At 43.8% G+C, this 273200-nt stretch overlaps 10 protein-coding genes, 1 long non-coding RNA gene, 1 other non-coding gene and 1 pseudogene across 44 annotated transcripts in view; 5 read left to right on the top strand and 8 right to left on the bottom strand.

The window, feature by feature from the left end:
- Window positions 1-6004, top strand: part of CALCOCO1 (calcium binding and coiled-coil domain 1) — a 14278-nt gene extending 8274 nt beyond the window's left edge. The window contains exons 8-17 of one of the 3 annotated variants that reach the window (XM_069584262.1): window positions 708-863; window positions 1066-1320; window positions 1775-1900; window positions 2383-2478; window positions 2824-2935; window positions 3161-3363; window positions 3910-4016; window positions 4269-4340; window positions 4446-4499; window positions 4984-6004. In XM_069584262.1, the coding sequence (XP_069440363.1) occupies window positions 708-863; window positions 1066-1320; window positions 1775-1900; window positions 2383-2478; window positions 2824-2935; window positions 3161-3363; window positions 3910-4016; window positions 4269-4340; window positions 4446-4499; window positions 4984-5161 (1359 nt within the window). In that variant the 3' untranslated portion in view covers window positions 5162-6004. The remainder of the gene's footprint in view (window positions 1-707; window positions 864-1065; window positions 1321-1774; window positions 1901-2382; window positions 2479-2823; window positions 2936-3160; window positions 3364-3909; window positions 4017-4268; window positions 4341-4445; window positions 4500-4983) is intronic. The other 2 variants (XM_069584263.1, XM_069584264.1) reach the window with 2 other exon arrangements.
- An 11620-nt stretch (window positions 6005-17624) lies between these two features.
- Window positions 17625-35024, bottom strand: LOC138437282 (uncharacterized). Its single transcript, XR_011255851.1, has 2 exons — window positions 34875-35024; window positions 17625-18480 (listed from the first exon to the last, which is right to left on the bottom strand). It is a non-coding gene; the product is annotated as an uncharacterized lncRNA (long non-coding RNA).
- On the top strand, window positions 33721-42718 carry ATP5MC2 (ATP synthase membrane subunit c locus 2). The gene is made up of 5 exons (XM_069584265.1): window positions 33721-34790; window positions 39100-39169; window positions 40245-40322; window positions 40836-41035; window positions 42457-42718. Exons 1-5 carry the CDS (start codon window positions 34399-34401, stop codon window positions 42569-42571), a joined length of 855 nt encoding a protein of 284 aa, XP_069440366.1. The 5' UTR covers window positions 33721-34398; the 3' UTR covers window positions 42572-42718.
- Window positions 42719-47551: 4833 nt separating this feature from the next.
- On the bottom strand, window positions 47552-48135 carry LOC138437281 (large ribosomal subunit protein eL19-like; annotated as a pseudogene).
- A 33781-nt stretch (window positions 48136-81916) lies between these two features.
- LOC138437283 (cyclic AMP-dependent transcription factor ATF-7) lies at window positions 81917-179450 on the top strand. Of its 5 annotated transcripts, XM_069584268.1 has the most exons (13): window positions 81917-82554; window positions 82755-83042; window positions 98678-98746; window positions 147174-147270; window positions 151843-151961; window positions 156151-156288; window positions 160716-160873; window positions 161920-162019; window positions 162541-162654; window positions 163233-163385; window positions 166395-166592; window positions 167848-167956; window positions 173949-179450. In XM_069584268.1, exons 3-13 carry the CDS (start codon window positions 98699-98701, stop codon window positions 174164-174166), a joined length of 1452 nt encoding a protein of 483 aa, XP_069440369.1. In that variant the 5' UTR covers window positions 81917-82554; window positions 82755-83042; window positions 98678-98698; the 3' UTR covers window positions 174167-179450. The 5 variants fall into 5 exon arrangements, with proteins under 5 accessions (XP_069440369.1, XP_069440371.1, XP_069440372.1 ...); XM_069584270.1 differs by lacking the exon at window positions 98678-98746 and having other exon boundaries at window positions 82476-82554; XM_069584267.1 differs by lacking the exon at window positions 81917-82554 and having other exon boundaries at window positions 82939-83375.
- Window positions 179451-179564: 114 nt separating this feature from the next.
- Window positions 179565-183330, top strand: NPFF (neuropeptide FF-amide peptide precursor). Of its 2 annotated transcripts, XM_069584273.1 has the most exons (4): window positions 180593-181207; window positions 182343-182538; window positions 182897-183018; window positions 183131-183330. In XM_069584273.1, the coding sequence occupies exons 2-4, from the start codon at window positions 182431-182433 to the stop codon at window positions 183246-183248; spliced, it is 348 nt and encodes a 115-aa protein (XP_069440374.1). In that variant the 5' UTR covers window positions 180593-181207; window positions 182343-182430; the 3' UTR covers window positions 183249-183330. The 2 variants fall into 2 exon arrangements, with proteins under 2 accessions (XP_069440373.1, XP_069440374.1); XM_069584272.1 differs by having other exon boundaries at window positions 179565-182538.
- Window positions 183331-183580: 250 nt separating this feature from the next.
- TARBP2 (TARBP2 subunit of RISC loading complex) lies at window positions 183581-189653 on the bottom strand. 6 transcript variants are annotated; one of them, XM_069584279.1, is made up of 10 exons: window positions 188713-189382; window positions 187996-188165; window positions 187099-187201; window positions 186729-186758; window positions 186411-186506; window positions 185770-185842; window positions 185431-185548; window positions 185008-185135; window positions 184161-184362; window positions 183581-184006 (listed from the first exon to the last, which is right to left on the bottom strand). In XM_069584279.1, exons 1-10 carry the CDS (start codon window positions 188763-188765, stop codon window positions 183849-183851), a joined length of 1131 nt encoding a protein of 376 aa, XP_069440380.1. In that variant the 5' UTR covers window positions 188766-189382; the 3' UTR covers window positions 183581-183848. The 6 variants fall into 6 exon arrangements, with proteins under 6 accessions (XP_069440380.1, XP_069440382.1, XP_069440381.1 ...); XM_069584281.1 differs by lacking the exon at window positions 188713-189382 and adding an exon at window positions 188466-188600; XM_069584280.1 differs by lacking the exon at window positions 186729-186758 and having other exon boundaries at window positions 188713-189653.
- An 838-nt stretch (window positions 189654-190491) lies between these two features.
- On the top strand, window positions 190492-204983 carry MAP3K12 (mitogen-activated protein kinase kinase kinase 12). 4 transcript variants are annotated; one of them, XM_069584276.1, is made up of 15 exons: window positions 190718-190763; window positions 191218-191279; window positions 198658-199139; window positions 199475-199658; window positions 199849-200040; window positions 200315-200473; window positions 200628-200786; window positions 201481-201589; window positions 201841-201950; window positions 202078-202194; window positions 202313-202450; window positions 202626-203250; window positions 203416-203486; window positions 203575-203848; window positions 204246-204983. In XM_069584276.1, the coding sequence occupies exons 2-15, from the start codon at window positions 191272-191274 to the stop codon at window positions 204339-204341; spliced, it is 2724 nt and encodes a 907-aa protein (XP_069440377.1). In that variant the 5' UTR covers window positions 190718-190763; window positions 191218-191271; the 3' UTR covers window positions 204342-204983. The 4 variants fall into 4 exon arrangements, with proteins under 4 accessions (XP_069440378.1, XP_069440377.1, XP_069440379.1 ...); XM_069584277.1 differs by lacking the exon at window positions 191218-191279 and having other exon boundaries at window positions 190492-190763; XM_069584278.1 differs by lacking the exons at window positions 190718-190763; window positions 191218-191279 and adding an exon at window positions 196816-196862.
- Window positions 204984-205583: 600 nt separating this feature from the next.
- On the bottom strand, window positions 205584-227360 carry PCBP2 (poly(rC) binding protein 2). 16 transcript variants are annotated; one of them, XM_069584289.1, is made up of 15 exons: window positions 226897-227350; window positions 224445-224587; window positions 223866-223889; window positions 223745-223777; window positions 223079-223195; window positions 220995-221126; window positions 219917-220045; window positions 218800-218874; window positions 216898-216990; window positions 215749-215790; window positions 214454-214526; window positions 213929-213967; window positions 212940-212992; window positions 212027-212196; window positions 205584-206013 (listed from the first exon to the last, which is right to left on the bottom strand). In XM_069584289.1, exons 2-15 carry the CDS (start codon window positions 224511-224513, stop codon window positions 205977-205979), a joined length of 1086 nt encoding a protein of 361 aa, XP_069440390.1. In that variant the 5' UTR covers window positions 224514-224587; window positions 226897-227350; the 3' UTR covers window positions 205584-205976. The 16 variants fall into 16 exon arrangements, with proteins under 16 accessions (XP_069440390.1, XP_069440389.1, XP_069440388.1 ...); XM_069584288.1 differs by having other exon boundaries at window positions 212940-212995; window positions 226897-227301; XM_069584287.1 differs by having other exon boundaries at window positions 218800-218886; window positions 226897-227215.
- Window positions 222565-222671, bottom strand: LOC138438419 (U6 spliceosomal RNA). Its single transcript, XR_011256355.1, has one exon. It is a non-coding gene; the product is annotated as a U6 spliceosomal RNA (small nuclear RNA).
- Window positions 227361-232776: 5416 nt separating the features above from the next.
- Window positions 232777-236253, bottom strand: PRR13 (proline rich 13). Its single transcript, XM_069584303.1, has 4 exons — window positions 236131-236253; window positions 235490-235528; window positions 234729-235093; window positions 232777-233450 (listed from the first exon to the last, which is right to left on the bottom strand). Exons 2-4 carry the CDS (start codon window positions 235506-235508, stop codon window positions 233409-233411), a joined length of 426 nt encoding a protein of 141 aa, XP_069440404.1. The 5' UTR covers window positions 235509-235528; window positions 236131-236253; the 3' UTR covers window positions 232777-233408.
- Window positions 236254-252130: 15877 nt separating this feature from the next.
- On the bottom strand, window positions 252131-261602 carry AMHR2 (anti-Mullerian hormone receptor type 2). The gene is made up of 10 exons (XM_069580716.1): window positions 260215-261602; window positions 259820-260011; window positions 259481-259555; window positions 259219-259337; window positions 258873-259103; window positions 257498-257612; window positions 257182-257354; window positions 256883-257030; window positions 256570-256706; window positions 252131-255139 (listed from the first exon to the last, which is right to left on the bottom strand). The coding sequence occupies exons 1-10, from the start codon at window positions 260219-260221 to the stop codon at window positions 254930-254932; spliced, it is 1407 nt and encodes a 468-aa protein (XP_069436817.1). The 5' UTR covers window positions 260222-261602; the 3' UTR covers window positions 252131-254929.
- A 10179-nt stretch (window positions 261603-271781) lies between these two features.
- Window positions 271782-273200, bottom strand: part of SP1 (Sp1 transcription factor) — a 33929-nt gene continuing 32510 nt past the window's right edge. For all 3 annotated transcript variants that reach the window (XM_069580713.1, XM_069580715.1, XM_069580714.1), the window contains exons 5-6: window positions 272888-273087; window positions 271782-272490 (exon numbers count right to left, since the gene is read on the bottom strand). In XM_069580713.1, coding sequence (XP_069436814.1) covers window positions 272177-272490; window positions 272888-273087 — 514 coding nt within the window. In that variant the 3' untranslated portion in view covers window positions 271782-272176. The remainder of the gene's footprint in view (window positions 272491-272887; window positions 273088-273200) is intronic.

The raw sequence follows: 273200 nt of genomic DNA on the forward strand, positions 1-273200 counted from the left end.
GTACAAATGATCATTTTTAAGCGTCTACCTTGCAATCTCAGTTCACTCTTCACGTCAATAGAAAATACAGTTGAAACTTTATTCTGAGGTTTTCGCAAAAATGAATGAACCTGGAAGCACATGTCAGTGCTTGGGGATCTCCAGTGTGCTAACATGTGAGTCTATGCACTGTTTTCCAACATGATTTTTCATAATTTGGAAGAAACTGAAATCAAATATTTAAGCTTCCAAATGGCTTCATCAGAACCCAAGGATGGAGAAGCATCCATCCTGTGGGCCGCTAGGGAGAGAACAGAACCACACATGGCACCAAGGTGTCCAGCCTGAATGACTTGGGAAGTAGTTAGTACCATGGACAGAAACAAGAGTGGCAAGGACAGGGTGGAGTGGGAGGTAGAATATGGCGAGTGTGAGAGCCCACAGGACATCCAAGTTGAGTTTTGGTCTAAAAGGAAGTGTAGGGGAGCAGACATGAGGCATGGGACAGCTAGATTCACATAAGACCCCAGGCTGTGCCACTGGAGATGGGACGTTCAGGATTGAGTTGCTTTGTGCTGAGAACCCAGGAAGGGCTGGCCAGGGCTGACGGCTTGAGTTTGTGCTAAATCTGAAGAGTGGAACTTTGGCTTTTCTCATCACAGAGGTCCATCTGCCCGGTCACCCCAAATATGTATTCCCTTTCCTTACCTCCTCTCCGCCTTCACCAGGCTGAGCTCCAGATGGCACAGCAGGAGAACCGCCGCTTGAATTTGGAGCTGCAGGAGGCCAAGGACCGGGAGGAGGAGCAGAGTGCTCAGGCCCAGCGACTGAAGGACAAGGTGGCCCAGATGAAGGACACCCTCGGCCAGGCCCAGCAGCGGGTGGTGAGTGAAACCCCTGGGCAGCAGGAAGTAGAGAATGTTCTAGGGCTGGTTGTAAACAAATAGGAGGAAAGGCATGGCTCAAGACTAAAGAACCCAGTCCTGAGGTCCTGATGCAATGGGGGACAGGAAGAAACCTAGTTGTCTTCCTGGCTCAACAGATGACTCCTGGGAGCCCTGATTCCATCTCCTCCTTTCTCCCAAGGCTGAACTGGAGCCCCTGAAAGAGCAGCTTCGAGGGGCCCAGGAGCTTGCAGCCTCAAGCCAGCAGAAAGCTGCCCTTCTTGGGGAGGAGTTGGCCAGTGCAGCAGGAGCCCGGGACCGCACTATAGCTGAGCTGCACCGTAGCCGTCTGGAGGTGGCTGGAGTCAACGGCAGGCTGGCCGAGCTCAGTCTGCACTTGAAGGAGGAAAAAAGCCAGTGGAGCAAGGAGCGGGCAGGGCTGCTGCAGAGTGTGGAGGTAGTGGGATGGGGGATCTGCAGGTTCCTGGTCACTACTGCCCCCACCTCAGTGTGGTCAGATCTCCTGGGGGGAGAGAAACAAGGGTGAGAACCTTCATGGACTTAGGGGTGAGGAGGGCCTATGAGGGAGGTATATTCACTGTCCCGATGCAGCCCCTCCCTGCACGGAGTGTCTAGTTCCTGATCTTCATAGCAACTGCCTTTGTTAACATCTTGATTCAGATACATGTTCCAGCCTACACCCCAACCCTGCACGATACCCATTCCTACTCAGCAAGGCGCCTTGCTGTCAGAGCCCTTCTTTCAGGGAATGAGGAAGGCAAGAAGGGAAGATGTCTCTAAATGGCTCCAAAACATTCAGTCCAATAAAGAAGAGACACAGTAAGGAATGGCGCTGTTACCAGTGGCATCCCCTACCCTTAACGTCCTGTTTGCCTCTTCGGCATCTCCAGGCAGAGAAGGACAAGATCCTGAAGCTGAGTGCAGAGATACTTCGACTGGAAAAGGCAGTGCAGGAGGAGAAGACTCAGAGCCAAGTTTTCAAGACTGAACTGGCCCGGGAAAAGGACTCTAGCCTGGTGAGGCACCCAGCCTCCCAAGAGCCCCAGGCAGGGGCTTCCCGAGACATCAGTGCCCCTTCCCTCTGCCTTGGCTGTGGGCTCAGAAGGGCTGAGCACTCACTTCCCTGGTGGGCGGCATTCCGCTTGCAGGCCTCCCAGCCCTCATTGGTCGGAAGCCTGCCGTGTGCCTTTCTGCTCTCGGCACACATTCTGGGCCCAGTGGGGATGACTCAGGAGAATTCTAGGGTGGCCCTTCTCTGACCAAGGCCTCTTCACCCCAGTCCAGAGGCAGTCCTCCCAGTCCCCACTTGGGAGGTGGAGGCAAGGACTCAGGTGAGTCTCTTGCGGTTGAGACAGGGCTCTTGGAGGAGGAGAGTCAGGCCTCCCGTGTGTCGGGGCAAGCGAGGAGAGAAGGCATGAAGAGTCGTTCCACGTTGTGGCATCCAGGTTCTAGGAGGCACGTTCTAGGCTCCAGATTCTATCTGGCCCTTTCCCCCCAGGTGCAGCTGTCAGAGAGCAAGCGGGAGCTGACAGAGCTGCGCTCAGCGCTGCGTGTGCTCCAGAAGGAAAAGGAGCAACTACAGGAGGAGAAGCAGGTGAGAGCCCAGAACCGCCCCTGGATGCCTGAGTGGAGGACCCAAGGAATGGGAGCTCGGTGTCTTCTTGTCATCTCGACTTAGAGACGGGCATCAGTAAGAAGGGCCCAGAGGCTAAAAATGGGGCCATGGCTCCTCTTAGAAGCCCACCTGGCAGGACAGGGGAGGGTTGCTGGAGGAAGCAGGGTGGGCATGGCAGGGTGGAAGTCTGCCTTAAGCCCTCCCACCCTTTGATGAAGGCATCAAATTCTGAAGAGCTCAGAGATCACCCTGGACGAGGGGAAGGCTTTGTGGGGCTGCCTGGTTCATACCTTCTGAGCCTCTCATACTTCTCCCCACTTCCAGGAACTGCTGGAGTACATGAGAAAGCTGGAGGCCCGCCTGGAGAAGGTGGCCGATGAGAAGTGGAGTGAGGACCCTGCCACAGAGGACGAGGAGGCCGCTGCCATGGGGCTGAGTCTGTACACCCACAGTCTTGTGACCACCCCCACCCCGGCCACCTAGCTCTCCCTCCCCGTGTTGGGAAAACTCCACATGACCCCCGGGGAGCAGCCTCTGCCCTCCGTGTTTTGCCTTCTTCCTTCCCGAACCCTGGTCCCTGATTTGTTAACTCTATTTCTCCTCCAGAGAAGCCAGAGCTGATCCAACCCTCTTTCTTCTCTGCCTGCTCCCTCGCCTGCAGGCTGCCCAGCAGCTCTGACAGACTCGGAGGATGAGTCTCCAGAAGACATGAGGCTCCCACCCTACAGCCTGTGTGAGAGTGGAGACCCGGGCTCCTCCCCTGCCACAGGGCCGCGAGAGGCTTCTCCCCTCGTGGTTATCAGCCAGCCAGCCCCCATCGCTCCCCAACTCTCAGGGCCAGCTGAGGACAGTAGCTCAGACTCGGTGAGCAGAGAGGAAAGACTGAACAGGGACAGGGACAAGGGGTAGACCCAATCCCAAGTGGCCCAGCCTGCAGAGCAGGGAGCTTTAGCTATACAGGGCTTTCTTGCTCTTGGAGGAGAGCAGGCAGGCCCAGGCTGTCTTTAAGGCCACCCAGTAGACACCACCCCAAAACCCAGTATGACCCAATAGCTCACTGCTGCCACCCCCTCTTCCCATACCTGTTTTCTCTTCCTGTGCACCAGCCCCCATCCAAATGCTTCTCCTGGGACTTCCCTGGCAGTCCAGTGGCTAAGACTGCTCGCTCCAGGTTCCATCTCTGGTCGGGGAACTACATCCCACATACCATGATTAAGACCCAGTACAGCCAAATAAATATTTAAAAAAAAAAACAAAAAACAAAAAACATCCTTCTCATGCCCCACTCTTACTGCAGCCCTCTGTTAACAACCTGGGCCTAGTCTGTTCGTCCCTTACCTGCCCCAGCACTCTGCTCCCCCCGTCTTGGGACACTACCCCAAGACTCAGCCCTATCCCTTTGGTGTCCAGGAGGCTGAAGATGAGAAGTCGGTCCTGATGGCAGCTGTGCAGAGTGGGGGTGAGGAGGCCAACCTACTACTTCCGGAACTGGGTAGTGCCTTCTACGACATGGCCAGGTGAGTGCTCAAGGGGGCAGACAGCAGGGAGGATGCCCGCCGTGGAAAGGGCACCCAGATGAACAGTCCTCATGCGCTTCCACCGCCTCCTCCTTCTTGGCCCCAGCTAAGAAAGGGAGATGTAGCTGTGTTGACACAGAGAATGACCCACCACCCCAGATCACTGGTGCCTTCAGGCAGCCCTCCCCCATCCTATCACTGCACATGCGCACTCAGGGGCCCTGCCTTTAACTGGCTTCTGTGTTGTTCTAGCACCGTCCTCCGCGGAGCCCAAATTGCCCTGCGTCCCCCCTCTCCTGCCCTTACCCCTCCCCCAACCACCAGGTAAGTGCCTAGGCTCTGCCAGGGGTTGAAGGGAGGTGACCAAGGCCCTCAGGGACAGGAACAGAGAGAAGACTGGGGTCCAGCATCCATCTGATCACCCCTCAGATGCTGTCGCTGCTCTCTGACTCCCCTGGGCAATCCTTTGGGTGGCGGATTCAGGTATCAGATTGTGCCCCCTCCCCCGCCTTCCCTTTCCCCCACCTCAGATCAAGAGGGGAAGGCAGGGAGGCAAGAGAGGTTTTATCGTCCAGCCCCCAGCTTCGCCTGGATATGAGATGGGCTCAGGGCAAGGAGGAGGTGATGCTGTCATCCTTCCAGGCTGGAGCAGGAAGATGAAGGACGATGTCAGACTCATTTTCAGCCTCATTAGGCAGCAGACGGAGATGGAGGGAGGAGAACAGGGGGTTGGGGGAAGGGCCGTGTACTAGAGCAACCAGCAGGGACTAAAGAAAAGAGGGCACGGGGAGCCGGGAAGCTAAGGCTTCCAGTGCTGTGGGGAGAGGGGACTGTGAGAGGCTTGGAGAGGACGTTAGGAACAGGGTCATCTGGGAGCCCACGTGTGTGGGTCCCTCTCCCTGAGGTCCGAAAGCCGAGAAGGCAGCAGAGCATGCTGACCCTCTCTTTCCCCTCTGTCTTTCTCTAGTGGCTTTGCTGTGGGTCCCTTGACAGAGACCAGCACTGGGGGCCCTGCCACCCCTCCGTGGAAGGAATGTCCCATTTGTAAGGAGCGCTTCCCAGCCGAGAGTGACAAGGATGCCATGGAGGACCACATGGATGGACACTTCTTTTTCAGCACCCAGGACCCTTTCACCTTTGAGTGACCCCATCCCCCACCCCCAGTCCACACACAGACACACACTTATGCACACGCACACACTCATCCATAGACATACACTTAGGTTTCATGCCTCTTTTCCAACACCCTCGGCTCCATGATATTCTGTTGCCTGAAAACATCCCAGGCTCCCCAACATCATCCTCTCCCAGCTGGCTCTTCTGTCCAGGCAGGGGTTCCTTCTTAGAAGCAGTGGCTGAATTTACTCCCTGAAAGCGGTTTTGGAGGAACCCAGATGGAGGAGGCCTTCTCTAGGGGGAATGGAATCACCCCCTCCTGGCTCCAGTTGCTTCTGTTAGTCACACCAACCACTGCACCACCACCACACACACACACTCTCTGATGCCCCAAAGCCAATTCCTGGGGCACGCCCCCCCTTTTGTTCGGGGTCTGTGTTTGTTTACTGAGTTTTCTCTGGGGCCTGCTTTGATATCATGACCTTTTTAGGTCTCTTCTGGTTCTGAGCTGCTCTGGTTCCTCCTCTTCCCCTGCTGCCTTCCATACCCCAGCCCAGCCTTTTCCATACCATTAGATATCAAGTTTGGAGGTTTCTTTTGTATTTTTGAGGTTTTCTGTACTTTATCTCCTGTCCCTCTCCACCACCATCCCCCAGGGTCCTCACATGGAAAGAAATAATGTACTTGTGCCTTCTCTGAGGGATGGGGGAACAAATGGTCCCAGGTGTCCCCACTTGCCAGCCCTCCCTCGCTCACCACGTCCCCCCTCAGCAATAAGAGCTCCCCCCCATTGCCCTCCCCCTGCCAGTAGTTGAACAAATATATTTATATGATATGTATAACTATTCTAATAAAATGTGTTCTTATCATGAGGTGTGACTAGAGCAAAGATGCTCAAGACCTCTGGCTCTTAGACCTTGGTGGAGGGAAGAGGAAGGGAGGAAGGGCCCTCCCCAGCCCCGTGCCTTAGGGAGGAGGCTGGCAGTATTTTTCCATGATGCCTCCTGATACGCTGGCCGCTGGTGGGAAGTGAGGAGAGGGGAACCTTTGTCTCAGATGGGGGTCTGGTTGGGGAACACTGCAGTGCAGGAGGGGGCAAACTGAGGGGGAGGGGAGGGCTGTTCGGAGGTGGAGCAATGTGGGACCTGGGATATGGGCCGAGGTGTGTGTCTTGAAAGTAGGGTGAAGTTTCCACTGCTGAGACCTTTACTCTCCAAAGCAGCCTTCACTGTACCTGAGCCAAAGGACAGACATCACTCCCATTAAGAGTACACCCCTTTGAGTATCAGCTTGGTAAAAACTGTCCTAAACCTCCTATCTCTAGAATTATTTGAATTTCTCCCAACCCTGCCTCCCTCTCTGCCTCTTATTGCAACCCTCAGATACCAGTATGCACAGATAGACTCTACAAACACAAAAACACATTCATCCACCCTAACCAGCTTCACAGGCTAGACAGACACACACGCAGCATCATAAAGCATGGATTAAGGACCCACGTGCTCACCAAGGCTCTCGGCAGTACCCGGCATTAGCCGCGTCTACAGCCCACTGTTCTCCACTCCGGTTGCTCCCTTATCAGCCACCCTCCATTCCCTTCAGGGCCCATGGATGGGCCACCCCCACCATTCCCTCTCTGCATCCACCTGAAACGTTCCTTGCCCACCCCCTTCCAGCCCCACCTGGGTGACATCTTACATCCTTCCTTCTCTCACGTTGCTGTCTCCTAGCAACCCCATCTCGTTCCCTGAATCCCTTCCAAGGAAATTAGAGATAATGGATCTCTCCTCTCTCCATCTCTACTCCTCTTTATTGATCCTCCTTTAATGAAAGTTAATTATAACAATGATTTAATTAATAGAATCCCTCTCTTCCTTTATTGCTTCCCGTATTAAGACTATTAATAAATACGAGCTGGGCTGACAGAGGCATCCATCACCTGCCTGGGATTCCCCCAACCCTCCTTTTTCCCTCCCTCTTATCCCCTCCCTCTCTTGGCCTATAAACTTGCCGGGGTAGTGGGGGTTAATCAGAGAGGAATTATGAGCCAACATCCCCAGCAGGAGGTGCATTTAATGAAATCACTTGTAATTTATGTCTGGGGAAGGTTGGGGAAGGAAGAATCTGGAACCCAGACATCCTGCTTCTAGAAAGGTACCTCCCCAGCCAGTGCAAAAGAGAAGGAAGGGAAGCAGAAAGAGGGACCCAGGGCCTTTCCTGCCACCCCACAGCCCCTGCAAAGCCACACACACCCTGGCAGGAGCCACAAGGGTAGCTGCACAAGGCCATTGACACAGAGGCTGCCAGACTTAAAAGTGCTTCTGAGGAGTATAGTGTAAGTTTCACTCTTTCCCACCTCCACAGCTACACAGGTCATTTTCACCGCTTTCCCTTCTCCCCAGCCCAGTTCTGGTTCACCTTCCCAATCTACTCTGCACTCTCCTCCTTCATGAGGCCCCCCAGTCCCTCATCAGACCCCTCAACCTGGGTATCTAGAATTTCCAGCCCCTCCTTTCTCTGCCCTTAGTATGTCTTCTGGTGTGCAGTCTGCACCTTCAGACTAGGAGTTGCCTGGAAATGTAGAATGATTTCTCTTCCTCACTTATGATTTGCCTACCCCAGGTGCCAGTGCCTGACACAGGGCGCTCAGGGGAGAGTAATTGACTGCACAGGCACGGAAGAAAGACAGCTGGGTTCCCATCAGAGTTTTCTCCTGCTCGCGGTGTGGTATTTGGCAACTCAGCCTTCCTACTCTTCCCCTCCTGTAGTGGATCGTCTGTCTTCCTCTGCTTCCCAGTACTCTTGCAGAAAGTGATTGACCTGAATGGGCTCAGAGCAAGCAGCAGCAAATAGGAACTCAGGTGTCAGTATTTGGTGAGGGATGAATGAGTCCAAACATCACTCCCCGCTTACAGAAGCTCAGTGGCTGCCTGTTACCTACAGGAATGCAATGTGTGCCAGTCGGGGCACTTCACCAACTCGCCTTTCCATTTCCCATCCTACCCTAGGGAACCCTGGACTCCAGTTTTACAGAACCATGCCACAGAAATAGGCACTGCTTTTGTATGCCTCTGAGCACATGCTTTTGCCTCAAAAGACACCTCCTTATGAAGCCTTTCTTCATCCCCTTCATTATCCTCTGAGGTACCACATGCTAGCACTTTGTCAAAACTCACTATACGTGTTTGCAAGTTTTTCTCCTCTCTCGATGATATGCAGCTTGAGAGAAGGGGTACTTAATTAATCAAGACTCGGGGAGACAAAGCTTCCTGTGGATAATGACATGCGGGCTGAGTGTGTGCAGGCAGACAGGACAAAATGGTGAAGACCGAACTCACTAAGAAATCCCAACCTTCAACGCTAAGAAATCTTGATCCTCACTCAACTCTGAATGAGGATTGGATGTGACATGGGAAGTGAAGCTGGACAGGTGGATCATAGACATCTACTCATACATTTCCTCAACAAATTCTCACTGAATGCCTACCATGTGCTGGGTGCTGTTCTAAGTACTAGGAAGCTGCATGAACAATAGGAATGTGTACTCTCAAAGAGCTTACACCCTATTGCAAGATCATGAAAGTCCAAAGAAACCAATTAGGAACCCACTGTAATAACCCAGGCCAGAACAGTGAGCCGCGAACTAGGGAGTTTCCTGGTGGTCCAATGGTTAGAACTTGGCACTTTCACTGCAGTGGCCCATGTTCAATCCCTGCTTGGGAAACTAAGATCCCAAAAGCTGATCACTGAGGCCAAGAAACAGTGAGCACTGAACTTAAGTGGTGTCAAGAGGCAAAGAGACAGAATTCTTTAGAATGCAGAATTAGTGGGACTTGTTAATAATGAGATATGGGAATTGAACAGAAGGAGTCCTGTTGATCCCAGGTTTCTGCTTTCAGTGACCAGATAACCAGTGATGCCATTCACCAAATTAATAATACAAATGGAGAAATAATACATTGAGGGAAAAGGTTATCAGTGCAATTTTGCCTTGTTGAATTCCCAATGTCTTCAAGATCTTTCAAAGGAGACAGGACTCCATTAGACAATTGGATAGATACTTAAGTCCAGAGCTCAGGATGGGTTTAGAGCAGAAGAGAGAAACTTAAGATCCTTGTAAGTAAAGATGATACAAGTGAAGGAAGATTACCCAGGCCTCCCTGTGTGTAGAGTGAGAGGTCAGAGGACCAAGGGCAGCACTCAGGAGACCATCAATACGGAAGAGAAGGATGGGGAGTGCTGAGCCATGGAGAAGATAGAAGAATCAGAGAGGCAGGAAGCAACTCAGGGGAGGTAAGTCAAGGAAAAAGGCCACAGCAGCAGGGAAGCCAGGGAAAGTTTCCCTGGAAATAGCTGGTTTGACAGCCAGGAGGTCTCTGGCAACTCAGCAAGAGCCACTTAAGGAGAGTGTTGCAGGTAGAAGTAATTGTACAGCTGGACTTCACAGAGCCTGAAACAGATACCCTGCAATAGATATGCAGGTCTTCTGACCCATGGAAACTGGGGACATGTCTCTAGTCTCACAGAATAACAAGGACTCCTAAGTCAAGGTGTAAGAAAAATCAAGGGTGGGAACCAAGATGTCTGGATCCCACATCAAAGATCCTGCTGCCTGTGACCCATCAGGTTTAGGCACTCTCTAAGCCTGCAGTGCCCACATGATGGCCACCAACCACATGTCACTACTGAACACTTGATTTTTTTAAATTTCTTTTGCTTTTTGGCCTTGCAGCATGAGGGATCTTATTTCCCCAACAGGGGATAGAACCTGTGCCCCGTGCAACAGAGGCTTGAGTCCTAACCACTGGACCACCAGTGAATTCTCCATGAAAACACACTTGAAATGTGACTAGTGTCGACAGATTTGTCAACTGCAAATCGCATAACAAATTTCATATTTAACACCAAAACTAAAACAAATTTAAAATAACGTTATATTGACTGCATGTTGAAGGGATATAATATTTTGAATAGATTGGGTTAAATAAAATACATTATTAAAGTTAGTTTCACCTAGTTCTTTTTCAAGTGTGGCTATTAGAAGATTTTGGGCTTCCCAAGTGGCACTAGTGGTCAAGAACCCGCTATCCAATGCAAGAAATGTAAAAGATGCCAGTAAAAGATGGGTCCAGAAGATCCCCTGGAGGAGGGCACAGCAACCCACTCCAGTATTCTTGCCTGGAGAATCCCAGAGACAGAGGAGCCTGGCGGGCTATGGTCCATAGCGTCACAAAGAATCAGACACAACTGAAAGCAGGCAGGCACTAGATTTTAAATTATCTATGTGACTCATATTAAACTTCTACTGCACAGCATTAGTCTAAGCTCTGCCACTAAATAGGACCCCTATAATGGGGACATCCCTAAATTCACCCAGCCTCCCAACATCCCTCCTGGCAGAAAGAGAAATGCCTGGAATCCCAAGACTTCATTCTGTAGGTACCTGTGTGTCTCATGCTCCCAATGCCAGAACCCATGACAAGAGATTCCAGTGTTCAGTACCCCACCTCCCAGTTTCTCTGTGCCTGTCCCTTCTTCTCCAGGTACCTGTTGATAATCAGATAAGAGCAGAAATGTCCTATTGTAACTCTCAGAAAAGTAGATTCCCCCATCCCCACCTAAGAGTTTCAAATCTCTCTCCCATCCCTAAATTTAAAAGCCATGTCTTCTCCCTGTTTCCTCCATTTCTCAACTCCTTTGCCTTTCTGAAACCTTGGAAATCTCTCAAACCAGTAGAAACACACAGCATGGAAGCAATCACAAGAATTTAGAGATTTCTAGTACTCTTGCCTGGAAAATCCCATGGGCAGAGGAGCCTGGTAGGCTACAGTCCATGGGGTCGCTAAGGGTTGGACATGACTGAGTGACTTCACTTTCACTTTTCACTTTCATACATTGGAGAAGGAAATGGCAACCCACTCCAGTGTTCTTGCCTGGAGAATCCCAGGGACGGGGGAGCCTGGTGGCTGCCGTCTATGGGGTTGCACAGAGTCGGACACTCCTGAAGTGACTTAGCAGCAGCAGCAGCAGCAGCAGACTTAGTTTGCCATATTTCCTAATCATGTGACCTGGAATGAACCACCTCATCTCTCTGAACCCTCATCAGCAAAATGGATCTGTGATGATTATATGAGATCAGCTGTGTCAAACACCTTGTGCAGAGCCCTACCCACAATAGTTACTTTGTAACTTGGGGTTTTTCACTTTGCATCTTACCCCTGAATATCTGGAGAACTAGGAAAAGAAACAGCAAACTTAGTTTCATGTATATGGACTAATAGAATCTTGAAACCAAAAAGGGGCTTAGAGATATATTTCCAGCTCTCCATTCAGTGCAGAAATTGCCTGGACTCCATCCCTCATTGGTAGTCATCCAACCTCTGCTTAAACATCTCCAGGGGCCATTCACTGGTTCACTCAATAAACAAGAACAAGGCACTGTGGGAGCCACAAAGAAGGGCAGACACAGCTCTCACTGTTAAACAGCCTACTTATATAATAGCAAAAAGGACAGAGAAGTTACTATCACATAAGATAAACATTGGTATGTGCCAGTCAAGGTGCATACAGAGCCAACCACCTTACAGGTTAATAATATATGTGCAACAAAGTGTAGCTCTAATGTTGAAATCCCTCCTAAATCCCAGACCTCAGTGTTCCCATTCATTTCATGGAAAATGCAGCAAGATCCTTCCACATTAGATCTTGGGTCATTCTCTTTTTTTACTATTTTGTTTTTGGCTGTGCTGGGCCTTCATTGCTACATGCGGGCTTTCTCTAGATGCAGCAAACTGGGGCTGATCTCTAGCTGCGCTGTGTGAGCTTCTCATTGCAGGGGCTTCTCTTGCTGTGGAGATCGGGCTCTGGGCATGCAGGCTCAATAGTTGAGGCTTGGTTGCTCTGCTGCATGTGGGATCGTCCCCAATCAGGGATCCAAACCATGTCCCCTGCATTGGCAGGTGGATTCTTAACCACGGGACCACTAGGGAAGTCCCATGGATCATTCTTAAGGAGGACACCTTTTGTAAAAACCTTTAAAATTCCAGGAGGGTGTGAACATGGAAAAGGCTAGAACAGATAACTGGTAGCACAGGTGTAGGGAGAACTGCAAGATCCTCCGGCCTCTTCTGTCTCAGAATTTCTAGGAATCCCTAGATGTCTACCCTAGATATACAGTCCCTTACTACGAGTAATTCCTGTCGCCTTGGGAAGCCACTCTCGGGACTCATCCAAATGCCTTCCTCTTCTTTTCTTTTTCATCCCACCCCTCTTACATTTTTTCACCTTTTATCAGCATCTCTATGATTTTCTTTGCGTCCATCTCTGCTTCAGCCTGTCCCTCTCATTATTTTGATTTGGCGTATCTGATATTCTCAAGGTCTTTCTGTCTCTCCGTCTCCCTCTCTTTACTCTTTCATCATTCTCGATTTCTTGGTTGGTTTCCATTCTCTGTCTCTGGCCTCGCTTTCTCCCCAGCTGCCGCAAAGCCATAAACCCAGCCGGCCCTGCAGCAGGCAGCCGCCAATCACTGGGCTCCAGGAGTTGCGGGGAGGGGGCTGCAGAGAGAAGGGGGCTTGGAAAAGCTGGGGCGTTGTTGCTACAGCATGGGAGGGGAGAGGCAGAAAAGAGCAGAGAGATGCCACTCCCAGAAGGCGACCACAGCTTTCCTGCAGGGAGCAGACACCTGACCCCTCTTTCTGTTGGGAATCAGGGTACCTGGGTCCTTCCCCTGTACTCCCCAAATTGTGATTTCTCGTCTAAAACCACAGGTCACAGATCACTCACTCCTCCAGAGATTTGCCTCCTTCATTTTCAGGCTGTCCCAAGATGAAGGAGCTAAGGGACCCTGGGAGTCTCGGGATGTTCGGGACATACGTTACAGGAACATTCCCTGGGTTGGGAAGATTCCCTGGAGAAGGAAATGGCAACCCACTCCAGTACCCTTGCCTTGAAAATCCCATGGACAGGGGAGCTTGGTGCAGGCTACTATGCATGGGGTTGCAAAGAGTCGTGCACGACTGAGCAACTTCACTTTCACTTTTCCTTTCACAGGAACATTGGGACAATAAATGGATGACCAGGACTTGGTGCTGGGAAGACACTGAGAAGAGGCAGACTCTTAATCGGTCAAGGGCGAACCAGAAGGGTGGGCAATCCAGGCTCCTTACCTGCTACCTCTATCCCCAAAGCAGGATGGAGAGCCTGAAACCCTGGTCCCTAGTCTAGGCTGGGATTGGGCAGTTTAGGTGCTATGTAAGGAGCAACTGTCCAGCTCATCGACAGGTAGCTACAGGGCCTGGGGAAGAGAAAGGGTGCTAGAAGGGGAAAGCAGGAAAGGGGAGGGATTAGCGAGAGATTTTAGGAGAAGACAGGAGGAACTTGCCGTTCTGTTCGGGCCCAGCGAGTGGTAATTCCTGGTGTGCCGGCGACCCCTGCTGGCTGCGCACGTCACTGCCCGGGAGAAGGGAAAGAACAGCCGGCCTGTGTGGGTCCCAGCGTGGGTCGAATATGACACTGCGTTTTGTGAGTGTGTCACCGTACAGCGGTCACGGCGCCTGTGTCACCACCTGCGATTATATGTGGGCACCCCTGGGTGATGGCAGTAATGTGATCGAGCACAAAAGTCACAAAGTTCAGGCTCTGAACTTCTGGCTGCCCCTCAGGGAGTCCAGACTGGGAAGGGGGAGGTCTCCTAGCCCAACAGACGCCTCACTAACGTCATGTATGAACCCACTCGTTGAGGCTCTGCGGGCATCAAAGTAAAATTTACCTGTCCGAGTTTAGGGGGATAAGTGTGGGCTTTGGAAACAGACTTACCTAGGTTAAAATCCTGATTCCCTGTACTAGCCATCTGACCTCAGGCAAGTTACTTAACTTCCCTGAGTCCAATTTCCTCACCCAAAAGGCATGTTAATACCCATCTCACAGGGTTATTGTGAGTGTAGCCCAGTGCCTGGCAATGGAAAGCGTTTAATAGATGCTAATTTTCTGCCTCCCTTTTCCTTTACCTCCCACCCCCAAGATGCAGCAGGGATTTCAAAAGGCAAATGAACAGAGGATATTGTTGACACTGGTGATGGTGGTGGTTTATATTTACATCACTCACGAAAATCGTTTAAACATATTTTTAATACGTGGCTTTTTCCCTTTTTATTAGCCAAGCACATCATGATCATGTTTTATTGGGATAGAAATATCCTGATGTTATGGCAGGTATGTAGAAGGACAGCCTTATGAAGTGATAACAAGGCATGACAAATCTTTCTTTATTGTGATACATTTTCATTACTCAGGTTAATCAGGAATTACCCATTAGAACAAGGGCTTAAGATAAGTACATGACAGTCATCTGTGCAGATCAGAATCTCCTGATTTTCCAATGGGTATCTAATTGTTATTGCTGTTGTGGGGGGATGATTAATGCTTTGATTGAACTGGTCTTAAAACATTAGAATAACTCGAGATACGACAGGCAGTTAGAAACAGTATATTCTGAAATTTAAAAGAGGACAGATTTCAGTTCTACCAAAAAATGTCTAATCATTACAGCTGCCTAGTGACAGAGGGCAAACTGCTCATGAAGTAAAGAGCTCCTTTTGGGGAGAAGTACTGAAGCAGAAGCTGGCCGATGCCCTGGCAGGCTAACTGTGAAAGAAATCTGGGCTGCAGAGGAGACTGGATAAGAGGCCCTTTGAGGTGCCTCCACAAATACACTGCTGTGAATAATGAATACTTAGCTCTGTAGAAGTGTTGTCCCAAATGACATTACTGCCATACCCAAGGCCATTGTTTGTCACCATGGGGTGGGATGGGGGGATAGTAACAATGACAACTATATGCTTTTCCCATTCAAGACTGTTTTTCCCAAGGAAAGTCAAGATTCTGGGATCGTTACCTCTTTAACCATCCCCACATTCCTCTAGTTCTTTTTTCTTTCTATCTTCAAATATCTTAAAGAAAATTTTGCTTTTTTTTTTTTAATGAAAGACTTTTTTCATCTTTTAGTTTTCTGCCTCCAAGAGGTGGGCAAGCAATAGGTGGGGGCAGAGGAGGAAACAAACATTTATTGTGTTCCTATTTAGTGTAGCTGCTGTCATTTTTGCATTTAAGAAAAGTGTGTATCTGCTCTCATGCAGGTTAAACGTTTGTATGTGTGTGTTAGTCGCTCAGTCGTGTCCAACTCTTTGTAACCCCATGGACTGTAGTTCGCCAGGCTCCTCTGTCCATGGAATTCTCCAGGCAAGAATATTGGAATGGGTTGCCATTCTCTTCTCCAGGGGTTCTTCCCAACCCAGGAATCGAACCCAGGTCTCCTGCATTGCAGGTGCATTTCTTTACTATCTAAGCCACCTATAACCTTTTGTAAATGTGATGGGGCCACACATTTTTCTTTTTCACTCTTCAGGCTTCTCTGTGGGATTTTCGTTATCTAGCTGCCTGTGGGGGTATCTGCATGCAACTTCTCCAAGGATTTCAATTCCTCCTCTGGGTACACAGGAGCTATTCTTCTGGGTTCAGGATCTTTGTGCAGGACACCAGCTTTGTCCCTATCCTGGGCACAAGGGGGTTACCATATCAGGACTCCCGCCTCCTTGCATTCCCTGTGCATGATTTCCTTTTCCATCCTTGTCACAGTGCACGCAGATCCCTGTGCCCAAGCTCCGCCACATGAAACCATGTGTGTCCCTCAACCCCTCCTTCCACCTCTGTGAAGAGTCCTTGGCACCCTCCCCTCCTGGCCACCCCCACTCCCCAGTTTCCATGCCAGGAGAGATCTAATTACACAGAAATTAGTACAGAGAAGGATCGTTTGCTTTTATGGCATCAGCGCCAGGGCAGTTGTAAATCTGGGGCTGCTGCTGCAACCGCCTCTGGGCACTGTGCAGCTGTAGGGGGGCTCTCACCTCTGTAACCTGCTTTGCTCCATCTCTGCCCATGCCCAGCTGCCCGGGGCTCTAACTCTGCCCAGGACCCCAGAGCCCTATGATATACCCCTCTCAAAAGGAGGAGGAGGCCTGTGAAAGGGGAGGGGTCCGTCAGAAGATGACACATACTAGCTGCTCAATAAATGTTCCCTGAATGAGAGAAGGGTTAATTCTAGCAATGCTAACCACCAGTAGGTCCCCAGCTCTGGTGGCCAAGGGATGACTATTCCTACTAAGATTTCTCCCAAAATATTTAACACTCACTAGAGAGTCTTCCCCACCTTCTTATAAACTCAGATAAAGTTTATGGGTCATCTTGACTTCCACTTTAGAGCTCTTGAACTCCTTCTCAGGCAGTATTGGATAATGAAAACAGCCCAGTTTACTAGCTAAGTGATCTTAAGTTACACACACACACACACACACACACACACACACACACACACACTCACCTGAGACTTGGTTTCCTCATCTGTGAAATGGCAGTCATAAACCTACCTTTCAGGTTATTGTGAGACATCCAAGAGAAAGCACTGAACCAACAGGAAAGTGGTCCACTAATTGTTATTATCACCATTGATTTCTTGTGAGCTTACACTTCCATTTTCTCACCACCCTTAAACTAGCCTTTATCCCAACCAATGCTCACACAAGTGCCACCACACAATTTGGCTTAATAGGGTATGCAGGCAAGGTTGTGTCCAACCTAGAATGAATGTTTCTTTGTGTTATGAGTCTTGCCCGGAGCCAGGGGTGAGGACAGGTGACTCCCACAGTCCTTGGGTACCTGTAGACACTGTTTCACCTGTAACCAACTTTCTCCAAGCTCTTATCTTGACAATGATTATTTTGAGCTCCATTATTCTCATGGAGGTTATGAATTTCTTCCTAGGAGTACCTGTGAGTACTGGGTAGAAAGAATCAAGGACTTAAGGAATTAGGAGAGAGCAGGAGCAGGGGAATTAGGGTAGCGACAGAAGAGTTTAACCCTAAAGAGGGAGTAGCAAAGACAGAAGCCAAAGGTCCAGGCTTCCAACTTCCTCCCAACACAGTCTCCAAACCTAGGGACTTGGGGCCTCCTCCCTCTGTCCTCTCCTACTCTGATGTCTCTAGCTCAGGGCACTTAGCCAGGAATTTCTGACTTTCTCTCTATATGGATAACCCTGGAAAGCTCTAAATGGTGTGTATAGGCCAGGAAGTGAAGAGCCAAAGGAAGGAAGGGGTATTCCGCCTTTCTCAACCCAGGTCTGTGCAGATCTCCAAGCACCATTTGGACAAGACCCCCAGCTTCCATCAGTCAGGGGCAGGGAGAGCAGGCTGGAGAAAGCTGAGGCACATCAATGTCTGCGTTCAGCCCCTCACCCCATGATCTGCGTCCCAGGGAGGGTGAGGATTTGGCGTGAAGGGCAGAGTGGGGGGGGATCTCTGGCCCCTGCCTCCCCCCACCCCCAACCCAACTCAGGCTGCAGTCTCTCCTCGTTGTAGCAGAGCGAGAGCAAAGGGACGGGCAGTAAAGATGAGTGATGGCGCGGAGACAAGCAGAAATACACCATCATGAAAATGCTAATGACTCCTTGCTCTCTTTCTTTATGGTTGGAGTAATACAGACTTCAATCATAAAAACAATCTCCCAACATTTTAATGGGCTCCATCATGCCCGCACTTGTCGGTATATTTGAAGAATAAATCACCCTCCCCTCTCGGAATGAATTCGCTGTCAAACTCAGCTCCCTCGGAGAAAATGGATGGGGAGCGAGGGTGGAGGTTTTTTGGGGGGGAGGTGGGGGAGTCCTCTCCCCCTGTAACTCCCTTCTAAACTGGGCTTTAGATCGTTGTGCGAGGCGCCTGGATCCTGAGAGGGAGGAAGGGGGCAATTGGGAATTTGGTGGAGCTGAGCCCAAAGGGAGGGTTTGAGGCAACAGGGGGTAGGGCCCAAGGGACTCCACACGGAGAGAAGCCGCTCCTTGGATGGACAAGGAAGAGAGAAAGGATGAAGAACTGTCCTAGCATTGGACGGAAGGGGCAAAATCTTGATACGAAACCGAGAGAAGGCAAAGAAAATGCAAAAAAAGCATACTAATTCGCCTTATTTTTTGCGAATTTCTTTTCGACTGGGCCTCAGACAGAGGCGCTGAGGGAAAAGTTTGAGATATCTCTTTGGGGAAGAACAGGGAGAGAAGGCAGAAAAAAAGCCCAGGAGTTCTGGCTCTGAGCTTGCAGGTTTCAGTGCAGTAAGCCACAGGTCCACGTCGCAGAGTCCCGTGTCATTCTTATTTCCATACAGGTGGCCGTCAGCCAATGAAAACTTAGGATGCGCTCACTGCCAGCAGCCAATCCCAGTGAAGGATGAGCCGAACTGCCAGGCCTAATTGCATCTTGATTGGTTGTGATGTTGCTAGGCAGAAATGAGGTCCCGGAGATCGCTGCGGGCAAGACCGGAGAGACAGGTGGATATGAAAATATCTGGAAGCCTAGACTCTTGGATTGTCATTTTTCTTCCTGAGTTCCTTCATTCTTAAAGGATTAATGGGGTCAGGGGAATCACCCTTCCTTTTCTCCTCCACAGTGGGACAGAGCCAAATAGTTACCGTTTCCCCAAAACGCCTTCAGAGAAATCTGGCTGCTTCTAAAGTCTTCTAATCCAAAAAAATCCCCAGGAGGTATTCCAGCCTCATACTCAGTCTTCCCATTTAGGAAGTCCTTTCTGAGGCCTACCTTCAAGCCTCCTGGCTGTAGTTTATGAACCATTTTCTCTAACATGCTCAGGAAACGAGAAATCCTGTCCCACGTTCTTCTTTCACACCGCAAGACTCAAAGAGCTAGAGATTTCCCTACAGAATGGCCCCTCCACCACGACCCAAGGATGCCCTGCAGACTGCGTCAAGGTCGAGGCGGCCATATAGTGGCTATATAGTGGCGTTCTCAAACCCGTGGTTTCTGCATCTTCATTTGCATCTCATTTGCCTCAATGCCATTCTCCCGCTACCCCCAAACTCACCCGCCTCTGCCCGGCCTCGGCCCCCTCCCCTCCACCCTACATCTGCAGTTCCCTCTCCGTGTGCCTGACTCGACCCCCCGCCTCCTCACTCTACACCCTCTCACCAGCCCGCTCGCCCCCACTCCGGTGTACCCCCGCCTGCAGCCTCCGCTGCTGGAGACCCGGCTCCGGAGCCTCCCGCGGCTCCTGAGTCACAGCATCCCGGGAGCCAGGAGGTGGCAGTGAGGGGGAGCGGCGGGGGCCGCCGCCGGGAACTGAGAACCCGCTGGTCTGAACTAGACCGTCCGCGAACAATATGCCACCATTTAAATCTGAACGCGCGCCAGCCGCCGATTGTGATGTTAATTCGGGGATGATTTAGGGGGGCGGGAAGGAGTTGGGGCTGGCCGCCTCTCTGTCAAAGTGCTGTCCGGGGGCTTAATATTTGTAATTGAAGCTGATGAGGACTCTGTCTCTGTTTCCACTGATAAAAAAAAAAAAAAGCAGGGAGGGAAAAAGAGCAACTAAATTATGGGGCCGGGAGAAAAACATGATTAATCAAAGGTTTGAACTGTCGTCGTGTTCGAGGCCCAGTAAATCTCGCCCGGCCAGGGCCTACGGAGGCCAGAGGATAAATCTGAGCCGACCGGTGTTTGCCGCCCCTTTCTGTTTGCCTCTCGGTTAGCACGTCAATTAATTCGATAATTGGATTTGAAGAGATATCAGGAGATTATTGAGGGGGAGCTAAGAGGAGTGGATGTGGAGGAAGGCGCCCGGGGATGGCATGGAGGAGGCGAGAGAGCTGGAGAGATCGGTGATGGAGGGACGCAGAGAGCGGGCCTGCCCAGAGAGCACCTCACCCAGCTCGCCACCAGGAGACCCCGGGAAAGGCAGCCCGGGTGTGCGTTCCCTCAGCCACGGTTCCCAGCCCCCCTTGCCGTGCACTGCTCCCTCCAAGAAACTTTCCCAAATTTTCTCAGTACTGCCCTTGTGCCAGCACTCTTTCCCAGTTCTGTCCTCCATTTGAAGCTGTGGGTGCCCTTGCGTGAACTCGTTTGTCATTGTATGTTATGCTGGTTTGTAAACAAAGTTCAAGTGTTCCCTCCTCTGGTTCATCCCATCTGACCCAGAGATCTGCCTCCCAGAAGGCGGGTACCAGGGCTTCCCTTTGAATCCATTTTAAATGATAAAACAGGATTTTTGTCCTCGCCAAAATTACTCTCCCACACTCACAGAATTATAACCTACAACCAAAGTTAACTTCTGCTTAAGGAAGACATCTTTACAAACCCATAACACACAGGAATACATGCAAAACTGTCAGAAGCAGATTCTTCAGAAATTAAGCCCTTCAATAACCTCAGGTGGATCCCCAAAAGGGGTGCATTCATCTCCTAGAAGAAAAGTGATTCTCTCTTTCTCTGTGTTGCTTTTTAGGCTTGGGTTTGGGTTTGGGGAGTGATCTTGATTTGATATTCGGGAGCATGATAAGGTCAGAAGAGAACTGAAGTCTGCCATCCATTCTGTGTGTTTGTGTGTGTAAGAGAGATAGAGAGAGAAAGGGAGAGAAGGGGTGGGGTGGCCGGGGGAGAGATTGATTTCTCTTTAGTAGATATTTATCCCTGTTCTCTGTAGAATTGTACGCAGGGATGGGGAAGGTTGGGAAAAATACATACAGGAGAACTATGCAAATGATTCTGGAAAACAACAAGATGAAATTGGAGGCAGGGAAGGAAGTGAGGGCAGGGACATAAAAACCATCCTGCCAGGTTGCCTGGTATTAAAGAAGCTCTAGGAAAGGACACTAGTAGGCACCCCAGCCAGAGGCTGCCCTGGTGAGAACAGAACACACAGCTACTCCTGATGCACAGACAAGAGAGACTAAGCAGAGAGAGCTAAGTCAAATAACAACATGAGGGGTACAGCAAGCCAATTTTTATTTAATCATACCAATTTAAAACACTGATGCCAGCTAACCAAGCACACTTGTTCAGATAATTATTATCCTTTGTCTGCATACAAGGAAGGAAAAATTCCAGATATGAAGGGACAAAATGGAGGATTTGAGCAGCTTCAGTTTCTATGTGGAGGCTCCTCAGAGAAATCGACCTTTCAAATCCACTCATGCCTACTCTTTCACGTTACCTGGTCTCAGTCTCTTGCCTGTGTTGATCAATCTCCACACACAGAAATGAATCAGACCCACCACCTTCCTTTTGATTAGTGCCTGGTTTTGGCTGTGTCCTCTGAATGGATTCATGATAACAAGCATCCTGAATACTGGGAAATATTTTTACTCAACTAGGAGTTGAGGGGTGGAGAAGGCAATGGCACCCCACTCCAGTTCTCTTGCCTGGAAAATCCCATGGACGGAGGTAGGCTGCAGTCCATGGGGTCGCTAAGAGTCGGGCACGACTGAGCGACTTCACTTTCGCTTTTCACTTTCATGCACTGGAGAAGGAAATGGCAACCCACTCCAGTGTTCTTGCCTGGAGAATCCCAGAGAGAGAGGAGCCTAGTGGGCTGCCGTCTGTGGGGTCGCACAGAGTCGGACACAACTGAAGCGACTTAGCAGCAGCAGCAGCAGCAGGAGTTGAGGGATGGAATCACAGGAACAAATTGGGTTCAGGGGTCCATCTGCAGCTCTATCAGCTGCAGCCATGAACCAAGACATTCAAGAAGTCATCAAGGTCTTCATATATAATGTCTTAGAAAAGGATGCTCCAGTTATGAATAACACAATATCACAAGCTGCCTCGTACACTACAAGGAGATTAAAGATGAGATTTAGGGGATCACAACCAGATTTAGGCAATTGATACTGGTGGAGAAGCAGAGGACTTGAATTCAAAAGAATAGGCTTTAAGATTGGTGATCAGAAGGAGCCGAAGACCAGAGAGCTGAGATGATTTTTGCAGAACACACAGCAAGCATACAGCAGGGTGGACTGAAGAACTCAGCTCTCCACTCTCCCAATTCATTGCCCTGACAGCACAGACTTCCTGGATTCAAGTTCTGTCTTTTCTTGCTTCCTAGCTGTGCCTGAGTTTCCTCTTCTGTAAAGTGAGATAATAATCATATCTACTTCATAGGGTTGTTGTTAGGATTTAAATAATTCATGTAAAGAAATCAGCAAAATATCTGGCACATAATCAATATTCAATAATACCTGTTTTTTTATTATGAAAAAAATGGACACAGTTTCACATAGTTTACAACCTGAATGACACAAATTGGCAAAAGGTATTCACCAATGCCTGTAAAATGCTTTGTGGTTTAATTACTAGGCCTTAAGGAAAGGAGTGAACACTGCCTTGAAAAGACAGTAGGCTCTCTGTTTTGATGCCTCTAGAGAGCACTTCCGGAAAAGGCAATGGCACCCCACTCCAGTACTCTTGCCTGGAAAATCCCATGGATGGAGGAGCCTGGTGGGCTGCAGTCCATGAGGTCGCTAGGAGTTGGACATGACTGAGCGACTTCACTTTCACTTTTCACTTTCATGCATTGGAGAAGGAAATGGCAACCCACTCCAGTGTTCTTGCCTGGAGAATCCCAGGGACAGGGGAGCCTGGTGGGCTGCCATCTATGGGGTTGCACAGAGTCGGACACGACTGAAGCAACTTAGCAGCAGCAGCAGCAGCAGCAGAGAACACTTCTCCCCTCAAACTAGTCTTACACCTTTAAGTCTGTGAGAACTAGTTTCATATAGGAGGGATACACCTGGAACAGCTTGCAGGGTTGTTATCCAGTAATTTCATTCATTCATTCATTCATTCATTGAATGCCTAGTCAAAAAGCAGCATGGTTCATCAATCCATCAAACCTCTATTGAGGAACCATTATGTGTTCAACACTTTTATAGGCAGTTATTAAACCATGAGTCCATTACTAGCTCCACTACTGAAGAGGAAATATATATATATATATATTTCATTTTTGTATCCCCAGCACCTAAACCCCAGTTTAGGCACATGGTAATGCCATAAATGTATATTAAGTGAATATATAGACACTATGGGAAATGAAAGAGAAATAGAAATATAGTTCCTTCCCTTAATAAGCTTAAACTCTTGTTGGAGAGACCAGACTTACACACATAAAAGGATAAATGAACAGGACTTCCCTGGCAATCCAGTGGTTAAGGCCCGAGCTCCCACTTGAGGGTGCACGGGTTTGATCCTTGGTTGGGGAACTAAGATCCCACATACCACTCTGTCAAATAAATAAATTTTTAAAAATTAAAATAATTTTTAAAGGATATGAGAACAAGACTAAACATATTAAGACCATGAATAAATTCTAAGGGATATAGACTAGGGGCTTCCAGGTGGCACTAGTGGTAAAGAATTCGCCTGCCAATACAGGAGATGCAAGAGATGCTGGTTTGATCCCTGGGGTCAGGTAGATCCCCTGGAAGAGAGTATGGCAACCCATTCCAGTATTCTTGCCTGGAAAATTCCCATGGACAGAGAAGCCTGGTGGGCTATGGTCCATAGAGTCCAAAGAGTCGGACACAACTGGAGCGACTTAGCACAGCACAGATACAGACTAGGAAGAGCTCAGAGGAAGTGGGGAGGGTCATACTTACCATGGAAGGAGTGAGCCTGAAATTGGGTAGAATTTGGAACAGCTGAGGAGAGAAAGGGCATTCTAGCTGCAGGAGTAGAGACAGTGACAGCATGTGGTAAGAATCTATACATGTCACACAACAATGCAAGATCAACTTAGAGAGGACCAGTCCATGTCTGAAAGATGGAAACCGTCTGTGTTTTCAACCATGTTTCTGACCAGTTTCCTGGTCTCCAAGAAATTACGTTTGGATTTTCTATTCTTTTTTCTTTTTCTATTCACACCTTCTTCCCCTGTCTTAACATGAAAACCAAGAATCGAAACAGTAACCAGCTGCTACTGTCAGCAAAACAAACAGATTGTAAAAGCAATTACGCTATTACCATTTCTCATCCATCTACACACAAGACAACTGACTCCCCCTTTCCCACCTGGCCCTAGCCTGAGCTGGGATTACTGCTGCCTAGATTGTTACTGTTTCCTTTATAAACTCGTTTTTCCTGGACCCACTCCTCCCAGAAAAAAAAAAATTTACCTAGGACAAACTTCATGTTTTCTCCAGCCTCCATGATTAGTCTGAGGGAAGGCGGTGATGAATGGGAAGAAAACAATGTAAACTGGGGAGAGGGGAGGGGAATATTAAATACCAGGTGCTCTGCATATATTCAGTTCAGTTCAGCTCAGTCGCTCAGTTGTGTCAGACTCTTTGTGACCCCATGAATCGAAGCACGCCAGGCCTCCCTGTCCATCACCAACTCCTGGAGTTCACTCAAACTCATGTCCATCGAGTCAGTGATGCCATCCAGCCATCTCATCCTCTGTCGTCCCCTTCTCCTCCTGCCCCCAATCCCTCCCAGTATCAGGGTCTTTCCAATGAGTCAACTTTTCACATGAGGTGGCCAAAGTATTGGAGTTTCAGCCTTAGCATCAGTCCTTCCAATGAACACACAGGAATGATACCCTTATTTAATTCTCACAATAACCCTATGAGGTAGATGTTACTATTGCCATTTTACAACAAAGGAAACAGGCTCAGAGAGTCTGCCCAGGTTCAAAGAAGAGTAAATAAACATGAGGATAGGGGTTTGAACCCAGTCTGTATGATTTCAGAGTCTATGCCCTTAGACCAGGCAAGAGGGACCTCTACCCTGGGCGACGGTTTCAGGTCTCTTCCTCCTGCAGGGGGCGAATAACTTTAGGCCAAGGGGGTGTGCCTACCCAGAGCTCACATCTGCCCACTCCTAGACCATGCTCCAGTGGCCAGACTATTCTGCCAATTTGCCCCAAGCTGACTTCCAGGACCTCTTGCTGGGGGTTGATTTCCTGAGAACACAGAAGGAGCTGCTGCGGAGGCAGCACCAGCCTTGTTGGTGTGGAATTTAGAGGTGAGGCTGCCCCCAGCACGCACTTTGGTGTGAGGCCCCTCAGGTAGAGGGATGGAGTAAGAAACGGAGAGAGAACCCAAGGGTCAGACTGGGGCTGGAAGAGTCCCAGGATTCTAAATATAAATCTTCCAGCTGATATTGATATATTTGTCAAGATAAGAGGGTAGAACATGTTTTATTTAACAGTTTGTTAGCTTTGATTTATAACTTGTACATATTTAGACATTTGGTATGTAGGCTATATTTTTTACCTTGCCCTGGGCCTCACAAGTATCAAGGGTTGGCCCGCTCATCTCACTCTAACCCTCTGACTCTTTTCTAATCAGAGAATGGCACCACTCAGTGACCCAGGCCAGAGAACTGGGCACTGTCTTCACCTCTCTCACTTCCTTCATCCCCCATAGCAATCAATCACTGAGGCCCACTGGCTCTTCTTCCTAAACCTCTTGAGCTCTGCCTACTTTTCTCCATCCCAGCTATCACCCCCGAGCTCAGGCCACCACCATCTCCCACCTGGACTCTGACGACAGTCCCCGACAGCACTCCCTGTCCCCAGTCCTGCCCCTCTCATCCACTCTGCACACTAGACCTACAGTGATTTTCCTAAAATGCAAGTCTGAGCTCATTCTCTGGTTTAAATGGCTTCTGGCTGCTTTCTGGATAAAATCCAAATGGCTTGAGTTTGATGCTCAAGATCCTTCAGGATCTAGCCACTAATAACCAGTCTCTGCGCTCTGTTGCACTCACAACTATTCATTCTGACCACACTGAATTACTTGCCTTTGTGGAAGAGACCACTTATCCCTCTCTTCAAGCTTTGTCCTTACTGCTCCTTCTCTGTGGAACATCCTTCTACTCCCTATCTTTCCAGGTCCTTTGAGTTTCTTGTAAATGTCACCTCATCTTGGAAGCCTCCCTTGACTACTAGTTCTCAGGACCGAAATATATGTCCTCCCCATGCATTCCCACAGCATCCAGTGCTTATCCATCTTAGAACACTGTCAAATTGTGTTGAAATTATCTGCCTTTTGTTTTCCTGTATTCCCTGATAGACTAAAGCTTTTTAAGGGCAAGGACTCTATCTGATTCACCATTCAATCATTCACAAAATTTCTACTGAGAGCCTATTAAGTGCCAGGTACTTTTCTAAATGCCGAGGATACAGTGGTAACAAGGTCTCTCAACTAGTGGAGCTTATATTCTAGTGAAGAAAAAAGCAATAAAAATAAAACTATGATAAGTGCTAAAAAGAAAAATGAAGGAGGATATGAGATAAAGAAGGGAAGGTGGAGGAGTTTCCTGGTGGTCCAGTGGTTAAGAGTCTGTGCTTTCAATGAGCAGGCAGCTGGGTCCTGGAATCTCTGGGCCCCTGGACCCCTCCGGGACCCATCTCTGGTCCTGGAATTCAGATCTCACAAGCAGCGTGGCCAGAAAGTTAAAAGGGGCCGGGGAGTGGCGGCTATTTAGATTGGGTGGTCAGAAAAGCCCTCTCTAAGGAGGTGATATTTGAAATGAGACTTAGATGAAATAAGAGCATAACCTAGGAGAATGATCCAGGCGGAGGAAACAGCAAAGGTTCTGAGGAGAAACAAGTAAGTGTGGTGTGACTGAGGCTCAATAGGAGCCTAGTGTAGCTGAACTATGAATTTTTTTTCTATGAGAACTGGAAAATCATTGGGAAGTTTTAAGTTGCATGATCTGATCTACATTTCAATAGATCACTTTAGCTGCTTATTGGGTAGTGAGTAGACTGAGGCAAGACCAGACTGGAAAAGGTAGAATAGCTAGGAGGCCATAGTAGTGGTCCTCCAGGAGATGTCACTGGCTTGAACCCAGACAGATCTTGGAAGTGGTAACTGGTGAGCAAGTGTGGAATATATTCGTATTCTCAGAGTCTAGCATGACGTCTGGCTAGACATTCAATAAATATTTGATGAATGAATTAAGAATTAATTAATCCAACTAAATGAGGACTCTGAGCTGGAACTGAAATCATCCATCCTTTAAGCCTCTACTAAAATCCCAACCCTGCTAAAAACTGGAAGGAGATAACTGATACTAACAAAGAATCAGGACTAGGCTACCTATATTTGTTAATTCCTAAAAATCCACAGGGAGCTGACAAATAACCCAATAGGAAATGGGCAGAAGACATACATGAATAGGCATTTCACATAAGGAGAAGCATGAGTGGCCAATAAATACATGAAAAGATGCTCAACTTCACTAATAATAAGGCAAATATAATTAAGTATAAATTCAAGTCACCATTTTATATCCAACAGATTGACTAAATACCAAAATTGGTAAAGACAGGGTAGCAATCAAAACTCTTAAATACTTTACATAAGTCGCTCAGTCATGTCTGACTCTCTGCGACCCCATGGACTGCAGCCTGCCAAGCTCCTCTGTCCATGGGATTTTCCAGGCAAGAACTGGAGTGGGCTGCTATTTCCTTCTCCAGAGGATCTTCCCAACCCAGGGATCGAACCTGGGTCTCCCGCGTTGTAGGCAGAGGCTTTTACCGTCTGAGCCACCAGGGAAGTCTTAAATACTTTAGTAGGCATAAATATTGGTAAACAATTCAACATTATCCAGAGAGGTTGAAAAATGCATATGCTTCAACCCAGCAATTCATACATATGTACCCTGAAGAAACTCTTATCCATGTATACTAGGATAAATGCTCTGAGCAGCATTGTTTGTAGTGGCAAACAACTGAAAACAATCCTAAATACTCTTCAACAGGGAAATTAATTGACAAATTGGTGGGCTATGATACAGCTGCTGCTGCTGCTGCTACTGCTAAGTCGCTTCAGTCATATCCGACTCTGTGAGACCCTATAGATGGCAGCCCACCAGGCTCCCCCATCCCTGGGATTCTCCAGGCAAGAACACTGGAGTGGGTTGCCATTTCCTTCTCCAATGCATGAAAGTGAAAAGTGAAAGTGAAGTCACTCAGTCATGTCCAACTCTTCGAAACCCCATGGACTGCAGCCCGCCAGGCTCCTCCATCCATGGGATTTTCCAGGCAAGAGTACTGGAGTGGTGTGTCATTGCCTTCTCCGATGATACAGCAGTGAATATAAATTATAGCTACCTACATCAGCTTCAATGAATCTTAGAAACATAATGTTGAATGAAAAGAGCAAGTAAAGAAGGATACAAATAATATTATATCACTTTTAGAACAGGAGGGGAAAAAGACAAGCAATACGGTAAAAATCTGAGGAAAAATCTTGAAATGATAAACATAAAATTCAAGGATTACTTTACTATAGGAGCAATGCATGGGGGAGGGGGGCTCAGTGGTATTAGTAGGTTATTTGTTTCTTTTCCTAAACTGGGGGTCATTTAATGGATGTCTATTTTATTATTATGCTTCATAATTTATATTAAAGTCACCTCTGAGGAGGCAAGGATTTTTGTCTTTTATTCATATCTGAGTTTCCAGCACCTGGAACAGCACCTGGCACATAGTAGGATCTCCAAAAATATCTGCTGCATAAATTATATTCATTAATGGCATTCCCTTATGTAATTCAAACACTTTATTTTTTTTTTAAAGAAGAAAAAAAACCTACTTTTTAATCATAGTGCCCCCTTGATCATTCTAAATGGAAATCATACTGCTTCTTCAACTCCTATAACCCATGCTGCTGTTAAGTCGCTTCAGTCGTGTCCAACTCTGTGAGACCCTATAGACGGCAGCCCACCAGGCTCCCCCGTCCCTGGGATTCTCCAGGCAAGAACACTGGAGTGGGTTGCCATTTCCTTCTCCAATGCATGAAAGTGAAACGCGAAAGTGAAGTCGCTCAGTCATGTCCAACTCTTCATAACCCATTAAATTTTGCTGCAAGTTATAGTTATATACGTACATGTTTTTCCTACTGATCATAAACTTATGAAGACAAGGGACTGTGCTTTCTCCTTTTTTATTCCTAATCACAATGTATGGTACAGCACCTCACATACTGTAGATGCTCAGTTAATACTGGTTGAATACTTAAAGTCACAGGAGACGAGGGCAAAACAGGAAGAATAGATCTATGCTGCTTATATTTAAAGCCGAAAAAGAATTCAATAATCAGCAAGTGTTTCCCTACAATGTGCACTTAAGAAAACTGAAGTCCAGAGAGGTGAATTGATTTTTTTCAAAGTCACATAATTAAGAACAGTCCCAAATTTAGGGTTTGCCTGGTGGCTCAGTGGTGAAGAGGCCACCTGCCAATGCAGGAGACATGGGGGCAATCTCTGATCCGGGAAGATCCCACATGCCTTGGAGCAACTAAACCCATGGGCCACAATTATTGAGCCTGTGCTCTAGATCCGGGGAAGCGCAACCACTGAGCCCATGTTTACTATAGCCTGTGTTCTGCAATAAGAGAAGGCACTGTGACTAGAGAGTAGCCCCTGCTCTCTGCAGCGAGAGAAAACTGCACAGCAATGAAGACTCAGCACAGCCAAAAATAAATTAAGTAAATTATTTTTTTAAAGATATTGCCACATCTACATTCAGATCTCTAACTTTCAGTCTTAAGCTCTTTACAATGTATCACAATGACCTTTTTTTTTTTTTCAATTGGAGTGTAATTGCTTTACAATATGTTAGTTTGTGCGTTCAAGGCAGTGAATCAGCTATCAGTTCAGTTCAGTCGCTCAGTCGTCTCTGACTTTTTGTGACCCCATGAATCGCACAGCACACCAGGCCTCCCTGTCCATCACCAACTCCTGGAGTTCACTCAAACTCATGTCCATCGAGTCGATGATGCCATCCAGCCATCTCATCCTCTGTCGTCCCCTTCTCCTCCTGCCCTCAATCCCTCCCAGCATCAGAGATATGTACATATAAATCCCCTCTCTCTTGGACCTCCCTCCCACCTTGCCCCTTTCCACCCCTATAGGTCATCACAGAGCACTAAGCTGAGCTCCCTGCGCTATACAGCGGCTCCCACTAGCTATCTGCTTTACACAGGGTGGTATACGTCTGTCAATTATCACAATGACTTTCACTTTCTGTTTTGTCTCTGTGTGTGCTTTGGCTTGGGAGACAATAAATGGCAGGGACCAAATTTGTTCACATATATACTTAATCATTGTTTCTAGATAAATATGTAGGGCATGTATAAGTTCATCTTACAAATTCAAAACAACTTAGGTTCTTCCCACAAAAACTTCTCTGGCCTTCTCTCACCAACCCTTCCACTGATCCCTGTCCTGGAATCCTGGATACCCATGACACTTTTTCTTCTTCCATCTACTGTTTTTTTCCTCCAAGAGTAGGGAGGTTTACTGATGGCTTACAATCCTGTTGTTCTGGGGAACTGACTTAGCAAGAGAAAACAGAAAAATCCATCAGTCAGTGCCTACCAGTCCCCAAAGCCTGAAATTAATAAACTCAAATAAATAGAGGAACACAGCACCCAAGAACAGTCCTTATTGGCAGTGTAAAGTTACCACTTCAGCTTTAGAAAACAGACTGCTTGTCAGAATGAGGAGAGCTAATATTGGATGGAACCTTACAGATCACCTACTTCTCCCCCTGATTTTTCCAAACGGAGACACTAAAACTTTGAGAGATGAAGTAACTTGCATAGCTACTCAGCTAGTTAGTAGCAGGGCTGGGACCAGATTCCTAGTCTCCTGCCTCCAAGACAGCTGTTCTTCCCATGCCACGTGCTGGCAACACATGCACCTAAAAAAATGCATCATAAAGTAGCCTCCTCTTAAACCACCAGAAATGAAAACCAAATTATTCAAATCCATCCTCTTTGGCTACTTTTTTCTTTAATTTCTCTGTGTCTTAGTCTCTCTCTTTACCGCTCTTCTCTTTCCCTCTGTGAATCCCTCTCTCTGTTTGGGTTTCAAATTGAACTGTAGCATGCCTGCATGACTCTTGATTTTTCTTCTCTAAGCTATTATTTCCAGTCCAAAGGCAAATATGCATAAGCTAGTCAAGACTCTTTCTTGGTGACCTTTGTGGAAAAAGAACTCTCTATATGAAAGGTGCTGGACCTTCCTCCTGGCCTCTCCAGTCAATTAAAATGAGTCTCTGGCCCCGCTGAGGGCTGTTAACCAATCCTACGAAAGAAAAGATCAATCTCATTTCACCGTCACCACTGTGCAGGGAGGTGGCTAACCAGTCAGAATCTGCCACTAACAGTCCTTAGAAAAACTGGCCAATCAGGCCAACCTTGTTACATGGTCTGGTAGGAAAAGAAAAGGATTGATTGGAAAGGATAGTTCTGGCTCCACACCCTTTCCTTTCTGGACCCTAGTTTTCCCTCAGTGAAGTGAAGGAAGAACCCTCTCTCAAGCCCTTGGTTAAGAAAATCCCTAGACTCTTAGCTAAAGTTCTCTTGGATCATATTTTGCTGTCTTCAAATTCACCCCTCTGCACATACCTCCAACCACTTTTTGTAGTCTCATGCCTCCGGATTCAATGCCTGGTTGCAAACCTGGAAGCAACAGCCCTGGGAATTCTCAGCCCTCCCCACAGACCCCGACTCACTAGCCTGTCAAGTAACTCCTTTGTGTGATTTATGTAGGTAAATAAGTTCAGTAAGCCATGATTTAGTTTCTTTCAGGAGCTATCATTGCAAGAAGCTTGCAATAAAGTCTCTAGGAAGCAGAGCAGAATTGAGCTGCCATGCTCCTAACTATAACACTACTGCTGCTGCTGCTGCTAAGTCACTTCAGTCGTGTCTGACTCTGTGTGACCCCAGAGACGGCAGCCCACCAGGCTCCCCCGTCCCTGGGATTCTCCAGGCAAGAACACTGAAGTGGGTTGCCATTTCCTTCTCCAATGTATGAAAGTGAAAAGTGAAAGTGAAGTCGCTCAGTCGTGTCGGACTCTTAGCAACCCCATGGACTGCAGCCTACCAGGCTCCTCCATCCATGGGATTTTCCAGGCAAGAGTACTGGAGTGGGTTGCCATTGCCTTCTCCAGATAACCTACTACTAACACCAAAAAAAAAAAAATTATTATATTACTAGCATTTATTGAACTAAGTTCCAAGCTCCTTGCTAAAAGTTTCAGGTATCTCTGCACAGTCACATCCAACTCTTTGCAACCCCATGGGCTGTAGCCCTCCAGGTTGCTCTGTCCCTGGGATTTTCCCAGCAAGAATACTGGAGGGGGTTACCATTTCCTCCTCCAGGAGATCATCCTGACCCAGGCATGGAAACTCCGTCTCCTGCATTGGCAGGTAGATTCTTTGCCACTGCACCACCTGAGAAGCCCAAAAGCTTCATGTATATTACCCCAATATTTGCTGCTGAGCAAGCATTATTATCAGGCTTCTCAGGTGGCTCAGTGATAAAGAATCCTCCTACCAAGCAGGAGACTTGGGTTAGATTCCTGGGTCGGGAAGATCCCCTGGAGAAGGAAAAGCCAACCCACTCCAGTATTCTTGCCTGGAGATATCCCACAGAGTAGCCTGGCCGTCTACAGTCCATGGGGTCCCAAAAGGGTCAGATGAGACTTAATGACTAAACGACAATGAAGAATTATTATCATTCCCAAATTACATAAAAGAAGATCGATATAGAGAGGTTAAACAGCTTGCCCAAGGTCACACAGCAATTTGGGAAGCCAGGTGTATGAATCCAGAGACTACCACTGAATGGAGGTAAGGGAGAAATAAACATATCAGACACGGGCTCCTCCAATTCTCCTTTGGATTGTTAGAGATATCTGAGAGGGGACTAAATTGTCGCAACAAACAGCTGCAACAACTGGCTAGTGGCGGCGGCTCCTACGAGCTGTGGAAGTTTTGCCCTGAGGATGTGCAGCCGCGGGCTAAAAGGAATTCATTGTGGGCCGGCTTGGGGTGTCTGGGGACCTCAGGAGATTTATTTCTCTGCCAACTGCTTCTAGGCATGAGGTATCTTAGCTCTCAGACCAAGGATTGAACCCCCACCTCCTGCACTGGGAGCTTGGAGTCCTTACCGCTAGACCGCCAGGAAAGTCCCCCAGGAGATATTCTTGTAGCCTATTTTCCCTTTCTCCTCTGAGCATCTCACCCTGTGCCTTGGTACCTGGTAAATACCTGTTGAGTGATTCCCAAGGATACCAGTTCCATTTCTCACCTACCCACAAACTCACCCCGAGTCAACAACTGGAACTGGAGAGATCTGGGCATTTCAGGGGAACCAGCGAGAATCCTCATTCTCGAGCTGGAATCTTAGATTTAGGAAAGGCGGGAAGTCTCCCACCCTTCTCCTCCTCGCCCGCTTCTCCGATTTCTCCCTACTCCTTCCCCTCCCTTTCAGAAGCTCAGGGCCATAAAAATGCAGATGGAGGATCGGTGTGAAATAACGGGCCCATATAAATCCCTCTGCCGCCCGCCTGCAAGATGGATTGGCCGCATTGAAATTCCTCCGCGAGGATAATTAAACTCGGGGCCTCATCCGGGCAAAATTACATTCCTGTAATGGCGTCGCTCGGGGTCCCGGGAAATTGCTCCGTGGGCTTTCAGCGGCGGTTTTTATCGCCGGCCGGGGTGTGCCTGGCTGCGGCTCGCCTCTCCTCCGGGACCGTAAAGCTGCTGCCGTGATTTATCCTCCCCTTCTCCCAAATCCGATTAAATGGAGGAGCTCGGGGCCGGGGCGCCGCGGGGCCCGGGAGCCGGGAGGGGGCGGCGGGAAGGACGGGGCCAAGGAGGGGAGGACAAACGGCCCCTCAGAGGGTGGCGGATTTGGCTTTATTTACAGCCGCGGCCTTCTTTTTATTTTTTTATTTTTTATGGGGGTTTGGTGAGCTTTCCCCGTCTTTCTTGTGCTGCGTTTAAGACGATGCCTGGACGGCCGAGGTTTGGACGTGAGGGGAAGTGGGTAGGCCTTGTGGACCTTCCTCGAGAGGAACAGGTCAGACCTATCTGGGACATAAAGCAGCCTAGAAGAAGAGGTGAGGGCCAGGAGGGAAAAGGACATCGGGGAAAGGACAAGCAAAAGGGCAAGGGGAAGAAGCGGAGGGGCCTCCATAAGAGCACCGCCTGGGGGTGGGGGACTGCTTATCTCAACTCGTGTAGATGAAGCCTGAGCAGAGGCCCTGGCATGCCCGGGGTGACCTCCCAACCTCACTGCTGGTCACTGATGCTCTCTATTCCTCGACTGTCTCAGGCCTCAGGAAAGAATGCTTAGGGTCAGGGCTCTCGAGCCCTAATCATCTTTAGCCCCTATCTTCTGGTTCCCTGATGCTGATTTTCTCATAGTTGATCACTGGAATAAGAAGGAGAGGGAAATAAAGGTGAAGCCACTAGAGGCTGCCGGGGCTTTTTCCTGACTATCCGCTCATTGAATGAGTTTTCCCATCCTTATAGCCTGGGTCGGTGGCAACAGGCGTCGGGAATCCTGTGACCTCATCTTCCTCCTGCTAGATTTTGGACATTGAACCCCATCTCGATTGTATGCCATTTAACACTGAAATCCTGGACAGTTGTTCTTCCCACCCCCCCGAGTGTGACCGCGCATGCCTGGAAAAGAGACGCGAATCCAAGATTCCAGCCTCTGTGCAGAGCAAACCGCAGGCCACGTTACGGATCGGCTTAAACTGCGGAGTGCCCTCATTTCTCAGGCTCTGGCTGCAGTTTCTCTTCTCAAACGCCAGGTGGAGTCACTGGCCGGCTACCGCCACAGAGCTGGCAGGCGGCGCTGTGGTGCCTGGGCCGACCCTCAAGTTTGCAATCTCTCTAGCCTTGGCGGAGCAACTCTTTGGTCCGGGCCGCGCCTGCGCTGAGCCTTCCTTTTCCTATTCCCGCCCCCTCCCCGCCCCTCTCTGTCTTCTCTGCACTGGGAGCAGGTAAGGCCTTGGGCCCTCGCGCCCGGGTTGCGCCGCGCACGCGCGCCGGGCGCCCACCTCGCGTGGATGGTCTGAGGCTCTTACCTCGCGTGCTCCCATCTGGGTCCTCACGCCCACCCTTGTCCCCGTATCCCCGCGCGTTCGGGCTGCCCCTTCCGCGTGCCGGTGACCTCCAGCCGCGCGGGCCTGGCGCCATCTTTGATGTCTCGTGGGTGGGGGGAGGGCGCCTTGGAGCTGTCGAAAGTCAAATCCCAGAGTGCTCATTTCACCTGTCGCTTGCAAACGCTCTTTTCTCACCCTTTTGCCCTTTCAGACCTGTCCCAACCCCCAGACTCTCCCATCCTATCTCTACTTTCTCTTCTCATCCTGAGTCGTGCCGTCCTTATCCTGAAACCTCCAGACTTTTGGCCCCAGGATCTCAAGTGTCAGCAGTGGAGATTGGTGTGTCGTCTAAAGCCACCAGTCCCTCTAGGCAGCCCCCCTCGATTTAAAAAGTAAACCATGAAAGTGGTAGAAATGAACAGCACAGCCAAAGCACCCCCTACCCTCAGGCTGTGGACTGGGAGAGAGCCGTAGCAGAAAAGAGGCAGGTTTCTTTGGTACCGCGGATTGTCTCCCAGTGGCGTTCTCTGCCTTCCACTGCGGTGAAGCGGGAAAAACACAAGTCGTGGGCTGTGTGAGGTTTTCCTTTAGAGGCAACAGGGCTAAAAAGCGGAGGGGCCAGCATGGGGTGCTACCCACCTGCCAGCTTTCCTGTCAAGGGGTTTACTGAGAGTCCCCAGACTCTGCCCTCAAGAGGAAAAGAAGGTTAAGAAAGGGAACGATTAAGTAGCAGCCCTGTAACTCCCTGGCTGACCTCCACTGAGGAAGAAACCCATGAACCTGGGTAGTGCTGTTCCCCAAGGTGATATTGGTGAACAAGTGCAGACTTGGACAAGATTAGTTGGCCAGCAGAGGGATCACCGCTTCCTGCAGGCTTCCTTCAGTTCTGCATCAGGCTCTTTCCATATGTTATTTTCATTTAATTCCTCTAAGAACTATATTTTTTAAATGATGATATTGAGGTTTTGTTGCCTTGGGGGAAAACCAGTCTCTCTGTTTTTTTAAAGCTTAAAAGAAATTTTGGATTTTTGACCTAAGAAAACCTGAATAGCCTGGCAGCAAAATTGGGTTAGAGTTACATATGGGCAGAAATCAGAGTTCCGGAAAGGACAAGAGTTGAAGACATCCATTAATGTAAAAGTAACATTCTGGAATCGGAAGTTAATCTGGGAAAGTATTAGTCCAGCTCATTCGAGAAAGTGTCATTTAACAGGCCTAAGTAATCACCGAGTATTTCAACCTGTAGCATATTAGAAAGCATTAAGAATGAGAAGAGTTCAAATTCTGATCCTACCACTGCCACAGTTTTAAAACTGTTATTTTAAGACCACGCTCTCCCAAGTACCTAAGAATCATCTGGGAAGCTTCATTGAAATACAGAACGTTATTGTTTAGTTGCTAAGTCGTGTCCCACTCTTTTGTGACCCTGTGGATTGTAGCCTGCCAGGCTCCTCTGTCCATGAGATTTCCCAGGCAAGAATACTGGAGTGGGTTGCCATTTCCTTCTCCAGGACTCAGACCCAAGTGTCCTGCACTGCCAGGTGGATTCTTTACTGCTGAGCCACCAGCTGCTGCTAAGTCACTTCAGTTGTGTCTGACTCTGTGTGAGCCACCAGAGAACCCCGAAATAGAGTACTTGGGCCTTATTCCCAGAGATCTTGACCCAGAAAGTCTTAAGGTGAGACCCAAGAATATGCATTTTTTGTTTTTTGTTTTTCTTTTTTGGCCACAGCTCATGGTCAAGGGATCTTTGTTCTCTAACCAGGGATCCCTGCAGTAGAAGTGCAGATTCTTAACCACTGGACTGTGAGAGAAGTCCCACATTTTTAATACATACTCAGCCCCTACCCTCCTGTAACTAGTTCAGGTGGGCCACCAACTGTACTTGGAAAAACCCTGCCTGTAGGTCTTTAACTCACCCACTCTTCTCTCAGTTCTACCAACTTAGGTACCTCCAGGGTGTTAGCATTGTTTAAGGTCTTTTTTTAAAGTCTTTATTGAATTTGTTACAACATTGCTTCTGTTTTATCTTTTGCGTTTGGGTTTTTTTTGCCCTGAGCATGAGGGATCTTAGCTCCCCCACCAGGGATTGAACCCGAACCCCCTGCACAGAAGGCTAAGTCTTAACCACCAGGGAAGTCCCTGTTTAAGGTCTTGATACAAAATTGAATACCTCTTAGAATAATGATGGAAATGAATGCTTTAACAGTCCTTGCTAATTAGAGTAATGACAGAGTTTCTCCTTGATCTGCCTTATCTGGTTAATTAACATAGGAGATAAATGTTTTGACAAATGCTTCCTCAGTCTGTCAGTTTAGTCACTTAGTCCTATCTCTGCAACCCCATGGATTGCAGCACGCCAGGCTTCCCTGTCCATCAACAACTCCCGGAGCTTGTAGAAACTCATGTTCATCGAGTCAATGATGCCATCCAGCCATCTAATCCTCGGTCGTCCCTTTCTCCTTCTGCCTTCAATCTTTCCCAGCGTCAGGGTCTTTTTAAAGGAGTCAGCTCTTCACATCAGGTGGCCAAAGTATTGGAGTTTTAGCTTCAGCATCAGTCCATCCAATGAATATTCAGGACTGATTTCCTTTAGGATGGACTGGTTGGATCTCCTTGCAGTCCAAGGGACTCTCAAGAGTCTTCTCCAGCACCACAGTTCAAAAGCCATCCATTTTTCAGTGCTCAGCTTTCTTTATAGTCCAACTCTCACGTCCATACATGACTACTGGAAAAACCAAAGCTTTGACTAGATGGACCTTTGTGGGCAAAGTAATGTCTCTGCTTTTTAATACACTGTCTAGGTTGGTCATAACTTTTCTTCCAAGGAGCAAGCATCTTTTAATTTCATGGCTGCAGTCACCATCTGCAGTGATTTTGGAGCCCCCCCCCCAAAATAAAGTCTGTCACTGTTTCCATTGTTTCCCCATCTATTTGCCAGGAAGTGATGGGACCAGATGGCATGAGCTTCATTTTCTGAATGTTGAGCTTTAAGCCAACTTTTTCACTCTCCTCTTTCACTTTCATCAAGAGGGTCTTTAGTTCTTCGCTTTATGCCATAAGGGTGGTGTCATCTGCATATCTGAGGTTATTGATATTTCTCCCCACAGTCTTGATTCCAGCTTGTGCTTCATCCAGCCCAGCATTTCTCATGATGTACTCTGCATATAAGTTAAATAAGTAGGGTGACAGTATACAGCCTTGATGTACTCCTTTCCCGATTTGGAACCAGTTTGTCGTTCCATGTCCAGTTCTAACTGTTGCTTGACCTGCATACAAATTTTTCACAAGGAAGGTCAGGTGGTCTGGTATTCCCATCTCTTTAAGAATTTTCCATAATTTGTTGTGATCCACATGGTCAAAGGCTTTGGCGTAGTCAGTAAAGCAGCAGTAGATGTTTTTCTGGAACTGTCTTGCTTTTTCGATGATCCAGGGGATGTTGGCAATTTGATCTCTGGCTCCTCTGCCTTTTCTAAATCCAGCTTGAACATCTTTAACAAATCTTTTGACATGTTTTGACAAATGCTTCCTGGTAATTCAATAAGAGGATTGTTAGAGACCCTTTCAGAGCCTTCGCCTTCCTCAGTATCTTCCAAGAGTCTTTTTTATTTTTTTTTGACTTGTGGAAAATCCCAGGGACAGAGGAGCCTGGTGGGCTGCCGTCTATGGGGTCGCACAAAGTCGGACACGACTGAAGTGACTTAGCAGCAGCAGCAGCATACAACTTATGAGATCTTAGTTCCCTAATCAGGGATGGAACCCATGCCCCCTACAGTGAAAGCTCAGAGTCCTAACTACTGGACTGCCAGGGAATTACCCTGAGGGTCTTAAAGGGCAACATTTTTAGATCCAGGAAATGAAGGCTTGAGAAGAGTTCCTTTTCAGTAAGAGACTGGGGGGAAACTTGGGCAAAAGATGCTGGGAAAATTCATCTACGACCCCAACTCATGAGGCTATGGAAAGAGATAACATGTCTTAAAGCTGGGACCAAGTGGCTTCTTGTTCAAACCAAGAGAAGTCACTTAATTATAAGGAAATCTTGGAAGCTGTGTGGAGGAAATTCTGACTTCAGGGTTCTCGTTCCATCTCTAAGACTTGAGGTCAGTCACTGCTTTCTGAGCCATTTAAGTTTTCCAGAGTACCTACTAATACAGCTGTCTTTTGATGAGCAAGAAAAACATTTACACTGCTGCTTCTGTAATTGCAGCTCTCCTGCCGCAGCCCTTCATCCCCTGAAAATGTACACTTGCGCCAAGTTCGTCTCCACCCCCTCCTTGGTGAGTACCCACCTTTCCCAAGAAAGTTTTTAAGGAGAGGCGTTATGTCTTTTCCTTCTCAGACCTTATGCTTCACAGTTGGGCCCTTTGCTTTGCTAGCCTGATGAGAGATTGAATGCTTCCTAGGCGTTCCTTGCCTTGTGTCCCATGAAGGCCAGTTGATTTTTCTCATGCAGTCATAACAGAAGAGCATAAATGAGCATCTAGGCTAAGATCAGGTTATTCCTATCCAGAAACACTGTGTTGTTGTAAACTGGAGCCCCACCAGAAATGGTAAACATGGAATAAATTGCCTAAGTCAGATTGAGTGTGCACTGTGTACAGGATCTTGTCCTGAGTGTCAGAGAGCTATAGCTAGGAGTTCCTCTGGAAGCTTAAATTTGGGTGGGAAGCTGAAATACACATAGGAAAAATATTTGATTCAAAAGCAACAAGATGGAAGAAATGGAAGAGCATTACATAATGGAGGCAATCGGTTCATTCACTTATAAGTGAAAAGGAGTGATGCTGTTAGTTGGTATTATTTATTGAGCACTTGCTATGCCTGGCATTGAGTCTACCGGTTTATGTACATAATCTTTACTCCTCTGAGTAATTACAACCCTGAGATATGTTATTCCCATTTGATAGATGAGAAAGCAGGCTTAAAAAGATGTACATGATTTGTCCTAAGATCACACAACTCAGATAGACCTAGGATTTGAATCTAGTTATATATGACTAAAACCCTGGCTGTTAACCACCGTGTTGTCTATTTTGGAGACACTGGCTTGGAGTTAGAAAAGGCTTCCAGGAGTGGGTACGTTTTCAGCATTTGGTGTTCATGCCTATTTTCCAGAACAGTGTGTTCAGGGAAGGATGTTCCAGTCATTCACTTCATTCTAATGAGCTGGCCATTACCAGTATATGTGTAGATTTCTTATTGAGTGAAGTAAATGCTTTAAATGAATGATTCCAGATTCTTTTTTGAGGTTCCAATTTAAGTTCTAGTGAATAAATGGGGTATCTCAGTAATAAATTGCAGTAGTTCTAAAACTCTCTACAGCCTTTCTTGACCTTGTATTATTCCGGCTAGATCAGGAGAACCTCTACACTATTGAGCCGATCACTGTCTGCAGTGGTGGTAAGACGACCCGAGACACTGACAGATGAGGTACCTGATGAGTGGAACTGGACCTGTGGGGAGGGGTGAGGGTGGGGATGGGGAGGGGAAGGGAGGGTTACCTGATGAACCAGTAGGGGGAGTGCTGAGGACTCATGATACCATATACGATGTGATATATTCCCTATGTTCCAGCTCTTGCCACTGGCAGCACATGCCCCTGTGTGCTGCTTCTAACTCCCATTTTACTTGATCTAGTGCACTGACTTGAGTTGGGAGCATGTAGCCCAGGAAGTTGATCTCCTCAAGGCATCAGGAACAGGCTAGGGCTGTAGTCTTCCATTTCTAGACTGTACCCTGAGTCCTGAAGATATTTGACATCCACCTCTTTCATTTAAGCATTCTGCTTGGAAGTAGAGTTTTCTGGGGGAGTTAAAAGATTTTCTGTTTGGAGGAGAAACGATGGGATTTGATAGCATAAAGGGATTAAATGGTACAGAAGTTTTCCAAAGCAAAAAAAAAAAGGGGTTTCCTAAAAACTTTCTATCTGCTGCTTATTCACAGAGCCACAGCAGCTTGGCAGTAGTCCCCCGTCCCCTGACCACCTCACTGACTCCTAGCCGCAGTTTCCAAACCAGTGCCATTTCAAGGGACATTGACACAGCAGCCAAGTTCATTGGAGCTGGGGCTGCCACAGTAGGGGTGGCTGGCTCTGGAGCTGGAATTGGGACCGTGTTTGGGAGTCTCATCATTGGTTATGCCAGGTAAGATGGGCCCTCCACTGGCTCTCTGATGTGCTTCCACAGGTCTGGGCAGAAATATTTGGGGTTCTGGAGCTGCAGTATCCTATACAGTAGCCACTAACCACGTAGTGCTATTCAAATGTGAGTTTTAACTAAAAGTACACTGACTTAAGTTCTGTGTACTTTCATTGTAGTTCATTAGCCACATGTGACTCGTAGCTACCATTTTGCAAAGTTCTATTGGACAGCTTTGGTATAGAGTAGGAGTCAGCAAACTAAGGCAGGAGGTTTGTATTGGGCCAGCCTGGTTTTGTATAGCTGAACTAAGAAGGGTTTTATGTTTTTAAAGGGTCATGAAAGTAAAAAAGGTAACAGGTTGTATGTGACCCACAGAGCCTAAAATATTTGCTGTCTAGCCCTTTACAGAAAAAGTTTGCCATGTCCACTCCCCAGTCTAAAGCCTCAGTCAGCGTAGCAGCTTCGCTGCTGTTTTTCCCCATCCCCGGGAATTCCCTCATCACTCCTGGGAAAACTGCTTCTACATCCAGCCCCAGTGCTCCCTGACACTTGAGACTATTTGGTCCCCAACAACTCTGGGCAACTCAGTGTTAGAACTAAATTAATCCTTAGGAGACCTACAAGTTGTCTCAATGTCTTTGGGGAAATAAGTTTATTTCTTAGGATTTGTGTGAAATAAGAAACTTCTATGTCCACAATTCTGTTAAAAGCTAGTGTTGCTTTACCTTATCCATCAAGTCTTCCGGAGGCGACAGGAAGGGAAATAGAAATTATATATTGATTTTCAGAATTAGGAGTCCTTTATCCCATTTTGACTCATATTGTCTAAATGCACCCCCCGCAAGGTGGTTTGTAGCCCAAAATCTTTTGACTATTTTGAAATGAGAGAAGTTATTTGTCCCCCTGATGTCCTTGTCCACTAGAATAGTGTTTTTCTAATTATGTTACGTAAAGCCCTAGGGTTCTGAGGGTACACCCCAGAGACTCTTAGAGAATGAAGAGGAGACCAGTCAAACAAGACTTCCAACTCTGCTGCTCCATTACACTTTAACTGTTTTGTATTATGGGGTTCTACTGCTTAAAGTTTGGAAACGCTGCTCTGATAGACCCTGCCACCCAGAGGCGTCTTCATCCTGGTTGAGCCCTGGATAGTTAAGTGTCCAGCCCCAGGGAAGATGTGATACAGTAGAGGAGGTAATGTTTGTACCTGGGCTGTGTTGCAGAATTTTGGATTGTCCCCTCCCCCTTTCATCTCTGTAGAGACCTTTCTGTGTCAGAGCAAGAAATGCAGCATGATGGTGTCACCCAGAGAGACTCGTGACCTGAAATGTTAGCTTGAGATGGATTCTCCCTGAGCCCTCCTTTAATGTTTGTCTTTTTCTTTATATGGACTAGAAATTCAGTCTTTTCTCTTCCCCTCCCAGGAACCCTTCTCTGAAGCAGCAGCTCTTCTCCTACGCCATTCTGGGCTTTGCCCTCTCGGAGGCCATGGGGCTCTTTTGCCTGATGGTGGCCTTTCTCATCCTCTTCGCCATGTGAAGGAGCCGTTTCCACCTCCCATAGTTCTTCTCCCGTGTCTCGTCTGCCCTGTATGTTTCTTTTTCTGTACCTCCCCAGGCAACCTGGGGAAGGTGGTTGGCTCAGGGCCTGACAGAAGGAAGACAAATAAATACTGTATTAATAAGATGTTTCTTGAGTCTCCTGTGTATATTTCTTTTCCACAATTGGCTGTATGCCTTGGTGAAAGTATAAGGCCAGAGGTTAGTGATGGTTTTAAACTCAACATGGATCTGGGCTCACTTATTTTTCATTCTCTGTGTTGGAAAAGCTTTATTCAAATTAGTGCTCCTTTTTAATAATTTTCACTTGGGATGGCCTGTTACCATGGAGAATTGGGACAGACGCAACATAGAGTGCTGGTTTAAAATTTTGACTAAAGTGGCTGGCTGTTTCCACTGCCGCTGCCCTGGCTGATGCCCTTATTGCCACCCACTGGTCTATTGCAGTAACCTCTTAATTGGCCTTCTGCCTGCCATCTCTACCCTCTGGCATTTACTTCTGCCCACCACTGCCAGGTTAATCCGTAAATGCAGGACTGGTTCTGCCACTGACCAATTCAAAAATAGTCTGATTGAACTTTCTCAGCTTTATGTCTTGTTCCCATTACACTCTACCCAAAGTGGACTGTTTGTCATTTTTCAAACACTTTGCTGCTTTCTTGTCCTTACATATCTGCAGGCCTTGCACTTTGTCCATCTGTTTTCTTTGCCTGAATCTTTAGTCACTTTCCTCTTTTTTTCAAACTCTGCTTATTATCCTGAAAGATTTACTTTAAATGCTACCTCTTCTTCCATGAAGCTTTCATCTGGTTTCCCTCTGCTTTCAGTCAAACAAGCATTAGTCCATATAAAGGACTATAAAGCACACTGCGTCCTTTGTAATGCTGTGTATGATAAATGTGGGCTTGTGTACATGTTTGCGCAAATGTCTGCCTTACCTTCTAAGTTAGATTGTTAGTTTCTTGAGGCAGGGACTCTGTCAGACTCGTATCCTTAGAAGTATCTTAGCATGACACATCTCAGCAGTATCTTAGTCAAATTTTCTATTTAATTGTCTAAACCAGCCACCTCACTTCACAAGTGAGGGAACAGACTTTGAGATATCAAGGGATTCTCCCAGGAACATTTATTAGCAGAGCTTGAGTGGGAGCAAGGCTCATGTGTTGTAGTCCAGGGTTAATACTATTGCACTGTTGGTCTAGTTCTCTTCCAGTGTTGCTGGTGACTGCTGTTTTCTCAAGCAAGCCAAAAGGCAGAATAAGCAATGATAAACCTTTTTCTTTACAAATGCCTCAAGAGGGACTTTTGGACAGGGGTTAGTATAAAGGTAAAGGACTTATTATTTTCTAATGGCTGAATTTTAGGGTCTTTCCTGGTGGTCCAGTTGTTAAGAATCCACCTACCAGTGCAGGGCACTCGGGTTCCATCCCTGGTCCAGGAATCTGACATGCCTTGGAGCAACTAAGCCTGTGTGCCACAACCCCCGAGCCCACAGGCTGCGACTGCTGAAGCCCATGCTCTGCAACAAGAGAAGCCACTGCAATCAGAAGCCCCCGCTCACCACACTAGAGAAAGCCCATGGGCAGCAATGAAGACCCAGTGTAACCAAAAATAAATTTAAAAGTTTTTTTTAAGGGCTAAACTTTAGAACTGCCCTAATGGCGCAATGGCTAAAAATTTGTCTGCTACCGCAGGGGACATGGGTTCCATCCCTGGTCTGAGGAAGATTCCACAGGTTGCAGCGCAACGGAGCCCACAAATAGTGAGCCCATGTGCCTAGAGCCTGTGCTCCTCAACAAAAAGCGATTGCCATGAGAAGCCTGAGCACCGCAGCTAGAGAAAGCCCAAGCAGAGCAACGAAGATCCAGCACAGCTAAAGCTGAATTTTTTTAAATCTTTTTTTGAAGAAAACTAAACTTTTTTGAAGTTTGATTAAACTTCAAGTAAGACTTATCTTACATATGCTTGAAATTGAGTATAAAAATCCTTTCATGATAATGTCGATGATCATTACAGTTTTTCTTTTGGTTCAATCAGTAATTAAAGCCTAGAGCAGATGCTTGACCCCACAGTAAACTGATGCTTAGGAAGCAGGTCACCTCAAATTATTCACCCTGTCCTTTTGCTATTGTCATCAAGGATTGAATGGGATCGCATCCTCAATTTGCTTCTAGGTTGCCATACTATTCCAAAAAACTATACCCTACTGCACTTTGGGGCTTTAGGCGGACCTCACAAGAATAGCTCCTCCAGCCGTAAGTAGGTAAGGGTATGTACATATTTGGGGATGATGCATAGTGCTCTCTTTGTTTTGTTCACTTAAGTTTGAACCTCTGGTAAGGGCTTCTCTTGCCAGTTCTGTTACCAAATCATCAGATCAGAATCATCTGTTTTATTTTTCCCCTTGGCCCTTTCTTTGGGATTGAAACTGACTCAACACCTCAGGTGGTTGGAGAGAGCACATCTGGTGGCCCACGTGTTCTTGTTCTCTCTGAGGTGAATGATGAGATGGTGCTGCAAGACGCTTGGAAGCAAATTTCTTCAGAAGGAGTCGAGGCAACCAGGATCCTCTTAGTTTCAGGTCCCAAGAGGTATCTATTGGCAACCCAAGTTGCCAACAATTTGGGGTGGAGGAGTGCTTTGTTTTAGTAGAGACAGGGTCCAAGAGCAACTTTTCTGAAGATCTTTCCAGTTTTGATAACATGCAATGAAAGCTTTCTGTTTGTCTTTGTAATTTCAAAAAGATTGCATGATTTGAAATTAGATGTTATTGTAATCTTTCTTCCACCCTGGGCCACTGTGATGGTAGGTCAGATCACAATAAATAACTCTAGGACCTCAGTTTCTCCCCATCTATTAAATCTGGATAATAATTCTCATCCAAAGAATTAAGTGCATGTACACAAAGGTGACCTTGGGTATTTGGAAAGGATGGTGACTTGAAAGATCAATGTATATTGATTATAATTTTCTCATTCTCCATGAAACTCAGAGCCTGTTACAGGTATTTTATACAGTTTCTCCCCCTCGTGGTTGGCAAGTCTGGCCATAAAACATCTGGAGGAAAAAAACCCCAGAGATGCTGAAGGCAGCAAGTCTTGGTTTCCCTCTTTTTCTTAAATTTTTATTGGAGTCTAGTTGATTCATGTTATGTTAGTTTCAGGTGTACAGTAAAGTGAATCAGTTATACACATACATATATCCACCTTTTTATATTCTTTTCCCATATAGTTGGTCCCCTCTTCTTACATTTCAGTTTCCCCAATCATCAGTTGTGTTTCTTCAGTACTAGGCAAAAGTGTCATCCTAATTAGAAAATGATGTTCTTTGAAAACCATCTGCATGCTAAATATTAATAATGAGAAACCCTGTTCCAGCTTGCCTTCCAGGATGGATTTATTAGTTTGAGATCTTCTTAGGTCACCAGGATGAAAAAGGAGCTCAGAAACAACCCTGGTGTTTAGCCGAAGTTGGTACACAGGAACATAGAGGCTGCTCTGTGTCTTAACCTTCACTGAAGAGAAATGAGGTGAAGGGATGAATATCCACCTTGAATCCTGAAGTAGAATATGTAAGAGGAGCACTGGGGTATTATCCCAGTCCTCCGAGTTTTGAGCAATGAAATTCTCTCTTAGTTGAGCCATATCTAAAAAGATGCACTTTCCAACATGTATTCTTAGGACAAGTTCTTGGAGGGCTCGGAGTTGACACCATTTGATAAGGAAAAACTAAAGCATGGCAAGAGTTTTTTAGTGCACAAGCATTCCTTAAAATGTCTATTATTGACCATTTACCTCAAGACACTGTGACCAAAGTAGCCACTCTAGAGGTGGCAGAAGATATAACAGGTAGGACACCATGGATGAGGTCAGGACTCTCTTTGCAAATGCTTGGCTTCTCCTATTAGTATGTTACTCAGAGAGAGTTTATTCCCACTTCCTTCTCCCCCGCATCCCCAAAGAATTTCCTTTCATCTTTTGAATAAGTGCTGTGGCAGGCAGAATTTCTTAAATGACCTCCTAAGAATACTCTAATCCCCAGAACCTGTGAATTGGATTAGCTATTGCACCTGTGGTAGTGTTTGTTGTTTTTTTTTAACTTGGCTTGTAGAGCAGATACTTTATTGAAAAATTTATTGGTTATTACTATCAGATAAGAGGCAAGATAAAACCTACTTCTCATTTGCAAAAAGAGTATAAAGTCAACTTAAAATGGCTGTGACAAGTGTGTATGTTATGTGCCTTATTCCAACTCTTGCCATGAAAGATTTTTTTCTTTGGACCATTTTTTATGGTTATAAACTGAAAAACAAAACAGGAAACAGTACTGATAAGGACAGGAGAGAAAAATAGGTTTAGAAATAAAAATAGGGGTACTCCAAATAATGGCTTCAGTTCTGTCTCAATAAGGCTGTTTAAAGACAGCTCTAGCAGCAGTCAGCAGTTCAGGTCAATCGTACCTTCTGGAGTGGTGGTGGTTCAGTCCCCACTGTCCTGGAGTTCTAAGGCAGCAGACTGCAACCTTGAACCTCAGTGCAGTTGAAGAGTGCAAGCATACTATATTCTGTTGTTTTAAAATAATGTGACAACTCCCAACTGAATAACAACCAACATCTGAGAGCGTGTCTGAGATGCCACTCATACTCTGTTGTAAAGGGCAGTTTGGAAGCACAGTATCTGAAAGTTGGATAGAAGTCATTCCTCTCCTCACTTCACAGTAGGCCCCACACTCCATGGATGGAGGGGGCATGAGCCTGACCAGAGGCTAAGAGTCAAGGAAGCAACAAAGCAGGAACCCAGAGAAGGGCCTGTATCCCAGTCCTCAGTTCCAGTCCAGTGCACAGTGACAACCCACCAGGCAGCCAGAGACTCTGGAAGCAGAGAGGTAGGCTTGTTTTTTATTGAATGAGTGATCTATGCAGTTGCCAAAGCCACTGTGTACAGAGAAGAGGCGGGGAACTTTATTTCTTGGTCTCTTCCTTCTTGGACAGAGTCTTAATGATTTCCTCCTTGGCCTGAAGCCGCTCTTCACCACGCTTGCGGGTTTCCTTGGTCTTAGACGTGCAGGCTTCAGCCTGTTCCGCCAAAGGCTTCTTGCAAGTCTTGTCTGCCTTCAGCTTGTGGGTATGTTCCATGAGAATCTGCTTGTTTTTGAACACGTTACCCTTCACCTTCAGGTACAGGCTGTGATACATGTGGCAGTCAATCTTCTTAGATTCACGGTATTGTCTGAGCAGTCAGCGCAGAATTCTTATCCTCTTCATCCAGGTTACCTTCTTGGGCATTCAAGCATTGGCAGTACCCTTTCGCTTACCTATGCCCATATGCCTGCCTTTCCAGCAAGCCAAAGTGTTTTTCTGGCATCAAGCCCATGAATGGACAGTCATAGGCTTCGAGATGATCAGCCCGTCTTTGATCAGCTTCTGGATCTGCTGAGTTGGCGGGAGTCGGCATTGGCAATTTTGTTATCCTCACTGGGGTCCAACCCCTTCTTTTTGCCACAGCAGAGGACACTGGAGGCAAGCCTCTTCTGAAGCCTGAGCATACTCAGGAGGCTGCGGCCACAGAGGGGAAAGGAAAGCTATGGCAATGTTATATATGAAACAGCTGACTCAGATAGGGAGATTACCTGCATGGGCCTGAACTAATCAGTGGCCCTTAAAAACGAAGAGCTTTCTCAGACTAGTGGCAGAAAGAGAAATCAGATTTGAAGAAAGGATTTGATACACTGTTATTGGCTTTGAAGTTGGAGGGGACCATACGCAAGTGGCTTCTTACATCTGAAATTGACCCCTTAACCAACAGCCAGCAAGGAAATGGGACCTCAGTCCAACAACTGCAAGGAACTGAATTCTGCCAACAGCCTGAATAAGCCTGGGAAGTGGATTCTTCCTTACAACCTCTAGATAAGAGCCCAACGCAGTCAACACCTTCCTCGACTTGACTTGGGATTTGTGAGACACTAAACAGGAAACGTGTGCTTCCCAGGTGGCGCAGTGATAAAGAACCCGCCTGCCAATGCAGGAGACACAGGAGACGCAGATTCGATCCCTGCGTTGGGAAGATCCCCTGGAGGAGGAAAAGGCAACTTGCTCCAGTGTTGTTGCTTGGAAAATTCCATGGACAGAGGAGCCTGGTGGACTACAGTCTGTGAGGTTGCAAAGAGTCGGACACGACTGAGCACACACAAACAGGAAATGTAATCAAACCTGCCTGGATTTTATGATCTACAGAAAGTAAGATAATAAATGGAATTTGTTTTAAACCACTGAGTTTATATAGTTTGTCATGTAGCAATAGAAAGGGAACACGAGTGCAATTTTCCAGTCTGCAAAAGGAGTGAAGTTTCATCTGAATCTTGTGATGAAAGGAATTCTTAGGCTGACTTATCTGACTCTCTGCCTCCTAATTTCATTGACTTTAACCTAGCTCAAGAAGGCAAAACAAGGAAAACATCTTTTAATTTTATTTACTTACTTATTTGCCTATTTATTTATTTTTTGGCAAGACCACATGGCATGCAGGATCTTAGTTCCCTGACCAGGGACCAAATCTGTGCCCCCTTCAGTGGAAGCATGAAGTCTAATCACTGGACCACCAAGGAACTCCAGGAAAGACATATAAGCAAAAATTGTATGCCTATGGCTATTTTTACTATAGCTATTTCATTTGTGTGAGGTAGGTATTTTTTTTCTGGTTTTAACAAGTGAGAAAACTAAGACTCAGATTCAAGAATCATGCCTTTGTTCTAGAGGTCACCTGGGTGGAAACTGATAGAACAGAAACCCATGACCAGAGCTCCTTGCATTATGCCACACCACAAGGTGTGGGGGCCAGGATATCATTGAAGGAGAGGGGAAAACGAATCTGGACAGTTGTTTAGATTTCTCAGTGAAGGAGATTGATCTGTTTTTCTTCTAATTATCATCTCTGTAGTTACCTTGCAGATAGTTAGCATTTGCTTACCCTTGTGTTCATTTTATCCACTGCTGGTAATTTCCTGGCCTTCTGAGTAGGCTCAGTTTAGCTGGTTGGCTCAGCTCTTGCCCCAAGATACATATTTTTTTAACTATTGTGGATTAGAACCTTCCAGGAACTGCGTTGCTGCTTTTAGAGAAACCAACTCTGTAGATCTTGCTGGGGAGGGTAGTTGAGGGGGTGGTGTTTATATGTATGTTGTGGGATGATATCTATGCCTAACAGATTTCCATGCCCATTGCACCCCTAAGGCTTTTCGATCCACTTCTTCCAATATGTAGAGCAAGGACTTTTAAGTTTCCAAAACATAGCTGCAAAGGGTAACAAACACCTAGCCCATAACTCCCTTAACAACAGGAGGATAGTCAGTGGGGATTTAGCTCAGGTAAAATCTGTACAATGCAAAAACTCATAAAATTTTCAAAAACAGTTTAGCCTATAGAGTTGACCAGATTGAAAGTCTCACAATTCTGGGTTCAAGTCACTTTTGGTTAATTCTTCTCGTGCTTCAATTCCTTCCCTTTTGTGAAATGAGAGGCACATTTTCTTGAGATGTGCCTCCTAGAGATGACATAGAAATAAATGAAATTAGATTTTAAAATTCTTGCTGGAGGAAATTTCCCTGGTGGTCCAGTGGGTACAACTCTGCATCCCCAATGCAGGGGACCTGGGTTTCCCTGATGAGAGAACTAGATCTCACTTGCCAAGACTAGGAGTTTACATTGCTGTAACTAAAGATTGAAGATCCTTCGTACCACACCTAAGACCCAGGACAGCCAAATTAAAAAAAAAAAAATTCTTGCTGGAGACCTAGATCTTGTAAATTGTCTTTATCTCTTCTGTTTCTTAGTTACCAATTTACCAGGAGTAATTTAACACTAGGACTCTCTGCCAGGGCTAAAATTAGACTCCACCACTCAGGCTTCCTTTTCTCCTTCTTGCTTTTGTTTTGGGAGCTGGAGGGAAGCATATGTGCTGCTGGAGTTAGTAAACTAAAGACCACAGAAAACTTTTCCTGCTAAAAAACACTGTTTTCATCCTACCCACCTTAATATCCTTTTAAAGAAAGAACCCAAGTCTACCCTGGATTTTGTCTATTTGATTCACTCCTAGATATGGACCTGGGAAAGCCTAGGAATCCCTGGGGACTGAGAGAGAGAAGATAAACAGAATTGGAATGGAGACAAGTTAGGCTCTTGATTGCTCCAGCCAGCCTCCCTTTCCCAGCCAGACAGGCTTTCTGCCGCCAAAACCGTAAGGTTCTCTGTCATGTCACAAAAGGGTCTGGAGTTACTCCTGTGGGCTGACATCTTTTCTGAGGGTGGAAGGCTTCAGATATCGGACACCTTTCTTGTCCAGGGGTCTAGGGAAAAGGATCAGGCAAGGAGGGAGTCAACCTTTTCCAACTGTAACCTAGAGAGAAACGGAACAAATTCTTCACCAGGGAAGACTGTGTAAACAGTGCCTTTGGCTGGAGCCATAGAGTTGGGGAAGCAAAGAAAGGGATCTTTGTTCTCCCCTACCCCAGCCAGAGCACAATCGTAGAGCTGGGATTGTTTGCTTTGGCAAGAGACTCCCTGCTTGAAAGGACTAGGCATTCCAGAGACTGGTGAGGCCTCTGTTAGGTTTCCCTTATGGAGCCGAGAAGAGGACAACCCCCAGCCTAAATCTTTTGCCTAAGGAAGTAAGCTGGGAAACCTGGAGGCTTAAGGCATCTGGCCCATTCTTCTCCAGCTTTGTTCACTTCTTTCCTTCCCAACGTTACACAGCATAGGATGTTAGATAACCTCAACCTTCCTGCCTTTGAGGGTGCTTTTGGTTTTTGTACTAGTGTTCTGTTCCCAAAGAAGCTACATTTTCACAGAATGCAAGACAATCCCAGGGCTCCTGTCTAAGGAGTCCAACAGGAAATAGGGATTCTAAGATCATTTTCTCCAACCTGTTCCTTTTAGGTTGTATTGCACATGACCCTTATAGTTGTAGTCAGTCTTTCCCAAAATGTCCAGAAATGTCCCATTTTCCTTGGATAGCGTTGTTGTTGTTCAGTCACTCAGTCATGTCCAACTCTGCAACCCCAAGAACTGTAGCCCACCAGACTTCTCTGTCCATGGGTTTTCCCAGGTGACGATACTGGAGTGGGTTGCCATTTCTTTCTCCAGGGGATCTTCCCCTGCTGCTGCTGCTGCTGCTGCTAAGTTGCTTCAGTCGTGTCCAACTCTGTGCAGCCCCATAGACGGCAGCCCACCAGGCTCCCCCATCCCTGGGATTCTCCAGGCAAGAACACTGGAGTGGGTTGCCATTTCCTTCTCCAATGCATGAAAGTGAAAAGTCAAAGTGAAGTCGCTTAGTCGTGTCCGACTCTTCACGACCCCATGGACTGCAGCCCACCAGGCTCTTCCATCCATGGGATTTTCCAGGCAAGAGTACTGGAGTGGGGTGCCATTGCCTTCTCCAGGGGATCTTCCCCATCCAGGGATAAAACTTGTGTCTCTGTATCTCCTGCACTGCAGGTGGACTCTTTACCACTGAGCCACCAGGGATGCCCGATGGGTAGCATTGAAAGAAAGCTTAGCTACTCGATCATGTCCAACTCTTTGTGACCCTGTGGACTGTAGCCTGCCAGACACCTCAGTCCATGGGGATTCTCTAGGCAAGAGTACTAGAATGGGTTTTTATGCCCTTCTCCAGGGGATCTTTCCAGCCCAGTGATTGAACCCAGGTCTTCTGCACTGCAGGCAGATTCTTTACCATCTGAGCCACCAGGGAAGCCCAAGAATACTAGAGTGGGTAGCCTATTCCTTCTCCAGGGGATCTTCCCAGGAATCAAACCAAGGTCTCCTGCATTGCCGGCGGATAGCATTAGTGTCTCACAGATGTAAAATAGTATTTATGCAGTGCCAGGTGTTCTACAAACCCCATATCATTTAATCTCTGTGACCATTTTATCAGGTAGATACAGTTGCCCCCATTTTACAGATTAGGATACTGGGGATTAGCAAAATAAAATAATTTGCCTAAGTCACACAGATGGTGTATTAGTTTACTAGGGCTGCCATAACAAAGTACCACAAACTGAGTGGCTTGACAGAAATATATTCTCTCACAGGTCTGAAGGCTAAAAGTGTAAAATTGGGGTGTTGGCAGAGTTGGTTCCTTCCGAGGACTATGAGGCAGAGTCTGTTCCATGCCTCTCCCCCATCTTCTAGTGGTTTGCTGGTAATTTTTGGCATTCCTTGACCTGTAGATCTATGCTTCCATATTTAGATGGCATGTCTGTGACCAAATTTCCCCTTTTTTTCAAGGATACCAGTCGTATTGAATTAGGAGCCTGCGTTACTCCAGTATGAACTTATCTTAACTAATTACATCTACAATGACTTTATTGACCAAAAAGGTCACCTCTGAGGTACTGGGGATTAAGACTTTGACATATGAATTTGGAGGGGGACACAGTTCAAGCTGTAGCAGATGGTAACTTGCTATGCCAAGATTTGAACTTGGGTCCCTCTGATTCCAAAGTCATTTGTGTTCTTTCTGCTGTACTCTGCTGCCTCCTAAAAATCAGAAAGTTACTCATAATGTCCTCGGCTTTTCATTATCTCTCATCTTCAATCCAAACTCTATATGGCTGCTGCTGGTAATCTCTCTAACGTGTAGATTTGATCAATCATTCTCTTACTTAAAAATCTTTTAGTGACTCCCAGTGACTAACTGGATAAAGACCAGACATTTTATGGTGATAAAGAGGGCCTTTTTTTCATGCCTGTCTTTTCAGCCTACTTTCTCATCACTCTCTCTTCCTATCCAATCACCATAAACTCCAACCATACTGACCTCTTTGCAGTTTCTCAAATACGTTATGCGTATATACTCCTTTAGTTCTTGATTTCATTCATCACCTCTCCCAATATATCCCTTTTTGCAGTTATCATCATTTCGACTATTCAGACAAAAAAAAAAAAACAACAACTGTAGGCTCATTTTATTTTTAAAACTTTTTTGGCTGCACTGCACTGCATGTGGGATTTTAGTTCCCCATCCAGGCATCAAATCCGTGCCCCCTGCACTGAGAGTGTGAAGTCTTAACCACTGGACTGCCAGGGAGGTTAGCGTCATCTTTGATTCCTCTGCTTCCTTCGCTCTATACACCCATCTCTGCTGTCACCACCCTAGGCTCAGCCACCATCATCTCTTTCCTGTGCTACCAAAATGACCTCCTAACAGTCTCCCTGCCTTCATTCTTGACCACTTCATAATGAAATGATTACTGAAAGTGAAATTGGTATTGGTATTGGTATTGTGATTTGTATTCTTTGTGATTTGTAATCACAGTCCTGAAATTGTGATTCATAGTCTTCTGAATAAAAACACCAGTGGCTTACCATTAGACTTAGAATCAAATCTGAAGTTGTCACAATGCCTGTTATGTTTTTACAAGATCTTGTCTCTATCTACCTCTCCAACTTTACCTCAGATTACTCCTCTCATCTCAATAATCTATTTACAATTGTGTAACAAATTACCCCAGATTTACTGGCTTAAAACAACAAATATTTATTATCTCAGTTTCTGTGGATCAGGAATTCAGAACTGGCTTAGCCAGTTGCTTTTGGCTCAGGATTTCTCATGAGGTTGCAGACAAGAAATTGGCCAGGGCTGCAGCCCCTTTTGACTCAAGGATTGGGGTTTAAGCATCTGACTCCAAGATGTCTCACCTAAATGGTTGTTGGCAAAAGAAGTCACACACTGTCACTCTGCCATCATTTGTTTCTTAGCAGTGTGTCATTAAGTCAGTGCAGACTATACTAAAGGAAAGTAGAATTAGGCTCTACCTTTTGAAATGAGGCATGTCAAAGAATTTGTAGATAATCAATTCTCAGCCTTCTGACTAAGATCAGGTGTAGAGTTTGTGGACACATTTTAAAACTGCACTTATTCTTGCTGCTGCTACTGCTGCTGCTAAGTCACTTCAGTCGTGTCCGACTCTGTGTGAGCCCATAGACGGCAGCCCACCAGGCTCCCCCGTCCCTGGGATTCTCCAGGCAAGAACACTGGAGTGGGTTGTCATTTCCTTCTCCAATGCACGAAAGTGAAAAGTGAAAGGGAAGTCGCTCAGTCGTGTCCAACTCTTCGTGACCCCATGGACTGCAGCCCACCAGGCTCCTCCATCCATGGGATTTTCCAGGCAAGAGTACTGGAGTGGGGTGCCATCACCTTCTCCAGCACTTATTCCTATAGGTGATTATTTTTTAATTCAGACCTAGTAAGGAATTTACATACAACAAAGTTCACCATTTTTAAATGTGCTGAGTTTTGGTGATGTGTATAGCAATAGAATTATTGCAGTTGAGATATGTGCAGTTCTATGACCTCAGCATCTTCTTTTATGCCCCTCTCTAGTCATCCCCCTCTATCACCACCACCACAGCCTCAAGCAACCACCGAGTTGATTCTTGTCCCTATGGTTTTGTCTTTTCCAGAATGCCACTAAATGATATTATGCAGTATGTAGGGTTTTGTGTCTGTCTGCTTTCCCTTCACGAAATGCTTTTGAGATTCATCCATGTTGTTGCATGTATTATTCCTTTTTGTTGCTGAGTAGTATTTCATTATAGAGATGTACTATAATTTATATATATATTCACCAGTTGATAGCCATTTAGGTAATTTCCAGTTTTGAGCTATTGTAATAAAGCTGCCACAGGCATTCATGTATAAGTCTTATGTAGGCATATATATTTATTCTTCTTGGGTAAATAACCAGAAGTGGGATTTCTGGGTTATATGGTAAGTGTATGTGGAACATAAGAAACTGTCAAACTATTTTTCAATGGGAGTATGTCGTTTTACACTCCTGTCAGCAGTGTATGAGAGTTCCAGAGGCTCCTCACCCTCCCCGGCATTTTGTATTATCTGTTTTTAATTTTAGCCATTCTAATGGGTATATGGTAATATGACACAGTGGTTTAAGTTGCATTTCCATAAAGTCTAATGATGTTCAGCATCTTTTTATATATTTGTTGGGTGAAATGCCTATTCAAACCTTTTGCCCATTTAAAAAATTAGATTGTTTTCTTCTGAGTTGTGAGAGTTCTTTTTGTATTCTGGATAGCAGTCTCTATCAGGTATATGTTTTTCATATATTTTCTCCCCATCCATGGCTGTGCTTTTCATATTTTAAACAGCATCGTTTGGAAGACAGAAGTTTATAATTTTGATGAAGTCCAAATTTATCAACTTTTTAATGTTTTATGGTATTTGTGCCCTAGATAAGAAATCTCTGCTTAACCCAAAATTACAAAGACTTTCAGTTATATTCTCTCATAGAAGTTTTATAGTTTTGGGTTTCATAACTGGGTCCATCATCCATTTCAAGCTGACTTATTTATGTGGTGCAAGGCATAAGTTGTAAATCCTGCATCATGTGGGGTCTTTCGCTGTGGCTCACGGACTCTCTGGTTGTGTTGCCCAGGCTTCTCTAGCTGTGGTGCACAGTCTTAGTTACTCCACAGTATGTGGGATCTTAGTTCCCAAACCAAGGCTTGAACCTGAGTACCCTGCATTGCAAGGTGGATTCTTAACCCCTGGACCACCAGGAAGTCCCTATAGTAAATCTCTATATCAGGTTGTGTGAGTCCTCTAACTTTGTTTTCTTTTTCAAAAGTGTTTTGGCTATTCCAGGTCTTGCTACCAGCAACTCTTGCATTTGAGTGCCCCTCGCTCCCCCCATCTTTTCATGTCTGACTCCTTCTTGTCATTCAGTCCTCACCTTAAATGTTTTCTCCTTGGAAAGACCTTCTCTTACCATTTTCAGTTTAGAATGGACACACACTCATACACCGAGTAACACTCTGTCATTACCCTACTTGGTGCCCCCACCACTTGAGTGTAAGCTTCACGAAAGCCTAGCTCTTCCTCTACTCGTTTATCACTGTATCTTTGGAATTTAGAACAGTACCTGCCATAATACAGATCCTTGATAAATATTTATTCAGTGAAGGAATTAAGTCCTTTGACTATCTAATCCTCCACCCTTAAATCTCGTATTTATCCACTAAAATATCTCAGTCAAAAGCCCAAGTTTGTGAACTCACTCTAGAGTTTGTTGTCCCTCTTTGTGTCTGTATATACATTTATTTGGTACTTACTATTCATACTATCATTATATATGTACTTGTCAGTCTTGGCCACAAGACTGTGAGCACCTATGATATAGTAGCCACTCAATAAATATTTTTTTAATGGATGAATGAATGAAAGAAATATCCTACATTATGGGTTATCTTACAGTTTATCTTTCTACAAAGTGCATGCTAAATCTCTTGGGGCAACTTAAAAACTAAAAAATACACATACACAAAATTGAAAATAAAAATACCATAAAGGACCGCTCTTAATATTAGATGTAAGTAATAAAAACTAACATTTACCAAGTACTTACTATGTGCCAAACAGAAGCAGACCCAGTTGAGTAGGGCCTGAAGTTTATACAATTTGGGGATTCTCTTTAAGAAAAAGAAATATAAAATTAATTGCAGGGCCATGGAGGTAGCCTGTGCAAGTGAGATTCCCTGAAACTTAAATGTCTTTAGTTTTCAAGGCAAATCTACCTCTAGTGCCAGACATTGTTTTAAGGGCATTGCTTAATCTGCTTAAACAACCCTATGATACAGAATTTCCATTTTAGAAATGAAGATGTTGAGACCTAAAGAGGCTGAGCAGTTTTTGCAAGCTCCCACTACTGGTAAATATGAGAAGGCAGATTGGAACCCAGTGTGGGTTCAGAGCCCATGCTCTTTGGCACTGCTGCCTTCCTGAATCAGTGTGAAATATTTATCATCCATTATTGGTCCAGATCTGACATCTCCCATCTAAGATAATTCTCACATCTTACAACTGACTCAGTGTAACAAAAGCTGCAGAGCATGGCTTATCCATAAGTGTCTGAGGCATATTCTTCAGCTAGAATAGAAGTCTGTACTTCGGAGCTTAGTCAAATATGAAAGAGTACTACTGAGTGGTAGCTCTCTTGGATCCAATTATTCTATTTTTTTGTCTCCTAAATTTGCATATCTGGTTATCTGAAACATAGTTCTTTAGGCTACCGCTGCTGCTGCTAAGTTGCTTCAGTCGTGTCTGACTCTGTGCAACCCCATAGACGGCAGCCCATCAGGCTCCCCTGTCCCTGGGATTCTCCAAGCAAGAACACTGGAGTGGGTTGCCATTTCCTTCTCCAATGTATAAAAGTGAAAAGTGAAAGTGAAGTCGCTCAGTCTTGTCCGACTCTTAGCAACCCCATGGACTGCAGCCTACCAGGCTCCTCCATCCATGGGATTTTCCAGACAAGAGTACTGGAGTGGGTTGCCATTGCCTTCTCCAAGTTCTTTAGGCTATAACTGTGTAAATCATTAAAAATATCATGGACACAGATTAACCATACCCAGTTTAATAAAACCTCATTTTCTTTTGGCTGCAAGTAAAAGAGCATCCATCAATATTCCTGTGAATGACAATCAGCAATCCAAATGATTGGAGGCTTTTTTCCCCTTAGTTGAAAAATAATTATGAGCCTGCCTATCTTACTTTCCTTCCTTTCTTCTTCCTTCCCTCCTGAATAATTCAGCCTAAAAGCCATTAGGTGGGGAATGTAGGACTCCAGCTAGAATGAGTAGCAGCAGTGGCTCATTGCAATATGTTAGAGCCTGAAGAGGGTAAAGAGGGTTCTGATTCCATGTTTGGAAACCATGGTGGGAGCCTGGCATGGAGCATTGGAGCTTAAGCAGGCATCTGTGGTCAAGGAGAGGGAGAGGCAGCAACAGCAACAGAAAATTGGTTATATATAAGTGGGATTGGTCAAATAAATATGTTGAGGACAAAGGGAGCCAGGTTTCTTCTGCCAGATAAAAGTCTCAACTGTGGAAAAAAAGAAAATCAGAATGAACCCTGTAACATTAGGTTTGAATTAGAGGTATCTGGGTAAAATATATACACAAAAAATATATACACAAAAAAATATGGCTCTAGTGGTAAAGAACCCTCCTGCCAATGCAGGAGACATGAGACACCAGTTAGATCCCTGGGTCAGGAAGATCCCCTGGAGGTGAGGCAAGACAACCCACTCCAGTATTCTTGCCTGGAGAATCCCATGGACAGAGGAGCCTAGCGGGCTGCAGTCCATCGGGTTGCAAGAGTCAGACACAACTGAAGCAATTTAGCACGTACATACATACACACATTTTCCCCCAACTCAGTTCACTGAGAGGACCTGGGAATAGTGATACCCCAAAGCACTGATCTATGGCTTCTAAATACTAATTCTCCACTGAAAAGAACCATTGCTCCATGGGAAAATGGTTGTTTCAGGGTCTGGGGAGGGAACTACAAGATGAACCTGAAATATATGGTTGTGCCAAGACAAAGTATGGAATGCTCAAATAATGATGGGGACATGTCACTTATAAAATCAGTCACAGATGTGATGAACAGCATAGGGAGTAGTCAATAATACTGTAATAACTTTGTATGGTAACAGATGGCAACTAGCCTTATCATGGTGATCATTTTGCAATGTACAAAAATATAAGATCACTATGCTGCACACCTCTAATATAATATTGTGAGTCAATTATATTTCCAAAAAATGATGGGGACATCATTTCAAAAGGACATAAAAGAGAGCTTTAAAGCAACTATTCCAAATTTTAAAAAGTTTAAAAAAAAGAGCTTGAAGGGGCTCCCACTGGCTGAATCTGTGATAATTTGAACATCAAACTAAATAATAACAGTAAAAGATTATAATCCACTGAATAAAACAGGAATCTGTGAGTCATTCTGATAGTAATAATTAATAAATAGAAGGGAAGAAGAAAAAGCTTTTCTCAGTAAAATGACAACTAATTAATGCAGAAGCAACGATGGACTTACAAAACGCTATTTAGAAGCCATCAGTAATAATTAAGCCACAAAACACGGATGAATACTAAAACAAATGAAAATTTGATGAGGGGTAGGATATTTCCATACTCTCAAAGTACTTTCCCACACAATACTCATTAATTACAAAAGGGAAAAGAATAATTTTACAGTGGAGAAATCTGGAAGACCTCACCAAAAAGGATGAAAGTTACTAACATTACCATTAATGGGACAAATCAAAATAATACACAGGCTCGAGAATGCAGTTAGAACATCACTTCTGTTGTAATTCCTGACAACAATGCATAATCTGAATAGAATCATGAGGAACTATCAGACATACTCGATTGAAGAACATTCTACAAAAAACTATCCTATAATCTTCCAAAGTGTCAAGATCATGAAAATCAAGAAAAGACCAAGACAAATTCCATATTGAAAGAGAATAAATGCCACACATGACCCTTTTGCACTGTGCTACCTCAGTAGCACAAAAAAAAAGGAATCCTTTTGCACTGAGGAATATTTTTTGGACAACTGGCAAAACTTGAGCAGGATCTGAGGGTTATATGGTAGTAGTATATCAAATATCAATTTCCAGATTCTGATGGCTCTATTGTGGTTGTGTAGGAGAATTCCCTACTTGATAGGAATCAGACACTAAAGTATTCAGAGCTGATGAGACATCACGTCTCAAAAGGAGAGAAAAGTTATTTGTACTATTCTTGTGTTTTTCCTTTAATTTTGACATTTAATTTAGAACATCACTTTTGAAGATTATAGTGTAGTTTTTTGTAGAATGTTCCACAATCACATATGTCTGATATTTCCTCATGGTTCTATTCAGATTATGCATTTTTGTCAGGAATTAGAATGTAAGTGATGTTCTAAATGTCCTTTGAATTTGACATTTAATTTCAAATGTGAATCATTTGAAACATATAGAAATGTACCAAGAATTATAGAAATGTCTGCTCTCACCAGGCTTCCCTGGTGGCCTAGCTGGTAAAAGAATCCACCTGCAATGTGGGAGACCTGGGTTTGATCCCTGGGTTGGGAAGATCCCCTGGAGAAGGGAAAGGCTACCCACTCCAATATTCTGGCCTGGAGAATCCCATGGACTGTATAGTCCTTGGGGTTGCAAAGAGTCAGACATGGCTGAGCGACTTTCACTTTTCACTGTTCTCACCACTTGTATTCAGTATCATATTCAAGATTCTAGTCGGTGCATAAAGAAAAATAAATAACAACCATACATTTTAGAAAAAAAGTAAAACTGTCATTTTGCATAGGTAACATGATTACTTTTCCAGAAAATTCTATGGACTCTACTAAAAAACCACTAGACTTAAGAATTTAGTGAGGTTCACAGGATACAAGATCAACATGCAAAAAATCAACTATTCTTACATTGGATTGGCCAAAAGTTCACTCGTTTTTTTCCATAAGACCTTTTCAGCCAACCAATACATTAGCAAAAATAATCAGATGTTGCCACCCAGCACTATAACTGAGTCTCACTGTTCTATCAAACCAACTGCTTTTAGATGGTAGAGAACATGGTAAGACCAGTGAATTCCATGAGCATGGACCCACTGCTGGACTTAATCTGCTGTGAAATGAGTTCCTTGATCAGAAGCAATACTATATGGAATCCCACAACAGTGGATTAAACATTCTGTAAATCCATGGATGGTCATTTGGGCAGAAGCATTGTATGCAAGGAAGAAAAAATTCATATCCAAGGTATCTATTCCAGTAAAAACAAAATGCTGCGCCTTCCATTGTCCAGTGTATTCAACCTGCCACCAAGAATCTGGCTGATCACCCTGAGGTATGGTGCCATAAGGGTGCTCAGCAATGGCCGTAGTCAGGCTGGCTTTGGTGAATGGAAGTCCATGTTGTTGAACCCGTGCATAACCTCCATCCCTGCCGCCATGGCCACTCTGTTCAGGAACCCATTGAGTAATTACTGGAGCACCCTGGGAAGGAAGCTGACCGATAGCCACAGAATTATTAAAATCCTTCTCTGCTGAGGTCATCCTTTGGTGACCTTTCACAAGGTACACAGCTTTCCAACTTTTTTCTCCCTATTCAAAGAAGTCTGAATACATAACTGTGTTTTTCTTTCTTTTTTTTTTGGGGGGGGGTTAATTTTTTGATTGGGCCACATGGCTTGTAGGATCTTTAGTTCCCTGACCAGAGATTGAATCCAGGTCCACGGCAGTGAAAGCACTGAGTCCTAACCACTGGACTTCCAGGGATTTCCCTGTGTATATACTTCTTCCCTAAATTTCCTTGTCCCCAATTTTCCACTCATGTTCTTTCCAAGTCCCTGACCTCCTGACCAAACTATTAACTACAGCCCATAAATCGGTATATAATCACATGCCTGGCCATTTCTTCTTTCAAGCATAGTGAGCAACCAGGTGTACTGCTTTGAGTTCTGCCCACTGGGAGGATTTCCCTTCTCCAATGTCCTTCAAAAATATTCCTGAAAGGGGCTGTAATACTGCAGCTGTCTACTGCAGCCTAATGCCTGAATATCACATAGAACTATCTGTAAACCAGGCCTGCATCTCTTCCCTTGTCAAGTCATCACAGGGTACTCTGGATGAGGCCATAGTTTCAGGCTGGGAGAAAGATGACAGTGCAGCAGGAGTGGGGATCATGGGCATTTGGGCCACTTCATATAACTTACTGTGCCCTCAAGGCCTGGTCAAGCCCAATCTCATATTTGCTACTTCCATCTGACAATAGAGTACTGCTGTGCACACACAACTTTCTTACTTAGTGGGCCAGATAACACCCAGTTCATGATGCTGGGCAGCTGAGGTTACATGTAACTTGGTTGCTCAGTGATAAGGATTCAGTCTCTGGAAAGGTCCAATAGCAGACCAAAAACTTTCTCAAAAGGAGAGGATTTATCGGCAGAGATGGCAGGGCTTTGCTCCAAAATTCTAAGGTGCTATGATGCAATTCACCAAGAGGAGCCTGCCAAAAACCCCAAAGAGCATATACACAACTGACACCAAGCACTGTTGGGTCTGCTAGATCATGTGGCCAAGTGCGAGAGCAGCTTGCCCGAGACCTGTTGCAGAGCCTTCTTGTGTTCTGGGCCCCTCCCTCCAAACTAGCAGCTTTTGAGTCACTTTGGAACACATCCAAAGGAGAAATATGTTGCCTCCAAAATTCAAAGAGGCCCACACTAAGCATCGTTCCTCTTTATTGGTTGCAGGAGGGGCCAGATGCAACAACTTACCCTTCATCTTGGAAGGGATATCTTCATATGTGCCACACCACTGGATCCCTAGAAATTTCACTGAGACTCCCGAATTGTCAGATTTATTTCCCACCCTCTGCCATGCACATGTCTCACCAATAAATCTAGAATAGTTGCTACCTCTTGCTCACTACATCTGTAAACATTCTGTCAATGATGAGATGAACCAGTGTGATATCTTGTGGAAACAAATGACCTTCAAGATCCCCATGAACTAAATTAAGATATAGGACTGGAGAGTTAATATACCCCTGAGGGAGCACAGTGAAAGTGTATCACTGGCCTTGTGAACTTAAAGCAAACAGCTTCTGGGAGGCTTTGTTGATAGAGAAAAAGATATTTCCCAGATTAAGAGTTGTGTGTTAATTTGCTAAGGCAATGAATCTACACCTCCTGCAGTTACAATTGGAGTGATCACTGGGTTAAGCCTATCCATTGTCATTTTCCAAGATCTGTCTGTCTTCTGCACAGAACAAATAGGCAAGTTTTATGGGATTATGCATTCTGGAACTGGGTAAATAAGCACTGGCTGCGTTTGGGGAAACACTGGGCCTACTGTGAGAAGGACCTGAGCTAAATCTCCATTGATCACCTAACTTCCTACTCTGACTGGTTGGCCACAATGATGTTTGCGTTTGATTTGAGTTTCTTGAAATTAATGTCAATTCAGAGTCAAGGCACAGTAGTCCCTGAAAGGTCTGATTATTTTCTTTTCCCCAGTGCCGTCATCCTGGTAAAAGGCTTTAGGTCTCTTTGGGGAAGGATGAAAGAAAGATTAACAGTATGAAATTTTTGGTAGTGTACCAGGGTGCTTCCTCAAGGGAAGGAACCCAGCCTCCCCTTCATTCAAGTGGTCCCAAGTCTGTAAAGTAGCTCAAGTGTGGGAATTGATTGAAGGGCAATGACTCTCTGTTTTCAGGACCCAGGTTATGTCTTTGTTTTCCTTACCTAGAAATTTTCTCCTTGTACAGCTCAAGGAGGAAACTTGGTAGGCTTCTTATCTGTTTCACTTCTAGGAATGTCATGGTCAACTAGCCAGCGCCGTAGGTCTGGGAGAGTCAGACTATTCAGACTGCTGCTTTGACTCTGCTATTCACTACGGTAGCTATGCCTACCTTGCCTTTGGTGTTGAGTGCTGCCACTTGGCCCCTGCCACCCCAAGATCCAATTACTCCCACCATATTTAGGTTTCCCAGTTCAGTGACTGTAATGCCCACTGTAAGGTCTGGCCTACAGAGAAGAGTGATCACAGATTCCAAGGATTCTGGGGCTCCCTTTACAAATTTCTCACAGTAGTGTTGAAAGATCTGTCTTCTGGGGACTACCCTGGTGGTCCAGTGGTTGAGAATCTGCCTTGCAATGCAAGAGACACAGGTTTGATCCCTGGTTGAGGAACTAAGATCCACATGCCACAGAGCAACTAAGCCCACACTCCACAACTCCCAAGCCTGTGGGCTGCAACTGGAGATTTCAAGGGCCACAATGGAGGGTTTTAATATTTTTAAAAATGTATGTCTTCTGGATCCTCCCACTATGGATAAGTCTTAAATGACAAATTCAGTCTACTATTCCAGTTTCCTTAAGCCTTTGAATCCCTTTTTCTACATTAAACTAAGGCATAACTGGTTACTCTAATTTGCTCACTGTGGGCCATCTTTTGGTCCATATTTTAGACAACCCACCAAAGAATTTGTTACAATTCTTTCTAGTTCCCATTGCTGCAATAATAAATGCAGACTCTCTGCTTAGTGTGGCCCTGTCAATGAATTTGGCCTGATCCAACTTTAGATTCCTTCCACCATTATCCCACACCATTGGTATATGTAGCTCCTAGCTTTCTGTCTGCCTAAACCAAAAAATGCAAGTAGTTCTTCTGGAGTATAACACAGTTCCTCATGAGTCCACTTGTTATCTCATCTTCAGGGGTCTGCTGGGACTTGAGTTTAGTTACAGGTCCAGAAGTAAAGAGAGTGACAGTGAGTCTTGAGGAGAATCAACCTTGTCTTACATGGCGAATGCCTCAGGAGCAATCATTACAGTTTCCTCAGGCAATGTAGGATTAGCCCCCTCAGATGAGTGTAAGAAGACCCAATACCACTGTGTGCGGGAAGCCACTTCTGCTGGGGGTGGGGAGGTCTCTTCACTGGCAAAGAAGACTCATCAGAGTAAGGGCTCAACATCCTTACCATCATCAGGTTTTCCCACCTATCCCCATCCCATCTTAAAGGACCCCATTCTCTCCCAATCAATGCCCCACTTTAACAACAATACTCTGCAAAGCTGGGAATTCAACTTGAGTTGTAATTCAGCTAGTCACGGAATGAAATTCTGGATTTGATTTTCAGCAGTCTCAACCCAGCTTCTCTGAGACGTAAGGGTCTTCTTTAGGGTACACATAGAAGCCTTCAGTCTTATATGTGGTGACTGAACTGAAAACTTTAATCTCTGAGCTCATCCTTTACTTTCCACGCTGTCCAGTAGCAGAAGCAATCAGGCATTTTCATTATATTTGTTAGTTTTCTTGAAATGTTTGCCATGTGTAAAATAGACAACTAGTGGGGAAACTGCTGTGTAGTATAGGGAACTCAGGTTGGTGCTCTGTGGTGCATCCCGTCCTCTTAAGGTGGGATGGGGAGGTGGGAAGGAGGTTCAGGAGGGAAGGGATATATGTATACAGATGGTTAATTTACTTTGTTGTACAGCAGAAACTAATAAAACATTGTAAAGCAATTACACTGCAGTAATAAAAAATTTTAACTAATAAAAAATGTTCGAGGTATCACATACACAGTCAACCAGCTTCTTCTTTCTCTTTTTTTTCAGTCAGGCTGTGCATATGGGATCTTATTGTTGTGTGTGTGCTCAGTCATGTCTGACTCTTTGGGACCCCATGGACTGTAGTCTGTCTGACTCTTCTGCCCATGGGATTCTCCAGGCAAGAATACTGGAGTGAGTTGCCATTTTCTCCTCCAGGGGATCTTCCCAGTCCAGGGATCCCATCCATGTTTCCTGTATCTCCTGCATTGGCAGGTGGGTTTTTACCACTGTACCACCTGGGAAGTCCTATGGCATACAGGATCCAAGTTCCCCAATCAGGGATCCAACCTGTACCCCATGGAGTGGAAGTGCAGTCTTAGCCACTGGACCACCAGGGAGGTCCCACTCCTTGGTTCTTGAAAGTAGTTGATTAGGAGTATCTAATGTAGATATTTTGCATATGTCTATTGACAGCTGACATCACAAATTGTCAGTGCTCACTTTCCTATTAGTAATAGAGTCATTCTGCTAAGTCACTTCAGTCATGTCCGATTCTGTGTGACCCCATAGACGGCAACCCACCAGGCTCCCCTGTCCCTGGGATTCTCCAGGCAAGAACAGTGGAGTGAGTTGCCATTTCCTTCTCCAAAGTATGAAAGTGAAAAGTGAAAGTGAAGTCGCTCAGTCATGTCCGACTCTTGGTGACCCCATGAACTGCAGCCTACCAGGCTCCTCTGCCCATGGGATTTTCCAGACAAGAGTATTGGAGTGGGGTGCCATCGCCTTCTCCAATAGAGTAATTAGCATCTATCAATCTAATCAGATTAAGGAGTCAGTTTCAGAAACCCCAGAACCAATTCAGAACTCATCCTTAACTTTCTTTTTTTTTTTTTTTGCTATGCTGTACAGCTTGCAGGATCTCAGTTCCCCAATCAGGGACTGAATTAGGGCCATGGCAGTGATCACCTGAAGTCCTAACCATTAGGCCACAGGATAACTCCTTCATCCTTAGGTATGAGATTTATTATAAGATGTATTAAAATAATTCAGTACCAGTAATTTGATTATTTGTTGATTTATTATAAATAAATAAATAATTGGCTCATGCAATTGTAGGGGTTATCCCACAATCTGCTTTCTGCAAACTGGAGACCCAGTCCAATGGTGTAGTTTGTTTCCAAATTCAAAGTCCTGAGAACCAGGAGAACAAATGGTATAAGATCCAGTCCAAGTCTGAAGGCCTGGGAACCAAGAGCGCCACTGGTGTGAGTTCTAGTCCATGTGCAGGGGAAGGCTGATATCCCATCCAGAAAACAGAGCAAATTCTACCTTACCCAGTGTGTGTGTGTGTGTGTGTGTGAGAGAGAGAGAGAAAGAGCTCAGTTGTGTCCAACTCTTTGCAACCCCAAGGACTGTAAGCTGCCAGGCTCCTATGCCCATTGGATTTCTAGGCAAGAATACTGGAGTGCCATTTCCTTTTCTAGGGCATCTTTTGACCCAGGGATCAAACGCAGGTATCTTCTTTGCCATCTGAGCCACCGGAGAAGCCCCTATCTTACCCTACCTTTGTTTTACTCAGGCCTCTAGTGGATTGGATGAGGCCTGCTCACACTGAGGAAGGCAATCTCCTTTACTCATTCTACTGATACAAATATTAATCTCATCCAGAAACACCTCACAGATACACCCAGAATAATGCTTAATCAAATATCTGGATACCGTATGTCCCAGTCAAACTGACACATAAACTTAACCAGACACAAATCAACAAATTGGATTTCATCAAAATTAAAATCTTTTGTTCTTCAAAAGACACTGTAGGGCCTCCATGGTGACCCAGTGGTTGAGAATCCATCTGCCAAAGGAAGGAACCTGGGCTCAATCCCTGATCCGGGAAGATTCCACATGCCATGGGGCAACTAAGCCTGCAGACCTCAACTACTGAGCCTGTGCTCTGGAGCCCATGAACCTCGACTGTTGAGCCCGTGTGCCACAACTACTGAAGCCCACGTGTTCTAGAGCGCCTGCCCCACAAGAGAAGCCCCCACAATGAGAAGCCTGAGCACCGCAACTAGAGGGTAACCCTCACTTCCCACAACTAGAGAAAGCCCTGTGCAGCAACAAAGACCCAGCACAGCCCCCAAAATAATTTATTAAAATTTTAAGAAGACACTATAAATTAAAAAGGAAGGCAAGCCACAGACTGGGGAGAAGTATTTGCCAAACACATAGCTGAAGAAAGATTTGTATGTAAAGTATTGTAAATAATCCTCATAACTCAAGAAGACAAACAACCTAATATTTTTAATTGGCAAAAATTATGAACAGATAATTCACCAAGAAGGCATGTAAATAACAAATGAACTCTTGAAACGATGATGAACATCACTAGTCACTAAGGAAATCCAAATTAAAACCACAGTGAGCTGCCACCACACACCTCTTAGAGCCAATGGAACTCTTAAACACTCTTGGTGGGAATGAAAAATGATATATTCAATTTGGAAAACAATTTGGAAATTTCAAAAAATAAATCACATTTAGCATATGATTCGGAGAAGGCAATGGCACCCCACTCCAGTACTTTTGCCTGGAAAATCGCATGGACGGAGGAGCCTGGTAGGCTGCAGTCCATGGGGTCACTAAGAGTCAGGCACGACTGAGCGACTTCACCTTCACTTTTCACTTTCATGCATTGGAGAAGAACTGGCAACCCACTCCAGTATTCTTGCCTGGAGAATCACAGGGACAGAGGAGCCTAGTGGGCTGCCGTCTATGGGGTCACAGAGAGTCGGACACGACTGAAGCGACTTAGCAGCAGCAGCAGCAACATATGATTCAGAAACTCCACTCCTAGGTATTTCCCAAAGAAAATGAAAGTATATGTTCACAGAAAGATTTGTACACAGACTGCAGTGTATCTAAATAATGGAATGCCGCTTAGCAATAAAAAAGAATGAACTGCTGGTACATGCACCAGTATGGATGAATCACAAAACAATTATGCTGAGTGAAAGAGTCTGGATTTCTTAAAAGAGTGTATACTGTATGATTTTGTTGTATAGAATTCTAGAGAGTAAAGGCTCATCTATGGTAATAGAAAGCTGGCCAGAGGATGAGTGGGAGTGGAACTTTTGGGGGTGATCTTTTTCTTGTTTGCTTTTTAAATTTTTTTATTGCACTCCATGTCTTGTGCAATCTTAGTTCCTCGATCAGGGATGGAACCCAGTTCCAAGCAGTGGTCTTATCCCCTGGACTGCCAAGGGATTCCCTGGGGGTGAACTTCATGTTTATTATCTTGTTTGTGGTGGTGGTTTCATGGGTGTATACACCTGTAAAATTTTATCAAATTGTATCATTTAAATATGTATAGTTTATTTTATGTCAATTATACTTCAATAGGGCTATTTAAAATACAAATAAGAATATAAACTGATATAAAGTAAACATATTAATAAATCACAAAATATTCCAGATACAGACACAACTCTGCCTATCAGTTCTTCCCCCCTCCTTCTTACATACACATTATAGAAGTTACTGTGTATCAATCATGTGCATTTTTATACTTTTATAACAAATGTAAATATCCAAAAACCATATATAAATTGTACATGATATCATTTAGCACATTTAAATTTTATGATTATAAACAGCATTTTTTTATGCAGTATTTTTTTTCAACTTGCTTTTTTCACTCAACAAAAACATGTTTTTGAGACTTGTCCATCTTTGTAAGTGAAAGTGTTAGTCCCTTAGTCATGTCCGGCTCTTTGTGATCCCATGGATAGTAGCCCAACAGGCTCCTCTGTCCATGGGATTCTCCAGGCAAGAATACTGGATTGGATTGCCATTCCCTTCTCCAGGGGATCTTCCTGACCCAGGGAATGATCATGGGTCTCCCGCATAGCGGGCAGTACTTTACCATCTGAGCCACCTGGGAAGCACCCCCATCTTTGTCAATGTAAATGTTATTCATTCATTTTAACTGCCCTATGGTAGTCCATTTTCCCCTTGAGAGAGAGTTTCCAGCAGTGTAGCCATGAACATAGAATACATGCCTCCTTGTGCACAAGAGTAAATATTTCTCTAGGGAAGATTCCTCCAACTGAAAATACTAGGTAATGGACTATATGTATCTTCAGTTTTATGAAATATTGTCAAATTGTTCTCCAAAGTAGTTATTCTTAACATTCCCACCAACTATATTCTTACCAACACTTACTGCACTTCTCCAAGTTTTCATCTGGCAAATGGTATGAGATGGAATCTCATTATTTTAATTTTCACTTCCCTGATATTAGAGAGATTGAACATCTTTTTAAATGTTTAGCATCCATTTGGGTTTCCTCCTCTGTTTTCCCCTTCTTATCCTTTGCCCAGTCTATTTTTGTACTGTGGTGTCTATGCTTTTTAAAAAAACTAATCTCCATGGACTTCCTTCGTGACACAGTGGATAAGAATCTGCCTGCCAACGCAGGGGACATGGGTCCGAACCCTGGTGTGGGGTGATTCCACATGCTGCAGAGAAATTAAGCCTGAGCACCGCAACTTCTGAGTCAACGCCAGAGCCCACAGGTCTAATTACTGAAGCCCACACGCCCTAGAGCCTGTGTTCTGCAACAGGAGAAGCCACCACAGTAAGAAGATGCTCACCACAACTAGAGAAAGCCTGTATTCAGCAACAAAGAGCCAGTGCACTCAAAACTAAAATTTAAAAATTTAATTTCTAGCAGTTCTTTATAACTTCTCTATGCTAATCCTTTATGTGGAGTGCAAATATCTTCTAGTTTGTGATTTATCTCTTTACTTTGTTTATGTTATCTTTTTATATAGAGAGTTTAAGTTTTTTTAGTCTTTTACTTTATGGGTATGCTTCTTAGTTTTCTTCAGGATTCATTCCCTGGGGTTTCCCCAGTGGCTCAGGAGTAAAGAATCCTCCTGCAATGCAGGAGACTCAGGTTCGATCCCTGGGTTGGGAAGATCCCCTGGAGGAGCGCATGGCAACCCACTCCAGTATTCTTGCCTGGAGAATTCCATGGACTGAGGAGCCTGGCAGGCTATAGCCCATAGGGTTGCAAAGAGTCATAAATGACTAAAGCAACTGAGCACATACACAGGATTCTGTCACTATCACGTTGTCATAAAAATATTCTCCCATATTTTTTTCTGAAGTAAATCCCAGCTCTGTTACTTCAGTTCAGTTCAGTTGCTCAGTTGTGTCTGATTCTTTGCAACCCCATGGACTGCAGCACGCCAGGCTTCCCTGTCCATCACCAACTCCCAGAGCTTGCTCAAACTCATGTCCTTTGACTCAGTGATGCCATCCAACCACCTCATCGTCTATTGTCCCCTTCTCCTCCTGCCTTCAATCTTTCCCAGCATCAGGGTCTTTTCCAATGAGTACACACACAGGATTCATTCGCTATTGTGTTGTCATAAAAATATTCTCCTGTATTTTTTTCTAAGGTAAATTCTAGCTCTGTTACTTACTAGCTATGTAATCTTGGGCAAGTTTCTTAATCTTTGTGAAACTCAGAGTTCTCATCTTTAAAATGAGGATGGTAATAATGTCTACTTCGTAGGGTTGTTCTTAGAATTATTCATCTGTATGGGGCAGGGACACAAAGAAACAGAAGTTACTTTTAAATTAGGATGATACAAGATGGGTTTATTTACAGAGATATGGATAGGTAAAGGGGAACCATAAGAGGTAGTACAATATCCTGAGCGTAGTAATAGCAGTTACAACACTGAGGCCCAAAGGGAGGAATAGCGTAGGTGGTGGTTATTGGAAAGATAGTGATCTCAGATCTAGGCATAGGGTAAATCTGAAGCAATTTGGCAGAGAAGAGCCTGTTTGAAATTGATACTCTGATTTTGCTGTCCTTCCATCCTTCAAATGTCCCTCCTCCTTCTGCACAGGCTGAATCCAGAGGGCAAAGGAGTCCACTGATGTCCATACTAGACACTGAGAAAAAGGTACAGAGTGGATCTGGAGAAGCAAATGAAAGATAATGACATACTGTCAACCAGAATTTATTGATTGCCAACATGAGCCAACTGTTCTAGGCACTAAAGATAGAAAAATAAACTCCATAACAAAGTCCCTAACTTTATGAGCTTACATCCTAATGGGAGCAGAAAAACAATAAATATGAGTAAATATAGTGTCAGGTAAGTGCTAGGAAAATATAAACCAAGATGAGGAGGATAGAGTGATGGGATATGAGGTGTAGAGTTGTCAGAGGAGCATCTCTAAGGAGATGTCATTTGAGTCATGATTTGAAAGAAGTAAGGGAATGTGCGTACCTGGTAGAAAAATGCAGGATCATGCTTGGCAGTCTTCGGAAACATGAAGAGGTGGTGTTGTTGGAAAATAATGAGTGATTAGAAAGGAGAAGGTGGTGATGATTGGTGGCACCCTGGATATATTTTGAAAGCAGAAAATTTTTTGCCTCTATAGGATTTGTAAAGATTTAGGATGTTGAGAAAGACAGACATCAAGGATGACTCTAAAGAATTTGACTTTAAAATAATTGGAAGGAGTGACATCAGCAAAAATGGTGGAATAAGAATCTCCAAAAATCTACTCTTCCATAAAAGCAATGAGAACACTGGCATAATTGTCAGGATCAACTTTTCTTAAAACTTTGGAAATTAACCAAAAGTTTCCAACAATAAAGGGAGAGTTTATGCAAAAAGAAAAAGACTGAATCTCAGTAAGAACAGTGAATTATGTGGCATTTTAATTTGTCCTATTCCCACCTTCACCTTCTCCAAGCTCCATGATAACCTTGAAAACCAAAATCCTGCAACCGTGGTAAAAACCAGCAGCCTCATAGCCTCGTGGAGGGGGCAGAATGGCGCTGGAGAGCCTTCAAAGCCTCATCCTCAGAGAACTGTCATTATTCGAACTGCTTGGTGGTTCTCTGGAAGATCCACTCAAAACTATCTTTATTTGATCTGACTCAGAGCTTTCCTCATGCAAACAGCCTATTTCCTGGAGGCATTTGTTTAAAATAATAAGAGGCAATTTTTCAACATTACAGCTGCCTGTAGTGGTGGACAGCAGTTGAGGTAAAAAATAAATAAATAAATAATAAGCTACCAAAAAATTTAAAAGGAAAATCTGAGGATTATAATATCTGCTAGGGCTTGGAATGTTCTAACATGTTCCTAGGAGTCTAGGAGGCCATGCACATTCATAAATTTGGGTGCATGGTCAGGAAAGACTAAACTTAAGGCTCTGTACAAGCAGGAAGTGAAGCTTAAGGTAAGAGTTGTGAACTGCCTGGCTGAATGTTGAAGACAAACCCCAATATGAATTCAGAGTCCCTTGGCAAAGACATGTTGGTTCCAGGCATTTAAGAAAATCTCTGTCAATTAGTTACTTGACTGCTAGGCTAACTCTGCAGAGGCTTCAGAGGATACACATGACAAAGAATACAGAATTTACAGAATTATTTCGGAAAATCCTCTAAAATAAACAACTATCAACACCAAGCAGCGTCAAAACAGGCCTTGGGGAAGGGGAAGAATCTGATTTTTATTGTTGCCACATTATATTAAATGTCCAGTTTTCAACATAAGATTATGAGATATTCAAAGAAACAAGAAAATACAGATTATACAAATTTTAAAAATGGAGCCAATACAAACTGTCTCTGAGAAAGATCAGATAATGAACTTATGAGACAAAGACTTTCAAGCAACCATTTTAAATATATTCAAAAAACAGATAAAGAACATGTGATACACACATACACACACACAATGGAATACTATCCAGCTTTTAAAAAGATGAAATCTGCCAAACGCAACAATATGAATGAAACTTGGAACAACAGACCGGTTCCAAATAGGAAAAGGAGTACGTCAAGGCTGTATATTGTCACCCTGCTTATTTAACTTATATGCAGAGTACATTATGAGAAATGCTGGGCTGGAAGAAGCAAAAGCTGGAATCAAGATTGCTGGGAGAAATATCAATAACTTCAGATATGCAGATGACACCACCCTTATGGCAGAAAGTGAAGAGGAACTAAAAAGCCTCTTGATGAAAGTGAAAGAGGAGAGTGAAAAAGTTGGTTTAAAGCTCAACATTCAGAAAACGAAGATCATGGCATCTGGTCCCATCACTTCATGGGAAATAGATTGGGAAACAGTGGAAACAGTGTCAGACTTTATTTTGGGGGGCTCCAAAATCACTGCAGATGGTGACTGCAGCCATGAAATTTAAAGACGCTTACTCCTTGGAAGAAAAGTTATGACAAACCTAGATTGCATGTTGAAAAGCAGACACATTACTTTGCCAACAAAGGTCTGTCTAGTCAAGGCTATGGTTTTTTCAGTGGTCATGTATGGATATGAGAGTTGAACTGTGAAGAAAGCTGAGCGCCGAAGAATTGATGCTTTTGAACTGTGATGTTGGAGAAGACTCTTGAGAGTCCCTTGGACTACAAGGAGATCCAACCAGTCCATTCTGAAGGAGATCTTTGGAAGGAATGATGCTAAAGCTGAAACTCCAATACTTTGGCCACTTCATGTGAAGAGCTGACTCATTGGAAAAGACTCTGATGCTGGGAGGGATTGGGGGCAGGAGGAGAAGGGGACGACCGAGGATGAGATGGCTGGATGGCATCACTGACTCAATGGATGTGAGTCTGGGTGAACTCGGGGAGTTGGTAATGGACAGGGAGCTGCGATCATGCTGCGATTCATGGGGTCGCAAAGAATCAGACACAACTGAGCGACTGAACTGAACTGAACTGTGGGTATTATGCTAAGTAAAATAAGACAGATGGAGAAAGACAAATACCATATGATTTCACTCATATGTGGAATATTATACATATATATATGAATAAACCAAACGAAAACAAACACATTGATGTAGAAAGAACAGAGATGGGGGTGCTAGGGGACAGAGAGCAAAATGGGTAAAGGGGGTCAACTCTATGGCGACAGTTGGAAACTATACTTTTGGTGTGAGCACACTCTCATGTGCAAGGAAGTCAAAATATAATGTTGTACACATGAAACTTATATAAAGTTGTAAACCAATGTTACCTCAATTAAAAATAAATAAAATACTTTCAAAGAGCTCAAATAAACCATGTCTACAGAAATAAATGAAAGAGAATATCTAACCAAATAGAGAATATCAGTAAAACCATAGAAATAATTTTTTTAAGAAGCAAATAGAAATTCTGGTGTTTAAAAATGCAATAACAAAAATAAAAACATTCACGAGAAGGACTCAACAGCAGATTTGAGCAAACAGAAGAGAGAGCAGTGCATTTGAAGGCAGGTCAATTGAAATGATCCAGTCTGAGGAACAAGCAAAAACAATGAAGAGAAATGACCTGTGATATGCCATCAATTCTACTGCAGGATGAGAGAAGAAAAAAATTACAGGAAAAATATTTGAAGAAATAATCATCAAAAATTTCTCATATTTGATGATAAAACTTAATGTACATATCCAAGAAATTCCACAGATTCCAAGTAGGAAAAATTCAAACAGATCCTTACTTACACACATCATTACCACACTATCAAAAAGCAAAGATTGAATCTTGAAAGCAGCAAGAGAAGAGTGACTCACCACATATGTGGAATTCTCAATACAATTTCTCATCAGAAACCTTGGAGGCTAGAGGTAGTAGGGTGACATACTCAAAGTACTGGAAGAAAAAACTGTCAAACAAAAATCTTATATTCAGCAAAGCTTTCCTTCAAAAATGAATAAGAAATTAAGACATATCCAAATAAACAAAAATGAGACTAATTCATCACTAGCAAGCTTGTCCTATAAGAAATACTAAAGGGAATTCTTTAGGCTGAAGTGAAATGTCACTAGACAGTAACTCTAAGTCACGTGAAAAAATTAAAAGTAGCAATAAAGGTAACTATTGCCACTTTTACTATTTACCTAAAGGTGCACCCCACTCCAGTACTCTTGCCTGGAAAATCCCATGGACAGAGGAGCCTGGTAGGCTGCAGTCCATGGAGTCACTAAGAGTTGGACACGACTGAGCGACTTCACTTTCACTTTTCATTTTCATGCATTGGAGAAGGAAATGGCAACCCACTCCAGTGTTCTTGCCTGGAGAATCCCAGGGATGGAGGAGTCTGATGGTCTGCTGTCTATGGGGTCGCACAGAGTCGGACACGACTGAAGTGACTTAGCAGCAGCAGGTAAATGTAAAAGATGGTATAAACATAATTTTAATTTGTAACACTGTCTCTCCTATAGTATGTAAAAGATAATTAAATGAAACAATAATCATGACTCTATATTAATAATCATACTGATGCTGGCAGTGAAAAGCTAGAAGGACCTCAGTTCTCATCTTCTTTGAAGAAAGAATTCAGCAAAGAGACCAAGATTGTGAAAAAGATAAAAGCGTTTATTAAAAGCATAGTGTGTGTGGAAGAACACATGGGTAGACTTGGAGTCAGTTATCCACCATAAGGGCAGCTTAGATTGCTTATAGGGGGCAGTTTTCCAGGTTGTTTCCAGCCAATCATTTCCATATTTGGTCCTGGTGTGCATGCTAATCTCTCAGCTAAGATGGATTCCAGTAGCATCTTCTCCCTCCTTTAGTCCTTCCCCTAGACTGAGGGCCTTCTCTGAGCATGTGTTGGGCTGGAAAATCCACAAGAATGCACCCAATCAGGACCCAATGCTCCCACTGTTACACTATCTTGAAGCATCAGCAGGAGACCAGCTATAGCGGTTCAGCCTGGGGAAACTAGTTGCCCTGTTTGGCCTATCTATCCCCTACCTCAGTACAATGTGGAGAGATGTAATTTGTATGACAACAACAGCACAAATAGAGAATATCAATGAAAATGTATATGATTACAACAACAAAAGGAGAAAGGAAATTAGAGCAAAGCTATATAAGAGCAAAGATTTTGTTTGCTATTGAAATTAGGTTGGTATCCATCCAAACTTGATAGTTAAAAACAAATAACCCAATTAAAAAATGGGTAAAGGACTTGAATAAACATTTCTTTCAAGAAGATGTATAAATGGCTAATAAGCACATGAAGCAATGTTTAGCATTATTAGCCATTAGGGAAATGTAAATCAAAATTACAATAAAGTACCATTTCACATCCACTAGGACTGGAAAAGGTCAGTTTTCATTCCAATTCCAAAGAAAGGCAATGCAAAAGAATGCTCAAACTACCGCACAATTGCACTCATCTCACATGCTAGTAAAGTGACGCTCAAAATTCTCCAAGCCAGGCTTCAGCAATACGTGAACCGTGAACTCCCTGATGTTCAAGCTGGTTTTAGAAAAGGCAGAGGAACCAGAGATCAAATTGCCAACATCTGCTGGATCATGGAAAAAGCAAGAGAGTTCCAGGAAAACATCTATTTCTGCTTTATTGACTGCCAAAGCCTTTGACTGCGTGGATCACAATAAACTGTGGAAAATTCTGAAAGAGATGGGAATCCCAGACCACCTATCCTGCCTCTTGAGAAATCTGTATGCAGGTCAGGAAGCGACAGTTAGAACTGGACATGGAAGAACAGACTGGTTTCAAATAGGAAAAGGAGTACATCAAGGCTGTATATTGTTACCCTGCTTATTTAACTTCTATGCAGAGTACATCATGAGAAACGCTGGACTGGAAGAAACACAAGCTGGAATCAAGATTGCCAGGAGAAACATCAATAACCTCAGATATGCAGATGACACCACCCTTATGGCAGAAAGTGAAGAGGAACTAAAAAGCCTCTTGATGAAAGTGAAAGAGGAGAGTGAAAAAGTTGGTTTAAAGCTCAACATTCAGAAAACGAAGATCATGGCCTCTGGTCCCATCACTTCATGGGAAATAGATGGGGAAACAATGGAAACAGTGACAGACTTTATTTTTGGGGGCTCCAAAATCACTGCAGATGGTGACTGCAGCCATGAAATTTAAAGACGCTTACTCCTTGGAAGAAAAGTTATGACCAACCTAGACAGCATATTCAAAAGCAGAGACATTACTTTGCCGACTAAGGTCCGTCTAGTCAAGGCTCTGGTTTTTCCTGTGGTCATGTATGGATGTGAGAGTTGGACTGTGAAGAAGGCTGAGCGCCGAAGAATTGATGCTTTTGAACTGTGGTGTTGGAGAAGACTCTTGAGAGTCCCTTGAACTGCAAGGAGATCCAACCAGCCCATTCTGAAGGAGATCAGCCCTGGGATTTCTTTGGAAGGAATGATGCTAAAGCTGAAGCTCCAGTACTTTGGCCACCTCATGCAAAGAGTTGACTCATTGGAAAAGACTTTGATGCTGGGAGGGATTGGGGGCAGGAGGAGAAGGGGACGACAGAGCATGAGATGGCTGGATGGCATCACTGACTCGATGGACGTGAGTCTGAGTGAACTCCGGGAGATGGTGATGGACAGGGAGGCCTGGCGTGCTGCGATTCATGGGGTCGCAAAGAGTCGGACACGACTGAGCGACTCAACTGAACTGAACTGAGGATGACTAGAATCAGAAAGATGAATAAAAATGTGTTGGTGTTAGGATGTGGAGAAATTGGCATCTTCATATAGTGCTGCTAAAAGTAAAATGTTGCAATTGGTATAGCAGTTTCTCAAAAAGTTAAACATAGATATAGATATGACCCAGTAAGTCCATTCTTTGGTATATATCAAGAAAATTGAAAACAATGTCCCTGTAAAAACTTGTAAATGAAAAAAAAAAACTTGTAAATGGATGTTCAAAGTCATATTATCATAATAGCCCCAAAGTGGGAGCAAACCAAACATCCATCAGCTGATAAATAGATAAACAAAAATTGGTATATTGAGGACTTTGCTGGTGGTCCAGCAGTTGAGACTTTGCCTTCCAATGTGGGGGGTGTGGGTTAGACCTCTGGTCAGGAAGCTAAGATCCCACATGTTTCTCATCCCAAAAAACAAAACATGAAACAGAGACAATATTGTAACAAATTCAATAAAGGGTTTTTTTTAATGGTCCAAGTGAAAAAAAAATCTAAAAATATTGGTATATTCATTCAATAGAATATTACTCAGCCACGAAAGATATAAAGTACTGGTTGATACACATTACAACAAGAATGAACCTTGAAAACATTATGGTAAGTGAAAGAAGTCACAAAAGGCCACACATTATATTATTCCATTTATATAAAATGTCTGTAATAGGCAGATCCACAAAGACAGAAAGTAGGTAGTGGACTTGTGGTTGCCAGGGTCTGATGGAGGTGATGGGGAGTGACTGCTAGTGAGAATAGGGTTTCTCTGGGGAGTGATCAAAATGGTCAAGAATTAGATATTGGTGATAGCTACATAATTTTGTGAATATACTAAAAATTACTGAATTGTACACTTTATTTTTGAAATATAGTTGATTTATATGTACACTTTAAAAAGATGAATTTGGGGAGTTCCCCGGTGGTCTAGTGATTAGGACTCAGTGCTTTCACTGCCATGGCCTGAGTTCAATCCCTGTTGAGGGAATTGAGATCCCACAAGTTGCACGGTACAGCTGAAAAAAAGAGATGAATTTTATGGTATATGAATTTTATCAAATAAAAGAATACAACTGGAATGGTAACTTTTACTAAGACAGTGAAGATTAGGGAAGAGGCCCATGTGGGAGAGAAAGGAAGACTTTGTTTGGCACATGATAAGTTTGAAATACCAAACTTAGACATCCAAGTCAATCTGTTAAGTGCTGCTGCTGCTAAGTCGCTTCAGTCGTGTCCGACTCTGTGCAACCCCGTAGACGGCAGCCCAGTAGGCTCCCCCGTTCCTGGGATTCTCCAGGCAAGAACACTGGAGTGGGTTGCCATTTCCTTCTCCAATGCATGAAAGTGAAAAATGAAAGTGAAGTCGCTCAGTCATGTCTGACTCTTAGCGACCCCATGAACTGCAGCCCACCAGGCTCCTCTGTCCATAGCATTTTCCAGGCAAGAGTACTGGAGTGGGGTGCCATTGCCTTCTCCGAATCTGTTAAGTAGGCAGTTGGAAATATTAGTCTGCAATTCAGGGGAGATGTATGGATTGGAGATATACATTTGGAGGAAAATGAATACATGTAATACATATAGAATGGTGCCTGGAACATAGTAAGATCTATAAACATTAGCTAATATATTATTTTGTATGTGTAGAGTAGTAATCAGTTGGCCTAGCATAACTTGTGGAATACCTTCTCTGATTGGTAATGCCACCTCTGTTATACACAAATCTTCCATATACATTGAGGGTCTGTTTCTATCACTGCATTCCTTTAAGCAGGAATTGTTTTAGGATAGAGTAGATTGAAAGCCAGAGCTTCCCTGGTGGCTCAGTAGTAAAGAATCCACCTGTCAATGAAGGAGATGCAGATTCAATCCCTAGGTCAGGAAGATCCCCTGGAGAAGGAAATGGCAATCTACTCCAGTATTCTTGCCTAGGAAATCCCATCGACAGAGAAGACTGGTGGACTATACAGTCCATGGGAGTTGCAAAAGATTTGGACATAACTTACTGTCTAAACAACAACAGATTGGAGCCAAGACTACTCTCAACTTTTCTCACTTCACACGAACACAAGTGACTGTACGTTTGTTTCACCTTTGTTCAGTTGCTAAGTCATGTCTGACTCTGCGATCCCATGGACTGCAGCACACCAGGCTTCCCTGCCTTTCATTATTTACTAGAGTTTGCCCAAATTCATGTCCACTGAGTTGGTGAAGTCCCCCAACCATCTCATCCTCTGTTACCCCCTTCTCCTCCTGCCTTCAATCTTTCCCAGTGTCAAGGTCTTTTCCAATGAGTCAGCTCTTCACATCAGGTGGCCACAATATTGGAGCTTCTGCATCAGTCCTTCCAATGAATATTCAGGGTTTATTTCCTTTAGGATTAACTGGTTTGATCTCTTTGCAGTCTAAGGGACTCTCAAGAGTCTTCCCTAGCAGCACAATTAGAAAGCATCAAATTTTCAGCCTTCTTTATGGTTCAACTCTCACATCCATACATGACTGCTGGAAAAACCATAGCTTTGACTATACGGACCTTTGTCAACAAGGTGATGTCTCTGCTTTTTAATATGCTATCTAGTTTTGTCATAACTTTTCTTTCAAGGAGCAAGCATTTTTTAATTTCATGACTGTAGTCACCATCCACAGTGATTTCAGAGCCTAAGAAAATAAAATCTGCCGCTGTTCCCATTTTTCCCCATCTATTTGCCATGAAGTGATGGGACTGGATGCCATGATCTTAGTTTTCTGAATGTTCAGTTTTAAGCCAGCTTTTTCACTTTCCTCTTTCACCTTCATCAAGAGGCTCTTTAGTTCCTCTTCGCTTTCTGCCATTAGAATGGTATCATCTGCATATCTGAGGTTACTGATATTTCTCCTGGCAATCTTGATTCCAACTTGTGATTCATTCAACCTGGCATTTCAGCATGATGTACACCACATAGATGTTAAATAAGCCAGGTGATAATATACAGCCTTGATGTACTTCTGTCCCAATTTTGAACCAATCCATTGTTCCATGTCCAGTTCTAACTATTGCTTCCTGACCTGCCTACAGGTTTCTCAGGAGGAAGATCAGTTGGTCTGGTATTCCCATCTCTTTAAGAATTTTCCACAGTTTGTTGTGATCCACATAGTTAAAGGCTTTAGCATAGTCAATGAAGCAGAAATAGATGTTTTTCTGGAATTCCCGTGCTTTTTCTACGATCCAGTGGTTGTTGATCTCTGGTTCCTCTGCCTTTTCTAAATCTAGCTTGTACATCTGGAAGTTCTCGGTTCACTTACTGTTGAAGTCTAGCTTGAAGGATTTTGAGCATTACGTTGCTAGCATGTAAAATGAGCACAATTGTACAATAGGGAGAAATCACCTGGATTCTGTCTACGTTTCAGAGGCTAGGAAGATAAATGAGATCCTAGGCATGAAGTTCAGAAATTTGTGTAATATAAAGCCGCAAAAGGAAGTTTGAGAGAAAACAGATTCCATAGGTAATATTTTTTGAGTTAACTCTCTTTATAATTACATAACATTTTAAAAGTTTTTTTTTTTTTTAGTTGTGGTTAAAAAAAACCAACACAAAAAAACTGCACAATATAAAATTTACCACCTTGGTAACAACATGAGAAAATTTTAAATATAGCCTTTACATTTGATGCCACAGCTGTCTCTTCATAGTTCAACTCAGTACAAAGGTTACTTCTTCAGTGAGGTCTCTCAATACAGAAGTAAAGTTGCTTTCCTACTCTTGGTCACTTTCTGTCTCATTACCTTAAAGCATTCTTCACTAACTGAAATATTTATGTTTATTAACTGTCTCCCCCTCCCCAGGGAAGGGCTTCCCAGGTGGCTCATGGTAAAGATTTCGTGGGTTCTAACCCTGGGTGGGGAAGATGCCCTGGAGAAGGAAATGGCAATCCACTCCAGTATTCTTGCCTGGGAAATTCCATGGACATAAGAGCCTGGAGGGCTACAGTCCATGTGGTCTCAAAGAGTCAGATGTGACTTAGTGACTAAACAACCTCCTCCCCGCTAAAACTGTAAATTCTACCGGAGTAGGGAACTGGTATGTCTACTCTTCTTCCATGCCTAGTTCTTTGCACACAGTATGTTCTAAGTATTTGTTTATTCTGAGTAATAAGTATAGTGCCTTTTAATACCAAACAAGTTTCATATAGCTTATCTCATTTGATTATTACAACTCTGAGTAAAATCGGATTGTTGGCCCCACTATAAAGATACTCAAAAGAAAATGATAGAACTCTCCACCTCCATATACAGCAACACACAGAACAGAGACTATGGCTACGGTGATGCTATTCTAAGTGCCAAGAAGAAAATACAACTACTCGACTCCTTGGAACACTGAATCACCTTGTGTAGCTGTCTCGGGTTTTCCCCCAGTTTAAAAACGATTAAAAAAAATTTTTTTTTTATTTTTTGGCCGTCCCGCAGGGCTTGCAGGATCTTTGTTCCATTCCCAAGGGTTGGAACCCGTGGCCCCTGCAGTGGAAGCGCGGAGTCCTCATCACTGGTAGGCCAGGGAATTCCCTTCCCCTGTTCTTTAAAAAAAAAACCAACCAGCTTTATTGAGGTATATAACCTTGTCTTGTTTTTAAAGTGCGCTCTTTTGTAATAATCTAATTCTCTAGTATGATAATACTTTGGATCTCCATTACTACAGGCACCTGTAAGCATTCCTTCTTTTTCTTTTTTTCCCCTTACACTATGCAGTCGAACACGTGTGACCAGCGCCTCGGGAACTCGCTCTGCCTCCCACCCTAGCCCTGCCCACCGAAAGTCCCGCCCCTTCTTTTTCCGGAGCCCGGCCCCTCGGCTTCTTTCCGACCTGGCTCGGCGGATCTCGCCCTTCCTCCAACCCCTCTCTACATCTCGCGAGAAGTGAGAGCGCCTGGCCGGACGAGAGAAAAGTATCTGCTCCGCTGAGGGGGGAAAGAAGGAGCTGGAGATAGATTGTGGGACCGATCGCGGGCGGGCGGGAGGCGACGGAGCTACCAGAGGGTGAGTCCTGTTAACATTAACTAGTCCATGACCTGACGGGCGTCTCCCCGTCAACTCTGGTCAATCCCAGCGTCCCAGACCGGGGTCTCCCCTCCCAGTATGTGTTGGACGGGGGCGCTGAGGCGGTGGCCGGGCCCTGTCTGAGGAAGAGGGTGGGGCATGGGCTAAGGCCGACCAATAAGAGAGAAGGAAGCTACGATTGGCGGCGACGAGCACTAATGGGAGGTCATCTTTACCTTGCGGAGTGACGCCCCTCTTCTCTCCCTCCTCCCGCCTCCTTCCTTTGGGGGGGGAAGGCGGGGCCAGAGGCCTGAAGTGTGGGGAGAACTTGGGGTAAGTAGCCCCGGGGGGCACAGGGCGTGGCAAGGAGAGGGGAGTTGAATCCTGAGGGAATGGAAGTCTAGTGGAGCCTGGAATGGGGTGGAATGGGAGAAAGGGGAAGGGTACTAAACTGGTTGAAGACGCTGGACTTCTCCAAAGAGTGGGGTTAGAGGCTTGGCATTGGAAGAGTTAGTGGTAATAGGCAGGAGGTAGGGTTGAGTAGGTGAAAACATAGCATTTGGTTTTGCTGGGAAGATAGGGAGGAATAAGTGTAAGTGAGAGCGTGGCATTTCGATTGAATTATAAGAAAAACTATCAGGGACAAGATATCAGAGGAAAAGTATGGGCATGAAGAAAATTAAGTGAATGAGTTTAGGAAGATTTAATAGGGGTGGGTGTAGTGGCCAAAAGGCATCACTTTGGGTAGGGTATGGGGGAATCCAGAGGGGTAGGAGAGGTATTTGGTTGGGAGACGGCTGATAATGGACAGGTGTTTAGCTTAGGTATCAGAAGAAGTCTGAGAAGTGATTTTAGAGCTTTTGGTGAATATGGCATCCAGTCTGGTAACCAGCCTGCAAGAAAGCTAGGATAGTGGTAAAGAGAAAAACAGAACACTTTCATCACTTCTACTCTGATTTCCTTTCTCCGTCTCTTCCTCTTCCCGACTTCATCTGTTCCTCAGCTCAGGGATGGGGGCTTGGGACTTCAGTGGCCAAGTCAAAGCCCCATCGGGAGTTATATGTTGCTCTGAATTGCTTGTTATGTTCTCTGACTGGGGTGTTTACTGCCCAGGGCACCTCCTACCCAGATTCCCGCGTTGCTACTTTCCTGACTGTAAAGTTTGTTTTCTACTTACCAGAGGGTGTTTTAGTACCTCTGAGGGTTGTGTCATAGTAAGTGTAGTTTTGTGGGGGTACGCAGAGTTTTCTCCACAATCTCACTTGATTCCTATGTTTAAAAACTTTGCAGTAGTGTAATCAATTCTTGCAGAGACATCGGTTTTTTAGGTATTCTAAGCACAGAAAAATGTACTATACTGGTTTGTTTTGTTAATTGTTTCTTTCCCACTTGAGTTGCTAAATGGATGGTTGCAGTTAGTTTTAGCTAGCTTATGTGTGGTTTTTTTTTTAAGTGGTGTAAATAAAATGGACACGTATTTCAGGAAAGTGAAAAATTTTCAGTTTTTTCTTTTGTGTCCAGATCAGAAAGCTAAAGATATGTCATAATATCTTGGGGGCAAGGGTTGGGGAAATCAAACACAATTTGTGCTTAAACATGGAGGATATAAGGTAAGTGGAGACTATTGCGAAATGTAACATGTCAGTAATAAAAGAAGCTAAAGAAAAGTCTGGCAGCTATACTAAGTAGTCTTACCAGTTCTTAATTCTGTACAAAAAAGGGACAAGTCTTTGCCCTTTGTTTGATATTTGTTTATTATTTAATAATGAGCTAGTATAGTCCATTAATAACTTCTTTGCTGTTGCATAAATTTGTCTTTTACATTCCTTTTCTTCTTTTACTTTTGGAAGCAAAATGACATCTGAAATACTAGCAACGGTGTTGTATGAAGAGAAACCAGAGTGTGTTGCTTCGTATTAACTTTTGGTTTTCAGCAACCATTTATCCTCCTGGCCAGGAACTTACCCCTACAGCACATTGAGACTAATTAATTACTGTCCTTATAGCATTAATTACTTAATTGGGTTCCAGTATTTCACATTCAGAGCATTGCTATTGGATATTCAGACATTTTCACAGTTTGCCTGGCAGTAGCACAAAGAAATATCCAATGAGAGGGCAAAGTTCCTTGTTTTATTCTTCCATTCTAGAATTTGTGATGGCTTTGACTTGAGCACTGTCTCGTTAGTGTTACCACCTAGCAGAAGGCTAGAGAATAATAAACACTGCTCATCTTTAAACTTGTGGATCAAAGGGTACAACCTGTGATAGTTTCAGGGTTGTAACTTTTAAGCATTTTTGCTTACCATGGCTTTAAAATGTTGATAGATACCGTTGTATATCTCCGTTCTCTTCCCCGTCCCTTTCCTCTCCCTCTTTCTTCGCCTTTCCTTTCTTACTTTCAGTTCAAAATTAAATTTGTTTTTTCAACCAACTCTCAAACTGCTGCTTTAAGTCCCTGGCTCTGCCTGAACACAGCTGCTCTGAAATTCTCACAAGTTATTGTTTTGTACACGTCAAGAATGAGTTTTTCCTAGGCTGCAGTTGAAGGGAGTCAGTGATACAGCAGCCTCCTATCCATGTCTGAGAGGAGGAACCTTTTTGAAAGGAAGTTTTAGGTGGAGCAAATAGTATTGCCATATAAATGTCTAATAAAAACAGCTCTCTTTTTGAAACTAGTTGGCAGGCTGGCATACAGTTGTCCCTTATCCCATGATAAAGGTACATAAGTTAAGGTGCATGTGTTGTTTCTTTGAGAAAAACAAATGCAGCGTTCATTTAAAAAGAAAAACATTATTTCTTTTGTTGTTGGTTTCTCTGATTGTGGTACTGTGATTTTAGAGTTCATGGGAGAAAGTCTTCCATTTCCAGAAACATGACAAAATGATTTTTAATATTCTCATTTTTGAATGTTGCCTTCCCCTAGCAGGCCTATTTTTAGGATCAAGTATATTCTTGAAATGTGGAAATACATCATTTTTGAATGTTTGGTGGATGATCTTTTAACTTCTGAATGCTGTAAGGAAGCGATCTCTACTTCATAGATACCCTGTTCCATTATTGGAGCTCTACTTTTAGAACATTCTTTACATTGTGGTGCTCTGTACTCCTGCCATTATGTCCTGTTAAAACTTCTCTCTTGCTGGGGTAAATATCGCATATTCTTTCAACCATTCCTTAAGTTACATTTAATAAAGTTCAGCCTCCTTGTCAACCTGCTTGAGTTTTTAGAATTTCTTATTTAGATCTGAATATAACATTTGATATAATCTGATCAATACAAAGTACAGGGGCAAGTAGGGCTTCTTTTTTCACTGCACTCAATAGTTCCTTTTTAAAAAAAAACACACAACATTGATTTTATTTATTAATTTGGCTGTGTAGGGCCTTAGTTGTGTGAGCTCTTAGTTGCATCAGGTGGGATCTAGTTCCCTGACCAGGGATCACACCCAGGCCCCCTGCTTTGGGAGTGAGGAGTCTTAGCCACTGGACCACAAGGGAAGTCCCAATACCTCTGTTCTTAAAGCCTAAGATCCCATTAATTTATATAAGTAATTTTTAAATTTCAGTTGAGGAATTTGCATTTATCCCTATCTACGTTTTATGTTTGAAATAAACTATAGCACTTGTGAAGAAAAAATGTACACATACATACACATATATATGTATATTGTTGTTTAGTTACTAAGTCGTGTCCAACTCTTTTGCGACCCGCATGGACTGTAGCCCACCAGGCTTCTCTATCCATGGGATTTCCCAGGCAAGAATACTGGAGTGGGTTGTCATTTCCTTCTCCAGAGAATCTTCTGACCTAGGAATCGAACCTGTTGTTTCTTACATTGCAGGTGGGTTCTTTACCACCGAGGAAGCCCATATATGTAAATACATATTTAAATTACAGTCTATTAGTATGGTGGTTTAAATTTGTCTTGCTATGTTCTGTAGGTAAAATGGTGCTTATAAATGAGATAAAACATCAGAAGACATCTCTAGGGACTAAAGACTTTATGTTGGCAGCCAACAACTTTCTTGTGTGTTAATTTTAGCCTGATAGTTGAATTTATGTTTGAGCAATTTTAGCTGATAAATGCAATTTTAAAGCATCTTCCTCTTTTGGGGTTTTAATTTTTACTTTCATTTTTAGCAAATTGCAAATTCTGTATGGAAATGTTTGTGTGGAATAAAGTAGCATGCTGTTAGGGACAGAATACATTTTCTTCTGAATACATTCTCATCCATCTAAGACTGTAATTATGAATTCTCCTAGAAAGCAGAAATATGGACTTGATGACCCCTCAAAGTCCTTTCCAGCCCCAAAATTGATAAGTGGAGGCTCAGATCAAGGAACTTAGTATTGAAGAATCAAGAAGAAAAATAGAATGTAAAGAAAATGAAATTGAAATGGTTCTACTGACCCAGTAGGAATGGATAAACAAAAAGCAAGGAACATAAATGACAAGAAATAATGATTCCTTTGAGCTGAAAGCAAAACAAAAGTCATCAACAACAAATATTTTGCATTGGGGTCATTTTATGTCTTAAAATATTTTATCATGACATTTTCTCTTCAGAATTTCCCTGGTGGACACTGTGTTGAAAGAATGTGGTTGGTTTTGTGTTTTTTTTTCTTCCGTTAAATCATAGTATTTTGTTTCCTTTGGTTCTCTTGTTTGTCCTTTTGTTGAGAAACTTAAGGGAAAAAAAATCTGAATAATATATTCACTGCCTGTATACAGTGAAGCAAATTTCAGTTCAGTTTTGAAAGTAAACGTAAACTCCATGGCTTCCTTGGAGAGGAAGGATGAATGTTAAAATACAGGAGAGGTTTTATGAAAAGACAAATTTACTATTTAGTTTTTAAAACTTTTTAAGCAGACATCTAGGAAAGATTCCCAACGAAACCAAAGGTGAGCTACTACAGTAGTGTCATGATGGAAAACAAAACTCAGTACAAACTCACAACTTTGTTAGCTTCTTCTCATCTTTTGGTGAATTTAATCCTAAATGTTTTCATGTATTTGAAACTTGACTGTGCAAAAAGTTTCTCTAATTCAGTACTGCATTTATCCTTAATAAATATCAATTTGTGAAAGTCTAACAAGAGCCAAGATTTAGCTTGAGAAGTTACTTTGTGAGTTTATGTCTTGGGCTTCCCTGGCAATAGTTTTGTTCTGCCATAGTCTCACCTCCTCACAAAACCCAACTTGTTTTCTTTGAGTGAAGTTATTTACTAATATCTTCTTATCTGGTATAGTGCTTCTTTCTGACCTAGCAGACAGAGATTTATGTTCTAAATTGGCTAGTTTTATTTGGGGCTTAAAATTTACCATGCAGGAGAAATATTACTTTTTTTCAGATTAAAAAATAGAGTATAACCATTCTTTTTGAAATAGGAATATGCCTGCCTTTATTATAAAAACAGGATGATTTACTGAATATAACACGATTGCTATAAATGATTTGTGTTGTCACCAAGTTTCTTGCCAGTAATTTTTATTTAAGCTTTATCAAACTTAAATAAAACTAGGATTTAACATGATTTTTCTGGTGTTTCTGGTACTAATATGTCTTTCATAGCACCATTTAAGTTTTGGTCAAGCAGTAGTTTGCTAATATTTTACATATCTATGTTAGGGACTTTTGAAAGTCATTGAACATTGCAGTACCCTAGATAGGTAACTGTGTTGCCGGTATGTGGACAGTATTAGAAAATAGATTTTTTTCTTGAGAACTTTAGAGCGTCTCCATGATTATCATTGTGGGATATTATAGCTATTTCCTGTCTGGGACCAAACTCATACTCAGGTTTAATATTAAAGTCTGTCAGGTTTGTTGTTGTTTGCAGCCTATTTAAGTCCATGAAGATTTAAAATTTATCCTTAAAGATCAGTGTTGGCCCTTTGATTGCTATTGCTTTGTTGATTCAGGGAACACACTTTATCTGAAAATGAGTAGGAAAAATCCAAAACACAACACCAGATTTTTGACAGTCTACCAGTTTCCAGGAATTTTTTTACTTCTAAAATCTTATTGAGGCCAAGCATAGATAGGTATAATGTTCTCTAGTTGTTACTACGGAGAAGGCAATGACACCCCACTCCAGTACTCTTGCCTGGAAAATCCCATGGACAGAGGGCCTGGTGGGCTGCAGTCCATGGGGTCGCTAAGAGCCGGACACAACTGAACGACTTCACTTTCACTTTTCACTTTCATGCATTGGAGAAGGAAATGGCAGACCACTCCAGTACTCTTGCCTGGAGAATCCCAGGGACGGGGGAGCCTGGTGGGCTGCCGTCTCTGGGGTCGCAGAGTCAGACGTGACTGAAGCGACTTAGCAGCAGCAGCAGCAGTTGTTACTAACTCCGCTTCCTGCTATCACTTTAGCAAGTTACTTCTTCTTTGTTTTTGCTTTATTAACCTTCCTGAGAATAGCTCAGAATAGTTCCTTGAATCCTCCAAAAGCCTGGAGAGGCTTTTAAAAGGTTCTAGTCTAGTTAATTGCCTGTATGAAGCTGCTTCCATATAGCTTCTAAGCTTTGACCATGTGTTGCCTAACTTATGATTCAGCCTAATTCTCATTCCCATCTGTTTTCAGTCATTTGCTACAAAACTATTTGGTCTATTTAAACTGGCTCCTTTCTTTGAAACCTGTCGCTGCATGTCTGAGCCTGAAATCCAGAAATTAATTTTAACCTTCTCTTTGATCAATTCAGGGCACTCTACTGTTTATTTCTCAAATTGTGGGTCTCAAACTGCTTTTTTTCTTAGTACCCACTCCTCTATACTCTTAAAAATTATTGAGGACTCCAGAGAGTTTTTGCTTATCGTAATTGTATCTACTTGTATTTACCATATTAGAAGCTAAAATGGAGAAAAATTTAAAATCCTTTATGTACTTATTTTAAAATAACAGTATAAATGTATCTATAGTTTTAAAAAGTTGGGGAGAAGAACATTAAATGTCTGGCTGATAGAAAACATCTGTATTCTCGTATCTGCTTCTGCATTCAATCTGTTAACAATATGTTGTTTGGTTGAAGTATCTGAAGAAAACCTGTGCTTACACAGATATGTAATAGGAAAAGAAAAGATTCTTTTCAGATAACTGTTGATAATCTTTCTTCTTTGATACTACATCAAAATCTGAAAAGTGATAGCTTCTTAAGAGTAGGCTGTTGTATAGAATCTGATACCACATCTGTGAACTTTTAACACCCAGTCTTATGTTGCGCCTTAAACAGGTCTTTTGCCCATGTATGTTCTGAATACCCATGAACCCTCTGAAAGGGTCTCAAGGACCTGTAAGGATCCCTCGAGCCCTCTTTGAGAACCACACTTGAAAAATACAGCTGTTTATCATGTAGGAGGAATATCCATCCATCTTAATGCTTCTCAAAGGGTGGGTTACTGACCACGTGCATCCAAATTATGCAGGGTGTTTTTTAAAGTGTCAATTTTTGGACAGCAAAGCCAAGAGAATCCAGGAGGCCTGGGGATCTGTATTTTTACAGTGTCTGCATGAATATGCTAAAGATTGAGAACTGTGGAGATAGCTTAATCATATTTTAAGAAAATCTATTTTCTAAATTTTAAGAAGCCAAAAAAATTGGTACTTGAATAGTCCTAATATAAGTCCTTATTATCAAGCAGTCTGACATTTGTCATATTTGGGATATCTTAACCTTGTATTTTAATTAATAATAGTTATCATAATACCAGAAGCTTGCAAACTAAGGCCTCTTGGTAAATACGTTAGGCTTTGAAGTCATGAGGTCTCTGTTATAACTACAGCTCTGCCACTGCAGCACAAAAGTAGCTAGCCAGAGACAACATGCAGAGAATAAGCATGGCTGTGTTCTCATAAAACTGTTTATGGACACTAAAATTTGAATTTCATAAAATTTTCATGTCACAAAATTTTCTTCCTTTGTTTTTTTCCAGCACTTTGTTTTTTAAAAGCACTCATAGCTGTGGACCAGAAGAGACCGAGTGGCAGGCTGGGTTTGGCCTATGGGCTGGAGTTTGCCAGTCCTTGATGCATACTGTGGCTGGTTTATGAGTTTAAAAGTTACTATGATAAAACATACTTATTGTTAAAGCCATAAGCATTATTTAATTTTCCTAGACAAAAATAATGCTCCAAGAAACTGTAGTCCCTCACAGTCGTGTTTCTGGACATTCATTTATATAAGAAACACTTGTGTGTAAACTTGGAAATGTGCTATTCAGTTGAAAGTAGTCATACAATATGCAAGTTACCATACAACTTTCAGGTATTACAGAAAGATACAGTGTCCATTTTTATATCTTCTTTGGGATGTGTGAGAACAGGTTACTAGGATTTCGTCCAACTTCAACTACTTGACTCATCTTTTGCCAGTTTTTTTTTTAATTCTCTACCTCAGTTTTCCAATTTGTTAGTTAGCGAAGTGCCTTATAAAAGGCTAATTAAGTTTATAGAAGTATACATGCTTTTTATGTAATCCTTTTGGGCCATTTGGTTTACCTGCTAATGAAATAATGTGTTAAACTGTTGTTATGCTAAATAATACAGTGGAAAATGAACCCAGATTTTATGAACAGAAATTTCCCTTCCTAAATAATCTACTGTCTAGTTAAACTTGTCTTCTGTGGTGTCTGGGGTTAACATACCTTCACTATAGTCTCATATGTTTATCGGAATCTTTTCCTTAAGTCAGTGTTCTAGGTGTAATTCGAGTCACAGCAACACAGTATCCTACTGTGTGGAGAATAAAATGTTGAGACTGCTGTGGTGGACCCCTTCAGTGTTTGTGCTCTTTGCCTAGCAGCGGCTAAATTATCTTAGAATCTGAAACTTAGTAACCAGAGTTATGTTCTTAGAAGAGAACTGTGTATAATTTTTTTCTTTTCAGTATCATAGGGGCACAGAGCCTGTAGAGCTCTGTTTGGGTGTCTAAATGTTTTCGCTTGTTTGTAGCTGACTGAAAGACATTCGGTACCTAGATTTCAGCTCTGTTCCCTTTGTGATTAATGGTTGGGCAATTTCTAGGTGTTTTAATATAAGTACTACTTTTTATTGTTAGGCAGCATTCGTGGGTTTCTGAAAATGGATCCTTGAGGGTAACAAAGAAGGAATTATCTTGAAATGCTTGATTTACCCTGTGTATCAATCTGAGTTTCTACCACATCTATTTCTCTTGATATATGATGCTGTTAGTTTGTATTTTTAGAAAGCTTTTTTGGTAGTCCATTTTGAACTTATCAGTTGATTCTGTGGTTCTGTTGCTTTGTAGTGTAGAGTGAACAACTTTGTATGATTTTTAAATACTATACTGTTAGTGATTTAGAATAGTCTAGCAGATACAAGCCTTTTTTAAAACAAACTCAGATACTTTTTAGTTGTGCGAATCAGTATTTTTATTATTAAATTATATTATTATTTGATTAATAGAAGCAATCTATGATCATTGTAGAGACTTTGGGAAACACTGCAGGTAGAAAGAAGAAAATACAATCATCTAGACTACTACTGTCCAGAGATAACCATTGTTAACATTTGATGTTATTTCCCTCATCTTGTTCTGTGCTTATTGTTTTGTTTGCTCTTTTATAGATTTGGAATTATGGTGCATGTGCAAGTTTGTATCCTACTTAATGTATAGCACTTAATGTATAGCATTTTCTCATGTTGTTAAATAGCTTTGAGAAATGTTATTATTAACAACTTATATATATTGTAAGACAGTGTTTCAATTTATATTTTTCCATCCTTTGTAAATATTTTATTTAATTCCTTTTCCTTTTTTTTGTTATAAATATGACTGTGGTGAACATTTTCATATATAGATTATCCATGTTTCTGGCTTTAGCCTCAGAATAAAGTCCCAAAAGAAGAATTATTTGTTCAAAGGATATAAAACATTTTAAGACACTTAATATAAACATTGCCAGATTGCTTTCCAGAAAGACTGTCCAAATAATGTACTCCCCAAAGTCTCATGTTAAGGTTCCCTCTCTGCTGCATCCTTGATTAGCAAGCATTCTTTTATACTTGAAAATGTATCTTAAAATATGTGGTCTAGGTTTTGTTTTCAAGGGTCAATTAACTTGATGAATACCTCTCTTCTCCCCATTTTTAACACTCTAACCAAAAACTGTAGAACTTCTTCTATGTTATTTGTATGATAAGAACATAGAATTGATTGGGTGTAGTCACATAAAGTTCCTTAGGCACATGGTAATTGTAAATATGTATTTAAGATAATGTCTCAAATATATATTGCTTTAACTACATAAATAATCTACATCGCAGTTGTCTTATGAACCCAGCAGCTTTCTGCAAAACTTGGAAAGATAAGTGTAAAATTTCAGCAAAGTATACTTGAATATTGACTTCAGATTAAATTAATAAACATTTATTGAACATCAACTGTGTTAAGAAAGGAAAGGCTTCCAGAAGTTTTAAGCTGGATTCTATATTCTACCCCATTTTCCTTAGGTCACAGATAACACAGCCATTTCGTTTTTATTCATGAAACTAAGTAGTCCACTCCTTGTTACTAACACATTACCATTGCATTTCTTTTATAGCAATTATCTGCTATTAATGTAAAATTATTTTTGTGGTTGTTTCATCTTTGTAGACTCTTAAGTAAGCACTATGAGGGCAAGTATTTTGTCTGACTCATTGTTGAGTTTTGGAGCCTAGAGTGTGTGTTAGGCACTGAATAAAGGTGTTCAGTGAATTAATGAATTTTTTAATTTTAAAAGTAAATTTAATGTATAAATTTACTTTTTGATCCCAAAGATGAATCTTAGTTACTAGTTTCATACATCTCATTGTCAGATACTTTACCAAGACCTAACCATCTCTTTTGTGCTCATGTATACTCTGGAATTGCTAGCAAAATAATTTGATAAATGATCTTAAGGAATAGAAGAAATAAGAGATCTAATATGTACACTGATCAACCTATGACTAATTGAACTTGTAAATTAAGCCATCATTCTTATCTTAACTTGGCATGTTTCATGCTAGATAATAGGATTCTTTGCCTGGCCAAACTTTAGTCAGGCTCCTGAACCTTCTTTTAGGCCCATCTCCCTTGTAAAATTGAATTTTAGCAAGAACCTTGCTAAGTCAGTTTACCAAAAACCCCTTCCCCCTCAAAATCTGTTCACCCTCACATCTGATTAGGTTCTTCATCCTCTACCATCCCTCAGGTGATGTCTGATCACCTTGGCCTGTCTTCAGGAAGAATCTTGTTAGGTTAGTTTAACCAAACTCTTCCTTATCCCTTGTGTTTCCTCTTGGTAATTTTCTAGTCACTGACCCCCACCCTATACTTGGCTATAAATTCCCACTCACTGATGATATATTCAAAACTGAGCCCAGTTATGTACTGAAGTCTCTTAGCTTCTGTTGCAATGCTCCTAAATAAAATCTGTTTTTTACTGCTCTAACTACTGTCTGGTGGTATAGTTACTAAGTCGTGTCTGACTCTTGCGACCCCATGGACTGTAACCTGCCAGGCTCTTCTGGGATATTCCAGGCAAGAATACTGGAGCAGGTTGTCATTTCCTCCTCCAGAGGATCTTCCCGACCCAGGGATTGAACCCGGATCTCCTGCATTGCAAGCAGAATCTTACCTACTGTGCTACGAGGGAAGCCCTAACTACTGTCTGGTTCTGGATTTTTTTCACACAGAGGAAAGATTCTTTTTTTGCAAAGGACTATTGTCTTTATTTTTATGTCTACTTTGCCTGGCACTTAGTAGTTTCTTAGTAATGTTTTTGAATGAATACATGATAGTCTGAACTCCTTCTAGATTTTCATGAATCTTTGATGTTTATGGTGTATATGCCCTTCTCATTTTTTTGTACTTAGCAATATCTGCTTTTTGTTATTAGGAACTTAAAACAGGCCCTTGGGTGTGTTTGTATGTGGCTTTTATTCCTTACCATGGCTTGTATTACTTACCTAAAGTTGGGGCATCTTATTAACATCTGTTGGTTACTAAAGAAGTGATCATATTACCACCAGTTCCAGAGAACTGACTTTGTAGACTTCAGTGACAAACTCCATCCTCATTCTATTTAAAAAAAAGAATAGAAAGATATACATATGTATACTTATGTATATACATTTTAGGGTATATTTCTGGCTCTGACAAAGTTATGTAAGAAAGATTCTATTAAATGACCCCAGTCATTAAAAATCATTCTCTAAACCTAGGATTTTCTTCACTTTTTTCTCTGTCAGCATTCAAATAACTTTCTCTCTTTTAAGTGAATACCAGTTTTTATCATTCGTGCAGTGTGGTGAATCTGAGTGTGTGAGCCTTTTTCTTGGCCCCTAGGACAGCCCTTTTTTGCATCTTTGTTTTCCTGTTTGAGATCTCCATTGAGAGCGTTTCACTTTTCCTTGGAAATGTTTCTAAATATGTGTATCCTCTGTCTATTATTTATTGCTTAGTTCTGTAAAATGCTTGAGTTTCATCCTGAAGAATAGATTGAGAAACAGACCACAGACTTGAGTGCCATGCCTGGACACGTGATCTACTTGTCAAGCAGTACAGTTACAGATGGGCTGTGAGTTAAATTCTAGTGAATGACAGCATCATCATTCAAGAGTTCACCTTTTGTCTCAGTCTTTGTACTACAGAAATGTGTTGCTATTTGTTTTTTGAGAGGGCATCAGTTTGACCTTTCATAATTAGAGATTTAAGTATCAAAGAGGAATAAGCAGTGGCATTCTTTATGTGCAACAGTTGATACAGCAGATTGGGAATGAAAGATAAATTTTTTAAAGGATGCTAACTGGAAATTCTTTTTTAAGTGGGGAGACAGATAATTATTGTAGTTAAATATTCCTGAGAGATATCACTTTAAAGCTAAAAGCAGGAATGATGGAAATGAAAGAAGGCAAGAGACTGAGGGAATGAATTGTAGGGGGATTTCCCTGGCAATCCAGTGGTTAGACTCCATGCTTCCAATGCAGGCGGCGTTGGTTCGATCCTTGGTCAGGAAACTAAGATCCCACATGCGTTGTGTCGCAGCCCAAAAAGAAGAAGGAGAATTGTAGGTATTTAAGAGAGAGGGCCTTCTTCCTCCCATTGTGGTCTCCCTTTGGTGAAAATGGCAAAACAAAAGCCAGCAACATGGGAAGGAAGCAGGAAATCCTAGTTAGTGACTGTCAAATTTGAGTATTTAAGAGGCATGAGAATTCTTGCTTCTGTTACCTTTTAATGCTTTTCCCCGAAACTTATTTTGCCCTTTTCCCCACTTTTAGAAAATCATAGTTTTTCATCTCTATTTTTTAGTAAGGGTACAATGAAATAAAACTTGAAAACCATATATTGTGATGTGACTGTGCAAAATCAAAAATTTTGAATTCTGTGGTTTGAGGAAAACCATTCCAGTACTGTCCCATTCCTCAGCCAAGACCCTTTTTTCCCTCTAAATCGGTAGAAAACTGAGAAAACTTAGCCTCTGAAAACAACCAAGGTAAAAAATTAGGAATCCTGCCTGGTTCTTTATGTTATATCTATTCTAGACCTTGTAGTTTGCTTCCTAGTTAAAAATATGTTAGAGGATCTTGTTGGAATAAAATTCTCCTTTAGTGATTATATTAAGAAAGCAGGTTCTGGGACTAAGAAGTAGAATTATCTCTAGCATAGCAGGTGTTAGGGATTTTTCCGGAGATCAATTGCTTTCCAGAAATGTTCTGAGTTTTCAGCCATAGTGGCATTGGTCTTTACATTTATTTACGGATATATATTGATATCTGTATTTATTTTTTGCACTATGATGTAGTTGTAGAAAGTGCTAAAAAATCATCATGTATTTAAAATAAACAAATCAGAAAACCCTCTTGTCCTGGGGCTATGTGAAGAATAAAGCTCTCATTTTCCCAGTACCCAGTCATCAGCTTGAACTGGCCTCTCCCAGGAACAGAATTTATTGAAGCAATTTATCCTGGCTAAATGTGATATAAATCTGTGTACACCTGTGTACATGCAGGCTCTTTTCCATTACAGCAGTGCTGCAGCATCAGTTTCCTTCATGCTTAGACCCTGTTCCTATCATACTGAAGGATTACTAAGAAGCCCTTTCTATTTTATAGGGCACCCCACAATTTTAAACACCGATTTGTTGTGGAGTTACTGATCAGACTACCAGAAATACGGGCTTCCAACCCCAGAGTGAGTCTTAACAGAGTAGGAGAGATGGTTCCACTCCCATCTGAGTTTTAAGCGTGTTTTTAAGTTTCTGATTGTCAGATTCCATCTAGCACTTTAATGTTTTATTTTGATGTAGACCTGACTCAGGTTAACCTGACATTTTGGTTTATCTTCAAGATAAAAATTCAGAGTTTGGCTATAGTTCTGAAATTTCTGAAATCGTTTCTAGGCATATTCAGATTGTAGTTCTTCTCTTTCGTCTTCCCTTGTTCTTGTTCTTTCATACAGCTTTCTCTCTCGTAGAAGGATGTTTGAAAATGTCCTTTAGGGGTTTTATTTTAAAAGACTATTTTTGTGACCCTCCCTTTTTTCTCTTTTACTCCTTCAAAATACGGTATATCTTTTAGGAATATTTTTACCGTGATTTACGTTTCTAATCTATCCATCTCCACCTCTCTTTTTATTCCTAGTTAGGATGTGAGAAATTTCCCCCAACCCATTCATTTGGAATTATTATTATTTGACAAAGAATTTTGATCAACATTTCAAGAATTTAGCTCCAATAATTAAAAAGCAGCAACAGTATAAACCCTGTTAATTCTTCAGAGAAACAGAGAGGATAGATGGTGATGCCTTTTAGTGCCATTTCTTTTATCCCCTGCAGCAGCTCACATCTGTTGGCTGCAACGGAGCAGCCCAAGAACTCTGGCCGAGAGCAGCACAAACAGCCGGAACATATTCACCCAGTAAACCCCCAAAGAGTCGACATTTGTTTTATTGCTGCTTTTAAAAACCTAGCCATAAATAGAATCGGGGGGAAGGGCACCGATATTTCTCCATTTGCCACAGATGATTGGTGGGGGGAGAAGGAGGCTCCCCGTAGGGAGAGAGAGGTTTTATTTTTATTTTTTTATTAATGAAAATCATTTCCCATGTAGCCCAATAGGATGGGTGCTTTGTTTTCTTTGGCAATAATCTGGGATAAACGGCCCTTGCCAACAGTCTCATAGTTTATACACTAGGGAGCCAGATTATGGCCCTGTAAAATGGAGCACCCCTCCTATAATCCCTTAATTAATTAAATGACAAATTTTGGTCTTCTCTAGTTCAGAAATATGGCTTCCGCATCAAGCGTTCAGTGGATTTATTGACGTAGGGAACTACACTGGTTGTAATTCAGCAGACTGGAGAAGTGTGTTATATACTGTAGCAGAAAGAGGGAAAATCTAGCAAAAGGTTTGAAATTCCTTGACTCTTCAGGTCTACATTTTTCTAATTAAAAGTTTCAATTGAGGCACAGTAGATCATATGCCACCTGTCTAATGGGTCTCCCCAAAGTAGCCTGTGTTTACAGCATTGATAGACAGCATTCTTGGAACACCTGTTTCTGAGCTTGATATTTTTGAAGCACTTTTTTTTTAAACTCCAGCGTATTTAACATAACTTTTCCCCCTACCTCCCCCTCCTCAGCTCCGCTCTGCTCTATGAAATATGGGAGACGACAGACCGTTTGTGTGCAATGCCCCGGGCTGTGGACAGGTACGTTTACAATATACTTTATTGTGAATGTCTCGTTGTGAATCAAAGTGGCTGTTTTATCACTAAGGCAAAGAGTTTAAAGCCGGTGTTTTACGTGATCACTGGAGGTAATCAGATCAGAGGATTTGCAGTGTGTAAATCCAAGTTATGAGGAAGTGTAGGCACTCTACTGTAATGAAATCTGCCGTGCTCTCTTCCATATTGTTATTCTGCTGGTGATTGTTTCCCAGTACACTGTGTTTAGGAATACATGTTGCTCTTGCACCCTTTCTAAAGCTGTTTTTATAAATACAAAGCAAGTTTAGAAATATCTTCTCTTCAGCCTTCATGAATATAAAAGTCTGTTCAACATATTTGGATAAGTAGCTGAAAATGCACCCATTCATTGTGAACCTCTATTTGGCAGAGCCTATTTTGGATTTTGTAAATAAGGAAAAAATAGTTTCTTTTGATTGTTGGCCCAAAAAATCATTGTTAGCAGCTAAGGCAAATACCTGTCCAGGAAAGACAAATCCAACATAGAACCCAAGCTCTCACAGCAATATATAAACACAAGGTTTCTCAGCCATTTTCCCTGTCTGATGTTGTTAGATGCTTCCTATGTGTTAGCTGCCATGCCATGGTTTGTATGAATATCATTATGTATCAAATAGTTTTTCATCATGTACTTTTTAAATAATTTTGTTGAAACTGCCTTTTTTTTTTTTTCATTTTTTTATTCAATACCTTCTTAACTCTTATTCCTAGACCCTCCCCTTCTGCCATGTTCCATAAAGGATGAAGAAAGGAATACAAAGAAAGTCTTATCAAGAGAGTTTTATTTCCCTCATGAGTTGATTTTCTGGAGCCTGAAGGGTTGAATTTCTGTTCAGTTAGGAATATGTCCAGAGTTTCCCTGGTAACTAGATTGTAAATAATCTGCCTGCAGTGCAGGAGACCCAGGTTCAATTCCTAGGTCGGGAAGATCCCCTGGAGAAGGAAATGGCGACCCATTCCAGTATTCTTGCCCAGAGAATTCCACAGACAGAGGAGCCTGGTGGGCTACAGTTCATGGGGTCGCAGAGTCAGACACGACTGAGCGACTAACACACACACACAGGAATATGTCATGCGACTGTCCAGTGACACTTACACGTAGTATGTGAGATTGCAGACTAGTTCTTGTAAACATTGTAAATACTTAGAGAAGTATAAAAAGAAAAGAGTTAAGTTCCAGAGGTTCCTAAGAATTAGAATTTGAGAGGGGGATGGGGTGGGTTGATAACAAGAAATAGTCAGAAGGGCAATTCCAGATTCCAATAAATGCTAAAAACTTCATACAAGACTAAGAAAAACCAATATATTCTGAGTATTTATCATTGTAAGGTTTATATAGATATATATAATATATATATAAATATATAATTTTTTTTCAATAGAAGCCACTTGGAAAATTAGAGTAAATTTGTTTCACTTTTCAGATGGCCTTATTGAAGTACACACCTAAATCTGATTTATCCAAATTTTTGTGTGTGAATTTGTTAATTGATACCTGGTACCTTTTTTTTACAGTACTTCTTTCACTTACTTTAAAAGTCTGCACTTTTGATGAAAAGATTATTTTTCTTCACTGACTGTTTAAGCTGCTCAGTGCCCACTTAGATGTTGTATGCTTAGACTACCCAGACAAGGACTTTAATAAATAAAAATGGAAGATAAAAATAAAGGAATACATAGGAAGAGCATCTCTTAAACTCTCTAAGAAAGAAAATATAGCAATAGGGTTTCTTCTGGCTGTATCATCAGAAAAAAGTAGTTTGCACTGAGATTTGTGAGATCCCAGAATGGTTTTTTTTTGTTTTTGTTTTGTATTATTTTTGAACTAGGGGTAGGAAAACAGAGACTCTTTACTTTAGTTCTTTCTTGTGTTGGGTTCTGTTTACTGTAAGCCTTTTCCTTCTCTTACTCCTCCTTCCATTTCTGAATTGTTTGTTGGTATTTGGGTTATTAGGATTCCTGTAACCTCTGGCATAGATTCTGAAGGCTTTTTTCCCCCCCCCTCAGTGCATGTCGAACTGAGGGAGATTGCTACCTTCTTTTGGGTTCAAGTTACTTGTTTCATAGAAACAAAGGATAGAAAGCTGTAACTTAAGGCTTTGGGGTAGCGTGATTCATCCTTTACCTCCTTTGCATGTCAAAACTGTGTAGTCATGTGAGACTGCAGTTCCGTAGTTATGTTTCGTCTCCTTTCAAGTTTCCCCCAATATGTAGTAATAACTCTAGAGAGGTCTCTGTAAGATTTACTGTGATTGCTTTATGTTCTATAAAATAGTGAAAATCTGGCAGAGAAGATAAATTTGGTAAAGTGAACTACCCTTGGCTCATTGTTCCAGCTTCCTTGTATACCTTGAAAATGGTTTCATTCTGGAGCCACCTTGAGGCCTTCAAGCCTATTTATAATCGATCGTCATTGATTCAAAGTTGTTACTCCAGAAATGGAAGAATAATAAAAACGTTATATAAGTCCCAGGAGAGGTAGTAAGGACCATGGTAATTTTCACAAGGCATGTTTAGAACTCAGCAACCATAGAAACCTCAAAAATCAGTGGCTTCTACCAGTTAGAGGAAGCAGGAATGAAAGCAAATTATAATTCAAGAGAACTGTGCATAAAACAAAACCTGTAGGAATCTTGTAATTATTTAAATATCTGCTCTCTGCCCAGGTTTTACCCTGTATACCCCTAAACTCAGAAATCGTCTTGCACTTTAATATTAAGGGGAGGCGAAAGGAAAATTCACCTAAAATAGACTAGCGGATTATGCTGTCCACCATATAATCAAAACCACCGGGCCTTCAGTGGATACGTAAACATGTTTTGGTTGCTAGGTCTTTAATGGCTGTTATTTTTGGATTCTGTTCATGACCCACTTCCCAACAGTAAGTCTGATGTGGCACAGCTGAGTTCTAAATGCGCTACACGTGCTTTTTAAAGAAAGATGGTTGCTGAAGGTTGTGTTCTTTGCATTCTTATCTGAAAGGACAGGTGATAGGGTTTTCTGAGCTCTCTCATTCCTCTTCTCCTAGAGAGTCTCTGTTTCCCCTGAGCCCTCATCACCCTCATGAAGAGGAACTTGGGAAAGTAATATCCCTGCTAATATCTCTCTCTGGAATGTGGTAACAGTAATAGTAGAACTGCCTTTAGAGAATGGGTTAGTGTTGTTAAGGCAACAGAGCCCCAGATACTACTCTGTGGTAAACGGCTGGTTGAATTTGAGGTGTATGGGTCTTGGACATGTTTATAAGATAGCATCCTTTTTAAAATTCTGTAACTGTAAATAGCTTTGCCTCTGTGTTATTAAAATAATAGGAATACAGTTTGATGCTGAATCTAGGAAGTCTTATAAGTTTTGAAAGCTTTGAGGGGCACTTTTACTTGAAAGTGGATTATAAAATTGTTCTTATTGCATGTGGAAGCAGGAAAAATTACTACTGTGTCAGTAATCTTGAATTTGAGGTGTTACTTCACGTGGATACGGTTAGATAACCTAACCTTTTGGATACTTTCTGTCCACATTTTTTTTTTCCCCATGTATGTGGGATTTTAGCTCCCCAACCAGAGATTGAACTTGGGCTCTTGGCACTGAAAGCATGGGGTCCTAACCACTGGATGCCAGGGAGTTCCTAGTCCAATTTTTTTTTACCAAATGTCAACAATTTCTGTATTCCTATACCTCCCTCTCAGGCACATGACGCTGGTTTGCAGTACAAATTATGCAGATTTAAGTAGCCTTTCCCGTCACCATAATCAAGTCTTTTGAGCAGAAGCTGGGAATGTCTGTTTCCTTCAGAACAGGAACACAGTTCCTCTGAGAAGATATATTAGTGGATAATTAGTATCATCCCATTATTAGCCATTGAGAAAGGTTTCTATCATAACCACTCAGTATCAACTTTGTCCTTTTAAGGAAAAATCCTTTGATTGTTTCTCTGTCCATTGTGACCCTGAGGAGCTGTATTTCCCGCCCCCACCCCCCTTGAGGATATCTACTACCAGATCTTTTCTTCTCCCAGAGAACATTTAAGTACAGGTTGAGATTCTGTTCATATCTTTCTGAGACATGAAATGTATAACTAGTTCATAGACCTCCAGGGCTTGCTTTCTCTTTCTGAGGCCAAGGGTAGCAGTAGAGCCCTAGTTGTGGTGGGATGGAGGGCTGCTTCTTTACCTCCTTATCTTGTCATATAATAGGAATAATGTTTATGGTGCTGTAGTCCTGGCTTCACTTGGCATTTAACCAACCTCCAGTGCTGTTTATTGCTTTGTATCCTCTGCCTCCATGAACATTATCCCTTAAATCTCTATTGCTTTGTAATATATGAGGCAACAAATAGCTTCTATGATTGGTTAAATGCTGGCATGCTACAAAGGTGTGTATTTTATTGCCTATATAACCCACATCTATAGAGATTGTTCCTGTTATCCCAGCCCTCCCATTAAGTGGGCCCTACTGGTACTATGGGACTCTGGATTTTTAATTCTGTCCCTTTGGCAAGTTTTCCTATTAACTGGCATTGGCACAAAAGAAAAGCAGGGAAGAATGACTGGTGCTGTTTACTAATTCTTTATGTTAGAGGAGCATCTTGAATTAGAGAATAATATAGGAAAAAATGGCTCTGGTACATAAATACCATTTGTGGTGATACGTGCTATCTTTACATGCTTCGACAGGTGAGGACAGTTTCAGGCAAACAAATAAGCCTTTTTTTCTCACCCCCTGCCAAGAGTTTAAAAAAATTCAAATTTTTATTTAATAATTCATATTTCATTCAATAATTCATCCAGTTCCCATCTGGTAAGAGTGCCTGCATGCTGTCAGGCTGCTGAAAACACACTGCATTATACACAATTAGACCAAATGCTAACCTTGTTTTTTGTAATAATATGTTGATTTTGCAGTAACTTTCAGTCCACTCTGAGAATGCTGCAGTTTTATGTAATCTTGTAATAGAAGTAGACCACTGTTATACATAGTAAAGAAGAAAACTGGGACTGGGATGAAAAAAATGTAGACATGTGAGGAGCAAGAAATTAAACCCTAGATTTTTCATGTCAGATCTGGCACTCTTGACACTTGCCCTTAGAAACAAGTGGTTGGTTATTTTCGTTTTTTGTGTTGTATTTGTTATTATGTTACTAAGAGCATAGTGGGTTAAAAGCATCCCCGTTCCAGTGTGCCAAAAAGAGAGAATGTGGTATGAATCTAATTGGAGCTATATTCAAGAATTAAGGTGAAAATTTTCAGTTACTCACTCTTTTTTTCCCTTGGATATGACTTAATATTTGGAATGGGAGCCCAGAAACTGCTCTCTGAATATTCCTGGTGGAAAAAAAATCCTGTCTTTGCGTCTCAGTTCATCCTTCGTCAGGAGAAGGGGCTCTTTCCTAGTCCCTTCTTTTACAAACTGCTGAGTTTAAATACTGCCTTCTAGATCTGAGAGCCTGTCTTTCATTCATCCCTCGTTTGCCACCCTGCAAAACCGCATACATATTGCTAGGTTGTTAACTTAAAAGATATTGTCAGCATTGTATAGAATTCTTCATTCTTTTATCAAATACTCTTCCAGCTAATGAGGCAGATTGAAGAACAGTCAGTGTGCTCCCTCTGGTTAGCATGTTTCTTTAATGCAGATTGACTTGCTCAGCAGTTGCATTTTGTCTGAAACCCTTGTTAAGGCCTACCCTGTATGTGGATTCATAACACATCTGTGTGTACATCCACAGTGCTGTATAAATAATAATAAGTAATCACCAGATGGCCTATAACTGCTCCTCTGGACCCGCTGGGTCTCTTGAAGCTGTTAGGAGAGTCTTCTGGCGTTTTGCTGGAGAAAACTTGTCATAGATTTATTTCTAAAAAAATTCAAACTCACAACTGGGTGTTTAGGACTAGCTATTGCTGTCTGTGTTGTAAATATTTAACAGGCTTTGTACAATGACAAGTAAAAGCGCCATTACTAACCACGCACAGTGGCTGTGGAGCTCTTCTTCCCTCCCAGCCATTTAGAAAGGAAACGAAATGCTGATAAATTGTGCGTTATGAACAAGGTACAGGAGATGTTCTTTGAATGCTTTTTTGTAGAAGATCTGCTCAAAGGGTGTAACTGGGCAAACTTAATTTACGTCACCAGCATAAACGAAACAAAATGCCCCTTTTAAATTGGACTTTATATACAAGCAAAGCCCCTTCAGCTGAAGTTCAGTCATGGCCAGGTTTCAGTCTTAATTATCTTTATAACTAAATGATAAATCCCTTTGAAAGAGTTATAGTTGCAAATGTTAGTAAATGCTTAGCATTTAGCTAAAATTTTAGACTTTGGGTTATGTCTAAAATTTAAGGCATATGTTGTTTGTCCATATTATTTATAGAGCAAAACATTTTAATTTTTGTCCTCTTCATTTTTCTAAAAAGGGTTATGTATTTTGTTGGGGGGAACATATTATTCTGGTTTAGCCTGCTTATAATTTTCTATTCTATATCTTGTTATTACTAGTCCCCTTCCTCCAGTATCTGTTCTAGGGTACTTGCTCAGTACAATAATGCATGTTATTGAAAACCAAAATAAAACTGATTACCTCTAAACATTAATGTTCTTAATCTTGTCTTACCATAAGGTAACATAAAAAAAGGTTTTTTAAAAATTGGGTATCTTTTAACTCTTCAGCTTAATTTTTTTTGGTCTGTTTAACCACAGAGGGAATTCCTATGAATTAGCACACATGGCTGTTACATTCCAGTTAGTATGTATAGAAAGCTTTTCTCTTTTAAAAATCTCATCTCGAAGAAGTAACATACAAATTGTAAGTGAGAAATGCTGCTATCAATAGTTTATTGTAGATAGATTTTGCTTTTTAAGTCTTCACATAAAATTATCAGGTTAAGGAAAGGATTTCAAGAAGGAAAGCATCATGGAGAAAAGATGGAAGTTTGGGGATTTATCTCTTTGTGTTTTTACTTTCAAGTTTGTGCAGTGAAACATGCTACCTAAGATTGTGCTTTGGTAAGAATCTGGACTATTTGCAATTGTCATGTGAAAGTACAGAGGGAATGAGAATGAATTTTGTGAAATTAGCCCATTCCCAGTCTGGCACACCGTGTGCCCTATGTGGCTGCCGATTCTGCTGGCAGATTGAAGAGCTGAACCAACTTCTGCTCTAAAGACTAAAATTGCCAGCCATCATTCCAGCTTTTAAATCTTGTTGTTCCCATCGATGATGTCAGAATTGGAACACTCATGGTTCTGTCTTTAGATCCCAGGTGAAATTTGCAATTCCTTGGATTGGAAGGAGAGAGTTCTTCCTTTTTTGCCTTTGAAAAACTTAAGGAGCTTTGCAAGGAAAGTCAGCAGAATAAATCTGCAGCTTTGCCGTGTCCTTTGAGTCATTGTAGAAAGCTGAGTACTCTGTGCGGCATTCAGCAGATTGGCTGTCAGTGTTGCAGCTCTGCTTATCAAATACATAATCTCTCTGAGAGCCATTTATGTTATTCCGGAGAGAATCATCCAGTGGCAAAAGGAACGCCTCTTTTCTCCTCCCAAGGGTCAGATCCTCTTTCTATACTGGTCAATTACCCCTTGATTTTTCCTGAAAAACACCTCAAGCTACTGTAAAGATTGGCACTAGCACAGGCCACAGACTCGGTTACAATGATAAGCTCTGATTTCTTAGCCACAGGGAGAGGCCTGAGGGTGACACTCGTAAGTATGCCAGAGGCTTAATGGTGGTGGATTTTCTGCTGAGTATCTCAGTCCCTTGTATAAGCTTGGCTTCTCTTCGCTCCCTCTGAGGGAGATAACATTTGCTTTAGTGTTTTGCACACCAGTCGCTATAAAAGTGCTGCTGAGAGTTGTCTTTCTCAAGTCTCTTTCCTTGTCTTTAGTTATCGTCCTTTCCAGTTTGAAATCAAGCACTATAGTCTTAATTTTTTTACATTTTTGCCTTCTTCTTTTACTGCGTATCTTAGCTCTTATTAGCCATTGTACCTGACGGGGATTATTAACCAATGTTTCCTCTAATTAAGAAAGATAAATAGGCTTTATTTTTTTAGAGCAGTTTTATATTTACAGAAAAATTGAGAAGAGAGTAAGGAGAATTCGCGTATACCCCCACCTTGTTCCACCCCCAACTTTCCACATCTTGTATTAGTGGGGTAGATTTGTTACAACTAATGAGCCAGTATTGATACATTCTTATTTAACCAAAGTTCAAAGTTTACATTAAGGTTCACTCTTTGTGTTGTACTTTCTATAGGTTTTGACAAATATATAATAACATTTACCATGTCAGATAGAATAGTTTCACTGCCCTAAAAATCCCCAGTTATTCCACCTATTGATCCACTACCCCATCCCAGACTCTGCTAATTACTGATTGTTTTACTGTCTTCATGTGAAAGTGAAAATGTAAAAGTGTTAGTCACTCAGCCCTGTCCAACTCTTTCGAACCCGATGGGCTGTAGCCCACCAAGCTCCTCTGTCCGTGGAGGTCTCCAGCAGGAATATTAAAGGGGTAGCCTTTCCCTTCTCCAGGTTATCTTCCCAGCCCAGGGATCAAACCCAGGTCGTCTGCATTGCAGGCAGACTCTTTACCGTCTAAGCCCAGAATGTCATATAGAATCACGCCTTCCTCTGATTTTTTTTTTAAGTCGTGAGCAGATAACCATATAATTTGGAATAGCTGGGAAACGAAGGAGAGAAAATTAAGCCATGTGAAGTCATAGCTTTGAGGTCTTTCTCAAGGTACAAGAATCAAATCTAGGGAGCTTTACATGGCCAGCTGTACTGAGAGTCTCTCTGATGTTCAAGACTTGGCTTGCCTGGTGACATATTTGGACTGTTTGGGGGGTCAAAGTATTAGGGTTGGGCAAGGTAACAGGAAGTAAAACCTTTCCGTTTGTTGAAGCGGAGAACAATAAAATCTCTCCTCTCCCATTGGCAGCCTTATTTGGGATTGGAAAAAATCAGTGTAAATAAACTCCTGTACTTTTAAATTAATTAAAGATTCATGTAAGTAAATATTAAAAAATATGGGAGCTGTCAATCACAGTTTAACAAACACAGTTGTAATATTGGCTACATAAAGTAATAAAGTGAAAGTCACTAAGTCTTGTCTGACTCTTTGTGACCCCATAGACTATACAGTCCATGGAATTCTCCAGACCAGAATATTGGAGTGGGTAGCCTTTCCCTTCTCCAGGGGATCTCCCCAACCCAGGGATCAAACCCAGGTCTCCCACACTGCAGGTGGATTCTTTTACCAGCTGAGCCAGAAGGGAAACCCACATAAGGTAATAGATGTTTTTATTTGGGTTAAGGGTTAGTAGATGAGAATTGGCTTTCCTGATGGTGCTACTGGTAAAGAATTCGCCTGCCAGTGCAGGAAATGTAAGAGATGTGGGTTCAATCCCTGAGTCAGGGAGATCCCCTGGATTAGAAAATGGCAACCCACTCCAGTATTCTTGCCTGGAAAATCCCATGGACAGAGGAGCCCAGCCAGCTATAGTGCATGGGGCGACAAAGAGTCACAAAGACACGACTGAGCAGATGAGAACTGGCTTAGGAGGAATGGCCCCTGAGCAAAGGAGACCTGGCAACTTATGAGGATGTCAAAAATAAATAGATTTACTTGTTAGCTTTGTTTGGGCTATCTCGACTTCCTTCTGCTAGATACTAGTTGAGAAGTAAAAATTGTGTGTGGAGGGGTGTTGGGGGGATCATGATGCATGGCTTGCAGAGTCTTAGTTCCCCGACCAGGGATTGAACCCTGGCCCCAGCAATGATAGCACCAAGTCCTAGCCACTGGACTGCAGGGAATTCCCAAGAAGTATAAATCTTAAGGCTTCCCTGGTGGCCTTAGTTGGTAAAGAATCTGCCTACAATGCTGGAGATCTGGGTTTGTTCCTTGGGCTGGGAAGATCCGTTGGAGAAGAAAATGGCAACCCACTCCAGTATTCTTGCCTGAAAAATCCCATGGACAAAGGAGCCTGGCAGGCTACAGTCCATGGAGTTGCAAGGAGTTGGACACGACTTAGCAACTAAACCACCACCACCGTAAATCTTAGGAGCACCAATAAACATTAGAAACAACTTAATTCTTTTTTGATAGAGACATTTCCTGCTTGTCCTGGTTTGGAAATTTTATTTATTACTATTATTTATTTATTTTGGCTGTGCCTCTAGGTTTGCAGGATGTTAATTCCCTGACCAGGGATTGAACCTGTGTCCTTGGCAGTGAAAGCATGGAATCCTAACCACTGGACCACTAGGGAATTCCCATGGACATTTTAGATTGATAAAATATGGGAGAAATGGAGTGACCTGATTTCTTTAGTTCTGGGATTCAAGTTTCCTGTCACTTAGAATGTTAACTCCATAGTATTAGGTAAGATCTCTTTTCATAGAGATACTAACTCTTTACCTTTTAGATTTGGCTATATATGAGATTCATTCGTGGCCTCTGCTGATGCTGCTAAGTCGCTTCAGTCGTGTCCGACTCTGTGCGACCCCATAGACAGCAGTCCACCAGGCTCCCCCGTCCCTGGGATCCTCCAGGCAAGAACACTGGAGTGGGTTGCCATTTTCTTCTCCAATGCATGAAAGTGAAAAGTGAAAGTGAAGTCGCTCAGTCATGTCCGACTCCTAGCGACCCCATGGACTGCAGCCTTCCAGGCTCCTCCGTCCATGGGACTTGCCAGGCAAGAGTGCTGGAGTGGGTTGCCATTGCCCTCTCCGATTCTTGGCCTCAGTACTTATTTAATTTCCTTACTTGTTGAACAGAGATGACTTAATGGTAAAAATGAACACTAACCTAGGGTAGGCTCTATAGAATAATGTTCAGAGTTAACATCAGTTAGTGCAGGGCAACATCGTATGTATGCATACATACATCTACAACTTAGAGGAAATATTGTGTTTGTATAATGTACAGGAATTATGTGGAGATCATATGGGGGGAATGGGAGAGAACAAAAGCAAAGAAAATGGTTTAACTTTATCCATGTCTAATGACAGCAGAATAATAACTAAAGCTAACTGAGCTCTTACATACTGTGCAAAAGTAGTTCATAGATATTATTTAGCCTAGAAATCCCCTGAGGGACAGTATAATATTATCTTCATTTTACAATACAGAGGAGAAAATTAAGGCTCAGAGGAGTTAAATAACTTGTACAAGGTCATATAGTAATTTGTGATGGAGCTATAAGGCCAGACACACTTCAGACCACTTTTACTAGGATAAATTGCTTCCTTATTCTTTCCCATAAACATGTAAATATGCACACCAAGCACAGAAGAAGAAAAGAAGTGGTGGGGGTTTTTTTGCACTGGTCCAAATGCAATCTCTTAAGTTTAAGTCCTAGCTGTAGTTAGATAGACATCTGGCTGCCATACCAGAGAGAGCTGGATCAACAGCTGAGCTCTGCCTGTATGAAGAGATAAGAGTTCTTACTAAAATGAAGACCAATCTCTGCAACTGCCTCAGCCTTGTTAATCTGCGTTTTTTATCTGCCAGGGAATGCTGCTGAGATGTATCTAACTCTCTGTGAGGCAAACAACCACTGTTTAGTAGCAGGGCCATGATTTTAGGATGGGAAAGAAAACCAATTCTTGACTAACCAGAAATGTAGATAGAACTAGAAAACTGTGACCTAAAAACCATAGCTTCAGCCTTCTCCACTAATAGGCCCAAAGATACACTGTGGTGTCATCTTTGTGACTTGTAGACTTAGTCACTTCCTGTTTTATATTCCCTTCTTTCCCTTCTTAGTTTTATGGCTATAAGATGCAGAGGATGGTATCTGGGTGTCTTGCTTTATGTAGTGCCATGGAGCAGTGGGGCTTTAGTTATTGTGGCTGTAGTACTAATTGGTAACAAGAGGAAACATGACTAAGGTAGAATTAGGGTATGATTTGGAGTGTATTACCAGTGTAGGATCAGTCAGTAAAGAATCTGCCTGTGGTACAGGAGACCCAGGTTCGGAAGATCCCCTGCAGAAGGAAATGGCAACCCACTCCAGTATCCTTGCCTGGAAAATCTCATGGACAGTGGAGCCTGGTGGGCTGCAGTCCCTGGGGTCTCAAAGAGTCAGGCATGACTGAGCGACTAATACTTACTTACTTACCAGTGTAGTGAGATATGTGATCTGCCTAGTGGTTGATAATGCGTTTATTTTCTCACTTTCTGGAGGTAGGATTGCATGGAAGGTCTTAACTTGTTGACTAATAGAATTCGTCTCCACCCAGATCTTACATTCTTTCCTACTTTGACTTCAGAACACTTCCATGTATCTACTTTTTCCTTTTCTCTTATGAACTGTGGTGTGTTGATGCAGTGGACATTTTATCATTGGAAGTGGAATTACATAACCCAAGTAGATACATGGAATATTTATGTGAAATAATTTGTGATTTAAAAATATGTACATGAACACATAAAGGATCAAAAGAGATCAGAGTCTTATAGTTGATATTTTTAGCAAAGGTATTCATTGTATGTTTTGTCTGAATGTCTTTATCCTTTACTGGAAAGTTGCTTAAAATGTACATTTCCTTCTTGATTCTGATAGTGATTCATTATATAACTGTGGACTATGTGAAACTAACTCTACATTCAGCTACAGGATATATCTGATTGGAGTCTTTTCTTTTCTACCTCTGACAGTGAAGTCAAATTCTTGGCTTCAGAGCTGCGAATGCCTTCCTTAATGGGCAAGGTCACGAACTATCAAAATGATAACTCTGGATGTCCAAAGATCTCATTTGTTTATTTTGTTGGATACCTCTGACAAGTCAGTTAGTTGTGTGTGTGGATGTATGTGTGTGTTTGTCTGTCTGTCTCCTGCCAGGAGTTTCTGTAAAATTGTAAATAAAGGGAGAGGTGATTCAGAGCAACAACCTATCAAACAGAAACTGCAAGCTTGGCTCCTAAGAGGTTATCAGGTAGACAGTGACAGCTTAGCAGGATAGATGATTATTTTTTTTAAAAGAAAAAGGCCCTACATTTTAATGCTAGCCTTAGTTACCTCCTTTTTGTATCTCTGTTCTCAAGCTTACTGATGAAAACAACAACAGCAACAAAAATCTTTCACTGCCATAAGTTATTTGACTCAAGTGAAGAGAGTTGTTGAGATAGTTTTAAAGATCTGTTGTGGTGTGTAGGTGGAGATAACTGTATAATATTAGAGTGGGCAAATAATATTACAGACATTTGTCACTTAAGTGAGCATCATTTTTTTTTTTAACATGGTGGCAATCTGTGTGCATTAATTTTTTTCACTGTGTTACGTTTATTCAGTTTCAGGTATTTCTTGGGATTAAGGAAGAGACTGCAGTCCACTTAAACTGTGTTGAAAGGGAACAGTAAAAGTAGTTACTCTAAAATTTTCTGGGGTCTAGATGTCTACATATGTTCTGTAGGGCATAATGTTAGATTCAGTAATTTACCTATTCCCTCTTCAGTCTTTCTTTTTCCTCCCTTTTAATTTTTACCTAGATAATTGCAAAAGTGAAAAGGGGAGACCATTTCATCATTCTTTTAATTTTACTTTATATGCATTTAAAGCTACAGCCAGACAGGGCTTCTTGGAGGCTTGTACTTTCGGTTATGCATGTGACTGCTCAGAGGAGAGAGTTGTGTGCGCGCATATAGCAGCTCATGGCAGAGCAGTGGTTAAAGGTTTGAACATATTGTACCTTGCAGTCCTCAGGGAGGCATTTTGCTCCTCCATAGACAATAATCGGCTTGTCAGAGTCGAATGGCTTTTTGTTTTTTCTTTATCTAGTAAAATGCAGTGGGCTAAGCCTTTCTGGGAAGCAATTTCTTCCTCCACCACATGGACAGAAGGTCGTGGATGCTGTCTCTGAAACAAAGGGGAAGTGGTGATAGAAAAATCAGTGGCTAGGGCATAATTAGATTGGAGCTCTGTCACAGAGACAACAGTTCTTGTTTGAAAGCTGGACTTTTCTGCTATGCCATGCTTTTCTGTCTTCACATTAGAAATATAAGCAATGAGTATTCATTCTACTTCAGGCTTAATTTTTCAGGCTCTTTTCTAAGCACTCTGAGAATAAACTTAGAACAATTTACTTTTCTTAGTGGTTTCCAAAAATATTTAAGATTGCTTTCCAGCAAAATTGAGAGGACGGTACAGCGATTCCCCGTATACTCCTTGCTTCCCTACAAACGTAGCCTTTCCTGTTGTCAGCATACCCCACCAGAGTGGCGTATTTGTTTCAGCTAATGAACCTACACTGACACACCATAATCACCCAAAGTCCACAGCTCACCCAAGAGTTCACTCTTGTTGGTGTACATTGGATGGGTTTGGAAAACATATAATGACATATAGTCATCATTATATTATACAGAATAGTTTCACTGCCATAAAAATCCCCTGTGCTCCACCTATTCATTTTCCCCTCATCCCCCCCGACTCCGAGCAACCACTGATCTTTTTGCTGTCTCCATAGCTGTGCCTTTTCCAAAAAGCCACATAGTTGGAATTATATAGTATGTAGGTTTTTTCAGATTGCCATCTTTTACTCAAAATGCTTACGATTCCTTCATGTCTTTCCGTGGCTTGGTACCTCAGTTCTTTTTAGCAATGAGTAATATTCCTTCGTCTGGATGTACCACAGTTTATTTATCCATTTACCTACTGAAGGATATCTTGGTTGCTTCCAAGTCGTGGCCGTTGTGAATAAAGCTGCTGTAAAAATCCATGTGCAGGTTTTTGTGTGGACGTTAGTTTTCAAGAAACTGCCAAATTGTCCTCCAAAGTGACTCTGTCCTTTTTCATTCCCACCAGCAATGAATGAGAGTTCCTTTTGCTTCACACTCTTGTCAGTATTTGGTGTTGTCAGTGATCCAGATTTTGGCCAGTAGGATAGATGTGTGGTGGTATGCCCTTGTTGTTTTAATTTGCATTTCGCTGATGTCATACGATTTGCAGCATCTCTTTATAGGTTTTTTGTTTGTTATCTGTATATTTTAGTGAGATGTCTGTTAAGGTCTTTGGCCTATTTTTAAATTTGGTTGTTTGTTTCCTTATTGTTGAGTTTTTGTTTGTTTTTTGCTGCACTGGGCAGCATGTGAGGTCTTAGTTCCCCAACCAGAGATCAAACCCACACCCCTGGCAGTGGAAGTACAGAGTCCTAACCACTGGACCAATAGGGAAGCCCCATCCTTATTGTTGAGATTTAAGAGTTCTATATGTATTTTGGATAGCAGTCCTTTATCAAATGTGTCTTTTGCAAATACTTTCTCGCAGGCTGAAGCTTGCCTTCTTGACATTGTTTTTCATAGAACACAAGTTTTTATTTAATGAAGTCCAACTTATCAATTATTCCTTTCATTGATCATGCCTTTCGTGTTACCTCTAAAGTCATTGCCAAACCCAAGATTATACATAGGTTTTTTCCTATGTTATCTTTTGGGAGTTTTATAGTTTTGTGTTTCACATTTGTGTTTATGATCCATTCTGAATTAGTTTTGCAAAGGGTTTAAAGTCTGTGTCTATATTCACTTTTTTGCTTATGGATTTCAAGTTGTTGAAAAGCACTATTTCAGAACTATTTGTTGAAAAGATTATTGTATTGCTTTTGCTCTTTTTTTTTTAATGAGGTGTAATTGACATATAACATTATATTAGTTTTAGGTGTACCGCATAATGATTTGATATTTATATATACTGCAAAATGATCACCACAGTAAATCTAGTTAACATCCATCACCTTACATAATTACAGAATTTTTTTCCTTGTGATGAAAACTTTCTCTCTTAGCTACTTTCAAATACGTAATATATTAACTGTAGTCACCATACTGTACATTAAATCCCCATGATTTATTTATAACTGGAAATTTGAGCCTTTTGACCCCCTTCCCCTGTTTGATCCCCCTCACCCCCTTCTCTGGTAACTACCAACTTGTTCTCTATAAGTTTGGTGGGGTTTTGTTTTAAGATTCCATGTATGATTGGCTCTCTGTATCCATGGATAACGGAATAGTGTTGTTCAGTATCTTTTCATGTATCAGTTGGCCATCTATATGTCTTCTTTGGAAAAATATTCAGATCCTCTGCCATTTTTAATTGAATTGTGTGAGGTTTTGCTATTGAATTGTAGTTCTTTATATATTTTGGATATTAACTCCTTATCAGATATATGTTTTGCAAATATTTTCTCTTATTCAGTAGGTTTTCTTTTCATTTTGTTGATTTTCTTTGTTGTGCAGAAGCTTCTTAGTTTGTTGCATTCTCACTTGTTTTTGTTTTTGCTGCCTTTGCTTTTGGTGTCAGATTCAAAAAACAGTCACCAGTATGGTTGGCAAGGAGCTTATTGCCTCTTGTTTTTTCCTTAAAGAGTTTTATGGTTTCAGGTCTTACATTCAAGTTTTTAATCCATTTTGAATTTTAATATTTGTATTTGGTATTAGATAGTGGTCCAGTTTTCACTCCTTTGCACGTGACTGTCCAGTTTCCCCAACACTATTTTTTGAGGAGACTCCTCTTTCTCCCATTGTGTAGTCTTGTCATAAATTAGCAATATATGCATGGGTTTATTTTAGGCTCTCTTTCATTGATATGTATGTTGGTTTTTATGCTAATATCATACAGTTTTGATTAGTATAGCTTTGTGATATAGTTTGAAATCAAGGAGCATGATGCCTCCAGGTTTTTTCTTTCTCAAGATTTCATTGACTATTCGGATTCTTTTGTGCTTCCGTACACGTTTCAGGATTGTTCTTTTTGTAAGAAATGCCATTAGAATTTTGGCAAGGATTGCACTGAACCTATATATTGCTTTGGATAGTATGGGCATTTAAGCAATATTAATTCTTCCAGTCCATGAACATGATTATCTTTCCATTTATCTGTGTCTTCTTCAGTTTCTTTTGTCAGTGTCTTAAGAGTTTTCAGTGTATAAGTCTTTCACTTTTGTGGTGATATTTATTCTTGGGTATTTTATTCTTTTTGATGCAATTATAAATGGTATTGTTTTCTTAATTTTTCTTTATGATAGTTCATTATTAGTGTGTAGAAATACATTTTTTTGTATATTGATTTTATATCCTCAGCCTTTGCTGAATTCACTTTAAGAATTTTTTGGTGGTCTTTAGGGTTTTCTATGTATCATCTGCAAATAATGACAGTTTTACTTCTTCCCTTCCAATTTGGATTACTTTTATTTCTTTTGCTTGCCTAACTGGTGTAGCTAGGACTTCCAATACTGTGTTGAATAAAAATGGTAAATGTGGTGTTTTGTTTTGTTCCTGATCTTAGAGGAAAACTTTAGCTTTTCATTGTTCAGCATGATGTTATGGGCTTGTCATGTGTGACCTTTATTACACTGAGGTATGTTCCCTCTATACTCACTTTGTTGAGAATTTTTATCATAACTAATGTTGAATTTTGTCATATGTTTTCTGCATCTAGTGAGATGATGGAATACTTTTTATCCTTCATTTGTTAAATGTGGTGTATCACATTGATTGCTGTATTGGATGCTGAACCATCCTTGTATCCCTAGAATAAATCCCATTTGACCATGGTATATGATTCCTCTTAAGGTATTGTTGAATTCTGTTAATATGGTGTTGAGGAATTTTGCATTTATGTTTATCAGGGATATTGGCCCATAATTTTCTTTTCTTGTGGTGTTCTGGTTTTGGTGTCATGGTAATGCTGGCCTTGTAAAATAAGTTGTAAGTATTCCCTCTTCTTTAATTTTTTGGATGTTTGAGGATTGGTATTAATTCTTTGAATGCTTGGTAGAGTTCATCTAGTCCTGGACCTATGTTTGTTGGGAGGCTTTTGGTTACTGATCTAAACTCCTTACTGGTAAACAGTCTGTTCATATTTTCTATTTCTTCATGACTCAGTCTTGGATACTTGTATGTTTTTAGGAATTTATCCATATCTCTTAGGTTGTCCACTTTGTTGACTTACAGTTGTTTCTAGTAGTCTCATATGATACTTTGTATTTCTGAGGTATCACTTGTAATGTCTCCTCTTTCATTTCTGTTTGGTTTTTCTTGTTGCTGTATTTAGTGCTCTCTTCTTTTGGTGATTCTAGCTAAATGTTTGTCAATTTTATTTATCTTTTCAAAGAACCAGCTCTTGGTTTCTTTGATCTTTTAAATTAAATTATCTTTTTAGTATCTAATTCATTTATTTCTGCTCTGATCTTTGTTGTTTCTTTCCTTCTCCTAATTTCAGGCCTTATTTGTTTTTTAAGTTCCTTGAACTATAAAGTTAGGTTGTTTATTTGAGATTTTTCTTATTTCTTGAGGTAGACATTTATTGCTCTTAGCTTCCCTCTTAGAACTGCTTCTGCTGAATACCATAAGTTTCAGTATTTTATATTTCCATTTTACTTTGTCTCAAGGAATTTGTTTCTCTTTCAAGTTCTTTGTTGACTTATTGGCTGTTCAGTAACATATGTCATTTCCACATATTTGTGAATTTTCTAGTTTTCTCCTTGTGACTAATTTTCTAGTTTCATACCATTCTGGTCTGAAAAGATGCTTGGTATTACTTCAGTATTCTTAAATTTATTAAGACTGTTTTGTGGCCTAACATGTGATTCATCCTGGAGACTATTTCATGTTCACCTGAGAAGAATGTTTGTGTCTTTGCTCCTTTGTTAAAAATAAATTGACTATATTTAGATGGGTCTATTTCTGGACTCTCTGCTCTGTTCCATTGATCTTTTAATCTATTCTTTCACCAATACTAAGTCTTGATTCAGCTCAGTTCAGTTCAGTTGCTCAGTCGTGTTCGACTCTTTGCGACCTCACATCTTGGTTACCCATAGCTTTATAGTATATCTTGGAGTTAGGTACTGTTGGTCCATCAACATTGTTCTTCTTCAATATTATGTTGGCTATTTTGGGTTTTTTGCCTCTCCATATAAACTTTAGAATCAGTTTGTTGACATTCACAATAATTTTGTGGGATTTGCTGGGATTTTGATTGAGATTTCATTAAATATATAGATCAAGTTGGGAAGAAATTAAATCATCTTTACAATAAATACCGTTTTAGTTGTTCTTTGTTTCATTCATCAGAATTTTATAATTTTCCTCATGTAGATCTTTCACATATTTTGTTAGATTTATACCTATGTATTTAATTTGGTGAGGTACTAATGTAAATGGCATTGTGTTTTTAATTTCAAATCCCACATGTTTATTTCTGGTATATAGGAAAACAGATGATGACTGTGTATTAACCTTGTATCCTGCAATTTTGCTATAATTTATTCATGGAGTTTTTTGTTATTTCTTTTGGATTTTCTACATAGATGATCATGCCAACTGCAAACAGTTTTCTTTTTTCCTTCCTGATCTCTATGACTTTTATTTCCTTTTCTTATCTTATTGCATTAGCTAGGGTATCCAGTACAATGTTGAAAAAGAGTGGTGAGAGTGGGGGATGTCATTGCTTTGTTCTTGATTTTAGCAGAAAAACTTTGAGCTTTTCACCATTTAGTGTTAACTGTAGGTATTTTGTAGATGTTCTTTATCAAGTTAACGAAGTTCCCATATATTCTTAGTTTGCTGAGAGTTTTTATCATGAATTCATGCAAGATTTTGTCAGGTGCTTTCTCTTTATCTATTGATATGGTCATGAGATTTTTCTTCTTTAGCCTGCTGATGTGATGGATTGCATTCAGTAATTTTTGAATGTTGAACAAGCCATGCATACTTGAAATAAATCCCACTTGGTTGTGGTATATAACTCTTTTTATACATTGTTGGATTTGATTTACTAATATTTTGTTGGGGATTTTTACATTAATGTTCATGAGAGAGAATGGTTTGTAGTCATATTTTCTTGTAATGTCTTTCTCTGGTTTGGGTATTTGAGTAATGTTGGCCTCATAGAGTAAGTTAGGAAGTTTTCTCTCTCCTTCTGTCCTCTAGAGGAGACTGAAGAAAATTTGTATAGTTTATTCCTTAAATGTTTGATAAAGTTCAGCAGTGAACACACCTGGGCCTAGTGCATTCTATTTTGGAAAGTTGTTAATTTTTGAGTCAATCTGTTTAAAAGATACGGGCCTTTTCAGATTGTCCATTTCTTCTTGTGTGAGTTTTAGCAGATTCTGTCTTTAAAGGAATTGGTCCATTTCATCTAGGTTATCAAGTTTGTGGACATAGCATTATTCATAATATTCCTTTATTATCCTTTTAACATCCATGCAATCTGGAGTGATGTCCCTCTTTGATATCTGGTACTAATAATTTGTGTCTTCTCTCTTTCTTGGCCTGTCTAAAGGTTTATTCAAAGAATAAGGTTTGGGCTTTATTGATTTCTTGCATTTAATTATATTTTATTTCTGTTCCGATTTTTATTAATTTTCTTCTACTTACTTTGGTTTTAATTTGTTCTTCTTTTTCAAGTCCATTGTGATCTGAGAGCAGATAGTATATGATTATTTGTTAAGGTCTGTCTTAGTGAATGTTCGTTCCATGTGAACTTGAGAAGAATGTGTAATCTACTATTCTTGGATGAAGTATTCCATAGATGTCAATTATATTCAGTTAACTGATGGTGTTGTTGAGTTTAGCTGTGTCCTTCCTGATTTCCTACCTGCTGGATCTGTCCATTTCTGATAGAAGAATGTTAAAGTCACCAAGTATAATAGTTGGTTTATCTGTTTTTCCTAGCAGTTCTGTCAGTTTTTGGGTCACATGTTTTGACACTCTGTTGTTATGTACAGACATATTAAAGATTTTTTTTGTCTTTTTGGAGTATTTATCCCTTTATCATTATGTAATGCCTCTCTTTATCCCTGATGACTTTCCTTGCTTTGAAGACTGCTCTGTCTGAAATTAATATAGCTCCTCCCCTTTCCTTTAACTAGTGTTACCATGGTATTTTTCTCCATTCCCTTACTTAAAAATTTTTTTATTTTAATTGAAAGATAATATTTAAAATAACTTTATAATATTGCAAAGAAATAGAGGAAAACAACGGAATGGGAAAGACTAGAGATCTCTTCAAGAAAATTAGAGATACCAAAGGAACGTATCATGCAAAAATGGGCACAATAAAGGACAGGAACATAGGTATGCACCTAACAGAAGCAGAAGATATTAAGAAGAGGTGGCAAGAATACACAGAACTATACAAAAAAAGATCTTCATGACCCAGATAACCATGATGGTGTGATCACTCACCTAGAGCCAGACATCCTGGAGTGTGGCATCCAAGTGGGGCCTTAGGAAGCATCACTATGAACAAAGCTAGTGGAGGGGATGGAATTCCAGCTGAGCTATTTCAAATCCTAAAAGATGGTGCTGTTAAGTGCTGTACTCTATATGCCATCAAATTTGGAAAACTCAGCAGTGGCCACGAGACTGGAAAAGTTTTCATTCTGATCCCAAAGAAAGGCAATGCCAAAGAATGTTCAAACTACCACCCAGTTGCACTCATCTCACACACTAGAAAAGTAATCCTCAAAATTCTCCAAACTAGGCTTCAACAGTACATGAACCGAGAACTTCCGGATGTTCAAGCTGGATTTAGAAAAGGCAGAGGAACCAGAGATCAAATTGCCAACATCTGTTGGATAATAGAAAAAGCAAGAAAATTCCAGAAGAATATCTACTTCTGCTTCATTGACTACGCTAAAGCCTTTGACTGTGTGGATCACAATAAATTGGAAAATTCTTCAAGAGATGGGAATACCAGACCACCTGACCTGCCTCCTGAGAAATCTGTATGCAGGTCAAGAAGCAACAGTTAGAACTGGACATGGAATAACAGACTAGTTCCAAATTGGGAAGGGAGTACATCAAGGCTGTATATTGTCACCCTGCTTATTTAACTTATATGCAGAATACATCGTGTGGAATGCTGGACTGGATGAAGCACAAGCTGGAATCAAGATTGCAAGGCGAAATATCAATAGCCTCGGATATGCAGATGACATCACCCTTATGACAGAAAGCAAAGAGGAACTAAAGAACCTCTTGGTGAAAGTGAAAGAGGAGAGTAAAAAAGCTGGCTTAAAACACAGCCTGCAAAAAACTAAGATAATGGCATCCAGTCCCATCCCACTTCTTGACAAATAGATGAGGAAACAATGAAAACAGTGAGAGACTATTTTCTTGGGCTCCAAAATCACTACAAATGGTGACCACAGCCATGAAATTAAAAGACATTTACTCCCTGGAAGAAAAGCTGTGACCAACCTAGACAGTATATTAAAAAGCAGAAACATTATCGACAAAGGTCTGTATAGTCAAAATTATAGGATTTCCAGTAATCATGTATAAATGTGAGAGTTGGACCATAAAGAAAGCTGAGCACCAAAGAATAGATGCTTTTGAACTGTGCTGTTGGAGAAGACTCTTGAGAGTCCCTTTGACAGCAAGATCAAACCAGTCAGTCGTAGAGGAAATCAGTTCTGAATATTCATTGGAAGGACTGATGCTGAAGCTGAAGCTCCAGTACTGTGGCTACCTGATGCGAAGAACTGACTCATTTGAAAAGACCCTGATGCTGGGAAAGATTAAAGGCAGGAGGAGAAGAGGGTGACAGAATATGAGATGACATCACCAATTCGATGAAGATGAGTTTGAAAAAGCTCTGAGAGTTGGTGATGGACAGGGAGGCCTGGCGTGCTGCAGTCCATGGGGTCACAAAGAGTGGAACACCATTGAGCAACTGAACTGAACTTAAAATATTGTGGTGGTTTAACTTTACAATATTGTAATAGTTTTCAGCCATACATCATTATGAATCAGCCATTAGACATATACTCATCCCCTCCCTATCCCATACTTTGAATCTATATATGTCTTTATACTTACAGTGAGTTTCTGGTAAACAACGTATAGTTGGGTCTTGTTTTATTTATTTATTTATTTTTGGCTGTGCTGGGTCTTTAATCCTGCACACGGGCTTTCTCTGGTTGCGGAGAGCACAGGCTACTCTCTAGTTGGAGTGTGAGGGCTTTGCAGAGCACGGGCCCTAGAGTCTGCAAGCTTCTTTAGTTGCAGCGTGTGGGCTCAGTAGCTGTGGCTCGTGGGCCCTAGAGCACTGATTCGGTAGTTGTAGAGCACGGGCTGATTTGTCCTGTGGCAAGCGGGATCTTCCCTGACCCAGAATCGAACCTGTGTCCCCTCCATTGGCGCAGATTCTTTACCACTGAGCCACCAGGGAAGTCCAGGTCTCGTTTTTTGATCCACTCTGATCATCTCTTTTAATTGATGTATTTAGACTATTGACATTTAAAGTGACTATTGATTACTGATAGTTGGTTTAATATATACTATATTTGTTATGCTCACAGTTCAGGTGGCCAGAAGTCCAAAATCGAGGTGCAGGCAGAGCCACACCCGCTCTGGAGGCTCTCAGGAGAATCCTTTCCTTACCTCCTTATCTCTTCCAGCTTCTGATGACTGCCAGCATTTTTTTGGCTTATAGCCACGTCATTCCAGTCTCTGATTCTGCCTTCACATCACCTTTTTCTTTGTCTATAAGCACCTCTCTTATAGCGGTGCTTGTCATGGCATTGAAAGCCCAATTGTATAATCCAGGATAACCTCTTCATCTCAAAACCTTTAATACAGTCATCATATAAGGTAGCATTTATGGGTTCTAGGAATTAGGACATGGGCGTATTTTGGGGAGCTTGTTATGAGTTGAATTATGCCCCTAAATATACATGTTGAAATCTTAGTCCCAAGTACCTCAGAATGTGACCTTATTTGGAAATAGGATCATAGATGTAATTAGTTGATAATGAGGTCATACTGGAGTAGAGTAGGTCTCCAATCCGGTATAACTGATGTCCTTATAAAAAGAGAAAATGGGACACAGATGTATACCCAGGGCATAAAAGATGGAGTTATGCTGCCACAAGCCATGGAACACCGAAGATTACTGGTAAACCACCAGAAGCTAGGAGAGGAACATGGGTTGGATTCTCCTTTACATCCTTCAGAAGGTGCAAGCCCTGCTGACATCTTGATGTCAAACTCTGGCCTCCAGAATTATGAGACAATAAATTGTTATTTAAGCCCACAGGTTTGTGGTACTTTGTCAACTCTAGTGAGCTAGTATGGGAGCCATTATTGGCCTACCATGTTGTGGTAGTGGTTTGTTGCCAAGAAGTGGAAACTAGGACCAGAGTCTTATTAACTCCTCCCTGACACCCATTGGTATGCTTAATGGCTTTTATATTTATCCTTTCTCTCCTGTCTTCCCCTAACTGAGGAATGGACATGCTGTAATGGGATATGAAGGGTTAAGAGGATCCCATTACCACCTGCTGCTGGTTTGTCTCCATTCTGTTTAATGGGAGGTAGGAATGGATGGAGGTTCTATGTAATTGGAGCAATTTGTTATCATTTTAAACCACAATGAAAAATTGACTATTGGTTTTCACAGAGGTCTCTAGTAAGAGACTGTGTGCACAAAAAAGATCCATTGTTAAAATCAAGGCATTTCCCTTTGTGTATTTTGCTGGATACCTCCAAACTTGAGTAAGTCTGGGAACAGGTTTACAGAAACTAGTCAATGAATAATTTTCTCAGTTTCCTCAGATCTTCTCTTTAGCTTTTGTGGATTCAATTTAATGAAAAAAAATTTTTTGAATATCTGCAACGTGCTCGGCATAACACTAGATACTGTGACAGAAAGATGTGTAAGACATCAACATATTCACTGTCTCAGGGGAAGCAGACATAAAAATGTAGTTACTTGTAAGTATTCACAAGTATTGAGAGGTCTATTAGACATCAGGGAAGGTTTCATGGAGGAAATGATGCTTTAACTGGTTTTGAAAGATAAGTAGAAATTTGCCAGACAGAAGGTAGATGAGTATTCCACACATAAGAGAACAGCATATACAAAAAAATGACGCAGCATGTCATGTTCAGAGAAACTGCATATAATTTTATGTTGCTGGAGCACAAATTGTGATGCAGAGCAGCAGAAGATGAGCCTGGAGAGGTTAGCAGGGGCAGCTACCCCACTACCTGATGTTGTTGCTATTTTGGAGCACTATGAAAGTCAAGTAGCATGTGGACAAGTGTTACTGTTAGGCAGCATAGATTCCATTCTTTTCCTCTGCTTGCCTGTGTTCTTTTATTATAGACATCTATTCAGTGGCCAGCATTCTAAAATTTATCTCTAATGTCTAAAAAGCAAACATTCAAAATTTAATAAGTTTGCCATCTGCCTGGTTTTATTTAAATACTATTTAGACACAAAAATATGTGTGTCTATTGTGTGTGTCAGCCAAATAAGTCAACAAATTGGGGTAAGAAGTTTTTGCTGCATTAAATTAAGGTGGCAAGGCAGAATCAGTATACCTGTGTTGCAGGAAGGGGGACCCTTCTGGGGCCCAAAAGGTTAACACTCGGAAATGAATTACCCAAGGAGATACATGAGCTGACAAAGCAAGAGACGTTATTGGGGGCGCCGGGCAGAGAGCAATAGGGTAAGGGAACCCAAGAGGACTGCTCTGCTACATGGCTTGCAGTCTTGGATTTTATGGTGATGGGATTAGTTTCCTGGTTGTCTTTGGCCAGTTGTTCTGACTCAGTCCTTCCTGGTGGTGCATGCATTGCTCAGCTCAGATAGATGCCAGCAAGAAGGATTCTGGGAGGTGGTAGGACACGTGGCGTCTCCTTTTGACCTTTCCCAAACTCTTCTGGTTAGTAGTGGCTTTTTAGTTATGTGTTCCTTACCAGGACCTCCTGTCATAAAATAACTCACTCAGATGGTTACTATGGTACCTGGCCAGGGTGGGTGGTGTCAGTCAGTGTGCGTCCCCTAACAACTGTAAGATGGTTTATTCTAGAGGCTGCCAAACCATTTGAGTCCTTGTCTTTGCCCATTTCTTTATCAGCCTGTAACCTCTTCTGTGGTTGCTAAGGCTCTGGGCACTTAAGATTTGATAGTTTATTTAAAACAAAAATGCATTGCTGTGTTTTGGAATTATTTAGAGTAAGTGAGTGTAATCTTGTAAGCTTGCCCCAACAATCTATGCACAATTTCAGAGACAGATATCGCTTTCCTTCTCCTCTCCCTTCCATCTTTCTCTCTCTCCCTCAGCTTAATTTTTCTTTTGGCTTAACTGTTACAGTAGTAAGTTCTATATGCCCTTACAAGGCAGGGTTTTAGTTATTGTATACTCTGTTCTGTGACTCATATATGCTTTGCTCAGCTTATTGTAAGCATTCAGAATCTCCTGTATTTACAAGATGTGTTTCAGTTGGTTCAGTTCAGTCCCTGTCGTGTCCAACTCTTTGTGATCCCATGGACTGCAGCATGCCAGGCTTCCCTGTCCTTCACTGATTCTTGGACCTTGCTTAAATTCATGTCCATTGAGTCGCTGTTGCTATCCAACCATCTCATCCTCTGTCTTCCCTGTCTCCTCCTGCCTTCAGTCTTTCCCAGCATCAGGGTCTTTTCCAGTGAATCAGTTCTTTGCATCAGGTGGCCAAAGTATCGGAGCTTCAGCATCAGTCCTTCCAATGACTGACTATTCAAGACTGATTTCGTTTAGCATGGACTGGTTGGATCTCCTTGCAGTCCAAGGGACTCTAAAGAGTCTTCTCCAACAGCACAGTTCAAAAGCATCATTTCTTTGGTGCTCAGCTTTCTTTATGGTCCAACTCTCACATCCATACATGACTAGTAGTCATGTATGTAGTCTAGCTTTGACTAGATAGACCTTTGTTGGCAAAGTAATCTCTCTGCATTTTAATACGCTCTCTAGTTAGGCATAGCTTTTCTTCCAAGGAGCAAGCATCTTTTAATTTCATGGCTGTAGTCACCATCTGCAATGATTTTGGAGCCATTGTTTTCCCATCTATTTGCCATCAAGTCATGGGACAGGATGCCATGATCTTAGTTTTTTGAATGTTGAGTTTTAAGCCAGATTTTCACTCTTCTCTTTCACTTTCATCAAGAAGCTCTTTAGTTCCTCTTCACTTTCTTCCATAAGGGTGGTGTCATCTGCATATCTGAGATGTGTTTAGGTGTGTTAGAGTATTCTTTTTTCATAATGAAATTTTTTGCACCCCAAGAGAAAAACACAGTATAGTAGATTTTCTTAACTTTAATAGTTAAGGTCCACACTGTTCACACTGCATGTTTGTCCTTCCACCCATACGTGTGAGTCCCAGGAATGACAACATTTTTTTTCCTGTTTAGAAAATTAAAAAATAAAAGTATTTGATGTTTTTTAAGAGCTCATAATATCCTAGTGAGAATTTGGGAAGAGAAATGAGATTGAAAAATAAAGCTTGTAATGTCAGTAAGAACTTAATAGGACTGTGTGGTAATCATTTGATCCAAAAAGAAGCTTTCTTTGCTTGGTTAAGAACTAAAGCTGTTCCTTAGGGAACTTTAATGGTACCCCAACTAAGTGGCTATATCTGGAAAGTAAAATACTAAAAGGTCTACCATTAGGCAAGAGCTATGGAGAAAGCAATTAACCATGTAACTGACACAGGACCTAGCCCTGCTGAATTGTCCCTGGGATTTCTGTGCTCTTAGACACTGGTCCTTTAAAGTTTGTTGAGCATTTAATCTATTCAAGTAAGTAGCTGCCATCTAAAGAAAGATAATGGATCTACTGTTGTTAAATCTTCAGCATAGTTCCCAAGAGTACCCTGGTGTTTAATGAAGAGCCAGCCATCAAGTATTGAAGAAGAGGGGCAGCCAGGAATAAGAAAAGATGTGGTTCAGACTCCACCTCCATACCTTAGTAATCTTCAACTGCTTCAGTTTCAAGAGCAGCATCATAGGTGGCCTCACTCTTACTGTTTTGCCCCTTCCGAAAGCCCAGACAATGTGTAGCCATTGTTTTTAAGGAGCCTGGAAGGCTATAGCTGATGATGAGATAGAATAATTTATTTGGTATACTGTGTGAAGGTGAAAATGGAATTCTGCATTAGGGTACAATTGATAAATATTCTTGAAGACACAGAGCAAGATATTTTAGTGCATATTCCATATCCACATTCCTTAAATAGAAAATGAGGAAAAATCTATATCCTGAAAACCAGTATGTATAGGTTAGGAATGGTTTCCGTTGCTGGTACCTAACAGTAACTTAAAACTTTATAAATACATATAACACAAGAAATCTAAGAATTAAGGTGGAGCAGTTAAGCAAGGTTGTTGAAGACAGCTCTTTCTGCCTCTCTGCTCTGCCCTTTTTAAGCTATTTTACCTTTCAGTCTCAAGTTTTCTTGCCTCGCTGTCAGATAAGGAAGAAAAAAGGACTAGCACCAGAAATTTTCTTCTTCTAGCTTTCCCTTTGTAAGGAAGTAAATGCTTTCCCAGAAATGCAGTCTTCTACCCCGACTCCCAGTAGTTTTCTGTGTCTCATCGGCCTGAACGGTATGACATTTAATCTTGGCTGCATGGGTATCTGGAAAAGTAAGTATCTGGCTTTTCAGCCTTTGTGATAGGAGGCAAGGAAGAAGCATTGGAAATAAGGGTTGAGTTTTAAAACTAAAACCTATTGGGGTTTAGAAGCTAATAAACCTACTGGGGAGTAAACCTATTCTCCAAACCTATTGGCTGTCCCCAGACACCATGCCAGCGCCCTCAGTTCAGTTCAGTCGCTCAGTTGTGTCCGACTCTTTGCGACCCCATGAATTGCAGCACACCAGGCCTCCCTGTCTATCACCAACTCCCGGAGTTCACTCAAACTCATGTCCATTGAGTCAGTGATGCCATCCAGCCATCTCATCCTCTGTCGTCCCCCTTTCCTCCTGCCCCCAATCCTTTCCAGCATCAGAGTCTTTTCCAATGAGTCAACTCTTCGCATGAGGTGGCCAAAGTACTGGAGTTTCAGCTTTAGCATCATTCCTTCCAAAGAACACCCAGGACTGATCTTCAGAATGGACTGGTTGGATCTCCTTGCAGTCCTACCTTCCCCAAACAATCTAGTATGCAAGGCATTAATTGACAACAGTCTTTTCAGGACCAGAGAAGCCTAATAAGCTATGTAGATTTCCACTTTTAAAGCCATTGGACATAGAATTTAGTTTATGGCCTTGGTGCTGCTAAGTTGCTTCAGTCATGTCCAACTCTGTGCAGCCCCAGAGACGGCAGCCCACCATCCCTGGGATGAATCCCCGTCCCTGGGATTCTCCAGGCAAGAACACTGGAGTGGGTTGCCATTTCCTTCTCCAATGCATGAAAGTGAAAAGTGAAAGTGAATTCGCTCAGTTGTGCCCCACTCTTTGCAACACCATGGACTGCAGCCTACCAGGCTCCTCCGTCCATGGAATTTTCCAGGCAAGAGTACTGGAGTAGAGTGCCATTGCCATCTCTGCCTTACTGAAAAAAAAAAAAAAAAGTCACAAAAATATTATTAAAAAGAGAAGGAGGGATTCTGGAAAGGTGGCAAAGTAGAAAAGACCAGGAATCTGTTTCCCACTGTTTTCCTGCTTATGCAGCAGTTGCACAGGCAGAATCTGTCTGATGTAACTATTTTAGAACTTTGGAGTCTGTTGAGGGCTTACAACTTCCAGGGGAAGAATTGAAGGGTAAATTGTGGCTATTTCTGTCAATTTTGGCTGCACACAGTAGCAACTACCTATCCTCCCACCCTTAGCCAGTGCCAGGCAGCTGTGCATGCAGTTTGTACACGGAACGTGAGGGAGCTAAGATGGGCAAGAAGAACTCTTTCTTCTAGGTATCAGGGCTGTATCTCAGGGTGCTGACTGTTGCTCTGATCACAGAGGGGTAAACAGGTAGCCATTTTGTTGAATTTCCTCATATTGTTAAAGTTTAGGACATTCAAAATATGTGGAAAGTTAAGAAGTGATTGTGCATGCCAGGGGAAAGGATCAGAAAAGACCTGAGAAAACATTAAATTTACACCTCAGGCTGATCCATGACACAAAGACACTCTACAACAACCATAAAAACAAACAAAAAGCAAAAACCAGCAAGTTCTGGGAAAGAGGAGAAAAAATATCTGATTTCCAGAGTTACTGTTTTATTAGATTCAAGTAACCAATGTTCAACAAAAATCACAAGGCATACAAAGAAACAGCAAGGTATGGCCCATTCAAAGGGGGAAAAAAATCAACATAAACTGTCCCTGAGAAAGACCTGATGGCAGATCTGCTAGACAAAGACTTTAAAACACCTGTCTTAAATCTCAAAGAACTAAAGGAAGATGTGGAGAAAGCCAAGAAAACAATGTATGAACAAAATGGAAATATCAATAAAGAGATAGAAAACCTAAAAAGAAATTCTGGGGCTGAAAAGTTCAGTTACTGAAATGAAAAATTCACTAGAGGGTTTCAAAGGCAGATTTGAGCAGGTAGAAGAAAGAATCAGTGAATTTGAAAATAGGAGTTTGGGGAATTTCCTAGTTGACCACTGGTTAGGACCCAGTGCTTTCACTGCCAGGGCCTAGATTTGATCCCTGGTTAGGAAACTAAGATCCCACAAGCTGCATAGTGTGGCCAAAAAAGGAAAATTGGAATTTGGAAGTTATCAAGTGTGAAGGACAGAAAGCGAATACTGACAAGCAAGCAAAGCCTAAGGGACCCCTGAGTTACCATCAGGTAGACCAGTATATGCACTGTGGGAGTCCAGAAATAGAGGGAAGGAGGGAGGCAGGAAATAAAGAGGACAGATCGGAGAGAAACATTGAGGAAATAATGTTTGACCACTTCCCAACCAAAAATCTCAAACTCCAAGAAGGTGAATTCAGAGATCCACATCAAAACACATTATAAGCAGATTTTCAAAGTCAAAGAATCATAAGAACAGCAAAAGAGAAATGAACCATCACATACAAGGAATCATCAATAAGATATAAGCAGACTTCTGATCAGAAATTTTGGAGGCCAGAAGACAATTGACCAAATGTATGCAAAGTTCTAAAAGAAAGAAACTGTCAATCAAGAATCCTATATCCAGCAAAATTGCCTTTCAAAAATGAGAGAGAAATTAAGACATTCCCAGAGAGGTAAAAGCTGAGGGAGTTTGTGACTGCTAGACTTGACCTGAAAGAAATGCTTGGGAGTCCTGAAAAGTGAAATGAAAGTATACAAGATAGTAACTCAATGCCATTTGGAGAAATATTAATAAGAATCTCTAGAAAAGTAAATACAGGGGCAATTATAAAGCTAATATTATTACTACAAGAGTGAATGACTTGTAATTGCACTTTTTGTTTTCGGCATGATTTAAGACAGTAATGCATTTAAGGAAAAACATTTCTATTGTAAAAGATAATATTACTGTAACTTTGGTTTGTCACTTCAAATCTTGTTTTCCATGTAATTTAAGAGATTGATGCATTTATAAGGATTATTTAAGTTTTGGGAGTTTGCAGTGTATAAAATTTTAATTGTGTGAAATAAGCAATGGAAAGAGATCATCAGAGAACTGTAAAGGAGCAGAGTTTTTGCTTATTATTGATGTTAAGCTGGTATAAATTCAGATTTGAGTATTAAAACTTTAGCATGTTGAATGCAATCCTCATGGTAACTACAAAGAAAGTAGTTGTAGAATATACACAAAAGGAAATGAGAAAGAAATTTAGACTTTTCACTACAAAAAATCAACAAAAGAAGATAGTAATGCAGAAAATGAGGGGTAAAAAACTATAAGGCATGTTGAAGACACATAGACAGAAGTAAGTTCCTCCTTATCAGGAATTACTTCAAATATAAATGAGTTAAACTCTTCACTCAGAAGACAGAGATTGGCAGAATGGCTAAAAACACGTGATCCAAAAAAGAATAAATATTGCCATTTGCAGCATCGTGGGTGGAATAAATAAGACAGAGAGACAACATGATATCATTTATATGTGAAATCTAAAAAATAATACAAATGAATCTTTTACAAAACAGTAACAGACTCACAGACATAGGAAACAAACTTATGGTTACCAAAGGAGAAAGAAGTAAGGGCATAAATTAGGAGTATGGGCTCAACAGATAAACACTACTGTGTATGAAACAGATAAGCCACAAGATTTACTGTATATTGCAGGAAACTATATAATATCTTGTAATAACCTATCATTTAAAATAATCTGAAAAAATATAACTGAATCACTTCCTGTATACCTGAAACTAATGAAATATTGTAAATAACTGTACTTTAATAAAAACAAAAGAAGCCCACATGATCCAACTATATGCTGTCTATAAGAAACTCACTTGAGACCCAGAGACACAAACAGATTGAAAATGAGTAGATGAAAAAAAGATGCTCCATGCAAGTAGTAACTGAAAGAGCACAGTGATGAATATACTGATACAAGAATAAATAGATTTTAGATCAAAGTGAAAGTTTAAAAAAAAAGTTACAAAAGATAAAGAAGGATATTATATGTTAATAAAAGTTTCAGTGGAGTAAAAATATGTAATGACTGTATAGAAAACTCTTAGAAGAAAAATAGGACAAACGCTTCATGATACTGGATTTGGCAGTGATTTCTTGGATATAACACCAAAGGAACAAGTAAGAAAAAAATAGATTGGATTTTATTTAAGTTAAATTGTTTTTATACATTTGAAGACAGTATCCACAGTAAAAAGGCAACCTACACAATGGGAGAAAATGTTTGCAAGTCATATATCAGATAATGGATTAATACCCAGAATGTATAGAAAACTTCTAAAACTCAACAGCAGGTCTTCCTTAGTGGCATCCAGTGGTTAAGAATCTGCCTGCCAGCACAAGGGATACCAGTTCAATCCCTGGTCTGGAAAGATCCTACATGCTGTGCAGCAACTAAGCCTGTGCACCGCAACTACTAACCCTGTGCTCTAGAGACTGTGACTGCAGCTACTGAAGCCTGGGCACTCTGGGGCCTGTGTTCCACAAGAGAAGCCACCGCAGTGAGAAGCCCACGCACCACAACTAGAAAGTAACTCATGCTCAGCGCAACTAGAGAAAGCCCTCACACAACAGTAAAGACACAGTGTGGCCAAAACAGAAAATAAAATTTAAAAATACAAAAAATAAAACTCAGCAACAACAAAGCAACCAATTAAGAAATGGGCAACACTCTTGCCACTGTTATTCAGCATAATTTTGGAAGTCCTAGCCATGGCAGTCAGAGAAAAAAAAGAAATAAAAGGAATTCAGGTTGAAAAAGAAGAAGTAAAACTCTCACTGTTTACAGACAACATGATACTATGTGTAGAAAACCCTATAGGTATGATCAGAAAATTACTATAGCTAATCAGTGAATTTAGCAAAGTCACAGGATACAAAGTCAATACACAGAAATCCCTTGTATTTCTGTATACTAACAATGAAAAATCAGAAAGAGAAGGAGTCAGTCCCATTCACCATTACAATAAAAAGAATAACTAGGAATAAACAGAGACAAAATAAACAAGGAGACGAAAGAGCAGAAAACTATAAGACACTGATGAAGTCAAAGATGACATAAGCAGATGGAGAGATATACCATGTTCTTGGATTAGAAGAATCAATATTGTGAAAATTACTAAATACTACCCAAAGCAATCTACAAATTTGATGCAATCCCTATCAAGTTCTTGCCTGGAGAATTCCATGGACAGACCATGGCGTCGCAAAGAGTCAGACACAACTTGAGTGGCTAACACTTTCACTTTTTGCTTTCTATCAAATTGCCAATGGTACTTTTCACAGAAATAAAACAAAAAATTTCACAATTCATATGGAAACACAAAGACCCTGAATAGCCAGAGCAATCTTGAGAAAGAAGAATGAAGCTGGAGGAATCAATTTTCCTGACTTCAGACTATACTACAAAGCTACAGTCATCAAGACAGTATGGTACTGGCACAAAAACAGAAATATAGACCAATGGAATAAGATAGAAAGCCCTAAGGTAAACCTGCACACCTATAGGCACCTTATCTTTGAGAAGGAGGAAACAATATGCAGTGGAGAAAAGATAGTCTCTTCGGTAAGTGGTGCTGGAAAAACTGGACAGCTATATGTAAAAGAATTAAATTAGAACACTTCCTAACACCATACACAAAGATAAAATCAAAATAGGTTAAAGAGTTAAATATAAAACCAGAACCTATAAAACTGTTAGAGGAAAACACAGGCAGAACACTCTTTTGATATAAATCACAGCAAGATCCTCTATGACCTACCTCCTGGAGTAATAGAAATTAAAAACAAAAATGGGATCTAATTAAACTTAAAAGCTTTTGCACAGCAAAGGAAACCATAAACAAGATGAAAAGACAAACCCTCAGTATGGAGAAAATAATTGCAAATGAAGCTACTGACAAAGGATTAATCTCCAAAATACACAAACAGCTCAGGCAGCTCAATGGCAGAAAAACAATCAAAAGATGGGCAGAAGACTTAAACAGACATTTCTATAAAGAAGCTATACAGGTGACTAATAAACACATGGAAAATGCTCAATATTGCTTATTATTAGAGAAATGCAAATCAAAACTCCAAAGAGGTATCATCTCATACTTGTCTGAATAGCCATCATAAAAAGAAAAAAACTACCAGTGGTAAATGCTGGAGAGGATGTGGAGAAAAGGAAACCCTCTTACACTGTTGTTATTTAGCTGCTGAGTCGTGGCTGACCTTTTGCAACCTCATGGACTGTTGCCCACCACGCTTCCCTGTCCGTGGGATTTCCCAGGCAAGTATACTACAGTGGGTTGCCATTTCCTTCTCCAGGGATCTTCCCAACCCAGAAATTGAACCTGCATCACTGTCACTGGCAGGCACTGGGAGGCAGATTCTTCAGTGCTGAGCCACCAGGGAAGCCCTGGTAGTGCACTGTTTGTGGAAATGTAAATTGATATGGCCACTATGGAGAACAGCATGGAGATTTCCCTAAAAACTAGGAATAAAGCTACCATGTGACCCAGCAATGCCACTACTGGGCATATACTTTGAGAAAACCACAATTCTAAAGGACACATGTACCCCTGTGTTCACTGCAGCCCTGTTTATAATAGCCAGGACATGGAGGCAGCCTGTCCATCAACAGACAAATGGATAAAGAATTTGTGGTACATCGATATACAATGGAATATTATTCAGCCATTAAAAAGAACACATCTGAGTCACTTAGTGAGGTGGATGAACCTAGAGCCCATTATAGAGAGTTAAATTAAGTCAGAAAGAGAAAAACAAATATATTAACACATATATATGGAATCAAGAAAAATGGTATTGATGAACCTATTGCAGGGCAGCAATGGAAATGCAAACATAGAGAACAGACTTGTGGACACAGTGGAGGAAGGGGAGGGTGGGATGAATTGAGAGAGCAGCATTGGAACATATACATTTCCATATGTAAAACAGATAGCAGCAGAAATTTGCCATATGATGCAGGGAGCTCAACCTGGTGCTCTATGACGACGTGGAGGTGTGGGATGGAATGGGAGGTGGGAGGGAGGTCCAAGAGGGAGGGGACATATGTATACCTATGGCTGATTCATGTTGACACATGGCAGAAGCCACCACAACATTGTGAAGCAGTTATCCCCCAATTAAAAATAAATACTTTTTTTTAATGGGCAAAAAGCCTTGAATAGACATTTCTCAAAAAAAGATACACAAAATAGCCAACTGGTCATGAAAAAATATTCAATATCACTAATCACTAGGGAAATGCAAATTAACACTACAATGATAACTACTTCACATCCATTAGAATGCATGCTTCAAGAACAACAACAACAACAACAACAACAAACACCCAGATAGTAGCAAGTGTTGTCAAGGATATGGAGAAATTAGAACCCTTGTGCATTGTTGGTGGGAATGTAAGATGGTACAGCCAATGAGGAAGACAGTATGATAGTTCCCTCAAAAAATAAAAATAGAATTACTATTTGTTGATATATAATCCAGCAGTTCCACTTTTGGATATATACCCGAAAGAGTTAAACGCAGAGATATATATACAACTGTATTCAAAGCATTATTCACAGTAGTTAAAATATAAAACAACCCAGCTGTCCATTTACTGATAAATGGATAAACAAAATGTGGTATATATACATACAGTGGGTTTTCATGCAGCCTTAAAAAGAAATTCTGCAGTATTCAACAGCATGGATGTGCTGAGTGAAATAAGTCACAGACAAATAACACATGATTTCACTCACATGAGGTTCTTGCTGCTGCTGCTGCTGCTGAGTTGCTTCAGTTGTGTCCAACTCTGTGCGACTCCATAGACAGTAGCCCACCAGGCTCTCCTGCCCCTGGGATTCTCCAGGCAAGAACACTGGAGTGAGTTGCCATTTCCTTCTCCAATGCATGAGAGTGAAAAGTGAAAGTGAAGTCGCTCAGTCGTGCCCAACTCTTAGGACCCCATGGACTGCAGCCCACCATTCTCCTCCGTCCATGGGATTTTCCAGGCAAGAGTACTGGAGTAGGGTGCCATTGCCTAGTAGTCAGAATCTTAAAGACAGAAAATATCGTGGTGGTTGCCAGAGAGTGGGGAGGGGAAAATGAAGAGTTACTTTTTAATGGGTATAGAGGTACATTTCTACAAGAGAGAGTTATGGGGGGTGGATGTTGGTGATGGGTGCACAATAAGATGAATGTATTTAATACCACTGAACTGTACAGGTAAAACAGCTTATATGATAAATTTAATGTCATGTGTATTTTATCACAATTTAAAAAAAGCAAGAGGAGGAGGAGGAGGGAAGATTTACACTTCCTGCTTTACTGTGATACTAGGGAATCCCATAGAAGTTGAGATGACCAGGACTTTCTAAGTACATTCAAACCTGAAGTAAGATTATATTTCTCAGTCCCATAATAAGTAACATTCATAAATAAAGTGAAAATAAAATACCTAATTTTATTCAGTTATAAAACTCACAAGAAATTATATTTGCCATTCCTTTTTCCACACTACCCAGTCCCTGGTTGGGGTTGGCCTGTATGACCTTTGGAGCTCTTTTCCTTTCTGCTGTGATTTATTAGGCACCTGTAACTTACTTGGCAAAAAACACTACCCATGGGGCTCATGATTTTTCACATTTGTCATAAATAGGAGGAGGGAACAGGAACAAAAATAAAAATGAATGATCAGGTGTGGCTAAGCATTTAAAACTTTGCATCCTTTGTCTGGATGTTATGAATAATGTGTTAGTGTTAATCCCAGATCCTAACAGTGAAGATCCAGCAATTCAGTGTTGACGATAGGTTTGAATATTCTTTTTTCAAATGCCAACTGGTTTGTCAGTTTGATTGTAATGTATCTTTTCCTCTTGTCAGATACTCCAGGGCAAACATTGTAAAGGGAGGAATCCAGTTCTTGACATGGCTTGACTTCTGTGTGTTGCTGATATTCTGCCCAATAAAATTCAAGTAATTGGGATCCTGAAAGAAAATGCTTAAAAGGATGTGGTTAAAACTACCACTGGTGGTTTGGGGAGTGAAGAAGGAAAAGGTTGCTGTTGATGAATTTATATTTTTTTGCACAGAGCATTTTAGTTGGTAGTAAAGTTCAGTGAGGCCTTCCCAGGTGGCTCAGTTGGTAAAGAATCTGCTTGCAGTGCTGGAGGCCCAGGTTCAATCCCTGGGTGGGGAAATCCCCTGGAGAAGGAAATGGCAACACACTCCAGTATTTTTTGCTTGGAAAATCCCATGAACAGAGGAGCCTGGTGGGCTACAGTCCACAGGGTCGCAAAGAGTTGGACATGACTTTGCAGCTAAATTAACCAAAATTCAGTGATGGAATCAGATACCCAAAGACAGTAAATTGATCCACAAGCCATGGTTTGAATGCCCTTTCATACAACAACAATATAACCGCAGTTACTGAAAGTGTCCAAAGTGCCTTTCTATAATAAAGGGAACCTGGTATCTAACAAAACAGTAGGGGGATACATTGATTCTCATTTATTTGCATAGTGAAATATACTTTGGAAATGGAGATGGAAAGGAAGCAGATCATTCTGAAAGTGTACCTGTTAAAGGTCTTAGAATCTAAAGGTGATAAAAGCTTTTCAACTGTTATACCACTGTGTAAAACGACCTAATCACTGTGTGGATCACAATAAACTGTGGAAAATTCTGAAAGAGATGGGAATACCCGACCACCTGACCTGCCTCCTGAGAAACCTATATGCAGGTGAGGAAGCAACAGTTAGAACTGGACATGGAAAAACTGACTGGTTCCAAATAGGAAAAGGAGTACGTCAAGGCTGTATATTATCACCTTGCTTATTTAACTTCTATGCAGAGTACATCCTGAGAAACGCTGGGCTGGAGGAAGCACAAGCTGGAATCAAGATTGCCAGGAGAAATATCAATAACCTTAGATATGCAGATGACACCGCCCTTATGGCAGATAGTGAAGAGGAACTAAAAAGCCTCTTGTTGAAAGTGAAAGAGGAGAGTGAAAAAGTTGGCTTAAAGCTCAACATTCAGAAAATGAAAATCATGGCCTCTGGTCCCATCACTTCATGGGAAATAGATGGGGAAACAGTGAAAACAGTGTCAGACTTCATTTTTGGGGGCTCCAAAATCACTGCAGATGGTGATTGCAGCCATGAAATTAAAAGACGCTTACTCCTTGGAAGAAAAGTTATGACCAACCTGGATAGCGTATTAGAAAGCAGAGACATTACTTTGCCAACAAAGGTCCGTCTAGTCAAGGCTCTGGTTTTTCCTGTGGTCATGTATGGATGTGAGAGTTGGACTGTGAAGAAAGCTGAGCACCAAAGAATTGATGCTTTTGAACTGTGGTATTGGAGAAGACTCTTGAGAGTCCCTTGGACTGCAAGGAGATCCAACCAGTCCATCCTAAAGGAGATCAGTCCTGGGTGTTCATTGGAAGGACTGATGCTGAGGCTGAAACTCCAATACTTTGGCCACCTCATGCAAAGAGTTGACTCATTGGAAAAGACTCTGATGCTGGGAAGGATTGGGGGTAGGAGGAGAAGGGGACGACAGAGAATGAGATGGCTGGATGGCATCACCGACTCAATGGACATGGGTTTGAGTGAACTCCGGGAGATAGTGATGGACAGGGAGGCCTGGTGTGCTGCGATTCATGGGGTCGCAAAGAGTCGAACACGACTGAGCAACTGAACTGAACTGAATCACTGGAAAAGGAATTTATTGAGTACCTGTTGTGTGCTCTCTGCCAAGTTAAGCCCCAAGATAGGATTGGTTGGAAGGGTAAAGAATAAGTATGGGGAATTCCCTGGCGGTCCAATGGTCAGAATCAGCGCCATCACTGCTGGGGCCTGATTCAGTCCCTGGTTGGGAAACTGAGATCCTAAAAGCCACTTGGCATGACCAAAAAAATAAGTGTAGGATACATTTTTAACCGTCTGGTAGTTTATAGTCCACTTTAAAGGATAAAACTGTGAGAGCATGTAGACTAGAATTCTAAATTATATGGTGCAGATTGTTCAAAGTACCATACAAGTTCAGGGAAGTTAGACTACTGAAGGTTAGAATCATTAGAGAAGCTTTCAAAAAGCAGCTGGGTTTCAGCTGAGCCTTGGAAGGTTATAGTATTGAGATAAACTGAGGCGAGAGAGAAAGGCATGTCTGAGAGTAGAGGGATTGTGTGTAGGCACAAAATTGAGAACAAGTGGATTTTGCAGATCAGGAGAGACTCACCTGGATAGAAAGCACTAATGGAAGAATAGGAGAAAATAGTTATAAAAATAAAAGAGGTCCAGAAAACTATACATTTTACATTCCTTTAAAATCTCCTTTGGGAACGATTTCAGCCCCCTCACCCTCAGAGTCGAGAAATTCTTCCCAGTGATTTAAATCCCTTTTGCTGCTGTTTTGACTTTTTCACGTTGTCTTAATTCTTGAAATTCAATTTGTTTCTTATTCTAAGCTCCTCCCATTAGGGTATTCTTGGTCCTCACTGGACCCAGCCTTTAGTTCTATAGAAAAGATCTAATGTTTATAATAATATCAACTCCCCTTTTGAATATTGATAATGAAAATACTCCCACCATCGTACACATGAATAAGAGTTTTCTAAGTTGGGGGTGCTTTATCACCCTTAATGTGCTATGCTGCTGCTGCTAAGTCGCTTCAGTCGTGTCTGACTCTGTGCGACCCCATAGACAGCAGCCCACCAGGCTCCCCACTCCCTGGGATTCTCCAGGCAAGAACACTGGAGTGGGTTGCCATTTCCTTCTCCAATGCATGAAAGTGAAAAGTGAAAGTGAAGTTGCTCAGTTGTGTCCGACTCTTTACGACCCCATGGACTGCAGCCTACCAGGCTCCTCCATCCATGGGATTTTCCAGGCAAGAGTACTGGAGTGGGGTGCCATTGCCTTCTCCTATGTGCTATGCTAGTTGGCATCTATTCAACAAATGTTTATTAAGCATCCACTGTGTGCAGGTACTGTTCAAAGTACAAACAAACAAATGAGGATTCTTGCACTTGAGGGGCTTATATTCTATCAGATGGCTTCTCTGCCAGGCCAACTTTCAAATAATGTCTCTCCTCTAAAAATTCTTTCTTTTTCCAGTGGACTAATTTAGTCAACTGCCAAAATCTTCTCTTTAAGACACTCAAACAGCCTTTTCCAAGCAGAAAATGTTTCAATCCACAGACAGAAGGATTTTCTTTAGGTACAGTTTGTTGGATTTTTTCCCCCTCCCTTCAGTTTATATCGTTCATTCCCCTGACAACATTTTTCTCTTAGAATATTTTGGGAAGAAGTTTCCTGTTCTTATTTTTCCTCTATAAATTACCTTGCTCACACATGCAGCCTGTGAGCTGCTGCTGCTGCTGTGGTTGTATTTATTTGTTGAACAATCCTGTGCTTTGAAATGATTCATTCAAGAGCCATGAAGCATTCAGAGCAGGATGTGTGACTCATTTCATAAACAGCAGCATCTTGAAGTAGAAAGCAGGAACCTAAGATTGACTAAGGTGCAGATGAAAGTTATGTTGGATTGAGGTGTGTGTGTTTAGTCCCTTCCCTTCTCCCTTTCCCCACTTTCCCAAACCTAAATGATATCTTGCACTGGGAACAGAAGTTCTCCAGTGAGGGTGAGAAGCATAAGATCTCCCAGTTTGCTCTTTCAGAATACGTGATCAGTTGAAGTGATTAAATAGTGTTTTCAAAAAGGTCAGCTATTCTTTCCACCCTGCTCAGCACCAATATCACTGTATTCTAGAGCTTTCTACCTATAGTTATCAGTTTTCTCCTGTTTTTCAAACTATTTTCTTTCATCAGGATATGCCCGAGTGTAGATATTATAACAAAAGAAAGCTATTCTGTTCATGAAGTGCTGCCAAACCCACAAACTTCGGAGAAGAGTATGGTTAGGTTTCAGCATAAGTGATTTTTCAGACTATCACAAGTAGAAACTCAGTTCCCTGATAGTTTAGGCATCCAGGACTCATTTCTTAGTAACTCAAGAGTTCTGATTTGTCTCCTTCCCCCAGTCTACTCTTCTAAAACAAGGAAAGGGACGTGAATTAATCATAGGTCAGGATATAAGAGCATTTTAAAATGTGAGGCAAATCCACATGGAAACTGGAGCTGTGGTGGCCAAAAACAACATTTCAGGAATGAATTTGGCTAAGGGTGGAGCGCATATTGCACAGAAATTTCATTGGTCACAAAAGTTTACCAAGGACTTAGCTTAAAACTGCTACATTTCTAATGCCCATATGCTTATGCCTGGCTCAAAGTCAATAGACAAAAATTTATCTTTAGTTTGGGCTAAGCTCTCATTTGCCCTGAACCTTCTCTTCAATTCTATTTAGTGGTGCTGTTTCAACAAGTGTCTGGGAAACTTGTCTTAACGGGATTAGGAAAAAAACTCTCTCTGCATTGACTTACTTAGAGTTATTCTACAAAGAAAAGCTAATTTTTAAATATACCTGTCTACCTTAAGATTTAAAGAGGGAAAGAGGGGAGAGCTAACTGAATATATACTGTGTGCCAGGTACTAAGTTTTATATAACTATTTCATTTAAAAGCTTAAGAAAAGTGGGGTATGAGGGTTCCTTCTGGGGTGCCTGAAATGTTTTATATCTTGACCTGGGTTGTGATTACAGCAGGGTAGACTTCCCTGTGGCTCAGACAGTAAAGAATCTGCCTGCAATGTGGGAAACCTGGGTTCAATCCCTGGGTCAGGAAGGTCCCCTGGAGAAGGGAATGGCAACCCACTCTAGTATTCTTTTTATTTTTCTTCCCACTCTAGTATTCTTGCCTGGAGAATCCCATGGACAGAGGAGCCTAACACAGTACAGTCCATGGGATCGCAGAGTCAGGCACAGCTGAGCAACTAACACTTTCGCTTTATTTCTTTTCATACTTATATAAAAATTCATTGAGCTCTACACTTGAGATTTTTGCAGTTTATATACATTATACATCAACTTTTTAAAAATTTAGGGCTTCATTCACTGACATGTATTCCTGATTTCCAGTTCCCACTGTGCTTGTTCTTCAAGCCATTCCTAACTTTTTACTTAGTTCTTTAAGTTTATTAGTTTATTTAGTCAGTTCTTCTTAGTTTATTTAGTCAGTTTGCTAGTAGGTGGGAGTCCAGTTTCTTATTACAGGAGACTGGGTGAGAATGAAACTTCCTAGAAATGGAAAGTATTTTTTACCAAAACTATGCCTTCTATGCCGATTCTAATGCTAATATCACTTTTCAGATTGACTTCCTCATAGTCCTGTAGTCTCTTTTATGCTTTTTAAACTAAGAAAATTTCCTTTCTTGATATTTTTTTTCCTCTGTTGAGGAGTGAAAATCCGAAATAGCCAAAAAGGAAAATAGCCGATTTGCTTTTCTCGTCCCCAGAGACAGGGGAGCCTGGTGAGCTGCCATCTATGGTGTCTCACAGAGTCGGACACGACTGAAGTGACTTAGCAGCAGCAGCTTTGCTACTAACAAGGCAGTGCATGAGAACTGCATTTAGTCTGTTCTTCTCCCAATTACAGTGCCTTCTGTCTCATCTTCCTAATTTCCTTCTCCTAAGTGTTTGCAGATTGGCAGTACATCAGCCATTTTCTGAAATGAAGTTGCAAGTTTTCTGCCTGTGTTTTTTTCCTTCCAAGTTTCTCATCCAAAAACATGTGTTTGGCAGTTTGGCAAAGGAAACTAAAAAACAGCCTTTTTGTTTGTTTGTCTTTTCTTTTCCCTGTTATCTTGAAGCAGAGTTTCTCAGCAGAGACACAAATGACATTTGGGGTCAGATAATTTTTTGTTTTAGGGAGCTGTCCGGTGCATTTCCCAGGCCTCTGCCCTCTATAGTTAAGTAGTAGCATTCCCTGGGTTGTAATAAGCAATTGTTACATTGCCAAGTGTCCCCTGGGGGGCAGAGTTGCCCCTATTTGAGAACCACTACCATAGAGTGTAAACTGTATTTAGAGGAAAAGTGTTTGAGGGGAAAGAATCAGGTTTGGGACTTCACTAGCAGTCCAGTGGTTAGGGCTCTGTGCTTCCACTGCAAGGGACATGGGTTCCATCCCTGGTGGGGGAACTAAAATCCCACAAGCTGTGCAGTAAGGCCAAAAAAGTTAATTTGGAGGGGAAAAAAAAATCAAGTGTGGCACATGATTAAAATTCCCATTAGATCTTCAGGTATGTTATCTAGATCAGAGCTCTCCAAAAGAAATGTATTGCAAGTCACAAAATGCAAGCTACATAAGTAGTATTGAATTTCCTAGTAGCCACATTAAAAAGTAAAAATAAACAAGTGACATTAATTTTAATAATATATTTAAGCCAATATATCCAAAATACCATTTTAACATATAATCAAAATAAAATTGAGATATTTTACATTCTCTTTTTCATTTTTCATACTAAGTCTTCAAAATCCAGAATGGATGCTAAGTCTCTTTAGTCGTGTCCAACTCTTTGCGACCCTATGGACTGTAGCCCACCAGGCTACCTCTGTCCATGGAATTCTAAAGGCAAGAATACTGGAGTGGGTTGCCATGCTCTCTTCCAAGATCTTCCTGACCCAGGGATGGAACCCATGTCTCCTGTGTCTCTTGCATTGCAGGCAGATTCTTCACCCACTGAACCACCTGGGAAACCCTTGTGTGCACAGTACAGGACAGTACATCTCGATTTGAACTAGCCACATTTCAAGTGCTCAATAACCACATGTGGCTGAGCGAGTGAAGTCGCTCAGTCGTGTCCCACTCTTTGCGACCCCATGGACTAGTAGCCTACCAGGCTCCTCCCTCCATGGGATTCTCCAGGCAAGAGTACTGGAGTGGGTTGCCATTTCCTTCTCCAGGGGATCTTCCCGACCCAGGGATCGAACCCGGGTCTTTGGATAGGGCAAATCTAAGTCGTCTTGGTCTCTAGCTATGGTAACAAATTAGCACATAATACTTTCCCTCTCCCATTTATGCCAAGAGGCTGTCCTGATTCATTTATTTGGGCAAATAAGACTCTCAGCTTTATTGTGTTACTATTTACATCTTCTCCCAAGGCATATAAACTGCCTTCGTGATCCATTATAACTTAAATTCTTCAGTCCAATTTTGAATAATATCAACCCTCAGTTGTCTTGGAGATGGTTAATACCTACACATTTATTGAAAATTATAATTTTTTACTCTACAACCAAAGTGAATATTCCCTAAGTTGAGTGGCTGTTTGCCAAAACCTTGGTAATAGGTAAGAGCAAAGAACAAAGGAAGACTCACTAACTGTATTAACAAATGAGAGAGCTGGATTTTTAAATGGGCAATAATTCAAAAAGGAGATCCTTTTAAGGAACCCCTCTACCCATTTTATTTAATTCAATAGAATAATCTATTTTTAATAAGGTCAAATTTTTATCACTTAATATTTTTAGACTTTTTAATTGAGAAACTGCTTTTAAAGGGATGGTTTCCTTAAGCATATGGTTCAAGATTCACCTAGAGGCTTCCCTCATAGCTCAGTTGGTAGAGAATCTGCCTGCAGTGCAGGAGACCTAGGTTCAATCCTTGGATCAGGAAGATCCTCTGGAGAAGGAAATGGAGACCCACTCCAGTATTCTTGCCTAGAAAATCCCATGGACAGAGAAGCCTGGTGGGCTGCAGTCTATGGGGTCGCAAAGAGTCAGGCACGACTGAGCAACTGACACTTCACTGCAGAGAATTCTTGAGTTAACTCTTAAATATAACAAGAGAGAATATAAGGAACAATGAAAATAATAGCCAGATTGACATTCACTTTGATTTAAAAAAAAAAGTATAGGACTTCCCTGGTGGTGCGGCGAACAGGAATGAATATACCTGCCGATGCCGGGAACATGGGTTCAATCCCTGGTCTGGGAAAATGCCGCATGTCATGGAGCAGCTCAGCCCTTGCATCACAGCTACTGAGCTGGTGCTCTGGGGCCCTCAGGCCATATCTCTAATGAGCCCCTGGGCCACAACTACTGACCCCGTGTGCCTGAGGCCTGTGCTCCACAGCGAGAGAAGCCCGTGAACCACAACTAGAGAGTAGCCCCTACTCTCCGCAACTAGAGGAAGCCCGTGTGCAGCAACAAATACCAGCACAACCGGAAATTTTAAAAACCGCAACACTCTTTCATTAAAAAAAAAACTTTAGTAAACTCTTATTCTCTTCCTTACTCCGGCAGGGAGAGATGACTGGAGCCAAAGCATGCCAGTGTCCTGCTTCTTAAGCTCCTCCTCTCCTGTTATTTTCACTCCTCCTCTGAAGCATACCATCTGATTTAGTTCAGAAGGATTCTTAGTTTTTGTAGTGTCATAACCCACAGTGGCTGTCTAATGAAGCCTGTGATCCCCTCCTCAGAATAATATTTTTAAATCAGTAAAATAAAAGACATAGGATTACAAAAGAAGTGATTATTTTGATATACAGTTACCAAAATACTTTTAAGATATTTGATAATACGTGTGCTTTTTTAAGCATAATACTGTCTGTAAGTTCTAGTGGCAGGTCTGGTGACTATCATAATTTTGAAATAGTGATGAGTAGAAAGGCTATTCTGAGATACCTATAATAACTAATGTAATATGAGAATATGTGCAATTTCTATGATGAATTAGAAATGCTAAATTTCAGAATTTAGTGAAAATGAAGATGTAATTTTTTTCCTATGATCACAGTTTTCAAAACCCTATGAGATGCTGATGGGTGGGAGATCCCTTTAGCCACGTTCAGGTCTCTTCAGATACCAGCTATTGGTTTGGAAAAAATAAACCGCTGAAAGAGGAATAGGGTGATATGAAGGGAGTAGGGTTGTGTAGCAGAGAGGAACAAGAACTAGAGAACAAACAGATCACAACTATGCAGAAAAGTAACAGGAAGGGGAGTTGCCTTTTAAAATACTAAATGATCCTAACTAGAGCAAAGCCTGGAAATTTAAAATCTTTCTCCAAGCAGTTCTGGGTAAGCTAGATTTCCGTAGAAAAGGACTTTCTGCTTGAAAGTCATTCTTGTGTATTCTAGAACATTGTGCCAAATTTTTTAGACTACCTACAGAAAATTTCCTTGAAGTACCTATAAATGTATTTTTGAAAAAAAGATTGTCATAACATCACCAGTACATTTTGAAAACATATACCCTAATCTGCTATTCTTCCTGTCCCTGTAAAGTGATTGTTTTTCCTCTTTCATAGACTAGTTCTGCTCATTTCCTTTTACCAAATACCCAGCAATCCCAAACCCTCGGCACTGATTTGTTTACCTAGAAATGTCATACCCATGGTTAGAAGACTTTTCCCCCGCTGTCCCACTCTCTCCATCCTTTCCTTAGGGAAAAATCTGTGACTGAAAAAGTTGATGCCTATGATAACTAATCAATGTCCATGTTGCCTAAAGTTAACCAACAATGGAGAAAACTAAAGTTCTTGGCTAAATATCCACACACTCTATTCAGTTTTGTTCGGGATCCATTGGAAACAACTAAGGCAGTCTTCTTTTGACTGTTTTACTTCTTGACTCTTAATATGTTTAATTGAAAATTCCCTTTACCCTTCAGGCTTGTAGGCCTAGCCTGGAAGGATTTTAGGTCTTAAGCTTCAGTTATGATAGAGCTTAGAGAAAATGTGGGGAAAGCTGCTTTTAGGTAAAATAAAGAAATTTAAATAGTTCAGTTTTGCTTTCTTGCCTGGATAGGTGCTAGGATGGAGCCAACTCCTGACTGGTTAGAAGTCAAGAAGAGCTGTGGATAGAGAGCCAAAGGAATAGTTTTGGTGGGAAATGTGTACCCAACTAATGGGAGTGAAAAAAGAGGACTAACCAATCATTATTTTTAGAAACAAAAAGACAAATAGAACCATGTTTCAGAGCCTGGCTAGTGAAAGAGCTGTGGAAAACTGCAGCATCCAAGCTGTTACTGTGTTGCAGGCATGTTTTAATGAAGGAACATGGCCAGGCAGCCTCAAAGGGAATTTTGAGGGTATCATTCTTTTGAATTACTGCTGTTCATCTGTTCTCTTCACCACCCCCTTCTAAAGAAAGGGGGGAGCATAAATTACTGTCCAATAACCCTGTCTTACTTAGTCATAAACTGAGGCAGACCTAGCCTCACATTTTCATTGTCCTTTCACCAAACCCCTAAATAAATAAAATCTCCATACCATCTCCTTTTTCCCTTCCCTCATCCTGTCTACAGGCTTCTCCCTACCCTAACAAAAAAAAAAAAAAAATTTTTTTTTTTTTTGCTTGCGTTTTTATTCTACCATTATGTAGTCAACAGCACTGCACTGGCCCCTTTATGGCTGATGGAGCCCAGGCGGGCTGCCCGATGAAGGGAGACAGCATTTGGCCGATGGGGCTGGTGTGTGCCATTACTTCTGGCCATTGGGCCTCTGTCCTCTACAGCTCCATCCTGGCTCATTAAAACCCTCAGCCAAATAGCTGGGCAGGCGCCTGCTGCAGCACTGTAGGGGCCAGGAAGTTAAATGGTTCTCCTAATCCTGCATAATTTATCTCTCTGTTAGCCCCCTCATAAATAGTCCAGTTCAGCCCTACCATGGAGAGCTTCATTCTGAATTTTCTATATTTTTGTGATGACCAACTAGTACCCAGCCTTTCTCTTCTCCTTTCTTTATTATCATTATTAAACATTATTTTCCCCTTGCTTGTTACGAGCTAGCCTTAATGTTTTTTTCATTTGGAACCTCCTGCCTGGATCCCACTTCACCAACAATCTGTCCATTTCTCTCATTTGGACCTGGTATTACAGAGCAGTTGGTGCTACGGTCTTCACTTCCCCTCTCCTCCAGATTTCTAGTGCTTCATTTCTCCTTTCCTATTTTCTCTATTTTAATGCATCTCCTCTCCTTTTCCATCATTTCCATTTTTTTCTTCCTTCCCATCTCCTCTCCAGTCCCTCTTTCCAGGGACCAACCTTACTGTAGGATGTTTGGTAGGACATTTTAAAAAGGGCACTGAGTCACTTTTTTTTTTTTTTCACATCTCTGTTTCTGTTTCGTTTCAGAGATTTACAAACGAGGACCACCTGGCAGTTCATAAACACAAGCATGAGATGACATTGAAATTTGGCCCAGCCCGAACTGACTCAGTCATCATCGCAGGTATTTGCTGCCCCAGAAGCCACGTGCCTTGATATCACCAGACAGTTAAGATTAATACCAGGGACCAGATGTACTGGGAGCTGTACTCCCCTTCTCCCATTAAGAGCCCTTATGTGATCTGCATTTAATCAGGAGAAAGGAACACTAAAAGCTCCCAAGTTTCTATTGTGCCCTCTACTCTCTCAGTTTTTAATATAAGATTGGGTTCTGCGGTTTTTGAGGTGGGTGTGTTGAGGTTTTTGTCTTTAGCTGTTTTCAGTCTATTCCCTCCTTGCCTTCTTTTTAAGACTTTGGAAGATTTGCAGATGAAAGATGCCTTTGACATTTTTCCCTACCCACAGCGAAGGGGTGAACAAAAGAAAGCAAGGAAGCTGGCCTAGCCTGGCTGCTTCTCTTTCACTGGGCGTCAGTTTTCCCCCAGGCAGGCGGGTTGTCAGTTCGTGAATTCAACTTCCCTTTGTGACCACGGACACCACTGAGGGCAAACAGGACGCTTAGTCAGTGGGACTTTTCTAAGGCAGTTTGGGTGACCTGGAACCTCTCACTGGTTGCTCTAGGTACTGTTTTGCTTGCCTGTGCCATTCTCAAGGGAGCATTCTCAGCAGCTCCTCTCAAACAGTGCAGTAGTTCTCTCATGCCATTTTCAGCTAGACAGGCAGACAAAGTGGGCTCTTTCTTTTGATACCACGAGGGGTTCTGATTTAGCCTGAGTTAAGCAAGCTTATCTCAACGTTTAGCCAATGGAGAATTTAGTGATGATTATTGTATTGTGTCAGTTAATAAGGCACAATTTCTCTAAGTGTGCTCATGTTCAGTCATGTCCGACTCTTTGCAACCGCATGGACTGTAGCCTGCCAGTCTCCTCTGTCCATGAAATTTTCCAGCCAAGAATACTAGAGTGCGTTGCCATTTCCACCTCCAGGGGATCTTCCCAACCTGGGGTAAAACCCATATCTCCTACATTGGCAGGTGGATTATTTACCTCTGCATCACCTGAGAAGCCCAATCTTTCTAAGTACTACTAGCCAAAGTGCTGGTTCTGTACATGAAGGAAGGGGCTTGCCCTATAGATCTCCTGTACCTTATTATTTGTTGAATATCTACTGTGTGTACCAGGCACTTTGCTGGGAGCTTGTGGATTGTAATTCCTGGAAAAAGACTTAAGTTGGGGATATTGTCATTAATGATCCTTAAGAAAGCCTGGGGAAGGTCCTTGGAAGAGTGGAGAGGACATAAACATGTATGTGAGCAACACATACTTAAATTTATTGTTGGGGCCTGTATATATGGAAAAAATTTTAGTATTTTAAGTCAAGTATAAGTGAATAATAAAAACAGTATCGGTACTCAGAGAATTATTATTAAGTGAAATTCATCGAAGAAGTTTATGAAAGAGGTAAATTTGGGGCTCTTGAAAGTCCCTTGGACAGCAAGGAGATGAAACCAGTCAATCCTCAAGGACGTCAACCCTGAATATTCATTGGAAGGGCTGATGGTGAAGCTGAAGGTCCAACACTTTGGCTACCTGGTGCAAAGAACCGACTCATTGGAAAAGACCCTAATGCTAGGAAAGATTGAGGGCAGGAGGAGAAGGGGGCGACAGAGGATGAGACGGTTTGATGGCATCACCGACTCAATGGACATGAGTTTGACAAACTCCGAGAAATAGTGAAGGACAAGGAAGCCCAGCATGCTACAGTCCATGGGGTTGCCAAGAGTCGGACACAACTTAATGACTGTACACACACCAAATTTGGGGCAGAGTTATCAAGCTGGACAGGTTATTCCAAATGCATGGAAATGCCTATGCCACCCTCCATGAGTAGGGAGAGAAAATGATAGAGGACGGTCCCAAAGAGGTAAAATGTTTCCCTGTTATTCTTTGCCTTCTGTTTCAGAGCATTCAGAGCATTCATTGCACATTTCAGCTATCCTATCTAGTCTGGTGATTCTCATATCTCCAAATTAAGACCTGGTACCTCACATGTATTTCTGTTTTCAGATATTCATGTCAGTGACTGTCAGTTAAGAAATTCCTTGTCCCCAAAACCAGCTCCTCCACTTTGATATTCAGTGATATCAATATTCTCAAAATCTTATATTGTTTTATTCTTTCTTCAGTTCTGACTGTTGTATTCCTTTCTGTGCTTCCTGCCATCCACCATCAGTGTGCTTGAATTCCTCCATAGTCTCCTAGCTGGACTCCTTGACTGGTCTCTCATTCTAATTCATCTTGCATTCTGTTGAAAAGCCAGACTTGGTGAAATTCTTGTCCTCTGCTCAAAATCTGTCATTTTCTTTTTATTTTCTCTTACTTTAAGGCTATTTTTATTTGGGTTTTCAAGCTTTCTATAACCTTGCCCTGTGGTATTCGCCCATCTTTAAATGCAACTTATTTCCCTAACATGACTGTCTTTTGACCTGCGCATACCTTTTTCTCTTCACCTATGTATTGGTGCCCATACCTGCTTCTCTCTGTGCCTTCACCTGCCTGACTCCTCTTAGCCTACTAATCTTCTCTCTCATCTACCCTCTGAAGTCATTCTTTAAGGCCCAGCTCAAGTCCCACTTTTTGAAATCTTTCCTAATTGCTCTGCCATTAATTTGTCTTTATTTCTGTAACAGTTTTATTCTCTGCCATACACGGCAGATATCTTTTGTATACTGTAATACTCTCTATATAAATTAATTTTATTTCCTCAACTAAAAAGCATCCTCTTAGTTCTCTATGGCAAGAACCATATCTTCTTTTCGGCCCAAACTCCTATACTTCTGTCTCTCCCTCTCCCCCTCCCCTAAACGTACACACAGTTGATACATATAGCAGCAAAACACAGAAAGCATTCAATAAACACCTGTTGATTTCTCTGGAATCATCAGAGTAAGCTAAGGGTTTTTTTTATATACATTTTCTGGCTGTTTGTTCAAGAATGGAAAAAGTTTATATGAGCCTCAGGTCAGAGATCCAAAAGGCCCTCTTCTGCTGTAACCATGCCCTTAGCTGCCCCGTCCTGTTCCACTTGAGTTGTGATTTTTTATGTGCCCTTACTGAAGTACTCTTTAAGCATAAGGGAATATTACCTCCACTCACCCGGGGATGGAGGGAAAGTGGCTTTATCGTTGGCCAACCAAAGCTGCCAGAGAACCTTTTAAAACTATTTTGGGAGGTTAGTGGTAAGTTTTCCAAACACTCTAATTCAGAAGAGGTTTTGTTTAAATTAAAAAAAAAAAAGTTACGTTGTTTCCATGGAAAATCCCACTGGACTATTCCCAATTGATCATGCTAGGAAGAGTGATTTTAGCCCCAGGTCTCACTCCTTAAAATATTGTTTAAATATCATTCTATCCCTATCATTCGGTTTAGTGGTTTAGAATATGAAATGAATCCCCGGGGTGATTAGCACCGCAAGGAAAACCATCATAATCGAGTTAGGACCAGAGAACAAGAATCAACTGACCTAAAAGAGAAAAGGGGCTTCCCAGGTGGCACTAGTGGTAAAGAGCCCACCTGTCATTGCAGGGGACATAAGAGATACGGGTTCAATCCCGTATTCAGGAAGATTCTCTAGAGAAGGGCATGGCAACCCACTTCAGTATTCTTGCCTGGAGAATCCCATGGTCAGAGGAGCCTGGCAGGCTATAGTCCATAGGATCACAAAGAATCAGACACGACCGAAGCAACCTAGCATGCAAGAGAGGAAAACTAGAAAAACAGGATGGGGAGAGAGAAGCTCAAATCTAAAATTCAAGTTGCTTGAAAACTTCCCGTGGGTTACCCAGAGCCTTCCTCTTCCCAAGGGCAGAGGCAGTGTACTGAGGAAAGATTTGTGCAGCCTCTGAGAGGATATTTTGGCTGGCAAATCTAAATCCAAATATCCTGGTTTCCGGAATTTGCTCTCCGTGCAGATCCCACGTGCATGGTCCCAGGTCTCCATGCAGTGAGGTCTATTGTTTGCAGTTTCCTTTTCTAGCTCACGATCTTGCTGTCTTGTTCCCCAGCCCCTAGATGTGCCTGGAATGCCTTCAAGAAGGTAGCAGACTCTTACCTTAGTGACAACCGAAAAACAAGGCCCCATTTCTTACTTGGTAGCTTTAGCAAGTAGACTCAGCCATCTGATCCTCAGTCTCTTCTCATCAGATTTTAGTGTCCATCTGCTTACACCTACTCACTTCAGACCTAGCAGAGAATAAGTGTAAAGAGAAAATGTCTCTTAACCGTACTTGATTTTCCAACCTAAAAGTTTCATAGACTTCACCTTGGTGGGCAGTTTTGTTTTGTTTTGTGGGTGAGGGAGCTGAAACCAGCCTCTGAGAGAAAGGTGGTTACATAGATAGTCACACAACGAAACATTGTTTTGTCGTCCCTCTGCTGGCCTTGAGGCAACACAGCACAGACACCCTCTGGTGGCCTAACACCAATCTTTACTGACTAGTGCTCCATAAAAGCAAAATTTGCCTAAACACAGAGATTCTTTCCAAACAGAAGAATAAAAATGTGTTCTTGATGTGCTCTCTAGTTTTAATTTCAGATCAAAGCTAAAATAAAGGTTCCTTTTCTTTTCATGTCTACAGATCAAACTCCTACTCCAACTCGATTCCTGAAGAACTGTGAAGAGGTGGGACTCTTCAATGAACTAGCTAGCTCCTTTGAACATGAATTCAAAAAGGCTGCAGATGAAGATGAAAAAAAGGCAAGAGGCGGGACTTTTGCTAAAAAAACTGGTGGTGTGCAGATCTAGGCAACTTGCACTGTGCTCTGGGATAATTTGCATAATTGGTTAAAACAACAAATTATGGGCTTGGTTCTATAGAACCAGATAATACTCACTTATCCTTGTTAGCTATTCAAGTCTTTAGGGGGTCCAGGTGATGGATAAGCACAAGTGTTGGGTCTTCATCAAAAACCAGTTTTCTTGCCCTTCTAGTGGACATTGTTCAGTAATCTATTTTTTAAATTATTTTTGTTCTGAATATGTTACTCAAATTTTGTTATACAATGGGTTTTGTTTCCAAATCCCACTCTTTTCTGCGCTAATCAGACTTCTTACCTGGATTGTTTTATTCAGTCAGCCAATCAGTAGACATTTACTGAATTTTGACTCTTCTTTGTTTCAGTGTATGTAACTCCTACCTCCAAGTAACTCTGTAGTAATAGTCAAGACATTAAGCTTAAGAAAGGATGTTCTTAAAGGCCTTTCAAAGGCGATCAGACAGGATGGTGAAAGAACCAGAAATTAGGTCACTTTGGGAACATTTAAAGAAACTGCTATTTTTTATTTTTATTTTTTTCCCTGCATACACATGTATATATTTTTTATCGCATAGAAAGGATCATACTTGTCTCCTGTTTTATTTTCTTATTTTGATTTGGCCACACCCAATGGCATTGCGGGGAGAAGGCAATGGCAACCCACTTCAGTACTCTCGCCTGGAAAATCCCATGGTGGGCTGCAGTCCATGAGGTCACTAGGAGTCATGACTGAGCAACTTCACTTTAACTTTCCACTTTCATGCATTGGAGAAGGAAATAGCAACCCACTCCAGTGTTCTTGCCTGGAGAATCCCAGGGACGGGGAGCCTGGTAGGCTGCCATCTGTGGGGTTGCACAGAGTCAGACACGACTGAAGTCACTTAGCAGCAGCGGCAGCAGTGGCATTGGGATCTTAGTTCACCAACCAGGGATCAAACCCGTGCCCCCTGCAGTGGGAACATGGAGTCTTAACCATTGAACCACCAGGGAAGTGTGAAAAGAAATCTTATTGGAACAAAATTGCAGTCTTCAAATAGTTGAAGAGTTTTGTGTAAGAGAGGAGTTAAACTTACTCTCTGTGGCCCAGAAGTAGAAATAGGACCAGGATAGGAAGCTATCACAAGGTATGTCCAATTATATGGAGGTCTCTTAGGATAGATATTGTGGAGAGGATTAAACTATTGGAATCACTTCAGATTCTGAGATGCTGTGATCCTGATTTTAACCTTTATATTCAAGATCCCTAGAGAATCCTTTAATTTGAAAGATTAGAGGAAATAGTTCAAGAAGCAGAGTCAAAGAAAAGTAGTTCCCATGGAATAAGGGGTTTGGGGGCAAAAGAAAAAGTCAAAGTTTACTCTATTTTAGAATTATAATTCTGGGTTATTAGTCACTACTTAAAATCAGATATGTGTTCCATAATAATTCAGAAAAAAATCTAATACCTCTGTTTCAGAACATATACACATTAACATGTGTACCTCCCATAATTGCATGGTGCAGTGAGGCGTGGAATTCCATCAGAATATAGGAAAGCCAAGACTTAAGAAAAAATTTCCAGGGAGGGCTCTTTCCCTCTAAGAGGGAGATAGCAGTGAGAGAGCTTATTCTTAGGTAGGTTGATAAGGAGGCCAGGGCCCTAGAGGAAAGCTCTGAGTTGTTAAGGCAACAATCTGCTTCTACTGAGACCAGCTTTCTTTAAGTCCAGAGCTAAGGATTATACAACAAAACAGCATATCTTGCTCAATGGTATGTTTTTCCTTAAGCTCTGTATATAGTATATAATTATTATATAACAACAAAGTATCTTTCTTGGAGACATGTTTCTCATTAACAGAAACCTGACTAATCCTATTATTTTAAGATTATGTTGTGGGAGTGGGTCTGATAAGACCTTTACAGCCTTAAGATACTCTTTTGATCTATTGTTGGTACCAGTTGAAAAAGTATATAAGTTCAGTTCAGTCGCTCAGTTGTGTGCGACTCTTTGCGACCCCATGAACCATAGCACGCCAGGCCTCCCTGTCCATCACCAACTCCCGGAGTTCACTCAGACTCACGTCCATCAAGTCAGTGATGCCATCCAGCCATCTCATCCTCTGTCATCCCCTTAAAGCCCCACCCAAACTAGTGATTGGGGCACTCATTGCCCACTTCTGATGTCTATGTCAGAAGCTGTCTCTTTTCACTGTAATAAAACTTCTGCTACACAAAAGCTCGGAGTGATCAAGCCTTGTCTCTGGCCCCAGATCGAAATTCTCTCCTCTGGAGGCCACAAATCCAACACCATTCGCTATAAGCTATCAGCAGGTAAATCAAAAGAGTTTGTGCACAATTTTTCCATCCATCTTAAATTATAAGAATGAAGTGTTCCTATCACTGGGGGTCTTTCCAAGTTCTATAGCTTTCTGTCATCTTCATTTCCTGTTATCTCCCACATATTAAAAGAAAGTGGGGGGAAACTCAGTGGCATATATTTGTAGTTCTCCTTTCAAATGGCAGAACTTGCCGTGGTCTGTTCATCATTCTTTTTATCAATCAGTTGCTTACAATCTATGTGGTATAATTTTATCTTACAGTTTCTCTACTTCATCCCCTCTGTCATTTCTTCCTCACCCCAAACAAAGAAATCAGTCCAGTTGTTTCCACCAGGTTGTGAAGGATTTGAAACCAGACTCATTATCGGGAAATTCAAGAAAATTAGACTCCTTTTAAAGGCTCCAAGTCTTTTCTACTGCCCTTTTAGCTCAGTTGACACAGTTAGTTAGGCCTTTACTCACTGGGCATCTCTTGGTGTTTCTCCCTGCTTGGTCAGGAGTGGTCTTCACCTCTTCTTGATGAGAAGCATAGGCTCTGTGGAAAATTATCCCCAGGAGTGTTTTATGAGCCCAAAACTTCTCTGAACCACAACTTTTCTAGGAGATGCTTCTAGGAGATTTTAAACTTGTGGTTGTATTTACTTAAGAGGCCTCTCCTTCCCACCGCCCTCTGACTACAGGGATCCAAGAATTAGCCCACTTGGACCTGACATCTGTGTAGAAAAAAATGAGGGCAGAAATTGAAACCATCTTTGCTGTTGCTCATCCTTATCAGACTGGAGAGAAAGAACCATTACCACCTTCTCAAATGTAGTAGATACCAGGTTATCTTCAATTCACTCAAATACCAGGATTTCTATTGATTAAAATAGCAAGGGATAAATTAAAAACAAGCTCCTCTTTCACCAAGAAGCCTAGGATGTGGGAAGAACAGAACAAAGAATCCACTTTGTCATGAAACTGAACTGCAACGCCAGCTTCCCTGTTGTGCAGTATCAGGGTCATCTTAGATGGTTTATTGTTCTCTTCAAAGCCACTTATGGCTCCCCAGTTCTGTGAGGTGATTGCACCACTGCCAGAAAAGTACTCTTTCCCTTCTAGTTTTCTCCAGTCCTGCCCCTAGGACCAAGTTCTAGTTTCTTTCATTGATCAAATGATTAGCCTTTCCTTTCTTTGTTACCCCAAAACCCTATCCTCCTAACTTCTAGCGTTTAGCACCAGATTTGGGGGTGAGAACACCATCAAGCATATAGAGTTCCCCAGAAAAGATATTCCCTCTTTCATTGACAGTACTTTAATAGCCAATTTTATTTAATTTGCTTTTGATAATTGGGTAATCTAGTCATTCTGATTGGCGGAAAAAGTGTTCACCGCTCTCTAGTAGCCAGTGGAGCTGGTTGAGAATAGGAAGGCACTGGATTCAGGAATCGTTGTGCTTTCCTGAAAAATAATCACAGTATTTGATGGATAAATGACAGCTTTTTTTAATTTTCTCCTTTCAGGGTCTTCATAGGCATTTAAAGGTTTTTTCCCCCACCTTTTCAGAATCTTTTATCAGTGTTCATCCACGGTGAGACAGGTGTAAATAACTTCATTTTATAGTTGGGAAACAGAAGCCCTGAGAAGTTAAAGGATTTGGCCAGAGTTGTTTGGAAAACCTGGGTTCCACATTTCTTTGACTTTTAGTTTGGTGCTTTGACCAAGGATTGAACTTCTTAGAAGTATATTCCCTCATCTTTTAACTGGGAAGATATAGATTAAACCTGAAGGGAATCATGGGATTGAACTATGCTCATTTCTCTCTTCTAACAGGCTGCTTCTGGGCCCCTTGACATGTCTCTGCCTTCTACACCAGACATCAGAATCAAAGAAGAGGAGCCAGTGGAGGTGGACTCATCCCCGCCTGACAGCCCTGCCTCTAGCCCCTGCTCCCCACCACGTAAGGAGAAGGTAAAGCTGCTCACCAAGAGTCATCTGAAACTGTGATGGATAGATGATGCTTTGATATGATAGTTGTATAAACATAGTGTGATACAGAAGGATTGATTATGTTTAAATAAATGTTCATTGTTTAGAGGATTTATATAAATTACACCTATTCTCTGACCCAGCAACTCCACTTCTCAGTCTGTATGGAAGAGAAATCAGGGCATATGTCCACCAACAGAAGTATATAAGGATGTTCATAGCAGTTGTATTCATCAGTTCAGTCACTCAGTTGTGTCCGACTCTGCGACCCCTGAACTATAGCACGCCAGGCCTCCCTGTCCAACTCCCTGATCAACTCCCAGAGTTCACCCAAACTCATGTCCGTTGCGGAGAAGGCAATGGCAGCCCACTCCAGTACTCTTGCCTGGAAAATCCCATGGACAGAGGAGCCTGGTAGGCTGCAGTCCATGGGGTCGCAAAGAGTCGACACGACTGAGCGACTTCACTTTCACTTTTCACTTTCATGCATTGGAGAAGGAAATGGCAACCCATTCCAGTGTTCTTGCCTGGAGAATCCCAGGGTTGGGGGAGCCTGGTGGGCTGCCATCTATGGGGTCGCACAGAGTTGGACACGACTAAAGCGACTTAGCAGCAGCAGCAGCAGCAACAGCAGCATGTCCATTGAGTCGGTGATGCCATCCAACCATCTCATCCTCTGTTGTCCCCTTCTCCTCCTGCCCTCAATTTTTCCCAGCATCAGGGTCTTTTCAAAGGAGTCAGTTCTTTGCATCAGATGGCCAAAGTATTGGAGTTTCAGCTTTAACATCAGTCCTTCCAATGAACACCCAGGACTGATCTCCTTTAGGATGGACTGGTTAGATCTCCTTGCAGTCCAAGGGACTCTCAAGAGTCTTCTCCAACACCACAGTTCAAAAGCATCAATTTTTCAGGGCTCAGCTTTCTTTATAGTCCAACTCTCACATCCATACATGACTACTGGAAAAACCATAGCCTTGACTAGACAGACCTTGTTGACAAAATAATGTCTCTGCTTTTTAATATGCTGTCTAGGTTGGTCATAACTTTCCATCCAAGGAGTAAGTGTCTTTTAATTTCATGGCTGCAGTCACCATCTGCAGTGATTTTGGAGCCAAAAAAACTAAAGTCAGCTACTATTTCCCCATCTATTTGCCATGAAGTGATGGACCAGATGCCATGATCTTAGTTTTCTGAATGTTGACCTTTAAGCCAACTTTTTCACTCTCCTCTTTCACTTTCATTAAGAGGCTCTTTAGTTCTTCACTTTCTGCTGTAAGTGTGGTATCATCTGCATATCTGAGGTAATTGATATTTCTCTAGGCAATCTTGATTCCAGCTTGTGTTTCTTCGAGCCCAGCATTTCTCATGATGTTCTCTGCATAGAAGTTAAATAAGCAGGGTGACATACAGCCTTGACGTACTCTTTTTCCTATTTGGAACCAGTCTGTTGTTCCATGTCTGGTTCTAACTGTTGCTTCCTGACCTGCATACAGATTTGTCAAGAGGCAGGTCAGGTGGTCTGGTATTCCCATCTCTTTCAGAATTTTCCACAGTTTATTGTGATCCACACAGTCAAAGGCTTTGGCATATTCAGTAAAGCAGAAATAGATGTTTTTCTGGAACTCTCTTGCTTTTTCGATGATCCAGCAGATGTTGGCAATTTGATCTCTGGTTCCTCTGCCTTTTCTAAAACCAGCTTGAACATCTGGAAGTTCATGGTTCATGTACTGCTGAAGCCTGGCTTGGAGAATTTTGAGCATTACTTTACTAGCGTGTGAGATGAGTGCAATTGTGCGGTAGTTTGAGCATTCTTTGGCATTGCCTTTCTTTGGGATTGGAATGAAAACTGACCTTATCCAGTCCTGTGGCCACTGCTGAGTTTTCCAAATTTGCTGACATATTGAGTGCAGCACTTTTACAGCATCATCTTTTAGAATTTGAAATAGCTCCACTGGAATTCCATCACCTCCACTAGCTTTGTTCATAGTGATGCTTCCTAAGATCCACTTGACTTCACATTCCAGGATGTCTGGCTCTAAGTGAGTGATCACACCATCATGATTATCTGGATTGTGAAGATCTTTTTTGTACAGATCTTCTGTGTATTCTTGCCATCTCTTCTTAATATCTTCTGCTTCTGTTAGGTCCCTACCATTTCTGTCCTTTATTGTGCCCATCTTTGTATGAAATGTTCCCTTGGTATCTCTAATTTTCTTGAAGAGATCTCTAGTCTTTCCCATTCTGTTCTTTTCCTCTATTTCTTTGCATTGATCACTGAGGAAGGCTTTCTTATCTCTCCTTGCTATTCTTTGGAACTCTGCATTCAGATGCTTCTGTCTTTTCCTTTTCTCCTTTGTTTTTCACTTCTCTTCTTTTCACAGCTGTTTGTAAGGCCTCCTCAGACAACCATTTTGGCTTTTTGCATGTTTTTTTTCTTGGGGATGATGGTCTTGATCCCTATCTCCTATACAGTGTCACAAACCTCCATCCATAGTTCATCAGGCACTCTATCAAGATCTAGTCCCTTAAATCTATTTCTCACTTCCACTGTATAATCATAAGGGATTTGATTTAGGTCATACCTGAATGGTTTAGTGGTTTCCCCCACTTTCTTCAATTTAATTCATATTAGTAATAGTAAAACTGGAAGCAGTCCAAATGTCTTTCAACAAGGGAATAAATAAATAGTGGTATATTTCTAAAATGGAATACCACATGGCATTAAAAAAAGAATAGACTAATGATATACAGCAATGTGGACATTATGTTGAACAACAACGAAACAAATTTCAGACACAAAAGTACATACCATGTGAAGCCATTTACATCAAATTTAAGAAGAGGCAAAACTGGGACTTCACTGGCAATCTATTGGTTAGACTCTGAGCTCCCAATGTAGGGAGCACGGGTTTGATCCCTGGTTGGGGAGCTGACATCCTACATGCCATATAGCCAAAAAGAAAAAGTAAAGAAGAGACAAAACTATTTGAAGACGATAGAATTCATCTTCAACTCTTTAGCTCTTTTTATTTATTTATTTATTTATTTTTAATTGGAGGAAACCCTTTACCTCTTGAGGGAAGGTATGAATTAGGAAGGAGCACAGGAGAATGTTCTGGGGTGCTAAAAATGGGCTTTGTTTTTATTTTACATATGTATTTTTGTTTTATCCTTTAAATTTATATACTTTATGTATATTGTACTAGATCATATATGTTGTACTACTTCAATTAATAAGTGAAAATGAAAACTCACATGATTCATAAATTGAACATTAAACCATTTAGAAAAAAATTATTCCAAGAGGAACATTTTTAAGTGATTCAAAGGGAATATTTATGAGAATTCTTAGTGTTACTTTTTTAAAGCAAACACTTTGTGAGATATTATTTTTTATAAATTTATTTAAATATAGTACACATACAGAAATGCACATAAATTGTCAGTATACAGCTTACTGAATTTTCACAAAGTTTACAGTGTATGTAACTAACACTTTGAAAATATTATCAGAACCTCAGGAGTCTCCTGATGCCCCCTTCCAGTCTCTACTGTGCTACGTGTGGTTATTATTTAGTATCCACTGTGGATAGAGCATCTGTACCTCATCTTAACCTTCCTCCAAAACTAGTTTGCTAACATCTGGAAACTATCCCCTCCATAAACATTGTAGCTGTCCTCCCCTCCTCCTCTTGCCAGCAGCAGCCAGGTCCTAGAGGCTGCTTAGAGATGTTTTCAGGGCCACTATGGGCACTGGCATTCTAAGGTCCTAATGGGTTAACAATGGGAAGCAGTTTGTTTTATCACAATATGGTCATTATTCAAACTTCCATAGTCCTTTTTTTAAGGGGTCTATAGGAGATACCGGATTGCCTTATCACCAGTCTTATACTTTTTTCCCATTAGAGATCAGTAGACACTTGAGCATCAAGTTTAGGATGAAAGTACCTAGATTATGAAAAATTATAATGCTCCTGGAATTTCCCTTTTGGTCCAGTGGTTAAGACTCCATGCTTCCACTACAGGGGATGCAGGTTCAGTCCCTGATCAGGGAACTAAGATCCTACATGCTGCACAGCATGGCCCCAAAACAAACAAAAATTATATCACTCCTTAGAATTTATGTGATACTGTAATGCTTCTACAGAGATTTCAAGTGGTCTTCCAACTGTCATCCCACTCATATTGCCATTATCGCTGGAAGGGAGATATCCAAAGGTCTTAACTCAGCATTCCATCTGAATGGGTTAGTGAGGTGTGAGTCCATGATCACCATGGAATCAGGTCACAATTTACCTTAGTAGCCTGAGTGCTCTTTCCAATAAATTTATACTAAATTTTACCAGCTCTGTATTTCCCTATAAGCAGCCCGTTAAAGCATTTTGTGATCTGTTGGTTCTTCTCGCCAGGATGTTGCCCCAAAGCCTGTTGTGATCTCTACTCCCACGCCGACCATCGTACGCCCGGGCTCCCTGCCTCTCCATTTGGGCTATGATCCACTTCACCCAACCCTTCCTTCCCCAACCTCCGTCATCACACAGGCTCCCCCATCCAACAGGCAGCTGGGGTAAGTATAGAGAGCAGGGAGAAGCAGCAAAGCTTGAATCTCTTTGCTCTGTATGAAATTATTTTATAAAATAGTGACTGTTTCTGAATTCTCAAGGAAAACAAGTTACTGAGATTGTGTCTCAAAATGAATTTTTTTAACCCCATAAACAGAATCTTCTTTACCTTTTTAGTAGCCAAGCAAGTATTTATTTGAGCGTGTACTTCCTTAATTTGGAGGTTTAATACTTATTCAGCCTAAAAGAAGAATCCTTTGAACTTTAGGCAGTTCATTATAATGGTTGAGGTCACACAGGGAAGTATATATTTAGTTCTTGGCCTCAATGTTATAGAAGTTTATGGAGGAACTACTGAATGAGGGGCTGAAACCCAGTAAGTCATCTTTTAAGTCTGGTTGTTCCCCTCAGTCCCAGTTAAGGTTCTTGGTCTTTGCTATTCCTAATTTTGTCTGTCTATTTGTCTTCACTCCTAGCATGGCCCATGCAGATTTCCTAATGGGATGACTTAAGATCCTGTCTCCAGGTACCCATGGGTTAAGAGGTTGTTGTCAGGCTTCAGCCTCTGAAAGCTTATTGTTCTCTAGACCCATTAAGAAAAATACAAAGGGCTGGCTTCCTTCTTAGACAGTAGAACAAAACATGGAAAGGAACAGGAGTAACTTACTCAGATTTGGCTATCATATGACATAATTCAGCCTTGCAAAATGGCAACTTTGGTAGAAGTAGTCCTTGTCTAAGGTAGCACAGAATTTATACATGCCAGTGGTAGGAATGTTTATTTATTTGTTCTAAACTCAATAGTTAGCTTCCCACCCACTTGAATTCAGTGGTGTTTGCTTAATTTGCAAGGTGTAAAGGTCTTGCCATTTCTCTCCATCTATAAGGTAAGGTAAGTAGCATGTCCTACTTTATCTGCCATCATGAGGGTGTCAACATTTTACAGTGTTACCATAACTAGAAAAGACTGGGAAATCTGCTATAATTACAGGAGGAAGATCATTGGCAAAAGGGTCTGTATTGTGAGCATTTCACTTCGCGTCTCCTCTAGGTCTCCCACCGGCTCCCTCCCTCTCGTCATGCATCTTGCTAATGGACAGACCATGCCTGTGCTGCCAGGGCCTCCAGTACAGATGCCTTCTGTTATATCGGTGAGCTCTGTAGTTGGGGCAGCCAACCCAGCAACACACGAACCCCTCCCTTCCACCTGAATGCTCATAAACACACATGAGCCCCAGGGAAGCAGGGGCTCTGGTCTGTATTAGTTGAGCGTGGCAGCCTGCCCATACTTTTCACTAACCTCTGCCAGTCCAGCACTATGGAACACTAGACAAAGGCTCATCTGGACCGTTGGCTCCTGGTCTAGGAATTGATCTTGCCAGCCTGCTGATTGGCTTATTTCACTTGGCACTAAGTACCTCACAAATTGCCCACCACTTTCCTCAAGATACAGCCTCAGCCTTTCCCATAGAAACTGTCACAGCACTGAAGGATTAGATCCCCTATCCTGTGGTGCTCCATGAGGGAAGGTACTTCCCAGACTTTCTGCATGGGCAGGGTGCATAGAACAGGCCCTAATGTGCCAGCCTCAAAAACACTTCATTTGGGGAAGCTGTTGCCCTACTAATAGCATTATGTCCCCTTCTGATTTTTCTTCCTTCTCTTGATCTAGCTGGCCAGACCTGTGTCTATGGTGCCCAACATTCCTGGTATCCCTGGCCCACCAGTTAACAGCAGTGGTTCCATTTCTCCCTCTGGCCACCCTATGCCATCAGAAGCCAAGATGGTGAGTACATCCCAACCTGGAGCAATGCTGGCCCTTCTGAAAGAAGTGGTATCTTCTGGGGCTTGCAGAGCTAAAAGACCTACCCAGTTGCGGGGTCTGGAGAAGAATAGACCCTGATTCATGACTCTTATCTCCTCTCTGCCACCTTTAGAGCCTGGTACACAGGCAATGGCAGTGAAAAGAAGCAGCACAGATTGTTTGGATGGAACTCTTGCTGTTTCAGTTCCAGGGTGACAGATGGAGGGTGGATGAGTGGGCAGGAGAGCTGGCCAAGAGGTGAATAACTGCATAACCAGCCCCTGGCCAGGTTCCAGGGTAGAGCTTTCATCTGGACTCTATCGCTTCAACAACCCCCACCCTCCAACTGTGCCCAGGATGATAGTGAGGGAACAGAGTAGGTATTTTAGGGGTCATGTGCGCTCTTTCTCTCTATGTCATTTTCTTTTAATCCCTTTGTTAAGGGAAAATCAGTGTGGGAATTTTGTCTGTAAGGCCAGTAATAAAATCTAAGCCCACTTTTCTCACCGTTAATAAAATCTCACCCTTGACAAGCTATTTTTTCTTATCTTTTACCACAGAGACTAAAAGCTACCCTAACCCACCAGGTCTCCTCAATCAATGGTGGTTGTGGAATGGTGGTGGGGACTGCCAGCACCATGGTGACAGCCCGTCCAGAGCAAAGCCAGATCCTCATCCAGCACCCTGACGCCCCATCCCCTGCCCAGCCACAGGTCAGCAGACCCTTGCATGGCGGCACCAGCTTGTCGCTATTACTCTTTAAGTCATGTCTGTTTTTTCAAGGAGCAGGGAAATGAAGGAGGAATGGATTTCAGCCTTCTGGGCTTCAACTTGTACTTTGTTTCTTGTTGACAGTGTGACAGTAGCAAAATGCACTCTGTTTTATCCATCCTTTTGTTAGACAAAGTGCAAGCAGACTGGGTAATGCAGAACTGCCACAGAGGAGGTCTCAGTTTCTGTTTTCTACTTTTTTATTATTTCTACATGTGAGTGCTCTATCTGCAGTGCCCTCTAAAATGTGACAGAACCTCATTTCAAGCTACTTTATACAACAAAGTCTCTCGTCTCTCCTGTCTTAACCCCTACCAACCCCCCAAAAACTTAATTGATTATACAAAAATCAGATACTAACAATATATTAATAAAATATGATGTCACAGCATTAAGATGGCTCAGTAAACAAACACATACCCTGAAAAACACTTTTTCCTTATCAATTTAATCTCTTTTTATCAGGAGAAATTAAAGTCTTAAAAAAGCCAGAGAGATCTACTTTAGAAGCCCAATTCTTTTGTTTCAAGGAGACCTCAGTTTTACTAAGTTTCGTTGGAAACCAAGTAAGCCTTGGTTTCGTATTGTCTGTACTGGTTAGGTGACAACAACCTGATATCAGTTTGTAGAGTTACATCTTTGGCCCATCCCCTTTTCCTGATGTCATCACCTGCTTCATCAGTTACCACCACATGTCCTAACATTTAATGACCATATGCTGCCTTAAAGCTTGGCCAACAACGAAAGCTTTCATTTGAGTTGTCTTGTTAGAAGCTAAGCCTGCCCACCTTCCTGTAACCCCTTCTGATGCCAGTCCCTTCTAAAAATGGTAAAGCAGCAGCCCCCTTGCCCAAACTGTGCTGCTTCCCCTTGAGGAAATGACATGACTTCATTTTTAGTTACCACTAATTCCTTTCCTCCTTATTCTTCCCAAGTTTCTCTTGGTCTGTTCTCTTACCTCCGTTCCCTGCATGTATTATTAAGTTGCCTATAAGAGAATAGGAATCCATCGTTTGCTTTTCCCCATTCTCCTCCTCAATCACCAGTCTTTACGTGTGCACCAGTGAGCTCGGGACAAAGAGCAAGTTGAAAATCACAAGAGAATCTGTGTAAACTTCCCTTAGTACAGTGAGAAGCAGCAACCCCAAGGCCTGTAGCTCATTAAAATGAGTTTGAAATTTCTTTTCCGCTTTTTTTCTTTTGGGGGAGAGACTATTAATCTGAATAATTAAAATTATCTCTTCATTATCTATATTACTGGAGACTATGATTCAGTAGGGCCTGAAGTAGAATAAGATTCTGTTTTCTTATGAGTTTATGTTTATCCTCATGCAACTGATTTGAGCTCTGGCATTTGGAAACTACCAGTATAGATGTTCTCTAATAGCAACAGATTCAGGAAGAATTCATTTTTGGCATTGTTTTACATTACATAGTTTCTTTTATACAGATGGCTGACCTTTCTATATTTTAATTTTGGCCATTATTATAAGGTTGGTCTCTTTTCTTTGAATACACACCAGCTAACAGAAAAGGAAGATGATTCAAAAGTGCTTTAGAAACAAGAGACATCAGCCTTAAGTTTAAAAACAAAAGATAAGGGCTTTCCTATTGGTCCGATAGTTAAGAATACACCTTGAAATGCAAGGGACACCAGTTTGATCCCTGGTCTGGGAAGATCCCACATGCCATGGGTCAGCGGAGCTCGTGCACCACAACCACCGAAGCCCGAGTACCCTAGAACCCATGCTCCACGAGCGAAGCCACCATAATGAGAAGCCCTCACAAAGCAACTGGAGAATAGACCCCACTTACCACAACTAGAGAAAGCCCACGCACAGCAACAACGACCCAGCACAGCCAAAAATAAATAAATATTTTTTTTAAAAAAAGATGGTCTCGAGGACTTCCCTGGTGGTCCAGTGGTTAAGACTTCACCTTCCTATGGAAGGGGTGCAGGTTTGATCCCTGGTCTGGAAGCTAAGTTCCACATGCCTCGAGACCAAAGAAACATTTTTTTAAAAAGCTAAATTGTAATAAGTTCAATAAGAACCTTAAAAAATTAAAAAAAGATGGTCTTAAATCACCAATTTGTAAAGGGATTTGAAAATATTTTTCTCTTTAAAAACAAACAGAACAAACAAAGCAGGAAGCAGGGCCATTGTTGAGGATGACTAATAACTGATTACAAATAAAAAGAATATACTAGGGGTTCCCTGGTGGCCTAATGGTTAGGAGTCCAGGCTTTCACTGCCATGGCCCAGGTTTAGGAAATGGCAACACATTCCAGTGTTCTTGCCTGGAGAATCCCAGAGACAGAGGAGCCTGGTGGGCTGCCATCTATGGGGTCGAGCGGAGTTGGACACAACTGACGCGACTTAGCAGCAGCAGCAGCAGCAGCAGCAGCACGGAACTGAGATCCCTCAAGCCTCGTGGTACAGCAAAAAAAAAAAAAAATGCTAATTCATATATTTCCATGATAGCTCGTATCTCATTGATGGTAAATTCTCTTCTCCTTTTCTGAAACTTACAGCATGCAGTTGTTTGTCTATTTTGCTTGGCCAAATCAGTAATTCTCCAATTTTTCATTCCACAGTCTCCCTGAAAGTTCCCCTGACACTTCTGATTATAATTTCCCTGCCCACCATATTTACTGTTAAGAAACAAAAAATGATCCTAGTTTCATTTTTGTCTGTCTGTCTCAGAAATAATCAGAGTTTCCAACTGAACTGTAGCTTGTCTAAGTATGGAACTGAGAAGACTGAAAGGAAACAGGAGGCAGAATGAGGAACTACTGCAGAAGAGAAGCTAAGGGACATAGCGAGGAGACTTGCTGTGGTGACAGAGGCTGGTAGATCCTTTAACCAGATCTTTGCCAGATCTTACGTCAGGTTTAATTTGGAAAGGATTGACATTCCCTTCAAGTAACTCCTCTTCCTTCTGGGCAACAGGTCTCGCCAGCCCAACCCACTCCTAGCACTGGAGGCCGACGTCGGCGCACGGTTGATGAAGACCCAGATGAGCGGCGACAGCGCTTTCTGGAGCGCAACCGGGCTGCAGCCTCCCGCTGCCGTCAAAAGCGGAAGCTGTGGGTGTCCTCCCTAGAGAAGAAGGCTGAGGAACTCACTTCTCAGAACATTCAGCTGAGTGTGAGTGGGTCCTGGGTGCTTATTAGGATTGTTGAATCTGGAAAGTGATGTTGAATCATGAGAAAGTGGGACAATATAGTAGAAGATGATAATTCTTTAAATTAAGATGGATTCAGAACATATGCCAGGAAGAATACAGAAAGAGTGTCTTACCAGTCAGACTTGGAATCTCTTCCCTGGAAAGGACACTCACCATCTAATCCCAAGTCTGCTACAGAATGAGTCATCCGTAGACCCTTTTGGATGAAGGAAAATAAATGAAGTGCCCCAGGGTGCTCTCTTAAATCATCAGTAAAATCTGACTGGTAGTGGAACACCTAGAGGGAAAGTATTTGTCCAGATAATGCAGCTTAATAAAAGAAAGAAAGAAAAAAGGCCTCTCTGACCTTCTGAGATGGCCTAACTCTGCCTATGAAGTGTGTTTTTTCCCCGAATGAGCTTTCTTTCACTTAAAAAAAGAAGAGAAAAAACCACACAAGTACAAATAGAACAGTTATAATCCAGATATTTTCTTGAATATTTTTCCCTTCTTCTGATTTTTAAAAAATATTCAGTTCAAAGGTAATATATTTATATAACATATATGTAGTGTACACATACATACACACACAGAAGTATAGATTAAAAATAAAATATCTCTACAGTATGTCTTTCCCAGTCTCATTCTGTTCCTTGTACATAAGTTTGTACCTACCATATCTATATATATTTCTAATATTTTTTTTCATTTTTCAGCTTTTGTAGGGGAGCCATGGAGGGACTATATATCTGTTTTAACACAAAGCAGTTATCTTCTGGAGATCTAGTCATGTATACAGAGAACCTACCTCATTTTTTTCAATAGCTGTACAGTGTAGCATTCCATAGTTTGGTTATAAGATCCAGATATTTATAATGTTTTTAATTTTTTGCCAGAACAGCAGTGCTGCAGTGTACATTGTATGCACTTGAGTAAATAGCTCTGTTAAATAGATTCCTAGAAGTAGGCTTATGTATTATTAATTTTTGTGCAATCATATTTACCCTACAAAGGAGTAATTTTTCTGTGTAAAATTCCTACTATCATTGTAAGCAGCTTCTGTCAATGAATTTGTGGCCGTGTTGGCCCTGGGCTGTCTGAAGCCTTGTTGGATCTTTTCTAGATGTGAAGGAGAAAATCCAGGCAGCCTTCTGTCCTCACTCTGAGGATAGTCACTGGGGCTTCAAGAGTAGAGCATGAATTTTCTTCATATTCTTTTCTTACCTTCCTCCTCAGAATGAAGTCACATTACTACGCAATGAGGTGGCTCAGTTGAAACAGCTACTGTTAGCTCATAAAGACTGCCCAGTCACAGCACTACAGAAAAAGACTCAAGGCTATTTAGGTGAGTGGCTCACAACCTAAACAATGTCAGTCAGTAAACTGCATGTAATGAGTGTCTCAACGGTTTATAATTTTATAACCCCATTCTGGATGTTCGGGGGGGCCCAGACAAATGAGTGAGCAGCCTTTGTGGGACAACCAGTCTTGCCAAAAAAAATTTTTGAGAACAGTGTAGTTATCCTAATTATCCTTTTGGAGATAAAGGGTAGCAATATATATTGGGTACCTGTTTTATATGAGGCACTGAACCATCTTCCCAGTTCTCTCATGAAATAGATATTACTTCCGTTTATGCTCACTCATATTAGTCTCTTACCTGAAGTTACACCGCTGGTGCAGTGGCAGACCCAGGATTCACATCCAGCTCTTCCTTATTCCAAAGCTAACATCTTAGTCTAAAGAGGATATACCAGCAGATGATACCTTGGGGTTTGTCAAGCATTGAGATTTGGCGGTATGTTTTATCTTTCTAATGACAGGATAAGGTTGGTTTCTTTTTGTAATCTGTGAACGCATAATAAAGGACTAGGAAGAGCTGGTCACAGTCATGCTTGGGATAAGCACAATCCTGAAATTAAAATGACTGTGAATAATTTGCTTATGGACAGTAAAAACTAATCATTTCCCTTTACAAATTAAATTCATAGAAATGTTGGCTATCAAATTTTGATATATTGAATTATTTTTCCACTAACTCTCTTTATCATTTCAAAGATAAGTTCCCATAGAAAGAGAGTGACCACATCACCAATTTTAAACATCTCTATTTAAATTTAATTGAAATAAAAACTCATTGGAAAAGACCCTGATGCTGGAAAAGATTGAGGGCAAGAGGAGAAGGGAGCGACAGAGGATGAGGTGGTTGGGTGGCATCACCAACTCAATGAACACAAGTTTGAGCAAACTCTGGGAGATAGTGAAGGACAGGGAAGCCTGGTGTGCTGCAGTTCATGGGATCACAAAGTCAGACACGACTTAGCGAATGAACAACAATTTTAATTTTAATGTGTACGTCAGAGTACATTCATTCATCCAGCAGATATTGATTGAACCTGTTCTAGGAGCTGTTTTACATGCTGAGGGCGTAATGGAACCAAATAGATTAAAGTCCCTGCCTGTAAGGGGCTTATATTTTAGTGGGTGAGACAGACAATAAACGAGATAAATAGGTACAATATATTATGTCAGATAAGAGTAAGTGCTTAGAAGAAAAAAATAAAACAGGGAAGATGAATATGAAATGTTAGCAGCAGGGTTGAAATTTTAGACGAGGTGTTTTTGACTTGGAATTGAGCTCTCTAGCCACACGTTAATACGGGAGAAGAGTACTGCAAGCAAGGACAGCAGCAAATGCAAAGACCCCCAAGTGGGAGCATGATCCACACATTCTGGAATCATCAGGGAGGCCAGTGTGGCCGGATTGGAGAGAGGGGACTGGAGAGTATTTGGAGATAAGGCAGGAGGGGTCACGGGAGCCTTTTTCTGGAGGGCCTCATCGATCATAGAGGGGGTTTCAGGTTTCACTCTACTTTGGGGACCCACTAGAGGGTTTTACAATAGCAATATGACTGGTCTGACTTAGTTTGAACAGGGTCACTCTGTTAGAGAATGAGGAATGAATGGGCAGAAGCAGGCAGTCTGCTTAAGAGGCTTATCACAGTCATGAGCAAGAGGAAGGAGCCTTGTACCAGTTGGTGGTAGTGAAAGTGGTGAGAAGGGAGTTAATTCAGGATATATTTTGAAGTTAGAGTAACAAGGTTTGATGGTGGCTAGATGGGACAGTATATGTTAGGAAAAAGAAGAATCAAAAATTGCATCCCCCCCAAAAAATTGCACCAAATTGTTTGGCCTGAGCACCTACAGAAACAGAGTTGCATTGATTGAAATGGGGCAAGTGTAGGAACAAGTGCACTGGATGGTGTATTAGGAGCTCAGATTTGGAAGCCTCTTAGGCTTGCAGGTGGTGCTGTCAAGCAGGTGTTTGCATGGGTCTGCAATTCCAAGGAAAAGCTGAAGGCAGTCAGCAGAAGATGGTTAGTTTTTAAAGCCGTGAAACTGGGTGAGATGCTATTGTCAAGACAGAATGCACAGGTAGAAAAGAGAAGTTCCGAGACTGAGCCCTGGGTACTCCAACATTTAGGGGTCAGGGAGATGAGAAGGGACCCATAAAAGACACTGAGAATGAGCAGCCAAACAGGTAGGAGGAAAACCAGCTGAGTTAGCTGGGTGTGGTGTTCTGTAAGCCAAGATAAGAAAGTATTTCAGGAAGTTTAGTGATTAGCTATTTCAAATCCTTTTGATGGGCTAAGGAAGACAGTTCAGTTCAGTTCAGTCGCTCAGTCACGTCTGACTCTTTGTGACCCCATGAATCGCAACACGCCAGGCCTCCCTGTTCATCACCATCTCCCGGAGTTCACTCAGACTCACGTCCATCAAGTCCATGATGCCATCCAGTCATCTCATCCTCGGTCGTCCCCTTCTCCTGTCCCCAATCCCTCCCAGCATCAGTCTTTTCCAATGAGTCAACTCTTCTCATGAGGTGGCCAAAGTACTGGAATTTCAGCTTTAGCATCATTCCTTCCAAAGAAATCCCAGGGTTGATCTCCTTCAGAATGGACTGGTTGGATCTCCTTGCAATCCAAGGGACTCTCAAGAGTCTTCTCCAACACCACAGTTCAAAAGCATTAATTCTTCGGCGCTCAGCCTTCTTCACAGTCCAATTCTCACATCCATACATGACCACAGGAAAAACCATAGCCTTGACTAGATGGACCTTAGTCGGCAAAGTAATGTCTGTGCTTTTGAATATACTATCTAGGTTGGTCATAACTTTTCTTCCAAGGAGTAAGCGTCTTTTAATTTCATGGCTGCAGTCACCATCTGCAGTGATTTTGGAGCCCCCAAAAATGAAGTCTGACACTGTTTCCACTGTTTCCCCATCTATTTACCATGAAGTGATGGGACCGGATGCCATGATCTTCGTTTTCTGAATGTTGAGCTTTAAGCCAACTTTTTCACTCTCCTCAAGAGGCTTTTTAGCTCCTCTTCACTTTCTGCCATAAGGGTGGTGTCATCTGCATATCTGAGGTTATTGATATTTCTCCCAGCAATCTTGATTCCAGCTTGTGTTTCTTCCAGCCCAGCATTTCGCATGATAAGCAGGGTCACAATATACAGCCTTGATGTACTCCTTTTCCTATTTGGAACCAGTCTGTTGTTCCATGTCCAGTTCTAACTGTTGCTTCCTGACCTGCATACAGATTTCTCAGGAGGCAGGATAGGTGGTCTGGGATTCCCATCTCTTTCAGAGTTTTCCACAGTTTATTGTGATCCACACAGTCAAAGGCTTTGGCATAGTCAGTAAAGCAGAAATAGATGTTTTTCTGGAACTCTCTTGCTTTTTCCATGATCCAGCAGATGTTGGCAATTTGATCTCCGGTTCCTCTGCCTTTTCTAAAACCAGCTTGAACATCAGGAAGTTCACGGTTCACATATTGCTGAAGCCTGGCTTGGAGAATTTTGAACATTACTTTACTAGCATGTGAGATGAGTGCAACTGTGCGGTAGTTTGAGCATTCTTTTGCAGTGCCTTTCTTTGGGATTGGAATGAAACCTGACCTTTTCCAATCCTGTGGCCACTGCTGAGTTTTCTAAATTTGCTGACATATTGATTCAGCACTTTCACAGCATCATCTTTCAAAATTTGAAATAGCTCCACTGGAATTCCATAACCTCCACTAGCTTTGTTCGTAGTGATGCTTTCTAAGGCCCACTTGACTTCACTTTCCAAGATGTCTGGCTCTAGGTGAGTGATCACACCATCATGATTATCTGGGTCGTGAAGATCTTTTTTGTACAGTTCTTCCATGTATTCTTGCCACCTCTTCTTAATATCTTCTGCTTCTGTTAGGTCCCTACCATTTCTGTCCTTTATCGAGCCCATCTTTGCATGAAATGTTCCCTTGGTATCTCTAATTTTCTTGAAGAGATCTCTAGTCTTTCCCATTCTGTTCTTTTCCTCTATTTCTTTGCATTGATTGCTGCAGAAGGCTTTCTTATCCCTTCTTGCTATTCTTTGGAACTCTGCATCCAGATGCTTCTATCTTTCCTTTTCTCCTTTGCTTTTCGCCTCTCTTCTTTTCACAGCTATTTGTAAGGCCTCCCCAGACAGCCATTTTGCTTTTTTGCATTTCTTTTCCATGGGGATGGTCTTGATCCCTGTCTCCTGTACAATGTCACGAACCTCATTCCATAGTTCATCAGATCTAGGCCCTTAAATCTATTTCTCACTTCCACTGTAGTTGATTTAGGTCATACCTGAATGGTCTAGCAGTTTTCCCTATTTTCTTCAATTTGAGTCTGAATTTGGCAATAAGGAGTTCATGATCTGAGCCACAGTCAGCTCCTGGTCTTGTTTTTGTTGACTGTATAGAGCTTCTCCATCTTTGGCTACAAAGAATATAATCAATCTGATTTCGGTGTTGACCATCTGGTGATGTCCATGTGTAGAGTCTTCTCTTGTGTTGTTGGAAGAGGGTGTTTGCTATGACCAGTGCATTTTCTTGGCAAAACTCTATTAGTCTTTGCCCTGCTCATTCCACATTCCAAAGCCAAATTTGCTTGTTACTCCAGGTGTTTCTTGACTTCCTACTTTTGCATTCCAGTCCCCTATAATGAAAAGGACATCTTTTTTGGATGTTAGTTCTAAAAGGTCTTGTAGGTCTTCATAAAACCGTTCAACTTCAGCTTCTTCAGCGTTACTGGTTGGGGGATAGGAAGACAAGGACTGAGCGTTTATCAGGATGAAGTCTGTATACAGTAGGGTTTCTATTCAGTCCCTACAAGAACTCTGACAGGAAGTTAGTCTTTGAAATCACTTGTTAAAGCAAAGATATATTTAGTTCCTACTGGGTGGTGTGGACATTGCAGTGAGTGCCTTACACAAGACCAGCGAGACAGTGTCCTGTCTTTGAGAGACTCATAGGTCCCCTAGACTGGGAACTTCCTGAGGACAGGAAGCCTGTTTATTCTTTGTATACCCCAGTGCCTGGCACACAGCCAATACTTGGTAAATCTTTGCTGAATAAATAAAGTATACTCTGAAAGCACAAATGATGAAATAGTTAAATTTCCTGAGCATAACAAAAAGAAGGCTTCACAGAGGAGGTAATATTTAATTTGTGAAAGAAGACCCAGGGATTTATCAGGAGATCAAAAATACAGCCAACTGTTGGAATTTGCTCTTACTCTACACATCTGTGTTTAAAGAGCCAGAGAGGCTATCCGGTGTTTAATGAAACTCCCTGACTGTTGAGCAGCATGTGGATACCTTTGTATGCACTTCACACACTTGTGTTTAGTAGTAAAATGTTGTTGTCACTTTACGTGGCGTGGTATAACTCGGAGTAAATGTGTTAAATCATTAATGCCTAGCTAGTTGACAGTCAGGAGGGTCTGACAGACCTCATGTACTTGGTTGTTAACAACCTTTGCCAAGGACTGGTCATTCATGACATGATTTGAGTGTAGCTTAGTATTTATTAGGTTTATCTGTAGTGCAACTTTATGCCAAAGGAATGAATATTAAAAATAATAGAATAATTGCAGTGTTGTGAGCATTAATGAGAGGATAGCTTAAAAAGAGAGATTTATTTCAAATCACCTTTAAAGACATGAATAAGAGGAAGAGTGTTCCAGTGGGTTAATGAACTATGCAGAGACCGAGAAGCCAGGTAGTGTAATTAACATGTTGGGGATTTGCTTTATTGGGATGAATAGGTTAACTTTGGCCTAGCTTACTTCCCTTCTCACAACTAGTGGTTTCTTAGCCCATTTGTGCCTTAGAAGCCAAGATTCTGGGAGGTTTCTTCCACTAAAAATAAGAGCTTTGTTTTCTCTGGGGCCCGTTAGAATTATGGGGAAAGGCAGTTCGGCCTTCTTCCACATTCTGTTTCCTAACCGCTTGCTCTGTTTTGGGCCCTGCTTCCTGACAGAAAGCCCCAAGGAAAGCTCAGAGCCAACGGGTTCACCAGCCCCTGTGATTCAACACAGCTCAGCAACAGCCCCGAGCAACGGCCTCAGCGTTCGCTCTGCAGCCGAAGCTGTGGCCACCTCAGTCCTCACTCAGATGGCCAGCCAAAGGACAGAACTGGGCATGCCCATACAGTCGCATGTGATCATGACCCCACAGTCTCAGTCTGCGGGCAGATGATGCCTCCCCTGGTGGAGGGGTCCCCAGCCAGAGCTCGCCCGCCCGAGAGCCAAGAGAGACGTCATCTTATCCTCTCCCGCCTGCCTTGGACACGGTGATATGGGGGAGGGAACTGCGTGTTGTGAGTAATGGTCAGACGTGGGGCTTTTCTCACACAGTCATCTACGTTGACACCTGTACTAGGAGCCTCCCAGCCCCAGAGCCACATAGATCATTCCCCAAGAGGGAAGTTTCTGATGTACCCACAGCCAAAGGCCTTCATGGATGGTCTGAACAATCACCCTGCCCGTGCACGTGTACCTGTTTCTTAACACTAACGCTTGCACTTCTGGGATTCAGTTTCTCAGTTGCCTCTCTTCCCACCCAGCCGTGGATGATACCTTCTTGATCCTTAGCAGCATGCCACTTCCTGCTCGGTAGAGGGAGGCTAGAGTTGACAGCATATCACTGCTGACCCGTCCCTAGCCACCCCATGGACTCAGGACTTCGTCTCCCAGTAGCTGCTTATTGGTCCCGTTTTCCCCTTCATAAATTCTAGTTGAAACATTGACTTACAGAGAATGTAAGGTTACCTCTGATGTATGAAATAGCAGTATTTCCCAGCTCTTCCATAAACTTTAGCCCTTCTCTCTACCAGCCACCAAAAACAAAAAGAAATGAAATCTTAAAAGTTCTAGTACTTTCTCATTTATTTCAGAGCTATTTGGGTACCTCATTTTCTCTCTTGAGTTTTCCCAGTCTAGTGGTGGGGTCTTTTCCACCTCCCACTAAGCCTTAGCAACTTCATCTTATGGCCTTATTAGATATGGCTCAGTAGTGAAAAGAGAAAACGCCCAGGATCTGACTGGCTGATTCCCTTCCCCTCCCTGCTCTATCCTTCAGGACAGGCAGGAACAATGTAGTTTTAAAGCTTGTTCCATCAGGTTACTGGATTGATTATGTTTTACAACAGTACATCAGCCAAAGCATACATTCTCCTTTTGGTCATCTTTACACTCCTGTGTCTCTCTCTCTTTGTCCCCCTGCCTGCATCCCTGCCGCTGTCTCTCTTCTGTAATTAGTTCTGATGCAGCCCTCTGGAGGCTGTCCTGTGGGAGACTTCTGTGCTCCCTCACTCCCCTCACCCCCATCTCTCAGCCTCACATGCCCGTCCTCTTTTATGAGCAAGGGTCTTCTATGCACGAACAAGCCTCGTTGATCTACCTTCTCTCTCGCGCACGACGCCAAGCCTGGCCTCTAGGCCTCCTGGTTCTGTAGTGTTTCTTACGCTCTTTTCTGCTCTCTGCCCCCTGGATGTGATGCTTCTCTGTAGTCTAAGCCCCAGGACTCCGAGGCATCCTAGCCAAGGTCCGGAGTGGGTTTTCTCGAGTATGAGGTAGGTTGGAAGGAGGCGCAGGAAGGGGAGGTGGAATACTAATGTCCACCAAAGAGCCCTGTTTGTTGAAAGGTCCAACCTGCTGGGAAATTAGTGACTATTGCTCTCAGCCATTCTTACTTTGAAAAGTTGGGTTGCAGGGGGGACATTTTTATCCCTCTTGCCCCTCTTTCTTCCCCATTAAGACTTCTCGTCTTCCTTTGGCTCTGAACTATGCAATTTTCTACCAAGGCCATAGGAAGCAGTCCAAAGCCAGAGGCCTGTGGATAGATAGGTCAGCTTTAATAGCCCTTCAGTATGAATCCCTTCCAGTTGTCCCAGAGCCACTTTCTGCCATCTGCCCATGCCAGTAATGTCCCTTTCTCTCTGTCTCTCTCTTTCCTACCTCCATCTTATACATGCATACAGAGTAACTGCCAGCTTCCTTTCTTATCTTCCAAAATTGGCTGTCAGAGAGGAATGAGGAAATGGTCTAAACTACAAGATCCCTGTCTCCTCAGACTGATAAACTGGTGAGCCAGCCAGATGACATGTTTACTTCATTTGTTTTTAATTTCCCCTCCTGTGTTCAGAGCTGGTGCTGAAGAAGCCACACCTGGTGAAGAGAAAGGAGAGAAAAACATGGTTTTCTCATCCTCCCCCACCCAGGACCCAACAGGAACAGCCCCTGAGGTGACTCAGACTAGCAAACGGCATGACAGATGGTCAGGATGCAGGTTACCACCTCCGGGGACTCTGCTTGCCTTTAAAACTTCCCAGCCATACTTATGCTCAGGACATTTCCTGTAGATGGTTGCTCTCTGGGATTTTCTCCCGCCTTAGCTGTGTTTCATTTTTTATTATCTTGATTGCCCGCTAGTAGCCTTGACCTAAAGCTTGACTGAGTTTATGGCTCCTAAGGAGCCTTCATAAGACCCTTGGCTATTCTTCTTCCCCCTTTAGTCAAGTGTCCTTCAAGTTAAGAATCAGGTTGGCACTGCACCTGTGTGCTGCCTCACCACTTGACCTTGAGGGAAGTTGGAGTCCCTGCTGGTCTTCCCTGGGTAGGATGTCTAATTTACGGAGAGGGTCTTAATTTCTTAGTCCCCATGCCTAAGTAAGTCCTTATTTTATTTTCGTCAGTGGGAAGTTAGTCCTGGGGACCTGAGAGGCATTGGCAGAACCTTAGTAGAGCAGCAGCGAGATGGGAAAGGGACACGACAGGACCTCCCCCACCCATACAGCTCTTGCTGGTCCTCGGTCTCACTGAGAAGGCAGAGCAATTTCTTGAGCTGAAGCCTCTCCTGTAGTCAAGGAGAATGACACTTACCTTGTTACTGCAGCCAGCTGTGTGGACACTCACCCTGCTCCTTGCCTTCCAGACCCATCTGAAGCAGAGCAAACATCATGAAGCGTGTCACTTATTCCTTCTTAAGGACCATGGCCTTTCTGTGGGCCTAAGGGAGGACACATTCTGAAACGGGCTGGGAATGGGCTTCCCTGGTGGCTCAGATGGTAAAGACTCTGCCTGCAATGCAGGAGACCCAGGTTCCATCCCTGGGCCAAGAAGATCCCCTGGAGAAGGGAATGACCACCCATTCCAGTATTCTTGCCTGGAAACTTCCATGGACAGAGGAGCCTGGCAGGTTGCAGTCCGTGGGATTGTAAACGATTGGACACAACTGAGCGACTAACACTTTCACTTTTAAGGGAAGACATTTTCTGAAAGGGGAATATTGATGCCTTGGGACTTTTCTAAGTGAACACAGGAGTCAGTCCTCCCACTCAGTCCAAGGACACAGCTGCTAGAGATGCAAGGCCATAGAGGAAGGGGCCAGAACCAGGTCTTCTGGTTCACAGACTTTATGCCACGTTGTCTTAAAGCTTGTTTAGAGTTGAAAAGCCTGAGAAAGCCTCCCACTCTATTAGGAAGGACTGGAAGGAGTAGGAGCTCCTTTGCTTCATCTTTCCCTATTGGTTGTACATCCCAAATCTGGCTTCCTTTGGCCTCTGGCCCTCTCCTTGGCCCTAAGCCCTAGACTCTACACTCTTGGTGGCAGTAAGGAGGAGATGGCCTAACTGAACCACGTTTTGCTGCCTTCCCTGCGCCTGTTCTCTTGTTCCAGTTCCTTTCCTGATTTACTGCCCTCCAGCACCACTCATCCCGGTAGACAGGGTGCTTAACCATAACAACGCCCCAACTACAGCCTGAACCACCAAGCAGACACCAAAGTGTTCCTCCCCTGTTTGCTCACACTGAGAGGCTCCTTGAAAGGTGCTAGCCCTGAGACAGCTCTTCCCCACAAAGATCCCATTTCTTTCCTAACTTCCTTCTCATCCCCAAGTCATTATTTTTCAGTAATATTATACATTGTATACACAGGAAGGAAATGTACTCTTTTTTTTTTGTTAATGTCATAACCAGTCTGTTTAGAATCCAGTCCTTCTAGCTGTATATCACATATGCCTTTGTTGATACGCTCTTTCTGCTTTCTTTAGACTTTTGTTTGACAGGGGTGGAGGAAAGAGCAGGACAGGTGAGGATCCTAAGGCAAGTTAAAGGATCCTGCCCTGCAACCCTACTTAAGCCTCCCGCAACCCTAATCATTCCCGTCATTGTAGAGAACCGATTTCTCTGCTTCTGCATGCACACTTGCAGGCGCACACAGGCCCAAATGCCACACTCCAGGGCGTGACCCGGCAGGAATGAGCAGCGATGGTTGCTGGCCAGCATTCCCTCCCTCCAGACCAGCTCATTCGTTTCTGTTTGGGGTAAAGTTCTTCCCCAGAATGAGAAGGGGCTGGAGAGTGTAGGGCAGCTTAAGGCAGCTTATGTCCTTGGCAGATGCAGGTTTGTATCACAGCTGCTAGAGTTTCTCTTTTTAATGGGGGCTGGTAGCCTAGAGCTGTCTCATCAGCATTAACTTCTGGTGAGTGACGTTTTAGCTGTAGGAAGTGGCTATGAGCACTAGTTTCACTGACTTTCCCTTAGGGCAGTGGTTCTCAGAATGTGGTCTGGGACCAGCAGGACCGTCATCTGAGAACTTGTTAGACATGCACGCTCGGGCCCCATTCCAGACATACTGAATCAGAAATTCTGGGGATGGGTTCTAACAAGCACTCAGAGCCATTCTCAGACACACTGAAGTTTGAGAACCATTGCCTTAGGGGCAAGCTGGGAAGTCCCTGTAGGGTGTCCCATCCTCTGCCTTAGCACTAACATTTTTCCATTTTGTCCAGTCCCTCCCTCCACTGCTATTAAAACAATAACAACATCACTCATCTCAAAATCTAGATTTGTCTTCCTCTACTTACCCCTGAAACCTGTCCTGCGTGGATCCGGACAGGAGTTGGCCCATACTCCCTTGCAGACGGATTACTTCATGTTCTTTGTTACAGGAAGGACCAGCTGTCCTGTTCTCCCACCCACCCCACCCCCCCAACACACCTTTCAGGCCGGTAGATGAGCCTCCAGCCCCAGCAGTGGAAGCTAGTCTCCTGACATAGTACCTGTTGAAAAGAAAGCGGTGTGTGTCTGTGGTCCTGTCTCTGTTCATCTGTATATCTTTGACATGTAGCAGCACCTCTCCATGTCATTAAGGAACTTGACTCTGGGTCTGGGTTTGCCCGGGCCCCAGTGGTGGACTTTGACAGGCAGGAGGATGAAGTGCTACAGGCTGTTTTGTTACAAAACTGTCTTCCTTTCTCCCCCCACCCACTTCAGCATGATCCTGTGAGCAGGTTCTCACAGTCTCTGGGACGGGGCTGAGGCAGAGGCTTCGCTCTATTCTCCCTTCCCGTCCCTCCTCCTCTCCCCTCGCCACATAGCAGTTACCCCAGCCATGCCTTCTCCCTCTCCCAACCTTGCCCTGACATATATTGTGCCTTATTTATGCTGCAAATATAACATTAAACTATGAAGAGAACCACTGTTCTGTCTGATGCTTCAGTCTCCAAGTCCCATTCTTTTTGGGAACTCACTGGGCTCTCGTGCCTGTGATCTTCACTCTCCCAATTCTTAGGACAGAAAGAGGTGGCATTCTTATTCCTCCTTTTTATGCAGGGGAAGACACAGCCTAGAGGAGGTAGGTGGTTTGTAGGAATTACATAACACACCAGAAGGCTCAGGCTGTGTGCACTGCCCTGGGGACAAGGGCCCTCGGCATCATGAGAGCCCGCATAGAAAGAACTTGGAGATCAGACGATGTTGGAAGGCAGGTGAAGTGAGAGCCCGCCTAGAAAGAACTCGAGATCAGACAATGCTGGAAGGCAGGTGAAGTGGCCTCTTAGCCTTTCAGCATTTTGTCCCCACTTCCCCACAATTAGAAAATAATAAGCCCTACCCTCAAGAAGCTAGGAGTGCACGGAGACTTAGAGAAGCATTCTGTGATTCTGTGAGTATACAGGTGTGGGAAGAAGAGAATCTAGAAATGAGAGGTGGAGTTTCTTTAGAAGCAGATAAGATAGTTCACAAGAAAAACAGGTAGTGCTCAGGAACTGTGAGGAGGTGTGGGGCAGTCACTACCAATGTCTTGTATCTATGTAATCCTTGATACCACAAATGAGGAGGGTGAGCAGGCTGAAGAAGCTGACTGGGAGATAGCCAGCTGCCTCCAGGGGAGTTTCCAGGAGCAGAGGTGATTTACATGCCATTTGTGGCTGATGTTTGGTACAACTGGCATAAACAGGGAGCTCCAGACTCGGAGACCAGGAAAGGCAGTGTGGTCTTCACTGTGGTCAAGAGCACAGGAGAATCCAGAGAATGGCAAAGGAAGTTGCTGGAGGCCAAATACCGAAGCCACCATTGAGAGGCTTTGGAGGCAGAGATGAAACAGCAGGACAGTTTCCCAAGTTAAAAGAATTAACCCATTCTAACTTCTCGCCAAAGGAGAGACCCATCACCTCCATCCTGGACACAGGAAGCCCCTAGAACTGCTTTCTGAATCAGCCTCAGTTCAGATCCATCTGTCAGTGGTGATCAGAGAAATAACAGGATAAAGGTGTTTGGTGAGCCCCTCTGCTTGGTGGGGTGCTAGGTGCTTCGCGTTCATCACGTCACTTGCCGTTCACAGGCGCTCTGGATAACAGTTGCCTCCTGTTACGGATGACGACGTGTAGGTTGAGACCCTTGGCCAAGGCACACGGTGAAGTGTTAAGAGCTGCATTAAAACCTTTCGACCTGGAGGCTGCTCTGCAGCGCCCCAACCGCCTCAGACCCTGCTCCTCTGAACTTTGTCAGACAAGGACCTCAGTATGGTGCACAATCCCTTTCCCACGGAAAACCATCTACCCGTGGACCTGACGCTTCAAGTGGTGAAACTGTAGGATACGATGACGATGAATGTCACTCTGTGCTTGGTACCATCCAGGAGACAGACCTCACAGAAAGGTGCACCCTAACAGTGCATGGATAGAAACGAGTGTTAGGCCATCCAGACCAAAACCTGCTCTCAACTACCGTTCCAAAGTGTGAGTTGGTTCCTGGATGCCTCACTTTAAAGAACGTGAATGCTTCCCAACTCTACAGAGTAGAAGAATCCCAGTCTGTCTTCGAACATGGGAAAGGCTTGTAATGTGAGTGATGACAGGTCCACTCAGAGTGGGGCAAACCAGAACCCCTGGTGGAGGCCACAAGATGAAAGCTAACTCCTTGCAAGGATGATTCTGTCTGGACTTCTCAGGAGATGGTAAATTCCCCGGGACCCGGATGTGCAAAGACAGTCACAGCTAGTGTTTTAAGGACCCCTCCTCTATGCCAGGGTTACCAAAAGCGTCTCAAATAATGTTCCCCTTTGAAAGTGCTTCTTTTTAACACTGCCATGTTTTAAGTGAAGAAACTTCACTTACAGAGAGCTAAGCATCTTGCCCAAAGCTGATTCATAGGCCCTTTATGTCATGACACCTCTCTGGCATCAGCTAAAGAACCGCACTGGTGGGGGTACTGAGGAAGGACTAGGATCAGAAGGGTGACTTTGAAGGGAATACTTCCTGAGAGGCAGTGACTGATTTTTCCTAAGGGGGATTCTAGGTACCTGCCCCCAATTGGCCAGAGGCAGAGCCAGGAAGAGGCTGGACTGCCTAGAGGGAGGTGGACAAAAACAACAATCTAAGCCCAGGATCCTGCCCCTGCCTTTCTGGGACTCTGATGTCAGGGCCTTAGGACCTCGCCTGCATTGAACTCTACTCCAGAGAGGAAATGGCCAGGCCGACCGTGCCCAGCCGTGGCCGCAGGGGGGCAGCAGTGCCTCGGTGCTCTCGCAAAGTGGAGCTGGCCCAGAGAAGTGCTGGTGAAGCCGGAGTCTGTCTCCACTTTCTGGGGGCTCTGAAACTTCTTTGTCTCCCGTACCTCACTTTTCTCTCCACAGGCACATCTCAGAGTAGTGATTCCATTTTTAACCCTCCAAGAGGCATGTCCACGTGGGTGTAAATGGGCCAGGAGGCCCTGCCTGCAGCCTCCCCAGTCCCTGGACAGGATCACCCTGGCTCTTTCCTCCTTCCTTTCCAGGACATGACGCCTAGCCTGACAGGGCTTTCTCTGTGTTTTATTTTACAAGCTAGCTAAGAGAGAAGGTGATCCATTGGCGCTCTCCAACCTGTAGAGGGATTGGGAGTTCTTGAAGGCCCCCCAGGGCTCTGACAAAACATCTGCAATTAATGATGCTTCTTGAGCTCTGGAGACAGGATTTATGCATCTAATAAAGTCTATAACTCCAAGCTTAGGGGCTGGGGCCAGAGGCTGAGAGCAGGAAGTCCCACGGGGGCCGGGGAGGGGGGTCCCAGGCGGCTCTTAATGGAGCTGTGCATTTCCATTGCCTTCTCTAGATTCCCCCTCAGGCGGCTGTGGGAGGTGAGGAACAGGGGGACAGCAGGTATAAGAGGCAGGTGTGGCCACAGCAAGGCAGACGGCAGCATGGACGCCAGGCAGGCAGCAGTGCTGCTGCTGGTGCTGCTGTTAGTAACAGACAGGAGCCACGCTGAAGGACCGGGGAGCCGGGATGGAGGAGACCAGATCTTCACGGTAAGTGAGCATGCCTGTCCCCGTCTCACCATTTTCCCGGACCTCGGTTTGAGACTTCTAGAGAAGGGAATGGCAACCCACTCTAGTATTCTTACCTGGAGAATCCCATGGACAGAGGAGCCTGGCAGGCTACAGTCCATGGGGTGACAGAGTTGGACACGACTGAGTGACTGAAAACAGCTTGAGACTTACACTCCAGGTTCAAATACTCTGGCTGCCTGGGTCACTGGGTCCTCACATCTGAGGAAATGACTCCTGAGCCTCCTACAACTTGCCCTGGAGGTCACTCCCTTCCCCTTGTGATCTAAATCCCCAAGGCCCTCACCCATCTTCCTTCCCGGATGGCTCCATACCACAGGAGGAAGACAGTGGTGCCCACCTACCACAGGATGCTCAGACCCCCAGGTCACTCCTGCGCTCCCTGCTCCAGGCCATGCAGAGACCTGGCCGGAGTCCAGCCTTCCTGTTTCAGCCCCAGAGGTGAGTCTAGGAGGGACAGAGGCAAGGCCAGGGCTGAAGGGAGAGGAGTGGGAGGAGAGGAGGAAAGGGGGGATCTGGAAGGACCCATAGCTGAGGGTGGATCTCTCCTAAGGTTTGGCAGAAACACCCGGGGCTCCTGGAGCAACAAAAGACTGAGTCCCCGAGCTGGAGAGGGGCTGAGTTCCCCCTTCTGGAGCCTGGCTGCCCCTCAGCGCTTCGGGAAGAAGTGACGTGTCATCTGAGGTTTGCATTCAAGGCCCACACCCCAAACTGCCATGTGTCCCCTGCGAATAAAGCTGTCTGGCTTCTGAATCCGTGTGCACGTGTCTGCATCATGAGACACAGGAGGGAGTCCCAAGACAAGAACCACAGCCTCCCCCACCACCACTAAACCCAACTCTCCAGGAACACAGGCGATGGTGTACCCAGATGTCAGTGCACCCACCAGAAGGGCAAACATGGGGACGCGTGGGGAGCAGAGTGGGAGGCACACCGGGGACATGACCTGGCGCTAACCCCCTCCACTGCTGACCACTCAGGGAAACAGACCAGGACTAAAGAATCCAAAAAGCAGCACATTTATTTGGGGCTCTTAATGGGAAAGCCCCCAGTTTCATTCCCCTTGGTCATCACCAGTTACATGACGGCAGAACCTGAGCCAGCTGAGGCCCTGTGGTCCCTGGCTCCTGGCCCTGTGCCTTCTTCAGCCTGCAGTCTGTGTCAGAGGTAGAGGTGGCACCTCCAGGGGGTACCAGAGCTGGGCAGGCGCACAGGCCGGGTGCAGGAAGAGCAGGGAGCAGAGGATGTATTTCATGAGTCCTGCCGTGGCTTCACTTGCTGCCCGCCATGATCTTGAGGTACTGCAGGGCACGGCGCGCAGCCTCGCCACGGGCTGCCTCCCTGGTGGCTGCAGAGCCATGGCACACGGTGGCTGGCTGTGTGGACAGCTCCACCAGGCACTGGCAGAGCCCACTCAGGCTCAACTCCTCTGGAGACCGAGAGAGAAGAGGGAGGCAGTGTTGGGCAGGAAGGCAGCACTGGGGCGGGTCCATGTCACTGTCACGCCCTCCCAAGCCCTCATTCCCATCCATACTTGCTCTGGTCTAGTCCCCACCGTCCCCCGGCCCCCCGACTAGCCATACCAATATCCAGGTAGCTGACATGGAAGGCCTGCTCCTCAGAGAGCTCACTGAGGACACTGCAGCAGGCAGGGCCCAGAGCGCCCAAGGAGCCCAAGGAGCAGCTGCGGAGGGACAGGATCCTCTCTCCCACCGAATTCCGCAGAGAATCCCAGGTGCAGCCTGGGCCTCGGTTCCGAAGTCCATCTAGGCGGGAGCCCACACCCTGACAAGACAGGGACGGGGGAAGGATGCAGCCAGGGGCTCTGAAACCAGGCCCTGAAGAGACATTCCATGCCCAAGGAGAAAAGCCCAAAGAATGCTTCCTCGTGTTTGCTTCCCACCTGCCAGTCAATCCCTGGATTGTTTGGTCTCTAAGTCGTGCCTGACTCTTCTGCAACCCCACAGACTGTAGCCCACTAGGATCGTCTGTCCATGGAATTTTTCAGGCAAAACTACTGGAGTGGGTTGCCATTTCCTCCTCCAGGGGATCTTCCTGATCCAGGGATTGAACCTGTATCTCCTGCCTGGCAGGCAGATTCTTTACCACTGAGCCACCCAGGAAGCCCAATCCCTATGTGGCCCCTTCTAACTACTAGACTGTGGACCAGATGGTCAGGCAACCTTTCTATTCCAATAACAGAAGCCTCAGGTCCCTTGCCCTGGGCCAGCTCCCTTCCCCAAAGCACTCACCACGCAGCCCTACAGCTGAGGCTGAAAGGGGGCCCAAGGATCCCTGGGTCCAGAAGGAAAATGGGCAGAAGGAGGTCTGGGGCCCAGGAAGCTCACTTCCAAGTCACAGACCTGAGTCCTCAGTGCCCTGCCCTGGCATGGAGGATGGAGCACGGGGCATGGCCCAAAAGCCACTCACAATGGAAAAGTGATCGTCTTCGGGCTCTGCCTCGTTCCCGTCCCGGGCATCCAGAGGCACTGTGTGCACTCGAAGAAGCATTTTGGCCGCTGCGTTACGCTTTGCCAGCTTTTTGGACGTGCCACTGCCTGCCCAGGGGAGAGGGCTGCTGAATTATGGTTCCCAGTAGACCCATTGCTTCCACCCAGCTTAAACTTGGGCTGAGGGTCCCCTCAGTGGCTGTCAATTGAAAAGGGGAACTCAGGATCTGCCAGGCACCCAAGAACCCGGCTGGCCAGAAGAGGAGGGCAAGAAAGGGTGCAAGGAAGCAGCAGCCAAACCAGGGTCTCAGCCAGGAGCGTAGAGAGAAGCTGGGAGCTGCCCCTGGCCAGGGCTGGAGTGCTGCGGGGTAGTCACTACAAGCACTCCCCTCCGCCCAGTTACCAATTTCAATGAAACGCTCCACTCGGCAGGTCATAGTAAACTCTTTGCGGTGGGCTGGCCCAGACTCCTGGGTCACCGTGTACTCAGGCAACCGCCAGCCTTTCTGCACCACCAGCTCCTTGGAAGGGAGAAACAAGGGTGTGCAAGAGTGTGTGAGAGAGGAGTCCTCACATCCCCCCCACTCCCGTCCCGGAGTCTCAGGTTCCAGGTTAGAGGAGGAGTGAAGGGAGGTGGGTGGGGAAAGCCCTCAGAACAGGGTACCTGGCCCCTATCAGCTTCCCCCACAGCCCCAGGTACAAGCGAAGGCAGGCAGGCATGGGGAATGAGGATGCAGCCCACCTGCAGGGCGCCGACCGGGTTGCACTCAGACTGCTGAGGAGAGACTGGGGGCTGCGCCTCCATGGGGGAGCTCCTGAAGGAAAAAGGGCCCAGGGCCAAAGCTGAGGGGACTGGCTCCTTCTGCAGCTGCCCAGGAGTCCTCCGCCCTGCTCTTGTTTTCCCCACTGCCAGCTCCCTGCTCCCCACCAGGCAGACAGCTGTCTCTCCAAACATCAAGCCCACCTCCTGCCCCCTCCCCCCGCAACGAGGTCTCCTCCAGGTCCCAGGCTCATTTCGATTTTCTGGAACACTTGATCATCACCTAGATAGGACAGTAGAGAGGAGGGTATATCCAGTCCATAGAAGCACCTGATGGGACTCAAACACAGGACCATCATGCGGCCAATTCTAAGGAAAATGGGACTAGCAAGACCTTTAACGTGGTCAAATACTATCCACATGGTACTGCCAAATTATAAATTACCTCCTGTCTCAAAAGCTTACCACCTGGTGCAAATTCTTCAAACTCTGGTCCCCAACTATTCCATTCTCTGTTCACTCTCAGACTTCCTCATGCCTTACCAGCCTGGGTCTAAGGGCTGGGAGGCCAGGAGCCAGGACCCTTTTCCACCCGCCTCAGGCAGTCAGGAGAGACAAGATACCTGGTTGGGACAGCAGATGGAACGGGAGTAGCAGCCGCTGCAGCTGTAAAAACCGGCACGTCCTCAGGCAGTGAAGAGTCTAGGGGAGAAAAAGAACTTCCCGAGGGGAAGGGGGCCTTTGATTCACACCCACATGGGGTGGTGGTGGGGAATAAAAGGTGGGGGACCCAGGTCCTCCTGACCTGCCCTCCCCTAAGAAAATCTCTTCCCACCAAAGCCAAAAACTTAGGGAAGCTCAACCACCAGTTCCACCTGAGATCTTCTGGTGTCAAACACTTGATCAAAAATACTAAAAGTGGGAGGGGTGTTTCTTCCTACCCAAGAACCGTGGGAGCAACCAACGCCAACCTGAGTGCAGAAGAGGGAACAACATCTTGCTGGAGAGGAGAAGTATGTTGGGGAGCAACCCCCTCCAGCCTCAGCCTCCACCCCTCTCCCTCCCCAGGCCCAACCTGGGACCCAAACCATAGCCACAATCCCACACTGCGGCTGGCCACTGCCTCCCAGCATCCCTCACAGCAGCAGGAGCCCTGGAAACATCCTGCTCAGGTTTCAGGGGAAGCTCTCAGGAAGCAGCCACGTCAAGGCAGCTCAGTGTCACCAAGCGAAGCCTATGGGGCCAAGGGGCTGACGCAGGGGCCTGGGTTCCTGACAGAGCCTCTAGGATCCTCGGCCGTTCCTCCCTCACCTGCTGTCCTCCAGGGCTGGCTCCAGCATGCTCCCCCCTTTGAGGTGTTTGAGGGCCACCTCAGCTGCCTTGTGCTTGGCTGCTTTCTTGCTGGGCCCCTGACCTGAGAGAGGGGATGTGGGCAATACTGGAGGTCACTAGAAGGATAGAAGAGAAACCAGCATCCCACAGCCTCTCTCCTCACAGCCAGAGGGAGTCAACCAAGCCCCATCTCACCAACCTCCCTTTGCCCAGCGCTGGGAAGTGTTACCCTAAGTGCTGGAAGGAAGGGCCCTTGTCTTTCCACAAGTTCCCCAAATCAAGTCATGCCAGGTAGAATTGTCCTTGAGGTTAGCCACCTGGAAGTTTTTTCTCTGCCCTACTTTCCTCTGGGGAGCACTTTCTTTCAATACAGATTGCTGGAAAAATAGAAAGAGTGTAGGCTCCAGACTCAAAACCTGGTTCTGCCATCTACTAGGCATGTGATCTCGCCCCAGCCATTGAATCTCTCTCTTGGTTTCCTCACATTCAACATGAAAATACTACCACCTACATCACTGGATTCGGCCAAGGTTTAAGATTAAGTGGAACTTGATTAAGCACCTGGAACAGAGTCCAGCACAGCAGGCACTCACTCCCCTAAATGCTACACTGAGATTTCGACTTATCTCCTTTTTCCTCTAGGATGACAACGATCCACCCGATCACTGTACCAGTCCTGCTTGCTCCCCTAACTCTCCTAAGTCCTAGGTACCTCCTCACAGACCTGTTCTCCCAATCCAGTCAGTGATTTTTCCCCTAAAATTTCTCCTTCTCTCACTGGTCTTGAGGAAGAGGACCGTGAAGAGACTCCAAGCAATAAAGCCAATGGGGCCCTGTGAATGCACACCCCAGCCAGGCTGCCCAAGCCTTCCTCACCAGTGCAGCTGGTGTCGCCAACGGTGACCCGGAAGGTGAAATTAGGCTGGTGGGCTTGGCCCTCGGCTTTGAGAAGGTCGTACACGGGCGTCTTCCCTATTCTGGTCCCATACTCCTGCAGAAGGCTGATCGGGGTCTTGCCCGGGTTGGCTGCCAGCATTTGCTCTATACTGGGGGGAGGGGCACAGACCCTTCATCACATTTCCCCTCTCTGCACCCACCTGGCCAAGCACTACCATTATCAGACCCATGCACACTATGGGGGACACTGGGTCCAGGAAACCTCAGGCAGCCACTGGCTGGGGTCAAAGTGGAGGAGAGGTGCAGGCTGGGAAAGCAGGGTCCACTGCCCCAGGGCAAGCGGGGAAAGCACTGTTCCTGTCTCAATTAGGGCGGGGGATCCTGTACCCCAGTGCAGGTTGGAAGTGCATGTCCCCTGACACAGTGCAGGCCAGGAACCCAGTACCCACCAAATGCACTGAATGTCGGGGGCATAAAGCCTAGTGCCCCAGTGCAGTCTGGGAACCGGGCCAACCCCAACTAGCTAAAGCTGGAGGCAGTGGCCACTGCCGGGGTGCATGCCGGGAACCACGGCCCACTACCCCAGTGCTTGCCGGGAACAACCCTCAGGCCAGGTGCATGCTGGGGCCGCGCCGCTACTCTCTCCGCACCGCGCCAAGCTCTGCTCCCTGCAGGGATCGGTACCAGGCGGCTCACCTGGGCAGCCCGCAGCCCGTGGTAGTGCCGGAGCCTCGCTCCTCTTCACTCATTCCCTCCTCCGTCCCCGCAGGCGCCACCGTGACTGCAGCCTCCACGCGCCCCAATACACCGCCGACGAGCTAGGGCCGGGGCCAAGCCCCAAGTCGCGGCCGGTCGGGCCCGCCGCGGGGCATGCTGGGATATGGAGTCTCCCGCCCACCGGACTCTATGAGTCTCCATCGGGAGGGGAGCTATCCGCCCCACAACCCTCCGCGTGGTTCGTTCAGGCAGGCAGCACCGCCTTCTGGGAGGAGTGGACCCTTCCACTGTCGCTTCCCGAGTTGAGGGTGGTTTTTTGTTTGTTTTTTATTTTTAACGACGACCCGCCTCCTTCCTTCCGCGTCTCCTCGCCCCGGGCTGGGACTCGGGGCATGCGTACCAGCAGAGTGGAAGTGGCTGGGGGCGGGGCAGTAAGGGCGAACTCGAGCCTAGGAAGGTGGGGAAGGATGCTTCGGGTACCGAGAAAACTACAGAACCCAGGAGCTCGCGCGCCATCTTTGTCGCAGCTGGGAGGCAGCATGCGCGAAAAGTTTCGCGGCATAATTGGCTAGTCCCGATTTTGCGTGCTTGCTCCAGGTGGATTGCGATTGGTTACCTCATCTAAAGGGGCGGGGACAAGGGAAGAATCAACCCTCTTGACTCCGCCTCTTTCTTGAGAAAAGGTTGTGATTGGCCCAGGTGAGAGGCCACTGTCGGTTGCTGACTCTTTGCAGTCTAGGAGGGTGGGCCCTGCCTGGACGCGGGAGGCGACTAGTCTCTGCCCCTCTGAGCTGGGGCAGTTGTAAATCCTAGTGCACCTCAGTCTCACTTCGCCCTCAGCCTTTGGCCTAATCCTCTGGCTCTCGGGCCTTCGTCTTACAGAACCTGCTTCTTTTTCCTGTGTTGTCCTTCACCACCCTTCTCATTAATTCTCCAGGCTGTCGATTTCCGCTTATTTTCTAAAGCCTTTTTAGAATGGACCTACACCTTTTCCCCTTACTCCACGAGATACCCTCCGGGGCCTGAGAATCAGGCTGTAAGGGACAAGATTAGAAGGACTAAGGCACATAGTGGTCTCATTCGCTTTGCCATGTGTCCCGGGTGTCAGCCAAAGAGAGGGCAAGAGAGAATTCTGGCCTCTTAAGATTAATCGACTAATTTGTGCGGAACAGAACTCGTATTTTTGGGTCCCAGAGTTCCATTTCCTCCTCGCCAAAGTCTCACAGCCACTGGGTAAAGGTGTAGGGAAATTTTTGTGACCTTGGAGAGAAAGAAATCACGAAAAATGTCTGTCTGACTCTAGAGTTCTGGGAATGGGTCAGAGACGAGATGGGCTTGCTCCGTGCGGGGCTAGAGGTCCGATGGAATCTTGCAATAAAAATGAGGGGTCATCCAGGAACACTGGAAAGGGACGGGGCGTTAAGCTGAGTGGATTCCAATTGTTGGACCCGGAGTGGTGGCAATTAGGGAAAAGGAGACAGGCAAGATCGTTTGACAGGGGGAGCGATGCAAGAGCGCTGAGCGGAGGAGGGGGCTCCCATCTGAGGGGTTGCTGTTTCAGGGTATAGGAGGGAGCTTATAAGACCAGTCATAGGGCTTAAGGTCGGGGGTGGGATCCCTCCAGGTCACCGCCAGCAGGGAGGTGCGAGGACCAGACGGGCCAGGGACTAGCCTGGAGCATGCCGGATGGCAGCAGCGGGCTCCTTTAAGAGGCCGTGGCTCCAGCGCAGCATCCCCCGCTCAGGGCGTGTCCGTCCCGGGGGGCCTGGGGCGGGGGCCTCGGAAGGAGCGGGAGTTCAAGCCGTGTGAGGACGGGGTTTGGGGTCGGGGGGTGGGGGGAGAAAGCTGGAACTGACACACCCGTGCACCCGGACACCTCACGAGCATCGCCTGTGACGGCGCCCCTGGTCCGGTCGAGGGCAGCGGGGGGAGGCGGGAAGGAGGAGGAGAAGGAGGAGGAGGCGGGAGCAGCATCCGGAGCCGAGCTGCAGCAGCGCCGCCTTTTGTGCTGCGGCCGCGGAGCCCCCGAGGTGAGAGCCGGGCCGAGTTGTGGAGGGTGGGGGGCAGGGATGGGTCTGGGTCCTGGGATCCAGGTACCAGGGAGGGTCGGGACGCAAGATGTGGCGGGGTGTGGGGAGGGTGGCGCGGGGATGCTGAAACGGGATGGAGGAACTGGGGGACCTGGACCCGCCGCCTGTGGGGATGGGAAGGAGGGGAACCGAGCCGAGGGACGCCGCGGCCCAGCTTGGAGGCAAAGGGCCTCCAAAGCTGGAAAGGAGTGTATGGGGTGGGGGTGGGGGGATGGTTGGGGGACAGACTTAAAGGACAGCGGGCAAGAGAACATCTTCCTCTCCTCCCACTCACCCTCAGGAAGAGGGAGACGGAAGGAGGAGGAGGAAGAGTTTCGGCCCCACAGGGAAGGAGAGGAAGGACAAGGCCTCATGGGCCCCTCACTCCCCCTCCCCACCCCTTGCGCGCGCACAGGCACACTTTGCAGGCTGGACCTGAGGATTATAGGCAGACAGCACCTGTTCCTGGATGCCCAGGTGATGGTCATCTTCCCCTCCCCCATCCTTATATGGCTTTCTCCCTTCTCCATCTCTCCATTTGCTCTGGCTCCCCTAACCCATTTCCCCACCTCAGGCCTTTCATGAACCTCCTCCCTTTTCCCTACACACTCTTTAAACTCCTTGGCCTAAAAATAACCAAGAATCCTTTCCACAGAGTTAAACTCCTCTAACCATGGCCTTGGCTAAGGGGTCAGAGTGTGCATAGACAGTGGAAGGAAATAGTGGGGTGTCCCTTAGAACTGAAGGAAAGTCCCACGGTTTAGCTCCCTCTTGGGAGGAGAGTGGGTCAGGGCCTTAGGAAGGGGTGCACACGAGGTCTCTCCCGCACTCAGGGTCCTCTCAAGCCACAGTCAGTGCCTCCCTCTAAACACCATTTCCCTTTCAGCTCACAGAATGGACTCCATGGCTTTGAAAGCTCTGATTTTTCAGCCAGACGGTCATACCTAGGGAAGGCAAGTAGGAGGGATTCGGTAAGGAAAGGACCTGAGTAAAAGCCTTGGGTCTTCCTGTCCAGATACTGAAGTTTCTCTGAAGCTTTAGGTCCTGCTCTTTCCTATCTCTCCTATCTCACACTTAAGGGTGGAAAAAAATTTTGCCCTCTCTAGCCGGGCAGCCCCTCCACTCACTCACTATAGGGACTACGGGATGCTGGGAAGACCAATGGTGTGAGATACTAACTCCAGCACTTGTGAAAACAAGCAACTAAATATCCATCCTGTAATTCAACCCAGTTACCGGCAGGAGAGTCAAGAAGCTTACATAAAGAAGTGGCTCAGGACTTCCTGGGTGTCCTTTCAGCTACAGAAGGCAGAACCCGTGTAAAATCCGACTGCGGTTTGTAGGTTCCTCCCTGAGAGGTGATGCCGTGCTACTCTGGCTTTGCCAGGAAGAGGACCCTAAATTCTAGTACCCACTACCCTGGCCTCGCCCTGCGACTTAGACAGGCAGTCCCTCCTTATCCTGCTGGGCTGGGAGAAAGAAAGGATTAGGGAATCAACCCTTTCAGGAGTCCCTGTTGGGGCAGAACAGAGGATAGTGTGGAAATGACACCAGCAGGGGACACGGGAGCTGGCCACAGACACTGGTCTGTCTGCTTCATTTGCTCCCAGAAGAACTAGGGGCAGCTGTGTTGGGGAAAGGTGATGAGGAGGCAGGGGCGCTTACTCCAGAGTAGACTAAGGATCTTCCTCTGGTTCCTTCTCTCTCTACTCCCTTTTCTATCCCCTGTGTTTACCCAACTCCCTCTGCATCTGTACCATCCCCGCCGCCTCTTGCTTTGAGGAGGCAGACGAAAGAAGGGAAGGGACACCGTTTATAAAAACCTACTGCTGCTTGTTAGGTGCTTTCCATATACTGATGTTTATAGGGAGCTTCCTGTATGCCAGGTAACAGGCCCACGAACTTTATTTGGATTATCTCAATACCACTCATAACAATACTGAGAGGCAGTGTGATCATCATCTCTATTTTAGGGATGAGGAAACTGAAACTTAAAGAGGTTAAGTAATCTGTTCAAAATCAAAAAATCAGTGGCCAAGGAGTTTAGGATTTGAATCCAGGTCTGTCTGACCCAGAGCCTGAGTTCTTACCCACATAATAGCTTGCATTGCCACCGTGTAAATTAGTGAGCACTGTCCCCATTTAGAGATGAAGAAACTGAGGTTTGTTAAGTCTCAGGCAGGGACTTTGCAGGCGGTCCAGTGGTTAAGACTCCATGCTCCCAATACAGGAGGCACAAGTTCAGTCCCTGGTCAGGGAACTAAGATCCCACATGCCTCATGCCACATGGCCAAAAATAAAGTCTCATAGTCCAGGTCACCCAGCTGGAGACTGCAGTCAAGAGCAGAGACAGGACCTCAACCAGGCCACTCTGCTTCTCAGGTCGTCCGTGCTCCCTCCCTATCTTGCTGTCCAAGGCTGGGTGACAGAAATCGATAATATGCATTCTGCAGTTTTCGTTTCTTCAACTTAAAATAGGTTTTTAAATTTCTTAATAAAAATACCCACAATTCCATCTACTTAGCAATGGTTATACCCTGGTATCTGTCCTTCCAGATCTTTTTCAATAGCACCCAGCTCAGGAACAATTTGTTAAAAATACACAGAACTTCTTCCAGGCCCACCTGAAGTCCTGAGTAGCAGGGACCCCTGTGAGCCACTATACCTTGCTCCTTGCCTCCCTTTCCCCTCACATCTTAATGGTAGGGCTGAGGGGTGATCCTGGGCCACGAGAGCCGTGGGGTGAGGACAGGGTGCAGAGAAGGAGGCCTTCCCCCTCAGTTCAGAGGAGGTGGGATGTAAAGGATGGGGGGCTCTAGCACACCACTGCCATTGGGACTTGGTTCCCCTGGGACCTGAAAACAAGTTGTGTCCTGGGGAAACAGAAGGTTGGAGACCCAAGTCTCCCTTCTGACCAGAGAGAAGAGACGGCCTCTCCAGACTCCAGAATCTACAGAGAAAGACCTGGTGTCCAGCCAACCAGAAAGACAAAGCCAGGAGCCCGGCACTGTGCTCATGGCATTCCCTACATAGTCTTACTTAGCCCTCACTACCCCATAAGGAGTCTCAGAGGGATTATGGTCCTTAAACTAATTTGTGGCAAAATCAAGATTCTAGTTCTGATCTCTCCAAATCCAAAGCTGGTTCCTTTTCCCCTAAGCAGTACTGCCCCCTCCCAGCCCTTTTGGTACCCACTCTACTGGAAGAAGAAGTGGTGCTGGCTAGAGGTTTAGGGGCTGGACCTGCGTGAGGCTGAGGGCCTAGAGTTAGGGATGATCTCCACTTTTACCCTGGCTTTCAGGGGAAGGCATTCCCCCCTCAGGAGGACACAACAGACAAGCTGTGTAGTTCTTTCCAGCTGAGAATAACCCTGGGGCCAGGACCATGGATTCTGTAAGAAGCAAAACAAAAGCTGCAGCCAAGTGGCCAGGAGCCTTGGCCAGGAGGGGTTAGAGTGCTTTATTCTCTCAGGACCTCAAAGCCTGCAATTGAGATCATTCCCAGTCCCGAGCCTTGGGTCTCCTTTCCCTGGGAAGACATTCCTTACACCCCCACTCAAGAGAGACAGGAAATCTTCCTCCCTTTCCTGAGTGCAAAACAGAGTCCAAGACGGTGGCGAGGGCTCGTTACGGGAGCCCAAGACTTAGACAGATGGCCTGGCCTCTCAACTGAGCCCCCAAGACAGCCAGCCAAGCAGCCTGGCATTGACATTCTGCTGTTAAACAGGAGGGAGAGAGAAAGGACTTAAAGGGTTGCCTTGCCACAGGCCTCCAGCCTTTCAGGCAGAAGAACCAAGGTGTGTGTGTGGGGGGGTACTCCCTGCTCCCACAGTACCACCAGCAAACAGAGAATCTGGTACCTGAAACTGATTTGGGGCCTCTTGGACACAAAGAGCCTCTTCTGCATAATTTACGGACCACTCTGTCCCCATACCCAATCTGAAGCAGAGTTCTGCACAGTGAGCATTTGATAAATATGGTTGACAGAATGACTGACAGATCCACCCGCTCCCGTCACGTCCCAGCCCTTCCCCCATGCTCTGCATAATTGATGGCCAGGGAGACAGTTCCCCTCGCCCAGGGGGACCGAGTGTCTGGGCCAGGGGCTCCTGGCCATGATATCACCCTCCAAAGCCTCGGCGCCAGGGCCCAGCTGGGGGGCAGTGGGACACAGCTGGCAGGTCAGAGATAAAGGGCACAGAGAGAGGGTGTGTTCAGGAGAGAGGAATCTCTCCTTCACTAGAATTCCCTGGGGACTCAGCTGGCCACCTCCACTGCCCTCACCACACACACGCACACTCACTCCTTCAGGTCAATCTGCAAGAGCTGTCAGTAGCCTGAGAACGGGGAAAGGGTGGGTTGAGCCTGGCTGGGTTCTCCCTTTTCTTTGGTCCCATTCACTACTTCCTCAGCTTCTTCCACTGCCCGAAAAGACAAACAGGTGAAATGGCTTCTCTCTCCCCAGCTGCCGGCCCTGGATACAGGAGGGGGCCCCAGGGGAGGCCTGGGCAGGTGGAGGGAAGATCGGCTTCAAGTGTCGTTGAGCGTGTCACCCTCTCTATGCCTAAGCCTCCTGGCTGCCAAACACCAGATGAAGGCTGAAAATTTCCTTTACAAAGCCAGCTGTTGTACCTACTCAGAACTCAGCTTCTCAATAGGAAAGGAATCGGGGAGGGCACAGATCTCCTGTTTTTCAATCCCCTTTCATTCAGCTCCTTTTTCCGTGTCCTTTGCCTCCCAAAGCAGTTTTTCAGCCCATCCTTCTTAGGACTGCCTCTCCCTGCGCTTCACGCTCTTCTTGTTTCTCAGCGAGACAGGCCCTCCTTTTCTGGTCTGCCTTTCGCCCTTTCTCCTGTCCAGTCTCCCCGTTTTCCCATTTCCTGCTTTCTCTATGGCACCGCACCCCCAATGCCAACCCAAGTCCCCTCTCTTCACCACCACAGCTCTCCGTCCGCTGCACTCGGGGACGGGGGTGGACATGCGGAAGACGGGACGCAGAGGCGGTGGGTGGCTGGGGTCGGTGGTCCCTGCCTGCAAGCCCGCAAACCAGCACGTGGGCCAGCCCAGGTCAGGGGCGGGGCCCTGGCGCGCCGCTCACGTGACTCCGGGCTAATCTTGTCCCGGTGACTTCACGCGCCGCCTCGGGTCCAGTCGTCATGGTTACGCCGCAGCGCCCAGCGCTTCCCCCAACCCGCTGCGTCCCTTCCCGGACCCCCTCCTCTCACGGCCGGGCCCCCGCCCCGCCCCCAGCTCCGCTCCACGTGACGGCCAGGAAGGAGGTCGGGAAGGGGGAGGGGGCGCTGGGGCCGTAACCCCTTCCTCTCCACTGCGAACCACCCTCGCTCTGGCTTCTGGCTGTCTGAGCGCCCCAGTCCCGCCAGCCCTCCCTGCAGACCCGCCTGGGCGGAGTGTCGGGAGCCCCAGCCTTCGTTCTCAGCGGCCCCAAAAGGGCGGCCGGCTTGAGAGGGCACAGGCAAGAGCCCCCGGGTCCTCCAGCGGATGTTCTCCAGCGAATTGGCACGTTGCTTGGCCTGTCGTTTGTCTTACTGTGTGCCTCGCTTCTTGAAGCCGCCGTTATCTCGCAGGATATGTTGGGGGTCCGGAGGCTGGGATTTCATCTTTCTGAGCCTCGGTTGTCTCAAGAGTGTAAAGAGACCTATAATACCACCTCCTTCCCTGGAGAGTTCTGAGGAGGGAGGGAGCTGATGCTTGCGTGGTGTACATGTGGTCCTTAGGACGACCCTCGGATGCATAGAGCAGTGGTCGCGCCTAACCGGGCACCTTCATGCGCCCTGGATGCTGTTGGAAGCCCTGGGATCCCGTGTGGCGTCGTCACTCTCAGTGCAGGCTCTCAGGACGCCCGACCACACTGTGCCTCCAATGGCCATCACGGGGGAAGCACAGCTGAGACGGGACGCTAACTCAGAGCCTGGGGGTGGGGGCACTTCCAGGATGAAGTGAAACTTGGAGGACAACAGATGGCGTGTGAGAAGCGCCTTCCTGACTGAGAACGACTGGGCACTGAGCTGGAGCCTCATCCTAGCTGAAGTACTTTGGGCAGGTTATTTAAGACCTCTAATACCTCTGTCAAATGAGAGTAACTTACACGCCTAACTCAAGAGATTTTTAGGATTAAATAAGCTAATGGACCTATAACAGGCTAATGTGGGTGGTGTGAGCCTGGCCCAAACACCTGATGAAGCCTGCGAACAGTCTCAGTTCAGTAGGCCTGGGTATGAACAGCAATGGAAGATGAGACTGGGGAGGGGCCAAGAGCATGGAGGTGAGGCCACAGGGCCAAGGAGGGGCTACTAGAGGGTTTGAAGAAAAGGGGAGCACAAAAGGCCAATTTGTGCTTTAGAAAGATCCTTCTAAAGGGTGGGTGGAGAATGGGGTGGAGGGGGATCTTGGGGCAGTTGTCCTAGGTCAGGTGACAGCTACTGAGGGCTGGATTAAGGCAGTAATGTGGAATAGAGGAGAAACTAGTAAGGCATTGGTTCTGGTCTTTACTGATGTACCAGGCATAAGAATCATCTCAGGTGCTTGTTAAACACTTAGGTATTTGAGAGGCCTGGAAATTGTTACAAGAGCTGAGCCCATCAGAGGTGCCAAGTCTCTCTGTGCATACATCCCCACCCAGGGAGTCCTTTTTATTGTAGATTTCCTGCCACCCCTCTCCAGAAGCTCTGGTGCAAGGAGTCAAGGAGGGACCCTACTATACTTAGTAGTTGTTGGGAATTTTGGCCTCCGAAATCCCTACCTCTCAGAATCTGGTAACTGGTAAGATGTGGTGGGAGATGGAAGATGAGATGACTTCTGCAGTCAGGGTGAAAAATCTGCTGCGCCTTAACGATAGCTAGTCTGTCCCTTTGTGCAGTTGGAGAAATCAAGGCTCAGATACAGCTTGGCTGAGGTCAGCTATCAATTGGGACAAATCTCCATTGATTGGAAAACTAGGTAGTAGGGGACAGAGTAGTGAAGAGGAAAGGAGATGGGCCCGTCTCTAAGTGAGCCCTGAGGGAGCAGCTGGGCCAATGGAAGGGATAAGGTGGGGGGAGGAGGAGGGGGGGACGCAGCCCTGACAGTTTCTGCATGCTCCTTGCACAGTTCTACCTTTTCCCCCTGTGTCTTTGCTGGGCACAGAGCTGACCAGCTGTCGCTCGGATCAGCCCAGGTGTGTAGCTGTGAGCACCTGAGAGACCCAGATGTGTGCCTTAGGATAAGACTCTCAGCAGGATCACGTATCAAGTACATGAGTGTGAGGCCCAGGTGTATCACATGTACGCGGGAGGGCGGGAATGTCATCTGAGAGTGCCTGAGCGGCAGAGTCTGAGCAGTGTCGTGTTTGCTTCAGTGCGAGGGAGGCCTACATGTTACTGTTAATGTGTGTAAGATTGAGACTCAAAAGTTGTGCGTCTGAAAGACCCTGATACAACACATGTGTGCGCGTGAGCCTCAAGTGAAAGAAACATGTTTTCCAGAGGTGAGTTATAGTACTCTTACAGGGAGAAGGGAACTAGTCTGTTACCACACTTGAGATTGGGGCATACTTCCCCAGTATCTACCTGAGCAGGGCTGTTAGCTGTGTCCGCCTGAGAGTGATACTTAGGTATGTTGCCTATATACCTGAGTAAGGAAGCTTATGTTACTAATAGATGCTAGAGAGGAAGCCTGTGTATCAGGTTCCCCAAGATGGGTCACAGCTGAAAATTGGAGGTGGATGGGTATCTGAAGCTAAGATATGTGTTACTTCTAGGAGTGTTCTTGTGTGCCCAGCTCCCCAGCTCGTGCCTCTGCCTCTGTGTACCTGAGCTGGGCACCTGTGGCTTTGACAACTCCTCCCTCTTCTTCCACAGGGCCCACCGCTTACCACCACACTGGGGCCCAGAGGCCATGGCCTGCCTCCATGAGACCCGCACACCCTCCCCTTCCTTTGGGGGATTCGTGTCCACCCTAAGCGAGGCATCCATGCGCAAGCTGGACCCAGACACTTCCGACTGCACCCCCGAGAAGGACCTGACGCCTACCCAGTGTGTACTCCGAGACGTAGTGCCACTTGGGGGTCAGGGCGGGGGCGGGCCCAGCCCCTCCCCAGGTGGAGAGCCGCCCCCTGAGCCTTTTGCCAACAGTGTCCTGCAACTCCACGAGCAGGATGCAGGGGGCCCAGGGGGAGCCACTGGGTCCCCTGAGAGTCGGGCGTCCAGGGTCCGAGCGGATGAGGTACGGCTTCAGTGCCAGAGTGGCAGCGGCTTCCTGGAGGGCCTCTTTGGCTGCCTGCGCCCTGTCTGGACCATGATCGGCAAAGCCTACTCCACGGAGCACAAGCAGCAGCAGGAAGGTAGGCTGTGTGCATGAGGCCCTTTCCTGCCTCCCTGAGCCCGAGATTTGTTTGGACAGCCGCACCAAAGTCGTGCGATGACCCTTTCCCCCTCCAGAGCCCAGCCCCCGCCCTTTATTTGTCCATCAGCCACTGGCTCCCCAGCTTTATTTTGAGCCACCTCTTCATTTCCTCCTGTCCCCTCAAACCTAACCTTCTTGGCCCGTTTTAGCTGCTTTTCTGCCTCACCCTCCTTGAGTCATTTCAGCCAACCCCAGGCTTTCCCCTATGCCTGACCGCCCCAAGGGCCAGAGGGTGGCTCTCTGAGCCTATGGCACTGTGCCTCCTGTCCACAGACCTTTGGGAGGTCCCCTTTGAGGAAATCCTGGACCTGCAGTGGGTGGGCTCAGGGGCCCAGGGCGCCGTCTTCCTGGGGCGCTTCCATGGGGAGGAGGTGGCTGTGAAGAAGGTGCGGGACCTGAAGGAAACTGACATCAAGCACCTACGAAAGCTGAAGCACCCAAACATCATCACCTTCAAGTAAGGTCCAGGGCAGGGGCTGTGGTACTCTGCCCTCAGCGCACTCTTTTGAGGGCAGAGACCTACTTGGGTAGCAAGGGATCTTCTGAAGTGGGTATCAAAATGGCACAGTTGGGAAGGGGGTACCAGCTGTGGATCAGGGGGCTGCTGGGGTGGCTGAGGCCTTCATCCCACTGTGTTCGGCCCCCAGGGGTGTGTGCACCCAGGCTCCCTGCTACTGCATTCTCATGGAGTTCTGCGCCCAGGGCCAGCTGTACGAGGTGCTGCGGGCCGGCCGCCCCGTCACGCCCTCCCTGCTGGTCGACTGGTCCATGGGCATCGCCGGCGGCATGAACTACCTGCACCTGCACAAGATCATCCATCGGGACCTCAAGTCCCCCAAGTGAGTCCGCGGGCGAGCAGGGAGGAGCGCCTGCACAGTCTCCTGTAGGTGTCCCCACCCAGGGCAGCGTGGCCATCTCCCTGCTTTCAGACCCTGTCCTAAAGTCCGCATGGCCATGTCAGAAACCCTTCCCAAGTGACAGCCCTATCTTGAGAGGGCTGTGGTAAGCCCTCCATTTCTGGGTGTCCCAAATGACTTCAAGCAGTAAGAGTTGCTGCAGCTAGAGGAGGCGCGTGGAGGGGCGCGGACCCCAGCTGACTACACTCTTTACCAGCATGCTAATCACCTACGACGATGTGGTGAAGATCTCCGATTTTGGCACTTCCAAGGAGCTGAGTGACAAGAGCACCAAGATGTCCTTTGCAGGGACAGTAGCCTGGATGGCCCCTGAAGTGATCCGCAACGAACCTGTGTCTGAGAAGGTTGACATCTGGTGAGGGCCAGGTTGAGGACTGAGTGTGGCAGCTGGCCAGCGGTGGGTGGGGAGAGGGTTGTTCCAGGGCCTGAGTGCAAGTGAGATGAGCCTGCAGTGAGCAGGGCCTCTGGAGGAAGGCATCCTCCCAAGTGCTGTCCCCTCTCATCCCTAGGTCCTTTGGCGTAGTGCTGTGGGAGCTGCTGACTGGTGAGATCCCCTACAAAGACGTAGATTCCTCAGCCATCATCTGGGGTGTGGGAAGCAACAGTCTCCATCTACCTGTGCCCTCCAGCTGCCCAGACGGCTTCAAAATCCTGCTTCGCCAGTGCTGGTAAGGACCACCTGGGAAGCAAGGGAGTATGGATGACAGTTAGCCAGCACCCAGGATCCGGGCACCCAGGCCCAGAGTCCTCAACAGGGAGAAGGGAACCGGGCTCCCAGATATGGCTCTCCAAGACCCCAGGATTCAGAGTGTGGATCGGGGCACTGGGATAAAGAACTGAGAGGAGCTGGGGAGACCAACAGTCTGCAGGGGTGTGTGTGACCTGTTTCCTTATCTGCAAAATAGGGACAGCAGCGCCTGATAGAGAGGGTGCTTATCAAGTGCCAGTGCAGGCCCAGCGCAGCCGCTGAGCATGGCTGGCTGGACCTCGAGTAGACTGCCTCAGGACACTCCCTGGAGGGCCAGGGCCCCGCATCCTTGTTTGGAACCTAGACCGTGGAGGAAGGTGGGAGATTTCTGATTTTTCATTAAGCATTTCCCGAAGTGCTTTTTTAATGGAGTTACTCAAAAAGGTTTGTTTTGGCAAACAAGTTGCAAGATAGGATTAAATAGGTTTCCTTACTGCAGGACTTTAACATACTACAGACAGCTTGTAACATGTCCTGCCTAGTTGACCAGGGAATCCTTTTGTCACAGCAAACATTCTAGGGTTGTATTCTCCAGGACCAGGACACACTTTGGGAAAGGGTGCTCTAATTCCTTCCTGAAATGCCTCTCTCCCCCCAAACTTTGTTCCATCTAGGAACAGCAAACCACGAAACCGCCCATCATTCCGACAGATCCTGCTGCATCTGGACATTGCCTCAGCCGACGTACTCTCCACACCCCAGGAGACTTACTTTAAGTCCCAGGTGTGCCGTGGAGAGGAAGACGAATGCCCCAGTTCCCTCTCTTTGCTGAGATAATGATACTCTTTGAGGGGAGGCTGGGAAGAAGGGTGGCTGGGATGGGTAGATCAGCTCTTGAACGGCTGGGACCTGACTTGGTTGATCCCGTGCCTCAGTCCTTTTTGCTCCCACACACAGTCTGCAGCAGCTCAGGCACCTACAGGTCTGACAGGTAAAGGGATGTCCCTCACTGCGAAATGTCTCTCCACCCCCAGGCAGAGTGGCGTGAAGAGGTAAAGCTGCATTTTGAAAAAATTAAGTCAGAAGGGACCTGTCTGCACCGCCTAGAAGAGGAGCTGGTGATGCGGAGGAGGGAGGAGCTCAGGTGTGTGCCCGTGTTTGGCACGGTGACTTCAACAGCTGCAGGGCCACTAGAACGGTTCCCAGAGACTGGGATAAATGATGGCAGCAGGTGAAGCCAGCTCACCTCTGAACACTTCTACCCATTTCAGACATGCCCTGGACATCAGGGAACACTATGAGCGGAAGCTGGAGAGAGCCAACAACCTGTACATGGAACTTAATGCCCTTATGTTGCAGCTGGAGCTGAAGGAACGGGAGCTACTCAGGTAACCACACACGCCCTCATGCACCAGTTCCCATCTTCTGAAGCTGTACCTGACTCCCAGAGTCTACTGAGCCTTGGCCCAGCTCCCTGCTCACATGCCTAAGGCGTTTTGTCTTTAGGAGGGAGCAAGCTTTAGAGCGGCGGTGTCCAGGTCTGCTGAAGTCACACCCTTCCCGGGGCCTGCTGCACGGGAACACAATGGAGAAGCTAATCAAGAAGAGGAATGTCCCACAGAAACTGTCACCCCACAGCAAAAGGTAGGACCAACTAGAGTTGACAAGTGCCACGGTTCCAGAATGGCAAGGGGATGCTGGAGAGACAGGTGTAGGGCTCAAGAATGCCAGGAAAACGATACTTAGGTGGGAGAAAGGTGCCTTTTACTGCCTAAGTAATGTGTTAAATCTCCAACTTGCACTTTCCCTCTCCCACCAGGCCAGATATCCTCAAGACTGAGTCTTTGCTACCCAAACTAGATGCAGCCCTGAGTGGGGTGGGGCTTCCTGGGTGTGCTAAGGGCCCCCCCTCACCAGGACGGAGTCGCCGTGGCAAGACTCGTCACCGCAAGGCCAGCGCCAAGGGCAGCTGTGGGGACCTGCCTGGGCTTCGTGCAGCTGTGCCGCCCCATGAACCTGGGGGACCAGGAAGCCCCGTGGGGCTAGGAGGGGGACCCTCAGCCTGGGAAGCCTGCCCTCCAGCCCTCCGTGGGCTCCACCATGATCTCCTGCTCCGAAAGATGTCTTCATCATCGCCAGATCTGCTGTCAGCAGCATTGGGAGCCCGGGGCCGGGGGGCCACAGGGAGAGCTGGGGATCCTGGCTCCCCACCTCCAGCCCGGGGAGACACGCCCCCAAGCGAGGGATCAGCACCTGGCTCCACCAGCCCGGATTCACCAGGGGGAGCCAAAGGGGAGCCACCCCCACCAGTAGGACCTGGTGATGGTGTAGGGCTGCTGGGAACTGGAAGGGAAGGGACGGCGGGACGGGGAAGCCGGGCTGGGTCCCAGCACTTGACCCCAGCCGCACTGCTGTACAGGGCTGCCGTCACCCGAAGCAGCCAGGTAAAGTACAGGGAGCTGCCTGAGCTCTTCCCCTTCCCTTCTCCCCACTGTAGCTCCCACTTATGTTGTCTCAAGCCATTCCTAACACTTTATATAACCATGTTTCCTTATCCCGAGTTCTTGATTTCTTTCCTCCTCTGACCAGTCCACTCATCTTTCCTGCAGAAACGTGGCATCTCATCAGAGGAAGAGGAAGGAGAGGTGGACAGTGAAGTGGAACTGACCTCAAGCCAGAGGTGAGTGATGGGATTAGGGGGTAACAGCATTCTTAACTTTCCCTGCAAGGTGCAGTCAAGCTGTAACCCTGGTTGTTCCCACTAACAGGTGGCCTCAGGGCCTGAAAATGCGCCAGTCACTATCTACCTTCAGCTCAGAGAATCCATCAGATGGGGAGGAAGGCACAGCTAGTGAGCCTTCCCCCAGTGGCACGCCTGAAGTTGGCAGTACCAACACGGATGAGCGGCCAGACGAACGGTCTGATGACATGTGCTCACAGGGCTCAGAAATCCCACTGGACCCACCAGCTTCTGAGGTGGTTACTGGCCCAGAACCCAGCTCCTTGCCCGTCCCACACCACGACCTACTCAGAGGGGAGCAGGTACGTCACACCAACCAGGTACTGACCAGGGAGTAGACAGCCTGATCATTTGAGCACTACTGGGTAGACAGATGCACAGGCCAGAAGAGAGGTACTTAGCCTCTATGTCACTCTGTAGCTGAAGCTGTTCCCTCTCATACTGAAGAGCAAATATTCACCTAATAGAATCTGGGAGGTTTCAAGTACTTAGTAAGGTTGCTTGCATGCTACCTATAAACTGCAGCCAGGGGGCAATCCTGAAAGTCTGGTACCTCGGAGAATGGCCTGAACAACTGAAATTTAGAGACAGTAAAATCACTAACTTGCTACTACAAAGATCTCAGTGAAGAATGCTGAAGGACTCTATCTGCCAAGAGATGCTGCATCTCACCTCCCTGCCTTTCTGCTCTTTTTACAGGGCCCTCCCAAGGCTGAGGACTCAGACTGTGACAGCACTGACCTGGACCCCAGCAGTGGTGAAGCCTTGCGGCCCCCAGCCTCCCTCCCTCCATGAAAGCCACCCTATCCCTGTACATAGAGAAATATTTATATAAGTAATATATATGCGCCACATAATCAATAAAGACAGGGCTGTCCCAGCCTTAAGTTGGGCTCGAGGGAGACTGACCCCCTAACCAAGTCACCTGATAACTCTAGGGACACTGGCAGCTGTGGAAATGAAGGATAAATACTGCCCTAGAGACATGGTTAAGGGCAAACTGGCCCCTTCCTGCTTCGCCCCCATGAGTTCAGCCAGTGGTGAGGCAACATGAAAGCCCAACTTGCCTATGTTCCTTTACTTTTTCTGCCCAGACCCTAAGGAGCAGGAAAGGGAGCCATTTAGACTGCACTTTTTTTGGTTTTGTTTACTGTTTACACATTTTGCACTTGGGAGGAGGGAGGCTAAGGCGGGGTCCTCCCCTCTGAGGTTTCTCAGGTGGCAGTGTAATTTCTTTGTCCCTCCATTTCTCTGCCCAAGCCCTGGCTTAGGGCCTAGGGGAGGCCAGGAGATTGTGAAAGCATGTGATGGCTCAGGCTGAAGAACTGGGGTATTGTTTTAAGTCCCTACTTTTATCTTGGTGCCTGACTGGGTGGGGACTGTCATATTGTAACCCCTGTGAAAAACCTTGAAATATAACCACTCCATGCAGGCCCAGCTGTTGAGGGTTTTCTTGGTGAATGAATGGGGTAGCTTGCATGGTTAAGTAGGAGCCGTGGGCTTTGGAAATTACCTAAAATGCTGAATGACTTGCTCCTTTTATGCTTTAAGTGATGCTAACCACTTAGAGCACCAACCTAAAACCTGCATAAACAGGTCTATCTTTATAAAGGATTGCACTAGGACAGACCTTAAAAAAAAAAATCCATCCTTATTAAACAGGAGTGATGTCTGGACAAGGGTGTAGGTATTCCCAGGAAGGTGAATCCCAGTGAGACAAATTCTGCTGCTTCCATGAGTATGCGTGTGCACCCTTCCAGTGGGAAGTGCTTGCTTACACTTTGCAGACATGTCTTAGAAAACTGTAATCCCCATTCTTCTGGACCAAGGGCACAGCCAGCTTGCTATAGGTATTATTAAGATCACTCTGCAATGCAGGCTCAAGGACTACAGAAAAAGATGGGAGTGGTAAAACAGAAGAAAACATCTTCACTGGAATAAACACTTATATTAAAAACCCAAGCAGGGTCTTTATCCTTTTGAGGGATAAAAGGTGCAAAAATAACAGCAAGACACCAGAATAAAACCCACATGAAATCACTGTGGCATCCAGTTTCTATTCACAAAGAAAAAGCTCCAGTCCATCTTTTAATTTTTTTGAAAAATTCCTGACATTACAGAACTAAACTGAAATGTATTAATATTCCACTCTTACATTTCCATGACAAACAAAAAAAAATTCATGAGCCAAAAAAAAAAAAACAGGGAGAAGCTTATAAAACTAAATATGGATCTCAGCATTAACAGCTGAACAGAGAAAGGAATTAAAACGCTTTAATTAAAAAATCACGAGTGGATGATAAAAGTGTGTAGAAACTGAAAATTTACAAACTATTTAAAACCTGGAATCGCTGACTGTTCAGAAACTACACAGATGGATCATGGGTGGTGGTGAACAGCAGAAAGGATTATGGATGAATCTGCATTGTTCTAGCTGCTCCCCATGCCACCCGTCTCCGAGGAAAGCCTGTAACACACACACAAAAAAAACTCGAAGTTAGTTTCCTGAGTGCCCGGCAGTACCTCACCTCCAAACCTTTTAGTCTGGTTGATAAGATGTGAATGAGCACGTTTCCGTATCAAGGGAGACACTGATTTTAAGATTTCTTGGGTTAACCAGTACCGTGGTCCTATATAACCCCTGCAATCCAAGCTTCCTAGGGCAAATTACCTAAACCACCATAGTTCTCCCTCAAACTATGCTCTTCATAGTATCTCTGTGGGATACGTTAAGCATTCTCTCAAAAATACACCACACACACAAAAGCCTCCTCTTAGGGGGTCACAAAACACAGAAAGTTTACTGCCCAGCTTTATTTTGGCTTCTTCTAAGCTGACAGAGCAGTGCTGGGTTTCTGTATCAATGTGAAGACTATTAAGAGAGACTAGTGTTTTAAAAACTAAGCCATGTTAAAGAGGGAGCAAGTGTAGTAAGTTTGGGTTAAGAATTATACTCAACCTACAATTTTTAGGTCTAGTTTTCAAGACTTGGAGTGGAAGTCAAAACCATTTTCAACAACTCCCTAGCTTGCTCTAAGGGCTCCCCAGTTTGTGGTCTTGTTAGGCCAAACTCTCCATTCAAACACATCTGGCAACAATGCCTGTTTCAAATGGATCATTTGAAGTCCTGGAATCCAGTGTGGGGCTTGGAAGGAAAGGTCTTTAGGTGTTCAGTGATCAGCCTGCTTCTCTGATATTATTAGGTAGGCAACAAGACTTGGCTCCCATTTTGAACAGAGCTAAATGTCTAAGATTCAGTCTCATTTTTACCCCCTTTTTTTTTTTGTGGGCAGGTGGCACACTTCAGGGCTTCCCCGGTGGCTCAGACAGTTTAAGGAATCTGCCTGCAATGCAGGAGACCAGGGTTCAATCCCAACGAAGATCCCCTGGAGGAAGGGATGGCAAACCACTCCAGTATTCTCACCTGGAGAATCCCCATGGACAGAGGAGCCTGGCGGGCTACAGCCCACGGACACAACTGAGCAACTAAGCACCTACTAAGCACAGCACACCCTCACCTTGGGGCATGTGGAACTTCTCCATGCCCCCTGCAAAGAAGTGTGGAATCTGAACCAATGGACTACCAGGGAAGCCCCTCACTTTACAACTTTATTTCATAAAGATTTTAAATGTAATGGCATTCCTTGTCAAGAGAACATGAATACTTCCCCACTTGAATCTCTTCCAGAATAATGCAAATTGAAAAACTGGCCAGGAGTAAAGCCAGGAAACACAGAGCTCCTTCAATTACAAACTGCATTTAGTTTCAAGTCAAAAATGGTATTTTGACCTCAGTATAAAGGAGAACAGTTAATTCTTAGTAGGGGACAGATCCTTGCCAACCTCAAAATGGGATGATCTAGGGCAACATAAAGAACAGTCCGTTAATCCAAGACTTAAGTGGGAACTGAAGGTTCAGGAAAGGAGCTGCTGCAAACAGATCTAGGACTTTTAAAAAATTAGTAAGTTCACACAAGAAGGTAGTGGCACTCTGACACCAAAAAGAACTGTCCAGAATTTGTACCCAGTCTGGGCAGGAATTGGGTGGGCAGGGAAAAGAGAACAAAGAAAAGGGAAAACCCAACTAAAATATATTAAAGACTCTACAAAAGAAAGACCACATGGGGGAGCTGTAGGCTGATAAAAAAAACTGAACACCAAGGACCTCTGGATTTTAGTCAGCACTTAGGAAAAGAAGAAACCTCTGACTTTCTTCCCAGCAATCCTTTAGGGAGTACTCATTAGGTAAAGAACTAGGTAAAAAATAAAAAAAAAGTTTCTGGGGATAGATGGTATCAGCAAGCTATTAAAAAAGCTTACTAAGGGGCACTGCACCACATGATAAAGCATCATCTAACAACCAACTAAACCCCCATCTGGATAATGAAACTCGCCCCCCTAGTCCTTCATGCAGACTTTGTTTACAGCCCCAATCTTAAGGGCAACAATATATTGTAGTTAATATACTACAATATAATTAGGTTTTTTAAACTATGTAAGCCAAAGGGGGATGTGGGAAAAGGTCACCGGGAAAAAAAAATCTCCAAACTGGTTCTCATAAGCCCCAAGAGCATTGTACTTTCATTACCCTGGCAATATACATTCAGGCAGCTGCTGCTGCCAAGACACTTCAGTCGTGTCCGACTCTGTGTGACCGCACAGACGGCAGCCCACCAGGCTCCCCCATCCCTGGGATTCTCCAGGCAAGAACACTGGAGTGGGTTGCCATTTCCTTCTCCAATGCATGAAAGTGAAAAGTGAACGGGAAGTCGCTCAGTCGTGTCCAAATGGAGGCTATCAGAGGCCTTCCACCATTTTACTTAGGGCATCTCTACTCTTATGGAGAGAGAACTGTGATCTTGGGATACAAAAAAGAATAAGGCTTTGGAGAATTTAGAACAATCTTAAGTGGATCAATGAGTTAAAGTTGATCTTACAGGTTCCTTCCAAATCTAGGTCTTTAATGTTCTAAGTATGACAGGGTTGGTAGCAAGAGACAGAAAGGTTGGTGGGGATAAAAGGGTAAAGGGACCCGTTTGAGTAATCAGGGTTGATTTAGGATAAACAGGCAGGATCTTGCCAAATTTGAGGCAATGTCACTGGTTGGTTGGTTGAGATTTAAGTAATACTAGTTCAGAGGAATGCAGACAAAAGCTGGCAAACTTTATTAGAACTTTTCCCAACTTGCCTCCCCATTCTGGGTGAAGAAAAAACTTCTTTCCTACACAGCAGTCAACTAAAGTTCTTACTGTGGCAACTTTATTACAACTAGAAACACAAATCTGGCCAAGGAGGACAGCTGATAACTTAACCATGAAATAATTAAAAGAAAAAAAAAGTTAACGGAGAAATTTTTATTCATTAACACAGAGCCTAACACATTGTTATATTGCAAGGCAGAATAAAGCTACAAAAAGTAACAGAATGAGAAAGAAGAGCAAGAACTGTGGCTCTAGATAAAGAATTCAACAAGTCAGACTCTGAAACAGGCACTCAGCAGAAATGGCCTAAACCTAAACACAGTTTACCATAGCCCCGACCCCCACCCTGTCATCCCCCCAAAACAGTAAAAAGGAAACGGTCACAAGCTCACAATTGTTTGGTTCTCACCAATATTAACAAAGGGGGAAAAAAAACCATGAAATACTTGAGGGGGTGCCCCAAGACAAATGCCATCAGTAGGGAGAGAATCTCTGTTTCTCGCCTTTCAGTTTGTTAGTTACACATGGCACAGCAGAGGTGGTGGTGGTGGTAGCTGAAGCCCCGGTACCCTTAGCAGCAGACACAACATTTAGAGCCAGGAGAGGGATGGGTTTCATGCCAAGCAGACTGGAGACACAAGGGGCGGTCGGAAGAGGGTTGGGGAGGCTGGAGGGTGCGTCGGAGGTCCCCGCTGTGGCGAGCGAGGGGGTGGTGGTGGAGGAGGAAGAAGAAGAAGAAGGGGTGGAGGGTTGAGAGAGGTTGATGCTGAGGTGATCGGGGATCGTGACGGAGGCTGCCTGGGAGGAGGGTTTAGCGTTTTCTAAACTGTAACAGAGGAAAAAAAGGAACAAAAAAAAAAGGGTGGGTGGAAGGGAAGACCACAAAAGGGAAAAGTACAGGACAAAATCCGCTTCAGTTATCAGTAAGTGCCTCTGGTTGCCAATTATGAAAACTTACATCAGCTTGTGACAAGCTTTTATTCTGTGTCCCACCCTCTAAAAATGTATACTTTGCCAAATTCCATTCCAATGCTATCGAGAACTTCTGACTGAGAAAAGACATCACACACTTTTATGTACCTGACATACTGATCCAACCCAAAAGGCAGAAAATGAAAGAATACTCATCAATTTCCAAACAAATAAATGTTTCATTCACCAAGCACTTGTGAAGCTTTGGGACACTAACCCCCGGAATTTTGCAAATCGTTTTTTTTCCCCTGTAATTAATATCAAAATTTGTTTCCATTGCCAGTCAACTAACTACTGTATCAGGATGGAAAGGGACAAGAGCCCAAAGTAGGTCAACTCATTTCAAACTCTGTAGCATTTTCAATGAAAAATGCTGAAAACAGAAGCACAGATAAGCCTTATTTCTGGTGATGTGTGAGGAGGAAAGAAGGTTCTTTTGTTTAACTGACCATGCTTCTTACACAGACTTTACAAACTAGAGGAACTTCATGCACTGCTGAAAAATTCAGTTTAATGAACTAAAAACATCACTTCTACTTCTAAAATGAGCTCTAAGTAACAGGGATGACCTGTAGTTCCCAATGCCTGCACGGGCCTATGCCAGAACTGCAGGTATGTGCTGAAGTCTGTTCGACAGAATATGGCACAAGACTAACTCTTTCAAGGCAGGGAGGCTCCTCAAGACTCCCATTTTGTCTACCTAAATCCAAGGACAGTTGCAATCCATAAAAGCTGCCAGAATTAACAGAAACTCTCAAAGTCCATTACTAACAACAGAGAAATCTTTCTTGCCTAGTATTCATAATAAAATCAGTTTGCTTTCTGTGTTCAAATTGGGCCAATATGAGAAAATGAGTTAGCTGCATGCATACATAGTCCTTGCTTGGTAATAAATCAAGTTTTTTTAAGTTTTGACCCAAATCCACAGCTTGGGCAGTTTCATGTAAAACGGATGGTCCTGAAAAGAGTGACTAAATCAAGAAACCAAGGTGGACCCAAGTTCTGCTTCCTTACGACTCAGCCATCAACCTAGTAGAGGGGTCAGGCAAGCAGGTTACATGGAAACACTATCTGACAATATTCACTGCACATCTACTCAAGCAGAGACTTTCAGCTTCTAAGAACGTAATTCTTACCTCTTAACAATACAGCACCATAATCAGAAACAGGGAAACAAACCCTTACAAACAGCAAGAAGACAGAGAGCAGATCTAGGTATAGAAATCTTTTCTACACAAAGACAAGAAAATACCTCAAGGCATGAAGAGATATGATAAAAGTTGGAACCACTACTGGGAAACTGATAAATTCTTACAGGGGATAAGAGACCATGGAATAAATATATGGTCAGCGTAAGAATAGCAAAAAATAGACCCCATACCATACTTATGAATTCCTTTGCTTTGCACTAGATTTAGGAACCCATAAAATCTGTCTATACAACAGAGACCAACTAGTTGTGACAGAGATAAACAACTTAGGTGAAAGTCTACATAAAAGGGGTAACTAAGTCCCCTATGGAGTGGGCTGCTAATACAGCTTTAAGATGTTAGTAAGCAATTAAGAACATGACTTAAGCACATGTGCTGAGAAAGCAAGAAATACAAAATGCCCTGCAGGATGCCCACTAACTGTAACAGTGCTGCTACAACTGTGTGTGTTAACATTAGCTACCTTTGGATAAGAAGTTAAAAAAAAAAAAGTAAAACCTCAGCAGGTCAATAAGGGATGAGATGGTGGGGGGTAAAGAAAATACTAAGCATTGCTAGAAACTTCCAACACCTGTACCTCTCCATTCACACAAGCTCTAAACAATGGAACACAATGGCACAAATGGATGTGTTCAGAATAAACAGTAATGACTGCTTCAAAGAAACTATCTTGCTGTCATTATCCTTATTTCACTAAAAGGGTGCTTGGGAGCCTAAACCCAGTGAAGTATTAGTCTGTATGACACCTACAGTGAGACCTACATTTGGTTTTAAGTCAGTATGGGTGCTCCAGCCAGAGCACTCCTACACAGTGAAGACATGCTCCATACCTTCCATTCCCCAAACCGACAGTAAGTCAAATGCAAACAATCCACTTCCCTTCCCCCAACCCCATGCAAACTCATTAGTCTGGTTACTTTTTCCCCTATACTAAAGGATGAGAAGTAGAGCTAGATACTTTTTCTTTTGCAATCTCTGCCCTTCCCATTTCCAACCCCCAAAGAATCCCACACTTAAATATTACAGTGTAACTTTTCCCAACACACACATTACTTGTGTTGGCATCAATTTAACACAAAAGATAGGGAACCCTTACCTGACATTGATTAGATATTGAGCCAGGCTAATGCTGGCAGCAGATCCAGTGATGGTAACCTGCCTATCAGTAGATCCTTCCACTGGGTTCGCAATTTTGATCTGCGCCCCAGACATCTGACGGATCTCATTGATTTTGGCGCCTTGACGCCCGATTATGCAGCCAATCAACTTAAGGAAGAAAAACAAGGCATACCAAATTAAGAGTTGCATGGCTAGGTCCCCGCATTCCAACCCACCCCTCAGGCTTCTGTACCTCCGGCCCACAAACATGGTATTCAACTCTGAACTGAATGACTCCTAGGACCATTAGCTCATACCTTCGGAGTATTAATTCCAAAGACAAAATAAAGCAGTGCAAAGATGATGATAAACCTCCTTTACCAGGTCTAAATGTAAAAGTATATTCTGTTTTTGCCAATAAAGATGCCGTAACTCATCCTGCCATGATTATTACTTTATTATAGTGACAAGGATTCTGGCTAATTTCTAACGCTTTTGCCTTGGAAAAAAGTAAACAACTGGCAAACATTTGCACTCTCCAATACTGTAGACACTAATAATGTCGTTACTGAACACTGATGTGGTCAGTGAGACTGACAAACTGAGTTTATCATTTTATTATTCTCAGACAGCTACACGTGCTTTAGTGACCACCATGTTGGACAGCACAGGTAACATCCAATGGCCACTCCACTAGGGATTAAGTATTCAGACTCTACAAGAAGCAAAAGCAAATGGGAATTTCTATTTGAGACAAAAAGTTTCCTTCTGGCTCAAGATAACTCACACAATAATTTCATCAATCTCCATCAGTTTTTATTTGAGATTTTACAGTTTTAAGAATTTTAGTGCCTGTAACTCATTTTCTTCCCCAAGGTGTTAAGAGTAGCATAACCTCTATTTTTACTTACATCGTTTGGAATGGTGAGTTCATGAGAAGTAGTCTGAGCAGATGCATCCAAACCTGCTAAAAGACAGAAGATAGCAAAGAAGTTCAAGGCACAGCGTACAACTCCCACTGATTTGCACATTAACCTAACAGAAGGAAAATGAACTGGAAACCCAGCATTGGCTGTTGGGATTCATCTCTAACTTGGAAGCCTCCAAAGAGGAAAGAGGGGGAGAGGGGTGTAGAAATAATGCTGGAAAGGTTCCTCTGTACCAACAAAAGAGGCTGATTTCATGCCATTTCCTGCAAAGCCCAGCCTATTAGGGTCTAAGGGGGGTGGAAGCACGGGGCAGGGGGATGTGGTATCCTCAATTCTCAGGACCAAAATCTAACCAGGTACTTCTGCACTTCTCCCCTTTTCTGGTTGGATTTCCTATTGTTGTATCCCAATTTTACCTCACCTGATGCTATCACCAGCACCACTACCATGCCTGTTACTGGGTACCATGGACTTCTGGCACACATGCAGAGTTGCTTTAAATATACCTATACCAGATTAACCAATCCCAACACCCTTACCCTAACCTACACTTGAAGGTCAGTGAGAAAGAAATGGCAGCAAGGTGTGGGAATTTCATTTCTCCAAACTACTCCCTGTCCTTTGCTCAACAATTTATTCTGGTTTTTGCTTTCCAAAGAAAAAGAAAAAAAAAAATCCTATCAGCAAACACCCATACCCATCTATATGACACCTGGGCTAGACAAGGCCAGCTGGCTGACTCGTAGTCCAGTCCTGCTCTCAGCTGTGGCTGCTAAAACTCATTTTTAGAAGGGGGTAGGCCAGATCCATCAAGGGACCCTCAGGGGCACCAGGCCCACCCCCGCTTTGCTCTCTCAGCTCCTTTTTGCCATGTGTATGTTCGGCTGGTATGTCATGGGCAGTGAAACAAGACTCCCACCAGTTTATTAATATAACAGTAGAATACTACAGATTTTTTTTTTAATCATTACCCCAATAGCCTTTCACCTCTGGAGAGCTGGATTCAATGCCTGTTAAGATACAAGTGAAAATGAGTTTGGTGGTCTCATCCTAACCCTATCGGACAAGTTATTCCTTATATAGAAAAGCCCAAAAAAACAAAACAAAACAAAAACACACTACACAAATGGATTGTTTCTACCCAGATCTATGAATAGCTGGTGGAGAGAAAGGGGGTGCCGATCAGATCAAAGGGGCAGCGATGAGGATGGGTTAGAAGAAATATCAGCCTACCCTTTGCCTGACAAGCATCCCCAGACCTCACCCCAAACCTTCCAAGGGCCTTTCTTTTTTCTCTTTTAGAATAACTCACCCCAAATGAAAACCAAGTTAACAAACATATTACCTCCTTCGGTTTAGCCATAGAAACAGGCAAGTTTAAGCCAGCAGGATGCTGGGTAATGAAGTTTGTTTTAAACAGATGTCAAATGGAGACCTTGGGGCTGGCCTCTGTCTTGTACTACACCTTACAAAAAGCGACACTGAGGTATCCATACCACTGAATCCGGTGTTGCCATGCGTCATGGGAAAATGAGACTGTTGCATTGCCAACTGGTGCAGCTTGGTCAACTGCAGGAAGGAAACAGGAGAGACTGACATTAGGAGAGTAACACAGCCAAAGCTCAAGCACATTCAAATTGGAAAATGTAGAGCTCCTGATCCTCAAAGTTGGCTACTACTCAAACTATGACAGAGGCTAAGGAATGGGGCTGGTATCACAATCCTGGGGACGGGCACAAGAAGGTGAGGGTTAGAAATAGAAACAGTATCAGTACAAAGAGAATATGTGCCTTTGGGGTGTGTGAAAAGCAGCAGCACCGCCTGACAACCACCCCTTGTGGGCTATTTAATGAAGGTGTTTGCAGCCATTGCAACAGTTGCCCCAGGGACAAGCACAGACAGGCTGGGTAAACAGACTGCAGTGGTGCTGGGGAAACACACCATGCAGGGCTCCGTCAGTACCGGGAGGAGGGGAAGAGGTGAGGGGCAGGGAGACTGTGAGGAGAGGTTAAGGCGAAACCAAACTGGGTCTAGCAACCCTGACCCTAGGATTTCTACAGCTATTTTTCTTCATCTATATACACTGTTCCGGCTGTCGTAAAACCATCTCTCGTCAAGTCTGCTTCTCCTCCAGGGGCCTACCACTAACCAAAAGCCAAACTCCAACTTTTCAAATCTAAAGCTCAGCACCTGAAAAGGTTAGTAAGGGCAGAGAGTAAGTGCAGAAGGAAATGCCCTTAAAAGTCTACATACCAGCACTTTTTAAATTGGAGTTTTTAGTGACAAGGAAATTTCACTGAGTTGAATCCAAATATTTTTCTCCCTAACCCTCCCTGCGCAATTAAGTCCCTATCCCACCCCTCCAGATGCTTTTTACATTACCACCTCAGACTGAGTACACAAAAGTGCACCCAACCTCCCACCCCCTCACCCTCCCTCCATAGAAAGGACTTCATGCAAAGATGCACAGTCCCCTGTGAATTTACATTGTGCCCTGGGATAACCAATGACGGTAAACAGTGGAACATTTCTCTTTCAGAGTAATCTGTAACACGGGAGAAAGTAGAATATAATAATCTATTATATTATAATTTCCAGGGATTGAATTTCAAAACAAGGAGCTTTTTCCTGATTAAAGATTATTTAAGGGCCAAAATACAGAGTTCAGCTTGTGAGGGAAACAATACTACAAATGTTTGAGACCAACTCACTTCTGCCTACACGGAGAAAGGAGTGAGACAATTTTGGATGGGAGAGGGAGCTTTTCAAAACAAGTGAAAACAAAACTTACATCTGGCTGTGGAATGGCATACTGTCCTTGAATGGTATAGGCCTACAAAAGGAGGAAAACAGTTCCTATTAAAAACCAATCACGGACAGCCACCCAGTGGGGGGGTGGGGGGCTGGGGGGGAGACAGATTTCAACTAGCCAGGAAGCCAGAGTTGAACTAGAGAATGGGGAGGCCAGGGGTTGAGGCAGTAGATGGTATCTCACAAATACAGTCAGACCCAAGTTGGCCTTCTTTAAACCCTAAATATGATGGCTTATTTCAGGATGCCTATAAAGGGAGCCATGTTCCCTGCAATCAAAGACAAAATATAACACATTTGTTTCTTAACGAAAATGTGGGAGGTAGGATTAAACAATGCCTTGATTGCCTGAGCCCCCTTCTTTCTCCCTTTGTACAAGATGGCCTAGGAGGAAATTTTTTTTTCCTCAACCACCCCAACCCTTCTACCAATCATGGTGACATGTTTTATATCTGCACAGACCTACACAGCATGTTAAAACAAAACACTTTCGTTTTCCTATCTTTCTTTTCTCTACATCTGCCTAATGACCTTAAGTGCACTGGAAGCTAGTTGGGTCCCTAGCACTAGGGAGCTGACCATAGGAACACATATTAAAAAAAAAAGAAAGAAAAAATCTTATGTTCTAGGTCCTGCTTTCTCCCACCTCCCCTCCATAAAAGGCACTTGCAGCTCCCACTACGCCCTCCTCCCCCCACACCATACCTCCCAAAAAGGGAGCTGGGTCTTTAGGGCAATGGGGTGGGGGACAAGGAGAATCAGGAAGGGAAGAAAGGAGCAGCTGGTTAACAGGATGTGAAGCTTCTCACATCACAGTGGCCAGTACCCCCAAAAGTGTACCCAGGTTGGGGTGGGAAGGTGAAAATGGGGTAGGAGGAACAGGAGGCAGGGAAAAGGGGTTGAACAAAAAAAGAAAAAAAAAGGGGAAAAAAAAAAAAGAGTTGGTGTTACCATCTGGTGGGCTACGCAGCCTGTGTGAAATGAGGTGGGGGGGGTCAGTCCAGGTCCCCGTGGACAGGTGGTGTCCACAGCACAAAAATCACCAGCGCCACTGGCCCCCCGCGTGTTGGCAGTCTCGGCTGAGGCGGAAGGATTGAGTGAGCCTTGGAGACTGAACATCCCCTCTCACCTCTAGAGGTGGTCCCTCCAGGTCAGGGTTGAGGCACATGGACGGGGTGGTGTGGGGAAAGCTCGCACTGTCGCTGCCTGTGCTGTACCTGTCCTGTGGATAAATAGAGGATTTCAGTCTCCAGGGCTGTCAATCCGGCACCTTGTCACCAGCATGAAATTCACACAAAAAAAATTGTTTAATTTTTTCTTTTCCTTTAAAAAGGAGCTCACAACACAATTTGAAACGAGCTGCAATCAGTGAATTAAAAAAAAAAGTTACCTATAGTGGCAGATTTCACACTGCACAGTTGGACTATTTTCAGTAAGAATGAAGGAGTGGGGCAACAGAGCTGATGACAGCTCCTGGTCAATGTGGGATTAAACTGCACCCCTATAGAGCCCACTTTGTCACAAAGGAACAAAAGACACAGGTTCACCTGTGAACAATGCATAAACTGGTCCATTTAAAAAGGCCCATGGGAATAATCCAAAACAGGGCCACTCATGGAAGAAGAAGCTGCAAGCTTTTAGAGTGGTCAACTGAATAAAGGGGAGGGAGGGAAGGAAAGCAAAGAGGTAAGAAGGGGGAGGTGGGAAGGGGAAGGAAGGAAAGGGAAATGAAGGCAGAATTGTAAACAGAGAGGACTGCTGCTGTGCGGTATGGACTCTAGATAATCCCAAGTGACCGGGGAAGAATCCAGAAAAGTAGGAACTTGTAGTTCCAGGGGAGAAAGGAAAACACCTGAGGCTAAACCTCCCTGCTACTCTAACTCTGGGCCTTTGTTTATCCGCCTAACTACCCAGACTCACAAAGCACACTTAGACCAAATCAGTTGTACAATGCTAGTATTAAAAGGTACAAAACTGTGACATGATTAACTTCCTATGAAAGCTTCCAGAATTATAAGACAAACTAAGTTCCCCAAAACTGGTTCAGTTTTATGACAATTCAATAGAATGGGAATGAGATGGACTCTAAGAGCTCTCCCAGTTTAAATACAAGATGTAATTAGGTGAGTTATCTGCGTTTGTTAACAGGTCAGCCCCACGTAGGAAAAGGGACACTTGTACTTGTTTAGGCAGCTACCAAAATGAAGGTCCACTATTTCAGCCTGAATCCCAATTATTTTAAAACTGACCTACCTATGCCTCAAACACTAACCAAAAAGCATAAAACTAACATGGTGCTAATCAGTGCCTTTTGTCATAAAACTCTAACTTCAGTATAAACCATGTACCAAGGATCCAGAATTTAGGTTGGTGAAGGAGGAGAGGCCAAGGGGTGCTTTGGTGTTCTTACTCTAACACCAAAGGTCACAGCCCAACATGCTCTCCCCCCTCCTAGACACTGAACCCTTACCCCAGCTGATTTCAGTTATGCCATGTGGGTTCAAACCAGTGTTTGAGGTTAAGAGCCCAGGGACAACACACTGGAATTTGGGAGTGAAGGGGTAGGAGTAGGGGAGGTGAGGTGGGGAAAAGGGGAAGTTTGTAGGACACTCAATTTCAGGAGCCCCCAATTTGAGACCACCATCCAAGAATCTATTTCAGAGGTCCAACTCCTTATTATGTTTTATTTGGGCCTCTAAAGAACAACCCACACATGAAAAAACATGGATGGGGTTGGGGTAGGGAGAGCACTGACATCAAAGCAATTTTATCTTTTCTTCTAACCCAACCCACCTTAAATTACTAAGCAGATCACCTCTTCCGAGTGCCTACAAAACTCCCAATGCCTGCTAATAAATAAGGTGGCATTCATAGCTTTCTTCAGTACAAAAAATAAAACTGAAAGCAGGTCAAACTATGGCCAGAGTACAGGTTTCAGCAAGCATGCAGAGTGGCCTGGTGTGCTGCTGGCAAAGTTGACATTTCAAATACAATCTTGTTCACCTTAGCCCACCAATAAAAAACTTCTTACCTGACCACCTGCAAAGATGACCGGAGAACTGGACGGCTTGGGCCGGTACGGGATGGTCACGCCCTTCGGGGGGGACTGGGAGAGAGTCAGAGGGGAAAAAAACAAAAAGAGATAAGGTTTCAAAGCTGCTTCAGCTGTGTGGCTTAAGCTCACACAGGTCAGTTAAATTAAAAACTTTATTTTTTCCACCCTCTCACCTACCAACTTTGTCTCTGGCTAGATCTAATCTCAAATCATCAGCAGTTATTTGCCTTTAAAACAGTAAGATGGTCCGTGGACTACACAGTTCACACTAATTCTCATCAAGGCAGATTCCCCTGTAATAATTTAGGCATTATTTCCATGTGTTCAAATTGTTCTAATTAACACAAAAAAACTGAAACCTCTAGATGTACCCATGTACCTTTGAGTGGGTAATTACATTTTGGCCTGAATAGGAAATAAAATCAAATAGGAAATAAAGCTCCCAAACTTTTTATCTATGGTAATTCATGACTTCCCATTAATAGCTCAATGATTCAATCAATAGTTTCCTAAACTCTACTTAAAAGTTCTACTTGCCTTTCTCACCAATATGGGACCAATTCCCTATGACAATTCTAGAAAGGTTTAATTCTCCTTAATTTTATTATTCTTTTTGTTACTTGAATAGCATCCACCAGGACCTCATAAGTTATTCAGAAACACTATTATAGATATTTTGTTATTATCAGTCATTTTGAATAATCCTGCCTTATAACATAGAAATTAATTTAAACGTATCAAAGTTGCATGTAGCCAAAATACTGTAACCTGAAAGGCAATTTAATTAACTTAAGCTTCTCAAGACCGGAGATACATCTTTTGTCCTCAAATTCCAAGTAGCAAATCTTCCCCCTACCAACCCTGCTAAAATTGCTATAAACCAAATGATCACTGCTGCTTAAGTTTCTATTTTTGCTTGGACTATAAGAAAAGTCAAAGCTGGGAGAAGGAAAAGATGAACTCAGGGAACCTCTTCCCCACCCCCATGTGAGACTTCTAACAGCCTCACCTAATTCTAGTCTTACTAAATATAGATCAGTCTGTCTCCCTAAATCACCCTCCCCCCATTCTCAGCATGAGCCTGAGGGCTTACCTCCAACATAACCACGCAGATCTGTTTCACACACTCAATGATGGATTGCGGAATGCCAGCAATAGTGATGGCCCGCTCAGTTGAGTTGGGGAGCATATCCCCTGCCACTTGGACCTGAGCCCCTGTACTCTTTGGGGTAAAAAGAAATTTTAAAAATCAGAGAAACAGATCATTCATACCATTTACATCTCCCTGCAGAAATTTTAGAGTCTAAAGCTCAGTAAACATTTATCCCATCTCCTATCTAACTCTTTTAATCCTCCCTCCCCTCTTTCCTTATTCCAGATAAGATTGTTTAATCACGGTTATAAATAAATTAGCCTCTGAAAGCTGAGAATAAGCCTGAATAACAGCCTAAATTTAACCTGCTCTTAAGAAAAAGGTCGTTCTAGACAGTTTCCTCTCATTTAATGATAGCTTTGTGGTCATCAAACAAAATATTCATAAATATCACCCACCTTTTATTCAGCAAATGTTTATATTAAGCCCATTCTATGTGCCAAGCACCATCCCAGGTACTTGAAATATATCATTGAGCAAAATAAAAATCCCTGCTCACATAGTAGCAGTATAATAGGCTCCCAGATAAGTCCAATTCGAATAGGAGCCATTCAAATTTCATCCCAACATCCAATTCAGTAACTCCCAGATATAAATAAAAGCTCCCATAATTCACCATTAACTTTCATAATTTTGAAGGGAGAATTACAACTACATCCCAATATACCTTCACTTCCACCATGCTATTTAAGAATTTGGCCAAGAAAAACACTTGATATTATTACATATCAAATTATAAGTTCTTTAGACATAAAAAAGGATTATGTAGCCTCATGGAAAAGTCACCAACAGGTCACATGCAATAGTTGGAAATTCTGGTTAACTTTTCTGATTTACTGTTGTTGAAATATATAAAATATAAGAAAAATATGCATATCAACCAAATTATAGTCTTCTAGGACTATTACTTTAATAAAAATCTCAATAAATGCTAACTTTTCCTAGATAATAAAAGCTAGTAGAGGAAGCTCATTTAAAATTTACACTTCAAAAAGAGAAAGAGCACAAATTAACCAACCTCTCGTATTTCCTTGATCTTGCAACCACCTTTCCCAATGAGAGAGCCGCACTGACTAGCAGGGACCACCAGCCTCAAGGTGACTGGGGGTCTACTGGCAGCTGTGCTATTGGTCATAGAGCTGCTGATGTCCTACAAAAAGAAATTAGTCAAAACACCACAAGAATATACAAGTTTAAACAGATCCCTGGGAACCCCTAATTGCCATAGAAGAACCTTATAAGGGACATATTGTCATGATCTCCACCAACATTTAAACATTGCTCCTGCCCCAAACCTTATTACTAAAAAATAAAATGGCCTACAAATATCCTCAGATTTAGCCTTAAATATATGTTCCTTCATGCCAGAAGCAGTGCTCTTAGTAGAGAGAAAACTTATTTTGTTAAGTAAAATAGGAAGTTTTCTGAGCAAAATAAAATACCGGTAAAGTCAACATTAAACATGAAAAGATGAGACAATGCAACCCAAATTCAAGTGACCAATTTTGTCCTCTTAAACTATGTAGAGATTAAAAAATAGTGTACTTTTATTTATCCTTGTTTTCTTGGTATGAAATTGAAGCTGAGTACTTACCCCAATCACATCTGAAAAGTTTTAGATTTTAAACTAAAAGACTGTATTGGCTTCAAAGCCCATAGTCTCTCCCATAACAATATTGATGTATCTTGTCTATAAACTACTTACATTTAGCCTTCTGAGAATTTAGCCTAATCTCTATGTATATACTATATATGTATTTAGATAGACCTGGGAATTCCTCAGACATAAGCCCCTTAAGTCAAGACCATGTTTCTTATTTGTTAAAGTATGAATAGATTTTCTGAATTTTTTTAAAGCTACAAGCTCTGGATTAGCAAGGTCTCACAGGTCAAAAAGATAGCATTTCTGATCTTGGCAAGCATAAGATTTCAGGCACCATTAAAAGGCATTAGCAACAGCCCAGAAGCTCTCCTCTGCCTGCAGTATCAATTGCATTATTAGCAGCATTACTACAGAAGCTGGGAGGCTGAAAACTGGATGGACCGAGGGCAATGATTGTTCAGCACTGTAAGGCTGAGAGTTTAATGAACAGAAAAAAATTCCCGCTACTGATATTTTGCTTCTGATAACTTACAAAATGTATTCCCTCCCCTCCAAGTATAGCTCTGACAGTTACCAGGCTTTTTTTTTTTAATGTGTAACTGCCTACCTGTATTTATGGAGTATATTAGTGTTTAGCAGGGCTCCTAACAAAACCATATTAACTAAGAATCAGGGGACATAATTATGAACACAATGGTGGCCTACCTTCAAATTGTTGGTTAAGAAATAAAAGATGCTGTTTTTTCACATTTTTTAGAGTCCCTAATAACAAACTATTTGGGGTTTTTTTGTTGTTTTTTAAATTCAAGCACAGTTAATGTACACTCTGATTTCAGGTGTACACGTACTGTTTTGACATTTAAATTTATTACAAAATGGTCAAAGAAAGTCTAGTAACCATTTGTTACCATACAAAGTTATTACAGTATTACTGACTATATTCCTTATACTGTGTATATATAAACCCCCAGTGACTCATAATTGGGAAAATATGGAATGCTTCACAAATTTGTGTATTATCCTTGCACAGGAGCCACACCAATCTCTTCTGTATCATTCCAATTGTAGCACATGTGCTGCCAAAGTGAGCACTCTAACTATAGCTGGAAGTTAGGGGTGCTGGCCCCCCACCCTAGTCAGAAGTCCAAGTATAACTTATTCATAGTTCCACATTCACGGATTCAACCAATCGCTGACTGTGTAATTCCACAGTACATATTCTATACTACTGTAATACGTATTTATTGGAACAATCCAAGTACAAGCAGACCAGCACAGTTCAATCTTATGTTTTTCAATGGTCAATGGTATTTTTCTAACCAACTGAAGTGACTTTTTAACCATAAATGGTCCGATTTGGGGGATGCTAATTGGGAGTAAAGAACCCATTTACAGAGCTTTATGATCTAGTCTGTTCTTCAATTTTAAAAACTCTTGGAAATCACTAAGCTATCAAGAAGCAATAAAAAATAAAGAATGAGGGGCAGGGAACAACAAACCTCTTCCAGTTTGTCAATGATCATAGCAAAGGCTTTGAAGATGGCATTAGTGGGTCCAGCCAAAGTGATAATCCTTTCAGGACAATTCCCTTCTGAGATGTTTATACGTGCACCACTCTGGATAGAAACAGAGCCAAAAGGTTAATAGACAAAAAGATCTAAGCACAGATACACAAATATGTAAATAACCCCTCTTAAACAAGATGGGCAAGAGCTGCCTATGTACATGATCCTTACAAAAGGCACCATCAACATTATTTTAAATACAGCTCCATATTTATCCTCCAACAAACTACAGAAGCTGTTTAAGTCTTAAATGCAGACTTCCTAAAACTACAATTTCCCAGCATACTATTTGTCATTACAAATAACCCAAGCCAGAAAAATACCAGCTTCTTCTTCTATTAAGATCTTCCCTTTTCTGGGACACTTTCCTGGTGGTTCAGTGGTTAAGACACCATGCTTCCACTGCAGGGGCATGGCTGCCCAGGTTGGGGAACTAAGATCTCACATTCCCACAGTGTAGCCAAAATATTTAAAAAAAAAAAAAACAAAAAAACCTTCTCCCTATCAATCTCTCATTAAACAGAAACTTTGCTTTTGTTTTAGAAGTTTCTAACTTCCCAAGTTAACAGTCCCTATCCCTCTGCATCCCCAATAACTCACCTCCTCGCGCATCTTCTTAACTGATTCTCCTTTCTGAAAGAGGAAAAGTCAAGAATGAGTTTCAATTATTATTTAAACCCAGGTTGACTAAATAGTAATTAGAGTTGAACTGATGTCTTACCTTTCCGATGATACTGCCAACTTCCTACAACGGAGAATACTAGTGTCAAATACGAGGAAACTTGAAGCATTGGTTATCACAAAAAGTAATTTTTAAAACAATCCAAAGCATTGGAAAAACTAGGATTTGTTGGGAAGGGGAATGGAAAGGCTTCTTATTTTCTTTACTCAAAACATAAGGGAAGCTATCAAAGAATTGTGAAGAAATAGAGTAATAAAGCGCTGTCTTTAATATAAATTATTTTTTAAAGTATCAAATACCAGTTCACCTTAAAGTTACCCAAAATTGTTTGGGCAGTGGAAATCTACCTATCACAAGCTATAACAACATCCATGAGAAAAATCTTATCATCCAGATAGTTTTGGCTCTAGCCTTTGGTTAAGCCTTTCCTGCTCAGTGGAGCTTCCTAGTAAAGTCTGTCCATTTTCCCACTACACTCTCATCTAGTTCACCAGAGGAGGAGTGCTAAAGCCAGACTTCCCACAGAGCTAATCTGATGAGCTCCAAGATCCATGCCCTCTCTTCCTGGCCCCTCCTCTAGGAGTTACTATGACCCAATTTTCCCAAGCTGTTGCATACCTTTCCATGCATAAGTAGCCGGATGGTGAGAGTGACATTTAATCCACCTTCAATCACTCCGGTGTCCATGTCGAGCAGTGTTCTGAGGAGCTGGACTTTGAGTGGTCAAGTCTTTGGTCACTGGTGGGGGTGAAAGCCAAAAACTGAAATGCAAACATGACCAAAATCAGAGTAGGAAAACAACAGAAACATTTCCCAATGTTACTTTAGTCATTATCAATGTTTTCTAGCTGACTCTTTTCCTTAAATGACAGTGTATCAGTCGGCAGGCTTGTATACATCCAGCACAACTGCATTAACAGCTCAGATTCTGTTACAAAGTACATAAAGCAACTTTCCAGTCTACTCTCATTAATGATAGGGTTTCCGCTGACTCTCAGGATGCGAAAGATTTCTTCAATTGGCACTAGTTCTAAGGGAACTGCTGAACGTGCACCAGTTGTCCTTCAGCAAAATAAGCTTCAAAAGAATACAGAAACACCTGGAAATCATGAGGGCAAACCTCAAGCTAACTATACACTGAGGGCTATGACTTCTGCTTCCCTGTTATGAAGCCATTCAGGTTGAAAGCTGCAAAGGACACACATAAATGTTTTTATTGGCAGCAATTTCTAAGTAAAAAAAATTAGAATGTATCTTCTCCCTAAAATTCTGAATGTGAATACATGTCACCAAATAATTTTTTAAAGATTTAAATCAACAACCTCACTGAAAAAGGCATTATCTGAAATGCCTTCTATGCAGGCTGGGTTCCACATTCCCCTTTGGGAAATGACTCAATACATTAAGTGCACCCTGAGTCCTCTTTTTCCAACCAAACTTGATAGTCACTCAAGATCTGAATTTACCTCGTTTCCACATTAACCTGTTACTACTCAAGTCTTTATTCAAATTATTTAATCTTAAATTTTCTTCCAAAGGAAACAATCAAAATGATAGCTGGTATCGCTAAAAATTTATTGTGTGGTTGTTTTAAGCAACAGCAGCAATGAGACTTTCCTACTGAGGCCCTTTCCCCACGTAAGCACTAAAGCAATGTTACTAACATTTCTGCTTTAATTGATAAAGAGTGTTTTTGAATATACATCAGCCTACAATGCTTCCTTAGGACCTAACAGTGTTAGTTTTGAAAAGGACCTCCCCAAAGTGGTGAAATTTCTCCAGTGACATTTTTAGTATCCACCTTTTCAAAACATCAATGATCTCTCCTACAGCCAGTCTTCCTCCTTCACAAAACCAGCCACCTTTTCAACTTTGCTCTAACAACAAAGCCACATCCTAAATATCCTAAAAGTGTTAAGTGGCTGCCAGACCATCCTGTATATGGCAAGCTGCCCCATGGCTAACTCAAGTGTGTGATTACTTAAAAGAAGGGCTTTGCATCCCCAAAGCACCTCATTCCCCCATTTTCAGAATGTAATTGCTGAAAAAAATCCCAGAATTCAACATTTTTCACTCAAGGGAAAACAACTGTACTGGGGGTAGGGACAAAATAGGAGTTGGGTCTGTAAGAATGACTTTAGTAAGACATGGAAAAAATTTGGCAGTTTAATCCCTTATCCTCACTCACAGAATAAGAAGCACTTTACAAATACCATGACAAAAGCAAATTCCAAAGGGCAAGAAAATTGGAAACCTATTTGAAGCCATTTCTTGAGGTATGGCACAAAGGTGCATTTCCAACACCAAACCACTCAAGAAATCCCTGTCATGTTTCTCTCCTGACTAGGAGAATGTAAGTGTACCCAATCCCAGGAATCCAGCTGTTAATCCTGCATCCATTACCCCTTCTCCTATAAATAGCTCGGTCTGGGTCTATAGCGGCAGGCATTTTGTAATTTCAAAATTCGTTACCCCGAGAAAACGTCCTGAATAACTCGGTAACTGGGAGCCCGTCTACCCTTTCTTTAACTCCACAGCCCCCCTCCCCTTGGCCATCCAAGCATTTTCCACTCAAAAAATGTACCCCCCCATCCCTCCACTAGAAAAAGAGGAGGAAAAAATAAACGGTTCGGTCGGGGGGGGGCGCTGCGATCCAGGGGGAGGGGCCAGACTAATAGCGCCTCCTCGAGTGGCTGCGCCAGCGCCTGACCCCCGCGGGGAGCCGCGCTCACCCGCCCGGCCAGCAAGCCGGCCATCGCCTCCCCCACCCCCCTCAACCAACAAATCCACCGCCGCCCCCCCCTACCGCGCGCGCGCCCTCCTTGACTCCTGCGCAGCCGCCACCGGGAAAAGGCGGGGGGAAGGGGAGGAGGCCTTGCGCGAGGCCTACTAGGCCTCGTCGGAGCCAGGGCCTCGCGTGAATGGCCGGCCGAGCAGAGAGAGGGAGCAGGCGCTCACGCGGGACTACGCGAGGCCGAGGCTCGTGACGAGGACCGGAGCCCGCTAAGAAAGATGGCAAGAGTGGAAATAGAGCCATACCCGCGGGCGGAGGGAAAAATTTGAAGCTTACCTGCAGGCGCGAGGCGACTGAGGGGAAAAGGGGAGCGGGCGGGAAGGGGAAGGGCGGGAGGCCGGGGGCGGAACAATAGGGGCGGGCGGGAAGGCGAGGGGGGCCCCGCGGGCGGGCGGAGGAGGAAGGGGGGGGTGGAGGAGGAGGAGGAGGAAGGGGGAAAGAGACCCCGGGGTGGGTGGAGGGCGGCGGAGGGCGGGCGGGCGGGCGGAGGGCGGGCGGGCGGGAGAGGGCGCAGGCTGCGGCTGCTCCGGCTGCTGCCTCTGCTGGTCTGGGAGGGGGACGGGGCGGAGCGGCCCGCTTTCAACCCCGCGCACCCTCCGACCCCGGAAGCGCTAACCGCCCCGGGGGCCGGCGAGGCGACTGCGTCGTCCAAACCTTCCCCACGCAATGCGGACGGCCTCCCAACAGCCTAGAGCGGCTCCGTGGACAGCGTTGGCACCAGCGAGAGAACAACCGGTAGCAAATGGCGAAGCGCATGATAGAGCGGCAGCGTGGGGGCAGGGAGGAAACTAGTGTCCCCTAGCGGGCTGGTTCGAAAGCCCAGACGTTTAAGTGCGGAGAGAGTTGGCAATCGCCACGGATAAACCAGACAGGAAAATAGGATGTGTGAGGAGAGACTACTGGGACAAACCCCTAGTCTATAGTAATACAAATGGGAAAAAAAGCTAATTTGCCACCTTGGAGGTCACTTTTACACCAACTCTTTACTTTGAAAATTGGTAATTAAAATGAAAGAAGCACCTTTTCTTTTAGGAAGAACTGTAGTTCATCTTTAGTCAACAAGGGAAAACTTTTTTTCAACAATTCCATATAATGAATGTAGAGAAATTTAAAAATTAGAACATCATTCATTCTCCAACCCAAAATGAAATAATTGACTTAAGCAAGTGTCATCAATCATCAAAACTTTACGGGGAAATTTGTTAGGGAAAAGGATACTAACCTGGTGACAAATATACATGATTATTTGCAAAATAAAAATAAAAAATGAAGCCAAAAGTTTTAAATGGAAAGATCAGATAGGTCACCACCTTATCCAAGTGATCAAACCTTGTATCACTAATAGTACAACTCTGACACAGTCCTTGATGAGATGCAGTAGGTACATAGCATCATCTATTAAGTATTCTTCTCAAGTGTTTAGTTTTAATCTAATTAAACCTTCAGACCCAACTTGCAATTTACAGGAAATTTACAAGGGATCAAGGAAAAAGTTAAACATATCATAGAGATAATCAGCAAATCCAGAGTCCAAGACATTCAACAAGACAACTAGCCTGTTCTCATCAAAATGAAAATGAAATAGAACAGAGGGGGAGGAAAGAGAGGATAAATTCAAAAGACAATAATAATCAAATATAACGTGTGGATCTTGTTTGGATTCTGGTTTGTTTTTTTATAGCTATATAAGACATTTTGGAGACAGCAGAGGAAATTCAGACATGAATATTAGCTAATATTAGGAGGCATTGTTAATTTTCTTAAGTGTGGTAATGGAATTATGGCTGTGCAGGAGAAATGCTGTTCTAGGAGGAACATAATGAACTATTTAAAGTGAAGGGTCGTGATGATGGGAACAGACTTTCAAATATTTCACATGGTTAAATCAATAAAGCAAATTTGGTAAAAATGTTGACAGTTGTTGAGTATAGATGGTAGGTTTATAGGTGATCATTGTACTGTTCTTCAGACTTTTACAAAATAATTTTCAGGGAATCGCCTTTCGCTCCAGTGACTAGGACTCCGCACCTTCACTGCTGTGGCCCAGGTTCAATCCCTGGTAGAGGAACTAAGATCCTACAAGTTGTGCGGCATGCCCCAAAATAACAATAATAATTTTCATAATAAAAATTGGAAAAAATATGATATGGAATGGAACAAGACTAGCAAAGTGTGGGACTTCCCTGGTGGTCCAGTGGCTAAGACTCCACGCTCCCAGGGGGCCCAGGTTTCATCCCTAGTCAGGGAACTAGATCCCACATGCCACAAGGAAGACCCTGTGTGTGGCAACAAAGAACCCATATGCCACCAACTACAACCCAGCACAGCCAAATAAATGAATAAATAAAGCAAGGCACTGCTGGGTCATATTTTTTAAATGCTTTAAAAAAAAGTCTCTGTGCTTCCACTGCAGGGGTTTCAGGACTCATCCCTGGTTGGGGTGTGTGAAACACACACACACAAACCAACCAAACAAGAAAAGATGAACAAATTGTTAATAATTACTGGAGCTAGGTTATGGGAAATCTGCTTTCCCTACTCTTGTACATATCTGTAAGTTTCCACATTAAAAATTTTGTTCAAAAACTAGAGAACTCTGAAAGAGAACAAAACGAAATTTTTAAAAAGGCTATTGAAAGAGACAGCTACTATAGGGTTATTGTTTACCCACGTTCAAGTTCTTTGGGTGTCAGTTCTGGCCTTTATATTCATCAGGTTTGATTGGGCAACTTCAATTCAGTGGAGTTATCTGAAGAGAGCTTTCTGAAGTGGAAAATCAAGCTTGGGGGCACCAACGTCTTTCCTGCCACCCTCCAAATGATAGGTGGGCATTAGGAACAGTGTGAGAAATAAAAAGAAGTCTGTCATTTAACAAAGGCAAAGGGCAGAGCAAATATTGAAAGAGAGTAAAGGAAGTAGGAAAATGTTAGGACACCCAAGAGAAAAGCAAACCAAAGAGCAGGCTTACTATGAGGCCTGGGCTGCTCAGTCACTTCAGGTCTGATTCTGTGACCCCATGGACTGTAGCCCACCAGGCATCTCTGTCCATAGGATTCTCCAGCAAGAATACTGAAGTGCATTGCCATGCCCTTCTCCAGGGGATCTTCCTGACCTAGGGATCGAACCCTCGTCTATTGTTGCTTTGCAGGCAGATTCTTTACCCACTGAACCACCTGGGAAGCCCCAGTGAGGGCCTGGGCTGAAGGTCAAATTAATCTCAAGATTTTGCAGTTGGGTCATTTACACCCCAGGGGGCTCTAAGAGCTGGAGTAAAAGTGAGTGGCAAAAAAAATAAAATGAGTGGCTATCTGTGAAGTCACCTCTAATAATGGTAGACAAAACAAAGATCAAATTGAAAGTTGATAAAATAACACGACTTAGTGACTGGACAACAAAAGAACAGAACATGACTCTGTTAACAGTAGCCTGGCTTCCGCTGGGGCTAGCCAGCAGTTGCAGCCAGCTTTGAAAAAGATGCAGCCAATAGCAATATGCAATGGTTTTATGAATAAATAAATTCTTCTCAGAAGGAGAACCAAACTAGTCAAGAGAGTGAACTCGTCTATGACTACAAAACACCCTGATACAGGGAAATGATTCCAGAAAGACAGCAAACTGATGATTCATCCCATGACTTACAGTCCTCAAAGTTGAAGTGTCAATTTGTACTTTAGATTTAATGGGTTTCCTATCCTTTCCCATTTTCAATTAATTGTGTGGAACTCTTACTATACTCAGTTTCTAGTAAGGACAGAATGGTAGAACTCCAGATCCTCTCATGGGACATTGGGCATAAAATAAAAACATTTGAGAACCAGTATCTTTAGAGTCTTATACTGATGCACAAAACAGGGCGTACCAACCCAATGCTCTGGAGAGCCAGGCAACTAATGTAACTTGCCTGAAGAAAGGCAACAGGAAGCTGAAAGGACGATTAAGACTGGAGAGCATGCATGCCTGCCTGCTAAGTCGCTTCAGCCGTGTCCGGCTCTTTGCGACCCTATGGACTGTAGCCCACCAGGCTCCTCCGTCCATGGGATTCTCCAGGCAAGAGTACTGAAGTGGGTTGCCCTGCTCTCCTCCAGGGGATTGATCCCAAGTCTTTTGTGTCTCCTGCATTGGCAGGCGAGTTCTTTAACCCTAGTGCCACCCAGGAAGCCCCTGGAGAGTATAAAATCCATCTATAAAGAAGGATCAGTAGTGGTTCAGAAATTTCTGTCTTCAGAAACGTGAAATCTGAACCTTTATTGAAAAGGTGTGATAATTAACAGAGTAGTCCCTCAAAAAAAAAAAAAGTCCATAGCCAGAAATAGCCATGAGCAACCAATGTTGCAACCTCTGGCAAAGATATACATACCAAAATTTCCCACAGCAGTTAAGTGTATAGCAAAGATGGAAACATTTTAAAATTCCAGCATAAAAAGACTGAGTAAAATGCTGTTAAAAACAATGTTACACACAAACACTGATATGGAATCAACTCCAAAATAAATAATTAAATGGGAAAATGTTAGATCCAAAAGACGGCTCTCATTTGATATAAAGTGGGCTAGAAGCAATAGGAACATGTAAGGTAGAAACAGAGAGGATGTTAACTTATGTGCAGACCAGCTCTGAAAGTTTACAAAAGAATTTAGTAGTCATAGTTGCCTTTGGGGAGTAAACTAGAAATTTGCTATGAGGAGAACCTTACTTTTCTGCTGAACATCCTATTAAAAATGTTACATCCCTCCCCCCCTCCCAGGTACATGTATTACTTTTAGCTTTCAAAAAGTTAATGACTTTTGAAGAAACAAGGATAGCAAAATAGCAAGATGCTGTTAGAAAAAGAAAAGGTAGGAAGGGGAAATGGGCTGTTTATGGTTAAAACTGGGGAAGGAGGTGGGTGAATGTTCTCCCTAACTTGTTTCTCCCTGGAGCCATTTCTCATTGTCTCTCCTTAATTTGTGGTTTATTTTTCAACTGTTTTTCTTCCACCTCACAATCCCCTTAGGCCCACCTTTCCCTTCTCCTCCTGGAAAAGGAAGTGCTAATAAATAAATAAAAACAGTGTTACAGAGGAAGAAAACCTTAGAATGGCCCCAAATTTCAGGACACTGGAAAACAGGTCTTGGTGCTCAGTCGTGTCCGACTCTGTGACCCCATGGACTGTAGCCCGCCAGGCTCCTCTGTCCATGGAATTTTCCAGGCAAGAATACTGGAGTGGGTTGCCATTTCCTTCTTCAGCTTGGTCTTGGATTTCCTAATAAAATTAGAAGCTAGATCTAATATATTTAAGCATGTATTTCATATATCTCACCCCCAGGACAAGTCATAGATGAAACCCAGTCAACTAGAAACACAACTTCCCTGTTCAAGTCCCACCCTTAAATCCCTAAACCCTGTGGGTCCCACCTAAGAAACATTGCTCAGGTCCACTCCTCCCTGCTATCAGGCTCTGATATGGTATGTTAGGCTCAGGAATTCCTGAACATCCATCCTTCAGCTTTTTACAAATCTTTGCCTCTGCAAAACTGCTTCTGCTGGAAACCCACCGGGTTACAAGCACAGACACAGAACCCACACTGCCCAAGTTCAAATCCTGACTGAAGTTTTCTTCTTCCTCAATTTGGGATCAGTAGTACCTACCTCATAGAGCTGCCATGAAGATGAACACAAGTTACAAATGCAAAGCGCTGAGTGCCTGGGGCAGCTTTTGTTATCTGTAACAGGGAAACCCCTGTGCATCCTGAGGCCCAGCCAGGACCTCACTCATTTCCCAGTGGCACTGTCACTCCTTCCTTTGCTCCCCCACTGCTTGATCCCTGTCCCATTCACTTTTACAATACTATAATAACCTATTCATATATTCACATGACCATCTGCTCCATTAGCTCTCAAAGGCCATGAAGGGTAGAGACTGTGTCATTCTAAATCTTTGTACCTTCAGCCCCAGAACACAGTATTTCCTCAATAAACACTTCTAGCCCCACTGGGATGGATACCTGTGATTCCCAAACATGCTGTGGAGCTTTAGACCCTGTTCCTAAACACATGCCTTTCCCAGCTCCTCTCCACCATCCGCTTGATAAATCTATCCTTTCATTTTTTTCTAGGGCAGCAGAACTAGTAGAAGGTGCTAGGCCCAACCAAGGTAATGGTACAGGTGAACAGAGACCAGGAGAAACAGCTTTATTCGGACTGAGAGTTGGAGAGTGAGAGGAGGGCCTGAGACAGCATACTGAGTGAGAGAACAGAGATTACTTTCCAAAATGGCAGTCAGAGCTCATCAACCAAATGGACTCGACCTGCCATCAGCCTTGCAGTGAGCGCCATCAATAAGAGGCCTGCTGGGAAATGTTTATTTGCCACTGAATCACCCAAGCATGCTACAATTATAAGAAAGGTACAGGTCGTTTTTCATTTCCATAACTCAAGGTCCACAGCATCTCCTCAATCATGAGTATTACAAAAGAAAGTAAAAAAAAAAAAAAAAATCACATTTTACAGATCTTAGACTTGTCTTTAGTATTTTAGCTCAAATCTTACCATCTTCAAAAAACAGTTCTGTCAAACTCATCAGCTAAAAGTTCTATCCAAGCAGTGAGAAGATGGCCTTTGTTAGCCCGTGGCAATTCTTTTCTGATTTGTCCTAGCTAGTTAATGCTGAACAGCAGAATGAGGCTTAGATTGCAGGGGTTGAGGGGAAGGGGTAGTAAGAGTTAATTTCCCCCAGTACAAGATGGCATCTGAAGCTTGATGGGACAGCTGAACTGGAGAGACTTGAGGGAAGGGTCCAGGCCCTGTATTCAGTCAGAGTCACTGCTGGAAGAGGAGGAGGAGGAGGAATGCTGCAAGGGGAAAGGGGAAAGGATACATCAGATCCAAATGACTTTTGTTACTTCATGGGACATTCTTTGGTGCCCTATACCTCCACCCCAGTGCCCTTTGCTTTCTAAGAAGGTCAGGAGTCTTCAACTCGACTGTCCCTTAAACAGCAAAAGCAAGGATTTCCTTCAGCAGTGAGCATTCAGGAATGGATGAAACCATCCTAAATCATTGCACAGAATTTAATATACTGAATTTGGAGAAAGTTTCCAATTTTCTTTACCTGAGCCAATGCCTAGGCAAGGAATAAATTATAGGCACTAGAGTAGAATTGTACAAGGAAACAGCTGCTCCCTTATAGTATTTATTAGCTGCATGGACATTCCTAGTGGCTAGGAGACTAAGAAAAGTGAGTAGAATGAGTAGCTGCGTGTGCATCTATCTCTACTTTTTCCTAAGTCCCAGCTGGGAGAAAGTGAGGAAGGCGGGAGAGGAGGCTGGGAGAGTCCTAGTCAAGGTTCTTACACATATACTCCCATCAAAACTGTCATCAAAACCATTTTTTAGTGTCTCCACTCACGAAACAAAGATGGAGAACTAGAATTAGCATCCAAAGCCATAAGGCAAATAAATATTGGGCAGAAAAATGTAAATTAAAGCCTCCTCAAGATCAGGGTTGGTTCACTCCTTCCAGAGTTGTCCTGAGAGCTACTTTTACCCTTGGTAATGAACAATCCTCTGGAGTGAAGATATTTAGCCTTGGGGCTGAGCATGAAACTCAGGTTTTGTTAAAGGCTGAGAGTCACTGACTGCTCTCGTCCTCAGTTTCCCTACTGAATAGTAGGGCAATGGGGCCGATGTAACTAAAACATCACCCTGAGAACACTGAAGGAGAGAAAGAAACTCCAGGACCTAGGGCCAGATTATTACAAGTTAATTATTATATAAGACTTTGCTTTGTCAAAGCACTGACTCTATTACTTGATGTTTGACCACCTCAGTGGGTGTGTCCAACCTGCTAAAACAAGCGTGGGGTGGGGAGTTCTAGGAAGAGAAAGGCAAACTAGAAAGACTTTTGATGCTGACATCCATTCTGTGGCTCAGCCTAGCACCTCCCAGGTATAAGGCCTAATAAGCCTAATAAATTTTTTAGGATTATCAGATCTTCCCAGTGGGAATCCTTTATAGAGTCACTGTCCCACATCCTCAAGACTTCAAAATCCCCATTCCTTGCCCTCCCCCTGCCTCCTTAGTCCCTTTGAAGGGGCACCCCTTCCCAGCTAGGCTCCAGGGGCACTTACCTTGCCATGCTTATGGTGTTTCTGCTTCTTTTTATGAGCTTTCTTCATTTTCTTGTGCACCTTCTTGTCAATCACTATTCCTGGTCCTACTACACCAGGAACCAATGGATTCACAGGACACATGCCAGGGCCAGGTGGTGGATATGGAGGGGGGTAGGGACCTGAGGGCTGGCATCCTGGATATCCTGGCTGTGGCACAGGATGACAGGGCCCACCAGGGGGAAAGGCTGGATTCCCCTGCGGTGCTCCTGGGGGAGTGGGAAAAGGGCCTGGAGGAAAGGGAGGGTTGGCAGGTGGTGGATGGGCAGGATTGCAACCTCCAGGATACCCAGCGTTAGGCGGGTGTGGATATGGTCCTGGCTGCCCTGGTGGAAGAAACAAAGAATAAATTAAGATTACAACTGCCCAGAGCCTCTGACAACAAACAACAACAAAAAGAATTACTCAATAGTTAAGGGCAAATGGGAAGGTGAGGAAAAAGAATTACTCAGTAGTTAAGAGCAAATGGGAAGGTGAGGAAAGAGAATGAAGGGAAGGGGAGGCAAACTTACAGGAGAGAGAGAAAAGGGAAGGGCCCTGGCAGGGCGGGGGAGAAACACAGACAGTGAACTCTAGGGAAAGAGGAGAGGATGGGTCAGCGACAAAGGACTCTGCTTCTGCGGGCTAGTGGAGAGGAGGAGGCGAAACTGACACAGAATCCTCCTGTTGCGGCCCATCTGAAAAGGGGCTGGGGCAAGAGAAGCGATCCCCCAAACACCTACCAGCATTGGGATTCCACATGTTCAGATGTTTCCTTCAGCCTGAGGAAAAAGAAATGAAGGCAAACAGCTGATGGCCCACAAGTGGGTGGGGGTTTTAGAGACCAAGCCCCAGGCCCAACTCCAACGACTCCGGCTCCACTCTATGAAGTCCCTTAGAGAACTTCCACGACCTCCACGGAAGAAATCTTTCTTTCCATCCATTCTTTCGCCTCCAATACCTAATTCTATCCCTAGTTCCCTAGTCACAGGAACCTAGCTCCCAGAGCCCCTCCACCTTGCACTAGCTCTGGCCGCGGCAAGGGGCTTCTAACTCGTCGGGAGAGAGGCTGAGTCCGCGAATCTCCCTAAACCTAAACCTAAACTCCCTATAAACTCATCTGCCTTTCCGTGACCGAGTCCGGAAGACTTTAACCACCCACAGGCTGCGGAAAGACCTTAAACACTTTACAGCTCCCGGCGGAGAGTGACGGGGGACAAGACCCCCGCCCCAGGCTAAGAGAAGGACCTGACTTGAGGCGAAAGGAGTTAGGAGAATCAGAAAAGATCCTCAAATGCTTTCACAGTAGACACACACCCCTCCCCGACCCCATTCAAGAGGACAAATAAAGAGCCTGACTCCCAGCTGCGAAGGGACTCCTCACCCAGGAATGGAGAAAGAAGAGCACTGGGGTATCCAGACGTCCGGTCACCCTTACACCACTGCCTGGGCGGACTTGTCCTCCTTAGCCTTCACTCACTTCCTGATAACCCTCCCACCCTAGGCTTCAGCATCCGCCCCTGCTACCGTCTAATTGGTAGTATGTGTTCATTCTGCGTTAGGATTGGAGAAGGTACTCGTCAATCACTCCATTCCTCTCTAGGCTAGAAGGCAAGCGTTCCAGTAGGGGCGGAGCCAAGGGCTTCAGGGAGAGGCGGGTGCAAAAGGGCAGCCGGAAATCCCCGTGGGCGGGGCTCAGAGAAACAAGCTAGGAGAAGGCTGGGGCAGTTTCAAGGCGAGGTCCCCCAGTGCCTAGAGGAAATTCGACCCTTGACTTCTAAGCTGTTAGTCTAGTGGGTGCCACACCCTTCCAATATGAATTTACGTTCAAGTTGTGAACTTTCGAAGATGTGAATGTGCGTGTGTTCACGTGTCCAATTAGGTAAGTTGGTTCACGCGTCTGGCGTACACTGTCACATGCAGCTTGCCCTCTGTCTCCTATTGCTGACGAATCCCTCCGCTCTACCCTCTGCCACCCCTTCTCCTTCCTCCAGTCAGTAATTTTTCTTCCCTGTTTTCTTGATGCCAGCTCCTGTATGTCAGCTGTTGTGCTACTGTATGCCAGCTTCTACCACTACTGTATGCCAGCTGTACTGTACTACTATAATTTTCAAGGTACTTTAAGATTAAATTTATTTTCCTTACTTTTTGTATGTATTATTTGTGTGAAAAGTATTATAAACCTATTACAATACAGAGACATCACTCTGCTGACCAAGGTCCCATATGGTCAAAGCTATGGTTTTTCCAATAGTCATGTATGGATGTGAGAGTTGGACCATAAAGAAGGCTGAAGAATTGATGTTTTCCAGTTGTGGTCCTAGAGAAGACTCTTGAGAGTCCCTTGGACTGCAAAGAGATCAAACCAGTCAATCCTAAAGGAAATCAACCTTGAATATTCATTGAAAGGACTGATGCTGAAGCTGAAATACTGTGGCCACCTGATGAAAAGAGCCGACTCATTGGAAGACACCCTGATGCTGGGAAAGATAGAAGGCAGGAGGAGAAGGGGACGACAGAGGATGAGATGTTGGATGGCATCACCGACTCAATGGACATGAGTTTGAGTAAACTCCAGGAGATAGTGAAGGACAGGGAAGCCTGATGTGCTGCAGTCTATGGGGTTACAAAGAGTTGGACGTGACGTAGCAACCGAAAAACTACTATATAGCCTATTGTGTTAGCCTATATAGCCAAAATTAGTTAGGTAACCAGGCTAACTTTGTTGAACTTACAAACAAATTGGACTTATGAACACACTCTTGGAATGGAACTCATTCTTTCATAGGGGACTTACTGTACTGTGATGTGTTGTACAGATATACATACATACGCACAGGGCTTAAGGAATGGCAGGGAGATGCTCTCACCCATTGCCTCAATATTTGCCGTTGCCCTCTTAGTCCCCTTAGAAAGCAAAGAAACATTCTTGGGGGAAATATAGATGTCTAATATGAAGAAGGCTGAGCGCTGAAGAATTGATGCTTTTGAACTGTGGTGTTGGAGAAGACTCTTGAGAGTCCCTTGGACTGCAAGGAGATCCAACAAGTCCATTCTAAAGGAGATCAGCCCTGGGATTTCTTTGGAAGGCATGATGCTAAAGCTGAAACTCTAGTACTTTGGCCACCTCATGCGAAGAGCTGACTCATTGGAAAAGACTGATGCTGGAAGAGATTGGGGGCAGGAGGAGAAGGGGACGACAGAGAATGAGATGGCTGGATGGCATCACTGACTCGATGGACGTGAGTCTGAGTGAACTCCAGGAGTTGGTGATGGACAGGGAGGCCTGGTGTGCTGCGATTCATGGGGTCGCAAAGAGTCAGACACCACTGAGCGACTGAACTGAACTGAGCTGAATCTCTCTTAGGATTTCCTATCTCAATTTCATATATCTTGGCAACCCACTCCAGTATTCTTGCCTGGAAAAGTCCATGGACAGAGAAGCCTGGTGGGCTGCAGTCCATGGGGTTACATGACTGAGCATGCGTCCATGAGGGTGGAGGGAGATGGGTTGCTGGCAATAAACTGGTAGAACTTAAAAATATATATATATATTTTTTTAGATTTCATGTATCTGGCATCTGGCAAATTGCATAAACCAGAAACCAAGAAAGTCATCGTTAATGGCTCTCTCCACATTCCTCCCATCCCCCTCCAGCATCAGGAAGGGTCTGTTTTGCTTCCCAAATAAATCTGGACTCTCTATACTTCTCTCCATCTTCTCTGCTCCTAGCCTACCATCATCTCTTAACTGGACTGCTGCAATGGCCTCAATTTTTTTTTTTTTTTTTTAGTAACCCACTTAACAAGCTTGATTTAATAAACATGTAGAACCATTCACCCAAAGTAAAAACTACTTTTCCCTCTTAAGCATACGTAAAACATTTATAAAAATCGGTCTCAACAAATGCAATTCAAACTTGAGAATTGTGTAATACATACTGTATTCTTTGACCACAGTGTAAAATATAAATACAAATGAAACAGAGCGGGGCCCCACAAGCCTTTTCCTGGTCCCCTTTTCTTGTTTGTAGGAAAATGGATTCAACTTCCTAGCATGCGTGCTGAATCACTTCTGTCACGTCCGACTCTACGACCCTATGGACTATAGCCCTCCAGGCTCCTCTGTCCCTGGGATTCTCCAGGCAAGAATATTGGAGTGGGTTGCTGTGCCCTCCTCCAGGGAATCTTCCCAACCCAGGGATCGAAGCTGCATATCTTATGCCTCCTGCACTGGCAGGCGGGTTCTTTACCGCTAGTGCCACGTGGGAAGCCCTCAGCTTCCTAGACTGTCCCTGAATTCCAAAGGGCAGATTCAAACAGTTACTAATCAGGGAAGAGAGAGAATGCAGAAACAGAGGAGGAGCTGTTAAAAAACAATAGTGCAGTCATAAAGCAGAGCCCTGGTTTCTCCTCAAGGGAAATACATAACAATTTATTTTTTAGTTTTTCTGTAGGAAATAAGCCCCCCAACCAGGTATAGAATGGTAACTTTCTTCTGAGCACAACATTCATGCAATACCATCCTGTTACCTCACCACCAACCAATCAGGCCTAGCCCCCAGTTTTGCTTATAAAAACTCCTCTCCAAAAACTATCACAAAAGTTTGGGTTTTTTGAACACTAACCACCAATTCTCCTTGCTCAGTTCAGCAACATATCTTTCTCTGTTCCAAACTCCAGTGTTCTGGTTTGTTTGGCCTTCACTGTGTGTTGGACACTTGAGCTTATGTGCATTCAACAAAACAAACATATATTTGGAAGTTAAAAAAGCAAAAGTCTTCCAAATAACTCTGAGTCAAAGAATAAAATAGTATGGAAATGAAATACTTCAAACCATAATGAAAATATTACATCCCCAATTTCTGAGGTACAAAAATATGAAGATATATCTTATGCTGAGTTTATTGTCTTGAACTAAAATTGATAGATTTTTAATTTTTTAATTAAAAGTTTTTGCTATATATTTTATTGAAATACACTTGACATACAATACTGTGTTTTGCATAACCATAGTACATTTTGATATATTTTTATATCAGGCTTGTACTAAGTATTTAAGATGAATTGGAACTTTTTTAAAAGGCAATTTATATCTGCTTTTTTTCTTTCTTGAAAGATTGAGTTTGAAAGAAATTATGGATATGTCTGTATGAGCATGATTCCTCTTAGAATGTGTAATTTATTTATTGTATCTTTTTTGGTTGCACTGGGTCTTTGTTGCTGTGCACAGGTTTTCTCTAGGTGTGGCAAGCGGCGGCTAGCCTTCACTGTGGTACACGGGCTTCTTATTGAAGTGGCTTCTCTAGTGGAGCGCAGGCTCTAGACACACAGGCTTCAGTAGTTGCAACATGCGGGCTCAGTAGTTGCGGTGTGTGGGCTTAGTTGCCTTGCAGCATGTGGGGTCTTAGTTCACCTACCAGCAATTGAACTTGGTTCCTCTTCATTGCAAGACGGATTCTTAACCGTCTTTCCTCTGGACCACCGAGGAAATTTGAAAACTGTCTCTTATTTAAAGTAGCTTTATTGAAATATAGTTTGTATACCATACAATTCACCCATGTAAAGTGTACAGTTCAATAGTTTTTAGCATTTCATGAGCTTGTGTAACCATCGCTATTATCTAATTTTAGAAGATTTTTGTCCCCCTTAAAATAATTTCATACCCATTAATAGTGAATCCTCATTTGTCTCCTTACCTCTCCCTCATTTTACTCAAGCCCTAAGCAACCACTAATTAATGTTTTGCTATAAATTGTCTTATTCTATGTATTTCATACAAATGGAAAATTGTATATGTGACCTATTGTGATTGGCTTCTTTCACTTAACATAATATTTTCAAGGTTCACCCATGACGTAGTATAAATCTTCATTGCTTTTTGTAAAGGAAGTACTGACTAGTATGCTACGCTTTGGCTATACCACATTTAGCTATCCATTCATTAGTTGAAGAACATTTGAATTGTTTTTACATTTTTGCCTATTATGTACATTGGTGCTGTGGACATTCATGGACAAGTTTGTGTGACCATGTTTTATTTTTATTATCCGCACAGAAATTTATTTGAATTCAAGATTATATGGTTATATTTAGAATAATGTCATAATTATCTAAAGCACGTAGCATTCTTGGCTTTGAAACAGTTCTAAAGGTATCCTTTTAAAGTCAAAAATATGTAGTAAGAATGTACAAGGAAGCAAATATATAAAAAACAAGCTTGCTAAGTATTGGGAGTTGTTACAAGAGGGACACACCAAGATAAACGTAACAGAGTCCAAATTATATAACATACAGCAAGGCATTCTCTTGCTTTATCAATGCCTAGAAAATAAATCAGTAACCTCAGTAATGCATCATCGTTGACTCAGTGAATATGAGTTTGAGCAAACTCTGGGAGATAGTGAAGGACAGGGAAGCCCGGCGTGCTGCAGTCCATGGGGTCACAAAGAGTCAGACACGACTGAGCAATTGAACAGCAGCAGCAGTGCAAGAACACTGCAACAGGGACAGACTTTCTGAGGGACATAGGGCATTCACTATACCTTCCTTTTTTCTAACTCCTCTCGTGGCAACTTCTTTTCTTCCCTCTAAAATGGGTTTTATTGTATTGAAAAAAATAGGTTTGATTTGTAAATTGTAGTAATTGAAATATGCAACAATTTACTTAAAGATGCTCAGGGATCTTTTATTTGTTGGATTGTGCTGGGTCTTCGTCCCTGCACTCGGGCTTCCTCTAGTTGCGGTGAGCTGGGGCTACTCTTCGCTGTGGTGCACGGGCTTCTCGTTGTGGCGGCTTCTCTTGTTGTGGAGCACAGGCTCTGGGTGCACCAGCTTCGGCAGTTGCAGCACGTAGGCTTGGTAGTTGTGGCACATGGGCTTGGTTGCTCTGCAGCATGTGGCATCTTCCCCGACCAGAGATCAAACCCGTGTCCCCTGCATTGGCAGGGGAATTCTTATACCATCAGAGAAGTTCTCAAATTTTTGAAAAAGCCAATCAGCTAGTTAGCAAGGGATCATTAGTGGCTTACAGGGGAAAAAAAAAATCAGGTATTACATATTTGCTAAGTAGATTTTAAAAAGAATAAGCAAAAAAAAAAAAAAGAAAGAAAGAAAAAGAATAAGCAGCTAAAAATGGGTGAAAAAAATCCCAGGGTTTACTGTGACCTAAACAATTGAAAACAGGCAGACCTATTTACTTGCAGAGTGAGCAAGGTAAAGAGGTTCCGAGATAGAGTTTGGTTTCCAACAGTGTCCACTGCCAAAGGTGGGCAGACTCAGAATGTCTCCTCTTCTCACAGAAACTGGAACACGGACAAGCAGCCAATGACAATGAACCCAGCTGGAGCCATTGATGTAGAACACACCACTGCAAGGCTGGCCCTTGCCAGCGACTCCAGTAGGGAGGTTAGAGGCACTCCACAGAGCTATAAAGAGGCTGCCTTGCTGCCCCAGCTCACCCACTAACTGCAAGGGTGCAAGGGACATGAGCACTGACATATGTTTTCAATTCTATTAGGTATTTACTTATGAGAGGAATTGCTGGGTCATATGGTAACTCTTTGTTTAACATTTTTGAGGAACTGCCAAATTATTTACCAAAATAGCCACACCATTTTATATCCCCACCAACCATGTATAAGGGTTCCAATTTCCCCCCATCTGTGCCAACACTTGCTACTGTCTGTCTTTATTGCTGTAGACATTCTAGTGCGTATGAAGTGGTGTCTCATTGACTGTCCTGTCAGCATCCACTCTGGCCCTCTTTCAATTCATTCTCCACATTTCAACCTTGGAAATGGTCTTCTAAAGCCAACTCTGACATCACCCTACTACTTAAAATTCTTCAGCGGCATTGCATTATCCTTTAGACAAAGGTTGAAACTATTTTTACATGAATGTATTCACTTTTGTTGAATAGGTAATATGTTAGAAAACCAAAAAGGACCAAGTGGTATAAAGGGAAAAGTCTCTCTTTCACTCCTGTTCTCCATTTACCCAACCGTCCCAACTCACATAACACACATAACCACATAATTGGTTTCTTGTATACATTTCCACAGTTTCTTCATTATAATCAAGCAAATGGTGACATAAATTTATATCCCCTCTTTTAAATATACAAACAACAAACTATGCAGAGTTTAGTTTGCACCTTTTCTCCCCCACTAAATATATCTTGGAGATGTTTCTGTATCAGTAGAGAGTATGTCCTCACTCTTTCTCACAACTACATTTTATTCTTTTCTATGATGTACCATAATCAGTTTAACCAACCAAGAGAGATTTATGTTATTTTCAATCTTCTGCTACTAAAAACAATGCTGAAATAAATAACCCTGATACATCACTTTACATATTTTGGCTTTTTATAGATATTGATGAATTACCCTCCCTAGAGGTTATATTTATTTACTTCCCACCAGGCTTCCCTGGAGGCCCAGACGGTGAAGAATCTGCCTGCAATGCAGGAAACCTGGGTTCCAGCCCTGGGTTGGGAAGATCCCCTGGAGAAGGGAATGGCTACTCACTCCAGTATTCTTGCCTGGAGAATTCCATGGACAGAGGAGCGTGGCGGGGTACAGTCCATGGGGTCACAAAGAGTCGGACATGGCTGAGCAACTAACACTTTCATTTTTCACTTTCACCTTCTTACCAGCTCTGTGAGTGTCTGTTCCTTCCAACTTGTCAAACCTGAAAAACTCAGCATCTTATTACTGCGATGTCTGCGGTGGTCTGACCGTACTGCCTCTCTGCTCTCCTCTCATACTGCTCACGCCTCGCTCTCTGCTCTTCAGTCCCTAGGCCTCTTTCTTCCCTGCAGAAAATCTTGGTTCCTTTTGCAGGAGGGCTTTTGCACTCACTTGCTGCCCCTGCAGCCTGGAATGCTCTCCCCATTTCTCTCCACTTTGCCTACTTAACTCCTGCTCATTCATCAGCTCTCAGCTCCAGGATCACTTCTTCAGGGAAGCCTCCTTGATACTCTAGTCAGGTAAACTCCTTTGTTGTAGCCACTAAGTAGATCCTTGCCTTTCCTTTAGCATATCTATCTCAGCTTATAATCATGCATGAATGAGTAATTACTTTATGTTAGCTTCCTGCATTCAACTGTAAGCTTCTTGAAAGGAAGGACACTTCACAGTTAACAGTTCACACAGTGCCTGGTACATAGGAGGGTATCAATGAATGAACTGTTAAATAACTACATGAATGAATGAATGAGCAAATGGAGGAATAGAGCATGATGGTTCTGGAGTCAGTCAGACAGACCTGGATTCAAATCGTAACTTTGACACTTAGGTGTGACCTTGAATAAGTTAACCCCTTGGATCATCAGTTTCCTCATTTGTAAAACAGTGGCAATCGTACCTGCCTCATAGGGTTGTGATGAGATAATTGTGTATCTGTCACATAATAAGCACTTATATGCTACCATGTAGTAGCATCATGATTCTCATTTATATTAAGAACTATTACTGTTAGATTCAGGTGATTCCCAGTATTCTTCGGCTTCCCTTATGGCTCAGCTGGTAAAGAATCCGCCTGCAATGCAGGAGACCTGGGTTCGATCTCTGGCTTGGGAAGATCTCTGGAGAAGGGAAAGGCTACCCACTCCAGTATTCTGGCCTGGAGAATGCCATGAACTGTATAGTCTGTGGGGTTGCAAAGAGTCGGACGCAACTAAACGACTTTCACTCAGGATGATTTTTAATCTCCTTGCAGGACCCTTATAGATTGCCAATATCCTCCATACTTCTCTTCACTTACCTGCTAGTTGGGAAATTCTTCCTCAGATTGAAACCCAGATTTCTTTTTTCTTCTTTTTTTTTGACTGCACTGTGCGGCTTGCGGAATTTTAATTATTTTATTTATTTTTGGTTGTGGTGGGTCTTCCTTACTGCATGGGTTTTCTTCAGTTGTGGGGGCTTGCGTGGGGGCTGCTGCAGGCTTCTCATTGCAGTGGCGTCTCTTATTGCAGAGCACAGGCTCTAGGGGTCCCAGGCTTCAGTAACTGCAGCACGTGGGCTCAGTGGTTGAGGGTCCCAGGCTCTAAGCACAGGCTCAATAGTTGTTGTTCCTGAAACTAGATCACTTTCTAACACCGCACACAAAAATAAACTCAAAATGGTTTAAAGACCTAAATGTAAGATCAGAAACTATAAAACTCCTAGAGAACATAGGCAAAACACTCTCAGACATAAATCACAGCAGGATCCTCTATGATCCACCTCCCAGAATTCTGGAAATAAAAGCAAAAATAAACAAATGGGATCTAATTAAAATTAAAAGCTTCTGCACAACAAAGGAAAATATAAGCAAGGTGAAAAGACAGCCTTCTGAATGGGAGAAAATAATAGCAAATGAAGCAACTGATAAACAACTAATCTCAAAAATATACAAGCAACTTCTGCAGCTCAATTCCAGAAAAATAAACGACCCAATCAAAAAATGGGCCAAAGAACTAAATAGACATTTCTCCAAAGAAGACATACGGATGGCTAACAAACACATGAAAAGATGCTCAACATCACTCATTATTAGAGAAATGCAAATCAAAACCACAATGAGGTACCACTTCACACCAGTCAGAATGGCTGCGATCCAAAAATCGGCAAGCAATAAATGCTGGAGAGGGTGTGGAGAAAAGGGAACCCTCCTACACTGTTGGTGGGAATGCAAACTAGTACAGCCACTATGGAGAACAGTGTGGAGATTCCTTAAAAAATTGCAAATAGAACTACCTTATGACCCAGCAATCCCACTGCTGGGCATACACACCGAGGAAACCAGAATTGAAAGAGACACATGTACCCCAATGTTCATCGCAGCACTGTTTATAATAGCCAGGACATGGAAACAACCTAGATGTCCATCAGCAGATGAATGGATAAGAAAGCTGTGGTACATATACACAATGGAGTATTACTCAGCCGTAAAAAAGAATTCATTTGAGTCAGTTCTGATGAGATGGATGAAACTGGAGCCGATTATACAGAGTGAAGTAAGCCAGAAAGAAAAACACCAATATAGTATACTAACACATATATATGGAATTTAGGAAGATGGCAATGATGACCCTGTATGCAAGACAGGGAAAGAGACACAGATGTGTATAACGGACCTTTGGACTCAGAGGGAGAGGGAGAGGGTGGGATGATTTGGGAGAATGACATTCTAACATGTATACTATCATGTAAGAATTGAATCGCCAGTCTATGTCTGACGCAGGATGCAGCATGTTTGGGGCTGGTGCATCGGGATGACCCAGAGAGATGTTATGGGGAGGGAGGTGGGAGGGGGGTTCATGTTTGGGAACGCATGTAAGAATTAAAGATATTAAAATTTAAAAAATAAAAAACTAAAAAAAAAAAATAGTTGTTGTTCCTGGGCTTAGTTGCTCTGCAGCATGTGGGATCTTCTGGACCAGGGATCAAACCTGTGTCTCCTGCATTAGCAGGCAGATTCTTTGCCACTGAGCCACCAGGGAAGCCTAGCTTGCAGGATTTTAGTTCTCTGATCGGGAATCAAACCCATGCCCCCTGCAGTAGAAGTACAGAGTCCTAACCACAGGACCACCAGGGAATTCCCTAAACTCAGATTATTTAAAAAGCATTTAAATAATGCTTCTAGAGCTCATATTGCTCATTAAGTCTTAAATGATTTACCATGCTTCTGTCATTCATTCATTCAACAAATACTTCTCAAGCTAGCCAGGTACTGGGGACAGAGTGAAAACACAGAAGAAAAAATCCTTGCCTTCATAGAGGTAATATCTTGGTGGTAGAGGCAGAATATAAATACATATATAATAACATTATTATAGGTTATAAATTATGAAATTGCTATCATTATTATTATTATGGCTACTGTGTAATAAAAGAACAAAATAGAGCTGGTTAAAGTGAAGCAGGGAACCCAGTTAGGAGGTTGCTGCTGTGGTCCAAGGGAGAATGGCTGTGGCCTGGATGGAAGTGGTAGAGATGATCAGCAGGGTCAGACTCTGGGTGGTGGTGGTGGTGTAGTCACTAAGTCGTGTCCAACTCTTGTGACCCCATGGACTGTAGCCCGCCAGGCTCCTCTGTCCATGGGATTCTCCAGGCAACTACTGGAGTGGGTTGCCATTTCCTTCTCCAGGCGATCTTCCTGACTCAGGAATCAAACCTGGATCTCCTGCATTGCAGGCAGATTCTTTAGTAACTGAGCTACAAGGGAAGCCCCCAGACTCTGGGGATTTTTTTTTAATTGAAGTATAGTTGACTTAGTGGGTTCTTTTTTTTTTTTAAGGTAGAACTTAGCAGGCTTGGACTGGATATAGAGGTGAAAGAAATAGAGAAGTCAAGAATAAACCCAAGAATACTGAGTGGGAAATAATTGGTGTCATTTTCTGAGATGCAGATGGGGGAGGCACAGACGTACGTATTTTTGGACAAGGTTAAGTTTCGGAAGCCTATCAGATATCCAAGTAGAAAGGTTGAGAAGGCAGTTTGGTGCTCGGGAAGAGGTCTTGTCTGAAGAGAAAACAATCCAGAGTTAGTGGGATATCTAAAGGAGCTAATAAGGTCAGCGAAGGGGCATGGGTAGCCAGAGTAGGAAAAAAGGCCCAGAACTTGAACTCCGGCCTGCCAGTATTTAGAAGCTGGCAAGAAAAGTGAGCAGAGGATACAGAAAGGATACAGATTCTCCCCTTCCCCAGTGAGTAAGTGGGAAATCTGAGGAAAAGTATGAAGCAAGGATTCGAGGAAGCAGCTCTCAAATGTTGAAATGCTGTCGATAAATTGTGTAAGAGGCAGACTGAGATCTGGCCGCTGGATTTTGAAGAATAGTGAATTTTTTTAAAGAGTGGTTTTAATTACATTCTAGGGATGAAATTTTGCCTGCCACAATTTGAGGAGAGAATGATACGTGAGAAGGTGGAGGCAGCAAATAAAAGTGATTCTTCCAAGCAGTGTTAGTAGGCAAGGAAGCAGAGAAATGGAGCAGTAATCATAAGAGGATGGGGGGAAAAGAAGAGGACAGGCAGTCTGGGAAGGGCTTTTTAAGATGGGAGAATTTAAAGCATGGTTTTAAACTGATGGGAATCATCCAGTAGAGAGAAAAATGGAAGGGATAACTGAAGGAGCAAAGTTCCTAAGTGACCAGGGAAAACGGGGTTCAAGTTCACAGGAGAAAACATTGACCCTAGATAGGACAGGTCACTTAATACAATGTAGTGGTTGAAAGAATGACCCGTGTGTGTGTGTGTGTGTGTGTGTGTGTGGTGTAAGGATGTGTTCTGACTTCACTGATTTACATGCAGATGTCCAACTTTTCCAATACCACTTGCTGAAGAGACTTTTTCCCATTGTAGTGTATTTCCTTTTTAAAATTTGATTAAATTTATTTATTATGGGGTGTGCTGGGTCCTCGTTGCTGCGCGTGGGCTTTCTCAAGTCATGGCGAGCAGCGGCTATTCTCTGCTTGAGGTTCTCGGCCTTCTCATCACAGTGGCTTCTCTTGCTGTGGAGCACAGGGTCTAGGACGCATGGGCTCCAGTAGTTGTGGCACACAGGCCTAGTTGCTCTGCGGCATGTGGGACCATCCCAGATCAGGGATCGAAACCTGCCTTGGCAGGCGGCCGCTTAACCGCTGGACCACCAGGGAAGGACCAAGAACGAGCTCTTGTTACCTGAAAACTGGGTTCACCTCTTGGTAGGTGTCAAGCCAAAGGAGACAACCAAGCCGAAGAAAGAAGGATTTATTGCCTGCAGCAAGTAAGAAGAACACTGGGAATCTGTCCCAAAGTAGTGTTTCCCTGAACAGCAAAACTGGGGAAGTTTTAAGCTAATAGTATATGCATATTCATGAAGGGGTGTGAACAGAGGAGAGTTCAGCATAGAAGTGGGGCAAAGGTTGACAGAGTCCAAGCTTTAGTTGGTTGAAGTCATAAGGGTCAGAAAAGGTCAACATCATTAGTCCATTCTCCACCTTGGTGGGAGCCGGCAGAACTCAAAGCTGTGTATCAGATTGTTCTGTATGCCCCTTGACGAGGAACTGGGACTCTGTTTTATCCCTGGATTATTGTTTCTTTTTTTTTTTAATATTTATTTATTTGGCTGCACCAGTTCTTAATCATGGCATGTGGGATCTAGTTCCCTGACCAAGGATTGAATCCAGGCCCCCTGCATTAGGAATACAGAGTCTTAGCCACTGGACTACCAGGGTACTTACACCCTGAACTATTGTTTCTTGACTGCTTTTCTTTCATTCCTACATTCCCTCACTTCCCTTAAGAGAATTGAATACTGAGACCTGTTCAAGGACAAGCACTGTAGCCAAGGTTAGATCACAAAATGGCTTAGGCCAAAAAGGACTTCTCTTGTGTCAGGAAAGTCATGCTTGGTTCTCTTTCTCCAGGGATTCCCCTACCCTATCTGCTTATACTCTGAATCCAGAATACTTTCTTTGTAACCTGGGACAAGGTAATTCAAAAGAAATTTCCCTGTTTCAGTTCCCATCTCTAAAGTGAAGGATAATAATACTTAATTCATAGTGAGGATTAAGTGACTTAATACATGCAGGACTCTGAACACTGCTGAACGTATAGTAAGCCCTAGACTACTGTTGTAGCCCTGTAGCCCTGTAAGCCCTGTTAGCTGTTACTGTTGTTATAGGAGGGAAATCCGAGCCCACAGATCTAGATGTAAATGCATTGGTAGATTTGGTGAGGGGGAAAATGTGACTCTGCTGCTTGCTCCTGATCTTTTTTTGTCTTCAGGGAAATAAGCAAGATTATCAGTTGAGAGTGAGCTGGAGGAAGAAGGTCAGAAAGAGTGATCTCATAAAGTGTGCAAATGAATTAGCTAGGGTACTGTATTAGGATTGTCGGTCAGTATGGAGGGCTGACTTGAAGTCTATAGGCCACATGTAAAGTGAGACCGGTCAGCACAGGTGGTAGCTTCTTCCAGTTAAACACCAATGCTTGGGTACAGCTGTGAAATAGGAAGAGAACTGGATGTAACTTGGGAAGGGGTTTGCCTGCAAAATATAAGAGAAATGGAAAGAGGGGCAAGACTGTTGAGAGTGTAGTGATTATGATGAAAGACCATGGAAGATAAACTGAACAAAGAAGAAAAAACATAAGATATGAGATGAACAGTGAAAAAGTGACAGGGTGAATGGATTCGATGTGCCAATAGAGGCTTTCTAGAGTAACTGAGCTGAAAAGGCAGGAGTTGGTACCCAAAGAATGGAATGCTTGAAACAGATTTGGTGGCTAAGGTGGTAAAGGAAAATCTTGTTGGAAGGAAAAAGGTCAAGATGAAAGGATTAAGTAGATTATCTACATAGTGACTTAAGTCACTAAGAATGATGATAAAAGTAATGATGAAAAGAAAAAGACTTTGAGCAAATACTAAAATATTCAACAAACACACGAGTGACCAGGAGGTCTGCAAATAACCACAACAAGGTAAAGCAGCAGATCATGTGGTCTGACGGCATGCATTTCAGAGAAGCTTGGATTTTTAAGGAGAAAGAGAAGTGGTCTAGAAGCAGCAACAGAGAGGAGGGAAAATATCCACCTTCCTCCAGTGTATGTGAAAGAATAAACAGCTAACACTCCAGGAAAAGCAAGGTTCATTTTAACGGGTGGGGGAAAGAAAAGAGGACATTCAGAGAAGGGGTTGAAGATATAGAATATTTGTAGTTGTTTTCCTAGACCTGAGGAAGGCACTGTTGCTGCTGCTGTTGCTGCTGCTAAGTCGCTTCAGTCGTGTCCGACTCTGTGCGACACCATAGACAGCCCACCAGGCTCCCCCATCCCTGGGATTCTCCAGGCAAGAACACTGGAGCGGGTTGCCATTTCCTTCTCCAATGCAGGAAAGTGAAAAGTGAAAGTGAAGTCGCTCAGTTGTGTCTGACTCTTAGCAACCCCATGGACTGTAGCCTACCAGGCTCCTCCATCCATGGGATTTTCCAGGCAAGAGTACTGGAGTGGGGTGCCATCATCTTCTCCGGAGGAAGGCACTATAGAACTATAAAGCAGCAGGAGACATCTGTTGCTCGCTCTCTAAGAACTATAGGTAGGCAGGCCTATGGCAGTATGTGAAGGCATTAAACCATGGCACAGGACAAAAGAAAAAAAGGTGGCTGGGGCCAGGGGACTTCCCTGTGGGTCTAGTAAAAACTGCGTTTCCAGAGCAGGGGGCATGGGTTCAATTCCTGGTGAGGGAACTAAGATCCTGCTTGCTAAAAAGGGAAAAGTGGGGGCGGGGGGGGGGGGGGAGGAGAAATGGCATATTGCAGATTCCACCCTAGTTAGTGGCAGATCCAGGTTAGGAACTCAGGACTCAGGCTGTGTCCTGAGTCTGAACTGGGTGCTATAACAAAACCAGAAAGAATACAAACTGTGCTCCTCCATGCTCTCCATGCTTCCCATTACAGACTAGGTGAGAATATGACAGTGACAAATGAAACAACTTCAGCAAACAATGTATCAATAAGCACAAAATAGGCTGCAAATCATGTCCATTAGAGCCAAAGGAGGGCGCTATAAGTGACCTGTGGGTTTTTTTTTTTCCCTAAGAATCTTTTCTGGTGATAGCATATTCATTTACATATTTTTCCTAGATCCTGTAAGGAATTCATAAGACTTAAAGAAAATTTGGAAAACACAGAAAAGTAGAAAGAAAAAGAAGACTACTTTTGAGGTCCCATCACCAAACAGAATCACTAATTATTATTTTGGAATATTTCCATCCAGTCTTTTTTTTTGTTTTGTTAGGCATAGACATTTTAAATTAGTAAGAAATAAATAAAGTAGTAAGTAAACATGTAATTGTAATATACAAAATATGCAAAAAAATTTCAAAATTCAAGAGGTTAAAAAAAGATAGTAAAAATTAGTCTTTTTCTATCGTTCACAGCCCCTGCCTTCAGCCACACGGCTTCCCCCCCCCCGTGAGCCATCCTATTCATAGATTTCTGCTTCTAAGTTTATAAGAAGTGTATTTATTTGTATACTGCATCTCCATGAGTATGGAATCACTAATCACGGCAATGCCATACTAGTTACATACTGCATTTGGTGAAGTAATCTTTAAAACTGGGACTTTAATATTTTATCATAGAATCGTGGAATTATAGGGTTAGAAATTACTTGAGAGAATCATTCATTCAACTTCCTGAGAAAATTAAATAAATACATTCTTTTAAGAGTTAAGAGTTAGAAGAGCCAAGATTATAATCTAGGTTTTCTGAGTTTTCTGTTGGTGATCCCTCCAGTGCAACATATTACAGCACACCCACTCAAGCATCTTGCAAGCAAACATCGCAATGCTTACGACAACCTCCCCTTGGTTTTTGTTATATTTATGGCTTCTCCACAGTTTTGAAGCAAGTCACAGTTTTTGTTTTTTTAAATAAGCTTTATTTTTTCAGAACAGCTTTAGAGTTACAGAAAAACTGAGAAGGTAATACAGAGTTTTCATATTCACCATACCCTGTTCCCCTATTGATAACTCTTACGTTAGTATGGTACATTTGTTACCCAAATAAGCCAATGCTGATTCATGATTATTAACTCCATACTTTATTCATATTTCCTTGGTTTTTACCCAATGTCCTTTTTCCTATTCCAGGATTTTATCCAAAAGGTCACGTGTCTCCTCAGGTTCCTCTTGGTTGTGCCAGTTTCTCAGACTTTGTTTTTGATAATCTTGACAGTTTTGGTTGGGTATTTTGAAACAAATTGGTATTTTTTTGCTTTTCTTGTGATCATAGGTTTATCTTTGTTTTAACATAACCCTAGGCTTGTCGACATATGTTCATATAACATTATTTGTTTCTAATTGTGGTGTTTCCATAAACTTCACTTTTTTATTATTTTAATTGGAGGCTAATTACTTTACAATATTGTGGTGGTTTTTGCCATACATTCACATGAATCATGGGTGTACACGTGTTCCCCATCCTGAACCTCCCTCCCACCTCCCTCCCCATCCCATCCCTCAGGGTCATCCCAGTGCACCAGCCCAGAGCACCCTGTCTCATGCATCGAACCTGGACTGGCGATCTGTTTCACATCTGATCATATACATGTTTCAATGCTATTCTCTCAAATCATCCCACCCTCGCCTTCCCCCCCCACCCCCGAGTCCAAAAGTCTGTTCTTTACATCTGTGTCTCTTTCGCTGTCTCACATATAGGATCATTGTTACCATCTTTCTATATTCCATATATATGCATTAATATAGTATATTGCTGTTTTTCTTTCTGACTTACTTCGCTCTGTATAATAGGCTCGAGTTTCATCTACCTCATTAGAACTGATTCAAATGCATTCTTTTTAATAGCTGAGTAATATTTCATTGTGTATACGTACCACAGTTTTCTTATGCATTTATCTGCCGATGGGCATCTAAGTTGCTTCCATGTCCTGGCTATTGTAAACAGTGCTGCGATGAACATTGGGGGGTACACGTGTCTCTTTCAGTTCCGGTTTCCTCGGTATGTATGCCCAGCAGTTCTATTTCCAGCATAAACTTCACTTTTAATGGCTGAAAATCCCTTCTTTGTTATTTAAAGTCTGTATGACTTTGGACACATTCTAAACTTCTCTGAGCCCTTGGTTTCCTCCTCTGTAAATAGTGTTCACAGCATTGTCATGAAAAAGCCAAGTGGACTGTTGAGCAGAGGCAAGACAGAATGAAACTTAGGTTTAAAGATTATTCAAGGAGTGCTGTTGAAACTAAATTATGGGGAAAATAGGTGGCCGCCAGGGAAGTCCTCTGTGCAGAGCACATCATGTGAAACGCTGGGCTGGATGAATCACAAGCTGGAATCAAGATTGCCAGGAGAAATATCAACAACCTCAGGTATGGAGATGATATCACTCTAATGGCAGAAAAGTGAAGAGGAACTAAAGAGCCTCTGATGAAGGGTGAAAGAGGAGAACGAAAGCTGGCTTAAAACTCAGTATTCAAAAAACTAAGATTATGGCATCTGGTCCCATCACTTCATGGCAAATTGAAGGGGAAAAAGTGGAAGCAGTGATAGATTTTCTTCTCTTAGGCTCCCAAATCACTGCAGATGGTGACTGCAGCCATGAAATTAAAAGATGCTTGCTCCTTACAAGGAAAGCTATGACAAGCCTAGACAACATATTAAAAACCAGAGACATCTCTTTGCTGACAAAAGTCCATATCATCAAAGCTATGGTTAGTTGGACACGACTCAGTGACTTCACTTTCACTTTTCACTTTCATGCATTGAAGAAGAAAATGGCAACCCACTCCAGTGTTCTTGCCTGGAGAATCCCAGGGAAGGGGGAGCCTGGTGGGCTGCCATCTATGGGGTCGCACAGAGTCGGACACAACTGAAGTGACTTAGCAGCAGCAGCATGTATGGATGTGAGAGTTGGATCATAAGGCTGAGCAAGAAGAATTGATGCTTTTGAACTGTGGTGCTGGAGAAGATTCTTGAGAATCCCTTGGACTGCAAGGAGATCAAACCAGTCAATCCTAAAGGAAATCAGTCCTGAATATTCATTGGAAGGACTGATGCTGAAGCTGAAGCTTCAATACTTTGGCCATCTGATGCAAAGAGCCAACTCACTGGAAAAGACCTTGATGCTGGGAAAAACTGAAGGCAAAAGCAGAAGGGGGCAGCAGAGAATGAGATGGTTAGATAGCATCACTGACTCAATGGATGTGAATTTGAGCAAACTCCAGGATATAGTCGGAGAAGGCAATGGCAACCCACTCCAGTACTCTTGCTTGGAAAATCCCATGGATGGAGGAGCCTGGTAGGCTGCAGTCCATGGGGTCACTAAGAGTTGGGCACAACTGAGTGGCTTCACTTTCACTTTTTACTTTCATGCATTGCAGAAGGAAATGGCAACCTGCTCCAGTGTTCTTGCCTGGAGAATCCCAGGGACAAGGGAGCCTAGTGGGCTGCCGTCTATGGGCACAGAGTTGGACACGACTGAAGTGACTTAGCAGCAGCAGCAGGATATAGTGGAGGACAGAGGAGCCTGGCATGCTGCAGTCCATGGAGTCACAGAGAGTCAGACACAATCTAGCGACTGAACAACAACAAACACAGGTTCTACATAAATGCATATTTACACAGAAGTCCAGGTAGGTTGAGGATTTCTGGAAAAAGGGCCTTGCTGAACCATGAAGTGGCAGGCACTCAGCTGCAGCCTACTGGGGAGAATGGCAGACGGGAGGAGTGGAGAGATGGTCTTCCAGGCAGCAAGGTGAGCAATCCTGCGCACAGCCCTCAGGGAAGGGGTGGGCCTCCTCAGGAGAGGCCAGGGCAGCCAGGCGCTTCTGTACACACTCAGCTGTTAGCCGCGCTTCAGGGTCTGCATCCCAGCAGTCCTCCAGGAGCTCTCTCAGGCCTCCAGGGTCCTGGCAAGAATGACCGGGAGGCAGGCTTTACTTCAGGACCCTGAGTGGCCCCAGCTTTAAAAGGCATCCTTGATGGCCCAGGTCTCAACACTCCTCTACTGTTCCTTCCTGGAGCCTCCTTCCTCCCCTTCACCCAAATCACGCCTTTCATTTCCTCTCTTATGAGAAAAGTTCTCTCCAAAGAGTCCACTTTTTCCTTTGAGATGCTAGTTCAGACTCATTAATGGTTTAACTGTTCTTTTCTCTCAGGCAACCAGGGTCTTCTGAAAACAATACCCGGGCCTTTGTTACCAAACCCAACAGACACTTGTGCAGTGGAAACCAGATCAGGTAGCAGGGGAAGGGGCCTCCTGTAAGGAAACTTTTCCGAAGAAACCCTGAAATTTCACTATTCAGGCACTGCTTTAACCCTTATCCCTAGATCTGGCTTTAATTGGGTCATGACAGAAACACAGAGGTGTAAGACAGAATGAGGAAATTATTGGATTAAATATTGGGCTTCAGGGGACTTCCCTGGTGGTCCGGTAGTTCAGAATCCAAATTGCTATCCAAGGGACATAGGCTTGATTCCTGGTGGGGGAATTAAGATGCTACATGCCTGAGAATCTAAGCGCAGAAGCCACATCTACTAAGTCTGTGTGCTCCGGAGCCCAAGAAACACAGCTACAGAGTCTGTGTGCCCCAGTGAAAGACCTCGCATGACGCAACAAAGATCCCATGTGCCACAACTACGACCTGATGCAGCCAAATAAATAATAGATAATTTTTTAATCTATTCTTCCCTGGTGGTACAGTGGTTAAGAATCCACCTGCCAATGCAAGGGACACAGGTTTGATCCCTGCTCCAGGAAGACTCCACATGGCATGGAGCAAATAAGCCCATGCATCACAACTAGGGAAATCCGCGGGCCCAGAGCCTGTGTTCCTCAACAAGAGAAGCCACCGCCACGAGCAGCCCACGCACCACAACTAGAGAAAGCCCAAGTGCCCCAGTGAAGACCCAGCATACACAAAAATAACAAATAAATAAACACTTTTTAAAAAATGTTGAAAAACAAATATTGGGCTCCAGTGTACAAGGAAAGCAGCCATCTTGGGGGCAGAGCTCAGACCAGAAGCAAAGCCAAGGAGGGCTTCCTGGAGGAAGGAACTGAGGAACAAGGCAGACTGATGATGGAGAGAAGAGGGATGGACAAGGCAAACCTGAGCAAGAGGAAGGTGTGTGTCTCAGGAACGGGCTATGTGAGGCTTACAGTGGAAAGGGAAGAACTGGAGTATAGACCAAGTTTGCCCAGCTCCAGCTGACCATGAGCAAGGAGCGGTGGGAGATGAGAAGGGATAGGAACAGGTAGGCTGTCCTGGTGCATAGGTCCCTGAAGCCCGTGTCGAGACTGTCCAGGTCCCAAGCCCACCAGCCCACACCCTCTTACTGTGGTAAAGCAGCACCAGGTAGATGGAACGTGAGGGCGCCTCCTCTCCTCCACTGCCAAGGTCCACAGCTCACAGGTGGTGGGGGCGCTGCCCAGTTCTGCCTCATAGGCCAGTTGGAAGGGTGGTGGTCTGCTGTCTGGGAAAAGGCACATGAAGCTAGGTGTCAGGTAGCCCAAGGGGTGCCTTCTTGTAGAAAGATCAAGAGGGAGAAGGGTAGAGCTTCCTGGGTCAGGAGGTAGGTGAGTATAGAATGGGCAGGTGGGGCACGGGGGTGCGGGGCGGGGAGGGGGCCTCTGTCACACCCAGCCTCACCAGGTCGCAAATCTGGGCAGCGACTCATAATCTCCCACAAGAGCAGAGCCAGAGAGTAGACATCAGCTCGCCGCAGGGCCGTGCCCCAGTCCTGAAGGTCCAGAGTCTTGTCCAAGAGCTCCGGTGCCATGTACCGCTGGGTGCCAGCCTGGACGGCAGGGATCATCTCCATGGCAACCCTCACCGCAACACTGGTCCGCGCAAGCCCCCGTACACTATCGGTGCTGCTGCACTGTCGCTGCTTCGTCATCAGCACCACCACCACCATCCTGGGTCTCACCCTCCTCCAGAGTACTGACCTCCATGATGGCAGCCGGGCCTCGGGGTTGACTAGGGGCCCAGGTTGGGGGCTGGGCGAGGCCAGGGAGCACCAAGGCGAGGCCCAGATCTCCAATGGCGCATGACCCATCGTCCCGAATGAGCACATTCTGGCTGCTCAGATCTCGGTGGGCGATACCTGGTTTATACTGGCCTGTGGGAGAAGCCAGGCTGAAGGGGCACAGATCTTCTTCCTTTGTCTTTTTGACCCAATCCTTCCCCTCCAAGCTAAAGGGAAAATCAGAAACAGCAGCATGGCTCCTGACTCCCATGGCTTCCCGCCCCCAGCTCACCCACCATCCTGCCAACGTTCCTCATGGAGAAACGCCAGGCCCTGCGCCAGGGACAGTGCCATCCGCAGGGAACTGCCCCAGTCACTGGTGTGCTGGGTCAAGTAGTGGCACAGGGAGCCCTGAGGAGAAGCAGAGAGAAGAGGGGGACACACAAAGCTGGAGGAGGCTGATTCACCCCAGGGAGCAGAGATCAACTGTCAGACTTCCCTCCGCGTCTCCCAGCAGACTTACACACGACACACCCAGAGCAAGGCAGTAGGCAATGCAGGAGTGAGGGTGTACACCACTCAGATTGACAGGAAAAAATAGTAGCTCTAGTTTAAGTGTCCTGAGCACTTGTTACGTGCCAGGCCTCCTGTAACCCTCACTACAACCCTGGGAGGTGGGTACTCCTGTCATTCCTGTTTTATGGATGAGGAGCTTGCTGGAAATCCCTGGGCGAGAGAGCCGTACAACCTGACCCCCCAGCAGTCTGACTGCCAACATCACTCACCTTTAACCACCTTATACTGCCTCACAGGACTTGGGATAAAGACAGAAGAGGCCAAGTAGGCTAGGTAGGGGCACCCGCATGAGTCACCTGGCCTGGGGGGTCACCCCGTAGCAGGGCGTGGATGGGGAGAGCCATTGGGTAGGGGAGCAGCTGGGAGGAAAGGAACAGTGGAGTCCCTCATTCTACAGACATTATTGAGCGCCTTCAGTGTGCCCGGAAAGTTAAACAAAACCAAACAAGCTGGGCTGTGAGGTATATGGTCAAAGAAGAGACTTCTCAGTACTCAAGATTTCAGAGGTGGAGGAACTGTAGGTGATGATATCCCAAGTCCTTAGAGGCCTACAAGGCCGGTGCGGTCTGGCCCCTGCCTATCTGTTTCTCTTCATCCTTTTCGCTCATGACCCTCCCTTTGGGTTACGCCTCCTCTGTCTTTTCTTATAGGGCCTTTTCAGCACTTAATTCACTTGACTCTTTACATTTCTTTTTGTGTTTGCTTGATCCCCTTCTGTCTCCCCTACTACTCTGTAAAATCTGGGAAGGGTAGGGGCTGGGTGTGTTTTTTCCAGCAACATATTGTTCATAAATATTAGTTGAATGGATAGATGAATGAATTTGGAAGTCTATGCCCAGAGATCTGTCTTTAACATTGGTTTTCCTTAAGGTTGGGGATATGAATTGTTTTGATTTCTCCCTTTCCTTTTCTATATATTGTAAGTCAAAAATATTAGCAAGTACTGCTTATAATAATAAAAAGAAAAAAATTAAAAAGCGTATTTAATGTTCTAGAGAAAAGGCAATCTACAGCAAAGGAACAAGCCTGAACAGGGCCTAGCTGCCACCACTCCCCGCCCCGCCTTCCCACACACATACATTCCTCAGTCCTCACCTTGGGGTGCAGCTCTAGTACCAGCAGGGGCCCACAGGGCAGGGGGCCAGGGCTGCCCCTGCTGGCGGTGATAAAGCGGACAATGTGGTCATGCTGTAGGCCGGGCAGCTCGTACAACGCTCTCTCAGCTTGGAACTGGGCCACAGCCCTCAGGGGGAAGGCCTTGACGGCTACCAGCTTGCCTTGCAGCTGCCCAGCCCACACCACTGCGTGACCTCCTTCCCGTATGACCTGGTGGGGACACGGTGCTGGGTTTGGATCTCGCCGAGTTCGCAGGGGCCAGGCTTCCTCTCCAGCACACTCTCTGGGAGGGCCCAGAGGCCCCCTCCCCACCATCCCTGGGCACCTGGGAGAAGCGTAGCTCAGGCAGCTCCGGCAGCTCAGCACTCCAGTCCCTGCCTGAATCTGACTCCGGCACTGGCTCTGGCCCACCTCGCACGCGGCAGGCCTTCTGCTGTAGCAGGGCTGGAGCAGAGAACAGCCTTAGGGTCAGGGTACCCAGGCATGGAGACTGGGAAGTGATGGGAGTCAGGGGAGCCTGGAGAGGGGTCAGAGCGCTGGGGCAGTACCTTGGGGGGATCACTAGGGGGGGTGGGGCAGAGTAGTACCCAAGATGATGCTGCTCAGCAGTAGCAGCAGCAGAAGCAGTCCCAGCAGCAGCAGCGTTATCCAGGTGGACTCCCCTGGAGGTTAGAGCAAGAAAGACTGGGTGAGCCCTGCCCCAAACCTCGCTCTCTGCTTCTCTCACTCCTCAGAGAACTGCTTCTCTACCCACCCCCACCCTGGTCACAAGCCCCCTTATCTCCCAGTCACCAGGGCAACCAACTTCTCAAGGCCAGGAGGAGGGAAGCTTAGGACAGCGGTAGGGTGAGAATTGGCCCTGGTTCTAACCTCTCATCTAACCTGGGCCCCAGCCCCCACCTGGCTCCAGCACCTTGGGTGGCTACCTGGGATGGCCTGGGGGCCCTCCAAACCAGGTGTCCCAGGGCTCCCCAGAGGAGGCAGATGGCTATAATTGGCATTGCAGAAGTCAGCACCACAGGAGCAGGTGAAGAGAGTAGAGCTGGGGCGAGGATGGGCTCGGGGACTTGGGTCACAGCGGGGGGACTCACAGCCTGGCTCATCGCTGTCTCGGCATCCTGACACAGAGGGGTTGGGAGGAGAGAAAGGGAGGGACAGAGTGTGTATGGGTCTGGGAACACAGAGGGCATCCCTTCCATCTCTCACAGCCTTTTCTTTCCCTCCACACATTCCATTGCTCCTGCCCTCCTCAGCGGCCACCTCCACCCAGGATAAGCCTCTCTCCCACCCAGGTATGCCTGGCAGATGCTGCGCCATTCACCTTGCATCTCCACCTGTGCCTGGTCTTGGGTCAGGTTCCAGATTCCAAAGCAGCAGTGGCTGTAGAGGCAGTGGATAACCCTGAGGGGGCCCGGCCCTGCATCCAGCAGCTTCCCCAGGTTCTGTGTGCTTCCCCGCACTCCAGGGGCCTCGAAGAACACACAGGTCCGCCTGCTGGGGGGTGCTGCAGGCCAGGGTAAGGGGAGGGGAGGGGTCAAGATGGGAGTGAATGCAGGGGCAGACAGAAGCCGGGAGAGAGACAAAACATGTTTTGTATTGCAGAGCTAGCCTGGTAAAGCCACAGGAGGAAACAGGGTCAGCAGAGGCCTGGAACGTGACCCCCACCAAGGGAACACCTGGCTGTACCCTTCATCCTCACTCACCCACTCCACTCATCACTCTTCAAGTGCTCCCTCCCATGATGGGTGGCTGGAAAGACCCTGCTTCTCCCTGTAGACACTTACCTTGCACAGCTGTAGGAAGCAGTGCCCAGAGCCCCAGGAGCCCCAGCATCATGCTGGAGGGGGCAGCAGGAGCCAGCACAGCTGTCCCTGGCCAGAGCTTCCTTCAGACACAGGGCACCGTGGGGCTTCTGATCCTTCAGCCCCCAACTCCACCCCCTCCCTCTTCCCCGTCTCTGTGGGGGAGACAGCTGCTGTGGGGGAGAGGATGGGTGTGGGGAAAAGGAGGGAGAGGGAGGAGCAGAGAACCAGTCTCCGTATCTTCCTCTGTTCAGCCACCTCCTCTTTTCTCTGTAAAGTGGGAGGAGGGGGCCTTAGAGTTCCCACTGAGAACAGAGTGATCCAAACCTCTGCCCTTTGCTGACCCTAGGAAAAAGTGCTGGCTGCTGTCAGCTCTTCCCAGGCTGGAAACCCAAGTGAGGTTAAGTGCTCAGAGCCATTCACCTGTTCCCAAAAGCCCTTCTAGCTCTTATTTTCTGGGCTCAGATCTGCAGTTCCCTGGGCACAGACAGGCTTCACAGCCTAGACTTCGAGTTGACCTCATTTTCTAAACTCAACGGTCAGGAAAGCAGCTGTGTAAAATGAGTTTTTTAAAAATCACATTGAAAATAGGTGTATGAAGGTAGATTTGATGTTATCAAAATTTTTTTTAAAAATCACATTGATCACCATTATAGAAAAGGCAACAAACTTTATTGAGCACCTATGTGCTAGGGCACGACTAGGGCTATGAATTTTACAATCATCACATCTAATTCTCCCATTGAGTTATTATTATCTTCACTTTATAGGTAAGAAAGCTGAATTTAGGTAACTTGACCAAGGTCACTCTGTCAGAAAATAGCAGTTAGGATTGGACCTAGTAAGTCTGATTCTAAAGCCCAAGCCCTGTTTTGTTTTGTTTTTTGCATTATGGCTCTGATGCCTGAAAGAAAATACAAAATTCAGCAGTAAAAAATATTTTAACACAGTATTTGAATATGGACTGAGAAAATGTGTACCAATACCTGTCAGCTGACCACTATAAAAAGATAGTACAGTTCAAACTATCACCACCAGAGGCCAGCAAACATAGGAGAAACTCAGGACAGTGAGGGGTCAGAAAGGGCCTCCTGGAGTGACTCATACCCACAGTGCATCTCCCGTGTCTATGAAGCTGCAGGAACTGCAGACTGTGACGGGAGGGCTTAGAGTGTGTAGAGGGAACGTCAGCGTGCAGATGGAAGGAGAGCGGTGTAGAGCTTGTGCCGCAATCGAGAGACAGGAGTCCAGCTCCATCAGATTACTGCCCAGAAGAAACTAGAACTGGCTCTCATGAGAATTAGAGCCAGAGGAGACCGGTTCCCTGTTTTCCTAGCCTTCTGTTCTGCTGGTGCCTACCTGGAAACCCTTTCTAGGGACGATCTGGCTTAGATGCAGGATGATTCTGGAGTCTGTCTTCTGAGGAGCTTGCATGAGGGTGTCAAAGCCCCAGTAGTGTGAAACAGCAGCTAGAGGCATGACCAGGGCTTTGAGGCTGATGGACAGCTGCCCATTCCTCCTTGGGCTCTTCTAGGAGTCCAGGCAGGTGGAATGCTGCACTCAACTATCTTCCTTTGCCAGATCTAAGTCTCGGACTGAGAAATATCAATAACCTCAGATATGCAGATGACACCACCCTTATGGCAGAAAGTGAAGAGGAACTAAAAAGCCTCTTGATGAAAGTGAAAGAGGAGAGTGAAAAAGTTGGCTTAAAGCTCAACATTCAGAAAACGAAGATCATGGCATCTGGTCCATCACTTCATAGCAGATAGATGGGGAAACAGTGGAAACAGTGGCTGACTTTATTTTGGGGGGCTCCAAAATCACTGCAGATGGTGATTGCAGCCATGAAATTAAAAGACACATTATTTTGTCAAAAAGGTCCATCTAGTCAAGGCTATGGTTTTTCCTGTGGTCATGTATGGATGTGAGAGCTGGACTACAAAGAAAGCTGAGCCCTGAAGAATTGATGCTTTTGAACTGTGGTGTTGGAGAAAACTCTTGAGAGTCCCTAGGACTGCAAGGAGATCCAACCAGTCCATCCTAAAGGAGATCAGTCCTGGGTGTTCATTGGAAGGACTGATGTTGAAGCTGAAACTCCAATACTTTGGCCACCTGATGTGAAGAGCTGACTCATTGGAAAAGACCCTGATGCTGGGAAAGATTGAGGACAGGAGAAGGGGATGAAGAGGATGAGATGGCTGGATGGCATCACCGACTCAATGGACATGAGTTTGGGTAGGCTCCAGGAGTTGGTGATGGACAGGGAGGCCTGGCGTGCTACAGTTCATGGGGTCACAAAGAGTCAGACATGACTGAGTGACTGAAGAAGTCTGGGACTGAGGGGGGATTTGAAGGTAAAAGAGCTTCTTGCATCATGAGTATCAGAGAGAGCAAGGTAAGGAGCAGGCAGGAAGGCAGTCTCCTCACCCACAGCCTTGAATAACTACTCTCAAGACAAAAATATTGTCTCTCAATATAGAAACGTTCCAGTCAGGTTTATGGGAACTCTACATGCCCTGGGCAGAGTTCAGAATTGAGATGATGAGGAAAGGGGTAAGGATCTGAGAGCTGGGGGATCAGGAAGGTCCTGAGAAAAAACTTCAGCAAAGGAAGGAGGGCTTCCTGGATTCCATATACACAAAGCTCTTCATTAGGATCCCCTGATTAAAGTCCGTAGCGGGCCAATAATTTACTTTTGACCCCAATGATGACAAAGCTAAAGTGAGTTTATTCATTCAACTCAAAAATTTTAGATCCTAGTCTTAAAAAAGGTATCTCATTAAATGCTGAACCTACAAAATACATGTGATTCTTGCCCTCCCGGAACTCAGTCTAGAAAAGCAGGAGAAAATACCAGTAAGCAACCGGAAAATTGTGTCTAGCTAGAGGGTATGAACAAGGAGCTACACAACCAGAAAGAGCAAATAAGCTAAAACTGTGTTCAGGGCAGAGAAGACATGGGAAGAAAGGTGTCCAAAGGTTTCACAGAGAAAGGAATATGTAAATTGTCTCAAGGTAATCACACTGAAAACAAATAAAAGGAGGGTGATTATTGTAGCCAAGGAACAGCAAGAACAAAGGCAGCAAGAATACAGATATAAACACAAAAAGTGTGTTGAGGCCAGGCCATGGGGGAGGGGCAGAGACTGAGCAGGAGAAAGGGGTAGGAGACAGGAAGCTGAAAATCACAACTAGAGATAAACTGGGACCAGACTGGAAAGGTTAGACTCTTCCTAAAAGCAAAGGATTTTAGGCAGGGGTCTGGTGGCAACGTGGAAGACGGACGACTGAGGCTCAGGGAGATCAGTTACAAGACCTAAGCAGTAGCGAGGCTGAGTGCGAGGACAGTGGAAATAAAGAGGGAGAGTATTCCCTGGTGGTCCAGTGGTTAGAACTCCAAGCTGTCACTGCTCTGGGCCTGGGCTCAATCCCTCGTCAGGAAACTAAGATCCTCCAAGCCATACCCCAGAGGCCAAAAACACAAACCCAAAAAAAGGAAAAAAATGGAGATACACTCTATTAGTAATATTGACAGGATTAGTAATCAAATGAATGTTGACAGATGAAAGAGAATTAAAAGATGATTCTGAAATTTCAAGCATACATGATCAAGAGTAGCAATAATGTCATGAGGTAAGGAACACAAAGGATTATTTTTCTTCCTTACATGTTGAGTGAGTTATCTGTGGGACATTCAGATAAAAATGTCCACAAAGCAGGCTGCCAGGTTGAGAAAAAAGTGAGGGATTTTAATTTAGGTGTCACCAGCACGTATGTAATAGCTAAAGAGGGAATGCAACTTGTTCAGAGGTGAAAGAGTAAGGAAAGGACCCAGGATGGGGAATGCCAGTATTTCAGGGACAGAGGAAGAAGTGGCTATGAAGGAGACTAAAAATATAAAGGCTGAAGGAAAACCAGAAGTGCCTCAGTTTCGAACTTCATGGGAAGAAAGCACTAAGACACACACTGCTGGAAAGAGGTCAAAGAGGCTAAGGACTGGAAGAGCATTGGAGCAGGCAACCAGCGTGCTGCTATTGGTAAGCGACTTGGTAAACAATGGCCAGACAGGTGGATAGGAGAAAAATTACACTACTCTAACTTTGGAAATGGAAAGAATTAGGTTAGCAGCTTGAAGCAGCAGCAGAGGCTTTTCAAAATGGGAAACGTGGGCAGAAAGGCAGATTTTAACATGGTTAAAAAGTGAAAGTGTTAGTTGTTCAGTCATGTCCAACTCTTTGGGACCCCATGGACCATAGCCCATCAGGCTCCTCTGTCCATAGTATTCTCTAGACAAGAAAACTGGAGTAGGTGGCCATTTCCTTCTCCAGGGGATCTTCCCAACCAGGGACTGAAGCCGGTTCTCCCACATTGCAGACTCCTTACCTTCTGAGCGACCATTATAGGCTGACAAAAGGTCTCTCCAGGAGAGACTTAAGATAAAAGAAGAAAGTACTATTGAAACAAAGAACAAAAAGAAGTCAAAGAAAATGAGGTTGAGAGCACTAGTGGCAGGGTTGGCCTTGCAAAGGAAAAATACTTCTCTTCTTAGGAAAAGGGGGTAAATTGGTATTGGTGAACACATAGATGCTAGAAGAGAGGAAGTTTGAGGAAATTTGATGGGAAGTTTGAGGAAATCTGATGGGAAATTGGAGGGAAGTTTGACACTTGTTTTCTTTGTGAAATAAGAAGCAAATTATCTGCTGAAAAATGGGGTCAAGACTGGGAAACTTGCAGTTCTACATTACTGTGCCAGACTATTATGTATTTGATAGCAAGGCCTGTCTTACTTCATTTTTCATCCTCAACCTAGCACATAGTAAGGGCTCAATAAATGTCTGCTGACTGAATAGCTGACAGAACTATTTAAAGGCTCACGTAAGACTCCAAAGCCAAAAAACATACAGCCCCTCCTCATAAAAACCCCTCCAATGAAGCTAAACATTAAAACGTTATATTTCAAATAGTTACATAAGAAAATCAAATGGCTGAGTGATTTGATGAAGTGGACCTAACGGGTCAAATGAGAAGAAATAAGAATGCTGGTAGTTACAGTATAAACCATCAATCAAGGATTCTTAGATAGGTATGAAGGCAAGTAAAAGCACAGGCTGACTGATAGGAAATGGGAAAGGCTGTCAGCATAACTTCAATTTCAGTTTCAAGGGGCCATAATCCAGATTCAGTCATTTTAGACACAGGTTGGTATTAACTGAACGTAAAATATGTTGAAGCTAGATCTTGGCTTCTACCATTCTCCAATAAAAAGAACAAAGGCTCCTTGGAGAAATGGCCAGTCTAGGGCTGGGGCAGGGAAAATACAGTATGAGCCTGAAAACGTGCTCAAGGGAAAAAAAAAAAAGAGGATGTAGACATATCAAAGGGACACAAGTCAAAAGCACTTCCAATGTTCAAAGCTGGGACAATGTGAACAACAAAAATATTGTATAATTGGATTATAACCACCCACTTATAATAAGTACACATGAGTACTTGCTAGCTTAATAAAGAAGAGGCAGTTTCTTCACAGAAGCTTAATTCCCACCAACCCCATTAAGGGTGGGCTACACTCACTTCCAAAGAATAGGAAAAGTGAAGAAACCAGGCAAACACTACCTTAACCAGGTGAGAAAGGGTTTATCATCCATAATGTCACATGGCTATCACACACCCCTTGATAGGATGTGATGAGGGCATTTCACCTATGTAGTGCTTTTTTCTCCCCCCAAAACCTGTAAGCTCAGTCTAATAATGAGAAAAAAATCAGACAAATTCAGATTGGGGGATATTCTACAAAACATGGCCAATACTCTCAAAGACTGTCAAAGTCACCAATAAGAAAAGACTTAAACTGTCGCAGATGAGACTAGGGACACATACCAACTAAATGCAATGTGGTATCCTGCAACAGATCCTGGAACAGGAAGAGGACATCAATGGATAAAGCCCACAAAGCCTAGGATTCAGCTAATGTGATGTACCAATGTCAGTTTCTTAATTTTGACATTATATCCTGATAATGTTAACAACGGAGAAAATTGGGAAAGGGGAATATAGAAACCCTCTGCACTATCTTTGCAACTTTCCTTTCAATTTAAAAATATTTCAAAATAGAAGCTAATTTAGAAAAAAGAGTTGGAACTGTCCCTGTTCCTCTGGATCTGCTGCATTTCTGTGTAGTCCTGGCACACTGATCTGGTCATCAACTGTTTACCTGGGAGTTAAGTGTAGGACAACTGCACTGATTAACATGTATTAACAGTGTAGCTAGAAAACAATTTGGGGTTTAATGTATGAAGTTATAACCATATTTTCCCCAATCCCAACCCTCTCAACACACCAGAGACATGGCTTTTTATTAAAAAAACTTTTTTTTTTAATTGGTTTACAAAGGAGCTACAGACTACATTGAACTAATCTTTGTACAAAAAGGCAAAAAAAAAAAAAAAAAAAAAAAAGCCCCCAAACACCCAGAGACAAAAGGCAGGGGAGAGACAAGAAAGTAAGATACAAAAGAGCAGGAAGAAACTAAGACAAGAGATTAGCATCATACATACACAAGATCAAGGAGGAAAAAGAGCAAGAAAGATGAGAGAGCATTTAAAAGTATTTCCCCACAGCCCAGGCGATAATTGGATTGAAACCAACAACAAACACAGCACGAGATTATTAAGAAGTTTAAAAAGGCAACAGTGGTATGGAGACTGGTTATTGCCAGTGTTAAAGAGAGAGACATAAACTTGTTTTAGGCACCAGAGACCGGAGCACTGCCCCTTCCTCCCAGAGGAGGACAGACTCTGGAAGAGGAAGCAGGCCCTAGGGCAGCTGCCATTGGTATGTGTAGGAGTCTCAGACCAATCTCAGCATATTTTCCCCAACTTTCCCCAAAATCTCCGCGCCTTAGATTCCAAGTGAGAGCTATGGGATGCCACTGGGAGAAAGGGGTGATCAGAAATATGAAGACTTGCCCTTGTGCACACTGTTCAAGAGCAGCTGCTAGGAAAGTGGGGGGCTGGGTAGAGAATCCCATTCCTCTGTGGAGAAGGCACAGTGTAATTCCTGAAGGTGAGGAAAAGAAAACACTCCCCCCAGGAGAGGTATCAACAAGGTCCTCACCACCCACAGCAGCCTCACTTTAGCCCTATTTATGTTGTTGTTGTTGTTGCTGTTTTGGATATTAAAGGGAATTGAGGGACAGATCATGCCTCTTCTTGCTCAGCAGGGACAAGGCAGGCTGGGGTTGCAATAATGAGGAAGGGAGAAAATGGGACAAGACATTCATTTCCCTCATATGAACATTGCGGAGGCAATCTTTCTGGGTTTGGGGATATCAAACTGGAGAAGACCTAGGAGGTGAATGAAACCAGGGACTCCCATTTTTTTCCCCCTTTCCCAGACTCCGATCTAAGGCAAGTGAGCTAAACTGGCAAGAGAGAGTAGGAATTTAAGCTTAAGGCTGCTTAATGTCCTCCTGGGAGCTGGTGTTTAGGGAAGACAGACAAAGAAACAGGTCAACCTCAAAGCTGGTCTCCTCATCCTCCTAGATGAGGTCTGTACCCCAGGAGTAGAGCCAAGAGAGGCACCGCAGAGCACACAGGCTCCTAAACAAAAGTAATAACCTACCCACAGTTTATCAGCAGTTTTCAAAAGCAATGTTTTCCGGGGTTGGAGAAGTGCCATATCCTCCTCCCTTTCCCCAAAGCTACTGCTGCCACCTTTCATCCTTGCACAATAAGTTACTGGCTCTCTTCTAAGGGAGATGAAACTCTGAGATTTCACATTCCTCCTCCCAACTCCAAGAGGGTACTTGAATAGGGGGAAGGAGAGCTATGCAAAGGGCCCCTCACTTGAGGCAGCTAGACTATCCTCATTTTCCTTGGTACCTGGATCAGAACTCCTTTGATCTGATCCCAAGGTCCAAAAGGCATCAGGGTACTCAAAACTGAATGAAAACTTTAGCACCAGAGCTCCCCCAAAGCAAAACAGGGGCCTGATTAATACCCCCAGAAGAACCCCTCAGAAAGTGTATAAATTTATTGCATCCTAGCAAAGATCTGCAGCTTCCAGTATTCACACAATGTGAAGATATTAACAATACAAAATATATTCTGAAAGTCAAACATCTGCAGTTCATAGTGCTTTCTTAGATTTGTTAAAAAAAAAAAATACAATGCTTAGTTTCCTATATAGGATATACAAAAGCAAAAATATATATATGTATATAGTAGAAATCAACCAATCAGCCATAGTAATTTACAGCCTTTGTCTCTAACCCTCCCCCAGTCATAATCTTTACCCAACACTTCAGTCTATACATTCTGGGATCAAGAGTTCTATTCTGAATTCTTAGAAATGTCTGTTAAACTGCATTCTACATGGCACCCATAAACAGGGTGCCTGCTGGGAAGTCCCTGAAGGAAGACGATGTGGGTTGTTACTGCTCTGGGTAAAAAGTGAGACAATCAAATGATAAGCAGATACATGTGAACAGGCAACCTGAAAGGACAAGGAAATAATATTATCACTTCTCTGGGCACCCCCAACCCCACAAGGTTTGGTCATTAGAAAGTTACATAAAAGAGCAACTTGTGAAAAAAAAAATTAGAATCAATATGCCTGTCAGTTACACTAATTTCTTCCGGCAAAAAGTTCAGGAAAAGGGACTTTCAGCAATAAGCTCCTGACTCAAGGAATGTGGGTAACTTCCTGTGGAAAAGACTGAGTGACTTACTGCTGCTGGGAGACAAAAGCAGTAGCGGCTTTCGTTTTAGGGCCAAACAAGATACTGAATCTTGAGCTTCCTTGGTGAGAAGGAACTAGGACAAGTGGAAAGAACTGGATATAAATTTGCTTGTGCTAAGAGCTGGGGGTAAACCAGCATTCCATCCCAGAGAAAACCATCATCAAATAACCTGAAAGTGTGTAAGCTTCAGCATCATTAAGCTAGATTACATCTAGTAATTTCATTCCGGGGAAGATTCCATTCCTTGAAATGTTCTATCAAAACACTGCACACTCCAGTGAGTTATCTTGCCCCTTTCCTCCAGAAGATGCCTATGTACATGATTACAGATATAAAATAACATGTTCAGAGTTCTGCCTTTCAGTGGGAACAAAGGGTGTGATAAGTGGCTGGGCAGATAACTTCTACTTCAGTATTAATGCAATTTGATAAGGGGAAAGTTCCTTGCAATAGCTTCTGTGTCAAAAACACTATTAAGTCTGCAGAGAAAGAACCAAATGGAGTGAGCTTTTGTTTAGAATATTAACAGTTATTGTATTTCAGGTTAAACAACAACATAAACTTACCCAAACCCTAATTTGGATAGATTTTATATAAAATATATAGTAGAATCATGGCATCATCTATTTATAGTCAAGGTAAATAGAATTATGAGAGGAATTAGGACTCTGCTATAGATCTGGATGTTGGTTTCACTTTCAAACACAAAAATAGTTTCTTCTTTTAAAAGTGCAGTAGAATATCCCCCATTCATAATTGTAACTAGTTTAGCAAAAGCAAAGCAATGACCTCAGGAACATACCCAGGTTTTAAGATAGATTTCTAGGTAATGGGCCTGAAAGGCATTTTGATCTGAATTTGATTTATTTTCCAACAATTTCAAATATAATTTCTCATCTGTGTGTAGATATATACAAGCACGAACACACATTCACACACGGTCATACACAAACACTTCACTTTCTATCAGATTAGGGTAATTTTTTATTGCAGGTCTCTTATAGTATTGGCTAACAGAAAACCTATCCCCAATCTAACAGATTACACACATACACACAGCCATTTCCACACTTCCTCACAGTGAAAAGCTCTCTGACGAGGTACCAGAAAGTCAAGAGAGACAATGTTTTAATGGCTGGGCCTTGAGGACAACTCTGGTTGCATTTAAATCTCAGTGCCAAATGCACTAAGAGTTCCCTGCCGCTGTAATTTTTGGATCAGTCTCTTCAGGAATCAGGCCATGGAGAAAAGCAGGATGGTTTTCCCTGGTCTCCCCTATAAGCCACAGTGGTAAGACAAGATTTCTTTTTGTTCTGGGCTATCATTCCCATGATCATGAGTGCTTCCTTTCCCCTCAGGAGCCACCCTAGGAAGAGCTAAGGGGAAAGATCAAAGAACCATTGCCTTGCCACTGATCCATGCTCTGGAGTTCTGCAGAATGGAAATCCAGAACAGTCACTGGCTGACACTCCATAACAACATAATGGGAAAGCAACTACTGGAGACGTTCAAAAGAGGAAGTGTTATTTCCTTTCAGAACGTGAACTCAGAAGCCCACACATCAAAGCTTAGAGCTACCTTGGAAGACAGTTGCACAAAGGTCCAAATACTCCACTAACTCCTGAACTGAACTACTTGAGTCACTTCCACTTCTGAGCACATCATTTTCCTATTGAAAGCTCCTACCTATTATTTGACCATCTTTTCACAGTTTGCACAAACTGATCCCAGACTATAACTTTCAAAGGTCTCTTGTACAATTCCATAGAAAGACTTCTGATTCCTGATGCTTAGAGCAGCTAATGAAGAGAGAGGTGCCTTTGACTCTCCAGCACCAAAAGGGTGCCTGCGTCAGTAGTATTTTGAACACTCTCTTCACAGCTACCTCAAGCATTCGCCTGAGCTTCAAGGCTTCTCCATTCTGCTGCTGGGACTAAGGACTTTATAAAAACATGACAGAAGTGCCTCATCCAGGGACCACTACCAAAAACAAAACATGAAGTGATCAGGTGAGAGAAGGGGAGACAGAAAGGGTTGAGTCAGGGAAAGAGTGCAAGAAGCTGATCCCAAATTAAAAGACAAAATTAAGAAAAGGAAAACATTATCTATGTATATATAAACTAAAAGCAGAGCATATAAATGCTTAATCTGGTGGGAAGCCAAGACAACATCTATAGAAAATCTTGATGTGTCACAACAAGGCTCAGCCATAAGGAAATAAGGCAATATAAAAAAATGACCAAGGTATTTTGGTCACCGAATGGTCTCCTTCCTCCTCCCAGCCAACCCCTGCAAATGCATCTCTATATATCTTTTATATATATATATATAATATAGAATCTGTTTTTGTTAAAAAGTATTTCAATGATCATATATATTTATCAAGGCATGATGGCTTTAGGAAAGGGGGGGATCCATCATGGGGGAGCTGAGAAGGGAAATGCAGGAAGGGGAGGCTGGGGTAAGAAGTGTTAAGAAACTGTTTGGGGTCAAACAAATGCTCATCAAAGGTGGCACCAACAGAATTTTCACTATGTTTCCCACTTTAAGAAGGTACTGATGACACAGGTGGGTGCCAGGACCCCATCTCTTTTGTATCCCACCCCCAATTCTTCCCACCACCATGCATTTTTAATGCCTCATGGCTCACTCTCCCACGCGTCTCTTGGACCCATGCTACCTTGCATCCCAGGGTTGATGGGTATGGCCCATATGTCTCTGGCCCCAGGTGCCTGACCTCAGAAGCCATTGCCACTGATATTGATGGACTGCAGATCTGCCACCTGCATGACATTGATGCCACTGTTGGCAAGACGGGCAATACCCTCCGGACAAATGGCCTCCATGGCTACCATGTTGGTGGTAATAAGGGCTGAAGGGGTGGCAGTACCACTGCCTTCTGAACCTGCCCCACTGTCCAGGGGCAAAGTGCCCACACTCAGGGCTACACCCGGGCCTCCCTTCTTATTCTGGTGGGTCTTGATATGCTTTGACAGGTGGTCACTCCTCATGAAGCGCTTGGGACACTCAGGGCAGGCAAATTTCTTCTCACCTAGGTAAAGGAAGAGTAAGAAGATGAGACAATCACATCTTAGGAAGTAGGGGTACCTTGTTCAATTCATTCCCTTCAAACTATATAAGGCAGAATAAGACTAATCTTAAAGGTGATTAAAAACAAGAAAATTCTGGTGATTTTCTTTTGTCTTTTGGGGGGAAAAAAGAGTAAAGATTAGAGAGTCCTCAGAAAGGAAGAAGTATAGCAGAAAAGTAAGATAGGACCTTCAGAACCCTTATTTCTTAAGGGTTTTCAGATTAACTCCAATGCCATTTATGATCCATACATTCAATTTCAAACATAAGTTGCTCAGAAATTTTAGTTACTTCCAAGGTATATTTTGTCTTTTCATTCTGGTCCATTACTACCTCTCCCTTCCCAAGTTCCCGCTCACCTGTGTGTGTGCGTTTGTGCCTCTGTAACTCATCTGAACGTGTGAAGCGTTTCCCACAGAATGACCAGGTACACATGAAAGGCCTCTCGCCTGTATGCCAGCGCAAGTGTGCCCGTAGGTGTGAGGTCTTGCCATATACTTTGCCACAGCCTTGCATGTGACAAATGTGCTGTTTCTTCTTGCCAGGATCCCCAGAGCCCCTGGAAATGAAAACACAATTATTCTTTGTTCATTTTAGAGACAAAATTAGAGTCATAAAGTACCCACAGTAATTACTGGACCCACTCAAAACTAATCCAAGTTTTTATTTAAA

The sequence above is a fragment of the Ovis canadensis genome, chromosome 3, assembly GCF_042477335.2.
Source record: "Ovis canadensis isolate MfBH-ARS-UI-01 breed Bighorn chromosome 3, ARS-UI_OviCan_v2, whole genome shotgun sequence".
Lineage (NCBI taxonomy): Eukaryota > Metazoa > Chordata > Mammalia > Artiodactyla > Bovidae > Ovis > Ovis canadensis.

Bases quoted from the DNA above. Each gene is read 5' to 3' on its own strand.
- MAP3K12 (XM_069584275.1), top strand. From the start codon at position 197,047: ATGGAAGATGAGACTGGGGAGGGGCCAAGAGCATGGAG. The intron at 201,590-201,840 runs GTGTGCCGTGGA...CTCCACCCCCAG, and splicing joins AGACTTACTTTAAGTCCCAG to GCAGAGTGGCGTGAAGAGGT. The intron at 203,849-204,245 runs GTACGTCACACC...CTCTTTTTACAG, and splicing joins ACCTACTCAGAGGGGAGCAG to GGCCCTCCCAAGGCTGAGGA.
- TARBP2 (XM_069584279.1), bottom strand. From the start codon at position 188,765: ATGAGTGAAGAGGAGCGAGGCTCCGGCACTACCACGGGCTGCGGGCTG. The intron at 184,363-185,007 runs GTGAGTGGCTTT...CTGTCTTGTCAG, and splicing joins AAGACGATCACTTTTCCATT to GGTGTGGGCTCCCGCCTAGA. The intron at 184,007-184,160 runs GTATGGCTAGTC...CTCGGTCTCCAG, and splicing joins TGTCAGCTACCTGGATATTG to AGGAGTTGAGCCTGAGTGGG.
- ATP5MC2 (XM_069584265.1), top strand. From the start codon at position 34,399: ATGCCATTTAACACTGAAATCCTGGACAGTTGTTCTTCCCACCCCCCC. The intron at 34,791-39,099 runs GTAAGGCCTTGG...CTGTAATTGCAG, and splicing joins CTTCTCTGCACTGGGAGCAG to CTCTCCTGCCGCAGCCCTTC. The intron at 41,036-42,456 runs GTAAGATGGGCC...TTCCCCTCCCAG, and splicing joins CTCATCATTGGTTATGCCAG to GAACCCTTCTCTGAAGCAGC.
- AMHR2 (XM_069580716.1), bottom strand. The intron at 257,031-257,181 runs GTCAGTACTCTG...CCTGCCGTCCAG, and splicing joins GCCCGGCTGCCATCATGGAG to GCTGGCACCCAGCGGTACAT. The intron at 256,707-256,882 runs GTGAGGCTGGGT...GCCTTTTCCCAG, and splicing joins CTGCCCAGATTTGCGACCTG to ACAGCAGACCACCACCCTTC.
- NPFF (XM_069584272.1), top strand. From the start codon at position 182,311: ATGGAGCTGTGCATTTCCATTGCCTTCTCTAGATTCCCCCTCAGGCGG. The intron at 182,539-182,896 runs GTAAGTGAGCAT...TCCATACCACAG, and splicing joins GAGGAGACCAGATCTTCACG to GAGGAAGACAGTGGTGCCCA. The intron at 183,019-183,130 runs GTGAGTCTAGGA...ATCTCTCCTAAG, and splicing joins TTCCTGTTTCAGCCCCAGAG to GTTTGGCAGAAACACCCGGG.
- PCBP2 (XM_069584286.1), bottom strand. From the start codon at position 224,513: ATGGACACCGGAGTGATTGAAGGTGGATTAAATGTCACTCTCACCATC. The intron at 223,778-223,865 runs GTAAGACATCAG...TTCCTCTTTCAG, and splicing joins TTGGCAGTATCATCGGAAAG to AAAGGAGAATCAGTTAAGAA. The intron at 220,046-220,994 runs GTTGGTTAATTT...TTTACCCCAAAG, and splicing joins AGATCAAGGAAATACGAGAG to AGTACAGGGGCTCAGGTCCA.
- LOC138437283 (XM_069584268.1), top strand. From the start codon at position 98,699: ATGGGAGACGACAGACCGTTTGTGTGCAATGCCCCGGGCTGTGGACAG. The intron at 160,874-161,919 runs GTAAGTATAGAG...CGTCTCCTCTAG, and splicing joins CCATCCAACAGGCAGCTGGG to GTCTCCCACCGGCTCCCTCC. The intron at 162,020-162,540 runs GTGAGCTCTGTA...CTCTTGATCTAG, and splicing joins AGATGCCTTCTGTTATATCG to CTGGCCAGACCTGTGTCTAT.
- PRR13 (XM_069584303.1), bottom strand. The intron at 233,451-234,728 runs GTAAGTGCCCCT...TTCCCCTTGCAG, and splicing joins AACACCATAAGCATGGCAAG to CATTCCTCCTCCTCCTCCTC.